The sequence below is a fragment of the Equus asinus genome, chromosome 5 (assembly GCF_041296235.1).
Source record: "Equus asinus isolate D_3611 breed Donkey chromosome 5, EquAss-T2T_v2, whole genome shotgun sequence".
NCBI lineage: Eukaryota > Metazoa > Chordata > Mammalia > Perissodactyla > Equidae > Equus > Equus asinus.
The window spans coordinates 27,000,235-27,262,754 of record NC_091794.1 but is presented as its reverse complement, the minus strand read 5'-3'; the positions used below and the strand labels follow the sequence as shown (position 1 = coordinate 27,262,754).

The 262,520-nt window shown below is 39.7% G+C and overlaps 4 protein-coding genes, 1 long non-coding RNA gene and 1 pseudogene across 16 annotated transcripts; 2 read left to right on the top strand and 4 right to left on the bottom strand.

Moving 5' to 3' along the window:
- Positions 1–40,505: 40,505 nt before the first annotated feature.
- On the bottom strand, positions 40,506–121,465 carry PAK2 (p21 (RAC1) activated kinase 2). Of its 6 annotated transcripts, XM_070509145.1 has the most exons (17): positions 118,783–119,398; positions 118,595–118,691; positions 116,767–116,930; positions 85,783–85,990; positions 69,445–69,545; positions 68,939–69,086; positions 67,372–67,403; positions 66,290–66,397; positions 65,284–65,416; positions 63,841–63,904; positions 61,964–62,012; positions 61,366–61,478; positions 60,126–60,243; positions 58,491–58,590; positions 55,931–56,127; positions 44,868–45,005; positions 40,506–44,406 (listed from the first exon to the last, which is right to left on the bottom strand). In XM_070509145.1, exons 4-17 carry the CDS (start codon positions 85,967–85,969, stop codon positions 44,320–44,322), a joined length of 1,575 nt encoding a protein of 524 aa, XP_070365246.1. In that variant the 5' UTR covers positions 85,970–85,990; positions 116,767–116,930; positions 118,595–118,691; positions 118,783–119,398; the 3' UTR covers positions 40,506–44,319. The 6 variants fall into 6 exon arrangements, with proteins under 6 accessions (XP_070365246.1, XP_070365244.1, XP_044627291.1 ...); XM_070509143.1 differs by lacking the exons at positions 118,595–118,691; positions 118,783–119,398 and adding an exon at positions 121,328–121,465; XM_044771356.2 differs by lacking the exon at positions 118,595–118,691 and having other exon boundaries at positions 119,392–119,739.
- A 2,478-nt stretch (positions 121,466–123,943) lies between these two features.
- Positions 123,944–157,921, bottom strand: PIGX (phosphatidylinositol glycan anchor biosynthesis class X). Its single transcript, XM_044771357.2, has 5 exons — positions 157,452–157,921; positions 140,379–140,520; positions 129,366–129,579; positions 127,657–127,757; positions 123,944–125,084 (listed from the first exon to the last, which is right to left on the bottom strand). Exons 1-5 carry the CDS (start codon positions 157,919–157,921, stop codon positions 124,941–124,943), a joined length of 1,071 nt encoding a protein of 356 aa, XP_044627292.2. The 3' UTR covers positions 123,944–124,940.
- Positions 145,238–146,154, top strand: LOC106848306 (ras-related protein Rab-5A pseudogene; annotated as a pseudogene).
- Positions 152,675–156,946, bottom strand: LOC123286041 (uncharacterized). The gene is made up of 3 exons (XR_011503211.1): positions 156,807–156,946; positions 154,959–155,022; positions 152,675–152,806 (listed from the first exon to the last, which is right to left on the bottom strand). It is a non-coding gene; the product is annotated as an uncharacterized lncRNA (long non-coding RNA).
- Positions 157,836–162,689, top strand: CEP19 (centrosomal protein 19). 6 transcript variants are annotated; one of them, XM_014868135.3, is made up of 3 exons: positions 157,836–157,973; positions 160,239–160,435; positions 161,513–162,689. In XM_014868135.3, exons 2-3 carry the CDS (start codon positions 160,306–160,308, stop codon positions 161,872–161,874), a joined length of 492 nt encoding a protein of 163 aa, XP_014723621.1. In that variant the 5' UTR covers positions 157,836–157,973; positions 160,239–160,305; the 3' UTR covers positions 161,875–162,689. The 6 variants fall into 6 exon arrangements, with proteins under 6 accessions (XP_014723621.1, XP_014723620.1, XP_044627295.1 ...); XM_014868134.3 differs by having other exon boundaries at positions 160,236–160,435; XM_044771360.2 differs by having other exon boundaries at positions 157,854–158,084.
- A 32,275-nt stretch (positions 162,690–194,964) lies between these two features.
- NRROS (negative regulator of reactive oxygen species) lies at positions 194,965–219,019 on the bottom strand. 2 transcript variants are annotated; one of them, XM_070509141.1, is made up of 4 exons: positions 218,789–218,889; positions 218,148–218,262; positions 200,741–200,861; positions 194,965–197,191 (listed from the first exon to the last, which is right to left on the bottom strand). In XM_070509141.1, exons 3-4 carry the CDS (start codon positions 200,846–200,848, stop codon positions 195,221–195,223), a joined length of 2,079 nt encoding a protein of 692 aa, XP_070365242.1. In that variant the 5' UTR covers positions 200,849–200,861; positions 218,148–218,262; positions 218,789–218,889; the 3' UTR covers positions 194,965–195,220. The 2 variants fall into 2 exon arrangements, with proteins under 2 accessions (XP_070365242.1, XP_014723623.1); XM_014868137.3 differs by lacking the exon at positions 218,148–218,262 and having other exon boundaries at positions 218,789–219,019.
- Positions 219,020–262,520: the final 43,501 nt, after the last annotated feature.

Below are 262,520 nucleotides of genomic sequence, written 5' to 3'. Positions count from 1 at the left end.
AGCCTTGTGCCCCAGGTGCAGGCAATAAGGGTGTGCATTGACTGTAGAGACGATAAAAACAGTAATAAAACCGACTACGAGGTAGTTTGCTTTTAATTATCACGTGTCAGCAAATTCTAAACAATGTCAGTGATAAAGTTTTCCTTCTCAAACAAAAGCTCTCGTTAATCTTAGTTCTAAACAATTGCTGTAGTTACCATTGAGTTTTAATAATGTGTGTGTCAGCTTTAGATTGGTGTATTTCCTCAGCTTAAAAGTAAATCCTTTGGGGCTGGCCGGATGCTGTAGTGGTTAATATCGTGGGCTCTGCCTTGGTGGCCAGTTTGCTGGTTAGGATCCCAGGACAAGCCTACACACTGCTCACCAAGCCATGCTGTGGTTGCATCCCCCATACAGATAGAGGAAGATTGGCACAGATGTTAGCCCAGGACCAATCTTCCTCACCAAAAAAAAAAAAAGTAAATTTTTTGAGATTTCCACTTCCAGCCAAGGTGGAATAACAGAGATCAGATTTACCCTCCCAACTGAAACAACTAAAAAAACAGACAAAAAATGTGAAGCAACAGTTTTCAAGACATTTGATATAAGGCAAAGAAGAATGGTGATCCCTGAGAGTTGGGCAATAAATTAGGTGAGTCCCCCAAATGCCCCAGTTTACTGCCTGGAAAGAGTCTCTAGAATATTCCACAGGTAGGGGAAACCAGGAGGAGCCTGTGGCCTCCTTGAGTTGAGGGGAATAAGCTGGGAGACTGGGAAGGCCAAAGCAGCTAAAGTTCACAGGAAGGAGTCCCAGCAAAGAGAGAGCTACACAAAGAGAAAACTCTGGCTGCTTTTTGATATTTTCTCTGTTGTTGATTTTCAGCCCTTTGACTATTTTGTGCCCTACTGTGGTTTTCTTTTTATTTATCTGGCTTGGGTTTCACTGAGTTTCCCTAATTTGTGTGTTGATATCATTCATCAATTTTGGGAAATTCTCAGCCATTGTCTCTTCATCTATTGTTTTTGCTCCATTCTTTATTTCCTTTCCTCTAGGATTCCAATTACATACGTAAGATTATTTGACCTTTTTCACCATGTGCTTTACACTTTGTACCATCTTTTTTTTCTCTTGATGCTTCAGTTCGAATGTTTTCTATTAACTTGTCTTTGAGTTTACTAATTCTCTCTTCTGTGATCTCCAGCCTGCTGTCAAATCTATGCATTGAGTTCTTAATTTTTAATATTGTATTTTCAGTTTTATGATTTCATTTGTTTTTATAAATTTTTGTACAGATTCTAGTTATCCATTGAAAGCCTCTCTTTTCATCCATTTTGTTCATCTTTTCCTCTATTTTTTAAAATCTTCTTGATAGGTTTTTTTTTTCAGTCGTCATCTGCTAACTTCAACATTTTTTTTTTTAAGATTTTATTTTTCCTTTTTCTCCCCAAAGCCCCTTGGTACATAGTTGTATATTTTTTTTTAGTTGTGGGTCCTTCTAGTTATTGCATGCATGACGCCACCTCAGCACGGCTTGATGAGTGGTGCCATATCCACACCCAGTATCCAAACCGGTGAAACCCTGGGCCACCGAAGTGGAGCGCGAGAACTTAACCCCTCAGCCAGGGGGCTGGCCCCTCACTTCAACATTTTGATGATCTATTGGTCTGGTCCAATGGCTCATTTTTCTCTGTTGATTATCAATCACATTTTCTTGCTTCCTCACATGTTTAGTAATGTTTTATTGTGTGCTAGACAGTGTGTATAAAAGAATTGTCATGCCACCACATGATGTAATCTCCCAGTGAGGGTTCCCCCTTCCCTCTTAGGTTGATAGAGTGAGGGGCTGATGATCATAATTTAATCAGAGATTGAGCCGGGTCTTGGCAAGTTTGCCCTTTTACTTAGATTCGTTCCACCTCTGGTTCATCTCATTCCTCAGGTGTAGCCCAGGTTTTTGATAGAAAACCTCTGTCTCCTCACCCCTGAAAGGTTACAAGACTTTCAGTTCCTTCCTTTAGAGACTTTGAAGTGGGCTGCCTCCAGCCTAATAAGCTTCAAAATATGAGGGAGAAATTAGCCATGTGTTTGAGGAGCCCATGTTCCTGTAATGGAATGTGGTTTCCTAAGCACCATGACTTTTTAAAAGTTTTGGCCCGGTCCCACAGACTCCCAAACAGGTCTTGGACTCAGCAAATGCCTCGCACAGAAAACCAGCCATGCACTGGGGCTCTTCTGACTTCCAATCAATCAGTCCCAGTAGCTCCACACGATCACCAAAAGTTCTTCTGGGTTTTCTTTGCCCCAACAGCCTAGGTTAAGGCTGACCCTCAGTCTGCACCCAGAATCAGCAAATGTTGCCAGAAAAGAAAACAGCTGGTGATTCTCACTTCACCCTGGAAAGGCTCTCCCCTCTCTGGAATTTTAGTTCACCTAAAATTGGGTAACAAAGCCTTGTTACTTCACAGCTCTCCAATATATTTCAAAATATATTTTTAACTTACTCTGCATTTTTTTAGGCTGCTGTAGCTGGAGCATTGTCCTGCTGCAACATACAACATCCTATTTGGAGGCAAAAGTCACTTGTAAAATGCAGTTATATCAAGTCTATAATGCCAAAGTGTGTAAATGAAACTTTCTACTTCTAACGATAATTCTCACATTTCTTTAGACCTAAACATTTATATAGATTCATTGCTCACTGCAAAACCTTTTTCCCCCGGTTTTCCCAGCTATTATTTGGTTGCTCTAAGTTTTTCCTTGCGTTTTTTTAAAATAAAAAATCATTAATTAAGCTCTTACCATGCACTAAACATTTTATGAGCATCATAGCATTTAACTTTCACCACAAACCACCAAGGGGGGGATTTTTCTATTTTTATAAATGAGAAGACAGAAATTAGATTTAGTCAAATGCCTAGAGCCATACAGCTAGATCCATCCAATTTCTAAGCCCCTAAAAAATATGCTATTTTGCCTTCCTCTCAGTGTGAAATACTCTACCATTGTGCTATAAAAAATATTAGCCACCAGCCACTTGTAGCTATTTTAAATTACTAAAATTAAAAATGCAGGTCCTCAGATGCACTAGCAACATTTCATGTGCTCAATAACTACATGTAGTTGAAAGTTACCATAATGGAGGGCAAGGATATAGATAATTTCCATTGTGAAAGTTAATAAACAGAAACCTCATTTAAAATGGAGTTGGGGGCCAGCCCTGGTGGCCAAGTGGTTAAGTTCAGCACACTCCAATTCAGCGGCCCAGGTTTGATTCCCAGGTGCAGACCTACAGCACTGTTAGTGGCCATGCTGTGCTTGTGGCCCACATACTAAAATAATAGAGGAAGATTAGCACTGATGCTAGCTCAGGGTGAATCTTCCTCAGCAAAAAAAAAAAAAAAAAAAAAGGAGTTAGGAGGCCAGAAGGGGGAGCTCTCATGCCTTACCACTCCACATCAATTACAGACATAACAGGAAGAAACCTGTTTTGCTACTCCAGCAAGAAGAAGGAAGATTTTCCCGTTGCAACAGCCCAGCCAGTGAGAGACTATCAGAGCTCAGCCAATGAAAAGCTGCTACACTTCAAACTCCCAGTTTCCTCCAAGGGACTTGTTGGAACAGCCCCGCCCCCCCCCAAAGTCCTCCTTCTCCTCTATAAAAGAATGTTCCTCTCCTTTATTCTCCAGACTTGCCTATGGTTCACCTTAGATTGTGTCTCAAATCACAATTCTTTGCTGTTTCTTGCAGGTAAAATAACTGACTATTTTATTTTTAAGGTCAACAACATTATACTGGACAGTGCTGCTCCTGGAAGATTTTTAAGGAAGGGTCCTTGAGAGCAATATACTCTGAGTTCTTGCATATTTTTAAAATGTTGGTGGCATGCCTGCCTTTATATTCAAACAATGATTTTCCTGGGTGTATACCTGGGTATAGGGTGACATTTTCTTTCACTGAGGATTTCAGAGGCATCAACAAAACCTTCTACTGTTGAATGTTCTTGGGAAGAGGTCCGAATCCAACCTTGTTTTTTTTCCAATAACTTTATTGAAATACATATTCTGGATACAAATACCTTATCAGATATATGATTTGCAAGTATTTTTTCCCATTCTGTGGGTTGTCTTTTCACCTTAATGGTATCGTTTGAGCATAAGAATTTTCAATTTTGAATAGTGAAATTTATCTATTTTTTTCTTTTGTCCCTTTTGCGTTTGGCATCATATCTAAGAAACCATTGCCTCACTGAAGGTCATAAAGATTTGTTCTTATGGGTTCTTCTAAGAGTTTTATAGTTTTATCTCTTATATATACCTGTATGATCCACTTGGAATTAATATTCGCATATGATGTAAGGAAGGATCCAACTTCATTCTTTTGCGTATGGATATTCAGTTGTCCCGGTACCATATATTGAAAGACTATCTTTCCCCCTTTGAATTGTCTTGACACTCCTGTCAAAAATCAATTGACCGTAAATGTGAAGGTTTACTTCTGGCTTCTAAATTTTATCCTGTCTTTCTATTTTTATGCCATTACCACACTCTATTGATTACTGTCACTTTTTATATATTGAGCTTATATCCTGAAACTTTGCTGAACTAATTTATTAGTTCTTTTGTGTGTGTGTGTGAGGAAGATTGGCCCTGAGCTAACATCTGTGCCAATCTTCCTCTATTTTATATGTGGGACACCACCACAGCATGGCTTGATGAATGATGTGTGGGTCTGCACCCAGGATCTGAACCCACGAACCCTGGGCCATCAAAGTGGAGCGTGCAAACTTAACCACTACACCACTGGGCCGGCCCCACATTTATTAGTTCTAATAGTTTTGTATGTATGTGGGTTCCTTAGGATTTTCTTTTTATGAGATCATGCTATCTGTGAATAGATATAGTTTTAGTTCTTTCTCTTCAACATGGACACTTGTTTTTTTTTGAGGAAGACTGGCCCTGAGCTAACATCTGTGCTCATCTTCCTCTACTTTATATGTGGGATGCCTGCCACAGCATGGCTTGACAAGCAGTGCATACGTCTGCACATGGGATTTGAACTGGCGAACCCTGGGCCACTGAAGTGGAATGTGCAAACTTAAGCGCTGCACCACCCAATATGGACACTTTTTTGAATTAAAGTAAATTCAAATTTGCTGAATTTACTTTATCAAATAAATCTTTAATTTCAGTTGTTGGGTCCCCCACTCTTTTTTCTTTGTTCTTGGAAGTTATTATACTTTCAACTCCAGAATTTCTATTTGGTTCTTTTTATATTTTCTCTATATTGATATTCTTTATTTGGTGAGACATCCTTCTCATAATTCTCCTTGATTCTCTAACTTTGTCTCTTTTAGCTTTTTGAACATACTTAAAATAGCTGATAGTCTAATGTCTAGACTTCCTCAGGGATAGTTTCTATTATTTGCTTTTTTCCCTGTGTATGGGCCATATTTTCCTGTGGGGTTTTTTTTTTTTTTTTCGGCATGTCTTGTAATTTTTTGTTGGAAACTGAACACTTTTTTTTTTTTAAAGATTTTATTTTATCCTTTTTCTCCCCAAAGCCCCCCGGTACATAGTTGTATATTCTTCGTTGTGGGTCCTTCTAGTTGTGGCATGTGGGATGCTACCTCAGCGTGGTCTGATGAGCAGTGCCATGTCCGCGCCCAGGATTCAAACCAACGAAACACTGGGCCGCCTGCAGCGGAGGGCACGAACTTAACCACTCAGCCACGGGGCCAGCCCCGGAAACTGAACACTTTATATAATATAATGTGATAATTCTGGAAATCAAACTTTCTCCTTCACCAGACTTATTGTTACTGTTACTTGGTCTAGCAGTAGTTGTTTGCTTAGAGACTTTTCTGAGCTAATTCTGTAAATCTATGTTCTTTCTTGTGTGTGGCCACTGAAGTCTCTATTCAGTTAGCCTAGAGCGGTGGTCAGCTAATGACTGGACAGAGATTTCCTTAAATGCTTAGAACCAATAAGTCTCCCGGTCTTTACCAAGGGGTATGCCTTCAACTCTCCACCATGCAGTTTACAACTCTGCCTTACCCTTCACTTCCTGCTTGCTCAGAGCCTTGAAGTCAGCAAGAGGAGAAAGCTTAGGGCCTTCTCGGGTCTTTCTTGAGCATGGGCACGCATGCACAGCTCTGGGCATGCAGGTGGATTTCCAGATTCTCAGGAATATGTCAGAGCTTTTTAAAGCCCTTACAGATACATCATTTCTCAGATTGTCCTTTTAAGCCTTTTGGTTAGTCTGTTGTTCTCCAGCCCTGATCTGCCCCCTCCATTAGCTGCCAAGCTAATTTTCACTACTAACGCAGGCTGTTATTTTTGAAAGCCACTGCAGAGCTGGAGAGTGGAGGATGGAACCAGAGCAAGTTAAAACATCACAAAGCAAGCCAGCCCTCATGGCCTAGTGGTTAAAGTTTGGCACACTCTGCTTCAGTGGCCCAGGTTCAGTTCCCAGGTGTGGAACCACAACACTAATCTGTCAGAAGCCGTGCTGTGGCAGCAGCTCACATAGAAGAACTAGAAGGACCTACATCTGGAATATCCAGCTATGTACTGGGGCTTTGGGGAGAAAAAAAAGAGAGAGGAAGATTGGCAACAGATGTTAGCTCAGAGCAAATCTTTGCCAGCAAAACACACACACACACACACACACACACACAGCTCTCTGTTCTTACCAAGATTCAGCCATTTTTCCTTGAATAAATGCTACCAGCTTGCTGCAAGCCTTTGGTTAATTTTCAGTTCTAAGAAATCGAACCTACTAATTTTTGCTAGTTTTCTCTTTACTTTTAGGGAGGAGAAATTTTTCAGAAGTCCTTATCCCACATACCATTGCTAACACCCTGTAACTACCTTTTCAAAGTGTCTCCATTTTATTCTCAAAGAAATAGGACAGGGAGAGTCTTCAGATGAGTTTTCTTAGTAGGATCAATATACAGAACTCCCTGCCTACCTATCTGTCTATCTATCTGTCTCTCATCTATGCATCTTTTAATATGCAGATCTGAAATGAACCTCTCTTCTCTGCTGGTGTGAAACTCTGCAAACTCCTTAGTCCCATGAGTATGTATGACAGCACCTATTGCCAACTGATGACCAACATATGCATAATACTTTTCAGCTGGGCTCCTACTCTTAGCCATTCCAAAACTAATTTTTTTTTTTTAAAGATTTTATTTTTTCCTTTTTCTCCCCAAAGCCCCCCGGGACCTAGTTGTATATTCTTCGTTGTGGGTCCTTCTAGTTGTGGCATGTGGGACGCTGCCTCAGCGTGGTCTGATGAGCAGTGCCATGTCCGCGCCCAGGATTCGAACCAACGAAACACTGGGCCGCCTGCAGCGGAGTGCGCGAACTTAACCGCTCGGCCACGGGGCCAGCCCCCCAAAACTAATTTTTTTTAAAACAAATTTTCCCTGGAAGCCTCTCCCATTGTTACTTCTCTTAGCTAAATTGGGCAGCTCCAGAATTTGACCCTGTTCTAGTGCCCTCCCACACTGAGTCCTCACAGTAAACATAATGCAATCAACACTGGAATCTACTTCCTTTCTTCTGCACACCATGAGGCTCCTACAATCCACCTCCTCACCTCCAAGGCCACTTTACCTCTTTTTTAGTTCCCCCTTCACCCTCACCACAGTGAGGCTTCTTGAACCCAACATGTGGGGGATGGCCAGCAGTTTAAGATAGAGTAAAAGAACAATTTTGATTCACACTTCTTTATTGAACTATCCCTGAGATTTTCAGGGTTCTAGGTGCTCCCCTCACTAAAGTGGTTCTCAATGCCTTAGTGAAGAGAATGTCTTCTGGGCCTTCTTGGGAGATATAGTTAGCAGTTGGTCTGCAGGATGTATATAAATCCACTTCACATATCTTCCTAAGCCTTTGGATTCCTTCCCTTCACATAATGCCAGTGAAGCAATGGCGTCTCAGCCTTATTAAATATAGGTCACCACTGAATCCAAGTTTTAGCAAACTAGCTAATTCAGTTGTTAAAGCCACTTCCAGCCGCACAAGCTAACACGTTAAACCTTGAATCTCTAAAAAGTGCATCCATATCAATTACTTTGGGCTGATCTAGTGTTGTTGCCTTCTTCCTTGGGGTCTAACACTCCTAGGATCCACTCCCACACACGTCCCCTAAGGTTTAAGCTGATACATGTTAGCAAAATATTACAGTCCTTTGGTGCATAAGCTCTTTTCTCCTGAGTCATGCTGTGTACCTGAGGCATGCTGAGATTTGACTCTAATTATAGGTCTAGTGGCAACAACTAGTGACTGTAGTGGGTCTTGAGGAAAATGAGCATTTTCCTACTTTTTGCAAGGTCGCTGCTCCATGTGAGACGATTGGAGGATTTTCAAGCAAAGAAAATCTCCTCAGCCATAGGAGAGAAAGCTACTTCCACAGGTAAGGGAGGCTCAGAATGTCATGTGGTGGTGGTGGTGGGGGGGGGTGTCTAAGATTGTTTCATCACCTGGGTTCAACAGAATTCTCGCATTCTATGTTTTGGGATGCCATTCCTTCCTAGAGAACGTCCCAACTTTCACATAAGAAACTTAGTGAGATTGTGAATTCAACTGATGTTGTAATTCTGAAATCCACACAATTAAATTTTGCGTTTGATTTTCAGGAGTATCAGTACTGTGGCTATAAGAAAGCAGAAATTCCTTTAGGGCTGCTGTTGAATCTCTGTGATTCTCAGTGAGTTGAGCTGAGACCTAAAGGGCCTGAGCATGTCATTTCATTTCTGTAACCTCTCCAATGCACTCAGGAAAATTGTCCTAGACCACACTGCTTGTGGTCATTATTACAGCAGCCACTGGGCTCCCGAAACGCTTGCTTGGGTTAGCACCTCATCACAATCAACCACAAATGGTAGCTTGGTTAATTGTTATGCTACTGCATGCCATGGATTACTTGCATCCCATTTACCACTGGCAAGGAGCTCAGCACTACACTCAAACCCAAAGGCACAACTAAACCAATCTATAAATCCCATCTTTGAGTGACTATCCCCTGAGACCACTGCTGGTACCAATTTTTATCAGTCAAGGTCCAGGTAGAAGACAGAATTTGAATTTGAAAAATTTTTAATAGCTTTATTAAGATATAATTCACATACCATAAAATCCACCCCTTTAAATCCACCCCAGTAGTTCTCAGTATATTCATGGAGTTGTGCAACATCACTACTATCTAATTTCGGAACGTTTTTATCACCCCCAAAAGAAACACTATACCTATCAGTAATCATTCCCTCTTCTCCCTTCGTCCCAGCGCCAGGCAACCACTAATTTACTTTTTGGCTCTATGGATTTGTCTATTCTGAACATTTTGTACAAACAGAATCATACAATATTTGGCCTCTTTTGATAAGGCTTGTGTTGAATCTGTAGACCAGTCTGAAGAGTACTGGCATCTTAATATTAAGATCCATGAACGTGGGATGTCTTTCCATTTACTTAGGTGATCTTTAATTTTTTTCAACAACGTTTTGTACAAACAGGGAAATTTTAATAAAGGAATTACTAACAATTAAGGATGTTTGTTAAAAGTAATAAAAGAGGATACTAAGGAATACAGAAAAAGCAAATTTAGGAAGCAGCTACTAGCTCTAGGGTTGAGACAGAGTACATAAGGTAGGACTTAAGAACATGAAAGAGTAACTCCTCCCGAAGGCTGAGATGCAGTGCTCATCAGAGACTGTGTGGGTCCCAGAGGAGTAACAATCTACCAGTGTTGAAGAAACTTGCCAGAAGGTGTGGGCTGCAGCTGGTCTGTAGTAACAACCAGCTGAGTTTTCAAGACATTCACTAGAGGGCCAGATGAATGAGCTGGAGGTGGTCTATAAGAACCGTCTGCCAGGTGGACAAGACATTCTCTGGAGAGTGCTACTAGGCCAGAGATGGAACTCAGGAAGCAACTTTCTGGGTGGCAGAAAAGTTCACTGGTGAGCCAGAACTGATCCACAGGAAGTGGTCCACAGAGATACAAGAGAAACTGACTGGAGAGCAAACATCATTGGACCTCCTGAGTGCTTCTGGCAGCCACACCATAGGAGGAAAAAGAAATAAACAGGGTCTAGGAAGAGAGGCCTACCTCTGCTATGCCTTGCAGTGTCCCTCCAGCATCCCTTTCACAAAGCCTAACAATGCACCGGCTGGCAAAAGAGAAACTTTTATAGGGTCCGGTTCCATGATTCCAAAGTAGGACGAAGAAGGTTAGATTTGGAGCTGAGAGGCAATATATTGTTTAGGGGGCACACTCCCTAAATTTCCTGTTGTTCTGTCAGTCCCAAGATCTATTCCATGGTTACAGGCACCATTACTCCATGAACAAACAGCTACTCTCCCCAGTCCCCAGCCCAATTCCTGGGATTCTGCCCCTACCCAAACCTCAGCTCACTCAGCATCTGAGACTACCTCCTAAAAGGCCCTCAAGAATCAAAGTGAGGGCCTGGCCCAGTGGCGCAGTGATTAAGTTCTCACGTTCCGCTTTGGCAGCCCAGGGTTCACTGGTTCGGATCCCGGGTGCAGACCTACACACTGCTTACAAAGCCATGCTGTGGCAGGTGTCCCACATACAAAGCGGAGGAAAATGGGCATGGATGTTAGCTCAGGGCCAGTCTTCCTCAGCAAAAAAGAGGAGGATTGGTGGCAGATTTAGCTCAGGGCTAATCTTCCTAAAAATAAAAAAGAGGAATCAAAGTGAATAAAACAATTCCTCAGATCTACCCAGCCTGTTTGGCTGGAAGAGTTACATTATATGGAGGAAGGCCCAAAGGAAGTGCCAGAAAATTAAGGAGAACATCTCCAACACTTCCTAGGGGCCTCACGGTGTCACAGTGCTGAACACCTGGGATTGATGATAGGCCAAGAGAATCAGATTCTCTTTCTTAAAAATGTAATAATATTGAATGCAACGTGATATTCTGGATTGGATGCTGGAACATAAAAAGGACAGTAATGGAAAAACTGGTGAAACCGAATAAATTCTGTAGTGTAGTTAACATTATTGTACCAATTTTTTGGTTTTGATAATCGTACCAGGGTTAGTAATATGAAAGATGACATGAGTGGAACCATATTAAAATAGAGCTGGAGCAGCCATTTCAGAGGAATTGTCCTGCCCATCTTGTTTACTTTATTTCCAAACGGGACCAAACTGCCAAAATTCCAAGAAGTCAGTAAGGACGAGAATATCTTGTTTGTAAGGACTGATGAAATTGGACTTTGCTGATGACTGAATCACTAATCAATCAGTGAAGTGAAATTTGCCTGAGGACTGAATCTCAAGCCAATCTATGATATACAAACCTAGCCTTATCCAGCACCGATGAACTCTTCTTTAATACAACTTACCTCATCTTCCTCTACTTTTTCACCTAAAAACCCTGAGCCCCTGTCCTATATTTGGGTTTCTACCTAAATCTGTGCTCCTTGAATCCCAAATAAGTGCTTTGCCTCTTAAACTGGTTTTCTGTTTTTGAAGGTTGGCATATCTATAGGAAGTGGGGCCTGAAGCAATCTCACCTTTGCAGGCCAGAGTCCTCTGGAAATGGGTTCAGTACCAACAGAAATCCCCTTTTGTGCTCACCACTTCCATGGACTTCCAGTTCCTCCAACTGTAAGTCCCCTCAGGTTCTGACCTCCCTCTCTTTTAGTGGAGGTCTTTGCCTTTCTTTGGGATTCTAGGGGCAATAGCCCAATCTGAGATCGATCAACCAGGAGACAGTTGTCTTCCGAGTCACAGTTTTTGCTGTCTGGAGGAGTTTCCCTGTTTGGGCCACCTTACAGCAGCTCACAGCTATTGTGGTCTGGAAGGGTTTCTCTGTTTGAGCCAGCTATGGCTGTCTGAGGCTTTATTCCCTGTCTGGTGAGTACTCAAATTCTGGCTTTTGTGTTGTTCGTCCAAACAGCTGTAGCCAGTGGGTCAGAAGCACAGGTAACAACCTGGGCCTGCAAATGAAATGTCTTTGTGTCTTTGTTTGGCCATGCTTTAACATGGGAATTTCATCTCCTAAAAGTTCCTGAGAAGTTCTCCCCTCAGGAATTCCAGCTGGTTTTATGTTTAAGAGCTATGGTCCTTCCTCTTGTAAGTTATTGTCCTGGGGACTGATAGTACAAAAGTTGGTTTAAAATTACAGTGGCCACTTTGGAGCTCCTTTGAGCTTCCAAAATTTGCCTTTTTGCGCACTACATTTGAGAACCATGGACCGGACAAAATGAATGTAATCTTCAATTTCTAAAGAATCAAGTGTGCCACCTTCTGGCACACTGGCTTAAAAACTTATCCCAGAAGCTGTAAATAGTTACAAAAACAGCAAGATCTTACTAAGCCTGTTTCATGTCCTGCAAGCTTGGCTTGACATGTTGGGGGCCCAAAATACGGTTGGACAGAAAAGTGGGTTATACCCCATTTGCAGCCAGATGTGTGGGTTGAACTCTGTTTGCAGCTACAGTCCTATCAAACTTCTCCCAGCCCTCAGGAGAATTACCTTGGCCATTAGATCAGGTAAGATCATTTAAGAGGCGCAGTTAGAAGCAAAGCCTTCAAAATTCCAAGATAGCCTTATTGAAAGTTTCATTGCAAAAAACTGATGAAAAATTAAGATATAACAGGTACCTAAAGGAAGAGACTATACACAAGTCTGTTAAGTTAATGGCTCTACAGACAGTCCCAACCTACCTTCAAAGGAGGGCCCCATAGGGGCCCCTTCCAAAGGTAACAAAACTCGGAGAGATTTTCTGGTAAACTGCTACATTATTCCATTAAACAGCCAAGGGGAAACTAAAATTAAAAATTAATGAAGTTTTTTAATACTTCCAGAAATATTTAATGTCTGTCCTGGCTGAAACCTGACAAGATATTTGAAATGATTTAATAACATATGGTCAGAAATTTGGCCAATTGGAAGCCGATATTCAGAGCCTGATAGGAACTTTTTTATAGAACTTCTTCCTTAAATTGAAATAAAACTATGTACCCAGAGGAAAACAAGCAAATTAGAAATGATGTAGTTGGATGGGTAGATCAACTTATGATATCACTTAAGTTACAACTCAATTTCTGAGGAATTGAGAGCAACTGTCCTTATCTGATAAATCTCTGTAAAACTGAAAATGCAGCTCTAGAGGCAGTTCAGGTTTTACCAATTCCAAAACCTCCTCTGTTTATCTCAAAAGGCTTGTAAACTCTCTGAGAACTTACCTAGACCATCCCCAATTCCTAATACTGGAGGAAAAACGAGGCACATGGCTAGAGAAGTGCCATTATATGAAATTTAGCACCTTAAGTGCCTCTCCACAAATATTAGTTAAAAAGCTTTAGCCACTTGAGCAGGTAACCTTAATTTATTCCATGTACCAGAAGAACAGTTTGAATCAAACTGTTCTTTTATAAACTAGTGAGTTTTGCATTACTATACCTGCCTCATAGCTAAAATTTTAAAGTGGAAAAAAAAGTCTCTGCTTGCATCTGTCTATGTATCTATGTATATCTATGGATGGGTGTTATATATATGTGATATTTTTCTACCACCAGATGGTATAATTTCTAAAAGAGCTCTATTTAATTGGCTTAAAGTCAGGAGTTATATAATTATTTATAAATGTAATAGAAACTAACCCAAATGTTTTTCAAGTTAAGGTGATATAAAACTTTTGTTCTACCTAGGTTTACTAAAAGTCAAAGAAATTCAAATTATCTCTGTAACAAAATTTGGCAACAAAAAAAATTGATGGCTGACTTTGTCTAATGTCTCAAGAAGGTTTTGTAGGTAACCTAAACTTGTATTATTGAAAACAAGTAAACTAAATAGACGTAAGTAAGATAAGAAGATTTTTAGGTGAACTTTTTTTTTAAAGATTTTATTTTTTCCTTTTTCTCCCCAAAGCCCCCCGGTACATAGTTGCATATTCTTCATTGTGGGTCCTTCTAGTTGTGGCATGTGGGACGCTGCCTCAGCGTGGTTTGATGAGCAGTGCCATGTCTGCGCCCAGGATTCGAACCAATGAAACACCGGGCCACCTGCAGTGGAGCGTGCAAACTTAACCACTCGGCCACGGGGCCAGCCCCTAGGTGAACTTTTTAACAATAATTATGTGTTATGGCATATGTACTTAAAAGCAACTGCAAAATCTTTTTGGTAACTTGAAACCTTAGAGTTTTGCTAAGTTAAATGATGGCAATTCAATGAATGTCTAGATCACTTCCAAATAAGATAAAATACTGAAACATTAATTTCTAAACAAATCTAAGTTTACCTATTTTTGGCTTCTTATTACATAAAAACTAAAAGATGTTGGGGTCTATTAGTAAACATGTCTTGTGCCACGTTAAAAAATTTTATGCTATGAGAAAATGTATATTTTCAGTAAAAGAAGATATAAGGAATGGAGATATTTTTCTCAAGAAAGAAATTTGTCCTAAACTAAGACTGGTTATGGAAAAAAGGAAAGGACAAGTTCTGAATGTAAAAAAAAAAAAGTTATAGAAGGTTTGTAGAGGAACTCTGAGAAAATAGTTTTATGCATAGTCAAGCTGGCTAAGATTAGAATGAATTTAATTAAGTAAATGAGTTTTAACATCAAAAGTAAGCTGGTGAAAAATTAGAGTTTGGTTTTCTTTCTATTATAGGGACAGTTTTCTTGGACTGTTGGGCTGCTCTTGATAGAGATTATGGGAGTGACATCAGCATCATGGCAGAATGAGTTGTTTCCTTTGTCTCTCTCCTCTCAGTTACAACTAAATAGGTATTCATTAACCAACAGAGGAGTCCCTACACAGCACAATAGGATATCTGAGAGATCCACACAGCCATACATCTGAAGAGGGGGTGGCACTGGATCCCTGGAAGCAGTGGAACTAAGTGAGTAGATCCTTCCCCATCTCCATCGGCAGTGATCCAGGTCACAGGTCCTCATACAGCAGCCAGGGCAACTGTAAGAGGAGGCAGGGGCAGCCCAGCCTGCATAAAAACACTTTGAGTGGTAGCCCAGCCTGCAGGAGTGCCCACCATGCCACAGTAGCCTCACCCATAAGAACACTCCCCATTTAGTGGCTCGGCTCAACCCCCAGAAAGGAACTCCTACAAAGCACAGCAGCTCAGCCCAGCTTCCCGTGAGCACAGAGCTGGCCCATGTGTGAATGAAGGTGCCCCCTCCTTTCCCACCTATCACAGTAGCTTGGCCAGTCTTCTGCTGAGTGTAGTGGTCCTGCATGAGTGTGACCCACTGGCAGAGCACAGAGGCCCCATCTGCATGTGTGTTCATGACCTGCCAAGCAGATATGGTCAGCACAAAAATGCAGAGGAGCCTACTGGCACAACTTCCAGCAGATGGGGTGGTATCAGAAAACAGAGCTCCTGCCCCCCTCCACTAGTGGTGACAGAACCTGTGACCTGATAAAACTACAAATCTGTGGGCAAAGGATCAATTTATCTAACACCATGAAGAACTATGTTAACAGTTCAGAGGGGGAGGAAAATGACAAGTCTCCAGAAACCAACCCTGAAGTCACAGAAATTTATGATGTAAATGACAGAATTGAAAATAGTTGTCATAAAGAAACTCAATGAGTTACAAGAAAACTCAGAAAGACAGTTAAATGAGGTCAAGAATAAAATTAATGAGCAGAAGGAATACTTCACCAAAGAGATTGAAACCAAACAGAAATTCTGGATATGAACACAATTAGTTAAATAAAAAAGAATCTAGAATTCATAAAATATAGAACTGACAGTATGGGCGACAGAATTAGTGATTTAGAGGATAGAATTATAGAAATGGTTCACATGGAGAAGGAGAGAGAACAAAAATTAAAAAAAAAAAAAAAACAAACAGGGGCTGGCCCCGTGGCCGAGCAATTAAGTTCGCTCGCTCCGCTGCAGGCGGCTCGGTGTTTCGTTGGTTCGGGTCCTGGGTGTGGACATGGCGCTGCTCATCGGGCCACGCTGAGGCGGCGTCCCACATGCCACGACTAGAAGGAGCCACAATGAATAATGTACAGCTATGTACTGGGGGGCTTTGGGGAGAAAAAGGAAAAAAATAAAATCTTTAAAAACAAACAAATAAACAAACAAAGAAATACTCTGAGAAATATCCAACTCAATTAGCAAAAGCAATATAAGTGTTATAGATATTCCAGAGAAGAGAGGGAGAAAGGAGCAGAGAGCTTGTTCAAAGAAAAATTAGCTGAGAACTTCCCAAACCTGGGGAAAGAACTGGACTTACAAGTACATTAAGCCAATAGAACTCCTAATTACATCAATGCAAAAAGACCTTCTACAAGGCATATAATAGTAAAACTGGCAAAAGTTAATGCCAAAGAAAAAGTATTAAGATCGGCAAGGGAAAAGAAAATAGCCTACAAAGGAACAACTATCAGGCTTTCAGCAGACTTCTTAGCAGAAAACTTACAGGCTAGGAGAGAATGGAATATATACTCAAAATACTGAAAGACAAAATCTTTCAGCCAAGAATACTCTGTCCAGCAAAACCATCCTTCAGATACAATGGAGAAATAAAAGCTTTCCCAGATAAACAAAAGAAGAGGGAGTTCATCACCACTAGGCCTGCCTTACAAGAAATCTTGAAAGGAGCCCTCTCATCTGAAACTAAAAAGCAAACGTTTGCAAAACCTTGAGCAAGGAGATAAATAGACAGATAGAATCAGAAAATTACAGCTTTATATTAGAATAAGTTAGTAAACACTTAATTGTAACATAGAAGAAAAGGAAGGAAAGTATCAAAAATAACTATAAACACTTCAATTTAGTCACAAACTCACAACACAGAAAAGAACAATTTGTGACATCAATAACTTAGAAGGGAAAGAGGAAAGGGAAAGATCTTGCTTAGACTAATGGAGATAAGAAGCTATCAGAAAATGGACTATCTCATCTATGAGATCTGTTACATAAACCTCATGGTAACCACTAAACAAAAAATCAGAGCAGAGCCGCAAATCATAAATAAAGAGAAAACTGAGAAAAACATCACAGAAAACCACCAAACTGAAATGGCAGTCAGCAATAAAAGGGAAAATAGACAATGGAAAGATAGAACAACCAGAAAACAAGAGATAAAATGGCAGTATTAAGCCCTCATATATCAGTAGGCACTCTAAATGTAAATGGATTGAATTCTCCAATCAAAAGACATGGAGTGGATGGATGGATTAAAAAACAAGAGCCAACAACATGCTGCCTCCAGGAAACACATCTCAGCTCTAAAGACAAACATAGACTCAGAGTGAAGGGATGGAAGACAACACTCCAAGCAAATGACAAGCAAAAGAAAGGAGGTGTTGCCATACTTATATTAGACAAAACAGACTTCAAGATAAAAAAGACAATGAGAGACAAAGAGGGGCAGTATTTAATGATAAAAGGGACATTCCACCAAGAGGACATAACACTTATGAATATACATGCACCTAACACAGGAGCACCAAAGTATATAAAACAACTATTAACAGATCTAAAGGTAGAAATTGACAGCAGCAAAATAATAGTAGGGGATCTCAACACCAAACTTACATCAATGGATGGATCATCCAGACAGAAAGTCGAAAAGGAAACAGTTACCTTAAATGAAATACTAGACCAGATGGACTTAATAGAATCATATATATAAAACACTCCATCTAAAAACGACAGAATACACATTCTTCTCAAGTGCATATGGGACATTCTCAAAGATAAACCATATGTTGGGAAATAAGGCAAGCCTCAATAAATTTAAGAAGATTGAAATCACAGCAAGCATCTTTTCCAATCACAATGCTGTGAAACTAGAAATCAACTACAAGAAAAAGGCTGGGAAGGTCATAAATATGTGGAGACTAAACAACATTTGGATCAATGAAGAAATCAAAAGAGAAATAAAAAAAATCTGGAAACAAATGAAAATGAAAACATAACATACCGACCCTTATGGAATACAGCAAAAGTGGTGCTATGAGGGAAATTTATAACAATACAGGCCTACTTCAATAAACAAGAAAAATCTCAAATGAGTAATCTCATACTACACCTAATGGAACTAGAAAAAGAAGAACAAACAAAGCCAAAGTCAGCAGAAGGAGGGAAATAATAAAAATCCTAGCAGAAATAAATGCTATTGAAACAAAAAAGGCAGTAGAAAGGATCAATGAGACAAAGAGCTGGTTCTCTGAGAAGATAAATAAAATTGACAAACCACCAGCCAGACTTACAAAGAAAAAAACAGAAAGCTCAAATAAACAAAATCAGAAATGAAAGAGGAGAAATAACAATAGACTCCACAGAAATACAACAGATTATAAGAGAATACTATGAAAAACAATATGCCAACAAGATGAATAACCTAGAGGAAATGGATAAATTCTTAGACTCTTACAACCTCCCAAAGCTGAGTCAAGAAGAAACAGACAATCTGAATGGACCAATCACAAGGAAAGAGATTGAAACAGCAATCAAAAGCATCCCAAAGAATAAAACCCCAGGACCAGATGGCTTTCCCGGGGAATTCTACCAAACTTTCAGAGAGGATTTAATACCTATACTTTTCAAGCTATTCCAAAAAATTAGGGAGGATGGAACACTTCCTAACACACTCTATGAGGCCAACATCATTCTGATACCAAAGCCTGACAAGGACAGCACAAAAAAAGAGAACTACATGCCAATATTGCTGATGAACATAGATGCAAAAATTCTCAACAAAATTTTGGCAACACAAATTCAGCAATACCTCAAAAGGATCATACATCACGATCAAGTGGGATTCTTACCAGGGACACAGGGATGGTTCAACATCTGAAAATCAATCAACTTGATACACCACATCAACAAATTGAGGAATAAAAACCACATCATCATCTCAATAGATGCAGAAAAAGCATTTGACAAGATGCAACAGCCATTTATGATAAAAACTCTTAACAAAATGGGGATAGAAGGAAATTACCTCAACATAATAAAGGCCGTATATGACAAACCCACATCCAACCTCATACTCAATGGGCAAAAACTGAGCACCATCCCCCTGAGAAAGGAACAAGACAAGGGTGCCCACTATCACCACTCTCATTCACCATAGTACTGGAGGTTTTGGCCAGAGCAATTAGGCAACAGAAAGGGATAAAAGGAATCCAAATAGGGAGTGAAGAAGTGAAACTCTCACTGTTTGCAGATGACATGATCTTATATATAGAAAACCCCAAAGAATACATTGGAAAACTATTAGAAATAATCAACAACTACAGCAAAGTTGCAGGATATAAAATCAACTTACATAAATCAGTAGCGTTTCTATGCTCTAATAATGAACTAACAGATAAAGAACTCAAGAACACAATACCATTCACAATCACAACAAAAAGAATAAAATACCTTGGGGTGAATTTAACCAAGGAAGTGAAAGACCTATACAATGAAAACTACAAGACTTTCCTGAAAGAAATTGATGACAACATAAAGAGATGGAAAGACATTCCATGCACATGGATTGGAAGAATAAACGTAGTTAAAATGTCCATACTACCTAAAGCAATCTCCAGATTCAATGCGACCCCAATCAGAATCCCAATTTCATTCTTTACAGAAATAGAACACAGAATCCTAAAATTCATATGGGGCAACAAAAGACCCTGAATTGCTAAAGCAATCCTGAGAAAAAAGAACAAAGCTGGAGGCATCACAATCCCTGACTTCAAAACATACTACAAAGCTACAGTAATCAAAACAGCATGGTACTGGTAAAAAACAGGTGCACAGATCAATGGAACAGAATTGAAAGCCCAGAAATAAAACCACACATCTATGAACGGCTAATCTTCAACAAAGGAGCTGAGGGCATACAATGGAGAAAAGAAAGTCTCTTCAACAAATGGTGCTGGGAAAACTGGACAGCCACATGTAAAAGAATGAAAATTGACCATTCTTTTTTACCATTCACAAAAATAAACTCAAAATGGATCAAAGACCTAAAGGTAAGACCTGAAACCATAAGGCTTCTAGAAGAAAATATAGGCAGTATACTCTTTGACATCAGTATTAAAAGGATCTTTTCAGACACCATGTCTTCTCAGACAAGGGAAACATAGAAAGAATAAACAAATACGACTTCATCAGACTAAAGAGTTTATTCAAGGCAAGGGAAAATAGGATTGAAACAAAAAAGCAACCCCCCAATTGGGAAAAAATATTTGCAAGTCATATATCTGACAAAGGGTTAATATCCATAATATATAAAGAACTCACACAACTCAACAACAAAAAAATCAAACAACCTGATAAAAAAATGGACAGGGGACATGAACACAAATTTCTCCAAAGAAGATATATGGATGGCCAATAGGCATATGAAAAGATGCTCGTCATCACTGATCATCATGGAAATGCAAATCAGAACTACACTAAGATATCACCTTACACCTGTTAGAATGGCAAAAATAACCAAAACAAAAAGTAACAAATGTTGGAGAGGTTTGCTGGGGGGAATGCAAACTGTGCAGCCACTATGGAAAACAGTATGGACATTTCTCAAAAAATTAAAAATAGAAATACCATATGAGCCAGCCATCCCACTACTGGGTATCTATCCAAAGAAATTGAAATCAGCAATTCCAAAAGTCCCATGCACCCCTATGTTCACTGCAGCATTATTCACAATAGCCAAGACGTGGAAAGAACCTAAGTGCCCATCAACTGATGATTGGATAAAGAAGATATGGAATACTACTCAGCCATAAAAAAGGATAAAATTGTCCCATTCACAACAACATGGATGGACCTTGAGGGTATTATGTTAAATGAAATAAGCCAGATAGAGAAAGACAATCTCTGTATGACTCCACTCATATTTGGAAGTTAAACATGTGGACAAAAAGAACAGATTAGTGGTTACCAGGGGAAAGGGGGCTTGGGGGTTGGGCACAAAGGGTGAAGTGGTGCACCTACAAGACGACTGACAAACAATAATATACAACTGAAATTTCACAAGGTTGTAAACTATCATAATCTCAATAAAAAGTTAAAAAAATAAACTGTTACAGATATAGCTGAAAAAAATTTATTAAAAGAAAGAGATTATAGAAGTTTTTTTCTTTACCTTTGAGTAGTCTACCAAAAAGGGAGGGATTTTATGTTTTATCAAAATAATTTCAAGTATTGTTTTCATCAGGTCTTTAATCATAAGAACTAAGGTTTTCTTACAATCATTTAACTTCCTGTATTTGTGTGGAAGTCTTTGTCACCATGGTTAAGTGGATAACTAAGCTTTGTTTCACAGTGAGCTATGATCCTATTTGAGCAAGTGTTTTAAAACATTTTGACATTTTTGACAAACTTCCCAAAATCAAATTCTAAATGAAGTATTTTTAACCTGGAAATAACTTTGAGGCTTTCCAGAGGGCCCCTGGAAAAACTGACCGCCAAAGATTTGTTTTTTCTCCTTATGAAAAGAGAGAGATTAAACTAATTAGGGTTGGGCTGGCCCCGTGGCCAAGTGGTTAATTTCGCGCACTCTGCTGCAAGCGGCCCAGTGTTTCGTTGGTTCGAATCCTGGGTGCGGACATGGCACTGCTCATCAAACCACGCTGAGGCAGCGTCCCACATGCCACAACTAGAAGGACCCACAACGAAGAATATACAACTATGTACTGGGGGGCTTTGGAGAGAAAAAGGAAAAAAATAAAATCTTAAAAAAAAATAAAAAAAACTAATTAGTGTTATTTGGTATGTTTAACGTCATGGGAAGCATTGTCAAATAAGTGGTGATAAGCTTTCTTAGGTTATATTGTATGGGTGAAAATTATTAATATAAGTGTTCTAGAAATTACATGAAAATTTTTATTTTTTATTTTTTATTTTTATTTTTGAGGAAGAATAACCCTGAGCTAACATCTGCCACCAATCCTCCTCTTTTTGCCAAGGAAGACTGGCCCTGAGCTAACATTCATGCCCATCTTCCTCTACTTTATATGTGGGATGCCTACCACAGCATGGCTTGCCAAGCAGTGCCATGTCCAGACCCAGGATCTGAACCTGGGATCTGACCCTGGGCCGCTGAAGCATAATGTGCGAACTTAACCAGTGTGCCACTGGGCCGGCCCCATGAAAATTTTTTTTCTGCTTTTTTCTTCCCAAATCTCCCCAGCACATGGTTGTGTATTTTAGTTGTGGGTCCTTCTAGTTGTGGCATGTGGGACGCCACCTCAATGTGGCCTGATGAGCAGTGCCATGTCCACACCCAGGATCCAAACCAGTGAAACCCTGGGCTGACGTAGCGGAGCCCATGAACTTAACCACTCGGCCACAGGGCCGGCCCCACCCCATGAAAATTTTTAAAAATCTGTTATGTCCTGCTATAGTGTTATCACTTGTAATTCTGGTTATTATCTTAAAATGTTGTATGTCATAGAAATAACCAAGTTTCTTTGTCAGTTGCATTATAATGTTTAGTCTGTTGTCATCTATAGATAGTTATTGTTTTACTCTGATGCTTTTACGAAAATGTTTCATCTCCAGATAGACTCATGGAAAGAACTCTGACACTTACTCTAGAATACAGATTTCTGATAAACTTTCAGATCATAAAACTGAACTGGGTAAGAAATTACAGAACTCTAATGAAGAAACTGTTGGCTTCATAATACTGCTAACAAAAGATAAAGAACAAATATTATTAATTTTTAATTATTTAAAATTTTTAATTTTAATTAATTATTTGATTTTCATTATTATTTAATTATTAATTATTAAAGAACAAAATGTATTAATTACAGGGACCTCATGAACCAATGAGGATGATCTCATGTTTTGTTTCTCTCGATTCAAAGAAATCTTTTCTCTTAAGCTACCAAGAATTTGGTAAGATATACCTTTGTGAACAAAGATAAAACATTTTCTTTTTCTCCCTACCTTATCCTTCCAGAATTTGGATATGCTCATTGAGTATTATTATTTTCACTTATATTAATAATCAGGCCAAATTTTTAATATAAGCAAATTAGTTTTACTGCGATTATCTTTGGGGGAAAAATGAGGGTAATTGTGGAGAGAAAAAGTATGTTTGCACCTTTGTAGATGCTGGATTCTAGTCCTGTTAATTGTCTTTGAGGTTTTGTTATATACCTATGGACTGGACTCCCCGGCCTAGGGTATTACTTTTGGTCTCGCTGACGGTTCGCAGTGCCCTCACTGGAAACATGAACTGACTCCATATGGGATGGTCACCGGTAGATCAGTGTCTGTTGGTTTACAACCTTCCGTTGATCCTTTGTTGTCTTGTGCTAGTGTGGCATGCCACTGTAAGTCTCTAATGTCTTATACTCAGGCCTATCATCAACAGATGAAAGCAATGTTCTTGGATCCCAAATTAAATGATCCTGTTGGTCATAGTTTACAGCCTGGTGACCGGGTGTTGTGGAAGCATCATCAGAGGAAGACAGCTCTTGAGCCCCACTGGAAAGGACCTTACCAAGTGCTCCTAACCACTGACGCTACTGGAGAACTAGAAGGCATTGAACCTTGCAGATACATCTCACGGCTAAAGAAGTCTCCACCTGACATCCAGTCCTGTACAAGCACTGGAGACCTCCAAATAAAATTGACTAGGAAGAGAAGCTGCTGACATCTGAGGCAGACAGCTTTCCCAAGATGGGGGACCAGGCCTGTATACCTTTTGCTCGCTGTTGCTTCCTACTGTATATTCTCCCTTTCCTTCTTGGAAAGACAATACTCTTAATTGCATCTCCCAACCTATTACAAAAGGGGGAAATCTTTCTGAATATTGAATTTGTCATCAGAAGCCTCATTCTATATATGGATCTAGGACATCCTTTAGTATATTTAACCGCCACTCTCTCCACCATTCCTCACCTAATTCCTTGTGCTAGGTGTCTAGAACTTCTTGCCTAACCAATCAAACCTCTAGAGATTAAGAGGTAACATTTGTATCTGTTGTAAATACCTCGTCTTACTTGAGTAAACACCTCTGGCAAGGTAGAGACAGACTAGACAGAATTTGAGCACAAATGGGTAAATGCAGTGCCCACTGACATCGCATGGTTAGTTGATCTCTTTAGCTGGCTGCCCTCAGGTCTATTCAGGTCTATTCTCCAATTTGGACTTAGAATTTTGTGTGTTATTGTGGGAATTCTCATTGTTATAAAACTTTGTCTCCTCTGCATAGTTCGATGTTTTAAAAACACCACTTGGATAATGACTGCTCAGTGCTTTGAAATAATTACTCAAGTTTATGAAATTTCACATGAGAAACTTCAAGGAACTGTAGAAGATGTTTACCCTTAAAAGAACTTCACAGCTGGGGCTGGCCCCGTGGCCGAGTGGTTAAGTTCGCGCGCTCCGCTGCAGGCGGCCCAGTGTTTCGTCGGTTCGAATCCTGGGCGCGGACATGGCACTGCTCGTCAGACCACGCTGAGGCAGCGTCCCACATGCCACAACTAGAGGAACCCACAACGAAGAATACACAACTATGTACCGGGGGGCTTTGGGGAGAAAAAGGAAAAAAATAAAAAAAATTAAAAAAAAAAAAAAAAAAAAGAAGGAAGAGAAGAAGGAAACTTTTTAAAAAAAAAAAAAAAAAAAAAGAACTTCACAGTAGAGCCTTCCTCTGCTCTGGTGCTCTTGTCACTCAAATGTGGCCTAAAGGCTCCTAAAGAAACCTCTTTCCCCCCCTACATGGGACATGACATAGCAGGAATGAGCCTTCCTGGCAATGAGGGACCAATATGGTCTGATGGCTGATCAGCACTGCTTTCCAATAGTCTACCAGCAATGCTTTCCAGTGTTTGATTAGTTAATACTTTTAGAAAAATATCTTGATCAAAAGTGGAAAATGTATGGGGCAGGCCAGGTGGTGTAGTGGTTAAGTTCGTGTGCTCCACTTTGGCGGCCCAGGGTTTGCAGGTTCAGATCTCTGGCATGGATCTACAAACTGCTCATCAAGCCATGCTATGGTGGCATCCCATATACAAAATAGAGGAAGATGGGCACAGATGTCAGCTCAGGGCTAATCTTCTTCAGCAAAAAGAGGAAGATTCACAATGGGTGTTAGCTCAGGGCCAATCTTGGTTAATAAAAAAAAAAAAATGACTGGAGGGAAACGTGAACGTTGACTTGAGTGGAGCCATATTAAAATACAGTTGGATGGGGGCTGGCCCAGTGGTGCAGCGGTTAAGTTCTCATGTTCCTCTTCTCAGCGGCCTCGGGTTCGCCGGTTCGGATCCCAGGTGCGGACATAGCACCGCTTGGCAAAAGCCATGCTGTGGTAGGCGTCCCACATATAAAGTAGAGGAAGAAGGGCACGGATGTGAGCTCAGGGCCAGTCTTCCTCAGCAAAAAGAGGAGGATTGGCAGTAGTTAGCTCAGGGCTGATCTTCCTCAAAAAAAATAAAAATAAAAAATAAAATAAAATAAAACACAGTTGGAGCAGCCATTTCAGAGGAATTGCCTTGCATGTCTTGTTTTCTTTATCTTCCAAACTGGACCAAACTACCAACATTCCAAGTCAGTAAGGACAAGAATATGCTGATTGTAAGGACTGATGAAATTGGACTTTGCTGATGACTGAATCACTAACCAATCAATGAAGTATAAGTCGAGCCTTTTGCCTGATGCCTGAATCTCATGCCAATCTATGATATACAAACCTAGCCTTATCTCATCCAGCACCGATGAACTCTTCTTTAACACAACTTACCTCCTCTTCCTCCCTTTTTCCCATAAAAACTCTGAGCCCTTCTCTTGTAATCAGGACACTATTTGTCTTTCTACCTGCATCTGTGTTCCCTGAATTGGAATTCTTTGATCCCAAATAAATGCTTTGCCTCTTAAACAGGTTTTCTGTTTTGAAGGTTGACAGTAAGATGCTATTAGGGGAAGCTAAGTGAAGCGTAGATGAGATCTCTTTGTATTATCTTTGCAACTCTTCTGTAAATTTAAAGTTATCTCAAAATAAAGTTAAAAATAGTAATTAACATGTACTGCGGAATTTCTATGTGCCAGGCACTGTTAACTGCAAGTTAAACATTTCAAATGGTCTGCACAACCATCCATGAGGTGAGATCTATGAACCCCATTTTACAGGTTTAGGAAGGAGTCTTAGGCCATTTGCATCAGAACACTGTAAGTAAGCAGTAAAAGACCTGGGGTGGGGAGACAGTTTCTGGTGAAGCCCTTCCCCTACCCCCTGCAGAAAGTAGATGTTAGATGCTTAGTAAGAAAAGGAAAGAGAAGGTGGGGAATCTCTTTTCCCCACATTCTATCAGATGTAAGACTGGTGTGTAGGCAAAAGCGGATAGATGCTATCTGGGGCATCCCAAGCATGAACTTGAGAGGTGACATAACTAGGACATAACGACGGCAGAACTAAAAATCCCCTAAAGACTGAACCAGGTCCGTTTTTGCCTGTCGCCCAGAAAGCCAAACACCAAGGTGATGAGACTGCAGCAGAGAGAGGGTTTTATTATAAGGCAGCCAAGTGAGGAAAGGGGAGAACGAGCCTCACATCCACCTCCCCGAGAGCGAGGACTCAGGGATGTTTATGGGGTAGGAGGCAAGGTGGTCTGAAATGCGGAGATAGATGACGGGAGGTGAGGAGAGGTGAGGTCACTGATGATCCGCACACGCCTAGTCAAACTTCATGCCTCTTCATAGGACGCATGCTCACAAAATGGTGGTGTTAGCATGACCTGAAGGTGGAGTTTTTAGCCTCTTGATGTCAAAAGATCATTTACTGGGCATCTGTGTGGGTTCAGTTGATGGGTAGGTGGTCTCAACCAGCCTGAACTGGACAAGGGGTCCTAATTCCTGAAAAACAGCTCAAACATCCATTACTGTGGTGACCCGGGGCCATGTTTTCTATAGGAACCTAGTGTTCCTAGTAGTGACCTAGTGGGAGTCAAATAGCATGTTGCCTAAATAGCATGGTTAACAATTAGTTAACAACTAAAAGCTATAATCAGTAATTGTAAAAAAGAAAAAAAATCCTAATCATCAATGGCTGTTGACCGGTTTCAAGACTCTAGTTGTTAGAATATTCTGCCTTGTGGAACTTTTTTTTTAAAGATTTTATTTTTCCTTTTTCTCCCCAAAGGCCCTGGGTACATAGTTGTATATTTTAGTTGTGGGTCCCTTTAGTTGTGGCATGTAGGACGCCACCTCAGTGTGGCCTGATGAGCCGAGCCATGTCCATGCCCAGGATCTGAACTGGCGAAACCCTGGGCTGCTGAAGCAGAGCGCGTGAACCCAACCACTCGGCCACCGGGCCAGCCCCACCTTGTGGAACTTTTAATTAGGTTGCATTCCAAGCCTCCAAGACAGGGCCGGCCCAGTGGCACAGCAGTTCAGTTCGCATGTTCCACTTCTCAGCAGCCCGGGGTTTGCCGGTTTGAATCCCGGGTGCGGACATGGCACCGCTTGGCATGCCATGCTGTGGTAGGCGTCCCACATATAAAGTAGAGGAAGATGGGCATGGATGTTAGCTCAGGGCAAGTCTTCCTCAGCAAAAAGAGGAGGATTGGCAGTAGCTAGCTCAGGGCTAATCTTCCTCAAAAAAAAAAAACAAAACAAAACCCCAAGCTTCCAAGAACTATGTGTAAACATCTAAGGATCCTGAGATACGGACTATTTAGATTTAGCCACACTGAACTGGAATTTCAGACAGTAGAAAAGACACCTGACTTGATTTCTGGGACTAAGACTGGATGCATAATCTGCCATAGGCAAAATTATATGTCACAGTGAACTCTGACATACTTATGCCATTGTAAATTCCCAAACAGATCTAAACAACATAATATCCCTCACAAAAAACACTTAAGTATAACTGAAAATTTAAATGGGCCCTTTTAGCCATTAGTGAGAGCTGGTACTTACATGCCAAGAAGAAAATTTGAATAAAGATGACCCCTAATTCATTTATTAGCCAAGTGACCCTCTTTCCTGTGCATCAGTCTTCCAGGTCATTTTACCTTAGTGAAATGTAAGCAGCTACAGATTACTAATAAGCAGTCAAACCACAAACATTAAACTGTAAATGTCAAGGACTAACATCATTTGTATTACAACGTCTGTAATTTAAAGTGTTTTAGCAAGGACAGTGTGTGTTTTTCTAACAGAAAACGGTCAGTCCTAGTCAGAAAGGTTATACTCTAGGCTGCCCTTATAAGCACTTCTATTATCTATATCTCAATCAATTCCTGAGGCTCTGCTAACAAGCAAAGTGAGTATCAGAAATGAGTGCTTTATGAAACTAGTTGCTTGTGAGTCAGCAATAAGCTTTTATCAGTGAAATTAAAGGTGTTCAAATAATTTGGATTGGCTAAAGTGATTTGAGAGGCACTGCAGCCTTGCTTGAAGGGCTGTAAGAATCCAGTTAGGCCTGCAACCTGGCCCCTTAAAGGATGGCCCCAACGCTCCCTTCCTGCACGAGCACTAGTTAGGAGGATGTCTGGTTCCATGATGCCATCTTTAAGGGCAACAGAATCCTGGCCTCTGGAGTGTTTCCTTCTCTGCCTCAAGTGACCCTTTCACGCAGGTTGTGGACAGAGCACTTAGGACAGAGTCAGAATTATGAGGAGCTGTCAAGCAGGCTGAATGAATGCTTTTGCTAATAAATGTTTACTTAATTAACTTCAAGATATGTAGTAGAGTTTGCTCTGAGACTTGCTCATAATTTGGCAGTGAGCTTGTCAGAGGTTAGTTAACCCTCATCACTTCAAACTTCTTGGGTAGCCGGCTTTACTGAAAGAACCTAAGAGCAGGGCATGAACAAATTGGCTTAAGTCAGTTTCCAACAAGCTGCAAATCAAGCTTTTCTTTATCCTCTTCTACTTTTTCTCTCTCCCAAAGTCCAGAGTCTACTCAGTCACAAAAGCTCCCCATTATGAAAGTCCACTGTACTCTCCAACTCTGAACAGGGCCAGTCTTCAAAATTGCCTTTTGCGCTATCTTTCCCCACCCACTAATCCAGGCTAACCCAATACCCACTGGAGTATTGCAACAGACCCTCCCACATTTAGGAGTTACGTTACTAATGATCATCGGAATGGTGAAGCCAGGTACCTGAGGGTTACTGTAAATATCCAATAAGAACAGGGTTACACCTTGACCTTGTTCTCAACACAGACACAGATGAAAAGAAGTTAATCTTGTTAATTTTCTGTTTTCTCATTTAACCTGAGGAGTGACTCAAGGATCACAAGAAACAAGACTTTCTCTTTGTTTCTCCGAAACTCCTCCTCCTGAGCCCCTTAGCTCTATAAAGACCCCCTGGTTACTTCTTTGGTTAAGGCAGATCTGAGAACCTATCCTCCCACCTTCTCATTCTGGCCAATTCGAATGAACTTTTCTCCACCTCCAAGCAGTGGATTGGCTTATCCCCTCAGCGATTGGCTTATTGCACTTCAGGCACTAGAACTTGAGCTTAAGAGGTTCGAGTATGCAGGGAATACTAAAGCTTGCACTAAATCATCCTAAAAAAGAGGGGGGAGTGGATTACACAACATCTTTTTCATCTCTGTTTGACTCCTCTTTATTTTTCTCTTTCTCTGGGAAATAGTATGACAGGGCTTATATTTGGATAGGCTGAAATTTACAACCTTCCAAAGTATTGATACCGATCCTGATATCAGTTTCCCTACATTAAACCCAGCATATATGGGGTTAAAACCAAAACACACATTCCCTGCTTACTCCCTGGCTTCTTGGCTCCAGAATCCACTATCCTCCATGGAGACTGACACCACCAAGGACAAGCACCTGGATTCACTATCTCCTCCCTGCAAAGAGATACAGGCTGGTGGGAAAGTTGCTGACCAGCAAGGTCACGGGCTCCCTCCTCTCTGCAAGTAGTCTCAAGGCCAAAGACAGGCTGGTGGGAAAACTCTGCCCAGCAAGGCCATATGCTCCCCTTCCCCTACCTAAAACCCCAAATAAAAACCCTTCCTTTTAGCTTTCAGGGAGTTTGGGATTTTAGCCTTAGCTACCCTTTCTCCTTGCTCAGCGCTGTGCAATAATAGAATTCCTACCTTCTTCCACTACACCCGGTGTCAGAGATTGGCTTGCTGCGCAATGGGTGAGCGAACTCACTTCAGGTTTGATATCAGTATTCCTATTTTTTAATACCATTGACACGAAGGTCCTGCCTAAGCAAACTTGAGAAGCCGGCAAGATTTCTTTTTCAATGCTCTATCACCTCTTTCAAAAATATTGCCCCATGTTTGTCTTCCAACTTACACCTAGTGCTGTCGAGGTCCTCTTTACCATCATGGCCCTTCACACTCCACAATTCTCCTCCCATCCATTCTCTGAAAGATTAACGAAGGCTCAACTGGGATTTAGATTAATGGATTAGTGAAATTTACACCAAGAGGAGGGAGGGGCAGTGTCTAAATCCCTCAGGGAATATTTGAACAAAGAGAAGCTCTTAGTTCAAACAAATCTCTTACTGGTAGAAGGTACTAGGACATAATTTCAACACTCATTTGCCAGAGGAAAATATCTAGAATTGTTTTTCTATCATCAACCATTCCTTCATCTCTCTTTAGCCAAAGGAGATCTCAGGGCTTCCAATTACAAGTGAGAAGAGGCTTCTAGAATTTAATCTTTTTTGACTGGTAGGATGGTTAGAAGCCAACAAGGAGATGTGACTCTGTAGAAACCAGGCCCCCCAAAGAACTGAGAATAGCAAATTGGCAGGTACATTCCTTGTTGGCTGAATGGCACATACAGAAACTACTACCCAAAGGAGCTAAACTAGCACACAAGCCACTTCATGGCCTCCAGGAAGTGCCTCCTTCTACCAAACTTCAGGGGACTATATATTTCTGGCTTTGAACCAATGTTTCATTCATCTGGGTTAAATTGAATTGTTTCACACTTTTAATTTTCTTTTCAATATGCATAACGATTGAAACTGTTCTATCCATAAAGCAATTTCCGATCCAAGAGTTAAAATCTTTCAATAAAATCTTCACATTTTCTTTATAAAGTTCTTATACTTTTTTTGGTATTACTTATTTCTAGGTACTTCACATTTTTGGTCTATTATAAATGGTAAATTTTTAAGGTTACATTTTGTATTTGTTGCTAGTGTTTAGCAATATAATTGACTTTTGCACATTGGTTTTGTATCCAGCAAACTTGCTAAACTTCTCATTAATTCTAACTTATCATATATATTCTTTTGGGTTTCTTGTGTTCTCAACTTTACCTGCAAATAACAGTTTTTCATCTTACTTCCCGATTATTATATATTTTCTTTTTCTTAGTGTGCTAAGTAGGATCTTCAACTCCAAATCTACATCAAAGTGGTGAAAATGGGCACCCTTGTCTTGTTCTGATCCTGAAAAGAATGCTTTCAATGCTTCACCACTGAGTATGATTTCTTGCTGCTCGTCTTTTGTACATACACTTTATCAGGTTAAAGAAGTTCACTCCTAATTTGCTAAAATGTATTTCTTAAAATTATGAGTTGATATTTTTGTTAAATTCTCTTTATCTACTGAGATGCTCACTTAATATACTAGTATGGTAAGTTATATTGATTTTAAATTATGCTAACCTTGCATAATGCTATTGGATTGGGATGTGCTATCTTTTTTATACATTGCTAGATTTGGTTTTTCAGGAATGAGACTGCCCTGTAATTTTCCCTTTCACATACTGTTTTGATATCACGGTTACGCTAACTTCATAATAGAATTTGGGGAGTGTTTTCTACATTCTGGAATAGTTTGTGCAGGATTGGAATTATTTTTCTTTGAATATTTGTAGAACTTGCTGATAAAACTGCTTGGGTCTTAGCTTTAAATTTCATCCAGGGAACTGAGAAAAACTAGCTTCATAATATGGGTTAGAAGAGAGGGCAACAAAAATAAATTCTTTGATTTCACCCTTCAGGAACAGCTTGGTCTGCATCACTGTACAATCTAGATGTGATGCACAGAGAAAGGTCTTGAAAAGGCAGAAACTGTTAAGTTTTCCTTTGGGAAAGAGACTCGGCTTGGGGAGCCTTTCTTTTATGTGAATTACTGGAGTTTGAAACATGAGACTGTGTGCCTTTATTACTTAGGTACTTAAAACATTTTCAAGAATAAGAATGATTACAGGACAGGGACATGGGCTGTCTGGAGCACTGGGGAAGTTGGGGAGTTCCCTAGGCTTGTTTTCTCCCCAAGAGAATGTGGCTTTGCTGATATTGAGTTTGACTCAAGAGCCAAAAGAGTCCCGTGCTTCTAAACAGTCGGATTGTTACATCTAACTTCTTCCAGAATGATGGTGTAAACCTGAGTAAAGCAGGGCAGCGAGGAGAATGCGGTTTCTTTTTCATCTTTGTCACCATCTGTCGTGGAGATTGTCAGTGGCAGCAGCGCCCTCTAGAGGGAACTCAGGGGCAAGGAAAACCAGGAAGAGCATTTGCTCCCGGTGGGTCACCAAAGCTCCGGCTCTCGCCTCCCTCAGTTAAGCTAAATCACTCACTCACTGCACCAGGACTTTATAGTGGGACTTGTGGTCTCTTCCCAATGAAGGCCTAATGTGCAACACTGCAAGTATATTTTAATTGTGTTTATGCTTTCATAAGCTATGTAAGCAATTACATTCCTTGAAAATCAGTTATACAGCTGAGGTGAGGCCTAGAGAGCTGAAAACTGTTTCCAGTTAACTCAGAGTTGATGGGTAACGGAAAGGGTGAAATTATAGCTGGGTAATATTGAGCATTTAACCTTTCTGGCCCTTTTTCTCATATCTAAAAATGAGCATATTAACTAATCCCTAGCAGCTATGCAGTATCAAAGGAGACGACAGATGTGAAAGTGCCCTATAGAAATATTAGGGGATGCTACACACTGAATGTTTGTCTCTCCTAAAATTCGTGTGCTGAGGTCTAATCCCCAATGTGATGGTAGGAAGAGGTTGGGCCTTTGGGAGATGATTAGATTGTGAGGATGCTATGAAAGAGCTCCTTTGCCACTTCCACCATGTAAGGACATGGTGAGAAGACAGCTGTCTATGAGCCAGGAAGTGGGCCCTCAATCAGACGCCAAATCTGCTGGTGCCTTCATCTTGGATTTCCCACTCTCCACATTGTGAAAAATAAATTTCTGCTGGGGCTGGCCCCGTGGCCGAGTGGTTAAGTTCGCGCGCTCCACTGCAGGCGGCCCAGTGTTTCATTGGTTTGAATCCTGGGTGCAGACATGGCACTGCTCATCAAGCCACGCTGAGGTGGCCTCCCACATACCACAACTAGAAGGACCCACAACGAAGAATATACAACTATGGGCCGGAGGGGCTTTGGGGAGAAAAAGGAAAAAATAAAATCTTAAAAAAAAAAAAAATTCTGTGGTTTATAAGGCGCCCAGTCTATAGTATTGTTTTAGCAGTGCAAACTGACAGGGAGAGCTATAAAAAATTGAAATTGTGCAGTTTTCATATGCAAGCTATGGTGGCCAAGGCTATATGCTATATCCATCCCCTTTTTTACTAACAAGTCTGATTTTTGTCTGGGAAGGCAATGTGCCTTGCTTTTAAAAACACTCTTTGCCAGGATCTCTTGCAGGTATGAGGTGTCAAATGACAGTTCTGGCTAGTGGGGCAGAAGTTGAGGGCTTCTGGGAAAGCTTGTACTTTGTTGATATAGGCACTACTCCTTCCTGCTTTCCTCTTTGCCTTTTGCCCATCATCTCTTCTTCCTGCCTGACACCTGGACACGAGACTGGAGGTGGAGCTGCCACCTTGCATCTGTGTGGCAACAGGCCTACATGCTAAGAATGCAGGAGTGAACATACACGCAAAACCCGAGCTCCTGGTGTCCTCACTGGACTGACCACCCCTGGACTTCTTTTTGTGTGACATAAAGTCCTGTTTGTTTACAATCACTCTTGGGTACCTGTTATTTACAGTCAAACTTATTCATAATAGGTATATAAACCAATCCCTAAAGTATATTTTTCTTTTTAAATCCCCCTCAGGAAAATGATTTTCCAAACTATAACGCAGAGTGTCTCATATTGCAAGTTATGCAAGATATGCAATACGGTAAAATTAAATATGCAATTTCATAGTACATTACCAAACAAGGATGTATTGAGACCTTCTTGGTATAATAGTTGAAATATAATTCCTTCACATATATTATGGATACATTTTTTAAAAGATGAGAGGTAGGGAAAAGGGCAAAGAGCTCTGTCGAGTATCCTCAGTTCATTAGCTCTCCATCTGCTACTGCATTATCACAAAGGGCTGTCCAATAGTTAAAAAAAAAAGTAATGATAGCAGATTACACTTATCGAATGCTTACTGTGTGCGAGGCACCATTCTAAACATTTTATGTGGAACTAACTCATTGACCCTAGAAAACCCCCAATGATGTAGGTAGGCACTTTCCAAATAAAACAAAGAAACAAAAAAAGCCCAATTCACAGTAACAATTTTTAGTGCACATTCTACTAAAATAGTAGTGTTACTAACTAAAAGCATAAGTGGTCCTCCCACAGGCAGCAAAATTTTCAAGTATACTCTATTTTTGTTCAGAGTATAATTTAGTCATCAAACATGACTGTATGATGAAACCAAGCAAAAATCAGCTTTAATACAGCTGTCTTGCAATGCTTAGTGAAGGAAGAGGAAATGTGCAGCAAGAAGCACTCAAGTACTCAGACTTCCTGTGGTAATACTTTAGCCAGCTGTGCTTTGTCATTAAAAAAAAAAAAGAAACAAATACTGAAACAGGACACAGTAGGCAGACAGTGGAGTAGATCAGTAGTAATATATGCATGGATGAAAGCAAGTGGGAAAGTATCTGCTGGCTGACAATGCAGGTTGCATGAAAGTGGCTGATCCATGGACCCAACAGTCCATGACCTAAATTTATTACTCCATGGGGCCGGCCTAGTGGCGCAGCGGTTAAGTTCACATGTTCCGCTTCTCAGTGGCCCGGGGCTCCCCGGTTCCAATCTCGGGTGTGGACATGGCACCGCTTGTCAAGCCATGCTGTGGTGGGCGTCCCACATATAAAGTAGAGGAAGATGGGCACGGATGTTAGCTCAGGGACATTCTTCTCAGCAAAAAGAGGAAGACTGGTGGCAGAAGTTAGCTCAGGGCTAATCTTCCAAAACAAAACCAAACCCAAAAAACCCTTATTACTCTATGATTCCATGATGCCCTGGTCTTGGAACATACTCCAAAAGATCTATAGATGAACAAAAGGCATGGTAAAAGATTTAAACACTTATGTCACCAAGAAGAAGAGTGTGATAAAAACAGTGACAATGTTTATAGTGAAAACTCAAATGGTTAAGGTTTTTTGTAGAGTTTACTGAAAAACAAAGCTCTTCAACAAAGTTACTAGCAGCAAAACTGAAAGTATCCTGAAGTGTAAGGAATAGTGAATGTGATTAAGATGTCTTCTAGTCTCAACTACAAAACTCCTTAAAGATTTTAATGACAATATATTAAAGCATTCAGAATCACATTGTACTGTTGGACATTCCTTAATCTTCTGGCTCAAAACAATAGTTTCTGAAAATGGTGCATTTCTGTTTTTAAATACAAGAGGTGTCAATGTGAAGTAATTCATTAATAGAGAAAAACATTTTTTGACAATGCATTCCTAATACTGTAGAGGCCTACAGATCTGAGAATGAAAGACAAGGAATGCATGTGGCACTATCTATCAATCTATCCTGATTGTTTTTAAAAAAGGCAGCACAACCAGGCTGAGATGTTTCCACCTGTTACAGAACACAAACTGGGATCGGTGGGTACAAAGTAATGTGACAGGTGTCTTTTAATAAGTATACCAGAAACTATATTATCTATGAGTGTTGTTCCTTTCAAAATAATCAACCCCTTGGGTTACAAATTTACATAAAGGCTGTCACTACTTACTGAATGTTTTGTTTTCTAGAAATGCAGTATTTTTAGTCTTTTTCCCTAACCCAAAACTACGATGTATAGTAAAACAGGTATAATCAGGATTATTGAGGCTATAAAAATCTCTTTATAAAAACCTAAGTACTCATCAACTCCTAATTTCTGACCAAGACCCACAACTGGTTTTCAAGGCTGGGCTGGCTTTTCCTCTGCCACTTGGCACATTCCTAGATGGGCCCTGCTCCTTTGGTGCCTATATTCATATGCTCAAGGAATGAAAACACATTTTAAGGCTAAACAAAATTATTAGGAAAGTAAATCTGTTATTCAAGTAATGCACATTACAAATTAAGTTGCGAATTTTTAAGAATTTGCTCTTTTTATCTTCACCACTCTTCCTTCTCCGATTGCTAAGTTCAGCAAGAGCTGCCTGCATTACTGTATACTCAACGATGAAAACAGGATCCCACTGACTAAAAGCTTACCAAATCCATACTTACATCATATTCTGGACCCTAATCCCAAATCAATAAATGTCAGGTCATAGAATTTTCAACAAGCTAGTAATAGAAGTCCTCAATTTTCCAACAACAAAGTGTGGCAACAGATAGAATCTTAGGAATTCTCCAAAACACCAGTGAGCACACTAGCTAACAGTTGAGCGGGTCATCTTTTTGACGTTTTGAGAATCTCCTGGAAATTCAGTGGTCCTTGGTGATGTTGGTAAGGATAGTTTCAATGACACGTTGAGGGCAGGTGCAAAATGATAACAAAGAGAAAAACAGTAAGTTTGGTCTCCTCTTTCTGGAAGTTTAACTGAATAAAGTCAAAGGAAATTTATTTTACAAGGAAGATATGTAAGCATGCTTATTTTGCTGAGGATTAGAGAGCAGAGGGACAGGTTGTAGGTACAGGAGGGCGAGGATAAATCCGAGTGGCCTGAGGACCTGGAGGCTGGAGAACATGGAGAACAGCTCCTCAGTGGGGTCAGCTGCTAAGATGAAGAACTTTTCCCACTGAGACCAAAAGGAAGAAGGCAAAGATAGAAACCGAGAAAATTCTGGCAGTAGGGCAGAAGAAAGAAAGTGTTGATATGGTGAGATGAAGGGGCTGGGAGTCATGAGACAGTCTGGAGAAAAAGAGAGGAAAAAAAAGATCTAGGGGTAAAATGAATGATTGGTGGACATCACCAAGAGCCCAGGTGAAAACTGAGAAAAATCAACATGTATATGAGTCAGTATTTGTTTTGTGCCAGACAGTGCAAAAAACAGTGTTACAGAAACAGCATTAATAACATCTTTATGTGACAGAACTAATAAATAAAAAAAGAATCCAGAAAAAATACACATCTCCAGAGATAGAAAAAAACTCAACTTATTATGGCTTGACTGTTTGTGTCCCCCTAAAATTCCTATGTTAAAGCCCTAAGCCCCCCACTGTATTGGGATTTGGAGATGGGGCCTTTGGGAGTTAATTAGTTAGATGAGGCCATGAGGATGGGGCCTCACAATGGGATTAGAGTCCAGAGAAGAGAAGACACTAGAGAGACTGCTCTCTCCCCCAACATGCACATACACAGAAGGCACCCGGTGAGCGCAAAGCAAGATGGTGGCCGCCGACAAGCCAAGAGGCCTCAGAATGAAACCTACCTTGCCGGTATCTTGATTTTACTTCTGAGCCTCTGGAACTATGAGAAATAATTTCTACTGTTTAAACCACTTAGTCTATGGTATTTTGTTATGGCAGCCTGAGCTAACAAAAACTCCTATAATTAATACTTCAGGAAAGATATTGAACTTACGAAATAAGAACAGAAGGCTATAAAAAGGGAGATCAGAAAAGAAGAATGAGCTTTCGGAAATTAAAAATGTGATAGTGGACATACGTTCAAAATGGTCAGAGATAAAAATCAAGGAAAATCTTGCAGAAAGCTAAAAAGGCAAAGAGATGGAAATCAGGAGAGAAAGATAAGACAAAAAGAAGATTAATGCTGGAATTCCAGAAATAAATAAGAGAAAAAAAATAAGTGGCAATCATTAAAGAAATAATACAAGAATTTCCTAGAACTGAAGGAAATGAGTCTGTTATCAAGAGGGCCTGCCAAATGCCCAAAACTAATGAGAACATACACACCCTGACCAAGGCACTGCATGGTAAATTTTCAGAACAAAAGCTCCAGAGGGGCAGAGAAATGGATTAGATATAAAGATGTTATCAGAAATGGCAGGTTATAAGACAACGAAACAGTGACTTCAAAATTCTCAAGGGGCTGGCCCTGTGACCGAGTGGTTAAGTTCGTGCGCTCCACTTCGGCGGCCCAGGGGTTTGCCGGTTCGAATCCTGGGCATGGACATGGCACCGCTCCTCAGGCCACGCTGAGGCAGCGTCCGACATGCCACAGCTGGAAGGACCCACAAATAAAAATGTACAACTATGTACCGGGGGCTTTGGAGAGAAAAAGGAAAAGTAAAATCTTAAAAAAAAATTCTGAAGGAAGATAATTTCCAATCTAAAATCCCATACAATCAATTAAATATGAGACATTTTCAGACATGCAAGTTCTTAAAAAATCTTACCTCTATGTACCCTTTCTCAGGACACTAGCAAAAGAGGTACTTCTCCAAAATCAGGGGATAAATGAAGCCAGAAGATGATATGGTGTTCAGGAAGCAAAGGATCTAACTCAGGAGAAAAGCGAGCTTAAGTTCAGACGCTAGAGGGGCAGGAGGCCTGGAGAGCAACAGTCCAAACTGGAGCCCCAGCAAAGTTTCAGGAAAGAAAAAGGAACTGTCATTATCTGAGACCAGAAAATAGTCTTCAAAGGGCCTTTGTAATTTGGCAGCAAACTTAGGAACATAAAAACTTTCAAAGGAAACAAAAAGACAAAAATTAACAGGAAAAGCAAAGAGTTGTAAAGAAATGACATGTAATGATAATAAATTACTTGACTCAAGTGAACAACACTCCCAAGTAGTCATAAGGTAAAACTGACTGCTAATTGAATAAAAAAGTACCTTAATTGGCAGTCTAGAGGGAGTCGAAATGGGAGAATGGGATGGTATGACAGTACTCAAATTCTCAACTGTCATAATAGGAAGTTATTAGATAAAGTAAAATATAGAACTGTCAAGAAATAGCTGTGTAAATATATAACTTAGATGTGAAGATTAATGCATGCTAAAAACAGCTCAGAGCTGAAACAGATGCCTCTGTGGAGCAAGACTTGATTGTGGGAAAGTTCAGATTTTTTTTTTTTGAGGAAGATTAGCTCGAGCTGACTACTGCCAATCCTCCTCTTTTTGCTCAGGAAGACTGGCCCTGAGCTAACATCCATACCCATCTTCCTCTACTTTATACGTGGGACGCCTACCACAGCATGGCATGCCAAGCAGTGCCATGTCCACACCCGGGATCCGAAGCAGCGAACCCCGGGCTGCCCAGAAGCAGAACATGCGTGCTTAACAGCTGAGCCACCAAGCCGGCCCCATTGATTGTGGGAAAGTTTAAAGCTGGGGACTGGCATTGTTTGTTATCACAGCTTCTTTAAGATTATTCCAGTTTTTAATCTATGTACATTACTTTGTTCAAAACCTAAAATAACCAGGCCCAGAAAGACCTTTCCCTTCATTGTTCTCCTCCTCTTCAAAAGACAAAACCTGCTAAATATTTTAGCATAAAAAATAATTCCCTAATTTAAAAAAAGCCACAAGTACAAAGTAGTAAAGTATACATTAAGCTCTTACAAAAAGTGCTTTTCAAATCAATCATCCAGTCATTTTTTTAACTTTTTTTAGGCAAATATGTTGAGCATTTGCTATAGTTTACAGACATACAAATGTTAGAATAGCACTGACAGGTTTATAGTGTAACAAATCTTTTTTCTCTTTTGCTGAGAAAGATTAGCCCTGAGCTAACATCTGTGCCAATCTTCCTCCACTTTATATGTGGGTTGCCACCAGCACACGGCCAACGAGTGATGTAGGTCCACACTCGGGATCCGAACCTGCAAACCTGGGCCACCGAAGCAGAGCACACTGTACTTAACCACTACACCACTTGGCCGGCCCTGTCAAAAATATGTTTAAGCAGTCATTGCCTACACCCTCGATTCCAGGCTAACACATGTCTAGTTTTGTCTTTTTGATGGTGAACTCTCTATATTACAGCTGTTCTCCATGCCAGGGTATCCAACATTGCTAATGAAATGCATAAAATGAAGAGACGCCCTGCAGTACTGCACTTTTAAAGATCTCTTGGTGCATTTAACACAGAAACTCTGGTAAGATTCTTATTCCACCTGCCAGGAAAGCACTAGAATTTCAGGCCAAGTTATTGGAAACATTCAAACAGATCAAAGTGTTTCCCTGGGTCTGATCAAAGCCGGAACATTTGTAAGAAATTTATTCTTAACATGGTTTAAAAGAGGGGAGGCTCATGCTTACTAGCCATAAATTTATGGAAACCTTTCTAATTTGGAGCTTTGCAATGCATTCAAAATAGCGCCATGACATGTTCAAAAAACATTTACCCTTAAAAATACTAGAATGCTCTTTGAAAACCTATTATGCTTATTCTTTTAAGCGACTCTGACCTAAAGAAAGAATTAAAGTTTAGGAAAGGGAGAAGTGAACATAAAAAAAAGTTTATTTCTAGCCCTGAAAGAACAAAATTATTGAACAAGGTCATCAAATACAGCAGTTAATGTCAATGTAACAATTAAATAATTGAATGGGATTAAATTAAAAATAAAAGTCAATATAAAATTTGAAGACAAAACAGTAGAGACAAGTTACTTTCACTTAATTCCATTTCTATCTACCAGGAAAAAAAAAAAAGCAACACATTCTACCCATGATGTTCAATTTCAAATATATTCCTCTGCTTTTCTTAATACAGAATGAAAATTTGTTTGACAGAATTATCATACATTTCTTTCTCCCTCTCATTTGGCAACATTCTAGAATGGTGAATGAGAAAGACTTCAGTTCTCTCAAGGCCAGGCCAGTGCTTGATTTCTCCTTTGTAATTTCCACAGTGTCCACCACAGTGTCTTTGCCAAAGTGGTCAATAAGTGTGTTGTCGAGTGAGACCAAAAAAAGGTGTGTGTGTGTGCATATATTTTTCCTTTCTTATACACACACATATACGCGCACTGTGGAAAACTGATTTTAATTGTTTAAATATCTTTTGTGGGAGCAGTGGAAACAAGGAAGATGATCTGCTTTTTATATTACTATGAAATTCCATTATAAAAAACACAAAATGAGTATTAATCTAGATTTTAGCTATAATCTATATGATTTATTTCACCGGATATGGATCTCAGTATACCTTAAAACTTTTAGATTAAAAAACTGATGCAAATTCTTCAAGCATCCACTTTTTCTAACTATAGCTACTGCCTGATCGGATCTAAACTTCTTCTGGCTAGAATACAGTAAATATAAACAAACATGTATTTATGTGAGCCCTACAAAGAAATACTCATAGGTAGTTTTAAATTGCTTATTAAAGGCACAGGTTCGTTTAGGACTGGTGGTAACTAGATACATTTTAAGCAGCTTAATATTTATATGTTGAAGGGAAGAGAGTTGATCCTATGTGCCAGGCACTCAACACAGGAAGATGGAGTTGTGTTAGCCTTGGTTTCTTATGCCATCACACTCACACTACTCGTTTACTACTCTAGGCAGGATAAAATATTCATTATTTTCAGTTTCCCAGTTTTAACTGTACCTAAAAGCAGCAAAAGGAACAAGAGGAGGAGAAAACTTTAAGACCGTCAGAGAGTCTGAAATATAATAAATAAGTACTATAGCAATATTGTCCTAGAACACAAGAGGACTACTAAGGTAACTTTTAGATTTAAATGGGAATTTTCATTCTAAAGTGATGACAAAGAGGGTGATTACAAAAAGCAGCTATTAACAAAACATGAATCTTGATTCAGATATAATTTTTCTTTCAACAAGATCTGAACATTTTAATTTAAAATTAACTAATAAATCACAATGCCGTATTGCTTTTAAGATTATTTTAAGATTATTTAAAAATGACACATTTCAGAATTAACCAAAGTATATTTCTATTACAAGTTAGTTTATCCAAGTAAGTAAAGAATAAACCACAGTGTAGCTCCCTTAACCTAGGAGTCAGGTTTCAATGACAAAGTCCGTTGCCAGCAATGGACGTGCAGGTAACCATCAAAGAAGTTGTAAATACAAATCCCAAACTGCTTCTATAAACTGAAAAGATCTCTGTTGAGTCACAGGCATAAAAATGGGGCATTGGCACTGTATTCAGTGAATATGGTCTTTATGACTCATGTATGGAAGTGCCTTCGAGAGTGGTTATGACGATCACAGTCTTGGCATCTAGTTGGCTTTCTATTTCATCGATAGCATCTTCTTTATCATAATCCATCCAGAAAACTATTTACAATGTTCAAATCTGGAACTCAAGAGACACTGTAGCTTTCCACCAGAAATAAACAAGCTTGTTTCTGTAATTTAGTAATGGCTGTAGAAGGCCAATATAATCCAGAGAAAAATGAAATCAAGAATCAAATTGAAAACAGAGATCATTAAGTGCTCTAGATGTAAGTTTCATTAATTATTTTACTCCTTTTTGTAAAAACCTTCCTGCATTATCAATAAACAGCCATTTCTATCCTTATACCTGTATCTTAACACAGATGTGATGGGAATGATAGGAAATCAAACTCTCCTAGTTCCCCTAATGTACTACAAAACATCAAAATTATTTTTATTCATGATTTGTACTATTGCAGGATGGTGAGTAGATGTGAAGTTAATTAGGAGCAAACGGTGGGAACAAAATGCCGGAACCAAACCACAGAATCTTCTCCTTTATGTGGCTTTTGGCATGTCAGAAGGGACCATACTACCTCCAGAGGCAAAACAAAAAAAAAAACATAAGGAGAGAAGAAGAGAGAAAGAAGAGAAGGGGATGGAAAGGGAGGAGAAAAGGACTCTAATAATTAATGCTACAGGTCACAGACCTTTTTTAAATCTTTAAAATAAAAAAAGTATTGCTATCAACAAGCACATTTCACTTTTCTTCCTTCCTCCAGTTTTTTTTTACATATTATTTATTTATTTGAAAAACATCTCAAATAATCCATAAATTTATCAAGAAGGACTTTGTCATTTAAGTACTCATAGACAGTATAATGTTGGTAATGGGTTGGAAACAATGTTTATAACAAATCTCTACATTTTACTGGTCAGAAGCTGCATCTCGATGTAACTGACATTTCTCTTTCATGAATATAATTTCATCTAATTATTTTACAGCTCACCAAGGTTCAAGTCGGCCACTCTGTCTCTGCTAGCTCCAAATATTTCTCTCCTTTAAATGGGGAAAAAAGTTAACTTTTAAATTCTGAAAATTCAATGGTTATTACATTATTTACCACGGGGGGAGGGAAGGAGCCGGGTGAGAGAGAGTTAATTAAAAAACAAACAAACTAACTAAAATTACAACATATACAGAAACTTATTTCCAAAATCAAGGGAGAAAATGGGGAAGGAGAAAGTAGTGGCCCCAGCCCAAGTTGGAACAAGGACAAACCACTTCGGTTCCTGAAGCCAAATCTGAAGAGGAAACAGTCAGAAAGGAAAATGAAATTGTAAGGATGTAGAGTCAATGGGATTCTTTTTCTGTCTCAATGATTTAGTCATAAATATAGATCATTAGTCTTCTCTCTTTATACATGTAACAAATGGCAACCAACTCACTACCATGAAATTTCTAAAACTGACTCTTTCACATTTGTTAAAAAAGGTAAAAATCACATACTTTTCTTCCCTTCCTTTAAGTTCAAATTCTGAACTATTACATGTAACAACAGCTGGTCCTAACTTCTATACAAAGTTAAACCATATTGAGCTCCTTTGCCAATATAAGGAGCCACATAATTTCTCTCACATTTGCCCCGAATTTAGGCATAAGAAAAATTTCTCAAAGCAACTCAAAAGAGCAAGGTCAAGGAAAAAGAAAGCTATGAAGGAGAGAGAAAAGAAGAGTAGCAGATGAAACAAATACTCTGAAAAACTCAAATCTGCCATTCAAGTACTGAAAATACTCCGGAAGGGACAATGAATGGGATCTACTACAATGAAATCAGCAAAATAAAATGCAAATCTCAAGCATGAAATGGCCCTGCTGGGCTGTCTGCTGAAAGAAGTAAGGCTTGTGATTCAGTCTACAATTCCTCTTGGACCCTACAGAAGGGATTCAATAGAAAGTTGTCATTCTGTTTTAGAATTTTCTCTTGGCTGTCTTCAGGAAGTAATAGCTTGCTTTTTTCCTCCATGTTATGCAGACCATTTCTTTAAACCCCGAAAGAGTAATAATTTTCATATATTAAAAGACTTCTTTTAGAAAATGGAAAAAACATGAGGCCACGGCAGTGATGCTAACGGTTACTCTTCATCGCTTCTTTGGCTGCCATGATCAGCGGCGTCAAGCTAGACAATGGTTTGGCCAGTTTCAGGAAGGGATGCTGTCAGAAAGAGGGGGAAAAACAAATGCATGAACGTTACCAGTCTAGAAGCTCAACATTTCCTTTCAACTAGGCCCCAAAGACTACTTTATGGATAATTTATTTAATAAAAACATATTTAAATATCTATACAAAATCAACATAATCAATCTATCACTTTTACAGTTGAAAGCACAGTCTTTTTAGTTTTTCAAATATTATAAAATCTCAGTTAAATGACCAAGGTATCCATGCCAGCAATGAACTGGTCTGAGAATTTATAATGTACAAAAATTCATATACTTATTATAATATTATGGGTAGTTTATTTCCAGCAGATGAAATCCTAAACTTCAGCAGCTGACCTGCTGATAGTGATGAATGAATAGTGAATTGTATTTATTAACCCTACATAACCAACTTTCTGTTGGTTACTCAAAAAAGTCAACTTTTTCTCAAAATAGTATAATTTCTAAATTTACCTGTAACAATTCTTTGGCTGAACCTCTTTTCTCCACATCCATCTCCAAACATCGATTTAAGAAATCCCGAAATATTGGAGAAAGCTTCTCTGGATTCTGAAGTTCTGGGGTTCCATTAGTTGCTATCAGGTACAACGCCTAAAAGCAGAAGAACATCTGTGACATACTGAAGGTAGCTCAACAAAGTGGGAGAGCGCTCCATAAAGTGTAGGGATGTTTAACTTCTTATTTACTTATTTATTTTATTGAGGTAACACTGGTTTATAACGTTATATAGATTTCAGGTGTATATCATTATATTTCGATTTCTGTGTTGGATCTTTAACTTCTTTACAGACAATCACCATAAATACTAAAGTGAGGTTATCAGTGTTTCTACCCGTTTGGATTAGAAATTTCTCCTTTATTTTTAGATGTTACATTGCCCTAATTTCTTTTTCAAAAATTAGCTTCATCTTTTTTTTGGATTATAAATGCAATACATATTGGTAAAAGAACTATAATACATAAAGGTGTAAAGAAAAATGACAATTCTACCATCAACATATAATATCCCTTTTACCTTTCTTAACCTTTTTTCAAGTCACACCACATTTCAAAACAATGGGATTTGTTGAAACCTTCTTTACAAAACTAGCTGCATCTATATAGCTATAGATGAAGAGGTGGAGCACAGAGGATTTTTAGGACAGTGAAAATACTTGCATGATACTGTAATGATGGACACATGTTATTCATTATACATTTGTTCAAACCTGCAGAATGTACAGCACCAAGAGTAAACTCTAATGTAAACTCTGGACTCTGGGTGACCACGATACGTCAATGTAGTTCATTGATTGTTAAGAAATGTACCTTCTGGCGAGGGATGTTGATAATGTGAGAGGCTATGCGTGTGTGGGGGAAGGGGGTATATGGGAAATCTCTGCACCTTCCTCTCAATTTTGCTGTGAACCTAAAACTGCTCTAAAAAATAAAGTCTTAAAAACAAAAACAAAAACAAACAGACAGAGGCTGGCTGTGTGGCTGAGTGGTTAAGTTCGCACACTCTGCTTCGGCAGCCCAGGGTTTCGCCAGTTTGAATCCCAGGCGCGGCCATGGCAGCACTCATCTAAGCCATGCTGAGGCAGCATCCCACATGCCACAACTAGAAGGATCCACAACTTAAAATACACAACTATGTACTGGGGAGCTTTGGGGAGAAAAAGGAAAACTAAAATCTTTAAAAAAAAAAACAAACCCATCTATATCCTGGCCTAATAAAAGATTAGATCTGCAAAATTATTTTAGTGGCTGAATTGAATGGTGCCTTATTATATGGATGTTTCATAATTTAGTTAATCCCCTTTGGAAAATTCTTGTATTCTTTATCTAGTTCGCTGATTATTTTCTTTAAATTCCTAGAAATGGAAATTAAAACACTTTATTTTTCAGAAGTTTTGGATTTACAGAAAATTGAGCAGATAGTACAGAAAGTTTCCATATAACTCCCTCTCACAGATTCCCCTATTATTAATACCTTACGTTAGTATGGTACGTTTATTACAAGTGATGAACCAATATTGATACACTGTCATTAAACAAAAGTCTATAGTTTACACTGGGGTTCACTCTTTGTATCGTATAGTTCTATGGGTTTTAACAAATGCACATTGTCATGTATCCACCATTCCAGTATCATACAAATACTTTCACTGCCCTAAAAATCCTCTCGCTCCACCTATTCATCTTCTCCACCTCCCTAAACGCCTGGCAACCACTGATCTTTTTCACACATTATTTGGAATTATATAGTATCTGGACTGGATTCTTCCACTAAACAATATGCATTTAAGATTCTACTGGGGCCGGTCCCATGGCCGAGTGGTTAAGTTCGTGTGCTCTGCTTTGGCCGCCCAGGGTTTCACTGGTTTGAATCCTGGACACGGACATGGCACTGCTCATCAAGCCATGCTGAGGCAGCATCCCGCATGCCACAACTAGAAGGACCCACAACCAAAAATATACAACTATGAAGGAGACCTGGCATGAAATGTGGTTGTTCTTGCACGCGAGGCATCCACAAGACTGGCTGGACTTTTCTGCAAACAGAATGTTCTGCCTGGTGAACTCACAAGGCCCCAGGAAAAACATTGCTTGCAAACAAGAATGTTTTATCAGCTCCTCAAAAGGAGCAAGCCTGGGACCTTGGGAGTTTGAAACATTATGAAGGAACCTGTTATGAACAGATGTGTAGGGGAAAGGTCATTATTGTGGGACGCTTGCGCAGGTTTAGGTCGCTGACTCACTGCTTTGGCAAAAGGCCGGCTTTGTTTAGGGGCTATAAGAATAAAGAGTCCGGCTAGCTCGGGGTATAGTATAGAATAGAGAGAAGACTACTGCACAGCAACCGGTGTTCGTGTATTCATTTCGTCGGCAGCACAACTATGTACCCGGGGGCTTTGGAGAGAAAAAGGAAAAACAAAATCTTTAAAAAAAAAAAAAAGATTCTTCCATGTCTTTTTATAGTTTGATAGTTCATTTCTTTTTATCCTTTTAATGTTACGGAATAACATTGCGTTGTATGGATGTACCACAGTCTATTTATACATTCATTTTTTTTTTTAAGATTTTATTTTTTCCTTTTTCTCCCCAAAGCCCCCCAGTACATAGTTGTATATTCTTCGTTGTGGGTCCTTCTAGTTGTGGCATGTGGGACGCCGCCTCAGCGTGGTTTGATGAGCAGTGCCATGTCCGCACCCAGGATTCGAACCAACGAAACACTGGGCCGCCTGCAGCGGAGCGCAAGAACTTAACCGCACGGCCACGGGGCCAGCCCCTACATTCATATTTTTTATACAGCATCTTAGCTGCTTCCAATTTGGGTCAATTATGAATAAAAATGCTGTAAACATTTGTATATAGGTTTTTGTGTGAATGTAAGTTTTCAATTCATTTGGGTAAACAGTGGGCACAATCTGTAACTGTCTTCCAAAGTGGTTGTACCATTCTGCACTCCCAGCAGCAATGAATGAGAGTTCCTGTTGCTCCATATCCTCACAGGCACTTGGTATTGTCAGCTTTTTGGATTTTAGGCCATTCTAACAGGTGTGTAGAGGTACCTCGTTGTTTTAATTGAGCAATTCCCTAATGACATGATGTTGAACATCTTTTTATATGCTTATTTGCCATCTGTGTATCTTCTTTGCTGAGTTGCCTGTTCAGATCTTGTGCCCATTTTTAAATTAGGTTGTTTATTTTCTTATTGTTGAGTTTTAAGAGTTCTTTGGATGTTGGGTAACATTCCTTTATCATATAGGTGTTTTGCAAATATTTTCTCTGTGACTTGTCTTTTCATTTTCTTAATTGTATTTTTCTCAGAGAAGATTCTAATTTTAATGCTTTTGATGTTGTTTCTAAAAATTAACAAACCCAAGGTCTAGATTTTATACTGAATTATTAGAAGTTTCTGCTGTGTTGCCAAAATGCCATCAAAAAAGGATATCAATTGGCACTCAAACCATCAGGATATGAGTGTGCCCATTTCCTTGTCACCTAAGTTCACTTCTCTTTACATGACATTTCTCCTCAAATTTTCATTTAAAAATTCCATCCTAAAAAAATTATCTCTGAGATGGCAATTAATTTCAAGTTAAGATCATAAGATTGTTCTGAGCCTCCACACTTCCGCCAGAAGGGATTAAGAGGGGAGCCCACAAAAACAAGCACTCTTGTCAAGTACTCCTCTCCAAACACTTAGCAGTCTTTCCCCTGCTTTGGGATACATCTTATTACACTCATTCTATTATGTTAGTGATTCTAAGCAGCCATTCCCTCAGCTTCTCCATTCTGATGCCCGTGTGGCTCTGCACATTACCCTCTCTGGACTTAGTTTTTTCATACATGGCTTCCCCTCCCCATCTCAAATATTCTCCTTATCTACTGAGGCCTGACTCTCCCAAGAGGATTCTCATGGGCCTCATCTGCAGTGCTCTCTAGAGGTAGCTTTTTCTCTCCCCTACCTTTGTATCGCTGGGCCCGAAGATGGAGTGTCCTTTCAGCTCGTCATTGCTACTTTGAGATCTCCTTCTCTATAACTCCTGGGCTTTCAAACTCATATTGACCTTTCCTTGTCTCAAACATCTACCAAACACTGTTATCATCTCTAACATACTCATAATTCACAGTGATTTCAATAGCTACAAAGGTGCCTGTTAACGTTCCTTGACCTCCTCTTCTCTGATGTTCTTGTCCCTTAGGCTTCCTCAGCCACACACACCCATGGTCATGTCCTACACCTTATCAGTACCAATAAGTGCAACTCTTAAATCTCAGCTGCTCTCCACACCTCCTATGTTTTTCACTCCTAGTACCCCAATGCCAGCAATCCTTTGACTATCCTGGACCCAAATAAATCCCATTGATCTTCCAGTGTCCATCATTCCTTTCACATAATCACTTCTTTGACCCCCTCGCACTTCACAGCATTCGCTTGACTAGATGGGGTTAAAACTCTGCCTACTCCTTGCCTGTACCTGTGCAGCTAAGGACGGTGGAAAAAGCAGCTAAATCCCTGGTGACTGGAGTCACTAACCTCACATGAGCCTGTCGTCTGCAGCACTCCTACTGGATTCCCCTATTTCACTCGCTCTCCCACTCTCCTCTTTCTGTCTCAGGATACTAGACATCACATTTAGTTGTCATGTCTCCTTAGGCTCCTCTTGCCTATGACAATTTCTCAGACTTCCTTTCCTTTAGATGACCTTAACAGTATAGAGGAGCACTAGTCAGGTGTTACACTGTAGGATGCCCCTCTGTTGCAGTCTGTCTGATGTTTTTCTCATGATTAGACTCAGATTATGGGTTTTAGGGAGGAAGATCAGAGTCAGAGTGCCATTTTCATCACATCCTACCAAGGGTAGATGATTTATCACTACTGATGTTGCCCTTATCACCTGGTGGAAGCAGTGTTTGCCAGGCTACTCCACTGTAAAGTTACTCTTCCCCCCCTTTCCACACCATGCTCTTTGGAAGGAAGTCACTATGTGCAGCCGACACTCAAGGAGTGAGAAGTTAACGCTCCATCTCCTTTAGGGTGGAAAAAGTACATAAATTATCTGGAATTATTCTGCATGGGAGATTTGTCTCTTCTGCCCTATTTATTTATTCAATCATTTACTTGTCTAATTACAGACTCATAAATATTATTTTACACTTTGGGATATAATTCCATACTACTTTATTTTGTTCAAATTGTTGCATCTTTAGCCACTGGCGCTCTTTCAACTGGCCTCTGTGCCCCTTTGACATACCCCCCCATCAGTGTGGGCTTTTTTCTTTAACTCAGCATTATCTACGATTCCATTTTATCTCCTTAGTTGAGTTTTATTAGGTAAAACTCCTTCTTTCATGATTTAGTGTTTCCTTAAGGGTTTTATAGCATACATCTTTCAACTTTCACAATCATCATAATATTATATCACTTCACAGAGTGTATAAGAATCTCACAGTTCTCTCCCTCAGCCCTAGGCTTTTGTTGTCATTTTACTTATATATAAGTTCTTTTCCTCCCTCCATTGCTATTATTTTTATTTAAACTTTTATCATTTAAAGATATTTATATTTTTAAAAATCTGGTATATTTACCCAATAGTTTCTATTTCTCATGCTCTTCCTTTCGTGTGGAGCCATATTACCACTTTCTTTCTGCTTGAAAGACTTACGTTACCATTTCCTGTAGTGTAGATTTGCTAGTGATAAATACTGTAAACTTCTGTATGTTTGAGAAATCTTTATTTCACCTTAGTTTTTAAAAGAAATTTGTTGGCTGCAGAATTCTCAGTTGACTGATTTTTTCTTTCAAAACTTGGTTACACATATATTAGAACATTTGAAGTTGTCTCACAGTTCACTGACGCTATTACATTTTTCAAAAAACTCATTTTAGTCCCTATGTTTCATTTTTGATAGTTTCTGTTACTGTGTCTATGATTATTAAATCATTAATTGTTTTTTCTGCAATGTATAACCTGCCACTAAGCTAATCTCAAACACTATAGCTTCTATCTATAAATTTAATTTGGGTTTTTAAAAATATATATACTTTCCAAATATCTCTACTTAACTCTTTTAACCTCTGGAATGAAGTCATAAAAACTCTTTTAATGACCCTGTGTGCTAATTCTTTACCTGTATCAGTTCTGGGTGAGTTTCAATTGATTGATTTTCCTCCTCATTACGGGTTGTGTTTTCCTGCTCTTTAGCCTGCCCGGTAAACTTCGACAGGATATTTGGGTGCTTGTTGGGTGCTAGAAATATCTGTATTCCTATAAATATTCTTGAGCTTTGTTCTGGGACACAGTTATTTGGGAACATGACCTGTTGGGTCTTGTTTTAAGATCTGCTAGGTGGGACCACAGCAGCATGCGGTCTAGGGGTAATTATTTCCCATCACTGAGGCAAGACTCTCTTGAGCCTTCTATTCAATATCCTGAGAATTACAAGGTTTTCCACTGTGGCTGACAGAAGCAGGCACTGTTCCCAGCCTGTGTGAGCACCAGGCACTGTTCTCTGCAATCTTATCAGATGGTTACATCCTCAGCCTTGGGTAGATTCCTCACACAGGTGCGCCAATCTCTGTTAAATGCTCAAAGGGGACTCTCTGTAGATCTCCAGAGCCTTCTCTGAGAAGCTTTCTCCTCTCCCGTACTCTGTCTTGTGAACTCCAGCTGCCTTGGTCTCCCCACATTCTCAACTCCATCTCCTCAACTCAAGGAGTCTATTGTGCCCCATCTGGGTTCTCCCTCCCTGTACATGTCCGGGAAACTCTCAAAACATTAAGTTGGGGCAATCACAGGGCTCACTTCATGCCTTTTTGGCCTCTGAGATCACAGTTCTTCATTGTTTCATGTCTAGTGTCTTGAAAACCATAAACTCTGGTTTCATATGCTTTAGTGTGGGTTTTTTTTCTTTTTCTGCTTTTTCTCCCCCAATTCCCCCAGGATATAGTTGCATATTTTAGTTGTGGGTCCTTCTAGTTGTGGCATGTGGGACACCGTCTCAGCATGGCCTGATGAGTGGTGCCATGTCCATGCCCAGGATGTGAACTGGTGAAACCTTTGCCGCCAAAGCGGAGCAGGAGGACTTAACCACTCGGCCACAGGGCCGGCCCAAGTGTGGGGTTTTTCGTTTTTTCAAGATTGGCACCTGAGTTAATATCTATCTGTTGCCAATCTTCTTTTTTTCCCCCTTCTTCTCCTGGAAGCCTCCCAGTACACAGCTGTACACTGTAGTTGTGGGTCCTTCTGGTTGTGCTATGTGGGACGCTGCCTCAGCATGGCCTGATGAGTGGTGCCATGTCCACGCCCAGGATCCACACTGGCAAAATCCTGGGCTGCCAAGCAGAGTGTGCAAACTTAACCACTTGGCCACAGGGCTGACCCCCTTTTTTTGTTATTTCAGGCAAGGAGGGTTAATCTAGTCCCTGTTATTCCATCTTGACAGGAAGCAGAAGTTCCCGCTTGTCAAGTTTTCACCAATTTCCTCCACATTGCCAACTCCAGCGATCAAGTCTCAGTCCTCATATCTTAGTGACATAACTGTAATTTCTGACAAGCTGATCTCTCCCTCACTTTTAGCATGTACATTCCAGGGCATGTGTTTATTTGGTTTTATCTACCTCTCTGGCCCTTCTTTTTCAGTCTATTTTCCTGGTCTGCCACACCAACTCTCAGCTATGGACTGCCTCAGGGAGCAAGCTGAATCTCTTCTCTTGTCTGTCCATGCCCACTTAACCTGGTGATTTTGTCTAGTCTCATAACTTTAAGTAATGTCTATAGTTTACAAGTCTCAATTTATATCTCTAGTCTGGATCCCAGACTTGCATACCCAACAGCCTATTCCACATATCCACTTTGATGTCTTAACAGGCACCGCAAACTTAACATGTCTAAAACATGTTAAAATGTTATCTCCTGATCTCCCACCTGCCACCCTACTCCACCTGCAGTCTTCCCCATTTCAGTTAAGACAAACTTCAATTTCATCATTCTAGCTACTTAGGCCAAACTCTTGGAGTCACCTCTCCCTCTCTCAAAATATATCCTTTCAAAATACATCCAGAATCCAACTCCTTTTTCCCACCTCACCGATACCATCCTGGTCTAAGCTACCATCATTTCTGGCCTGGATTATCGCACCAGCCTCCTAACTGGACTTCCTGCCTCTGCCTTTGCCTCCCTCAAGAATCTCTTCTCAACAAAGCAGCCAGAGTGATCTGCTGAAATGCAAGACCATTTTGCTTCTCTGTTCAAACTCTGCAATAGTTTCCTCATCTTACCTGTGTAGAAGCCAGAATCCTTACAAAGGCCTAATAAGGCACGACAGTCGGGCCTCATTTCTTCACTGATCTACCTGTTTTCTCCAGCTGTGTGCTCACTACATGCTAGCCTTAACGATCTTTGAATGTATCAGCAATGCTCCCGCTGGAGGGTCTCTGCATGTGCTGTTCTTTCCGAGAAATATTCTTCCCTTAGGTAACCTAATATCACTTTCTTACCTCCTGTGTTCACAAGTCACCTCAGTGAAGCCTCTCCCAAGCTCTCTTGAAATGGAACACTCTTGACTCCCTCCCCACCAGTCTCAGCACTCAGAGTCCATCATTTAATATGTTACATATTATTCTTATTTATTTTGTTTACTGTCTCTCTCCTCCTTCTATGAGGGCAGGAATTCTGGTTGGTTCTTTTAGACAGCGCCTTGAACAGTGCCTCACACAGAGCAGGTACTCAAATCAATGTTTGCTGAACAAATAAATGAAACTAGAGGGTTTTAAAAATTATTCTGAACAGTGTTCTAAAATTAATCATCACTATACAAGTACTTTAATTGCTCACTTGAACTGGAATCTTTGCAAGGGGATGAAGAGCATCAGGAAAATCCAATGCCATGCAGACAGAGCATCTCCTGCACATACTCACTACCTTGGCATTCTCTAGCCCATTTTATAGCATGTCTAAGCTATTTTGAATAAAAATTTTAAAAAATTTCTGACAATAGTCAAATATGGTTATATGCAGTCAAATATGGTAATTTAAAAACTTTCTTTCAAATAACTGCTCGAGATATAATTCATATAGTATAAAAATCATCCTTTTAAAGTGCACAATTCAGTGGTTTTAGTATATTCACAGGTTATACAACCATCATCACTAAGTCCAGAGCATTCTTATCCCTCCAAAAGAACGCCAATGCACATTATTAGTTACTCCCCATGCCCTCCTCTCCTCAGTACCTGCAAACCCTTAATCTTCTGTCTCCATGTATTTACCTGTTCTAGAGATTTCATATGCAGTCGATCTTCATTATTTGCAGATTCCATTTTTGCAAGTTCGCCTACTCGCTAAAATTTGTAACCCCCAAATCAGTACTCTCAGAGCTTTTGTGGTCGTTTGTGGATATGTGCCGAGAGGTGAAAAGCAGAGCACTGAAGTGCTGTCTAGTGTTCCTAAGTGCAAGAAGGCAGTGATGTGCCTTACGGAGAAAATACACGTGTGTGATAAGCTTCTTTCAAAAGGCATGAGTTATAGTGCTGCTGGCTGTGAGTTCAATAACACTGAATCAACAATATATATTAAATAGTCTCTAAACAAACACACATAAAGCAAGGTTATGTACTGGTCAGTTGACACAGGCTTGCAGGAATCTAACCCTATATTTCCTCTAGAAGCAATGATTCAGTATTAATTCAGTGTATGTGGCTTTACAGAACCTAACTACCATGAACAACAGAACTGACCCTAAATAGAATCATACAATATATGATCTCGTGTGTCTGACTCAGCATGTTTTCAAGGTTCAATGTTATATGAATCTGTACTTCATTCCTTTATTATGGCTAAATAATACTCCATGGTACAGATGTACCACTTTTATTCACTTATTCATCAAGTGACAGACATTTGGGTTGTTTCCACTGTTGGCTATTACGAATAAGGCTACTGTGAACATCTGTGCACAAGTTTTTGTGTGGATGTATGCTTTTAATTCTCTTGGGTAAATACCTAGCAGTGGAATTGCTAGGTTATAGGGTAACACAATGTTAACTTTTAGAAACTGCCAAATTGTTTTCCAAAGTGCTGCGCCACTTTACATTTCCACATGTATGAGGGTTCCAATTCCTCCACATTCCCATCAGCACTTACCATTGTCCATCTTTTTGACTACAGCCGTTCTTATAGGTGTGAAGTGGTATCTTGTTGGGGTTTTAATTTGCATTTCCTTAATAACTAATGATATTGAGCTATCTATGGTAACTTAAAAGTAGAAGTTTAAGAGAAGAAATGAACAAAAAACAAAACAACAAGAGACAGACAGACAGGGGCTGGCCCAGTGGCGTAGTGGTTAAGTTCATGCACTCTCCTTCAGAGGCCTGGGTTCATGGGTTTGGATTCTGGGTGTGGACATAGACCACTCATCAAGCCATGCTGGGGCAGAAATCCACGTACAAAATAGAGGAAGATGGGCAACAGGTGTTAGCTCAGGGCCAACCTTCCTCAGTAAAAAAAAAAAAAAAAAAAAAAAAAAAGACAGAAAGTACAGACCCCAAACTCTCCACCTCAACTAAGGGCGTATTTAATGGTTCAAAGTCTACTGACCTCCTCTGTATCTCAGGACCCTGTCTTTTGAGTGAATCTGGGCTTTAACACTGTTATCTATACAGCTTTCTCACAGATGTGATCTTGTTTTCCCCTTCTCTGTACCTGGGGGTACAGAGGCCAAGGTTCAAGTTGATAACCTGAAGGGTGTATCTAGGGACTCTTCACTCTGTAGAAAAGTGAGCAAATTCTTACTTAGGCACACGATTAGAAACCATATATCTTACTGAAGATCTATAGACTCTTTACCTAACACACTTAACTGAACAACCCAGAAGCAAATGATTTTAGATGCAGAGTGAGGGCAGAGATTAGGTTTTATCAACTTTGTATCCTAAATTCATGGCCAGTGCCTGGCATAAGCAGGTTCTAAATGTTTTAAATGAAAGTATTTTTCTTAAAATAAGGCTTGTGTCTAATTGGTCTTACCCTCAAGGGATTTTCGTTGAGGTAAGGAGGCTCTCCTTCCACCATCTCAATAGCCATGATACCCAGAGACCATATGTCCACTTTAGGGCCATAAGCCTTCCGTGTGACCACCTCTGGTGCCATCCAGTATGGCGTTCCAACCATGGTACTTCGCTTGCTCTGCTCAGGGGTGATCTGGGCGCAGAAACCAAAGTCAGCTGTAAAACAAAACACCTAGAGTTAATGGTGTCCACAGATGGTTTTATCTAAGAGCTCACTTTGTATGACTTAATTAATTACATTTGACTATTCAGTCTCTTGTTTCTTAAGACTGTATTAATACAGCAGAACCAGAATGTGTTTACATACGTTTTGATGATGTTACATACTCTCACTGGTTTATTTTCACTTCCCACAAGCAGACAGTAAATTATCAGGACGTTTTTTCTTCTGAATAATTAATTCTATCCTAAAAATTGTAATACAAGGAGGCTGGCCCTGTGGCCGAGTGGTTAAGTTGGTGCGCTCTGCCGCAGGAGGCCCAGTGTTTCGTTGGTTCGAATCCTGGGCGCGGACATGTCACTGCTCATCAAACCACGCTAAGGCAGCGTCCCACATGCCACAACTAGAAGGACTCACAACCAAGAATATACAACTATGTACTGGGGGGCTTTGGGGAGAAAAAGGAAAAAAATAAAATCTAAAAAAAAAAAAAAAAAATTGTAATACAGTTGAAAAAGATCTAAAAGAAAAAGTTGACCAAAGGTGGACACCAAAACTAAAAGCTATGAATCAGGCAAAGGCCAGCAAGTGGTAACTACTTTTGAAGAAAATAAACAGAAACTAGAATTACAAAGCATCTAACTTAGCAGACAGCAGAGAAAAAGAACACATTTAACTCCAACTGTACCTACGAGGTGGTCACCAGCATCACTCTGCTCCAACCACCTCACTGTGCAACCGAGGAGCAGAAGACCCAGCTGAGCAGACAGCATTAATTTAGTGGGAAAGTCAGGATGAGAATCTAGAGTTTCTTCCTCCATTCTACTGTTAAAATTCATTCTACTCCACATGTAACTAGTGTTAACATTTAGGTTTGTAAGCCTCAGACTTGTTGTTACACATTTATATACATATATATAAGATTAATGAACCGCTTGGTCTACCTTACCTAATTAGGATATTTTGTAGACTGTTTTTTAAAATAACTTATTTTTAGAGATCTTTCCATATTAGTACATTGTTCTCTTTCATTATTATAATTATACATTACAGAATATTAAAATATCCTAACACTCAACCATTCCCATAGTGCTGGACATTAAATTTAAGAACTTTTTAATTTTTCTTCAGAATGTTGGAGAGAAAAATCTTTGTACTTACTGTTGTGCATATGCTCAGTAATACTATAAGAGAGAATCCTAAAAGAGCAATTGTTAGGTCAAATAATAATATTTATAGCTAAAATGGGTGGTTAGAATAAACCAGGCACTGTTCCAAGTACCTTATAAGAATTAACATACCTAATCCTCATCATAACTCTATGAGATAGGGTCATTATTACTACTCACATTTTACAAATGGGGAAACTGAGGCATACATATTTTTAGACAACTTACCCAAGATCATTCATCCAGTAAGTGGCAGAGCCAGGATAAAACATTATCCCCAAAAGTCTAATTCAGTTTACATGTGTATCCACCAAAAATGTATGAGAATACCCATTTCTAACTTGCTCATTAAGATTAGTAATCTTATATTTTGTGATCATCTGATAGAACCTAAACCCCCTTTCTTATGGTTGGATAACCTTTGGAAGATGTATCTTAAAAAAGAGATGCTGAAAAAGGAGCCCAACTCTCCAGCAGAACAGAAAAAAAGTTTTTGGTATCTTGATCCAAGAAATGCTTTGAATTTTCCATAGTTGGAGAAACCTCAGTAGAAGTTCTTCTTGAATCCTCCAGGGGGCAGGGTTGGAACTGACAGACTACAGCTGGCAGAGGAAAAGGAAGCTTAGGATTTTTTCCCCCATGACTTTACCATGTCTGATTCAGAAGATAATTAGTGAAAAAAGTTTACATGGGGTTTTTTTCCCTTGTCGTCTCTGAAGTCAGGGTCATACAGCCCTCCCCCAATCAGGCCATGCTCTACCAAATCCAAAGAAAGTTGAATAGCACAAGGAGAAGAATCTAACAGATGGCAGAGGCAAATTCAAGTTTATCTTTGGAAGACAGCACACACATTATGACAGTCCCAGGCACCGTTTCTCAGTGCTTTACATTTTTAATCCTCAGAAGAATTCTCTGAGACAGGTACTATTATTTTCCTTATCACACGAATGAGAAAATAGACACAAAGAGATTAAGTAACTTGCCCCAAATTATCAAGCAACTAGTAGCAGATCTGCTATTTACACTCAAGCTGTCCAGTTAAGAGTCCATACTCTTTATCACTCTTCTCCCTCCCCCTCCATATATGAAGTCATAAAAATATTAATAGCAGAAGAGATTATTTTACTTAAACAAAAGGCAGGAAGTTATAATAAACAACAATAAATGGTATTTGTTCATTTGTTACTCACTAAGTTTAACTGATCCTTCCATCCCCAATAGCACATTGTCACTTTTTATGTCTCTGTGGATCACTTGATTAGCATGTAAAAACTCCAATGCCTGTAAACACTGAACAGAAGAAAAACACCGATCAATGAAACAGTCCCTGAAAAGTCTAAAGGAGGCTCACATACAGTACTTCGGACCCGAGCACCGCCTCTGGTATCCAGAAGACATTCCAATACTTAGGTTTCAAAAGAAAAAACACCCTCTCATGTGCAAAGTTACGAAAATACGATACCTTAATTAATTAGCTGCCCCTCCTCCCACCCTTTGGTCTTTCCCAGAGACAATTATTAAATGATGTCTTATCTAGTCCTATCTCTGGCCAAGGATTATTTAAAATCCCACGAATATCACTCTGTCTTCAATGATCTCACCTATAAAATGATGGGTGGGTCTACACAATTTCCAGGCCTTTTCAGGTTTAAGTGCCTGGAGGTACGCAGCACTCAGTAAACATGCACAAGGCTCTTTAGAAATGATTTCAACAGTAAAGGATAAACTTGTGATCATTCCCGCTTGAATGTGAGACACTCAGAAGTCTAATCAACGCAAACCACTGAAAAGTGGGTAAGATCCTGGGTGTTTGGCTCCACTCAGCTGTTTGTCAATGTGACATAAGGTATTTTCTTCATTTCTTCTATGGTGGATTTCTCATAAAGCTATAGCTATGACCCAGACACCACTGATGAAAGATTAACTTTACTCTTATGCCATGTTTCAGAAAGGACTGAGTTAAAAGTGAGAAAAGACTCTTCCCCTTTCCTGAAATACAAGAACGAGATCAGATTTTTAAAATCTGCTTGCCTCTATGTTTTTTAACATAAACTGAGCATAAATTGTAAACATGGAAAAAGCTGTTTTTATTTCTTACCCTGATCAGAGAAGAACAACAAATACAGTCTGTATATCATTAATAACAACTAAAAATCTCATTTAAAATATTCTACTATTCATTCAAGGAATAAACCTATGTATTACTGCACTACATTTACCAAAAATTTAAGCCGATGATTGAAAAAAACAAATCCCAGGAAAATACTTGTACAAATAAATAGAAACAAAGTTTTCACAATTAGAAGAACTCCTAAAATAATTTTTACATCAATTATGAAAAAAATTAGAAAAACAAAGTAAGTGTAAATTCTTAAGTTTTTATCAGCTTTTAAGCCATCAAACACTCTCTGATAAGGGCTGTCACATTATTAACCTATCGTATTCATAACTGTTAAGGAGTTCTTAGTTCCGTCTCTCCTCAAACGACCAAGGGCTCTCTCTTTAGGGGGAGCATTATTAACTCAGAACTAAAATTTTCAAAGAATATTTTGTTAACACCTTAATTAAAGCAGAAAAAGGAAAACATCAATGTACTATCTTTATATGAACAAAGTTTATAATTCACTTTTGTATCACTGTAAAAATGCTGAAAGCCAAACCATAGGAAACACAATAGTCTCAAGAATTTTTACAATTTTGCCCTTTGTGACAAAGATTCCTAGGAAAGTATCTCACACAACAAAAATTACGCAAAAATCTTCCCTCCTCTTTACCTCCTGCTAACCAGACATCACCGTAACTTACCAAAAAGGGAGCCAACTCACCTCTCTGCATACGGCAGCGATCTGTGCTTCGTCCATGCAGGTTTCTGTTACAACATCAGTAAGTGATCCCCCAGCAAGGTATTCCATCACCACAAACAATTCATCTCCCATCAGGTAACTAAACAAAGAACAGGCAAGAGACACTCGCGTTTTTACTTTTTTTAAACACATGGCCTCTGTGTTGAAGAATTCAAATGTTAGGCGCCCTAATAACAAAACAAGAAAGCTGGCAGCTTTGAGAGCTAGGAAGAAAGTTGCTACATAACAGCACAGAAAAGTAACTGAGGATCACATTATGATTCTCCTGGATCACTCGTAACTTGAGTGTGTACACAGATTATTCCACTTAAAATAACCCTGCGAGGCAGGAATTACTCGTCCTGTTTTACAGATGAAGAGAGAGGCTTGAAGAGGTTAAGTAACTCATCCAAAGTGACATAGCTGGTAAGTGACAGAACCAGAACCTGAAGCCAAGTACAACCGATTCCAAAGTGTATGGCTTAACCACCATGCTATAGCAACTTGAAATACTATTTTAAAAAAGTAGGGAAATGTACCTGGAAAGTTTATTTCTATGAACATGGTCCCTATAACTAGGGCTAAAGTCTAAAAATGTGTTATCTTTTTCCCATTCTAAACAAATTGAAATACGGAAGTAAGAAAATCGCCTATAGTCCTCTCTCTCTGAAACAATCACTATTACCATTTTCATTTATTTTTCCACTATTCTTCTTTCATTCACATAAATGTAATTACTTAAAAAAACCCACATACTTGTAAGATACAAAATTTTCTATTCTGCTTTTTATTCTGCTATTTAACATCAATTTCTAAATTAAAATAAGGTTTTGATAGACATACTATTTGCCTGTGAAAAACAGCATCTGAAATAAAAATTAATCCAAAAGTTTAAAAACCGTGTGGCCAGTAACCTCTATCATTCAAGACACGAATCACAGCCAACCTTTCCCTCATGTTTCTGCTTCTGATCATTTGTAACTAATAAGAGCACCAGCAGCAATGTCCTTCATTTAACTGCCTTCTCTCACTTGCCAAGTGATATCTACGTAGAAAAAGGGCCCGCTAAACTGTAATGTGCTATTTTTCTCTCTCCTCCTCCTGCAAGCTTCCATTTCAGCACTGACATTCTACTCTAGTCTAAGTAAAGCGGCTACCCCCAAAACCATGAGACTTAAAATTTCCACATCTGTCCCAGTGTTTACGAAATATTCATATTTACCTGTCCAAGAAGTTAACTATGTTGGGATTCTTTAATTCTTTCATTACCAGAATCTCATTAATGATCAATTCCTTCTTTGGCTGTTTCTGTAAATTAATTTGTTTGATAGCAACCTATGATGGAAACAGAATTAAAAAAAAATCAAAACAAGTTTCCTAATTCTCTTAGAAAATTACAAACACTAGTTAGTCATTTAATTTACTGCATATATATCACATATACAATGAGATAACCTACTCATAGGGAGTACTTTTACTTCCACGTGGCCTATGCACAATGCTGTGTAATACACAGAGCCTAATTATTTTTAGATTTCTCTTGAAGCTGACTAACCAACCCAAGGTCAGTCCAGTGCCAGGAATTAATCCTCTTTTCATTTCAAGCTGTGAAAATACTTTTTAAAATATTTGCTTATTTATGAAACAACACAAAGTTCCGTTCCTCCAGTTAATAAGAAAAGTGCTAGGACATTATGCAGAGTAATTCTTTTGACATGTTCCATTGAAAAAGAGATTTCTATTGATTATTCACAGGTTTATCTAGTTTGTCCTATACTAAAATCTAATGGTAACACCCAGAAGTATGAAAAAGTAGCTACCTCCTGCCCCAATGCCACATCGGTAGCAGTGAAAACTGTACCAGAAGCCCTGGGGGGAAAAAGACACAACAAGATTTAAGGTTTATAAATCACTATCATTTAAAACATCCAAACACTTTATACTTAGAACTACTGAAAAAGAACTAAAGAACATTTAAGACCTAACATCTTTAACAGCAGTAAAAGTAAAAACAAGAGAGAAAAAAAAATAAGAAAAAGAGGCAATTCTTGTGGCCAAAATTTAGGTTAGAAATTTGTCATAAATTTCCTTCCTAAAAAAGTAGGAAAAAGATAAAGGAAAGAAAAAAGTAACATATATTTATGGATCCACCTCCCTGCTCAAGAAACAAAGAACTGCAAATACATTCGAAGGTTCTTACGTGCCCTTTCCAAGGGCATCCTCCCTCCTCCCCAAAGTAAGCTGTATTTGGTGTTTATTCTGCATTTGATGCGCACTATTTCCATGTAGTTCTCCATACTTTAACTACAAGGGACACAGCTGTGTATCACTATAGAATATATTCAACATACTTTTTAAACTTCATATAAACTGTTTCATTTTACATATTTTTCTTTTCTTTTCTTTTTTTTTTTTGAGGAAGATTAGCCTTGAGCTAACTACTGCCCATCCTCCTCTTTTTGTTGAGGAAGACTGGCTCTGAGCTAACATCCATGCCCATCTTCCTCTACTGTATATGTGGGACGCCTACTATAGCATGGTTTTTGCCAAGTGGTGCCATGTCCGTACCCGGGATCTGAACCGGCAAACCCCGGGCCGCCGAGAAGCAGAACGTGCGAACTTAACCAATGCGCCACTGGGCCGGCCCCAATTTTATGTATTTTTCTGCAATTTGCTTTTTTTTTTTTTGGCACCTGGGCTAACAACTGTTGCCAATCTTCGTTTTTTTTTTTTTAAGGATTGGAACCTAGGCTAACAACTGTTGCCAATCTTTTTTTCTTCTTTTCTGCTTTATCTCCCCAAACCCTCCCTGTACACAGTTGTATATCTTAGTTGCACGTCCTCCTAGTTGTGGGATGTGGGACACCGCCTCAACGTGGCCTGACGAGTGGTGCCATGTCCGCGCCCAGGATCCGAACCCTGGGCCGCTGCAGCAGAGCACGTGAACTTAACTTCTCGGCCACGGAGCTGGCCCCCAATTTGCTTTTTTAATTCAACATTGGATTTTGGAAGGTTATCCATATGGATAGGTGTTATTCATTCATAACTATTATAATAATATATATTATTCAACATATTACAATTTATCCATTTCAAGTTCAAGACTATTAAGAAGATTTTCAATTTTTCGTTATTAAAAACCAGTGCTGCAACTGAATTTAGTTTTTAAAAAGAAAGAAAGTTTTCAAAAGAGACTTAAGCTCTCTTTCTAAATTCACGGAACACTTTCCAGAGATTAACAACATTAAAAACTCAAGATTTTCATTTGCTCCCAAGCAACAGAAAAAAAAGTTTAGTTAGTTAGTTTAAAAATACAAATTAGTGGACAAAAACAGAAGATCAGTAGATTCAGAGATCAATACTCAATCATATGACTAAAATGCATGTTTTTATTGCCTATAATCTTATAGTAAAAGTGTTCTTATTGTCTTTTAAATATATTTGATGGGCAATTTTTCCAGCCATCTAATCTCTTACCACGAATGAGAAATAACATTTAAGAAGAAATAACGTACAATCATTGCTAAGTAATACAGTTTTTAAAATAGCATCTAGAAATAAATGCATTACTTATTTACACAAATCCAAGGATATCACTCATAGGATAGTGTAAGTGCTCTATGTCAGCAGGCAAAGGAGATACCATGCTGTACACCTAAGTATTGAATATTGTGGTGATACAGTCACAAATACTTACCCTTGCCCAATTTTCTCATATCTTGTATATTTTTTCTTAGGGTCACCTATGCTCACGATAGTTCCTATTTTAAACAAAAACAACAAAAAGTTGGAAGCTCAGTCAAGCATTTTAAAATTGTAAGTTAATTCTAATATCATTATTCCTTATAATAAAACACTGATTTTAGAACTGTGGTTTTCAAATGTAACACTAAATTTCCAAAACAAAATACTAAAGAAACTTAAGGAATAAAAATAAACAGTATCAGAAGCAAAAAGACACATTATTGCCATAAGGTTAGACCTCCTAACTAATGTCTTGATTATCATTACTTTAAAAAGTGATCACGTTTTAAAAAGACCAACTGTAGAAGTTTGCCTGAAACTAAGGGGCTTCTCAGGATGTGGGATGCTCAGTCTTAAAACCGGGACATTTCTGGGGAAAGGATGAGCCGGTCATTCTACTTTTCATATTCCACTGAAATGTATTAAACCAATAATAAGTTATGAAACTACTTACTATCAAAAATAATATATAAATGATACCCAAACGAATAACCCTAAATGGCTCTTCTGACTCTTTCCATATATCTTCTTTCAATATATTTACGAAACCACTTATTACTACAAAGATGACTCTACTTTAACATGAACTAAGCATACATCTATTTTAGGAAAGTTCACAAAGTCACAGCTAAGAAACAGGTTTTAAAATTAGGATATTGAACATAAAACCATACCTTATATTCTTATTACTGGTAAATCAAAATATTAGAGACCATACTAAATTTTTACTTGCTCAAGGTAAAAGTAGACAGGGGCATATCAAGGAAACGCACATAAATAATCCAATTTTATCTAGGAATATCAAATCTACAGCCACTATAGTTAGAGTATTTTTCCTTGATTCCTCTGGGTCAGTGTTCTTTATAGTTGCTATAGACTTCTCATCAGACATTACTGCTATCCTCTTCCTGGCACTGTGTACATTATTTCCAATGGTTGATCCAGGCCAGTGAGAGGTGATGGATGAAAGGGGAAAAGAGGAAAAAAATACCTTTTATGCCTACACATACATCTACACAGGAAGGCCATTTCGGTGAGTTATTTAGGGACATTTGGTATTCTCACACTGAGAGGCTACAGTTATACATAAACATATACAAACTTCCTTTGATAAAGTCTCCAACTATGACCCTGAGATTTGGCCCTTCAGGAAAAAGTACTGCTCCCAAAGGTACTGACTATTGCAAAGACACTGCTCACTAGTCAACACATAATAATAAGCAAAGAAGAATATTGGCTTCACTAGATTTTAATTGAAGCTATTGCTCCTAGAAGAAAATAGTTTATTCTTTATGTGTTAAGCCAAAATATAAGGTATAAATTAAAATCCATCTGGGCCAAATGTTTCAAGAGCTGTTAACAATTTAAGAATAATATAAAAACGTAGCTAACATACTTAATTTCTCCATAATCTCTTCATCTGTCATTTTGGTCTTCTTTTTCTGTTTGTCAGAAGACTTAGGACCACCATCAACACTAGATTCACCAACTGGTGCAGGAATAGGGTCTATTACAGACCGTGTATAAATCTGCAGAGAGACAGTTAATTACTAAGATTTGAGGAAAAATATTTTTATGTATTCTTACTGGCACACTATGCAGTTTTTTGATTTTTAAAAAGAAGTACAAATTTAAAAATCATGCTTTTACAACAAAAGGGAAATAGAGAGCAAAATAATAGAAACCTTGATGCTGAAATAACTATTAATTCCCACATAAATTTTTACACAAATACGATATCTACCATTTCATTTTGAACAGCCAGTTCTGGGAGATAAAGAAAAGACCTCTGTCATTCGATCAGGATCCTCAGAGTGTCACCTGCCAGTTGTGCCACCACTCCATCACACACACTGCGGAGCCTCCCCCACGCTCTACCTGTGTTAATACAGGCAGCAGGACAGGACACTTTCTGTCTCTACCTGAGGTCACTGTTAAAATCCTCCCATGTTGGGTTAGGAATATCACTCTCAGCAGCCTCCTGAATGACACCAAGGCGTTGAGGGAAATGTAAAATGGGAGATAAAATAATAATTTGGGTAAAAAGTAAGGTCCAAGTTTTAGACATAGTAGTTATAGTTTTCTGCATCGAGATAACAGAAAAAGCCAGAGAAATAGATGAATTCTTGAGAAGAGAGGGTGTAACATAGAAAGAAAAAACAATGAGATAAGTATTTTAACTTTTAAAGAAGCCACTTGATTTTAATTTTTCAAACACTAGGTTTTTTTGACGAGTAATCTTTAGGTAAAGGTCTCCTATTCAAATTTCCCGATACTAAAATATCTTAAGTCTGAGGCCTTTTTGAAATTAATCATTGGAAGTCAAATACAGATTGCTGTTTTTTAATAAAAAACACACAGGCACAGACACACACAGCCCAGTTCACTAATCAGACACGTACTGATTTTGTATGATCCGGTCGTGGGGCAATAACAGGGGGAGCAGCCTCTTCATCATCATCGTCCTCCTCTGTTACTACTGCTGGTGTCTCTGATCCCTTGGTATTCAGCTGCATTTATTACAGGAGCAAAGTAAAGAAGACAAGTCAAATATAGTAACACACTAAAATACGACACTCTCTTTTTTAACATACCTGAAAAAAATGTATTTCTTTAATACTTCATTTCAAGATGATAAAATCTCACTCCTAATCTAATCATTTAAAAAGTAACGGCAATTTTATAAGTTATAAAAAGTAAGCTTATGAAATAAATGTATATGGTAAATAGCAAGTATTTTTAAGAGAGAATTTATACCCTTTCTATAGAGAATTTTATACCCTTTAAACAAGCCCTAAAAGTAAACAATCACTTTATTTGTTAAGACCAAAAACAAAGATCCTGTAGGCTTTGTATAAGTCAGAGTCATTTTCAGTCATTTAAAACAGTCAGATTCACCAGAAAAAATGGTGGCTAACGAAACAAAAGAGGAAGGCAGTAACCTTTAGACAGAGCTTATGATATGCCAGGTGTGTGCTGGGGAGGTGCACTCTACATAGTGCGTTTAATCTTCATATAACTCCAGGGGATTATTTCCTCCCAACTGAGGAAACGAAAATAAAACAGTGACTGTCTGCAGGAGGTGACTGTGCTCACACAATAACTTAAAGTTTCAGACAACTCTGAAGACTCTGACAGGCTTCTCTTGTTCAGTATGTTCCCATATTCTATATTCAATAAAACAGTGCCAGGGGAAAATGCTAGCAAGTTCTTTGTATTCATGCTTGTATATGGCAACATTATCAAAAGTAGCTAAACTGCTCTAAAGCTCATAATAAGTTTTGGTTACTTTAAGTAATGTATCAAGGAAATTCTATTTGCTTAATATGGCTTCCTCAACTAATCAGATGGCCAGCTAAGAACGTACAATAAGTAGTTATTTATTTATGATGGCTGTAATTTATTTTAGAAAGCAAAATAAAAACAGATTTGTTTTGGGTAACAAATTACAACAAGAGCTACAAGAAATAACATATTAACTTACTGCTGGTGTTCCAGAAGGGAAGCCATCCTTCTCTGAATATGAGACAAAAAATAACGCCAAGTTAACAATTCAAAAAATAAAACTTCTATATAATAAAAGGAAGAAAATAGAAAGCAGAGCAAGAAAAATGTTTATAAATTGATTTCATTTTAAGCTAAATTAAGTCTTGAGGAAAATGACAACATCAGTATTCAAACTGGAATTCATACAACATTGAGCTAACAAATTTCAAATCTTAATGCAACTTTAAATTTACTACAAGTCACTGAATTGTATACCTCAAAAGGGTGAATTTTACAGCATGTAAATTATACCTTAATAAAGTTATTAAAATTTATTTGCAACTATACCTGTCAATTTGTGTTTATTAAAACAAAACAGAAGTTTATTTGTAACAATATTTTCTCCTGAAAAATCCCTGAAGGCAAAACAGTTTATGAAGACTCAACGTCAAAATGCTCACTCTGGAGTTCAGAAGAGCAAGTTTTGTTTTGTTTTATTTTTTAAGATGCCAAGAGACTTATTATATATATATGTAAAATGAAAAGAACATTCTGGTTGAACATGGATTTAAAAAAAGAGATGACTAATTGACACAGATTTGCTAGTTGACACGAAAGTTCTAGGGGCAAGGCTGACCTTTTGCTAAGGACGGACTAGGCTAAGCAAAAAGTTCACATCTGCCAAGTTGTCTCTATCCATTCCTTGAGCACAACCCTTATTTCTGCAAGGATGCAATCAAATTAAGTACAATTAATTTAAAACAACATGTATGATTTTAGCGCAATCATATTGTTTTTAAAAACTACGTGTATGACTTTAGGGAACAGAGAAACATATTAATGACACCCTGAGGATGTAATCAGCAAAATCTACACTGGAGGAAAGGGGACAAATGATCCTGTTTCTTTAACAAATAAACTGCAAGACAAAGAGAGCATGAAAGAGGGGAAGCCTAAATATCAAAAGGCATTGGACAGAGAGAGCAATTAACTGTAACGTATGGACTTTATTCCAATCCTCACTTGAATAAACTATTTTTTAAAAATACATTATTCTCCAATTCTTACCTGACGATATCCCAATTCTGAGGTAAAAATTCTTTTAGTTCTGTTTGCTTTATGTTTATATATTTGATGTTTCAATTTTTGAGTGGACTTAAACATTTTTTACTTCAAAGTCTGTGCATTTATATAGTGAAACAACCCTCCTCCTGTCCCACTAACAATAAATATGTTTCTAGTATGAACATGTCTATAAATCAGCACCTTTCTTTCCCTTCTATTGCTAGAAGTCATTCAAAAGCAGTGAAAAGAAAAGACAATATAAACCAAAGGCCAAAACATTCACTTTTGGCAAAACTAAGAGGTTACTATAATCCCGAGACTCCAAATCATGTGCAAGAGCTGTCCCAATCAGTTGACAAAAGGCAGATCCATGCAGGGGAATAAGTAGAGACAAGAACCATAGCTTAGCTTCTTATTTTTCCAGAAGCAACCTTTTTATCTAGAAGTATAACTCTGCAATCCCATTTGAATCAGCCTTTTAACGTTGTCTGATGTCTTACCAGGAGGAGTAAAGCTCAGGTATTTCTGTTTCACTGTGTTGGAGTCATAGAACTTTAAGACATCCAGCACAGCCTGAGGATTCTTCTTTTGCTCTAGTTTGGTGATATTGGAGGTCTGTAATAATCGAGCCCACTGTTCTGGCATGCCCTAATGAAAGGATATTCAGGAAATTAGTTGTTTTGAGTTGCTCTAACAAAGTCAATTTCTAGAGGTAAATGACAAAATACATAAAACAAATCAGTGTACACAATTGTAGGTTTGACTAAATTCGAAAAAGTCTAGTCTTGTAAAGGTCTATTTTTCTAAACATATTTTGCATACTTATAATTAACGGGCTTAGCTCCCTAGGAAAAAGATACCCCCAACCAGAAACACTTTTATAAGAATACAGAGAAAAGCACTTAGAATTCACAGTTAACGTGGATAGAAAAGCTAACTTCGAACTTAATACTGAAAGGAAAGGTTTAAGTGCTGACATAAGTAAGCCCCAATTAGGCAAACTTACTGTGAATTCTCCAGTAACAGCATCAAAGCCAACATGGATAGTGTGCTCAAAATCAGATGGAGGAGAAATTTCTGGCCGTTCCTTCTCTTTCTTCTTACTTCCTAGAGGGCATTAAAAAAAAAAATCAGCCTATTTAAAAAAGATTAATAAAAATACTCATAATTGTACGTTTGTATTTTTCCTAAAACAGATTAGGAACAAAGTTATTCTAGAAAAGAGATTTCCCCTAAAAACACTGGCTGATAGGAAACTGATACACGAAGCACAGTGAGCTATCCTGTCATCAACAGGGGCGGAGACAAGCAGGTCCTGATTAAAGAGGTGCACAGACTGAACCAGCTCCAGGCCTGAATAAAAGGACACGGCAGGACAGACAGCCCTTACGATGCTGGTTCTCTCATAAATAGAGGCCTACATCGCAGACACCGAGCAATTTGGAAAATAAAGCCTATCCAATCCTATTTCTATTTGGCCATGTTCATCCAGAAAGAACAATGTCCATTACTATGACCATGTAAATAATATGCACTGTACAGAAAAGTAGTACAAAGACCGCATCACCTTTCTTGTGCAACGCTAACCCTTCTTTCTATTGAAGTTAATAAGTGCTACATTTTAAAGTTTCCTAGTTTTTTTGTGGCTCCATCAATTACTTTTGCAACATTTCTGCCACACACCTATCAATAACATCCTCTGTAAATTCAAACACATTGGTTCCTTTTTTGACCCTGGCCTCCTTGCTCTCAGATCCTCCTGCTCTCACCTGCAGTAGTTTATGTCCAGGCTGTGGAATGGCTACCATCCTAGAACCTTTCTTTCTTCACTTTTACCCTGTGCAGGAATCTATTTTTTGGATCCTATGTTTTCTTCTTCTTGGTTTACCCCTTGAAAATTCTTGACCATATATATATTTTGGTTGAAAAAGCTTTTTTCCCCCCCTTCAGAATTTCTTCTAATCTCCAGTGTTGCTATTTAGGAGGCCAATGCCATTTTGAACCACTGTTGAAAATCAACTGTCCATACATGCATGGGTCTATTTCCAGACACTCAACTTCGTTGCAATCATCTCTTATTTTTATGCCAATACCCGACTGCCTTGATTACTGTAATTGTAGAATAGGCATTGAAACTACAAAGTATAAGCCTTGTAACTTTTTTTCCCCCAAAACTCTTTGGCTAGTCTAGGTCCTTTGCACTTCCACATGAATTTTAGAATCAGCTTGATAACTTTTACAAAAAGCCTGCCGGGCTTTTGACTGGGATTGCATTGAATCCTCAGACCACTTTGGGGAGAACTGATTTCTGACCAATACTGAGTCTTTTAATGCATGAAAACAGTCAATTTCTTTGTTTATTTAGTCCTTTGTTTTCTCTCAGCAATGTCTTATAGTTATCAGTGTACAGATCTGTCACTGCTTTTGCCAGATTTCTGCCTCAGTATCTCAAAATTTCTATTGCTATTGCAAATGGTACAGCTTTTAACATCTACTTTCAATTACTAATTGATGGCATATAGTAACACAGTTGATTCTTGAATATCAATTTCACATCCTGAAATCTTACTGTAGCTACTTTTTAGTTCCAGTACCATTTTTGTAGCTATCATAGAATTTCCCTTAAAAATCTGGTTATGTTGTTGGTGAATTAAGACAGGTTTACTACTTCTTTCTCACTCTGGATTCCTTTTACTTCTGTTTTTTGCCTTACTGCACTGACTATAACCTCTAGCACACTGTTGAATGAAAGTGGTGAGAAGGGAAATCTTTGCATTCTTCCTGATCTTAGTGGGAAAACAGCCATTTTTTTCACCATTAACTTTGATGCCAGCAGTAGGTTTTTCAAAGATGCCCTATATCAGGTCAAGGGCATTTTCTTCTATTGCAAGTATGCTTAACGATTTTATCAGAAATGGATATTGGATTTTGTCAAATGCTTTTTCTACATCCATTGAGGCGAACATGTGGTTTACCTTTTTCATTTTGTTAATAGAGTGCACTACACTGATTTCCAAATGTTACAGCAACCTTGCCCTCCTGAAATGAAATTCACTTGGTCATGATGCATTACTCTTATTAGACACTGTTGTATTCTAATGTTAAATTCTTCCTAAGATTTTGCATCTATGTTCATGAGCAATTTGGATATGCAGCTTTCTTTTCTTGTAAAGACTTTAGTTGGGGTATCATAAAATGAGTTCGGAAGTATTCTTTCCTATTCAGTTTTCTGAAAGTTTGTGTAGAATTGGTGATATTTCTTTCTTAAATGTTTGGTGGAATTCACCAGTGGTGCTATCTGGGTCTGATACTTTCTCTGTGGAAAGGCTAGTAACTACAAACTAAATTTCCCTAAGAGATACAGGGTTTTCAGGTTACCTATTTCTTCTCAAATGAGCTTTGAAAATTTGTCTTTTGAGAAATTTTTCCCTTTTATCTAACATGTTAAATTTGTGTATATTTGTTCATAATATTACTTTATCATTTTTTTTAAGGAAGATTAGCCCTGAATTAACATCTGCTGCCAATCCTCCTTTTTGCTGAGGAAAACTGGCCCTGAGCTAACATCCGTGCCCATCTTCCCCTACTTTCTATGTGCGACGCCTGCCACAGCATGGCTTGCCACGCAGTGCCATGTCTGCACCCGAGATCCAAACGGGTGAACCCCAGGCTACCAAAGCAGAACGCGCGCACTTAACCGCTGTGCCACCGGGCCAGCTCCTTACTTTATCTTTTTAATATTTGTAAAATCTGTTAAGGATGGTACCTCTCTCATTCTCAATATTGGTAATTTGTGTCTTCTTTCTTTTATCCCCTCATCAGTCTGGCTAGACGTTTACCCATTTCACTGATATTCTCAATGAATCAGCTTTTGGTTTCACTGATTTTTCTGTATTTTTCTTGTATTTCGTTAATCTCCACTTTGATTTTTATTATTTCTTTTATTCTACTGACTTTGGATCTCACCTGCTCTTCCCTTCTAGTTTATTAAGATGGCTTTGCTGAAGTCATTGATCTGAAATAATTTTTTTCTTTTCCAATACAGGTGTTTAATACTATAAATTTTCCTTTATGTATTGCTCTAGGAGCCTCATACAGATACTGACATTTTCAATTTTCATTTTCATTTATTTCATATACTTTACTTTCTAAATATTCTTTTGATTTCTTCATTTATTTGGAAGTGTTTTATTTACTTTCCAAATATTTCCAGAGATCTTTCCATTATTGATTTCTAATTTAGTTACACTGTAATCACAGAATATACTTTGTGTGATTTGAATCCTTCTAAATTTCTTGAGACTTTTAAAAATGATCTTAGAATATGATTTATCTCAGTAAATGTTTCATTGTTTACTTAAAAAGAATGTGTATTCTGCTGTGTGGAATGTTCCACAAATGCTAGTCCATCCAGGTGGTTGTGGTTTTAGCAGTTTTCTGTCCATTTGTTCTACCAATTATTGAGAGAAGTGTACTAGAATCTCCAACTATAACTGAGTGTCTATTTCTCCTTGAAATTCTGTTTTTGCGTCATGTATTTTGAATACCTATTATTAAGTGCGTATGTGTTTAGTTCTATTATCTTGATGAATTAACCCACTACCATTATGAAATAACCTATACCTTATCCTTATCCCTTAAATATTTAGAGCGGTATTTTTCACCCTAAAATATACCTTGTCTGATATAAACAGAGCTAGTGCAGGTTTCTTTTCACTATTAGCATACTTTTTTTAATCCTTTTATTTTAACCTATCCTTTATATTTTTTAAGTGGATTTCTTGTAGGTAGCACATAGTTAAGTCTGCTTTAGCAATTTTATAATCTCCGCCTTTTAATTGGGGTATCTAGATCAGTTAGATTTAATGTGACAGCTGATATAGTTGGGTTTAAACCCACTATCCTATTATTTGTTTTCTAATGGTCTCTATCTAGTCTGTTTCCATTTTCCTCTTTTTGTTCTTTTGGATTAACTATTTTTTAAATAATTCCCTTTTATCTCCTTTGTTGGTATTTTAGCCATAACTCTTTACATACCATAAAGTTCACCTCTTTAAATTGCACAATTCGCTGGGTTTTAGTATGTTTATAGAGTTGCAACCATCACACAATCTAACTTTAAAACATTTTCATCACCCCTAAAAGAAACCTGTACCCATTAGCAATCACTCCCCATTGCTCCTTCTCCCTGTCCCCAAACTCTAGGCATACATACTTATGCCTCTACATACTTACTTATTCTGGCCATTTCGTATAAATGAAATCATATAACGTGGTCTTTTGTAAATGGCTCTTTTCACTTAGTTTAGTTTGAAGTTGATCCACATGATAGCATATATCAGTGCTTCATTTCTTTAAAACTCAATTTCTTATCTTTTAAAGAGATTTAGATTTTTAAAAATTTACCATTTCCAGCGATTTTCATTCCTTTATGCAGATCCACATTTCCCTCTGACATCATTTTCCTTCTGCCTAAGGATTTGGTTTAACATTTCCTATAGTGCAGCTCTGCTGGTGATAAATTCTTTCATCTTTCACACATTTTAAAAAGTCTGTTTCCCCTTCATTTCTGAAAGATATTTTCACAGGATAGAGAATTCTAAATTGACCGATTGTTTTCTTCCAGTACTTTAAAGATGTTCTTCCTTGTCTTCTGGTTTGCATTATTGCTTACATAAAGTCTGTTGTCATTTTTTGTTCCTCTACATGTAATGTGTCTTTTCCTTCTGACAGCTTTTTACTTTTTGCCTCACAACAACAAGCACTGTTTTTTCTTAGTAGATTTTATTTTTTATAGCAATTTCAGGTTCACAGAAAATTGAGCCAAAGGTCTGGAAGCTTTTAAGATTTTCTCTTCATCATTGGTTTTAAACAATTTGATTGTGTGCCTTGGTGTAGTTTTCATCATGTTTCCTGCGCTCAGAATTCACTCAATTTCTTGAATCTATGGGTTTACAGTTTCCATTAAATTTGGAAAATTTTCAGCCATTTTTTAAAAAGTAATTTTTTAATGCTTCCTCTTCCCCTTCTTTGGAGGCCTCCATTACACTTACATTAGTCTGCCTGAAGTTGTCCCCACAGCTGTTCACTTTTGTTTCAGCCTTTTTTCTCCAAGTTTCATTTCTGATGATTTCTATTCACATAGTCTTCAAATTGACTAATCTTTTCTTCTGCAATGTCTAATCTACTGTTAATCCTGTCCATTGTATTTTCCAGCTCTACAATTTCGCTTTCTTCTATCTTCCATTGCTGCTTCTTAATATGCTGAATCTTTCCTTTGGGTTCTTCAACATATGGGAATACAGTTATTTAACTGTTTTAAAGTTCTTGCCTACCTGTGCCATTTCTGGATTGATTGCAATTGACAGATTTTACTCATTATGCCTGGAAAACACTGATTGGATGCCAGACTGAAATTTTTTCCTTGTTAGGTGCTAGGTATTTTTTTTTTTTATCGAGTTCATAATGGTTTACATCAAGGTGAAATTTCAGTTGTACGTTATTTCTTGACTGTCACCACATAAGTGCTTCCCTTCACCCCCATGGCCCACCCCTGGTAACCACTGAACTGTTTTCTTTGTCCATGTATTTGTTTATATTTCACATATGAGTGAAATCATCTGGTGTCTGCCTTTCTCAGATTGGCTTATTTCGCTTAGCATAATTCTCTCCAGGTCCTTCCATGTTATTTTGGTGCTAGGTATTTTTATACTCCTATAAATATTGTGAGCTTTGTTCTGGGACCTAGAAAGCTGATTCTTAGCTGTTTACTCATATAAGAGAAAAACGAATTTAGAAATACTTGATCCTCTCAGGTATTATTTTTTAAGTTTTGTTAGGATTGGAGCACATCTAATCTAGGGCTAATTCTGCCCCAAGGCAAGAACTCTTTCCAATGTTTTGTACTCTGAAGCGTAGAAAAAGGATATATTCTATGTCCTGCGTGAGCTTTGAGGACTGTTCCCTCTAATCATTTCCAGTGGTTCTTTCTCCAGCTTTGGAGAGTTTCCTCACATGCATGTGCTACTAAAGACTTGAGGGGGAATTGCAGATCTTTCTTTCCCTGTTCAGCTCTTTATTCTCTGGTATCTGTATTATAAACCAGCTGCTTTGGTATCCCCCAATTCCCAGCTGTATTTCTCAACTCTAGGAGACTACCTAATTGCCCCTTCCTGTGCTGCAGCCTGGAAACTCTCTCCAGGAATTAAGCTGGAACAATTGTAGGACTCCTCAATTGTTTCCCATCTCTTAGGGAATCACTTTCCTTTATTGCCTGATGTACAATGTCTTGAAAACCACTGTTTTGTATATTCTTTCCCAGTGTTCTGGTTCTTTCAGTTGGAGGGGTAAATCTGGTCCCTGTTACTCCATCTTGACTGGGAGTATAACAGGTTTTGCTGTCCTATCTGTGGTATTATGATATCTCAGGATGATGTGATTTGATGTGGTCTTCATTCATTCATTGTGCTGAGTACTCAGTGGGCCCCCTTCCATCTGGAAATCATATTCTACACATCTAGAATTTTTTTTCTATTACTTCTTTGATTATTTCCTTCTCTCTGTTTTCTTTGTTCATTATTAGTTAGATCAGTCCATCTTGGTCTGATCTTAAACCTGTTATCTCTTCTCTCATATTTTCCATCTTTGTGTTTTTTTTTCCTCCCCAAAGCCCCAGTACATCCTACTGTTGTATACCCTAGTTGCAAGTCCTTCTATTCTTCTATGTGGGATGCTGCCACAGCATGGCTTGATGAGTGGTGTGTAGGTCCACACCCAGGGTCTGAACCAGCAAACCCTGGGCTGCTGAAGCAGAGTGCATGAACTCAAGCACTGCACACCACTGGGCCAGCCCTATCTTTGTATTTTTGTTTAACAATCTGGGAGAATTTTCTTGACTAACTTCTAGTCTTCTGCCTACGGATATCTTTTGTTTCTTTTGATAATCTTAAATGTTCACCTTGCAAAAATTATTTCTCATTGTTCTCTGATTGTTCTTTCTCTGAGAACACTTTTCTTGTTTCATGGATGCAATTTATCTTCTCTCTTTGAAGATTATATCGTTTATGTGTGTTTATAGGTTAGTTTATTTCTCCCTACACTGTCTGTTTCTTCTACATTCTTTTTTATGCCCTGTTGTTTTGGATTCTCTTATGTTACAGGTTTTTCTCAAATGTCTGGTGATCCTTTGCTGTCTACTCACGTAGAAAAGTATTAAGAAGTTAACTGGGAGATAAGTTGGCCTTTGCACTAAAGATGGGGGAAGGATATGGGGTACCTAAAGTATCTTTTCCGGGGCATTTTGCTTATCCAGAGAAAAATCTTCCAATGTCTTGCCTAAGGGCTTTGAGTCAAGAAGAGTTCTGAAAGCAGGGCAGAGGAAAGGAGTTTAGTATGTTAACTTTCATTGATCCTGCCTTTTTTATTCTGGTGGTACACCTTTTCCTGGCTCCTCTGACAAGAATAATAATGGGCCTCTCAGGTTTAATTTCTCCTCAAATAAATGTAAACATCGGTTTGTTCTTTTGTTCTCTCAGAGGACGGGAGTTATATCTGCCTGGCTGTATGTGGTAAAAATGGGCTCCTAAGGGGCCTTAGAAACTTCCTATATAGATTTTCAACTAATTTTCCCTTTTCAGCCTGTGTATTACACTCCCCTCGCCCACCATACACAAACACACACACAAAAACACATTGTGTGATTCTCAATCCTGAGCCTTGGAGATTTTGACAGGGAAACTGGTTCACTTCTCACAGACATTCCTCTCTGCAAATGCTTAGGACATGTCTTCCTCCGTTCTGCTTAGTCAACTGCACTTCAATCTTCCAAATATGTACTGAAATCTCTTGTATACTACTACTGTCTCCTCTCCCATTCTCTTTGTCCTTGTGATATACATATAAAAAAAATTCTTTTTTTTTTTTTTTTACTGTCATTTTAGTTAGGGTTGGGGAGGGAGAGTAAATAGAGACATGTGGTCAACCTGCCATGGTTAACCAGAAGATTCTCCCAATATAAAATAGCTAAAAGTTTTGTTCGTTGATAGGTCTGCACATAAAAAGTTGGAACATTACTGTACATTATTCTTTGTTTACAAAGATGCTATTGACCTAGCATTAGTAGGAAATATACTGTTTTTTTGACTAGTGATGATATATTTGTGCTCAAACATCCATCTCCTCTCTAGGTCTCCTAGGCACATATAATATTTGTTTACAAGAGATCTGACTATAGTAGAGGGCAGGGCATTTTGGTTGTGGAAAGGAGCAGAGAGAAATGCAACTGTTAAGCCTAGTATAAAATTTCCTTTCTTTGCTGCAATGCACAATTACATCTATCATAGACAACCTCTCATTTTCCATTAGATTCTGAGTAATCTGAGGTCATTCTCTCTCCTCTTCCAATCCCTTGATTCTAACTCAGTATCCTGCATATAGGAGGAAATATTTATTAACCAACTATAAACTAATAATTTACTTTTTACATGGCTCTGACAGAAAAACATACAATTTCATGTACTATAAAAGTACTTGTTCCGGATTCTTTCTAAAAAAAATCTGCTTAGCATCCCACTTCTGATATGCATATGGTAAGAAAGATGCTCTTCTCTTATATGACCCTGATTACAGATGACTGGTCCAAGGCAGGCATCTAATTCAAGCTAGGTCAGCCACAGCTCCCCACACACTCCCAGCCAATTAGATTGGTTCAGGGTTGAACACCTAAACTAAGCCAGACTTGGCACCCTGAGAATCAGTCTCTCACCAGTGAATGAAGTTTTGAGAAATAAAGCCCAGGAACTGTTGAGGGCTATATTACCTAACACATAGAGAAAAACCAGTCTGAAATAAGAAAGAAATACAGAAAGGGGAAAGCCAAGACATACAGCAAGAGAATTCCTGGTTCCTATCATGTCTAAGGCTCAGCCATATTTTTAAACTTGGGAATGTTAAGAGTTTAGAGACATATTAAAGAAAGTTTCATGTATGTTAGGACTATAGAATAAAAAGTTAAAGAAGTGAAAACAATTAAGCAGAAGTTGAGACACATTTCCATACATTAGTCTACTTAAAAGAAAATGACACAATATCCTAAAAATCTGTTTAATTCCATTTGTTTTTATATAACACATATACATACACACAGATACCCCCTGTATTTTAGTAGTCCTTGTAGGAGGGAAAAGGGATATTAAAATTTTATCTAAAACAAAAAGATACTGAAGCACGTCTCCAATCAAACAACGAACATGCTGGAACAATGTTGCTACATAAACAGAATCACTGCTTTATAACCCTGGAAGCCAAGAACTCTGAGGACCAACAACAACAAAAAGCCCCACAATCATCTATCTACAGGATGTTCATCTGGCAACTGGATCACAATGGGAAGTAATGGACCAGGGAAAGAAATTTCTTTTAATAAAACGCACAACTTGTCAGTGCACTAGGGGGAAAAGATTCTTAGCAACCTTTTCCAACCTCATCTGACAACAAAATAATCCGGTAGGTAGCAACCTTTGGCCAAGAGGTTGGGCCCCTGAGTCATGCGTTGCACAAAAGGTCCTTAAAAGAGTCCTAAGTATGCCACTGTCACATTCTTTCAGGCCACTACTCTTTTGGCTAGATTTGAACTAGAGTCTAAGGCTAAAAAACCTCATCTCTTTAAAAAGAAGACTCTTCTATTTCTAGTCTAACAGAATCAGTGATTATCCCTTTGTTCCTTTGACCCACAACAGCTTCGAATTGGTGAAACTAAACTTGTCCCAACACACAGAAGCATATTCTCTAGGAAATAGGCAGAGGAATATAGGCTACTATTATTAATCTTAGAATTAGATTTTTAGACCAGAAGGGCTATTTACAGTTCTAAGTCTATCATCCTCGTAACCAACCAGAAGTGACGGTGCGTACAGGTTGACTAATTAGAAGTGAAAGTTTTTTCAGTTAATAAATACTACCCCACTCAACACTGGCTAACTGAACAGAGTTTTAAAAAATAAGCCAAGACTCATTGGCATTTTCATTATCAAAACTACTAGACTTGTTAAGCCATTTCTCACCCGGACTACTGCAAAATCGTGCTAACTAGTTTCCAACTTCAGTCTTAGACCTCCAACAAAAGCTACTTTCTATACATCCACCAGTCTCTATTTAAGACAGAAATGTGACCAGGTCTTTCCCCTGTTTGAAATTCTGTAATGGTTCCCCAGGAAACAGGATAAAATCTGAGCTCTGTAGCATGGCATACAAGGCCCTTTATGACCTGCTCCCTGCTCACCTCTTCAGCCTCTTTTGCTGTCTGTAGTTTCCTACATACATCATGCTATTATTCTCTCTCCCTCTCTGCTTTCAAATCACAGTGGACTGCTCTCAGCTCCATGAATGTGCCTGTGAGCCCTTGTGTGGCTGGGCCACTGAAACTCTTCTCTAGGCATGGAACGTACTCGTTAACTATCAAAATCCTCCTAACCATTTTCACTTACTCATCCTTTAGTCTTCAGCTCCAATGTCACTTCTTTAGGAAGCCTTCTCAGATAGGACAGACGTCTTACACTATCCCTATTATCACCTTTCATAGTTTATATTTATTTGCTGAGGTTTTTGATTAGTGCCGTGGGGGCAGGGACACCATCTGCTTTGCTTATCACTGTATCTCTGATGACTTACAGAGAACATATGATACATCTTAGCAGCGAAGTGTAAAAGATTTGTTCAGTCCAGTTGTCATAAAAGGTATAATTCCTAATTTTCTTAATTTTTCCAGTGACACTGATTAAAACCAATAATGAATAACTGAAGATACTCCATAGTCTTTCTTTTTTTTTTTTTTTAAGATTTTATTTTTTCCTTTTTCTCCCCAAAGCCCCCCAGTACATAGTTGTATATTCTTCGTTGTGGGTCCTTCTAGTTGTGGCATGTGGGATGCTGCCTCAGCGTGGTTTGATGAGCAGTGCCATGTCCGCGCCCAGGATTCGAACCAACGAAACACTGGGCCGCCTGCAGCGGAGCACGCAAACTTAACCACTCGCCCACGGGGCCAGCCCCTTTAGTCTTTCTTTTTTTTAATGAAAATAATTAGCTGCCTGTCAGTAAGGACAGCAATGAGGGATGTAAATTTGAGTAGAATACAATGAATATCTTGACATCAGGCCTTACATTAGAGATGGCAAAAATCTTGGGGTCATTATGATTTTTTTTAAAGAAAAAGAAAATTTTTTCCCTTCTAGACTTCTGTTTCAAGATGATAGACTAAGCACATATTGTAACCCTCCCCTTCTACACCAAATCTATTTATCATGGAATAAAATCTATGAGGAATGCCCAAAGACGAAAAGTAATTAGGATAAAACTAAAGACAAACAGCAGCTCAGGATATGGGCAGGAGAATGCCACTGCAGAAACGCTGGGAGCCGTTAAACGGGTAGATTTCTGTGTTTCAAATAAGCACGAATGTGCATACACAGACAGGGTTCTCCCTCATTCCTAACCCTCAAAGCTTCAGGCCACAGTTGTGTCAGATTCCAGGAAGGAGTTGTATCAGATTCCAAGAAGGAACAGAAAGTGTGGGAGGTTGGGTTGGAAAAGGAGGGAAGAGCCCCAGGGATAGGAGGAATGAAGGAGCACCCTACCCTCCAAACATTGCATCTCTCTAACTGAAAACCATACCATGCTCCTAAATCTTCCCTCAATAGGCTATACAAACACACTCTGCAGGTGCTCTACTCTCAACTACAAAGCTGAATGCAATGCTCCCCAACTTGCCCTACAAATTCAATGCAATTCTAATCAAAACACCTACAGGTTTTTTTTTAGCACATGATAAGCAAATTCTAAAATTTACAGAGAAGAGCAAAGGGCCAAAAGATCCTGAAGAAGAACCGGGTAGCAGATTTGCTCTATCAGGTACTAAGAATTATAAGCTATAGCAATTAAGGCAGTACAGTATTAGCTCAGTGCAGACAAATAAGCCAATGCAATAACAGAGAGAACACAGAAACAGACCCTGGCATTCATGGAAACCTGACAAGTCATGGCCAGTACAGCAGGTCAGTGGGGAAACAAAAGTTTCAACGAATGGTCTGGGACACTGGTTTAAGAGAAAGTGAAAATGGTCTCTCTCTACAGATGCACAAAAACCAAATTCAGATAGCTTAAAGGCTTAAATTATAAAAGGCAAACGGTAGAACTTAGAGAGAAACATAAGAAAGCATCTTTGACCTCTAGTTTGGCAAAGATTTCTTAAAACACAAAAAGCTCAAACCATAAAGGAAGGAATTCATCAATTCAACTACATCACAATTAGTTATCTTCTAGTCATCAAAAGATATCACTGAAATGGTGAAAAGGCATATCACAACCTGGAAAACTATATTTAACAACATATAACTGACAAAGGATTAGTATATAGACTATAAGAAATGCTTATTAATAAATAAGGAAAAACCAAACAACTCAAGAGAAAAATGGAGTAAAGAACAGCTACGTCACAGAAAACACAAATGAATGGCAAATTAACATATGAAAAGACACTCAATTTCCCGTGTCATCAGGGAAATGCAAATTAAAACCACAATGAGATACCATTCCACACCTGCCAAGTTGGCAAAAATTAAGGTCCTGTAATACAAGAATTGGCAAAGATGGTCACAATGGGAACACTCACGTTTTGTGGGTGAGATTGAATAAAAAACTTTAGAAAGCAATCTGAGAAACCTAATCAAGACAAACATGGGAATACCCTGCAACCCAGCGATTTTACTCCTAAGTATATACCTCAGGGTAATCTTTAAATCTTCGGCAAGGACATACATCAATATATTTTACCTCCTGACCCAACACACACATAACTGAAACAAAAGTTTCATGAGACAACTCCTTCACCATGTGCAATATACTCTTATTATTTCTATTCTATTTCATTTAGTGTCATCTGCTATACAGATCTCATAACCCACTAATACAGTGGTTCTTAACATTAGATGCATATTAGAATCAACTGAGGCGTTTAAAGAATTAAAAACAAAAACAATGCCGAGGTAAGCTCCTGAAGACTCTGGTTCAATTGGTCAGGGATGGAGCTTGGACACAAATTTATCTTTTTAAGCTCCCCAAGAGATTCTAATAAGCAATTAGAATAGAAAAGAACTAAACTAATGGGTCACCTGATAATGGAAAAGCAATGCCCTAGAGAAGTACTTGCACATGTCCACCAAGAGATATGTTCAACATCACCCACAGCAGTACTGTTCATGAAAACAACCAATCTGGCTACTGATAGGAGACTGGTTAAACAAACAGCCATACATTTATACAGTGTACTAGTATCAGCAGTGACAACGAACAAACCACAGCCGTGCATACCAACATCGGCAGTGCAAACAAACTACAGCGATACATATCAGCATGAATCTCAAAAACATAAAGTTGAGGGAAGAACAGAAGTCCTGAAAACAGTGCAGAGAGTATGTTCTAACATGCTTCCAAATAGGCATATGTTTTTTGTGGATATTATGTCATAAAATTAGTACAAGGGTGTTTTTATTAAAATGTATACATTGTGTACACTATACTCTTGTGGGTATGATGTCACCACAAAACTAAAAACTTAAAGCAAAATTCTGTTTATATAAAGTTCTAAAACAGGCTAAACTGATCAAAGGTAAAAAATCACACAGTAGTTGCCTGAAGGCAGGGGAGGAGTAGACTGTTTGGAACAGGATGTAGACGAGTTTTCTGGGGAGATGGAAATGGCGTATAATGTAATAGGGTGATAATGATTACGGCTTACACAGGTGTACCCATTTGTCAAAACGGTACAGTTAATTTTGTGCATTTTAATATATGTAAATTTTACCTAAAAAATAAGTCAAGTGGAGGCAGAATCATAATTGTTGAAGCTGGTGAAGCTAAACGATTATTCTGGGTATGTTTGACATTTTCTATGAAAGAATTTTTTTAAGAGAAAGAAAAAAGGAATTGGATAAGAAAGGCAAAATTTGCTTTTAAAAGAGCTTGCAAAGTTTTAAGATTAGCCCTAAAAAGGTATTAGATCTTGAATGTAAAAAATACAAAAAAAACAAATGACTTCAGAAATCACACAAAAAAATTAAATGGATAGTAATTACAGATCTCAAGAGCTGATAAACCTAAATGCAATCAGAGCCATTCCTAGGACACCAGTACCCTCTCTCTCCCTTTGTTAGGGGGAGACCCTGAGTTAGTTATAGCTGATAAGTAATTCTGGAAGAAAGGAAGAGAAAGGGTAAAATAAAAGAAGGTAAAACTGGAAGATTCTCAGAATGATCAGAGAGATGGGTCTGCTCTTTCGCATTTATGTAAATGATATTCAATGTGCTCACAAACCCTACCATTACCCAAAGTACTGGACTGTCCACACATTCTCTTTCATTTCTTTTCATTTTGTGTTCTTCTTTTCCCCTTTCTTAGGCTGTCCCCAAGGACATTTTATCCTATCTAGAGCATTCCCCTGACCCACTTTGCATTCTGCTCTCCACAGGCAAGTAATTTCAATTCACTCAGTAATTTCTGCTGGTACTAACTTCATAAATTTTTTTCTAACCCCAATAATTATAAATACTGTGTTTACACCGCTATTTCAGGTTTTCCTACTTTAAATATACTGACTTACTACCATGGAAGATGAGTCAGTGCACTCCAACACACACACTTCTCCACCCCATCCCATGCATACTTTTTGGTTCCTTTCCTAATTTCCCCCTTTATCTTTTACCCATTCCAGTCTAAGTATATTTTTCATTCTCAAACATGCCAAATACACACCCTATCACTTCTGTTAAATGAACTTAAAAAACATACTTCAATGGAGCTTTTCAGTTACAACTTCACATGAAATCTTAAAAATAAAAGCAAAATTAGAAACGAGAGATATATAATAAAATGAACAGGTTTTTAACTGTTCAATGATTATGTTCTGTCTGCAAATCTAAATTCTCCAAGATTTGATTCTTTGTTAATATTAACTATATTGCCTCATTCAAATTTTCACTGATTATACATTTTTAACTCTCAAATTAAATATGTATTTATTATTATATAAAAGCACCATTCTTCTTCCACTTCAGTTTACCTCTCCATGTGTACTTAGATACATAAGTGGAGATATATCTTTATCTCCACTTATATCTATCACTACTATCAGAGCCATTTTGCCATGCTTAATATAATTAAATAAACTAATCCCTAACCCTTATTCTAAAACCCATTATGTCATAATCCCTTATCCAATTCTAAAATCCAAAAAGTGGGGCCAGCCCAGTGGTGTAGCAGTGAAGTTCATGTGCTCTGCTTCAGCGGGCCAGGGTTTGCAGGCTCAGATCCCTGGTGTGGACCTAGCACCATTGTCCAGCCACCCTGAGGCAGCATCCCACACACAAAACAGAGGAAGATTGGCACAGATGTTAGCTCAGTGACAATCTTCCTTAAGCAAGAATTTAAAAAATTAAGAATAGGTAAATAAATGAAATCCAAAAAGCTCTGAAAACTGAAAGGTTTGAGACCAAAACAAATTTAGTGACTTCAACTTATATAAGACTACTTATAGTCTTTATCCCACTTTGTGTTTCTGACCAATTACTAGACTGGAGGCGATTTTGCCCTACATGGGACATCTGGCAATGTCTAGAGACATTTTCAGTTGCCACAACTGGGTGGCAGGTGCTACTGACATCTAGTGGGTAAAAGCTAGGAATGGTGGTAAACATCCTATAATGCACAGGACAGATTCCTGCAACAATGCACTATTTGGCCCCAAAATGTCAATCTTACTGAAGTTGAGAAACCCTGGACTAGACTTATGTTTGCAGAAGAGGATTAAAGTGTTGATTACTGAGTCTTGCCTCAGATGCTCATAGGATACACGATAAAAAGAAAGTATTACTACTACTCAAAAATCAGAAAAACTCTTAATCCCAAAACACAGTTGGCTCCAGGGAGTTCAGAGAGAGACTGTACTCTATATCAACATTCTTATAAAAGTAGGTCTTTCTCAAATATCAGAAATCTCATTAACGTTGGGAAGGCAAAAACTATGGCCCAAGTCTTAGAAATTGAAGGAGATGAGTACAGAAATTCATTGGATGTAACCAGTAGGATGAACAACAACTTTAGTTTTACTTTTTCTGTCACAGTTAAAATAAACCAGCCTTTCTAATGGTGCCTCTATACCACCACCAATTGTTTTCCTGGATCTGTTTATTGTTCTCACCATAAAAGATATCAACTTATTATATTTTAATTAAAAAGCTATCAAAATCAGTAACATAAAATAACAACTGACACTCTTGAAACCACAGCAGCTATTTACCTTTCTCTGTGCCTGAGAAGATAGAGATGATTTTATTCCTGGGCTTTTTCTCCTCTGGAACAGAGGGCAAAGGTTTCAAACTGTGATTAGCTGACAAAGGATCTTTGCTTGCAGTGCTAAAAATGGTGCTGCTCATTCGCACGGGAGGCGCCGGAGGCTTGTCTTCCAGTTCTCCGTTATCAGACATGATTCAGAATTACAATATGGCCTGAAACAGATACGCAAACACGCACAGTTAATAACAAGGTAAAAAATAGTATGGACAAGCACAAAATAGTAATGCTCTCCTCCCCAACTTCGAATTAGAAAATGTTATCCATTTAGAGTGAAATCTGCAAAATTTGTAAAACTCAATGAGTAAGAGAGGAAATTGGTTATGAATATAGATAGCCCCCTCTAACAAAGGTGGTAAACGGTTAGCTGAAGGAATGTTCGAAAAGCCATGTCCAGTTAAGAAGTCTATAGTAGTTTCTGGAAAGCAAGATGATACAAACATATCAAAAGATATTCACCTAATCAATTGATTCTAAGAGTAAATGTTCCAATGAAAAGACAGACAATATGGAGTCTTAAAAAGAGAATTTCAAAGGGGAAGATTATATCCTGACCAGCCAATCAAACGACATGTCCATTTCTAGAGCAGAGATAGGACACGTGCTACTAAATACATCAACCAACACCCCCTCGAAATCTGATTCCATGCTCACCAATGTTGTGATTATAACTTAGCCTTCATATAAACTTTCCTAAAGGATGAGAAGGTGTCACTGATGCAATATTTGGTCTCTGAAAATTTGACATTCTAATTACACGTTAGTCCCTTGCGAGTTTTGCAGACAGTCACACAGAACTTGATCCATCTGGGAACAGTGACAAAAGTAAATCCAGAGTTTGGCTGAAAAACAGAATATGGCTAAATCCCCATGTTCTGTCACGCTGTGAGGCCCCATCCAGGCAGTCAAGTAATCCCGCTTATCCACATGGCTACTTCAGTGGAAACTTCAATCTTGTTTACATATACTTATACATATACACTATATGTCTTTAAAAAAAAGTGGATTACACACATTTAAAATCAGCAGTAAAGGGGAGGGAATGCCTAACTTACAGGTGAGTCCTGATACAAAAATATATATGTTAGGAAATAACACATTTCCCTGCTAAACAAGGTTTTGATTGGTAATTAGATCTTGACTTGACTGTAAAGTTATTTAACGCATGTAAGTGAACAAACTTTGTATGTATACAATGAAAAGAATGCCAACTGTATTTAGATAAAATTAAAAATAAATTTATTTCATCTTTTATTTAGTGTGAATGCTAGTACCTGAAGAAAAGCAGGTATAACTTGAGAAGAACTGAGAGATGAAGAGATTATTATACTTAATTTCATTCCACATTCTATAGCTTTTGTTTTCCTTGCTAGGATTATGTCCCTAGCACTACTGTATATTTTACCTGCCATAATGACAGTTATCTTTCAGCCTACAAAAGCGGAAGAATAAGAGAAGGTAAAAGGGGAAAATAAACATTTCTGGGGGGTAACTAGTTAGAGGTTAGAGAAGGGCTGGGAAAAGGGAGTAAAGAAAGATCTGTATCTGTGTGTGAAAAAGACCACCTGAAGTGAAATTAAACTACTGGTGGTCAAAGGAAGAAACAGGGATGGGATCTAAGGTGATAAGGTTGACAGCTGTTCATATCATGTGGGCTTTGTTTTGTTTCGGGGTGAGATGTAAGCAGGATGCAACTGGCTGTTCTTAAGTGTGGGCTGTCAGGTGTGCATTACCAGAGGAGACCTATCTATTGCTACAAATTGAAGAAAGATAAGGCTTAGTAACAATAATTTGAGGATTATTTGATGAATTGATAAATCAAGACAGATGTTTATCTCTTACGTGACCATAATATTAAGACAAAACAGATGAACCGTAGAGCAGCTCACTTTCATCTTAATCACCAGCTATAACAGAAATGACACATTCAGATTTTGGTTACACTGTGAATACTACAATATTAATGTATATTAAACTAAAAAATCAGGATAAGGTAATAACATTTCAAAATATATTTGCATGCATTTATATAAGGAAATGCACCAAAATATTGACACTGGTTAACTGTGGCTAATTTTTAACTTGATTATAACTATCACAATGGTGGTGAAAGAAAAAAATGAATATGAAACAGTCAGGGCACAATAATTATTTAGTGTAAACTGACTACAAATTCTATCCTTAAGGATGGCTCATAGATGGACCACGACTAGAAATTGCCAGTGTACCTTCAGCAGCACATTGTCTAGCATCGTGGTTAAGAGCATGGGCTGTGGAATCAGATTGCTTTGACTGGAATCCTGGTTCCCCCCTTTACTTACATGTGTGACCTTGGGCAAATACTTAACTGTGCCTCAGGGCTCCTTGGAGAAACGGCCGGTTCTAGGCCCGGGAGAGGGAAAATACAAAATGAGCCCAGAGCATCTTATAGTGTCAGAGGTAAGAAGTACTTAACAAGGACAAGGGCATATCAAAGGCACACAGGAAAGAGTTTCCAAAAGCCAATCCTGGAACGATTTGAGTAACAAAACTAATCAAGTAGTATTAGATTATAATCCAAAGTATAAAATAAATATACATAATTCATGTTGAAACAAATAAAATGGGGTGGCACAAATCTTCCTTACAAAAGAACTCCAAATAAAATACGTAGATACATCTCCTTCTAGGAGTTAGAGCTTAACGTCCCTCCCCACTTGAGTATAGGCTGGACTTAGTGACTCATTTCTAAAGAACAGAATATGAAAAGGGAAAAATAACTTCATGGTGGAAAAAGCTGGCAAACACTGCATTAACCAAGTGATCGAGGTTAACATTGCCAGCGATATCATGTTGACATCACTCACCTCTGATCTAAAGTGGTGAAAAACACATTTCACTTCTGTGGTATTCTTCCCCCAAACCCATAACCCTAGTCTAATCATGGAACAACACCAGACAAACCCAATGTAGAATGAGGGACATTCTACAAAATTCCTGACTGGTACTCCTCAAAACTGTCAAGGACATAAGAAATGAAGACTGAGAAGTTGTCACAGAGCAGAGGAGTCTAAGGAGACAGGACAATGTGGCATCTTGGAAAAGAAAAAGGGCATTTGTGGAAAAACTGGTGAAACTGAAATAAAATCTAGAATTTAGTAACATATCAACTAGAAAATAGTAACATACCAACGCTGGATTCTTTGCTTTCACATACATTTTACGGCTTACGTAATGTCAACACTTGGGGAAAATGGGCGATAGCTATACAGGAATTCTACTATCTTTGCAACTTCTCTGTAAATCTAAAATTATTACAAAATAAACTCTATTTAAAAAGGTATTAATAAGCTCCTTAAAAAGTTAATTACCTACCAGATGTTCCACTCCCTGTACATCAGAAGAGAACTGAAAACATATGTCCACACAAAAACTTGCATATAAATATCCACAGCAGTGTTATACATAATAGCCAAAACATGGAAAAAACTAAAATATCCATCAATAGATGAACAGATAGACAAAACGTCACATATCCATACAACAGAATATTATTTGGCCACAAAAAGGAGTGAAGTACTAATATGTGCTATAACAATGGATGAACCTTGAAAACATAAGTGAAAAAAGCCAGGGGCTGGCCCAGTGGCGTAGTGGTTAAGTTTGCGTGCTCCGCTTCGCTGGCCCGGGGTTTGCAGGTTGAGATCCTGGGCATGGACCTAGCACTGCTCATCAGGCCATGTTGTGGTGGCATCCCACATAAATAGAGGAAGATTGCACAGGTGTTAGCTCAGGGCCAATCTTCCTCACAAAAAGAAAGCAAGCAAAAGCCAGATACAGGAGCCCACCCAGTGGGGTGATGGTTAAGTTCACAAGCTCTGCTTTGGTGGCCTGGGGTCTGCAGGTTTGGATCTCAGACACAGACCTACACCCCCGTTCATCAAGCCATGCTGTGGTGGCATCCCACATACAAAGCAGAGGAAGACTGGCACAGCTGTTAGCTCAGAGACAATCTTCCTCAAGCAAAGAGAGGAAGATTGGCAATGGATGTTAGCTCAGGGCCAATCTTCCTCACCAAAAAAATAAAAATATAAAAAAATAAATACATATGTGCATACCAGACACAGAAAGATCACATATAGTATGATTCCATTTATATGGAATGTCCAGAATAGGCAAATCCATAGAGCCAGAAAATAGATCAGTGGCTGCTAGAGGGTGAGGGGAATGGGATGTGACTGCTCATGGGTATGGAATTCCTTTGAGGAAAAGAAAATGTTCTGGAATTAGACAATAGCAATGGTTGTGCAACTTTGTGAATATACTAAAACCAGTGAACTGTACACTTTAAGATGGTAAATTTCAGCTATGTGAATTATATCTCAATTTAAAAAAAGGAATTAATAATATTTACCTCAGAGAATAAAGATTAAATGAGCTAATAAAGATTTAATGCTGTGCTACTATCATCAAGATTATTATTTATCAGATTTCTATGCTAGAAGTTGGAGAAAATAAAAGAGGACGTAGTTCTTCTCTAAGAGTTCATAATCTACTGGGAAAGACCAGCATATAGGGACTTGTTTAAGCGAGGTCATGCATGGCTTTTATCAACATCTGTTCCTAGCACATACGTGTTAAAAGCCACTTAGTTTCTTCAAAGTAATAGTTCTCAAAACATTTTGGCCTCAAGACCACTTTATACTCTTAAAAATTATCGAGGATCCCAAATAAGTTTTGTTTATATGGATCATATCTATCTATATTTACTATATAAGAAATTTAAACAAGTTATTTAAAAATTCATTTCATTAAAAAAGCAATAATAAACCCATTACCTGTTAATATAAATATTTTTTTAAAAAGTACTTTCTAAAATAAAATAAATTTAGTGAGAAGAGTGACATTATTTCACATTTCTGCAAATCTTTTAAATGTCTGGCTTAGTAGAAGACAGCTGGATTCTCATATCTGCTTCTGCATTCAATCTATTGCATTATGTTTTGGTTGAAGTATATAAAGAAAATCTGGGTCTTCCACAGATATGTAGCTGGATAAGGGAGTATTTTAATAGCTTTCAGATAAGTGTTATTATTCTTTGATATTACACCACACTTAACCTTCCTAAAAGTTAGTTGTGGAATCTGAAACCACAGCAATACATTTTTTGTACTCTGTTACATTAAACGCATTGATCGAATAAATCTTTTACTCATGCATGAATTTTGTAACATCATGAATTGACTATTTGGTTCACTGAATTATAAAGATATTCCAAACGTTGACACATTTCATTGTACAATAAAAATAAAATCACATTCATTAATATCACCACTGATGTCATTAGAAAAATCTCAGTATTGGGAAATTGTCAAATTCAAGAGTAGACACAAGTTTTCTAAAATTCTAATTTTCACTTGAAACAAATTTTACCAACAGCAACAATTCTGTCACTTCATTCATTTCTGAGAAAAATGTCTGCCAAAAACCTAAGTTTAAAGAAAAACCAGAGTTTGTGTGTCAATTGTTCTTTCTAATTAATACGCTGTTCCCTGAAAAGGGGGCTAGTTTAGCTCAATCACATAAATGGTTTTCTGCAAGGCAACCATTTACACTTCCCAAGTTTCTTATGAGTACTTCCCATTTTGCTATATAAAATACTTTAAAAGTGAACTCAGAAGTAGAGATATAATAAGATTAATAATTTTATGTATGCTATAAAGTCTCATCAAGTACATTCCTAGGTGAAACTGGTTTTTAAAAAAACTACAAGCACACGGCTACTGCCTTGATTTGTGTTAAAGTGCACGCAGTTTCACCACCACTGCTTTTCCACCATCAACGCAAATGTCAATAGTGTAAAATGCAAAGAATGTCTTAGTATTATTATGAAAACAGGTTTTGACCTCATGGACTGCAAGGGTACCACAGACCATACTTTGAGAATTGCTGCTCTAAGTGTACCTCAGCTCTACACTTTACCCTAATATCCTCAATTCTTTCTTTTATTTTGGAGGCAGAAGACCCATATTTATTTCATATTTCTCTACAGAACACATTTTTAAAATAGGAAAAAGTAATCAATGGCTAGATTTCCAAGCTAGAGCACAAAAACCTAATCGAATCTTTAACATGGCTGAAAATCTATACATGTGCAATGGTGTTTACTATATTGTTTTCCATAACAAAAATCAGAAAGATCAGTAGGCTTTCGTGGGTTAGCCAAAGAGACTAACTGCCATTTATATGAAAAACAACACCAAATTCTAAGCAAACAATATTACGTGGCAACTTGCAGAACACAGCCTTTCCTTATACTGTGGTTATACAAAAAAACTTCTTTACTGCTCTATTTTAATATACTGAGCAGTAACTTTTTTATTTTCTGCACAAATTGAGTCCAGTAGAACTAAGGAGGAGCTAATACATTATTTATCTGTTTCAGAACTTTCTTTTTGGTGATTGTACATTATAAAGTTGAATTAGCTATGTCTCAAGGAAATCCCAGTTAACATGATGCACCTTGTAGGTGACACATGCCTAAACAAAACCCAAATTTAATATTAAACATGAGTCACAGATGTCCGTAATGAAATTACTCAAGATGACAAAAATGATAGCAACAATTCTAAGTAATATGCCTCATAAGTGATTAGATCTTTGTAAACATAAGCATGACCCTTGATACAAGTCTGATGACTACCGCCAATTTCTCTAACTACCCTCTCTGCCTTCAGCTGCTGTTTAGAGGAAGAGGACAAAAGCAGCTCTAACCAGCTTCCTAGAGAGTTTCTACGCATACAGTTTTTGTTTGGAGAACGAAGTTAGAATTGGTTAAACACATAAAGATGACTAAAAATAACACATGCTATCACTGGCTATACTTTCCTCAGCAGCTACTGATAACCAAAAGGCTGAGGACTAAACGCTGGCATTTAGGGCCACTTATGAATCAGTCTGATCTCATCTGGATGTACCACATAAATCCTAGGCTTCATGTTCCCCAAATAGACCAAAGACTTTCCTAGCTTAAACCATCTTTGTGTATATATTTCTCTATTCTGAAATTTTCTTCACTTTTCTCTATCCAACCAAGTTTCAATGCTCAGTAAAAATTTCTTCCTATGTAAGGCCATTCCTGACTACCCCTGCTCAAAATGACCCTTTACATCCTCTGAATGCAAGTTACATAGGAAAATAAAGTCAGAGAGTATTAAAAAGTTAGATTAGAATTCATCTGGTCCATCTTCCTTATTTTATAGGTGAAGGAACTGACTCAACAAAAAGTAAGCGGTTTGCAGAAAGTCACACAAATCTAATTACTAAGAGAACTAAGACCAGAATTCAAGTTTACTAACAACTCTTAACCTCATGATCTTTTTTAAAAATTATGTTAATATACTGGACCTTTCTTTGGCAATGAATCACAACTGTGCATCATTAATTATTATTTTAGGTGTCTTTCCTGCCCAAGACGTCAAAGGCAGGGATTACACTACAGCTATTTTTATTATACCATTTTACTATCTCCTTTAACGTTTAACACAAATTCTTGCATGTATTAGACAATAATGTTTACTGATTTATGGTACTACACTTTGTCCCCAGATGAAATATTATTCTTCCTGAATTTATTACTTCTCTTATCAAACAGCATCTCACTAGACAACATATACTACTCTGTATTAACAAAAATATCTTTGGAAAGATTTATATTTTTCCGCTAACAGCTGATTCATGGCTTTAGTCTTCGATCCCTTTCCATAAACCATTGCATTTTTTCCCCTGCTTCTAGTGATGGTGTCAAATGCCTAAAAAGTGCCAAAAGAGGATGTGATAAGTTTCTTTACATCTTATATTTTAGCCAGAAACAATAAAGAATGTAAAAACAACTCATGATAAAATACTGATTTACCAATATTTTTCTCCACCATTTTCAAAAATGTTTTGTAAAAAAAGAAAATAAGTAATGCCTCTTTCCAAATCTGTTCACTTTTTGCTATTTTTCAGTGAAAAACAAGTAGGCAAAACAAAAAGCATGCCCAAAACACACTGTACTCTTCTAACAGGCCCATTGTTTAATTGTGACACGACTCAAAGACAAACAATTCCTCAATTGTCTACTGAAGGAGACTAGGGGAGGCTAAATATACAACAGAAATGAAAAAAGGAGTGGTATCTGGAACCAGTCAGTCTAACTAGTAGAAATCACTGAATTTATTATAATCTACTCAGATCAACTATGGTACTTCAGGTACAAACCATATACTATTGAAAAGCATGATGATTTAAACAGCACAATTTTGCTCTCTATTTTTACTCAAATTTCATGTAAGTAACAAATGAACCTTAATTTTTCAGTACCTTATGAATGTACAATACAACATTATTTGGTAAGACTTCTAACAACCTCTCAATCAGCTACAAGAGCCCCAGTGCCACTGGGCTTTCTTCCTCCTTTCCCTCCAAAAAAGCCTCAAATGCCTTTGAGAGCAAAAGTCTCAATGAAAATATCCCAAATACCTTAAGTGGACAACACACAACATGAAAAGAAAGTTCACAAATTAGAAGGAAAGGAGTGTCTTCATTTGGCGACAACAGCCGTAACATCAGGCCCATCAGTGGCAAAGCCAGAAATGAAAGAGGAAGAGATGTAGAAAACACAATAGAGGCACTGGTAAAGACTAAAGACAGAAAATGAAAAGAAACTTTGCTTTAAACTCAAGTAAATAAAGGACTGAACAACATTTCAAATCTTTAAAAATGCATGGAAAAGCTAGTTAAGATGAAAGGGATGTTTCCACAGAGCCCAAAGCAAAGTGAAACCAGGAACAAGAGAGTAAGCAATTTCCTAATCCAGTTATTCTCGAGGGATTTTTAACTACCCTCTGGAAACCTCAAACTTCCACTTTGATGGATGTCACAGGGACAGGTGATAAAACCCAGAGTCTGCCAAAATGAAAAAATCTAATATGAGTTCCTCCCACATAAGGCTAGGACCTAAAAGCTACAGTCTATACAAGAGTAAATAAGGAATAAATTCCTGTGGGTAGAGGGAACAAGAAAATCTTAAGTATTTGAGTCCAGTGATAACAAGAAGGGGGAAAAAATTTCTGAGAAATCCTAACAACAAAATGCATATTTATGATCTGAATTCATTCCACCTATGAGGTCCCAGAAAATTCCAAGCAGGTTTAATTGAATGTGGTCATGTTGGCAGCACTTCCTGGTGAATGGGAGAATAAAATATAAATACAACGCCTCCCTCGGAGAAAAAAACTTCAACACAAGTCTCAAATAATACCCAAAGATAAAATTCTAAGGAAAAGGAACACCTCATAGTGAAGATTCAGAAAACAAACAACGCACCACTGATTGAGAACTATCTAGTTAAAACAGACTAGTGAAACAGATGTGGAATGATCTGACAGAATATGAACAAGAAGCTTGCAAATAAAAACAAACAAAAAGGCAAATATGAAAAACAACCATACAGAACTTTCAGTATAAAAAAAATACAATACTTGAAAATTAAAACTCAACAATTGAAGTAAAAAAGCACTGTAGACTCAGCGGAAGAGATAATTAGTGAACCATGAGATGTATCTGAAGAAAGTACCTAGAAGGCGCACAGAGAGACAAAGACAGAAACTATAGAAGAAAAGTAAGATGAGTAAGTCGGATGATCTAAGATACACTTATTTGGAGTTCCAGAAGGAGATGATGGAACAAATGAGGGAATGGTTCACTGGATAAACTAGTAGCTGAGAAATTTCTAGAACTGATGAAGGACACAAATCCTTAAGTTGAAGAAATTTAATGAATCAAAAGCAGGATAAAAAGCAATCTATGCACAACAAAATGAAGACACATCATAGTGAAATTAAGATCAAAGATGAAAGAATTCTTAAAATTGGCCAAAGGAGAAAAAAGGGCAAACTTCACAGTTGTGGTAGTTGGGACTTTCAGCTTACTTCTTGATACCAACAATGAAAGCAAGAAGACGCGGAATCTCCTCAGTGTACTGAGAGAAAAAGCTGCAAACATAAATTACAGCTTCACAAAACTATCATTCAAGAATGAGGTCAGAATAAAAACATTTTGAGACAGAATATTTTCAAAAGATTGGAATTACTCTATACTCAACTAAAATCAATTAAGTTGGAAATCACTACCAAAAAGATAAACTAGGAAAAAACTCCATAGGTTTGGGAATTTAAAACACTTCTAAACAATTTATGGTTAAGATATTACAATGGAAATTAGAAAACACTTAGAATTGAATGAGAATGAAAAAACTATGTATCCAAACTTGCAGGACTGGATAAACAAAATGTAGTAGTATTCATACCGTAGGGTATTATTTATCTTTAAAAAGAAATGAAATTTGAGGGGCTGGCCCTGTGGCCGAGTGGTTAAGTTCGCGCGCTCCGCAGCAGGCGGCCCAGTGTTTCGTTAGTTCGAATCCTGGGCGCGGACATGGCACTGCTCATCAGACCACGCTGAGGCAGCGTCCCACATGCCACAACTAGAAGAACCCACAACGAAGAATACACAACTATGTGCCGGGGGGCTTTGGGGAGAAAAAGGAAAAAATAAAATCTTAAAAAAAAAAAAAAAAAAAAAGAAATGAAATTTGATAGGGGCTCTAACAAGGATGAACTTTGAAGACATCAAGTAAAATAAGCCAGACACAAAAGGATAAATGCTATATAACTTCACTTATATGAGGTATCTAGACAGGTCAAATTCATAGAGACAGAAAGTAGAATAGAGGTCATGGGGGTCTGGGGGGAGGGAGAAATGGGGAGTTACTGTTTAGTGAGTACAGAGTTTCTGTTTGGAATGATGAAAAAGCTTGGGAGGGGCCAGACCAGTGGTGCAGCAGTTAGGTTTGCACATTCTGCTTTGGTGGCCTGGGGTTCGCCGGTTCGGATCCCGGGTGCAGACCCACGCACCACTTGTCAAGCCATGCTCTGGCAGGCGTCCTATGTATAAAGTAGAGAAAGGTGGGCATGGATTTGGCTCAGGGCCAATCTTCCTCAAAAAAAAAATTTAGGGGTTTGGAAATGGATAGTAGTAATGGTTGCTCAACATTGTGAATGTACATAATGTCAATGAATTGTACACCTAAAAATGGTTAAAATGGTAAATTTTATGTTATGTATATTTTACCACAATAAAAAAACCTTGCAGGATGTGATTAAAGTACTTACGGACACTTACAGTTCTGAATTTTTACTTTAAAAACGAACTAAAAATTTATCTAAGCATCCAAGCTAAAAAGCAAAAGTAAAAACAAACAGCAAAATAAACCCAAAGAAAGCAAGAAGAAAATATTAAGATAAAAGCAAAAATTGCTGAATAGAAGACTACTATACAATAGAGAAGATCAATAAAAGTAAAACTTGGGTCTTAGACAAAACTAGTAAAATACCTCTGGCAAATAATCCAGAAACAAAGAGAGAAAGCACAAATAAACACTAACAGAGGGTTCTACTGGTAATTAGTGAGCAGAGGTCACAGATACCACACCAATATTCTGCAATGTGAAAGCAAGTCCTCACAACCGTTGAATATTCCACCATGCACTGATTTATAACTAAAAATATATATACACAATTATCTGAAACTACAGCATAGCTCTCTTTTACATATAAAAGATATTTTTTACAGTTTTAACACACACTGAATTTTCCAGGTGTGCAACCACTATGAAACCAAGAGTACTTTGTACTTCGTTCAGCTTGGTTTCAACAAGAAGTTCATTCACTATTTGGAATATCATGTCACTGAATAAAATGTGCTCATGCTGGTTGAGTCGTCAATGGCAGTACACCTGCATGAGACTGCACTGCGGCCAAGTATATGTATAGATATAGACCTATAATCACTTCATACTGACTTTTAGAGTTGTCCCTCGGTATCTACAAGGATTGGTTCCAGGACCCCATGGATACCAAAATCAGAGGATGCTCAAGTCCTTTATGCGATGTAAATGCTATGTAAATAGTTCTTACAATGTATTGTTTAGGGAATAACAAGAAGAAAAAAAAGTCTGTACAGGTTCAGTACAGCTGCAAGCATCATAGGTCTTTCCATACCCAGTTGGTTGAATCCACAGATGCGGAATCCACAGATATGGAGGGCCAACTGTATTTACAAATGGAAATATATATTTTTTTATAGTTTTCCTTTTATGTCTTTTTTATTCCCATTATATTGATTTTCCCCTTGAAATTGATTTAGAGAACTGAGTTAGGGCATTATATTGATTTTCTCCCTGAAAAGAGGAGAGGTTAAATAATCTAAGATTTTTATTTCATAGGAAAGTTGTATAACGTAGTGTTTAAAAGTACAGACCCAGATATCCCACTTGTAGGAATCTATCTCAAAGACACACTGGTAAAAATACAAATAGACATATATTCTAGGCTGTTACTGTAGTGTTATCTGTAAGAGCAAAAGACTGGAAGCATCTCAAATGCTTCCATAAATAGGGGACTGGTTGAACTAACTATGGTATACCACACACTACAGTATTAAGAAGTTGTAAAAATGAATGAGGAAATCACTCTAGATACTGCAATGGAGTGATCTCAGGATATACTACTGAGAAAATTAATAAAGGAAAACCTCATTAAAACGGAATTGGCAGCCCAAAAGGCGGAGGTCTCAGGCAATACCACTCAATGTCAATTACAGGAAGAACTGTCAATTACAGACCCCCAAAAAAATCCTCAACAGGAAAGAATCATTAATCACAGGCTCCAACAGGAAAAAATGTACATTACATCTCCTACAAGAAATCAACTACCTGAGCAACTCAGCCAATGAGAAACTGTCACTCTCGCTTTCCACCAATGGACTTTCATTCAAAACAACCCCTCCCAACTTCCCCCTTTTTCTCTATTAAACAAGGTTCTTCTCCTTTGCTGGTGGGACTTGCCTATGGCTTTTGCTATAGCTTGCTTGTCCTGAATTGCAATTCTTTGCTCTATTTGTTCCCAAATAAGCCCATTTTGCTGGTAAAATAACTGGCTGTTTTATTTTCTTCAGGTTAACAGTACTAATGAAAATGCAAGATGGAGGAAAAATATATGTATGGTTTGCTATCATTTACCTAAGGGGGAAAAAGGTGTATCAATACACACACACACTCTCTTATTTTTTTTTTAAAGAGAAGGATGAACCATAATTTTTTAACAGTTACTTTAGGGAAGGAAGGGAACAAAATGGAGGGGACTGAGTTCAAAGTTAGACTTCTCTGAATCTATCTTGCTTTGTTATTTGATTTTGGAATTTTGTAAATTACATAAAAACACCAGCAAAAGTAGAATGAGTAATACTGCTTGTAATAAATGAGATACACCACAGAGACCCAATCTAACAATCCACTGCCACTAAAAATATCCTTGTATTTTTCACTTTGTAGACAACACATGAACCCTATTTAGCTTTACAATTAAACTAAACAAAGACCAAAATACTGAACAGAATTAAATATAAGTTGGCAGTGGTTGAAAATTTGCATTTTCTTCTTATATCTTTAGGTATTTAAGATATCTACAATGAGAACTTTCCACATTATTATATGGATTAAACATTCAGCAAATACTCATTAACCAGATTACGACACTGCCTATATTATTGCCTATTATGATATATGATATTTCCTCTACTGAACTCTACTCCTTCTGAGAAGGCACTAATTTTACATTTCTTTTTATTCCCCAACAGCATACAGCAAAGTTTTATATATATCATAGAAACTTAACACGTGCTTTTCAAATAAAGAGTGTTGGCCAGTTTAGGCAAATAAACTACTACTACTAATCAAGTTGTATACTGAAAGCCAAATCACTTATCTTTTTTAGTCCCTTGATCCAACCACCTATAAATTGGAATAATACCCAAATTGCTAATCTCACAGGGAGTGGGGATGGGAGACAGCAGGATGTGAAAAGTGCTTTGAAAAATTATCTGAATTTATTATTATCATTTATTCTTTTTTCTCCAATGTTTTGCTATACCAGAAGAAATGTGTCATTAATTCCAAATGATAAGACTCTACAAAATGAAAACAAAACTACGATAAATTATTAGGATAAAGGAATTTAACAAATTTGCAGGATAAAGAAGAATATACAAAATTCAATTACATTTTCATACACTCAACAGAAAATGAAATGGGAAGGGAAAAAGATACCATTTATAACATCATTAAAAAAATGAAGCTCCTAGGACAGAAGTTCCCAAACCTTCTCTTTTCATGGTGTCCTTGATATTCTCAGTAATTAATTCACAGTGCCTCTAGGCCAAAAGAAATTCCTAACAGTTTCATTTATTTAGTAGTTAGATCCAAACAACTTCATTAGTATTCATGTCCTAAAAATTTACTAACTATTTGAAAAAGCAATACACATAAATTGAAAAAATAACAGCTTTAATTTCTTTCTCAGTCACTTCTTGTTGTTAGTGCCACTGAGTGGATTCCGACTCTCAGTGACCCTGTGCACAGCAGAGCAGAACCCTGCCCGGCCTTTTTGCACCATCCTCTCCCCTAAAGGCGCTATATCAGACAACGCCCTGCTGCTATTCATAGGGTTTTCACGGCCAATTTCTTTGGAAGTGGGTGGTCAGGTCCTTCCTTCTTCCTAGTCTGTCTTAGTCTGGAAGCTCCGCTGAAGCCTATCCACCATGGATGATCCTGCTAATAATTCAAAACCAGTGGTGTAGCTTTCAGCATCACGGCAACACGCAGTGGCCAAGGTAAGACAATTGACATACAGGAGGTGTGGTTCTCTGACTGGGAAACGAACCCGGGGCCTCAGTGGTGAGAGCACTGGGTGTTAGGCACTAGGCCACTAGGGCTGGCTATGTATATTTTACCACAATTAAAAATTTAAAAGAAAAAAATTTTAAAGCTGAGTGATAGTCACATCAGTGTTCACTAGACTCTTCTACTTCTGAATGAACTTGGCATTTTCTATAATAAAAAGAGAAATGTGGGGCCAGCCTGGTGGCATAGCAGTTAAGTTCACGCGGTCTGCTTCAGTGGCTGGGGGTTTGCAGGTTAGGATTTCAGGCATGGTCCTATGCACCACTTATCAAGCCACGCTGTGGCAGGTGTCCCACATATAGAGGAAGATGGGCACGGATGTTAGCTCAGGGCCAATCTTCCTCAGCAAAAAGAGGACGATAGGCAGTGGATGTTAGCTGAGGGCTAATCTTCCTCAAAAAAAAAAAAAGCTAAATGTGTTTCATAACGCACCATATGTTCCTATAAAGAAAGACAAATAACTCAATAAATAATGAGCAAATGACATGAACAGGCATTTCATAGAAGATGACAGTGAATAAATACATGAGAACATGCCCAACCCTCATTAGAAATTGTGCAAATGTAAATTAAGACCATTATCAGAGACCATTTTACACCTTTTAGATTAGCAAGAATTACAAAGGCTGAGCAAAATCAAGTGTTAGCAAGGAAGAAGAGCAAAGAGAATTCTCCTACACCGCTAGCAGGAGTATAAACTGGTGAAACTACTTCAGAAGACAATTTGGTATTAGTTTGTAAAGTTGGTTGTCTGTATGTTCTGCAACTCAGCAACTTTGCTCCTGGATATAAATCCAAGAAACTATTGCACATGTGGAAATTATAAGAACACTCATAGCAGCACCATCATAGCAGTAAAAGACTGAAAACATACCTGTATTAGGCTAGCTAGGCTGGGCATTGATAACGAACATTCCAATCTCAATGGTTTAACACAATAAACGTTTATTTCTAGCAGATACTCAGCTTGAGGAAGTTAGTTCTCCTTAAGGTGATTTACAGATCTAGGCTGCTGCTATCTTCAAGTTCCACTATGTTAACAAGTCACCACCAAAATGGGAGAGAGAGACTGAGGGGGCATGTGGGCTCTTAACCGTCTCAGTCCACAAGGGCCATGCCTCACTTCGCCCCTCACCGTGCAACACAACCTGGCATATGTGAGGCAACCAATAAACATCTGTTGAATGAACGCATGAGCACAGAGCAGTAAGAAATCACTCCTATCACTTCAAAATCTCTGTGAGAGGATGACTGGACTTGATAAACGACATAAAGGAGAGACAGTTTCCATAGATAAAAAGTCGGGGAAGGATACTCTAGGTACCATCTACAGGTCACAAACAGCAAGCAGGCTTCGCCTCACAGAGCCGCTCTGAATGATCCAGAGGGGCTGGCTGCGCAGTATCCTGTACGCTGTGAGAAGAATTCTGAGGCTGTATTCCACTTATGGGAGGGTGTGAAATAATAATCCAGCAAAGACAGAGAGGCAAAACTCTCTCTCTACTTTACGAAAAATGTCTTTTAAAAGGTGAGGCAAGTTTTTAAAAAGAATATTCCTAATCAGTATCAAATTGCATACAGAAGTTTAAAAAAAAGTGAACATTTAAAAGTTCCCCCTTACTCTCATCTTCCTCTCCCTTAATCCCAACTAGACTAAACTGCTAATGACAGCAATTCTGCCTTATTAATCTTTGTAGGCCCGGCACATAGTACAGAGCTCGGGACACAGTATGTGCTCAAAAAATGCTTACTAAAGTCAACTGAGACTAGGCGGGTACGTAAAGTTACAGAAACAGACATCACTGGGGGAAAAGCATTTTAAAAAGACACTTTAAAAGGAAAAAGGGATCTCAGTCAAATTTTAGTAATTACATCAGTGGTATGAAAAAAAATTTGAAAATATCAAATTAAGATATTTTGGGGAAATAGGGTGCTCTCATGTATACAGGCCAACCCTGAATGGGAATTTGCTCTTAAAGTCACCTCCAAATTATCTGTCTTCTTTAAAACTTTTTTCCTTATGAACATACCATTCTGTAAACTGTGCTATCCAATATGGGTGGTCATGCTAGCCATATATGGCTACTTAAATTTAATTAAAATGAAATAAAAATAAAATTCAGTTTCTTAGTTGCACTGGTTATATTTCAAGTGCTCAGTAGTTAAGCTTTACCAGTAGAGGGCACAGGAGAGACACTGCAGGAGAAAAGTTTTGCTTCCTGGTTCCGGGCTGGCTCACCAGGCTTCTACACAGCAAGGTGGTCAGCAGCATACCCAGCAGCCAGGAGGTTTCCCCCCGACCCTCTTTTCTTGGGAGGTGTTGTAGCCCAGTTAACACCTCCCTGTAAACAGCACACTGGAGGGCAGATGTCAAGCATGTTCAGCCACACTACAAGCACCATGGCTTCTGTGCCATTCAGTGATCCACAGCCACATTCTCTCCAACAAGGTTTGGATCTCAGCTCTGGAGGAAGGAGGGCTCTTCCTGAGTGCTGATATCAGCCCTTGGGGTAGCAGCTGCTCCTTATTTGTGCTATTGCTATGTTCTTTAGACTTCTATTTACTTCTTACTAGCTAACCCCTCATTATTCCATTCTTCCATTAGTCAATAATTCTTTCCATGTTTAACTTACTGTGTACTTTCTCTTCTAATTGGACCCAGGGTGATAAAGTCTCATCCATTAATTCAACCCTTACACACTTCCTTGAATTTCAGTCACCTGGCTTCTAACTTTTCTTCTTTCTACAAGATTATAAACTCCTGGCTGGCAAGGAACACTTTTCATACTTCTCTGTGTCAACCTGATACTGTCTAACATAATGCTCTTAACACAGAGGCACCAACAAATGTTTAAACTCACACTTCAAATGATTCACACTCTATCCACCTTCATTAGTTTAAGGCCACTATAAAATAAAACACTTTCTAATGACCCACGTTGTTTCAGAATTTTCACACCAAAAGCATAAATAATTAGGATAGCATAAGAATGCATTTCTCAGTGTCCTCAGACTATGAGGTTTCAAAGTCAGGACCAGCCTGCATGCTTAGCCCTCCTAGACCTTGTAAGACGGGAGATAACGAACTGTTCATGCTCACAGACTGTTCATGGTTACAGACTCATAAAGGGGCTGAGCGTGAATGATGCTTATTTTTGTATAAATGTAAACAACGAGGAAAGAAATTATGCTCAGAACAAAGATGTAACAGCCAAGTGACAAATTACTTATTTACAAACAAACAAAATAATTAGGTTGGAATCTCAGGGTGACATGGCTGGAAAGTGTAACAGGCTTTATGGTAAGCCTCCACTCTGTGCTTCTGAGAAGCTACCAGAAACTCCCCTTCAACAAGCACAATATCATCAACACTGAGGGTACTGCTTATGAGGAAAACTGGGAGAGGGTCAGAAGGCTAGCCCTCATTGGCCCCAAACCCAATTCGCCTTGTTATCTTTTGCTGAAACTCTACCTTCCAGCTTATCCCAATAAAATGTAACCAGCTTGAGTAAAATCTGTATCAAGTGCTTGCACAGAGGAACCAGTCCTCTGTGGGATTACCTCACCAGCAAATGAGAATTGGGAGCCGTAGGTGCAAGTGCAGAAAATACAAGAATTGAGCAATTGCCTTGAGTTCAGACATGGAAAAAGCTGCACTACTTTTCAAATGCCTTTTAGTAATTTAAAGCAGCATCATTCAAAGAGTGTTATGGGGACTGGCTATTTAGTACGAACACTTAATGAAATACAAAAATTGAGAAAAAGTGCTTAGAAACTTTTAGAGCAATTTGAATGAAATAATTTGCTGTTGACCCTAACAACAACAACAACAACAACAACAGATGGGGCTTGAATTTTTATGTTTGATTTTGCTTTCATACCCACTATATTTTACAAAAGTTGCTACTCCATTACAGAAAGTTTCTGAGAAGCACTGATCTAAAGCACTCAATTCTGAACATAAAATACTTTCCCAAAGGATCTGAATACACATTTCTTGAAAGATATACAAATGGCCAATAAGCACATGAAAAGGTACTCAACATCATTAGCCAACAGGGAAATGCAAATTAAATCCATAATGAGATACCACTTCATAGCCATTAGGATGGCTATAATCAAAAAGACAGAAAATAACAAGCGTTAGCGAGGATGTGGAGAAAGCGGAATCCACATACACTGCTGGTGGGAGCGCAAAATGGTGCAGTCACTTTGGGAAACAGTCTGGTAGCTCCTCAAAAGGCTAAACATGGAGCTAACATAGGACTCAGCAATTCCACTCCTATGTATACACACAGAAGAAATGAAAATATGTCCACACAAAACCTCTACACAATGTTCACAGAAGCACTATTCATAATAGTCAAAAAGTGAAAGCAAGCCAAGTTTCCATTAACTGACGAATGGATAAACAAAATGTGTTTATTCCATTCCATTCCATACAATGGAATATTATTCAGCCATAAAAAGGAATGAAGTACTCATACATGCTACATATGGATCAACTTTGAAAACACTGTGCTAAATGAAAGAAACCAGTCACAAAAGACCACATATTATATGAATCTGCCTACATGTCCAGAATAGACAGATACAGAGAGAGAGAAAATAGATCAGTGGTTGCCTAGGGTGAGAGGGCACAGTTTGGGATAAAATGAGTGCTATTGAGTGCAAGATTTTTCTTTGTAGTAATGCAAATATTCTGGAATTGAATAGTGGTGACGGTTGCACAATCTTGTGAATACAGTAAAGAAAACATTTAATTGTACACCTTTTAAAGTGTGGATTTTATCATATATGAATTATATCTGATTTTTAAAAATTTAAGAAAAGAAATCACAGTGGGGCAGATGTTGATGCAGAAAGCAACAGGGACTGACACAAACAAAGGCAGAAGCAAAGACGGAGGGTTTGCCTCTGGTGAAGAAGATACTCTAAAGAATATGCTCCAGTCTCCTTGAGGGAAGTGTTCTAAAAAGTGACCTGGAGAATGGAAGCATTACTGGAATAATGATAGCCTTTCAACGGGACCACTTTGAACGTGACAAAACCATTCAAAGTTACACTTTTTGCCATGTTCAGGAAAAGAATCACTTCCATGACTTCAAAGACATGCCTCCTACATTCTATGCTCCTGTTCTTCATATCTGAAAAAAGGCTGACAGTCATCCCCGAAAAAAAAAACCTGCCATCTGGATTATTTATTCTGCCACTAAAATTTCTATGCAGTGACAGAAAAATGTGAGAGTAAAAAATAGTTATTTTCTGTTTTTAAGAAATTAACGTTCTCGGAGGAAAACAATTTTTGAAAATCATTTGTTTCAGTTCTTCACACCTCTATAATAACACCCCAATTCTCCTAACTATCCATGCCTCTCAGAACAGCTTCCTCAGAACTTTTAAGTCAGTGCAGCCTATGACTTAATCATTGTTATTATCCTCAAATCCACTCTCGGTCCCTCCCAGCCTATTTTTCACATGGCAGGCAGCAACCTTACAATATATTAAATTTCATCACTTCAGTCTCCTACTTAAAGCTTTTAAGCAAGATACTTAAGATAAAACCCAATACAGTAGGTCCCCCTTATCCAGCAGGGATACGTTCCAAGACCCCCAGTGGATGCCTGAAACCATGGTACCATAGTACCAAACCCTATATATACGACGTTTTGTCTTATACACATATACCTATGGTAAAGTTTAATTTATAAATTAGGCACAGTAAGAGATTAACAAGAATAACTAATAACAAAATAGAATAACAACAATATACCATAATTAAAATTACTGTAGATCTCAGAACCTCAGCGTATGATTTTCTTTCTTTTCCTCATTAACTTAAGAACTTTCATCTTTTCACTCAAAGGAAGCACTTTTACAGCTTCTCTTTGGCATATGTGAGTTGCTAGCATAACTACTTGTGCACTTTGAGGCCATTATTAAGTAAAATAAGACTTTTAAAATTTATTTATTTTTATTTTTTCCTTTTTTGCCCCAAAGCCCCCCGGTACATAGTTGTATATTCTTCGTTGTGGGTCCTTCTAGTTATGGCATGTGGGACGCTGCCTCAGCGTGGTCTGATGAGCAGTGTCATGTCCGCGCCCAGAATTCGAACCAACGAAACACTGGGCCACCTGCAGCGGAGCGCACGAACTTAACCACTCGGCCACGGGGCCAGCCCCAGTAAAATAAGACTTTGAACACAAGCACTATGATACCATGACAGTCGCTCTGATACCCGAGACAGCCACCAAGTGACTAACGGACAGGTAGCAGGTAGCATATGCAGTGTGGATACGCTGGACAAAGGGATGATTCACGTCTTGGGCAGGATGAAGCGGGATGGTGCGAGATTTCATCATGCTACTCAGAATGGCGTGCAATTTAAAACTTACGAATTATTTCTGGAATTTCCCATTAAATATTTTCAGACTGAGGTTGACTGCAGGTCTCTGAAACCACGGGTAAGGGGAGCCTACTGTAACACATGATCAGGCCCCTAACTTTTCAGACTCCCCTTTGTAGTCTTTTCCTCTACAGGCTTTAAGTTTTATCAGTCATTTCAGCTCCTCTAATAGCCATCTCAGGCCCTCACACATGACCTTCCTGCAAGGTTTTCTGATCAGTGACCAAGCATCCCATTTCCCTGGGACACAGGGCTTTCAGTGCTAAACCCAGGAGAGCGCTAGGCAAAGTGGGATTGAGTCGGTCACTCTACTTTCTGTCTACCACCTCTGTTTGACACCTACTTCAAGTATTGGCCTTAAAGTCACTTTTTAAGGAAACCACCTCTGACACCTCCTTACTCCCATCCCATGTACATTACTTTATTTCCTTTGTCTTAACATTCATCACACCAGATTTACTTTTTTAACGTCCATCTTCCGTGTGTTATAAACCCCATAAGCATGAATCCAGTGAGCATTTCATTGACCATTATATCACTAACACCTCACACTGTGTATAGTTCATGTGTCTGTGAAATGAGTAACTGGTGAATGAATAAATCAACCAATGAAAGGTTTATCTGTGATGGCCTCCAAGTCAAGTAAGTTTTTTCTTTTTTAGGCTAGGAGAAATTTGAAGATACATGGACTATTCTATCTCCTTTGAGGTCACTATTCTAGAAAACTAAAACAATTAAATGCTCCGTTTATCTTGATCCTCACAACTGAAGAACTGACCAAGAACCTCACCTTAACCACCATATAGTCAGGATAAGAGCAGCAGGACAAATGGTCTAAATTCTCACTACTCAATCCCTATTACAAGTATTCCTCAATTTACAACAGATCTTGGTCCTACCCAGAAGATGGGATTCTAAGCAACAGGAACAATAAATATGATCTAGTTCATGAGACAGCAAGGAGACAAGAGGGCATACGGTACCAAGTAGTGGGAAATAGACTGGTAAGTTCAGTGGGGCCAGAAAGTCACTGGGGCAAGAGGGAGCACCTTGAAGTTTGAGAGGTTTGGTTTTAAGTGTTTTTTATTTTAATAATAAAAGTAGTACACGATCATTACAAAAAAACTCAAACTAGAATAAAATCTAAAGAAAAAAGAATATCCAGAAAGACTTGTTTTTTATATTTTCATACTAGAAGCAGGGAAATGAAATGGTGGAAGGAAAAAAACCTCTTAGTAAGTCTCTTCTAGGTCATTCAAATATTTATTTTGTGCCTACAATGTGTCCGATGCTAGAGATCAAAGATCACTAAGATTTAGTCTCAGCTGTGAGCACATCAGTGAGAAAACAGTAACAGATGACTACTCTGCAGTGAGCTCAGAGCTGAGAGGAATGAGTGGCATACAACGGAAAAGAGGACCCAGAGCTCCTATTTATGGGAGTAATTAGGCAAATAAATCAGAACTGGCTTTTGAAGGATGAAAAGGAATTTGCCAGGCAAAGAAAGAGAGGAAGGTCTCTGTACAGAGGAAGAAGTATGTGTAAAGAAACTTCGTAATCTAAACGTGGTCTTTTTTTTTCTTTTTCCCCTTGGCCTTCACCCAATCACTATACTAAAAGAGTGAAACAATAACCAAGCATGAGAGAAGCAAAGGGGTGAGACTCAGACAATGCTTCAAAACTGCTGATAAGGTAGGGAATGGGGAAGCAAGGGACAACAACAAAGATTACCAAAAAAAAAAAACAAGTAGTAAGAAATGTGTTGAACAGTATGAAGTCTAGCTTTCCCCAAGTTTGGTCACAAACCCCAAACGGCAATTCGAAATGAAATAAGGGGAGAGGGGCAATAAAGATGAAAAGTCTTCAACCTGCTAGACATCAAGGAGATGCAAAGTGGAACAAGATACCATCTATCACTCTAAGATAAGACCTTTTACTGGAAACTGAAGGTCAACAGCAGACTGATTATTTAATTACTTATATGGTTATCTAAGTTAAACAGAAGTTGGGACCAGCTTATTCTAATAAAAAATGTCAAATCAGAAATTATCCATGTACTTTATCCCAAATTTCCATGAAGACAATTTATATCAGATCTTTGAAGGATTTTCACTACTTATAAAGTCACTCAATCTTAACCGAGAAAAGATTCATGACCCAGCCATGCTCTGCTTCATAAAAGACAGTTCAACCATCTGCATAAAAGAAGATATGAAGAGGGGTTGGCCTGGTGGCGTAGTGGTTAAGTTCACATGCTCTGCTTTGGTGGCCCGGGGTTCATGGGGTTGGATCCCCGGCGTGGACCTACACACCACTTGTCAAGCCATGCTGTGACAGCGTCTCACATACAAAATAGAGGAGGACTGGCACAGATGTTAGCTCAGGGCCAATCTTCCTCATTGGGAAAAAAAAAGATAAGAAAGATATGAAGATACCTTGTCTCTCTCTGCTAACCACCCTTTTATTTAGAGACCCAAAGTCTACCTCAAAGAAACAAATTAGTCAGTCACCCTTGCTAAGCCATTTCTTGCTATGCAGAGGCAGGTTTGGTGGCAGCCAGAGTTCCTTATCTTCTCCTCTGATCTGTCTACATACATTTAGGAGACTACCATGCAAGTTCCAGAAAACAAGCAAGGAGTGCTTATGTGCCCGTGTGTACGTGAGGTTCAGGTGGAGCTGTGTGAGGGCAGAAAAACCTGAATTGGCACACAGCTTCCTGGGAGGTGGAGTCATATGTGCAAAGTGCTGTGTTGAAGACACAAGGCTAGAATCAGGAAGAGCCCTAACAGCAGCAGCACATGCTAGAAACCAGGGTAGGATAAGAGCCCACCATCCTAGCCTAGAACTATCATTAGATAAATGTCTATTAATCTCCAGAACTCAGGCTAGGAGCTGCGTATTTATCCTTCAGCAATACACCTAACAAGAAGCTTCGACCAGAATTTCAGTCAACTGTAGAGGCAAGGACAGTCCACAAACATTTCTGACAAATGCACATCAGGTAGTAATATGTAACAGTTATCATTCAAGGATGAACAAGCAGAAAAGAAAAATCCACCACTGATCCCAACAAAAAAATAACGCAGCACAACGAAGAGGGAAAATTACCTTTCATATAGAAGCAGAGCCTGACTCAGAAGGTGAATTAAATTACTTCGGGACACAGAACTAACTTCCAAACACTGCTTGGCAACTCTATGGAACAGGCATCCATGGAGAGAACAGACCAAGACGAGTAATTTAGGAAGAAAAGGGAGCAGGGTAAATTTTTAAAGCATGCGAAACTAAAATTTCAATAGAAATAAGGCCTACACTGGAGGTGATAAAGGAAAATCAAATGACAAATAAGGAAAAACATTTAAGAAGCTCACACAAAGGACAGAAATGATAAGCCAACCTAATTAATACAAGTGTTTTCAAGGAAGAAAACAGAACTAAAATGAAATAACCAAAAATATCTCTGGAAATGTGAAAGAGCCAGCTATGCAGACTGCAAGGAGCTAAAGTACCAGGCAACATTAATGAACACGTACAAGACACGATCTGTCAAAATATTACACCAAAAGAAAATGAAATATTCCTACCACTATCAGGCACAGGAAGCTCCAAAACAAAATGATCAATGCAAGATGACACAGAATTTCTGAGGACCTCAGTGACCTAATAATTATTAAATATGCCTTTCAGTTACTCTTACTAAAAATATTAGCTGAAATGTATGCTAGCTGACATACACGATGAATCAATTTAAATGTAAGATTGAGAAAAATGGCAATGACCACCAAATCCATGTAAATAAAGTTTAACTAATTTATGTTAACACAACATAATTACTAAGATAAAAGTAAAAAGATGAAGTTAAAAACATAAAATGCACAAAAAAACATACTAACAATATTCTAAGGCCCCAAACTCACTGTAGAAGGGAAAAGTAGATAAAGTGAGGGTAGGTTAGGAGAAAAAATTAGTCTTCAGAAATAGAAGGAATCAAAGTATAATTTTCTTTTTCAGCCTGACAAATCATAAAATTTTATTCTTTTAAATTTAGATTTACTCTTTTATTCATTTAAACTATAAATTAATAGACTTTAAAAATAGGATGTATACATTCCAAATACCTGAAATAAAAGCAAACCAAATATAATTCACAAAGCAAAAAACAGAAAACATCAACAGATAACTGGATAAACAAAATGTGGTATAAACATACAATGGAATATTATTTGGCCATAAAAAGGAACAAAGTACTAATATATGCTACAACATGGATGAACTTTAACAACATTATGTTACATGAAATAAGCCAGACATAAAAAGGCAAATATGGTATGATTCCACTTATATGAATCGTCTACAATAGGCAAAATTGTTAGGAGACAGAAAGTAGATTAGAAGATTGGGGGCAGAAATACAGAAAGCACATTAGGGGTTGGGGGTGGGGAGGAATGGGGAGTTAGTGTTTAATGAGTATAGAGGTTCAACTGGGGAAGGAAGATGAAGAAGTTCTGGAGATGGACAGTGGTGATGGTTGCACAACAATGTAAATACACTTAATGCCAAAGAACTCTATACTCAGAAACAGTAAAGACAATAATTTATGTTATGTATATTTTACGACAATTAAAGTAGCAACAATGAATCATTAAAAAACAAATCATTAATTAAGACGACAGAAGAAACACTCAACAGAATTCATTATGACAACAAACAAATGTTTTAAGCATTCATTTTGAATCAAAACAAAAATAAACTACATGTAATTTAAGAGAGACATAACTGAAACAAAATGACATGGAAAGACAAAGTTGGATAATTTATTGAACAAAAATAATACAGACAGGAATTTAAGATAAGTAAAACACAAGGACTCACAAAGATTAAATATGATAAAATGTTTATTTATTAGGTGTAATCCATACTGAAGATCTTCAGCAGCATAGAACTCACACATGCATCATATAATACTGCATCAAAACACACAATAAAAATTAATAGTCAAGAGAATGAGAAGACATGCCACAGACTGGGAGAAAATATTTGGAAAAGACACATCTAGGTGTGTAGTAGGCTATACCATCTAGGTTTGTGTAAGTACACCCTGTGATGTTCACACAATGATGAAATTGCCTAATGATGCATTTCTGAGAAAGTATTCCTCTCATTAAGCAACATGTGACTACATATATACTCAACACATTTGGTTTTGAAGATATTTATACCCAAAATGTGCAGTTTAATTAGCAAAATATATATATATATAAATCTACCCTGCTGGGCCATCCCAATGGCATAGTGGTTAAGTTCGCGCACTCTGTTTCAGCAGCCTGGAGTTTGCGGGTTCGGATCCTGGGCACAGACCTACACACCACTCATCAAGCCATGCTGTGGCACCATCCCACATACAAAAAAACAGAAGAAGATTGGCACAGATGTTAGCTCAGCAATAATCTTCCTCAAGCAGAAAGAGTAAGACTGGCAACAGATGTTAGCTCGGCACCAATCTTCTTCCCCTCACCCCCCAAAAAACCATACTCTGCAAATAGAAAATGTTTTTTTCAAGTTTTCACATAACATTTACCAAATTGGATTATGCTTTAAGTCATAAAGAAACCCTTGATAAATTTAAAAGATATTTTAAAAGACCATAGTCACTGACAACAATGAAAGAAAAGAGTGAACAGAACTGTCCTAAATACCTCAAGTCAAAGAGAAAATCAAACTAGATCAACTATTTGAAAAGAAAAGAATATAAGAACATCATTCATGTAAATTATAGAGTGCAGCCAAAGCTGTACTCAGAGGCAAATTAAGAGCATTAAATGTTCTTGTTATTAAAAAAAAAGAATCAAAAATTTATTGCATTATAAAAAGTATAACAAAAAAAACAAGCAAGAAGAGGAAAATAAAGAGAAAAGTTTAGAAATCAAGGAATCGCAAAGCAGAAAGCCAACAGAATAAATCTCACAGCTGGTTATTAAAAACCACTAAGTAGATAAACATTTGGCAAATCAAATCAAGAAAAATAACAAAATCACTAGCAAAAGATGGAAATGAACACCACAGACTTAATTATAAGAAAATATTACACACATCCATATAATAATAAATTTTAAAACCTTAAAAAATACAATCTTGGGAAATACAACTTATCACAATTGACTCATGAATAAGTAAGGATTCCCCAAGAGACTACAGAAGTAACTACAGAAGCTACCATATGGCCTATATACTCTTATTACACTAAATTTCTGAGAGATCCTCTTCTATCCTTCCAACAAATTCTGTACATTTGACTAACATGAGTAGGGTTTTGGTTCCTCATAATATACCCTTTAGGGTACCTTTGGTTATTAGCAAATTTATTATTATATGTTCTTATCAGATGTAGTTAAAAGAAGAAAAACTTGATCACCTAATTAAGTATTATAAAAAATCTGAAAAAATTCAGAAGCCATTCTTATTTTTTGTAAAGTAGAAACAGAATAAAACAATATATCTCTGTAAAACCAACAGCTGACATCATCCTTAATTGTAAAATTACCAGAGACATTCCAAGACAATTATTACCTCTCTTACTTAACTGTGTCTTGGAGATTCTGGTCAATGTAATAAAGACTAAAATAGAAATAAATATTGTGACTATTCAAAAGGAAGTAAAAGTTACTACCATTTTCAGATAAGACAATGAACCTGGAAAACAAAAGTAAATAAAATTTGCAGGTGGGCCTGGTGGGGCAGTGGTTAACTTCGAGTGCTTTTGCAGGTTCGGATCCCGGGTGCGGACCTATACAATGCCCTCAAGCCATGCTGTGGTGGCATCCCACATACAAAACAGAGGAAGACTGGCACAGATGTTAGCTCATGGACAATCTTCCTCACCAAAAGAAAAAAAAAAAGTAACTGAAATTTTATTAAAGTCCAGTAAGATAATAAAAATAACAGTAGGCACAAAAATTTAGTTACTTCTGTGTACTTATTATAAATAATGAAAATAAATCAAATTAACAAAAACAAAGTAAGTTATAATTTAAACAAGAAATGGAAAATAAATTATATTTTTTATTTGCCTAGTAATAAGAAAATTTTATTAATTTCACTAAGAATGATGGTCATTTCAATAAAGATAGCAATAAAATGGGATTCACATTGCTAGTGACGGTACACATGAAACCTTTCTGAAGGGTATTTTAAGACTTTTAAATGCTTATACCTTTTCACTCAGTAATTCCACTTCTAGGAAAATATTCTAAAGTAATAATCAGGGATAAATAAAAAGATATTTACTATAGTATTATTTATATAAAATACTGGAAAAAGTTACACATTCAGCAATAGGAAAATAGTGAAGCTAAGGTACAACTATACAACGGAATGTTGGTAAAGATTAAAAACTCATTTTTAAAAAAAGTATTTTTAAGGAGAACAAAGGGAAACCTTCAAGGTTTAATGTTAAAAAAATCAAGATAGCAAATTATACAGAATATGATTTCAATTTTATAAAAGTAAACTATGTACATACATATATATAAAGAAGAAAAAGTACTGGTAGGAAACATAGCAAAATATCAACAGTAGTTATCCAAAGGTAATGAAATAAGAAGCAAGTTTTTTAAACCTTATGTTTTCAAATATTTACTCAGGAAGATGAAAAAAGTTCAGGAAGAATTTACAACAGAGACAGGTTATCAAACATCTGGCTATATTTCCACTATTACAGCTGCCAATGTACCTCCTTATTCTTTAATAATTTGCTTTTTATAGCATTTGAAATTTTGTATAACTACTTTCCCCATCTCTTGTTCTTCATGTTTATTATATAATAATTTTGCTTCATTCATAAGTCTATAAGTTACTAAAAAAATCTCAAAATTAAAAGGAATAGCAATTTTTTTCAAAGCTGAGATTATACCTTAAAATACACCTTGTTCTTATTAAATAAATGCAAGACCAAAATAAAACCTTCTATCTTTCCAGAAGCTATTAAACATTTACATGAAAAAAATATTACCAGTATAATACCTTGATCAGAAAGATGTAAGGAAGAACTCAGTCATGTGGGTTAAAAGTGCCCTGGACGCATGTGTATCTATGTGCATCACTTAACCAACACTACTGAGATCTTCCTTGCACTCCCCTCTTTGATGAGTTTCCACCAACAAAGATTGAGAAATAACTCTCATTTCCAGATGAATAATTTATGCATTTAGTATACTGCAAATAAAAATTATGGACTAACATGTTAAGAAAATATATAATAAGAATAATATCGAAATTATAGTGGAAATCAGGATAGACTCCCAAAGAAAGCTACACTGAGAAGCTGAAATTTGAAGGACGAGGATGAAGTAGGTGGATGACATGAGATAGCAGTCAAAGATGGGCATTTTTTTCCTTTTCAGATGTGATGCTTACAACAACATCACTACAGTACTTCTCTCTGCATCTCCAAAATGTGACTTATCTTCACATCAACCTCAAGCTTCTAAAATACTTTTATACCTGTATTTTATTTCAGTAGCCAAACTATTTAATATTTTTAAAACTCTTACCTGAACCATGCACACACACAAAAAAACCCCACAAGAATTTAGATTAAATTACAAGAATTATTAAAGTACCAGAAGAAAATATAGAAGAACGCTTTCTGATGAAGGTGAAATGGCGAAGACCTTAAACAGAAGGCAAAGGATTAATATCTATTATGTATGAAGAGTTTCTATAACTCAATAAGGAAGTATAGATTGGTGTGGCCTTTTAGGAAGGCACTTTGGCATCTACCGAAACTTAAAATACACACTTAAGAATCCTTTTAATGGAGATACTTGTACACATACGCATGTACACAAAGACAGAAGGAAGTTCATTAAGGCTCTGGTTTTAGTTGCTCAAAATTGGATACAACATAAATGACCATGAATAATTAAAGTACAACCGTTTAATGCAACATCTCACGACTGTTAAAAAGATGAGGTACAACTATATGTATTGAGATGGAAAATATATAATAATCAGACTTTTTATTTTAAAAAACAAAGGTAAAAACTACACATACAGTGTTTATTTCTAATTGCATAAAGACAACAAAACTGTCCAAGGAATGGGACTAGAAAGTGAGGAAAGAGTAATTTTCACTTTTACTCTCAATAATTTACTTGCTTGAACCTTTTATGATAAGCAGGTACTCCCTTTGTAATTTTAAAATTAGGAAAAAACACTATTCCAGTCTGTTATGATGATTATCTCTGAGAGCTGAGACTAAAGCGATTTTTATCCTGTTTCTTAATAATTTTCACTACTTTCCAAATTTTCTTTAATATGCATACATTTTAAATCTAACAAACTTGCATTCACAAAACCTGTATTTTATTTCAGTGGTGAAATTGGTTTTTTCCCTGAAAAATAATTTTTAATTTAACAGTTATGGTCTCAGAAACTTGGCTGAGATTCCAACCTCTTTGAGAAAGCAGTCTTAAATCTAAGTTTAGGAGTATAACATTTACTGTAGAAGCAATTAAATGTAAAACTTATTTTAGAATGGAATATTAACTAATGTTTATTAAGTACTTCCTTACCGCGTTTGCTAAGTACTTTACCTGCATTATCTCATTGGCTCTAGATAGCCCTATGAAATTCGCATTATATTGTTGTTATTATTAACCCCCATTTTACAGAAGAAAAAAACAAGTTTTGAAAAGAATGTGTACCTTGCCTGCGGTCAAGCAGAAGAGCCAGGATTCAGTTCAGGTCTCCAGCTCCTCACCACTAGCGATTCATGGAATGATAAGCACTAATGCACCACAGAGATAACAGGCTAGACTCTGAAATCCTGCGATGTTCAGGTGGACTACTCTTAATGAGGTTAGTGAACCTAAAATGAAGAAGTAGTGAAACTCAATTCTGATCACAGAAGAAAACAATCAGTATTTCTTCAGGGCAATGGGGGCTGTTTTTTCCTTCTCTTTCTCCTTCTACCAAGGTACAAGAAGGATCCAGTGGACAGCCCAGATTTGTGAGTAACTTAACACCCTCCCTCTGATTAGTCTGGAATTAGCCCTCTAACTGCAAGGGCTTTTGAAAACAGAGTGATCAGAACCCCAAAGCCTTACTGTCTTGAACAAGGCCAGTTTCTTTTTTTTTTTTAAAGATTGGCACCTGGGCTAACAACTGTTGCCAATCTTTTTTTTTTTTTCCTGCTTTATCTCCCCAAACCCCCCCTGTATACAGCTGTATATCCTAGTTGCAGGTCCTCCTATGTGTGGGACGTGGGACGCCTCCTCAACGTGGCCTGACTAGAGGTGCCATGTCCACGCCCAGGATCCGAACCCAACCACTCAGCCACGGAGTCGGCCCCAGGCCCAGTTTCTAGTTTTAACCAAAAGTACAAAATTGAGAAAGGCAAAAGAAATGTTACACTCAATATTAGAATGATCAGTATTGACAGATGAAACATAGGAAGGATTTAACAGCAGTGACTTATTTTATCCTTAGCTACCTGAACAAGTTCTAAATTTCCTCTTTAAAAAAGTATAATTGAAAAGAAATACACACCGCTGTTAACCAGGTCTACTTGGAAACCTGCCTATCACAAAGATCAGAGAACCAGAGGTGCCCGTATTTATATATTTAGTAGATATGGCCAACTACAAACTTACTGTCACTTTATGAATCTGAGTTTGCAAGGTGAGTATTAAATGTCACAAAGTCCAGAAGAATAACCCTCTTTGGATAATAGTAAAGCAGGAATCAAGGTGCTAAGGCAAGTAGAATACCCAGGAACTCTCCCTTAGTACAAGTATCTGCTTACAGAAAGAACTGGCAGAGAAGCTGACATCAACAGACCCAACATTTCTATACCTTAACCCCTTAAACCTACACAGATTACAGATCGAAAACCTCTTAAGGTTCATTTTTCTAATGCAAATCAGTTCGTGGCTGCTACAAGGATTTAAAAAGCAAAGATAAAAGAATTGCCTTAAATCAATACCCTTAATAGAACATAAAGTCTTTCATTCTTATATATATATGTAACAAGTATCAGAAGTTGGTATGAGTGTGTTTCACAAATACCACAGAGCTTCTGGCAAAGTAGACAAGTTCCAACATGCTTTAAAAAATTACTGTTCACTGCCTTCATCCCAATCTAACTTCGATGTTATTCATGTGGATAACCCTGCAAAAACAAAACCCCCAGAGCAAATTCTTGTACGTTTCAATATCCTGCCTACTTATAAGAGCGGAAGAGTCAAACAGAGCAGGGGAAAAAACGTGACGTGCACAACCTTGATCCAAAACACAGCTCGTCCTAGTCTAATTTTAGGCCTAACCATTTTGATTGTCTTTTTACACAGGTTAAAGAAGAAAACAAAAAAACTACAGATCTAACTACAGATCAAAACTACAGATCACTTGTAAAGTAGAGCTGAGATGATTATATCAATGGGGGTTCGCATTATTTATCAAGGAGGAAACAAATCATGCTCACACGGCCCAGAGTATTCCCATCAAAATTAAGATACAAGGATGGGTACCGACCTCCCAACAACTGACCATGGCAATCACTTTCAGACTTCAGTTCTTGGATAACTTCACCTTTAAAGAATCAGTCAAAAGGTGGAGTCCACCGAGGAATCTGTGACAACGTTTTGCGAGTGTTTAAAAAAACGCCAAACATGGTGAAAAGCCAACCTTCACCTAAGTTACCTAAAGAAGAAAATATTCACCTCCTGGCTGAAGATCAAACGAAAATCACGAGAAGATCTGAAAGTTCTGTTTTTAAGCGGAGGCCCTGAAACCCTCAGAAAACTATACTTTTCCACTAGTGCGGAATATGGAAGAGATTACAGATTGTAGTTTAGAAAAAAGTAAAGGGACGCGAGACAATATTCCCGAGCAATGAAACTGGGATGAACTGAGGGGTAGCAAGGAGGGGCCGGGATGCAGAAAGAGAGGAAAAATCGAGGAAGAAAACCCGAGACGTCTGGTCGAACGCTAAAGTAAGCGGAGGAGAGGAGGAGGTTGAAACGCGAGGGAGACCGAGAGAGGCAGAGCCTGTGGCGCGACACGGTTCAGGCAGGGCTGAGTTCAGGAAGAGTCAGAGCTCAGCAGCCCAGCAAGCTCCCCGGGTCGCGCTCCAGCGGGAGAAGAAAACAGCCCTAGGGAGCAGACAATGAGCCACCGCCCCAGGAGCGCGGCTCCAGGCACGCAGGTGGCCGCTTCCCCGGCCCTGCGCGGGGCGCTCGGCTGCCCGGGCCGCGCGCGCCGGCCAGGCCGCGGAGAAGGAAGGAGGAAGGGAGAGCGACGGCCGCGTCCCGGCCCGTCGGCATACTTACCCCAGGCGAAGGAAGGTCCCCGCCCCAGCGAGGCGCCTCCGTCCGAGCTCCCGGCGGGCTCTGGAGCCGCCCCGGGCAAGCGCGCGGCGCGGGGCGGGGACGGGAAGGAAGGGGAAGCGGGGCGGGAAGAGGAGCGGCGCTGGAGCGCAGCCGCTACAACCGCTAGGCCGAGCGGCAGCAGAGCCCGCGGGCGCCGGGAGGGGAGGGCAGGGAGCCTTCGGCAATGGCGACGGCCCGGGCTGGAGGGGAAGCGGAACCTCCACCGCCGCCGCGCGTGGCCACAACCCTGGGGGAGGGCGACGGCGGGGAGCGGGGAGGGGCGGGGCCAGGACCCCGCCCTCCCGGCCCGAAGCCCGGAGCTGCGCCGGGCGGAGACCGGCACCGCCTCCCAGGGGGCGGGCTCGCGCGAGGCCTGCTGAGAGTTGTAGTTTGAAGACATGTGGGGCCTGTCCTGTTTTGTGTAGGGTTCTTTTTTTTGTCTTTATATTGAGAGAGACAGCCAGTTCCTCATTTTATTCGGCATTGTCTCCAGTCAGGTCTGTGCCAACCAAAGATGCTGGTAGACGACTGCGGCTATATGAATCTGCGCCAGGACATTTGTTTCTAGGAATTCATACATTATCCATTTTGCTTTTTACCTACAAACTCTATATTTTCCCCCTGAATTAAGTCCCACCTCCTTGCAAATTAAGGCCTCCATGTTTTATCCATGGAGGGGTTCATCAATGTATTCATTAATTCTACAAACATCTGAGTGTCTTAATACATATCAGATACTATGTGTCAGGTCATCAGGGACCCAGGGAGTGAACATGAGTCACTTTGCCTTTGTGGAGCTTACAAATATGAAAATGCAATAATTAAAATAGTGATACGTAGTATGAGGAAAAAACTGGGGAGGTTACTTTGGATAAGGCGGGCAGAAAAAGCATCTTTAAGAAGGTGACATCTAAGCTGAGAAGAAAAAGAGAGAGCCGTGAGAAGCACCCAGGAGAAAGCATTACAGGCAGGAGGAAGCAAAAAGGCCTTGCTATGGTCAGTTATGAAGGCCTGGGTAGCTGGAGCTTAGTGCAAAAAAGATAGCATATATGAGAAAAGACAAAGAGTAGAGAAGATTCAGGTCAGAAAGGATCTTGAATGCCATGGTAAGGAATTTGGACTTTATCCCAAGAAGCTATTAAAGAGTTTTAAGCAAGGAAGTGATCTTATCTGGTTTAGACTTCAAGATCACTAGATTGCCATGTGGAGAATAGAGAGATGCAAGAATATAAGGGAAATGAACTAAGAGGCAGCAATCACAACTGACACTAGGGAGATACTGGTGGAAATGGACAAAGGTAGCCAGATTGTCTTTATCTATAGATGTAGAACAAAAAACTCAACTGATATGGAGAGTATAAGAGAGAAAGAAATCAAGGCTATGTCACACTATCAAATAACCTAAAAAATAGTCCCATTATTAGACACACAGAAATGCTGAATTAAAAGAACATCCTTTCAAAGGCGTAACTAAACTTTCAAGAAAGAGGAATACCTCTGACAGTTTTCCAAACTCTACCCTCAACCCAAAAATGGAACGAGAAACGAAAGTGGTAAGCAGGGCAGTGAAGCCACGGTTATGCTGAGCGTATTTACTTATCTCAGCAATCTCTATGCTTTTACTGGCTGCACAGGAGACAAGAGACCAAAGACAAGGCCTTGGGCCTGTCCAAGGAGTTGGGAGTGTGATCCTGCATAAGGTTGGTAACTCAGAGGGCTATACCCTCCAAGAAGAGACTAAAAGAAAAAACCCAAAATCCCCTGTATCAGCCCAGGGAGACAAATTGTATGTTTTAGCCTAGACTTGGCATAGAGGGGAAAAAAAATTTCCCTTTAGAATTCATAACCACAAACTTTCCCTCCCATGGGTTTGAAAGTTCAAATTTATAGAACGTACACTGTCCAGGAAACTTCAAGTCAAGAAAGGTGTCCCACGCTGGTAGTGCTTGGAGGCCTAGAAGAAAAACAATACAAATCCTCACTCCACGTGTTCACTCTCAAGCCAGCTCTGAAAGGATTTCCACAGATAAACAGAATTTTAAAAGCTAAACATAAGCACCAAAATATAATTACAATACACCTGAGAAAATAAGCCACCATGAGTGAATCCACAGAAACCAGGAACAGAATAATGAAGCCTATGAACTTTAGATATTGGAAGTATTGGCTACAGAATAAAAAATAAGTTTATTAAAATGATTAAAATACGACAGGAGCAAGAAACAAGATACTATTTTCAAAAAATGACCAAGTAACTTTGAAAAGGAAACAAGTAGAACTTCTAGAAATAAAGAATGTAATAAGTGAAACCAAAGCCAGTGTTTGGGTTAAATAGCAGGTGACACACAGTTGAAGACAGAATTAGTAAACTGGAAGACAGATCTAGAAAAATTACTGAGAGCAGCCCAGAGACGTAGCATATATGAAGGAAAGATTTAAAAACACGAGGATAGATTGCAAAGGTCTACCATATGCCTAATGAGAACTCGAGGAGAGAGAGGAGAGAAAGCAGAAGCAGCAGGATATGATGAGATAATGACTAAAAATTTTCCGCAACTGATTAAAGACAAGAACCTTCAGATTCAGGAAGCAAAGTGAATCCCAACCTGGAAAAGTAAAGGAAATCTTCTCAAGTACATCAAAGTGAAAATGCAGAATTTCAAAGATAAAGCAACCAGAAAGAAAAGACATGCCCTACAAAAAAACAACTATTAAAATTACTGCAGATTTCTCAACTGCAACAATGGGTGCCAGCTGAAAATGGAAAAATATTTTCAAAGTAACAAGAGAAAATAACCAAATTTAGAAGTGTACACTTAGCTAAATTATCAGTCATATGAGTGCGGCTGAAAGAAAGGTATCATCAAACAAAAACCGAGATCTACTAAAGGAACTCCTTAAAAAGATACACTCCAGGAAGAAAGTGATCCAGTAGTAAGGTCTAAGATGCAAGAAATCAAATAGCTTAACCCACCATCCTACCACTGATTAGGACAATCCTGAAGAGCATACTTAGTCCATATTATTTCATTCTCCCACAGTCTACCAAACCCTACTTTCAACTACCTGTAGAAGCATATTTTGTAAGTTTGGGGGATAATACAGATAGGTGTTGGTCACCTCACCTTAACTTCTTTATCTCCATATTATATCAATTAGCATTAATTATCAAAATATAAATGAGTAGCTTGAAATGAATACAATATCTGACTAGAATAATCCTTAAACTCATTAAATTCTGAAATCATTAGAGCCACAATAGATCTTTCCAGCTCCCACATCATGTATATACCATCCTCCATGAGATCTAGTTAAATAATCTAAGTTCCTGGCAGAGTGGCTGAGATACCCACACAATAGTCTCTGTCCTACCACCACCCTTAGCTGAGGTAACCTGTGGCTGTTATTTTTATCCAAAAGAACATAACACAATACTTTAAGAAAAATAAACCATAAAAGTGGAACAAATACTGGAACTCACTAAGAGACCAGTACCCATTTTCTTGGCATTAAACAAAAAAGACTGTATACAGAATTATAAAATTGATTTTAAAAATAAAGCACTTGTTCATTTTTTAAGAATTCAAAGAAGATAATATAAACAGTTCAAAACCAGCAGTGGTCTGTTATAAAAGTGATGTCATCTGCAACCATTTCTCAGGCAAGAAGAGTCATATTAAAGTATTCTTCACTCACATTCACATTTTTATTACACTTCTAAAAACCTGTATAAATGAGTAAATGGCTGAATCATGTTCCAAGCCACAATCTCAAATATGAATTTGAAAACTAATTTAAATATTGATGAAACTTCCTTCTGATGTGCAATAGAAAATAGATATAGGGCCAGCCTGGTGGTGCAGCAGTTAAGTGCACACATTCCGCTTCGGCGGCCCGGGGTTTGCCGGTTCAGATCCCGGGTGTGGATATGGCACCACTTGGCAAGCCATGCTGTGCTAGGCATCCCACATAAAAAGTAGAGGAAGACAAGCACGGATGTTAGCTCAGGGCCAGTCTTCCTCAGCAAAAGGAGAACTGGCAACAGATGTCAGCTCAGGGCTAATCTTCCTCAAAAAAAAAGAAAGAAAGAAAATAGATATATATACACAAACACACTATATATATATATATATATACACACACACACACACACACACACACACACACACATCCACCCCCATACATACTCTTGAGAGGTTAAATAGAACCATGTTCCCCCACCTGTCTAACCATATTCCAAAATGGTCTGTTGATGTTACTGAATTTTAACTGACATACAATTCTATTTCAGCGCCATTATATTAATCCCATTGTGAAGGAAATGCTTGTAAAACACGGAATTCTTTCTTATAAGAAAACACTAAACAGGTATGGAACTAGACTGGGTTGAAATTTTAGTTATTTTAAAGATCTCTAATATTTCTGCTTTATGGCATTGGGTTGCCTTTTTCAATATATAAGTTCTCAAACACACCATCAAAAAGAACTGTTATGACTAGTCAAGCCATACATGTCAAATTATAAAAGATTTATTCCCGTAAAAACATCAGATTGTTTGAGGACATTAAGCAGCGATAGCATACATGCACATATATCACATCCTATAACTCTATATAAAAAAACAATGCCAACATACCCTGGTTTATTGGGTTCTGTTTTGGAACATGCTTGTCCTGAATAAATAGAAGAGTGTGCTTGCCCTTTAATATTTTTAATTAGCTTATGGCACTTACTTTATTTACTAATTTCTAAAGAAAAATAGTAAATCATGACCTTTTGTTTAAAAAAAAAGTCACCTGAAGATGCAAAAAAGATTTTTTGTAAATGTACAACTTAATAAAATATACTCTTCAAAACAATCTGAATTATCTTCCTCACAAATTCAGTACTAAATCAGAACTAAATCATAGTACTTAGTTTCATTAAGCCCTGTGCCAATTCATATATTCAAAAGCAGTATTATAAAATATAAAAGGAGAATGGAAATATTTTAAGGAATAATCAATTTTTATATTAATAATTTCTTAGCTGTTTTAATGATTTTCCTTGAAACTCTGGATAAATGACTTTAATATTTTCATAAAACTAATGTTTAAATAAATTCTGATTTATCCAAATTATTTTATTCTTATTTATAATGATTTTCTCAATTTTAGCTTAAAGAGAAATGTTTCTATTCACAAAATGAGAATAACTTGTAATATATAAAGTACTCAGTTTTCTAAATCAAATGAAGATAAAGTCACTTCTCACAAAATAAATATTAATTTAACAGAATTAAGTTTCTTCTATTGGCACTTGATGCTTGAGGATTATCAAAGGTCTACACAATAGAGCACTAAAGTTTGGAATTAGTTGAAAATGAGCCAAAATTCCTTCTAGTAAACACAATTTCAGCCATAAATGAAAACAAAAGACAAAAGTAATGACCTAATTCCAGAAGAATACTTCTAGTCACAAATGAATTACGTCTTATTTAGGTTTATGGAAAGCATTTAACTGCACAAAACCTATAGGGAAAGATGGCCATATCTCAAAACAGCCCCAAGGATCAAAGCCGAACACAGGATGGTAATGAGCAGAGTCACAGAGCATACTAAAGAGGTGTGTATAGTCAGTCCCACTGGAACCTGCAGAGTCACATTCTTATGCACCTAGGAGAGATGGAGACAGAAGTTAGAGACACTGCAAATGCACATCCTAAGGTGAGACCACTATTTCTTTGATTTTTAATTTTTCTTTTAAATATCTTTGTCAGTACTACACTACATGTAACATTATTGTTTGAATGATTCTTTTAGATTCAACATTTCATTTAATATAACAGAATCAGACTCAATTCCTACAATAAATGTTAAATTCTCATTATTTTTTACTTTTCCTACTTTTTACAGAGAGTTGAATGTATTCTTTTAAAAAAATGCCGGCTATGTCCCAATGTCAACCTCTATAATCAATATAAAGATTTATTTCCTTATTGTGTTTCATATTAGAATATAGAATTCTAAGTTGAAGCCCTAAAGGGAAAATATTAAAACAACAATAAAACTAAAGTATCCATTCCTTTCTGTTTTCCTGTTTCTCTCCCAAAATAGCTTTTAGGGGCTGGCCCCTGACCAAGTCGTTAAGTTCTCGCACTCCACTTTGGCGGCCCTGGGTTTCGCAGGTTTGAATCCTGGGCACAGACATGGCACCACCTCATCAAGCCATGCTGAGGCGGCGTCCCATATAGCACAACCAAGAGGCACTCACAACTAGAATATACCACTATGTACTCGGGGGCTTTGGGGAGAAGAAGAAGAAGAAAAAAAGAAGATTGGCGACAGATGTCGGCTCAGGTGCCAATCTTCAAAAAAAAAAAAAAGCTTTTAGAAGTTTGTTATTCACAAATTACACAAGTGAATGTGTCCTTTACTGTTACCACAACATCAACTTAGTTGTGATACTGACTAACAATGCGAATGTTCTATGTTCAACTTAGTTTCTATTTTCTATATGGTTTTGAAGATAAAGGGGTTCAATTAGAAACTTTGGGAAATTTTAAGGTTTAAAAATAGGTTTGTAAAAACATTAAAATTTAGGTAATTTAGGAATACTTTTATTTTTGGTTTCTTTCTACAAATACCTGAATTATAATTTCACATCCAAAAAATAATGTTACCAACACAATCTGTAACAAAGCGCCATCTGAAAATTATCTTTCAAAAAATGTCTTAAACAAACAAGCCTTAGTGTTGATCACCACCTTAGTAATGGTCCTCTATTTCTCTGGTATATATAAACAAGAAATGTAACACAAAGTAAAGAAAAAAAATTCAAAGTGTTTAATTATAATCTTTTATTTCAAGTTACACGGTCTTGAAGAGAACTGAATTCAAAATGTTTTAATAGGGTAATTACTTATTTAATAGGGTAAGTACTTATTGTAGCAATGCACACTACCTATTTTTAAAATCAATACATCATAAACACTAATCATACTCTTCATTCACATAAGAAAATCAAATGCAATTCTCTAGACGTATTTTAGAGTTTGAAAAAAATTCAGGTACCATACGGCAATGGCAATCTACTCAAAAGCAACTCTACATTGCCTAAGACCTCAGCAGAGTCACACATCTTCCCAACTGCCAGTTCAAAGAAAGTTCTCCAACACAAAATAGGAGTGCTTTGTGGGAAGTCTTCACCATAAATACGTAGTTGTTTTTTGAGCTAGCTAGGAGACAGACCACAAGGAAAATAATTCATATCTAAATATCCTCAATATGACATATGAATAAATCTGCTTTATGTTTATCTGACTGACAGCTATGTTGTCTGCTGCTTTAAATTTTTAAATTTATTGTACTTTTGTTGCACCTCATTTGACTCATTGTAAAAGTAAACCATAAAAATGATGACATAGATTGCCATTCCACCAAAGAAACGGGCCTTAAAGAGAATTAGGAACAAAGAGAAACACACATACTACAAGCATCAGTTAAAAGGCAGCTCATAAAAGAGGAACAAAAGGATAGAAAAAAAAGAGACGCGTTATACAAAGACTTAACCACTCCGAAGAGAGGAAAGAGGTAGACTGTGTTAACCAAAGAAGGTAAGTAGAAAACCGTAGACTCCTTAGACAAACCCAGTGTTAATGATTAATACTTACCTAATTTAATAACTGAAAAGAAGTTGGGAGGTCAAAACTATAAAAATAAACTGAAACAGCCTAAATTTAGATGTATAATAGCAATACAACTGTTTAGAAACTTTATCACAGTTGAAATGATACTACTTGAGTTTTATTTTCCTTTTGTTCACTTGTTCTGTACAATATAATGAAGTCAACTAATTTATTTTGTTGTTCAACTAATTTATTTTGTTCAAAAACTAGTAAAACATTCTAAGCAAAGTTCTACTGATCAAGTAAAAACAGATAAACACACCACTGTTTTCTTTGCCATTCCATACCTTTAAAGAGCATATGAGCCATACTTAAGCTCTGGACCACTGAGGCAGGAGACGACCCCTAAATCTCCAGCCCTCCAATTAAATGATTCTATGACTTCATAGAAACGAGGAAACACTGTTGCCATCAGCAGCAAAGAAACACCATTACAAACAAACAAAAAACAGCTTTCTACGGTCGAATATAAAATGCTAATCCCTTAAATGTAGCAGAAACATTATAGAAAGAGTTTAAAAAGAGGCAGCATGATCTAAAAACATAAAATAATAACTTACTGATTTGTATTTCATATTGTTCCATTGGCAGATATCCTTATTCTTCAAAGCACAAGGAGCTGCCACTTTTGACTGAGCCCAGCATTTCAAAATTGGAAACTCTGAGAAAAAGTGGTAGAACATCGTATCAGAAAACCTGTTTCTGCACTAGAGGCCAGGCCAGTCTTTCATGTTGGGCTATGAGTATTTAAACATTTTAATATATGACGCATATGATTTGAACCCATCTATCACATGCTGTTTTATTTCAGCAGCCTGTTTTAAATGGCCTGCTTAAGAAATTATAAAAGTACAAAGACTCTGCAGAAGTTGAGCATGACTTCTTAACAAATTCCATTATGCTAGGGGCCACTTTTTTAAAAATTTAAACTCTTTTTCAAATATATATTCAGAAAAGAGAACAGATTTTGAGCATATGACTCGAAAAATTTCCATAGAGTAAACCCACCCATATAGAGAGAACTCAGACCAAAAAAACAAATCATACCAGAACCCCAGATGCTCTCTCAAGTGGGGGCACTTTTCCCAACTTTATTTAGGGTAAGTAAAAGGTACCATTAATAGAAACAGAAAACGAGGTTGAATGAACAAAGTTAACATAGTTGAACACTTTTTTATTTTCTCACCATGAAATATATGATGGCAGCAAATGTATGATTACAAACTTCCTACTTTAGTAACAGTGTTACTGACTTTCATAAACACTCTAATCAGCCCAAATTTAGAGGCACAAAGAACCAAAATTTGAAAGGGGCTTCTTAAAGAAAAGTCTTGATTCTGGGATGACTGAAAATGGCGAAAACATAGCTTTTCAATTTACTTAAATCCACACATAAAAACAAAAAAAAACAATTACACACAAAACCAACAACTCATGGACAACATTTACAACCAAACTAGGTGATAAAGTATCCCCTCAAATACCAAACTACATGCAAGTGGAGACAAAACACCAACAGCTACAAGTCCTGAAATATCAGCATGAAGAAAGAGAAACAGCAAAGGGGCAGTGAGGATCAATGGCTGAAAAAAGAAACACACCAGATATTCTATGCCTACTCATAAAAGAGCAAAGCACCACCTATGGTCTTGCCAAAAGAATCAAACCTGCATCTGATCACACCTCTGGAACGAGCTGCCAATTTCCAGGAAATAAAGAGGTCACATGAACTGCATGAGTTCAATCACCAAAACCCCAACTACAATAAACTTTACAGGTGAAATGACCCAGGTTCTTCAACAGATAAATTTTAAACAAAGGGAGAGAGGGGAAACCTGTAAATTAAGAGATTTAATGGAAATAATTTTTTTTAAATGGGCAAGACGAAGCTATAGTGTCTAAGAATGCCCACTTGGGTGATAAAAGTATAAAGAAACATAAGGAAGTGACTGAAAGTCAGAATAGTGGGTTAGTCTTAGAGGAAGGGAGAAGGCTGTGATTGGGACAGGACAAATGGAGCTGCTGCTGGGGTGGCTGGCAAAGTTCTATATCTTGACCTGGGTGGTGGTTACAAGGGTATTGGTCTCATAATAATTCACTAAACTATATATTTGTGAAGTTTTTCTATATCTGTACTTTAATTTACAATGAAAAAGTTAAAAAGAAAGAAAAAAGAAACGTGCTTTTGTCATCCCTGTCCTTGACTTCAGACTTGCCACCATACTTTCATTTTTATTTTCAACCCTCAGAAAAGACTTGCAACCCTCACCTTGGTCACAGTACATCAACAAATCAGGGTTATTGACCACAATAAACGTTTCTCCATCTTTGCTATGTGGCCGATGATAGCGGTAGTGCACAGGCAAAAAAGCTTGGAAACAATCAATGCACTGTGAATCTTGTCTGGCATAAATGAGAACTTCAGATTCCTTGGACAAATAGTCGGGAGCTTCTATATTAAAATTTTCTGAAACCATCACTGCCTGTCAAAAAGAAAACAAGTATTAATCCAGAAGAAGAAATGAATAAGAAAAGATTTAAAAAACAAAAATAAAACAAGAAGATTGCTATACAGATGAACAGAAATGTCAAATTCATCCCCCTTATATTTCCATTCCCCTTCCATCCTCGATTTTAAGTAAAAAAACTCAAGAGGTTATGTGTGTTTAATAAAAGTTTGTTTACTAAAAGTAAACTGAGGAAATTATACTCTGGGGTATGAAATTTCCCCCTAATAAAAATTATTTCTGGGGGCCAGCCCCATGGCCTAGGGGTTAAGTTTGGCGCGCTCCACTTCAGTGGCTTGAGTTCAGTTCCTGGGTGCGGACCCACACCACTTGTTGGTGGCCATGCTGTGGCAGGTGACCCACATACAAAATGGAAAAGGACTAGCACAGATGTTAGCTCAGAGCAAGTCTTCCTCAAGCAAAGAGGAAGACTGGCAATAGATTTTAGCTCAGGGCAAATCTTCCTCAGCAAAAAATTAACTAATAAATTCATTAAATTGTTTCTATGTAATTGCTTCATCAACCTTCGTTTAGGTGACAAAACAGGTACCAATAAAAGAGAAATTTTTTGAATAAATATAGCATTATCCAATAAGTATGAAAACTATGAAAAAACAGTTAACCCAGTATTGGGTTAAAATGATTAGTATCATTCTGGTAATTTCCTGTTCTTCAAAGAAGCAAGTAAGATAGCAGTGAGCAAGATAGAGCACTGTGGTCAGGAAGTCAAAGCAAAGGTCAGCACTCTTTCTAAACTGGGTATAAAAAGTTGATGGAAAAAATGGTAAATGATTCTTTAAAAAAAATGGTAAATGGGGGCTGGCCCCGTGGCCGAGTGGTTAAGTTTGCGCGCCCCGCTGCAGGCGGCCCAGTGTTTCGTTGGTTCGAATCCTGGGCGCGGACATGGCACTGCTCATCAGACCACGCTGAGGCAGCGTCCCACATGCCACAACTAGAAGAACCTACAACGAAGAATACACAACTATGTACCGGGGGGCTTTGGGGAGAAAAAGGAAAAAATAAAAAAATCTTTAAAAAAAAAAAAAAAAAAAATGGTAAATGATTCTTTAAAAAAAAATGGTAAAAATCATTTTGAAATAAGTATTTTTCACCAAAAGTAAAACTGCACACATGGCAGAAATTAGTCTTAAATTATAATGTGTGCATTTATATATATGTATCCATATATACATACATATTTATATATAAAAACATATATATAAACACACACACACATATACACACATGTATTGAGGCATTATATATATAATGTGTGTGTATATGTGTGTATGTGTGTGTGTGCAGTAAGCATCCTAATTCTCTTATTTGACAGTGACACCAAGCGCTATATTTTTTTCACATACTGTTCCTTCTCTGTTAATCACAGGAGTAACCGAACTCATTGACAAAGGTCAAGGAATTATATAATCTTATGAGTCATAAGGAACCTGAGAGACGATCAAATTAAACCACTGTCCCAATGAGAGTGTTTTTCAAGTATCCAGCCACCGCTTGAATACTTTCAATGACTAGAAGGGAGCTCATTACTGTGAGTCATCTCACTTTATCTACCGTTAAAAGGTTATTCCTTTTTTATGAGTAGAAACTTGATGATCTGGCCTATAACAATCACCAATTGTCCTTGCTTACAGTATCTGCAATAAATCTGTTTCTTGTTTCACGAAGGGCCTCTCAAATATCAGAAGGCAACCACGCTGCCTCCACTAAGTTTTCTCTTCCCCAAAGACATATTCACAGTTCTCTCAGCTTCTCATGACGTGGTTTCCAAACCATTCATCATATTAGCTGCCTTTGGAAATACTCAGGGAGTATAGTAGCAGAATTACCTTCTTTAGCCAAAAATTGCATTAGATTTTCTTTTTAGCAGCCTTATTTCAATGTGATATATATCTCTCTATATATTTTTTAATTAACAAACTTTATTTTTTCTAGCAGTTTTAGCTTTACAGAAAAACTGAGCAGAAAATACAGCATCCTCATATACCTCCCTCACCCATTCACAGTTTTCTCTATTATTAACATTGCTGTGATACATTTATTATAACTGATAAGCCAATATTGATACATTACTATTAACTAAAGTCCATTGTTTAAGTTAGGGTTCACGCTTTATGTTGTACGTTCTATGGATTTTGACAAATGTAAAATGACATGTACCCACCATTACAGTATCATACAGAACAGTTTCACTGACCCTGTGCTCCACCTATTCATCCCTATATTTTTCATTTGAACTTTTAGCAGAAATGTTTAATTCCCATCCTATTCTTTCCCGTAATTGGCTTTTTACTAATTAAATGCAGGGCTTTAGATTTATCCCTACCAAATTTTATTTTTCTGGCTACAGTCCATTTTTTCTAGGCTGTTGAGATTTAACTGAAATCCTAATCTGTCAATCAACATTTATGAATTTGATAATTATGTCTCCTGTGTTTTTATCTAAGGATAAAAATGTTGATCAGGAAGGTCAAGAGCAAAGTCCTAAGAAATATTACTAGAGACCTCCAGCTAGAAATTTATTGATGAATTCTCTTTGGGTACAACCAGATACAAATCAAAATAACACATAGCCCAAATTTTTCTATCTTGTCAACAAGGATGTATATATGACCTGATAATAATAAAGGTAACTGTCTTTGAGTATTTACTGTGTTGCTAGGTATTTCACTAAGAGGCTGACATACATTATTTCCTTTAATTTTCACACAAACCCTATCAGGTAGGAACTATTAGTCCCATTATATAAATGAACAAACAAAATATTGGAGTGGATAAACAATATAGCTAGCAAGGAGAGGAGTCAAGATTCAAAGCCAGGTCAATGCGACTCCCCTATTCGATTAGGGTAAACAGTATAAAACAGCCAATATTTGACTAGCTGAAAATTAAGCATAATAAGTAGAACTGACATAAAATATATTACTGATTGTGCTATTTAGAATTTGTGATGGTACTATGACCTTCAATTTCTCTAATTATTGACTTATTTTGTCTACTTTTTCCACAGAAATAAAAATATGATAACCTGCCAAAAACTGAAAATACTTTTTTATAAACTGGGATATAATGAAAATGAAGCAGGTAGAAATGGCAATTTGGCCTTCAGAGAGGGCTCTGTTGGTTAAAGGATTATTTGGTGATGGTTCAAAAAATTTTACTCCGGGCATCTGAATCTCAAAAATCAGCCTTATTAGGGGTTTCCTCCTTTTGCAAGTGATGAAAATATTCTGGAATTAGATAGTGGTGATGGTTGCACAACTTTATGAATATACTAAAAACTACCAAATTGTACATTTCAAAAGGGTGAATCTTATGTGAATTCTCTCTCAAATTTTTAAATGAGGATAATTATTTTTTTTTAATGAACCTCAACAGAGACCAAAATCCATTTTAAACCAAGATGAATTAAGAACCAGCAGAAGCTAATCCACAAACAACAATTTGAGGTCTTAGAACCGACAGGAGTTTTGGCTATTTCTTGAAACTTAGTTACAATAAGGAAGGGGAAAAAAATTGTACATGTAGGTACACCAATTGACGGGTAATCAACAACACAGACCGTTGGAGGTGTGTATATCACTTTAGATTTAAAACGACAGAAAACCATTTTTGGAGTTCATAAACTGACAATCAAAAATGATCTGGAAAGTGGCTGGAAGCTGGTAAATCTCCCAAACATGTGCCAAAAGCATCAATGCAAGCCCAAAATGTCCAGTGAATATATGCTGATCTGCAAAAATCATAATTCATTATTCCATTTTCACCACAGATAAAACAAGAGAATAGCATGTTATCAGAAAATTAAAATTATGCATCAAAAATTAATCCTAAAGCAACATGCATTGGTTACCAGATATGTACTTATACTTTTTCACAACACTCAACTACACATATCACACACCACCATGGCAAACTTTAATGTATTAAGCCACAAAATTGTGCCATAACTCTAACATTTCCCAGAATCTTTCTCTCAAGGATTAGAGGTCTTTCAAACAGAACAAAACATTCCCAAATTAAGACAAAGTAATTGGTGCTTTTGAACAACTTATAATCTAAAAACGTAAAACTTTATAAAAATGAAATGTATAATTTTCTGACACTGGAATGTTAATTCTAACAGCACATTTTTTTATGATCAGTCTGACTAAAGGTTTATTCATTTTATCCATCTCAAAAAACCAGCTTCTGGTTTCACTGGTTTTCTCTATTGTGTTTCTATTTCATTGATTTCTGCAACGATGTTTATTTACTATTTCCATTCTTCTACTTTGGTTTCATGTGCTCTTCTTTTTGTAGTTTAAGGAGGCTTAGCTGAGATCATTGATTTGAAACTTTTCTTCTTTCTAAAATAGGTATTTTAGTGCTGTAAGTTTCCCCCTAAATACAGCTTTAGTAGCACCCCACTAATTCTGATATGTTGTGTTTTCATTTTTATTCAGTTCAAAATAATTTATTTCCCTTTTGATTTCTTCTTTGATCCATAGATTACTTAGAAGCATGTTTTAGCTCCCAAATGTTTGAGGCTTTTCCAGAGATCTTTCTGTTCTTGATTTCTAATTTAATTTCTCTGTAGTCAAAGAACATACTTTGTAAGACTTGAATTCTTCTAAATTTATTGAGACTTGTTTTACGCCTTAGAATATGATCTATCTTGGTAAATGTTCCACGTACACCTAAAAATAATGTGTATTCTGTTGTTGGGTGGAGCGTTCTATAAATGCCAATTAGGTCAAGTTGGTTGATAGTTCTGTTCAAATCTTCTATATCCTTACCAATTTTCTGTCTACTTATTATATAAATTATAGAGAGAAGGGTACAGAAATCTCTAACTGTGGATTCATCTATTCCACCTTACAGTTCTACCAGTTTTTCTTTGTGCATTTTGAATCTCTGTCAACATGTGCATAAATGTTTAGGATTATTATTTCCTTCTGATGAGCTGATCCCATTATCAAAATGACCTTCTTTAGCTCTAGTGATAGTCTTTCCTCAGAAATCCACTTTGCCTAATATTAATATAGCCACTTCAGTTTCCTTTTGATCGGTATGAACATGTTATATCTTTTGTTTTAAAATTTAAAGTTCATTTCTTGTAAGCAACATACAGTTGGGTCTTACTTTCTTATCCAATCTGATGATCTCTGGCCTTTTAATGGGGATATTTAGATACTTATATTTAATATGACTACTGATATGGTTAAGTTTAAATCTGTCATCTTGTTCTTTATATCCCACATCTATTCTTTGTTCCTTTATTTTCTTTCTCTGCCTTCTTTTGGACTAATTGAATGTTTTTTGTTTTGTTTTGTTTTGTTAAATAGAGTGTGGTTTTATTTTTTATCTATTTATTTTTGGTGAAGAAGATTGGCCCCGAGCTAGCATCTGAGCCAATCTTCCTCCATTTTGTATGTGGGATGCTGCCACAGCATGTTTTTGGTTTTTTTTTTTTTCGATGAGCAGTGTGTAGGTCCATGCCCAGGATCCGAACCCCTAAACCCCGGGCCACCGAAGCAGAGTGTGTGAACTTAACCACTACACCACCAGGCCGGCCCCAATTGAATGTTTTCTATAATTCCATTTTATCTGCTTTGCTGGCATATTAGCTATAACTCTTTGTTATTTTTGTGGTTACTTCAGGGTCTACAGCAAACATCATTAATGTATCACAGTCTACCTTCAAGTGATGTTAAACTACCTCACATTTAGTGTGACAATCTTACAAAAGTATACTTGCATTTTCCCCCTTTGTAATATTGCTGTCATATATTTTATTCTTACATATGGTATGGATGCTACACTACATTGGTATTATTTTTGCCAATTATCTTGTAAAGAAATTTAAATAATAAGGGAAAGAAGTCATATATTTACCCACACAGTTATCATTTCAAATGCTCTTCTTTCCTTGGTGTAGATATCAGTTTCATCTGGTATCATTTTCCTTCTGCCCAAAGAACCTCCTTTAACATTTCTTGTAGTGGAGGTCTGATGGTGATGAATTCTTTCAGCTTTGTTTGTCTGAAAGACTTTATTTCACCTTCACCTTGAAAACATTTTCAGTGGATACAGAATTCTTCATTCACAGGTTTTTTCCTTTCAATACTTTAAAGATGTGCTGCACTGTTTTCTTGTTTGTACTTTTGACGAGAAATCTTCTGTTATCCTTATCTTTGGTTCTCTTTATTTCACATGGTTATTTTCTTCTTGCAGCTTTTAAGATTTTCTCATTATCGTTGTTTTAAACAATTTGATTATCATGTACCTTGGTGTGGTTTTCTTCATGCTTCTTGTTCTTGAGTATCTTAGATACGTGGCTTTATAGTTTTCATCAAATTTGGAAATTTCTCAGCCATTATTTCTGCAAATATTTTTTCCATCTCCATCTCTCTTTTCTCCTTAGGGATTCCAGTTACACCTTTTTCCTCCAGCTTTACTGAGATATAATTGACATATAACATTGTGTAGGTTTAAGGCATACAACACAATGATTTGATGTACATATATATTGCAAAATGATTACCACAATAAGGTTAGTTAATACATCCATTACCTTACATAGCTACCTTTGCGTGTGTGTGTGTGTGTGTGTGTGTGTGTTTGGTGAGAACTTTTAAGGAACACTCTCTTAGCAACTTTCAAGTACACAATAAAGAACTGTTAACTATAGTCACATATAATAATTATATATATATATAATTATAATACATATAATGTAATGCTGTACATTAGATTCCCAGAACTTATTCATCTTATAACTGGAAGTTTGTACTCTTTGACTACCTTCACTCATTTCTCCCACACTCCTGCCCCCCGCAACCACCAATCTACTCTGTTTCTGTGAGTTCAGGTTTTTTTTAGATTCCACATATAAGTGAGATCATACAGTATTTGTCTTTCTCTGTCTGACTTATTTCACTTAACAGAATTCCCTCAGGATTCATGTGTGTTGTTGTAAATGGCAGAATTTTCTTCTTTTTTATGTGTGAATAACACTGCATTGTATATATGTATATGTATGCGTGTGTGTATATTTGTATATATATATATCTATATAGATATATAGATATGTCTCACATTTTCTTTATTCATTCATCCATCAATGGACACTTAGGTTGTGCAATGAACATGGGACTGCAGATATTTCTTCAAGATAGTCCAATAAACTTATAGTAGCCCACCTGAAGATGTCCCACAACTCACTAATGTTCCATTCACACTTTACATTTTTTTAAATTTTTTTATATTTTTAGCAGTTTCTATTGTTATGTCTTCAAGTTCATTAATCTTTTCTTCTGCAATGTTTATCTGCCATTAATTTCATCCAGAATATTTTCCATCTTACGTTTTGTAGTCTTAATCTTTAAAAGTTCTATGTTGTCCTTTTATACATCTTCCATGTCTGACTTAACTTTTTGAATATATAAGATATAGTCATCATAACTGTTTTCACGGGCTGTCTATTAATTCTAACATCTGGGTCAGTTCTGGATTGGTTTTCATTGATTCATTTAGCTCCTCATTACAGGTCATATTTTCCATATACCTGCTAATTTTTTAAGAGGGTCAAGACATTGTGATTTTGATTTTGTTGGGTACTAGGTATTTCTGTATTCCTATAAATATCCTTGAGCTTTGTCTGGAATGCAGTAAAGTTATTTGCAAACAGTTTGATTTTTTGAAGGTCTTGCTTTTAAGATTTGTTAAGCAGGACTGAAGCAATGTTCAATCTACGGTAAGTATTCCCTAGTACTGAGTAAAAGTTCTGTTTACTCTGTCCAATGCCCAATGAATTATGAGGCTTTTCCTGGTCTTATTGTTGGGAATAGGCACTATTATTGGCCCTGTGTGTCAGAATTTTTTAGGACGGTTCTTTTCCTGGCATCAGCTAGTTTCCTCACATGGATGCACTAATCAATATTCAACCATATACTTGAGCAGAACCTTCCATGGATCTCTGGAGTTGCCTCTATGCAGTTCTCTCCTCTTTGACACACTGTCTAGTGAATTCTCATGATCTCGGTCTCCCCAGAATCTCACCTTCATCTCCTCAACTCAAGAAGTCCACCAGGCTCTGGTTCAGTTCCTCCTCCCTGCACTATAGCCTGAAAACTTGCTCAAGGCAATAAGCTGGAACCATCATAGGGCTCACCTTATTTATTTCCCATCTCTCAGACACTGTTGCCCTCACAGCCTGATATTTAATGCTTTTTCCATCATTTCATATATTTTGTCTACCTCTTGGTTCTTTGAAGTGGGAAAGGAAAGTAAATCTAGTCCCTGTTCTTGGCGAGGGCACAAGTCATAATACTACATATTTTGATTGAGTAAAACTTATGAATTCAGAAACACAGCATTTCCATTCTGACCTACAAAACAGCAATTTCATATGTTTCAATCTAATATTATGCTGTTTTGAAAGAGTGTGAGAGATTTTGATTAAATATATCTAATAGCCCAACCTAAAAATGAGGTGAGGTGCATTTGATGAACCTTATCCATGGTGAACCTATTTAAGGCTTGTCTTTATTTTCAAATTACTCAAAAATCATCACAAACTCCTTACAAAATATTTTGTTGCCACATCACCCATTTGATTTGGACCCACTGTTCTACTTGCTGCAACCAAAAATTTTATCTCATGGAAGAGAGTCAACATTTCAATCTAAATATACAGGCACATCTTGGAGATATTGCAGGTTCGGTTCCAGACCACTGCAATAGAGCAAATATTGCAATAAAGCAAGTCACACAAATTTTTTGGCATCCCAGTACATATAACAGTTATGTTTACACTATCCTGTAGTCTATTAAGTGTGCAACAGCATTGTCTAAAAAAACATACATACCTTAATTAAAAAATACTTTATTGCCAAAAAATGCTAATCATCATCTGAGCCTTCAGTGAGTCATAATCTTTTTGCTGGTGGAGGGTTTTATAAAAAACGCAATATCTGGGGGGCAGAACAAGGCAGAGTGCAATAAAATGAGGTACGCCCATATAAGCTTCAATCATTCCCTACATATAAATTCCCTTCTATCCAGTTAAACTCATCATGTAATACTACTTCTCATGACAAAGTTTCTCTGCACAAAGAACTGGACCACAGTTTCAACTCAGCTAGGCAGAAGGAAACAGCATCTAATACATCAAGATACCAACTTTCAATTATCTATATGTCACAAATGAGACATCTTTTTTCTAGAAATTTCCAAAATGAAAAGGTAAATTCACTTAAAAGACTTATACTTAGGGATCAGACGATTAGGAAGCACAAAATTAAGATAAAGAGAAATTTGTCAATCCTATAGTGGTACTGGTTACTCACCCCTTTTTCTTGTTACAGTCAACCTGCACACACCCTAATCTCATCCCAACCAAAGGTGTGGGCATGTGAGCTCTTTTCGGGTACTCTTATGCAAAAAATTCCGCTTTTTTAAAACATGACAGGTAATCTTATTAAGCAGATTTAAATTTGATTCAAATCCTTGTCACTACAAGCCAAGAACTGTATTTAAATTTGAAACCTATTATTTAAAATTTTAAAAGCCTTAATCAGAATTCATGACTCAGTGACGAAAAGAAAGAAATGAGAAAAAATGCTATGAGGTCTTTCCATATGTGTATACGTATCTAAACTGCCATATATGTGAACATGTGTATCTAAACTGCCATACATACACAAAAACCAGAACACAGGAAGAAATTTGGTGACTGAGAGTTGAGATAGGTAGAAGTTTATTATTGTATACCTTTTCATATCTCCTGAATTTTGAACCATGAGAATGTAATTATCTATTCAAAAAGAAATTTAAATAAATAAAACTGGTGAAGAAATTTGCCTAACCACAATTAGAAATAAACTGCCATGATAAATGACTCCAAGTGTATCTATTTTACCTTTTTTTAATTCAATATAGATTATAATCTTATGAACTAAGATAGTGTTTCCCAAAATTTCTTAACAGGAATCACCTGAGTTGTTAAAAACAGCTATCTGGATCCAATTTAGATAGACCAAATGAATTAAGACAATCTGCACAAGGAAGACAATAATCTGCACAAAAAGTGCCCCCAGGTAATAAATTAGGAAAACCCTTAACTAAGGAATGAGATTAATCTCTGGAAAGAACAACAACTTTCCAATTAGACAACCCTAGATTCATTTCTTGGCTCTTCCATTTACCTGTGTTATCCCAGATAAGTTACTTGGCCTCCCTGGGGCTCAGTTTCCTTATCTATAAAATGGATATAATACTTCCAGGGTTGTTATAAAGATTAATCTATGTAATCTTTCTTTAATCTTAACTTTACCTTGGTTCTTTTAGAAAAAAATGAAGATATCTGGCATGTAGATATCCAATAAATATTACTTTCCTTTCCTCTCATGCTAAATTATATAGATATTGGGGTATATGTCTCTCTAATTCAACAAAACTGCTGTTGAAGCAGTATTTCTTAATCATTAATCTTCTCAGACATATAAAATTTTCTTAGTCACTAAACTAAGAACCATCCTGCCAAAAAAGCATTTAACTAGGTCAGTTTAGTTGGCTTATTACTGACAAGTATGATAAGTATCACTCACTTTTTAAACAATACTCCCATCCTATCTCAAAGATGTTACTTTATACACTTAAACAAAATGAATAAAAAATATTAAAATGTTGTCTTGTCGACTTTTGCCTTAATCCAAATTATACCATCCCTAAAATAATTTCTCTCAAAAAGAAAAATCGTCTAATAATTGTACCTCTGTTACGTTTCTCTCTTGTAAGGAAGCCAACTCATATGGATCCACAAAAAGTCCTGTCGGGATGTACTGTTTAATTAAGAGTCGGCAGGTCTGAAAGTCCTCAATGCTTTCTCCAAATTTCACTTTTATTAAAAGGTCTCTGTAAGACAAGTATGTTTAAAGTAAATTTCTTCATTCAATTCTTAAATGAGATAGCATAACATTACATTCAAATTAGTAGAAATACCATATTTCAAATTCGTTTTTTAAAAGATTATAAAGTCAAATGAAATATTTGTATCATGTCAGAACCACCCATTAGATCGTGCATAAATTCATGTCATAAGCCACAGTATAGTACTAGTGTGAAAACAGACAATGGTCAATGGAAAGAGATAGAGTCCAAAAATAGATACACACAAATTTTCAATAAAGGTGCCAATATAATTTGATGGGGAAAGAAGAGCCTTTTAAACAATGGTACTGAGGGGCTGGCTGGGTGGCACAGTGGTTAAGTTCACACATTCAACTTCGGTGGCCAGGGGTTTACCAGTTGGGATCCCGGGTGCAGACCTACGCCATGCTGTAGCAGGCGTCCCACATAAAAAGTAGAGGAAGATGGGCATGGATGTTAGCTCAGGGCCAGTCTTCCTCAGCAAAAAGAGGAGGATTGGCAGCAGTTAGCTCAGGGCTAATCTTCCTCAAAAAAAAAAAAAAAGAAGGTACTGAAACAACTTGATATCTATACAGAAAAAAATTAACCTTGACCTCTACCTCATACCATATACAAAAATTAATCTGAAATAGACTATAAACCTAAATGTTAATTGCCCCAGCATTCTGTCTGGAGGCACATTTTGGACACAAGTGCAGGAAAGAAGAGCCAAAGCACAGCACGGTGGTTTTGCTTAAGTGAGAAAATACAGACGGAAGTTAAGGGAGGCTGAAGTGGCTGGAAGTCACAGTGCTAAGTTCCAGAGAAGAGGGAACTAAGTAGAAAGAATTCTAGAATTCTGAATTGGAGTCCCCTGGAGTTTTGTTGAATACTAAGATAAGTGCAAGAAAGGTGTAACTCCAAAGGACTGGGCAAAGGATAACCAAGAAACTGTAAGATGAGAAATTCTAAAATTTCACACAAGGTTGGGAGACACTTACATTCCAACCAACCAAAGCACAGAGACCAAAGCTTTCGGTAGAGATCCCAATAGGGTAAAGCCTTAGTAGCTAAATTAACCTTGCAATAAAAGACACTTTAACTTTAGACTTACACAAAAAAAGGTTAACAGGATCAAGTTGATAAGTAATCTAACTGCTAACAGAAAAAATAAGTCCAACACCCTTTAAGAGAAGATAACAAAATCTGCACACTCAAAAATGTACATCTCTATAAAATTCACAATGTTCAGTATCCAATCAAAAGTTACTAAACATGTAAAGAAGCAGAGAAATGTGAACAATAACCAAGAAAAAAATCATTCAATAGAAACAGACCTGACAGAAATGATAGTGATAAAAGTGACAGAAGTGATAAAATTAGCAAAAGACACTAAAAGTCATTATAAATACCCTACATGTTCAAGGATTTAAAGAAAAACATGAACATTATGAGGGAAAGAGAATATATATATATAACTGAATACAACTTCAAGAGATGAAAAAAAGATTTCTGATATAAAAAACTATCCAGATATGATTAAAAACAATTAGACACTGCAGAAGAAAAGATCAGTGACTTGGAGACAATGCAAGAGAAACTATCCAAACTGAAGCATAAGAGGTAAAAAGATCGGGTGGGGGGGTGGAAGGCAGTTTCACTGATCTTTAAACAATATCAAGTAGTCTAATATTTATATACATATATAGTTAGAGTCCCAGCAAAAGAGGAAAGAACATAACAGAGAAAAATGTTTGAAGACATAATGGCTGAAATTTTCTGAATTTCACGAAAACTATAAGCCCATCAATCCAAGAAGCTCAACAAAACCCAAGCATGATAAACTCAAAGAAAACCACACTAAGACATATTATCACCCAGTCACTGAAAAAAAAAATCTTAAAAGCAATCAGAGGAAAAAGGAACACTATGCAGAGAGTAACAAAGATAAGAACAAGCCAGAGGACTATGGAATAAGCATGAAAAGTATTTAAAAAAAAAAAAACAAAACTGTTAATCCAAAGAGAACAGACTAGTGGTTACCAGGGGAAAGGGGGGTGGGAGGGTGGGCACAAAGGGTGAAGTGGTGCAACTATAATATGACTGACAATGTACAAGTGAAATTTCACAAGGTTGTAAACTATCATAACCTCAATAAAAATTTTTTTTAAAAACTGTCCATCCACAATTATGTATCCATAAGGGAAATCCTTCAAAAATAAGGTAAAATAAATTCTAAGACAAACACAAACTAAGAGAATTTGTCACTGCAAGAAATGGTAAAGGAAGTGCTTTAGGCAGAAGGAAAATATCAGATGGAAACATGAATCTACAAGAAAGACAGAAGAGCAAATGGTTAATATGTGGGTGAAAATAACTTTTTTCTCATTTTTAATTGCTTTAAAATATGATTGATAGAGAAATTGGAACTCTTGTACATTGTTGGTGGGAATGTAAAATGGTGCAGCCACTATGGAAAACAGTATTGACTATTGCACAAAAAATTAACATGGATGAACCCTGAGAACATTATGCTAAGTGAAATAAGCCAGTCACAAATACTCTATAATTCCACTTATATGAGGAATCTAGAGTAGTCAAATTCATAGAGAGAGAAAGTAGAATGGTGGTTGCCAGGGGCTGGAGGAAGGAGAGAAAGGGGGGCTCTTTAAGAGGTACAGAGTTTCAGTGTTGCAAGGTAAAAAGAGGTCTGTGGCTGGATGGTGGTAATGATAACACAATGTGAATGTCCTTAATGCCACTTAAGTGCATAATTAAAAATGGTTAAGATCGGGGCCGGCCCCATGGCCGAGTGGTTAAGTTCGTGCGCTCCACTTCAGCAGCCCAGGGTTTCGAATCCTCGGTGTGGACATGGCACCACTCATCAAGCCATGCTGAGGCGGCATCCCACATGCCACAACTAGAAGGACACACAACTAAAAATACACAACTATGTACCAGGGGCCTTTGGGGAGAAAAAGGAAAAATAAAAAAAAATGGTTAAGATGGTAAATTTTAAGTTATGGGTATTTTACCACAATTAAAATATGCAATAATATAAAAAAATATGACTGACTATTCAAAGCAAAAATAATAACAATATATGGTGGAGTTTATAACATATGTAAAATGTAAAGTTAATAAATGTATGGCAACAATAGCAGAAAGGAAAGGAAAAGGAAATGAACTATTCTCATGTAAGATTCATACATTATTCATGGTGTGGAATAATGTTATTTGAAGATAGATGTGATAAGTTAAAACTGCTCATTGTAAACCCCAGAGTAACCAATTAATAAAAAGAGAGAGGTATAGTTAATAAGCCAAAAATGAAGATAAAATGGAATGCTTAAAAAACGTTCAATTATCCAAAATAAGAAAAGAGAGAAAAGACTAGATGGGACAAATAGACAGAAGGTAGCAAAATGGGGGGACCACCTCATGGAGTAGTGGTTAAGTTCAGTGCACTCTGATTCGGCAGCCTGGATTTGTAGGTTCAGATCCCAGGCACGGACCTACATCACTTGTCAACCATGCTGTGGTGGCAACCCACATTCAAAAGAGAGAAGACTGGCACAGATGATAGCTCAGGGCTAATCTTTCTTAAGCAAAAAAAGAGAAAGATTGGCAACAGATGTCAGCTCAGAGCAAATCTTCCTTAGGAAAAAAAAATTAAGAAAAAAAAAGAAGTAGCAAAATGGATAAATTTAAACCAAACCAACCAGCAAATCAATATTTATATTAAAAGTAAACAGTCTAATCATTCCAATTAGAATGTAGAGATTGACAGATTGGATAAAATAGCAACAGTTACCTCTATGCTGTCTATAAGAAACATATTAAATATAAACACACAGATAAAAGAATGCAAAAATCTCTGCAAATATTAATAATAAATATAGAGTGGCTACATTAATATTAAACAAGTAGGGCCAGCCCGGTGGCACAGCAGTTAAGTTCACATGTTCCCCTTCGGTGGCCCCGGGTTCACCATTCTGGATTGTGGGTGCAGACCTACACATGGCTTGTCAAGCCATGCTGTGGCAGGTGTCCCCATATAAAGTAGAGGAAGATGGACATAGATGTTAGCTCAGGGCCAATCTTCCTCAGCAAAAAAAGAGGAAGATTGGCCGCAGATGTTAGCTCAGGGTGCATCTTCCTTAAAAAATAAAAATAAAACAAAAAAACAAGTAGACTGCAGGACAAGGAATATTGTCAGGGATAAAGAAAGCCATTACACAAAGATAAGAGTCAATTCATCAAGAAGATATAACAATCCTAAATGTGTTGTATGCACCCAAAAACAGCTTCAAAATATTCACGTATTTTACTTCATAGCAAAAACTGGTAGAACTACAAGGATAAATAGACAAATCCACAATTATAGCCAGAGATTTTAATACCGCTCTCTCAATAATGGATAGAACAAGAAGACAGAAAATCAGTAAGGACATAAAAGGCATGAACAACCTTCAATCAAGTTAATCTAACTGACATTTATAGATGTTCTATAAATATACCTACAGAACATCTACCAAACAAAAGCACATTTTTAGGTGCACAAGAAAAATTATATGCTGGGTGATAAAAGAGGTCTCTAGCAGTTTAAAAGGACTGAAGTCACGCAGAGTATGGTCTCTAACCCCATGGAATTAAATTAGAAATCAACAGGAGGAGGACACACAGCCTCCGCCAGAGCCACAGCCTCCATCTCTTCATTCAGGCTATGCCTGTCGTCTGCTGCCAGGAAGCTTCAGCCCCACATGTGTTGTCTCAGGCTTCTTTACCTCCAGAAAGAAAAAAACTGACACCATGCATCCCAGAAATTCTTTTAAGAAACTGAAATTAGGGACTTCTTTCAAATTTGGACATGGCTAATCCAGGAGCACCAGGACCCAGTGGGCCAAATACTGAAAATAAAATATGCCAGTACAAACTAGTACTCCTAGGAGAGTCTGCTGTTGACAAATCAAGCCTAGAGCTTCGTTTCGTGAGGGGCCAATTTCACGAATTTTGAGAGAGTACCATTCATTTGGGCTGCTTTTCTAACTGAAACTGTGTGTCTTGATGACACAACAGTAAAGTTTCAAATATGGAATATAGCTGGTCAAGAATGATAACATAGCCAGTACCAATGTACTAAGAGGAGCACAGGCAGCCATAGTTGTATATGATATCTCAAATGAGGAGTCCTTTGCAAGAGCAAAAAACTGGGTCCAAGAACTTCAGAGGCAAGCAAGTCCTAATACTATCACAGCTTTACCGGGAAACAAGGCTGACCTAGAATAAAAGAGCTGTAGATTTCCAGGAAGCACAGTCCTATGCAGATAATAAGTTTAGTATTCACAGAGACATCAACTAAAAACATCAATAAACATAAATGAAATATTCACAGTAATAGCTAAAAAGCTGCCAAAGAATGAACCACGAAATCCAGGAGCAAACCGTGCCAGAAGAAGAGCAATAGACCTTACCGAGCCCACACAGCCAACCAGGGGTCAGTGCTGTGGTAACTAAACCTCCAGTTTGAACTAGATGGAATATTCTTCTGCTTCCTACATGTAAATAACAGTGGAAATGGAGCATTTAACCAGCCCAGTATGATTTTCAAAAAGAAGAGACTTATGATAGAGTCAAGTTTCTAATACAGAATTAAGTGTTTTGAACTTAATTTTTTAATATTCATGTGTCTCCTAACGTTTCAGCAGAAGGAGAAAATGAGAGCTGTGTGTCCACCTGTTTTCTTGGAAGGTTGGGGGAATCACTTCTCATCAATAGAGAGAGAGACAAACGACTATCTGGACCCACAGTTAACTAGACAGTTCCGTGAAAAAGTCTATGAAAAAGATTTGTAACTTATTAATTTAGGCTTTTCAAAAACATCCTTTTTTTAGGAAAATATTCTAAAGATAGTTATACTTTGTTACAGCATTCAAGCAAACAGTAATTTCTCCTAGTATCTATATTTAAAGCGTACATTCCACATTTTAACAAATTAGCCACAAGGAAACAGTCCCATATCTTCAGGGGGTAAAAAAGTAACATCAGTGGCATCTAGACTATAGTCAGTCCTGTTATTTTTTAATGGGGTTAAAAAAATCAAATGTAACCTTCTCTTGTTTCAGGAATACAAAAACTGATAAATGCATCGTTTTTAAGATTTTATTTTTCCTTCTTCTCCCCAAAGCCCCCCCAGTACACAGGTGCATAATTTTAGTTGTGGGTGCTTCTAGTTACAGCATGTGGGATGCTGCCTCAGCACGGTCTGACGAGCGGCACCATGTCCACACCCAGGATCCGAACCAGCGAAACCCTGGGCAGCCGAAGCAGAGTTCGAGAACTTAGCCACTCGGCCACGGGGCCAGCCCCTGATAAACACATCTTAATGAACAGTGCTCCCTTCAAACATGTGAGCTCTTCAACAAAATAATGAAACAAACCAGGTGTCCGTGGTTCTGTTTAATCACTGCTGGCCATTACACAGGTTTTGCTGTTTAGGGACAAAGAGGCTTTTGTTCTCCTTGGACATAATACAGCTAACGCACTAACAATTATGTACATTCAAACTTATTTTAAATTCAATCCTCAGCTGTACTGTAAGTAGGGTACTGCATTGCAGTTTCCATATGTTTACTACTTTTCTGTATCATTTAAGAGTTGCTTAAAAGTATGCAAATATACAGTTACTAAAACAGCTAATTACTTCCTTCTCTCTCTCTCTCTCTCTCTCTCTCCCCCCCCCCACCCCCCTTGTGAAAGGAAGGGGCTTCAGGTTGTTCCTACACGGATAGAACCATAAAGAACAACTTACCTGTAATTCGTAATATTAAATATTGCGATATGTTAGTAACTATCTTGCAGCCTTGTTTTCCCAAGTTCATTTTATTTTGATTGGTTGAGCATACTGCACTACTTGTTTTAGGTATTTTCATTATACGAAATCTGCCATGTGTCAGAGATGATTTAATCTATTTAAGTGCTGAACTGCTGGCAAAACTTCTACATTTATGGAATTCAGAAGTAGTTAAGGCAAATAGTTCACCAGTGTGTAGTTTTATATTGAGGTGCTCAGGATGGAATAAAGTGGCTATTAAAGTAAGAAAAAAAAATCAATAAAACATAGACTTCCAGGGGCTGGCCCCGTGGCCGAGTGGTTAAGTTCGCGTGCTGCGCTGCAGGCGGCCCAGTGTTTCGTTGGTTCGAATCCTGGGCGCGGACATGGCACTGCTCGTCAGACCACGCTGAGGCAGCGTCCCACATGCCACAACTAGAAGAACCCACAACGAAGAATACACAACTATGTACCGGGGGGCTTTGGGGAGAAAAAGGAAAAAATAAAATCTTAAAAAAAAAAAAAAAAACATAGACTTCTGCAAAGTCCCCCAAAACTTTAAAAACAAACAACATACGTCTAAATAACTGATGTGTCAAAGAAATCAAAAAGTAAATTAGAAAATATACTGAACTAAATGAAAATGAAAACAAATATGTCAAAATTTGTAGGATACCACTAAAGCCCTGCTTAGAAGGAAACCTATAGTTTTAAAGCAAAGACACTTACATTAGGAAAAAGTCTCAAATCAATGACCTAAGCTCCACCTTAAAAAACTAAAAAGGAAGAGGAAATTAAATTCAAAGTAAAAAGGAAGGAAATAAAGAGCAAATATCAATGAAATAAGTAGACAAATGATAGAGAAAAGTCAATGAAATATTTTCTTTGAAAAGATCAATAACATTGATAAATCTCCAGATTGATCATGAAAGAAAGAGAAAAAGAAGATGACCAGTATTGGGAGTGAAAGAGGGAACATTACTACACAACTTCTACATATAAAGAGGACAATAAGAAATATTTAAATAACTTTACTCCAATAAATTAACAACTTAAATGAAATTGACAAATTCTTGGAAACAAAAAATTACCAAAACTAACAGAAGAAAGATAATATCTGAATAGCTCTATATCTTGTATTTATAATAAAAAAAATTTAAAGCCTTCCCACACAGAACACCTCAGGCCTAGATGGCTTTATTGTTGAATTCTATTAAACATTTAAAGGAGAAATAATACCAATGCTACACAATCAGAAAATAAAGAAGGAAATATTCCCCAACTTATTTCACAAGGCCAGCATTGCCCTAACACCAAAACCAGAATAAGGTATCACAACAAAAGAGAAGTACAGACCAGTACCCCTCACAAACATAGACGTAAAAATCCTTGACAAGATATTAGCAAATCAAATCCAACAATATTTCAAAAAGATAATACATCATGACCAAGGGGTAGGTTTATTATTGGAATTATCAATATATATAATTCACCATATTAACAGAAAAAGTAGAAACATCATACGATCCTCTCATAATAGATGCAGAAAAAGCATTTGACAAAAGTAACACCCAATCACAAAAAAAAACTTTCAGGAAGCTAGGAACATAACAGAACTCCTCAACTGATAAAAGCCATCTACGAAGAAACCTAACATAGAGCAGGCCCAGTGGCGTAGTGGTTAAGTTCACACGTTCCACTTTGGCAGTCTGGGGTTCACATCCCAGGCACAAACCTGTACACCACTCATCAAGCCATGCTGTGGTGGCATCCTGCACGCAAAGTGGAGGAAGACTGGCACAGATGTTAGCTCAGTGACAATCTTCCTAAAGCAAAAAGAGGAGGTTTGGCAGCAGATGTTAGTTCAGGGCCAATCTTCCTCACAAAAAAACAAAAACCTAACACAAATATCATACTTAATGGCGAAAGACTGGATACCTTCCCTTTAAGATTAGAAACAAGGCAGGGATATCTGCTCTCACCACTTTCACTCAACATTGTCTTAGAGATTCCAGCCTGTTCAATAAGGCAGGAAAAGGATATTAAAAGCATACAGATTATCTTTATTTGCAAACCCATGATAATCTATGTAGAATACCCTAAGGAACCTACAAAAACTACAGGAATTGATAAGTGATTTCAGCAAGGAATCAGGGTACAATGTCAATACACAAAAATCAATTCCATTTTTATTACTAGCAACAAATAGGTAGAAACGAAAATCTTAAAACAGTACTCTTTACATCAAAAAAACATGAAATACATGGGGGTAAATTTAACAAAACATGTGCAAGACATACTCTGAAAGTTACAATATTGTTAAGATAAACTGATAAAACCTAAATAAACGAAGGTGCCATATTCACGCATTGGAACCCTCATTAATGTTAACGTGTCCGTTCTCTACAAATTGATCTAGAATTTCAACAGAATCCCAATAAAAATTTCACGAAGCTTCTTTGAAGAAATCTACAAGTTGATTCCAAAAATTACATAAAACTGCAAAGGATCTAAAATAACCAAACCAACTTTTAAAAAACAGTTGAAGGACTCAGACTTCCTGATTTGAAGATGTAATATCAAGCTACAGTTATCAAGATAGTACTTTACTGGAATATGGATGAGTGTACAGATCACGGGTTGGCAAACTTTTTCTGTAAAGATCCTAATAATAAACATTTTCGACTTTATGAGCCACATAAGGTCTCTGTTGCATATTTTTCTTTGCCTTTTTTTAAAAATGTAAAAATCATTTTTAGCTCAAGAGTAGTACAAAATAGGCCATGCACAGGATTTGGCCTAAGGGCTATAGTTTGAATAGAGTTCACAAACAGATCCTCACATATAAGGTAATTAATTTTAAACAAATGTGTCAAGATAATTTGATGAGGAAAGAACAGTCCTTTCAACAAATGATGCTGCATCAATTGGATATCCACAGGGAAAAAAATTAACCTCAATTCTTACCTAACGGTATACACAAAAATTAGTTCAAAAGGGATCACACCCCATATAACACTTCTAAAAGAAAATTTCCATGGTCTTGGAATAGGCATAGGTTTCTTACACAGAATACAAAAACCATGAACCATAAAAGAAAAAACTTGATAAACTGGACTCCATCAAAATTAGAATTCTTACAACTCAACAATAAGATGACAAACCACCCAGTTTAAAAATGAACAAAAAAAGGGCCAGCCTGGTGTCGTAGTGGTTAAGTTCACACACTCCACTTCAGCAGCCCGAGGTTCGTCAGTTCAGATCCAGGGCACAGACCTGTGCACTGCTTATCAAACCATGCTGTGGCAGGTGTCCCACAGACAAAGTAGAGGAAGATGAGCACAAATGTTAGCTCAGGGCCAATCTTCCTCAGCAAAAAGAGGATTGGCAGTGGATGTTAGCTCAGGGTTAATCTTCCTTCAAAAAAAAAAAAAACACAAAAGATTTAAGCAGACACTTTAAAAAGGAAGATACACCAATGGCCAATAAGCATATGAAAAGATGCTCAACATCACGAGTTATTAGGGAAATACGAATTAAAACCATGAGATACCATGACACACCTACCAGAATATCTAAAATAAAAAGACTGACCATATGAGTGTTGGCAAGGATGTGGCAGAAATAGAACTCTCACACGTTGCTGTGGGAGTGTAAAACAGGACAAACAGTTTGGCAGTTGCTTAAAAAGTTCAACACGTATCTACCACGTACTCAGCAATTCCGCTCATCCATATTTACCCAAGAAAAATAGAAACATGTCCACACAAAGACTTGTACACAGATGTTCACTACAGCTTTATTTATCATAGCCCAAACCTAGGAACAAGCCCAATGCCATAGATATGTGAATGGATAAACAAATTCCAGTACTTGGCAACAAAAAGGAACAAATTACTGCCATGCAGCACATGGATAAATCTGACATAAGGCTGAGTGAAAGAGCCAGATATCAAAAAGTATATACCCTATGATTTCCTTTATGTAAAATTCTAGAAAAATCCATATAGTGACAGAAGGTAGATCAGTGGTCAGCTGGTGTGGGTATGGGTGAGGGAGAAGAACTGCAAGGAGCACATGCATATTTCTGGAGATGAGGGAAATGTTTTCTATTTTGATTGGGGTAGTGGTTACATGGATATATATAACTGACAAAATTCAATGAAGTTTATTTTTTAAAAAATACCACTATGGGGCCGGCCCCGTGGCTGAGTGGTTAAGTTTGCGCACTCTGCTTTGGTGGCCCAGGTTTTCACGGGTTCAGATCCCGGGCGTGGACATGGCGCCACTCATCAAGCCATACTGAGGGGGCATCCCACATGCCACAACTAGAAGGACTCACAACTAAAAAACATACAACTATGTACCAGGGGGCTTTGGGGAGAAAAAGGAAGAAAAAAACACCACCATGAAATAGTACAGCTATAATTTCTATTTTACCTGTAAGAAAACAGAGCACTGGGGTTAAAACACCCATGTTACTTTCTTCATAGAAAAACTGTCACCTCTAACTCAAAAAGTATGGGGAAACGCTTTCAGGCTTTATATGATTGTATGATATTAGTTTTTGGTTCTCAGATAATCAATAAATTTATATGAACTCATTGCTCCAAGAACACAGCAATTTCAAGAATTAAACATCAAATCAGCTGTCTAGATCTTTTTTTTGCTTGCATTCTTTCAAGTAGTCTGAGGTAATTTTACAAATAGCATTTTATTTTCCTAATAATTTGCATTGAAAGAATTTTGAATAGTACTAGTGGCATTGTTTATTTCATTTTTTGTCCAAAAATATAATTTTTAGTGATGTAAAAGCTAATCATAGAATATGCAAATCAAATCCAAAAATTCTGTATTAACATGTGAATAAACAAAAATATTTTCCCTTTCAAAAAAAACAAGAAAGAAAACCAAAGCTCTGAGAGACTAAGTAACTCATCCAAGAGCCAAGATTCAAACCCCAGTAGTTTTACTCTAAAGCTCACATTCTTAGCCACTATTTCATTCTATCTCTATAAAAGTGGAATATATCTATAATCTCTTTTCTTCTGGACACTATATATGTATTTATGAACATGTAATATTTTATAATCAGAAAAAAGATATATATTTAAAAAGACAGAAACTCTTCAGGACCTCCCTCCCAGATGACTTTCAATCCATTAACCAGAACATGTTGAATGTATCAGTTAATCTTAATCAAGTCATTCACCTTTATTATCTTCTACTTCATATTCTTCATCTTGTTCATAAATTAACATGTACAACTTTGTCAAAACTCTTGCAGGGGGCCGGCCCGGTGGCACAGCGGTTAAGTATGCACGTTCCACTTTGGCAGCCCAGGGTTCGCTGGTTCGAATCCTGAGTGCGGACATGGTACCTCTTGGCAAGCCATGCTGTGGCAGGCGTCCCACATATAAAGTAGAGGAAGATGGGCACGGATGTTAGCTCACAGCCAGTCTTCCTTAGCCAAAAGAGGAGGATTGGCAGCAGATGTTAGCTCAGGGCTAATCTTCCTCAAAAAAAAAAAAAGTCTTGCAGAAAATCATACATACTATAGCTATAGCATTATTCTGATCCACCTATCTAATAACTCTATAAAGGAAATAAACTTGTAACAAATACATGCTAGTTCCCAGAGACCACAACTTCCTCTTCTGTATTCACAAACTATCCCTTTAATAACCTGGTCTAGAATTTTGCCCAGAATCTACATCAACTAACTCCTAGATTATCCAAAGATTACAAACAGAAGTTCAGCAACTGTTAAAGCAAGTTCTCCTACTGCAGTGAGATACAGTTCATCAGAGAGGGTAGACCCTAACCTCATTTAGAGTAGTAAGGCCCTTTTGTATAATTCCCCTATGTATTCTGCACTTCAGTTTCCTACCAGCAATATCTACTTGGCCCTTTCCAGAGTGGAAGTCATTCTTCTTGACCAAGAAGACAGAAATAAGAGGAGCTAACACATTCTACTTCCTATAATCTGTTCATGTTTCCTCATCCACCCTAGCAGCAAGACTATACCTGCTCTAAACATAGCTAAAAAGTCTTTTTTAAAAAATGATAACTAGTATTTTCTGAAGGTCTCAAATAACTCAGATTTCTAGTTTCTGAAGCTATTCTTGTGGGTTCTGTCACTCTTCATCCTTGGTTTATGTCCTGCTTTTTATCTTCATAATTTATAATTGGACAGCTGCTTTTGCCCTTGAGAATACATCCCAATTAGTTTAAAGAGAGAAACTACATACTTGGCCTAATTACCCTGACATTGCTTAAAATGTGTCTGGAACTCTACCAAAAATTCCTTTCAGAAGTGACTTCCCTCCCAAAATCAGCTGTATTACTTTATAGTGACATCTCCTCTCTGAGTGAAATATTGCCCAGCTTGATCACCTATTATTGATAATAATAATAGTGAAAATTTCCTGGGTATGTACTATGTGACAAGCACTACATTAAGGAGCTTTCCATACAATACTTTCTGATTTAATCTTTACAACTCTAATGAGGACACACCATCACTATCCAATGTTACTCTTAAGGTAGCAAAGACCTAAGTAACCTGACTAAGGCCACATAGATACTAAATAATAAAGCTATATTTTGAGTCCAAATCCATCTGAGTTAAAAACAAACAAAAATTCAAGTTCCTTCTACTGTACCTCCTAGCCATTCACATATAGGCTACTTTTGAAAGAGAGGAGAGTAAGATGTTTTAGTTTAAGTTCAGTGACTTATAAAATGAAGTAATTTTAAAAATAAATGTATCAGAATTTATAAATCAAATATCTGAGAATCATTCTAAAGTAATCACCCTGAGAAGCTTCAAAATTTGGGAAATTTTCTTACGGAAGAGTTTTTACAACTTTTTACCAGTCTTTTAAATATCTTCAATACTGGCAGATATTTATTTTTGAGGATAATTTCTATTTTGGAAACAGCTTGGTTATTTGAAACCAAGTCTTGTAAAGAAGCAACAGTGATTTAGGGTTGCACACTATCTGAGTACAGTCACGCATTGCTAAACGATGAGGATTTGTTCTGAGAAACACATTGTTAGGGGATTTTATCGTCATGTAAACATCACAGAGTCTACTTACACAAACCCAGATGGTATAGCCTCCTATACACCTAGGTCACATGGTACTAATCTACAGGACCACTGTCATATATATGGTCCATCACTGACTAAAATGACCATGTGACGCATGACTGTACTTCAGAACATGGCTTTGGAGTATGATAATCCTAAATTTGAGTCAGAGCTCTATCACTCCAACTTCTACCAAATTACTTAAATTCTCTGAGACCTAGTTCCCTCATCTGAAAAACAAGAAAGGTATCATCTATCTCACAAGATTAAATGGACTATCATATATATAGCTTCTGGCACATATAATATATATGAATAGTAAATAATAAACATTTGTTTTCTCCTTCTCTTCTCCACTGTTATTTTAATCATTATTTCAAACTGTGAACCACATGTGATAAATCTGTCACTTCAGAAAGCAAGCGTTTTTTCAATTTATCCATTTCTCAACTATTTTTTGCTCTAAATTATATGAAACAGTATTTTGACATAAGTAGAAGCTGATGGGCAACTTACCTGTGGAAACCATCTTTCAGAACTTCTTGCCTCAAAATAATATCAGAACAAGTAGCCCTTATGCCTATAAGAACCAAAAGATTTTTTTAAAATAAGCACTCAATGAAAGAATATTTAAATAATTAGAAAATAATTGTTTGAATAGGTTTTACTCGCCTGGAAAATCTAATCAACCTGAAAATAAAAAATTTTAAAACTTAAGCAATTTGAGCTACATATAAATCTACTTTTAGTATAGCAGAGGGGTTAAGTACATTGACTTTGGAGTTAGAGTGCCTAGTTTCAAACCCCAGTCTGTCACCTGATAGCTGTGTGACTGTGGGCAAGACAGTTTATCTCTCTGCTAGTTGTCATGAGAATTTAATATGTGTAACTGAACACACGTAAAAGCACTTAGAACAGGGCCTACCACATAGTAAGTGCTCTATATAAGTTTTTGATGTTAATATTACTTTATTCAGGCGATCCCAGGACACTGAAAAGAACAGAACGGCTGAAGAGTCAGGAAATCTCAGTTTTAACCCTAGCTTACTGCCACTGTGTATCAGATACATACCAGCGACTTCTGTATTCTACCATCCACACCTATAAAATGGAGAAGATGGGACATTTATGCCTTGTGGAGATGCTGAGAGGGTTAAAAAAACAAAAAACTGGAGGCTTTTCAAGGGTTCAAAGGGTTCCTTTATAAACTTAGAATAACCAGAAATCTCACTATGTTGACTCCATGCAGAATTCAGACATTGAAACTATTACTCCATGTCAGCATCACAGAATTAAAAATTCAGTTACTAATGATTACCAACTCTGCGAGGCACCCTGCTGGGGAACTTGACTCCATCTTCAAAAGCTGAAAGTTGTGTGGGAAGAACATTAAAGCACAAAGAAAACTATATACCATTCTATGTTGCTAAGTCTATTAGATGTAGTCCTGAAAAGATACATGAAAAAAAAATGGAGACGAAAACATTTGAAATATACAAGGAAAGGAAGGAAAAAAGTACGGGGGGGGGGGTAAAAACATTAAATAATATCTATTTGACGGATCCTCCAGGTAGGGCTTTCACTTGTGTTTTAACTTTCACAATCTAGCAAAATAGGCAGGCAAAATTACTGCAATTTGTACACAGGAGGAAACTACAACTTATAAACAGTTACTATCTGGCTCTGGGTCACACAACCAAGTAAGTGACTGATTTCAAGCAAGATCTGCCCGACTTTTAAAGCCGAAGGTTTTTCTATTCTCCTAGCTATTTAAATAAACACTTATTTGCTTTGGAGAAGCATATATAATCTTTTCCGAAACAAATAACTTAGAGTATCTCTTGTACAAATCCAGGCGTGTCTTCATCGTGTTCAATTTCAATGGGGGTGGGGTAGAGAGTAAGGGTTTCTATCCATTCCTAAATTAAATTTGATAAAAAGGGTCAGATTAATAGGCGTAAATTCTATCAGGATATACACTAGAGAGTAGCAAATCACATTCATCTTGGGATGGTAGAAAGGCTAATTTATAAACAGTATAGCAAATACTAGATTATGATTTTTAAGGCAAAAGTACCATTTCAAAACGAATTAGTTGTACCTAAATTCATCTCCAAGATTTTCCTCTTGCATACGACTTTTTTGAGTTATTGTGGCCTGAACTAGCTCGAAATTGACCCCTTTTTAATCATAAATGCCAGTGCTAGAAATCTTTAGAGATCACCAAGTCCAGTCATTGATTTTGGCCTCATAATCCTTTCTTCAAATAAATCTGGAAACCTAATATGTAAACACTGAAAAGCAGACGGCACTGATTGTCAGATACGAGTCTAAGATCTTCATTTCACAGATGGAGAAACTCACCTGGTTTGTACTGACTTCCCTTTCCCTATCAAACATTATCGCTGTTTTGTAATTACTACTGCACGTATCCGCCTCCACGAGGGCTGAGCACCTAGCGCAGCACTCCGGTCCACGGACTCGAGCTCAAACAAATCAATCCACTCCTTGCGCAGCCGGGAGTCATACAGAAACCCCAGCCCAATCCAGTCTATTATCAAAAACGTTAGTAAAACAAAACTAGTTGTCTTCCCCCCTCACGCCCCCGAGTCTCTTTATTCTGGATTGGGATTCTCACCCCTCACAGGGCACTGAGGCCTTGCAGGCCCCTAGGTGGTCAGCAGCTTCATACATCCCAAGACGCCTCATGGCTGCGCCTCCTTTACAATGTTTTACTAAAGCGCGGCCAGTCCCGCCCCCGAACGACAAGGTCCGACTCTCCAGAAACCCAGGAGCTGCCACAGAGCAATGCAGGGGGTCGTGGGGAGAAGGAGGCACGTGGCTTTTGTGTTCACTCTCCTCAAGCTCACCCTACAGTTCTAGGGGCGCGCGCCGGGGTACAGTGAAGCACCTCTGCAAGCCGCGGAGAGGACCCGGGAGCCTGGACTGTTCCCCACCCTGTGGGCCCCCAAACCCCGCCCTCACTCCCGCAGCCCCGCCCCCCTTTACCGGCGTCGGTCGAGTCGGCGGGGCCAGCGGTGGGGGGCGTGCGTGTGAGCCCAGCCGCCTCCCAGAGGAGCAGCCAGGCGACCGCCCGGAGGGCCACGGCCCGGGCAGCCAGGACGCCGGAGAACGCGCGCCACACAGGAGCGCGCGGGGACGAAACGCGGAGGAGCGTGCACCCGCCTCACGCCGCTCCTACAGCGCGCTGCCACGGAGTTTGCGACCAGGACGGAAGACTCGGTGCGCGCACGCCGGCGGCCCCACGGTTCCCCCGTTCCCCGCAGCCCCGGCCCCCGAAAGTTCCGGCGTCGCGGGAGGCAGCCGCCCCACCCCCTCGTTAGCTCCCGTCGCTGCCCCGCCCCTCGTCGTCCCGCTCGGGGGCGGGGCGAGGAGCGACGCAAGCGCCGTGGCGTGCGCCGGGGCTGTTGCTGTGGGGACGGCTCCGTGGGCCGCCAGCCCGGCCCTGACCCCAGCATGCAGTCCTGGGAGCCCGCCTCCCGAGCTCCCGGCCTCCAGCTCCACTTACAGGTATTCGCGGATCTGGGTCTCCTGCCAGGGAGTTCACCCCACAGTCGCGTCTGCGGGCTGTGACTGTCGCCTCCTCCTGCCGCGCCAGGCTCCGCCCGGCCTCCGAGTCAGGTTAAGTGCTTCTCAGTGCATGCAGTTGGGTGAAAACAACCCCCTCACGGCGGTTTGAGACGTCGGCCTGCAGGAGAAGATGCGCTTTCTCTACTTCTGTTAGGGTATGAAGGCCAGCCTTGCACTAGTGGGGACGTGAGCAGGCAGAGGATCCTCTCCCCGTTGTCAAAATCCTTACAGTTCTAGGTGCTGGGGTGGGGGTGGGGGGAGGATGCTTGGCGAGATTATGGCAATCACTGATCCCTGGGGTGATAAGTGTGAATGTCTAGGACGAAGAGTTAGATAAATGTGTCGTCCGTCTTCATGAGTTGAATTGAACCTGTAAGTGGGCCTAGAGAGTATCCAATACAGATTGGAGCCGAACCGCGGGCCCTAAGACAGATGTCTCAAACAGGAAAGATGTCCGAAGGTACTATCTAACACTGAACATCTCAGTATAAGGATCCTATTAAGAAATATGGAGATGAATTTTGGAAGAAACACTTAATTGAAACCGGTTGCCTATGGAGAAGGGAATATCAGAGGACAACAGTTTTTTGTTGTAAGCCTCATAGAACTAATTTACATTTTTAGACAGAATACAAACATTAGTAAAAATAGAAGTTAAATTTAAAAAGAAAGAAAAGAGTGTAGTCAAAACACTGCATTACTAAGTATCAATCACATACATCATGCATGAATACAGCCATTTGCTTGAGTGTGTGGAATTTTTATTGTGCTCATTACGATCACCTAGAAAGTTTACTAACAGACAAATTTTAGTGAGGTGAACTGGGAGTGTTAATTGTTACCAAAAAAAATAAATAAGAAGAAAGAGGGAGTGGGGTGGGATCATTGCATCAGATCAGAGGCAGAGCACAGTAATTTGAAAAAACAGTTCTTTATATGTGGTTAATTTCCTAAGAGTAAAAGTTCTCACGTCCAGCAATAAGGGGTGAATAATATATAGATTATGGTATATCCATAGGACAAAACACTTGGCAGTTGTATAAAAATTTGCATTTTAGTAAAACATTTAATGACAAGAACCACATAGGTTGTTAAATTTAAAAGGCAGGTAATAATATGTACAATGTAAAAAAAATGCTGTAGTTTAAAAAATTAAAATATATTCCTAGAAAAAAGATTGGAAGGAATTAGAGTGATTATTTTATGTGTTTCCTCCTGCCTCTCCCCCATCCTCACCCCTAGCTTTCTACAATGAAGGTGTATTAAATAACTATGTTCCTATAGTGATTCTGTAGCAGGACTGAGTTTATGAGGATATTGTCACCCTCTGTGAGGTTCCTCGATATTTGCAAATCTTCCTGAGAATATCATAGTGACATCTAAAGCAGTCCCTATAATTAAGTGTATTTTGGCATTGGTGACAGGGAAGGGAAGAGGGAATAGAAAGTATTCATCTGCAATATAGCTGTGTTTCTTGTAACTGAAAAAACAATCATATAGTGAGACAAATAAGTTGAAATAAAAGCCAGGTAAGCTTTGTTGCCTTGTTTATGTAGAAGCTGATTACTTAGAGGAAGTACAGGGGCTGTGTCTTATAGTAATACATTGAATTAAACAAGTATGTATAGAGTGCCTACTACCTTCCAGGTATTTGTGCTGGACATCGTGGTGAACAATGAATATGTTCCCTGCCCTCATGGAGCATATAGAATAGAAGGGAAAATAAGTAATTACAAAAAGCTCAATGAGTAAAATGATTGGGAAAGTACAAAGGAGACAGATCTGGTCTGGGTGAACCTCTCAAAACATAATGTTTAGGGTTAAAAAATTCTTACTACCTTGACATAAAGGATGCTTGTACATACTTGTTTAATTGGTAGATAAAAAAGATCCTGTAAGTCAATTCTTGGGCTGACTCAGGGGTTCATATACAATCTTTGGTTAAGTGTATAGTACACTGAGGTCCAAACTGAACTACATTTCTAGGCTCATGTGTGAACAAAGCTACACCCCTCAATGAACCAGGAATCAAACAGACTAAGGATAACCAAGGCCAAACTGGACTTTCAGGGTAGCTCTCCAAATAGTGAGCTTGATAGGCCGAGCATACATCTTTAGAACTGGACTAGTGCCAGACCTGCTGGGGAGGAGGGGAAGAGGTGGGGGTGGTTTATCCAACACTTAATTTTTTTTCCCCTTTAGCAGGAAGTCACTATATGACTAACACATCTTCATCAGATTTCCTCTGATTTACCCTGAAGTGTATGTAATAATGACATGCACTGCCAAGAAATGTGGAATTCGGTTCCAGCCTCCAGCTATTATCTTAATCTATGAGAATGAAATGAAGGGAAAAAGTCGCCAGCGCATCATGCCAGTCCGAAACTTTTCGAAGTTTTCAGGTACCTCGTGTTTTATCTTGCCTATCTTAGATATTCTCTAAACCACTTAATAAGAATGATTTGAGTCTCATGCATTAGAGTGACGTGGCCTTCAGAGTTAGACAGATCTAGGTTCAAATCATGACTCCATCAGGGTAGATGTGTGACCCTGGCTAAATTGCTTACTCTCAGTGAGCTTCCATTTCCTAACCTGTAAAAGGAAATTGATAATCCCACCCTTTCAGAATTGCAGTGTGGGTTAAATAGGATAACATCATTCAATAATATGAATTCCCTTCTCTCCCTCCAAATGTGTTTTTTATTTGTAGTCTTGATATTTTCTTAGTAGCAGTACTGATACCTAAAGCTGTAATACTACTTTCTCTTTTTTGTGTGTGAGGAAGATTATCGCTGAGCTAACATCTGTGCCAGTCTTCCTCTATTTTGTATGTGGGATGCCACCATAGCATGGCTTGACAAGTGGTGCTAGGTCCTTGCCTGGGATCCGAACCTGCACACCCCAGGCTGCCAAAGCCAAGTGCACAAACTTAACCACTACGCAACAGGGCCGGCCCCTACTTTTTCTTCTCAGGCATTCTCTCTAGTTGAAAGTGTTTAACATCTTCTCAAAGTAATTTTAAGTTAAGGAAATAAAAAATACATCCCTCTTGGGGCCAGCCCAGTGGCGCAGTGGTTAGGTTCACACCTTCCACTTTGGAGGCCTGGGGTTTGCTGGTTCAGATCCCGGGTGCAGACCTATGCACCGCTTGGCAAGCCATGCTGTGGCAGGCATCCCACATAAAATAGAAGAAGATGGGCACGGACGTTAGCTCAGGGCCAGTCTTCCTCAGCAAAAAGAGGAGGATTGGCAGCAGATGTTAGCTCAGGGCTAATCTTCCTCAAAAAAAATTTTAAAAAATAAAAAAAAATTCCCTCTTTCCCCCACCACACTCAAAGCTTGATATAAAAGAATAGTTCTACAAAATAATTCATTCCAAAAAAGCCACTTAGCTACTTGGCTATAATGGCAGATAATGCTTTCAGTAGTTTGTGGTGTATATGTTGTGTGTGGCATATAGTTTTGTTCCTCTCTCCTAGACTGCAGCAGAGCCGCTGAACAATTAAAGAATAATCCACGACACAAGAGTTACCTGGAACGAGTATCCCTGAGGCAGCTAGAGAAGTTATTCACTTTTTTACGAGGTTACTTGTGGGGCCAGAGTTTGGCAGAAACAATGGAACAAATTCAACGGGAAACAACCATTGATCCTGAGGAAGACCTGAACAAACTAGATGACAAGGAACTTGCCAAAAGGAAGAGCATCATGGATGAACTTTTTGAGAAAAATCAGAAGAAGAAGGATGATCCAAATTTTGTTTATGACGTTGAAGTTGAGTTCCCACAGGATGAACAACTGCAGTCCTGCGGCTGGGACACGGAGTCAGCTGACGAGTTCTGATATCAAGGACTCAAAAATTTATTGAGCTAGCAGAAAATTCGTGTTTGTGCAAAGAATGTAGATTGGTTCTGGAAAAATCTGTAAAGAACACTAAATGTACGTGTTGGGTCGTATTTGGATTGACCATGTTACTTTTCAAAACCAAGACATGTAGAACATCTATGTAGGTGCATGAGGAATATAGGAAAAACTGAATATAGGAATCTGCCTTTAAGGAGCTTACAATCTAACTGGGAGATAAGCCAAAAACTTCTGAAAAGCTAATTAACAGTATTACGGGCAGCAAAAAGATTAGAGCCAAATGCTTGATAAAGATTTCAGAAGGTCAGAGCCTAGACGACTGTAGGGTGGAATGGTCAGGGAAGACTGTCCCGTAGTGGTGAGATAGGACTTTGCCTGGCCCTTGAAATGGTAGTATTTGCATAGAAGCTTATAGAGGATTCCACATGAGAGAAATTGGGAGGAAAAAAGGGAGGGGGCAGGATTTGGTAAAGAGATAGGAATCAGAACATTTTATTTGAGGAGCAATAAGCAAATTACAGTTTGAGAAGATTGGAGGACCTGGTTGGTTACCAGGGGCTTATCCCTTCTGCCTTATGTCTTTGTCTGTATTTGACTGTGGAGTAGAAGTGTGCCCCTGCAGAATGCCCTGCAGCTGCAAGTGTGTGGCATTTGATGGACAGCGGGGGAAGGCTGCCCCTCTGGTATCAGGAAGTATATAGGAAAGACGTTCCGAAACCCCGAACCTCTTCCCATAAATAAGAGTTTTGTTTGTCAAATGGGAAACCTACCCATAATAAATGAAGACGAGATACTGCCAGTTTAGGCCTATTCATGAGGTTGGATCTACAAAGAGAAGATCTTTGTTGAGTAAGGTTATATGTGTACAGATACATCTTTCTTCATGTTAGAATATTATTTAATTGGTAGAAATCCTACTTTTCTGCAAGGAAATTATTACTCATTAAATAAAACTAAAAATTTTTCACACTGGGGGCCCGGCCTGGTAGCGCAGCAGTTAAGGGCTCACGTTCTGCTTCAGCGGCCTGGGGTTCGCGGGTTCAGATCCCCATTGTGGACATGGCACCGTTTGGCAAGCCATGCTGTGGTAGGCGTTCACTATTACAACCAAAAACCACAGCAAATAACCTTGTATATTCTCTGTTTGCACATGTCCAAGACCACAAGTAATGCCTAGAGGGAAATTGCTGGGTATGTGCATTCTAAATTTTAGTAGTTACTGCTAAGTTGTCCTCCAAAGAGTTTGATTCATTCATTCATTCATTCAGTATATGTACTTAATCAGCAACTACTACATGCTCAGCCTGTGTGTGTGCACAGCAAAGTCCTTGCCTTTACAAGGTTTACAGTCTAGTTGGAGTGGAGAGACAAACATAGATGCGTAAGATAATGTCATGATAAGTGTCCGGAATTAAAAACAGGGTAAAAAGAGAATGATGGAGGGGATGGGAGTCACTGTTTTCAACAGGGTGTTCAGAGAAGGCCTCACTGAAGATGTGACACTGGAGCAAAAGCCTGAAGGAGGAAAGCAAAACTTGATGTGCATTTCAGGGGTAGTGGAGAAAGGTGAGTGCATAGGCCCCCAGGAGTGTGGAGTGTGCTTGGCATATTTGAGGAAGAGCTAGAAGGTCAATGTGGCTAATAGAGATTGAGCAAGAGGAAAATGGTGGGAGATGAAGTTGGAGTGTGTTTTACTTGCAAAGTACTTACCATGAAGGTTGTACCCACTTAAACCATCAGCAGTACATGAGAGTGCCTGTTTCCCCACATACTCATCAACAGAGGGTGTTAGCAAACTTGTTGATTTTTGCCAATTTTATAATTTAAAAATGCTGTGTTACAGTTTAAATTTGCATTTCTTTTATTATGAGTGAGACTGAGTATCTTTGTACATTTAAGAGCGATTTTTTAATGAAATAACTTATGTCCTTTTTCTGTTGGGTTACTGGTCTTTTTACTGATTTGTAGAAAGTTTTTTATTAAGGAAAATAGTGTTTGGTCTATATATGAGTTGCAGATGTTTCCACCTTGTCATTTGTTTATTTACTTTGTTGATGATATTTTTTCCAGGCGGTTTTTTTCAAGTCAAATTGATCAATCTTTTTCCCTCTGCCTCTGCATTTGGTATCAGAGAGAGAGAGGCATTCTTCACTCCAAGATTTTTTTTTAATCCCATGATTTTTTCTGGGAATTTATTTTGGTATGAGATGTGAGATATAAATCCAACTTTACTCTTTTCCAGATGCCCATCCAACTGTCCCAAAACCACTATCTGTTGAATTACCTATCTTTTCCCCCATTGATTTGAAATGCATCCTTTATCATATACCAAGTTCCGACATGTATCAAAATAGTTACCTTTTGATCATGTTAATATCATCTGCAGCACACTTCCCAATCCATGTGTTTTTGAGGTGTACCGAGCACATCTCATGTGTTCACTAAATTAAGAGCTATAGAAAGATACAAAATGGGCCATAAATTTATGTTAACAGAGTTTAGCCAAAGCAACAAAATTAGCATATATGAGATGGATATATGTAATTGGAGCAGAAGGGGAGATCACGGAAGCTGAGCAGTTGTGGGTTTTTTTCCCCCATGTATCTTGTCCAAAGCTAATTCTGCTGATCTCTTTTAAGTTTTTTTCCATTATAAAATTAATACATATTTAATATTCATAATTTTTAAAATTTAGACAAATACCAGAGTGTAAAAGTGAAATGGGAAATTCTCCCCTTCTTCTCTCAATTCCCAGTCCACAGAGAAATTGGCTTCCCTAGAGGACTCTGGATCCCATCTTGGGACCTCGCTTTATCAACGATTCATCTCTTTCTATGCCCCTGTCTTTCTCATTTTCAAGCTTCATTCTTTGCTGCCTCATTCTCTGTAGTCTATAAACATATGTAAGACCCTGCCATATTAAAACAAGAAAACACTTGACATCTCCTTGTCTTTCTTTTCTTTTCTTTTCTTTGAAGATTGACACCTGAGCTAACAACTGTTGCCAATCTTCTTTTTTTTCCTGCTTTTTTTTTTCTCCCCAAATCCCCCCAGTACATAGTTGTATATTTTAGTTGCGGGTCCTTCTAGTTGTGGCATGTGGGACACTGCCTCAGCGTGGCCTAATGAGCAGTGCCATGTCCTCACCCAGGATCCAAACCCTGGGCTGCTGAAGCGGAGTGTGCGAACTTAACCAGTCGGCCATGCCGGCCCCTTGTGTCTTTCTTTTCCTAATACAGTATCCAGCCAAATTTTATTTTATTTTTTTTGAGGAAGATCAACTCTGAGCTAACATGTGACAATCCTCCTCTTTTTGCTGAGGAAGACTGGCCCTGAGCTAACATCTGTGCCCATCTTCCTCTACTTAATACGTGGGACTCCTACCACAGCATGGCTTGATGAGCGGTGCCATGTCTGCACCCAGGATCCAAACTGGCGAACCCCGGGCCGCCAAAGCAGAATGTGTGCACTTAACCGCTGCACCACCGGGCTGGTACCCGTAGCCAAATTTTAGCTCATCTAGTTGTTGGCTAAATCTAGCCCTCCCCACCCCTCACTCACCTACTCTTTAGAGCAGATCTGGTTCTAGTCCAATTCTAGAGATGCATGCTCAGCCTATGAAGCTCAAGACTTCATCAGCTGCCTGAAAGTTCAGTTCAGCCCTGGATTATCCTCAGTCTGTTGGATCGCTAAGAGTCTCTGCTTCATTGAGAGGTGTAGGCTTGTTCTCACGTGAGCCTGGAAATGCAATTCAGTTTAGACCTTTCAGGTACTGTACACTTAACCCAACATTGTATACGAATCCCTGAGTCTTCCTAAGAGTTGACCTAAAGGGTCTTTTCCATTTATCAATTAAGCAAGGATGTATCAAGCACCCTCTATATCGTGGTCCTGGGAGTGGTCACCTTAAACAATATGTCCTGACAGTTTCACCAGATATGCCTCCCTCGTACTTTTGCAATTATTTTATTCGAGTTTTTTGTAATTATTTAATCGCCTCCCTAATATTTTGACAAAAGTAGTGGATGAAAATTGAGAAGAGGCCATTGGATTTTGCAACTAGTTCTCTTAATATTCAAGAATGAAGTTTGAAGGGAGTGATTAGGATAGAAATTGGGGGAAAAGGAAACAGAGGATAATAGACCTAAATGAAAAAGCTAAAACTATACAACTTTTAGAAGAAAATAAAGGGGAAAATCTTCATGACCTTGGTATCTTAGTTAGCTTGGGCTGCTATAACAAAATACCATAAACTGGGTGGCTTACAAACAACCAAAATTTACTTCTCATTGTTCTGGAGACTAGAAGTCCGAGATTGGGGTGCCAGCCTAGGGGGTTTCTGGTGGGAACCCTCTTCCAGGTTGCAGACTATCGACTTCTTGTAGTATCCTCACATAGCGGAGAGCAGAGCCCAGCAAGCAAGCTCTCTGTGATTCTTTAAGTGCATGAGAGCTCCACCCTGATTACCTCCCAAAGGCCCCACCCCCTAATACCATCACATTGAGGAGTAGGGTTTCAACATACAAATTTTGGGAGGACATAAACATTCAGTCCATAACACTTGGGTTAGACAAAGAGGTCTTAGAATTGTCACCAAAAGCATGATCTAGTAAAGAAAGAAATTGATATATTGGACTTAATTAAAATTTTAAAATTTTGCACTCCAAAGACAACATTGAGAACATAAAAAGACAGGACACAGACTGAGAGAAAATATCTGCAGATCATCTATTGGAAAAAGGAGTTGTATCCAACATATATAAAGAACATTTACAACTCAGTAATACGAAGAGAAAGAACCCAATTTAAAAGTGAGCAAAAGATTTGCAAAGACATTTCATCAAAGAAGATATGCAAATGATTAATAAGCACATGGGGAGATGCTCAACATCATCAGCCATTAGGGAAATGCAAATTAAAACTACAACGAGATACCACTTCACACCCACTAGAATGTCTGTAATTAAAAAAGCTAATATGTGTTAGTGAGGATGTGGAGAAATTGGAACCCTCATACATTGCTGATGAGAGTGTAAAATGGTACAGCCACTTTAGAAAACAGTTTAGCAGTTTCTTAAAAAGTTACACAAAAAGTTACTATAGTACCCAGCAATTCCACCTCTAGGAATATAAACAAGAAAAATGAAAATGTATGTCCACCCAAAGACTTGTACTTGAATGTTCATAACAGCATTATTCATAATAGCCTAAAAGTGGAAACACTCCAAATATCCATCAATTGGTGAGTGGAGAAACAAAATGTGTAATATGCATACAGTAAGATACTATTCAGCAATAAAACATTATGCTAAGTGAGAGAAGCCAGACACAAAGGACTATATATCAGATGAGCCATTTGTATGAAATAGCCAAAAAAGGCAACTCTATAGAGGCAGAAAGCAGATTAGTGGTTGCCTGGGGCTGAGGCTGAGGAATGGGAATTGACTGCAAATGGCCAGCAGAGACATTTTAGAGGTGATGAAAACACTTTAAAATTGGATTGTGTGCTGTTTGCACAATTCTGTAAATTCACTAAAAATCATTGATTTGTGCACTTAAAAACAGGTGAATTTTATGGTATGTATATTTTAGGGTATATAAGTTATACCTCAATAAAACTGTTTAAAAAAATGGGAAACAGAATAGAATCACTATCTACAGATCATTTGTTCTAAGAATGAACAAGAAGGGTCAAAGATACATGTAAAACCTCTGAACCCACATAGAGATGGAGATTTAAAAAGGTTGGAGAAGGGACTGAATAAATGCATTCATTCAATAGACAGTTTTTTAAACCACATTTCTTTTTCTGAGAAAGACTCACCCTGGGCTAACATCTGTTGCCAATCTCCCCTCTTTTTTTTTGCTTCCCTCCCCAAAATCCCAGTACATAGTTGTATATTCTAGTTGTATGTCCTTCTAGTTCTTCTATTTGAGCTGCCACCACAGCTTGGCTACCGACAAACGAGTGGTGTGGTTCTGCGACTGGGACCTGAACCTGGGCTGCCACAGCAGACAGTGCCGAACTTTAACCACCAGCCCATCAGGCTGGCTCAATAAATATTTTTTGAGTATCTACTCTGTGGAAGCTCCCCAGGACACCTGAAAAGGGACAGCTTGAAAGAAGAGAGAACAAGAGAGAAGGCTGATAGAAGCCCATTATGATGCCAGGAGCAGGTTGAGGTTTATGATTTCAGTCCTCTCCCTAATGAACCAGGCAGAGCCATCTGGTCATAGTGTGACTGAAGAGGAGTTAGGGGAGAGAGTGAGGAGACAGGGTGGAAATGAGAAGTGAGCAGAAGGACCGTTGTTCAGATGAAAGGGGAAGGCTGGATGTGTTCAACACAGATGGAGAAAGTAGACTGTGGGGGTCAAAGGAAAATCTACAATCTAGGAGTACAAACTAAAAAGGATCCCCCCATCCTTACCTCCTCTCCCCAAAAAACAAACTAACAAAAGAACTTCCCATGGTCAAATTAACAATCAGCCTTCAAGCTAAAAAATTTCAGCTTTTATGGCTATAAAATCCTTCTCTCAATGGTTCACCATTTCACACTATAGCAGATACTATTGATTACCTACACAGCATTCTTTTCCTCGTCTTCATTGCCTGCAGAAGTCCAATATTGTTTGTTCAGGTATAACCCCTCGCACCTAAGTCTCAGATCCAGAGGCAAATCCTGATTGATCTCAATAAATCCCAGTCATCTCATTTTGTTGTCTATAATTGGTTTAGAGATGGGCACGCTACCCAGTTCTAGCCAATGAGACGTGAAGGCGGATCTACAAGAACTTGTGAAAAACGTGCTCTCAATTTGTTGGAGAAAAGAAAAGTCCCCTCTGTTTCTCTGGACATGGTTGTATCTGCATGTGACACCTGAAAATACCGCAGTAATTTTGTGGCCAGCCTGAGGAGGACGCTAAACATTAACGAGGGCAGAACAAAGAGACTCACAGGGAGATGAAGCCAGAGCCCTGGCATACTGCACCTGGAGCCTGCCCTACCTTTGGACATTTCGTTATATGAAATAATAAATTTCCCCATTTTTAAAGCCAATTTAAATTCATGTTTTTCTGTTTTCACAGCCAAAATACTTGTGACTGTTAACAAAGGAACAAGCCTCTTCCACTGGCTTCTTCCATTTCTGGACCCAATATGGACTATCTGTGTTTCAAGGATAGGCCCAGTGTGCTCTGGGAAGAGACTGATACAGTGGACAGAGCAAAGCGTAAGGGACTGAGGAAGCCAGGCAGCCGGCAAAGGCAGCACAGAGCAGTGAATCGTGGAATCTAAGCCTCCACGGAGTCCCGTGGAGCCAGGAGGAAACTGAGTCAAATGGGAGGGGCTGAGCAATGACAGTACTAGAAAGGGTGGCAGCAGACGGCGGGTCTGGCAAGTTGTGACAGGTGAGCTTGGGAGAAAACAGATAAAGTAGTTGGGTCAGAGAAGGGAAATGCTGAGTTAAGAGATCTCAGAAGTTTAGCAAGTCCTGGCAGTGATGAGTTCCAGCATCTGAACTTTGCAGATCAAGACTGATAGAGAAGTCATAAAATGAAAAAAGTTATGGAGTCTTGCAAAATTAAGGAGTCTGGAGGAACAATAGCTCACATGATGAAAGATCCTGGGAACACTGATGAGGGACAAAGAGGAGAGGAAAATCAGCCAGATCCTGAAGTCGCTTTAGGTATATGATGCTTACTATGGCTTTGGGCAACTGCATCACTAATTTGAAGAACAAAATGTAAAAGGATGAAATTAATAGTAAATGTTTAGAAAGAGGGAGAGGAAAAGTACAGAGGAGAAAAGTGATAAAAGATTAGAGGGTTTGATTTTTTTTTCAAAAAAATCAGAAAAAACTTCCTATATGTGCTCCACCAAAAGCGGAAAAAAAACAAACAAAAAGTTGACAGTACATGTTCAAGACAGGCAGGGTATTCTTTAAATTGCGGCTTGTTCCTAACCTAAATACGGACACTCTAATGTATGATTATGGATCCAGGAACCTTTCAGTTTCTGGTAAGAAACTCTTAGGTTAGCAAATTCCATTAGGGCTGCCTTTTTGACTTTGACTTTGTTAATAGTAGGCTTATGTCGTTGGGACAGTAAAATTACCATATGCCTCAATACTTAAAAGGAAATTTTAACCAGAGCCAAGCATCTATCATCACTACTATTAAATATTTGTTGATTCCCTCATCCAGCTTCCCTGTTATTAGATTCTGGGTACTACATAATTCTCACATTTTTGGCCCGACACATTCTCCACCGAAAAGAAACTTACAGGTGTCCATTATTTCTGTAATGAACTGCAGAAGTAGAATGGATAAATTAAAATCCTAACATAATCCTCAAAGTTCATTTTATCCAAAGCTTTTACTCTCTTTCCTCATTTTACCTCTTTTCCTTTCACTCTACATCAAACACTCTCACCCTGAAATTAGAGTTATCAACATAACAAAAGAAGTTTTGAGAGATTTATGTTTTCTCTCTCTCATATCCACTGTCTGATATTTGAGAAATACTAACACACTCCAAAACAGGGAAAAGACTAACAGGAGAAATATATGAACTTTATATTAAAAAAATATAAAATTTATATAATATATATGAAAAATACATAGACGTATTAATAAAAATTATTCAAATCTTACAAATAAGGCAAAAGGTGAGGGCCACATGTCTTTTCAATATTTTCCTGCAGCATTTTTTGAAAGCTTTCCCAAGGATTACTTAATTTTCTAGGATAATGTATCTGTATTTGACTTTGCTGTTTACTATTTAATTAGAACCCAGACACTGTGCAGTTACACGTCAACCTGAAAATTTCTGTCCAGTAGAGAAGATAACCTTAGATTGATTTCTCCATATGACATTAACCACTTTTGTATTTAACCTGGTCATCTTATTGTATCACTTCTCTGTGAAAGCCTATAAATACTTCGTTCTTCAAAATAATTTTTAAAACAGCTTTGCCATCTTATTAGTCCCCTTCATCAATGAGTTAATGTCTTAGTCATGGGTGTATCTTATATTGGTACAAGAGTTTGGTTGTTTTTTTTTTCTGAAAATTATAGTTTGATACCTGATAGCCCATGTGACAAAAGGATTAACATCTTTTTAGTCATTTGGGGCATGCTTTTGATACAATGGGATGACATATTTTAAACTTTCAACTTTTGACATTTCCACCTGCAAGAGGAGCCGGGAACAGGAAGCAGGAAAGAGTGGAAAGCTTGAGGCAAAAGAGAAAGAGGCCAAGTTGAGAAGTCAGACAAATAAAGGACAATTGCCATATGAGGGGTCATCGCCCTTTGGGTCCTAGCTGTCCCACGCAAGTAAGCTTTGTCACTATTTTCCTGATGCTACCTCTGGGCAGGCCCACTCTAGCCGTGCCCAGTTAACCAGTGGGCCTCCAGAATAGGAGGCAATCTGGTTGGAAATGTTGGAGGTACGGGTAGTAGCTAGGACAATTGTCCTGAATACATACAGCAAGTGCATTAGGCGTCTTAAAGTCCCTCCAGCCACTCCTTGGCTCTGCCATTACTCGCAGTCATAGTTTGATATTAAGCGAACTAGGACATCCAACGATTGCTGCTGAAATTAAAAAGAAAGAACCCCACTACCATCAGAGGGCAGTATTTGTTTTTTCAATTCATCAATTTTTCAATTTAAAGGTAACTTTGGCTTAGTACTGAAAGGATGTTAGTAATATTTTCTTAAAATTTAAACAGTGTGCCCACATGCAAATCTAGGGTGAGTGCTGGGGTGAGCCTTGCTCAGCTTTTACATTATTTTTCAATAACTTTTTTTAAATGCTAATTTTTCTGTGTCATACTTAGAGTCATTCATTTTAAGCACTTAATATGTGCCAAGCACTCTTCTAGGTAATAGGGGTACAGAGGAGAACAAGGCAGACAGGCTCCTGCTTTCATGGAGCTCACATCTCAGTGGAAGAAATAAGTAAATAAGAAAAACATCCTACAATCATCAATGCTGTGCAGATGAATTAAAGTAGGGTGATATGGGGTTAATCCTTCACTTAATGATCATTCTTTCCTGCAGAATCTAAAAAGGAAGACAAGGGAAAAAATTCTGTCAGCCTGATAAAGCCATGAATGCAAATCCCAAGGTCATATAACTAAAGCATCTATATGACCAAGTTCCATTTCATAGCATAATATGCCCAATAAGCTATATTTTAAAAATCCAGTTTCATCTTTTTCTGTTTTCAATTTTTGTCCATTCCTTTGCTTGACTTCGTTTTCTTCAAAAGGCTGATGGGGCATCACCCTAAGAAGAAGGAGCCAGGAGTTAGTTTTTCTCACTCCCTTGGGTCCAAGCCTTTCAGCCACAGCTAAGCCCAAATCTCCTTTAGGACCATGGGGTAGAGCTGACGTGGCTTGTGTGTGTAGGAGCATCTGCGTGCTCATTCATGACCAAGACTGATGACTGAGAAAGGTCCCACAGACAAGGGAATACCTTCATCTGTGTCCCTTCCCCTCAGTTTCCTCATTTGCAAACAGAGATATTAATACCTGTTTTCACTGGGCCAGTGTAAAGATCAAACAAGATAGTGTACGTATATAATACACTATCAGCAAGGAGTAAGTATTCAATAAGTGGAAGTTTAAAAAGACATCGCTCGCCATCGCCTCTCTCCTAGGCTCCAAATATATGTTAGCCGTCTTCCAGATGTGCAGAAGTAACACTAAAATTCAAGGCACCAAAGGCTGGGAAGGAATAGCCCATTGAACAGAATCAAGATTTTGAGTGACTGGGCTAAAACCAACAGGATGAAATATTATGTAGTTAAAAGCAAAGTCCAGCACTTACATTAAGAAATATTAACTACAGGAGAACAGGAGGGGAAAGAATTCACTTACTAGCAATTAACATGAAACAGAGGGGGCTTAATTGACAGCAGATTCAGTAGGAACAGACTGTAGAGTGGCCGCCAAGGAAGCTAATGTAATCCCACATGCACTAATTGAGGTTTAATGTCCAGATCAAGGGAAGGAATGGCCCCACTGTATGCTGCCCTGGCCAGATCCTGTCTGGAGCCATGTTCTCTTTCAGGAGGCTCATTTTAAGAGGGACATTGACAAAAATGGAATATGTCCTGCAGAGAGTGACCATGTCACATGAGAGTTGTTTGGAAGACATGATGAAGTTTTTGCCTGGAAAAGAGAAGATTGCTCTTAACCGATATTTATTTAAAGACCTTTCATATAGAAGACCGTAGCTGTACTCCAGGGGGAAAAACTAGGCACTCTGGGTGGAAGTTTAGGGAACAGCCCTCAGCTCAATAAAAGGTGAGAGGTGAGGACCAAAGCTTACGGCAATAGGAAGGGTGATTTTGTGAAGTAGTGATCTGGCTGTCCGTGAAATCTAGCAAGGCACTGGATGTGAGGTCAACCAGATCAGTGCTTTTCAAAATTCTATCCATGGAGTGGCATCCGAGGGAGCCAGGGGATGGTAGGGGGTGGGGGCGGTGAGGAATAGGAATTGTTGCCGAGTGATAGAAAGGAAGGAGCCTAAGGAGTTTGGAACTGGACCCCTAATTTAACCATAGAGCTCAGTTCTTATGTTTCTAAGTTTACTCCATGTCAGAGTTCCACTTAAGATGTTTGTTAAGGGCTGTATACTAAAATCAAATTTTGAAAACCATTGGAGATGATGGCTTTCTCCCCAACTCAGGTGGCGATACAACACCCCTTCTCTTAGGCCCACGACTGTCAGAGAGCACTCTACAGCAGAGACTAGTCTTAGCTCGATCTGAGCTCAACCTCTTCTGGGGCTTTCTAAATGGTCCTCTCCCTTCCCTTAAAAAACAACAACAAAAAAGCAGAATTAGTCTTTTGGCTGGTAGCCTTTGAGTCTCTAAGGCCCAACAATTTGCTGGCTACCTGGCATTACCTTTAAGCCTTTCCTCACACGCCCTCCCCCTTTGGTTTGCCTCCTCACGCAGGCCTTCCTCCTGTCCTGCCTCCTCCATCAGTCTCCCCGTCTGCAGACAAGGCTTGCCCCTCCATCCAAAGGGGAGAGAAATCCTGGGGCCAGGTTTCAGTCAGAACTCTAGCCCTGGACATCTGTCCTTCTGCCCCAGCAGGCCCTCCAGGAGACACTTGACTACACAGGCCCTTGGACAGGAGCTCCCCACGTAGCAGGATCCCTTCCTGTGAGCTGGGGTTTCTAGCCACCCCAGGCTTGAGTTCTCTCCTGTCTACTCAGAACTTCTTCATCACCATTATTTAGATCAGGGCTTCTCAAACCAGGCTTCTCTTTACAGTTGTCATAAAAAGTTGGGTAGCTTTTTAAAAGTATAGCCTCAGTCACTCCTCAGATCTCCTGAAGCACAATCTCCCAAGGTGGGATCTAGGAAGATGGATTTGGAACAAGCTTCCCCTGGGAACCCCATTTGGGAACCACCGCTCACTTTGGCACTGAGTCCATGTTACCTTGTATGATTACTGTCTTATTTATGTATCCCATCTTTCCTTAAAGTGAAGGATCATGGGTTGCTTGGATTTGTTCCTCCGTTTCCTACCACCAGGTCCGGATTGCAGCAGCTGACAATGGGGTGAAGCATGAGTAACACCTGGAGTCCTCTCTATTTGGTTTACATCTCCTGAGACTTTTGGTTGCAAAAGTTTCTTCTTTACTACCAGTGGTTCTCAAACTTTTGTGTGCATCAGACTCACCTGGAGGGCTTGTTAAAACACAGATTGCTGGGCCCCACGCTTAGAGTTTCTGATTCAGTAGGTTTAAAGTGGGCCTAAGGATTTGCATTTTTAGCAAATCCCCTTGACTGCACTTTGAGAACATCACACTAGACTCTCACTTTCTTTCTTCTTCTTTTTTGTTTTGGTGAGAAAGAGTGGCCCTGAGCCAACATCCGTGCCAGCCTTCCTCTGTTTTGTATGTGGGACACCTCCACAGCATGGCTTGATGAGTGGTGTGTAGGTCTGCCCCCAGGCTCCAAACTTGCAAACCCTGGGCCACCAAAGCAGAGCATGTGAACTTAACCACAATGCCACCGGGCTGGCTACTTGCTTTCCTTAATTTCTCTGTGGTTGTTCCTGTTTCTAATCTACAATTCCCTTTTGTTTGTATGGACTCCAATAAATTCCATAGTGTCTCTCTCTTTATAGGCCTCTGTTCTTACAATAACATTATTTCTGTGAAATTCAGGTATACTACGGCTTTCAGTTTTAAACCTTCCCATAACCCCTGGCTCCGTGGCCCAGGAATTCACCGCCACAAGGTGCTATGCACTTAGAAGGCATTCTTGCTGAAGAAATTCAGAGAAGGGAAGGATTAGCGTAGGCTGGAGCAACAGCGAAAGCTTCAAAAAAGGGGTCAGATTTCAGTTCATCCTCAAAAGGAGATTTGTGTATTTAGAAGGGAGAGAATAGGGCATTTCTGACAAGGGAACCATATCGCCAGTGACCCCTGAAAAGAGGAGCACATGCTGGGATGACACTGAGAAGACAGACTCACCCTGGAACACACATCTCCTCAACAAGGTGGTGATGTATGTCACAGGAGGGCATCCTGTCTGCTGCCAGAACTATTATAAATTATTAAGTGCAATCAGGCGCACTGGAGGCACAGTGATGTTGATTTTGTTGTTTCAGGATACTAAGCCCTTTGGGAGCCCAGGGCAGCAGGGCTGTGTGGGCCAGGCCACGTGGGCATCTCCATCAAAGGAATGAGAGTGTGTACTCCTACTGCCCAGGATAGATAATTCCACTTCTCCTTTCTGTGGAAAAAGCCCCCAGCCCTGCAGGGTGTGGCAAGAGGTGACCTGAGGAAGAAGCTTTGCTCAATAGGAAACAAGCTCTGATGGTGCAACGAGGAAACCCTGCAGGGCTTCAGCTTGATGGTTCTGAATTACAAACAGAAAAAAAGAGGTAAAAAGTGAACTTCTGAGTGGAAGATTGGAAACAGCCCAAAAAGCCATCAACAGAACACCGATTAAGTAAATCGTGGAGTGTCCACACCGTGGCACACTGTGAAGCCCAGAGGAAAAAGGAGGTAGACCAGTGACCTGGGAATACCTCCCAGTTACAGGATTAAGTGAGAAAAACAAATTGCCAAATATTGAGTATACTATAATCCCATGATTTAGAAAAGATATCGGTAAAAATGTGTGAAGGATGATCACAAGGTGACTGTAACAGCTGCCTGTGGAGAGGGGAGTAAGGTTACAGTGGGAGGGGAGAAGCTTAAGCGGGATGTTTTTAATTTTTAAAATTAAATGTCTGAACGGTTTAAAGTTTTTACACATTATTATAATAAATACTAGCTAATCCTAAGTGCCAGACGCTATTCTAAGTGTTTTAGACCTATTAACTTACATAATCCCCCCAACACACCTATAGAGGTAGGCATTATTAATTTCCCCCATTTTATGAATAAGGAAACTGGGGCACAGAGCAGTTAAATAGCCTGCACAAGGACACACAGGTAGTAAATGGGAGAGCCAGGATTTGAACCAAGGTCATCTGGCTCCAGAATTTGTGCACTAAATCCCCTCACTATTATGTCTCTCAATGGACCACGCTGGTCCATTGGATGTTAACTGTAAATGCATTATGATCCCAATTAAAAAACAAACTATACGCATAGAAAAAAAAATGGAATTTGGGCCAGCCCCGGTGGCCTAGTTGTGAAGTTCAGCACATTCTGCTTCGGCGACCTGGGTTCGGTTCCTGGGTGTGGACCTACACCACTTGTCTATCAGTGGCCATGCTGTGATGGTGGCTCACATACAAAATAGAGAAAGATTGGCAGCAGATGTTAGCTCAGGGTGAATCTTCCTCAGGAAAAAAAATAGAATTTAAATCTCAAAGCTGTCCCTTTAAAACACTGATCCAAAGATTCACTCTGAATTTTAGCTCAGATGGAACAATTCAGGCATGAAATAAGTGCTTTCTCTCCCCTACCCCACACTGTCAGTCAACATTTTTTGAACAAGGGCTAAATGTTTTCACCACCCAAATAGAGATAAGATTTAATATGCAAACATCTCTGCTATCTCGGATTTAATTGTATAAATCTCTGATTTAATACTATTAAGGTGTAATAGCAATAGCAATCTTTGTATACAAAGAACAGGTTGTAATAGGGAAGAGAAAAGGGGCAGGAAGGAGAGAGCCTGACAGGACCGTAGAGTTCGTGTGGGGAAGGCAGGAGGCGGCCGATTGTTACACACCAGCTACTAATGACACTGCTTTAAATGATACAAGCCTTACCTTGTAGAAACCCATGTATTTTATACATTTTATCCTTCCTATGAGCCACAGAAGACAGATATAGCCATTCTACAGGTAAGGAAACCAAGGCTCCAGGAGACTCGTTTGGTAAATTACCAAGTTGGAGCTGGAACCCAAAACTCCTAATTCTCCTTCCAGGACTCTTGAATCACACCCAGATACCTCAGCCACATCACAACCTTACCCAGGGCCAGGCCCGAGTCAGCCTCAGTGAAAGAAAGTGTAGCTGAGCAAAGATCCAGATGTTAAGGGTAGCGATGGGGCCCTGGCCAGGACCCGCTGAGAGATGTCCAAGTGGATGATGGAGCAGGAGTCCTGGTCAATCAAGAGGCAACACAAGGGTGCTGAGGTCTCAGGTTGGGGAAGAAGACCCCGGGGCTGGCACCGAGTCAGCCAAGAAGCAGGCCAAGCGCTGATTTTGGCATCTGTAGGCCAGGACCTGGCTCCCACCCACCCCCGTTTCTAGGATCTTGCTCCTACTCCTTTCCCTTCTCTCTTTGCTTCCCTCTCCCGCTCTAATGCCAAACTCACATTTACAGTCAGGAAAAGCTGGAAAATACATGGTATTTTTTAAAAAGAAATTTGTCCTGCCAATGGGGTTGGATTCATAATCCTGTTCTTTTGAGTTCAATTAAAAGCCCTACTAATTCTTTGACTTTCTTTCCACTTTATCACCCAAATAGGGTGGGTGAAGTTCCATAACTCAATCGCTTCGTTCCTTAATTAAATCCAATTAATCTATTTACAGCTTCGTTCACTCTTGAATTCTTTTCATATCCTCTTTCTCTGCTAGTGCTACAGCAGTTTTAGATATTTAAATTACCTCCAGCTGGATTTTGTATATCTCCCACGGTTTTGTTTGACTCGGTGGTCACATCTCCTACAAAGGCCACGCTCATGACCCAAAGACATGAACATGCTCCGCAAATCCATGTGCCCCGGAGAAGGAAAAATACAAATGAAAAAAAATATCGTACAATTCCTCTGGGGTAACTGGATGCCTCCTGAAATTTCCTGCTGTGTGTTTGGACTAGTGATAGCAGTAGGAGGAAAAAAGCACTGGGGAGGCAAGAAAATTAACACAAAACTAGCGTGCATTACAAGGAAAGCATCTCATGAGTTTTGTTTTACGAATTTCCACGTTTTATTTTTGCCCTGACGACAGCCCGGAGAGTTCTAAAAGTCGCCACCAGGGGTCAGGAGTGTGCCAATGTCAGATGCCTGAACCTGCTGAGTTTGGGTTTCTTTTCAAAGAGTTTCCTCACGGAGGAATTACTGTTCCTATTATACAGATTAAGAAACTAAGGCAGAGTGAAGAAATAGTAGGCAATTTAGCATCATGTGAGTGGCAGGGGTAGGATTTGAACGCTAGTTTCGGCAATCCATCCGGTAGGCTCTTTTAGAGCTCACCTCAGTGTGTAGCTATGATTTCCACAATTTTTTCCAATGTCTACAACCCCCTATTTAAAGGCAATAAATTAAGGAAACTTTAAACAACGTTGCTATAACTGCTTTTTTCCTATTTTCTCTCACATATTCCTAATTTTTGTCATTCATAATCCCTCTTTCATCCCTGTGCCCAATGTCAAAGAGAACGCTTGCTCCCTTTCTCTAGCCTTGACTTTTACGTCCCTCCATTAAGAAATCATTTCTGTGACAGCTTCTGGTCTGTTGTCTGTAACTGAGTTTAAAGACTTCGGCAGAATCACGGTGATATAAATGCGCATGTGAATTAGATTTGATCTGTGAGCTGGGAATGGCTAGGCGTCCTAAGCAGGAAGGCATGCTGGACCGGCGGGGAGCAAAGCCCGTCACCAAAGGCTTCTGATACTTCTGTGTCCAGTTCACACCAGAGGTTTTGTTAACCAGCATAAGGATGTGAGAAAGGTTTCACTGGTGAAATTAGTGGTTGTCCCAAGGTGTGTGGTTCTCTGGGAATATTGAAGAGCATGCCTGCCATCGCATAGTCAGGGTCACAGACCGGTGGCCCCCACCCTGGAGAATGGCCCTCTGGGCTTGTCTCCTAAATGGTCCTACAATCCAGCCCCTGATTCAGAAGAATCTTGGCCCTTTGAGTTTGACAAGATGGTAGCTGGATCCTCATGGGAGACCAATGTTTCATTTGTTTCAAGCAAGATGGAGTACTTAAAAGGACAGAGACCTGGAGCTTCATCAGGTCCACAGACTGAGTTTTAAGACTGTTTCCATACCTGCTTGATAATAAACTTTATGTGTGTGTGTGGCCAAATTTTGGCTGAGACTTGCTTCCGTTGTCTCAGCAAGGATGCCGGTCAGGAGACCCATGGACCTCATCTGTTATCTGCCAAATAGACCCTAATAATTGTACACAGCCCAACTGCCTTAGGTTGGTTCACAATATTGTGTTACACCCTGCTTTAGAGAAAACCCCTCAGCAAATATATGTGCATCTCTCCTTCTTCCAGCGGGGAGAGGATAGGCACTTACATCCTTACTCCACACTGGAGGAAACATCTTTCCCTCCTTTCCGTTAGTCAGAGGCTGGTTTCCCACAGTGTCTTTTTTTTGTTTTCTCACAGGTGTAGCATGTGTATTATTAGGTAATCAATAAGCCCCTTGGCAAGTTTTCCTAAGCTAGGTTGTAACACTTTGGCAATTCACTTTCGGAAAAACGTTTATATCAAATGTTTAAAGCAACAGTTTCCCTTAAAATACAAGATAAAATTGAAAAGAAAATAATCGTATTTAGTCCTTATAAGGTGGCTATTTTTACATCTTTTGTTCTTTCTGACATGTCTTCTGATTCTACTAAGGCCTGAAGAGTCAACCCAGAAATTACACCCCCTTTCCCAAACATCCATCCTTTGGTCCAGACTTTCATCATCTGTTGTCTGCATTGTTATTTTTGTTTGATTGGTTACTATTGTTGTCCATAGTTCTTTTTATTTTACTGAAGTGTAGCAAAGTGCCTCAATGTTAAATGTACAGTTCAAGAATATTTACCTACGTATACACCCATGTAATACTGCCAAGATGGAGGTACAGCACATTTCCAGCATCCCAGAAGGCTCCCGTATGCTCCTTCCTTGTCAATACCCAACCCCCCAAAGGTTACAGCTACTCTGACTTCTACCACCATAGATTGTTTCCATCTTTTCTTGAACATAATTGAATCAAACTGTGTGCACTCTTTGGCATCTGGTTTCTTTACTCAACATCGGGTGGTGAGATTAATCCACTGTGGCATGTAACAGTAATTCACTCTTTTTTTTTTTTTTTTTTAAAGATTTTATTTTTTCCTTTTTCTCCCCAAAGCCCCCCAGTACATAGTTGCATATTCTTCGTTGTGGGTTCTTCTAGTTGTGGCATGTGGGACGCTGCCTCAGCGTGGTCTGATGAGCAGTGCCATGTCCGCACCCAGGATTCGAACCAACGAAACACTGGGCCACCTGCAGCGGAGTGCGCGAACTTAACCACTCGGCCACGGGGCCAGCCCCCAGTAATTCACTCTTTTATATTGCGATGTGGTATTCTATTTTATGAATATGTCACAATTTGGTTATCCAGCTCTCTGTGGATGGACTTTTATGTTGTTGCCAGTTTTTAGTTATTCTGAATAAAACTGCTAGAATGTTCTTGCACATGTCTTTTGGTGGACTCATTTTCCTTAGATGTTTACTAGGAATGGAATTGTTGAATTCCCCAAAGTTGTATAAATTTACATTCCCACCAGCAATGGATCGAGTTCAGTTGTTCTATATACTCATCAACAGTTGATATTGTCAGTCTTTTAAATTTGAGTCATGGTGAATGGGTATTAGTAAATTATTCTGGATTTAATTGTGTTTTCCTTATTTGAGCATCTTCTAATGTGCTTATTTGTCCATTTGGGTATCCTTTTTTGTGAAATCTTCTTTGTGGCTTTTGCTCATTAAAAAAAATTATGTTGGGGCTGGCCTGGTGGCGCAGTGGTTAAGTGCTCACATTCCAATTCAGTGACCCGGGGTTCGCTGGTTCTGATCCCGGGTGCAGACATGGCACCACTTGGCAAGCTATGCTGTGGTAGGCATCCGCATATAAAGTAGAGGAGGATGAGCATGGATGTTAGCTCAGGGCCAGTCTTTCTCAGAAATGAAAGAGGAAGATTGGCAGCAGTTAGCTCAGGGCTAATCTTCCTCAAAAAAAAAATTATGTTGTTTGTCTTTTTCTTATTGATTTGTAGTTCTTTATATATTCTGATGATGAGTTGTTTGTTGGCTATGTATATTGTGATGATCTCTAGTACAAGGCTTGATTCTCATTCTTTTTTTTTTTTAAAGATTAGCACCTGAGCTAACATCTATTGCCATTCTTCTTTTTTCTTTTCTTTTTTTTTTCCTTCTTCTTCTCCCCAAAGCTCCCCTAGTACACACTTGTATATTCCACTTGTGAGTGCCTCTGGTTGTGCTGTGTGGGACGCCACCTCAGCATGCCCTGACTAGTGGTGCCACGTCCGCGCCTAGGATCCGAACCAGCGAAACCACGGGCCACCACAGCGGAGCGCGCAAAGTTAACCATTTGGCCATGGGGCAGGTCCCTGATTCTCACTCTTGATAATGTCTTTGATAAACAGTCTTAATTTTAATCAATCTAAAGCATCGATTTTTTTCTTCTGTGTATTGCTTTGTGTGTCCTGTCTAAAAAATCTTTGCCGACCCCAAAGTCATGATGATATGCTCTTTTTATCCTACAGAAATTCTATCGTTTTAGTTTTAACATTCAGGTCTATGATCCATTTCAATGAAATGTTGTGTATGGTGTGAGATAGAGGAACAAAATTCTTTTTTTTCCTCCCGTAAGAATATCCAGTTGCTCTAGTCCCATTTAGTGACAAGACCATTCTTTCCCCATTGAATTTCAGTGGTGCCTTAGTCATGCATCAAGTGTCCATGTATGTGTTGAGTTTATTTCTGAAGGTTATTCTCTTCTATGGAAATATTTGTTTGTCTTTACCCCCATACAATGCTGTCTTGATTAAGTGTCCCTTTCTACTAAGTCTTGAAATCTAGTAGTGTAACTCCTCCAACTTTGTTCTTCTTGAGTATATCTTGAGTCTTCTAGGTCCTTTGCATTTCCATCTAAATTTTAGAATCTACCCATCAATTTCTACAAAAAGTCTGCTGGGATGTTGATTGGGATTGCTTTGAATTTATAGATCAGTCTGGTGAGATCTGACATCTTTGCAATACGAGTCTTCCAATCGATGAGCATCACGTATTCCTCCATTGATACGTTTCCCTTAACTTCTCTTAGCAATGTTTTACAGTTTTCAGTGTAGGGCTCATGTACATCCTTCATTATATTTATCCCTAGGTGTTTAGTGTTTTTATGTTATTATGAATGACATTTTTAAGATTTTCACTTTCTAATTGATTGTAGAAGCATATAGAAATACATTTGGTTTTGTATATTGATTTCCTATGTAGCAACTTTACTTAATTCATTTATGAATTCTAATAGTCTGTTTGCAGATTCTTTTGGATTTTCTTTGTATTTTATTATGTCATTTGTGAATAATGACAATTTTATTTATTTATTTCCAATTTTTATGCCCTTCCCCCCCTTGCTTTACAGTAATTGCTAGGACCTCTGGTACAATATTGAATACTGGTGGTGACAGCACCGCCAGTCAGTTTTGTTTCTGATGTCAGGGGGAAAGTCTCCAATATTTCAGCTTTAAGTGGGATGAAACCTATAGGCTTTTTGTAGATGGACACCATTTATTAGATTAAAAATGTTTCTCTGAATTACTGGTTTCCTGAATGTTTTATCATTAACAGGTATTGAATTCTGTCAAATGCTTTTTTCCATGTTGAGATGATGATACAGTTACTCTTCTTTGATTTTTGGTGTAGAATTTACATTGATTGATTTTCAAATGCTGTTCTAATCTTGCCTTACTAAAATAAACCAGGCATTACCGATCAACATCTGATTTCTTTTTTGTATATTGCTGGATTTGACTTGCTATTATTTTAGTTAAGATATTTATATCTAGGTTCATGAAAGATATTGTCTAATAATTTTCTTTTTTTGTAATGTAACGTAATTTTCTTTTTTGATATCAGGATTATCTTAGTAGCATAAAACAAGTTGCAAAGCATTCCCTTTTCCTCTACTTTTTGAAAGTATTTGAACAATATTGATATTGTTTCTTTCTTAAAAATTTTGAGTAACTCACTGGTGAAGGCATCTGGACATGGAATTTTCTTTGTGGAAAGATTTTAATGACAGATTCAATTTATAGGACTATTTCTTCTTATATCAGTTTCCTTTACTTGTAGTTTTCAAGGAATTTACTAATTTCATCTAAATCATTAAATTTATTGCACAAAGATAGTTATATAATTTTATTATCTTTTTAATGTTGTCCGATCTGCAGCAATATTCTTATTTCATTCCTGATATAGACCATTTGAGGGTTTTTTCCTCTTGAGTAGTCTTGCTAGGATTTTTTTAAAATAAGCTTTTTATTTTGGAATAATTTTAGGTTTACGGAAGAGTTGCAAGGATAGTACAGAAAGTTCCCATACCCCTCTCTTCCAATTTGTTTCCCTTGTCGAAATAAGAAACCAACATTGGAACATTACTATTAGCTAAACTCCAGACTCATATTTCACCAGATTTTTTCATTAATGATCTTTATCTGTTCCAGAATCCAATCCAGGATACTACATTGTGTTTAGTTATTAGTTTCTTATTCTTTCCTTGTTTTTAATGACCTTGACACATTTGAGGAGTACTGGTCAGATATTTGTAGAATATCCCTCAAATTGGGTTTGTGTTATGTTTTTCTCATGATTAGACTGGGTTATGGATTTTTGGAAAGAATCCCACAGAGGTGATGTGCCCATCTCACCACATCGTATCAGGGGTGCATGATAGTCACATGACACCCATTGATGTTAACCTTGGTCACTTGATCACGGTAGTGATGGCCAGTCCCTCCACTGTAAAGTTGCTACTTTTCCCTCTCTGTACTCTATTCTTTGGAAGTCCAGCTCATACTCAAGAGCAAGGGGGACAGGAGGAGGCTAAGCTACACCTCCCAGAGTGGAGAGTATCTACATGCATTATTTGGAATTCTTCTTTAAGTAATATTCGTCTCTTCTCCATTTACTTATTTAATCACTTCTTTATATTAGGATGAATGGATACAGAGCAAAGCAGGGAAGGGTGAAGAAAGGATTTGAAAGTAACTAGGCAGTTGACTGGCACCAGGGTTCGAGCCAATATTACTTAACTTGTTTTCGAGTTTCTTTGAGAGTTTGAGGCTCAGAGCCTGGACTAAAATGTCTTTTGGATGACTGGATCTGTGACAGATTGAGTCACCTAGCTTTGGAATCAAGAATAGAAAGCGGCCATTGCAGATGCATATTATGTGGCAAATGCACAGTTAACACAGGAACAGAAACTGTTTCCTCTCTCAGGAGCACGTTAAATTAAGAAATCTGAAGACACAGAAAAGAACTTATATTACACATGTGCCACACCCTTTCTATAACTGCCCAAATTTAGCAAGGAGTACCTCAGCCCTGTACTAACCAGAGTCTAGTACTCAGCGCTCAAGGATACCAAGGATAGTCAAGGACAGTGGAGGGTCCAGGAGACGCATGTGAAGAAAAGTAATTATAAGTGACAACCAGTGAGAAGAAAAATAGCCTTGTATGTATTCCCAGAGCTAAGTAGTGCCTGGCACATAGCAGGAACTCAAGAAATAGCTGCTGAATGAGTGAATGTTTTGGGGAGCTGTGCCTGTCCCCTCACTGTAGAACCCCGAAGGGCACGGAACAAGGAGTCAGGTATTTCTGTGCATCTGGACTTGAAACAAGCTCCAAGCAAATGAATAAATATTCTTAAAAGTTAACAAACCTAAAAGCTCTATGATGTTGAAATCATAGGGAAGATACTGAGCTATAATTCCCTGATTAGGACATCAGCTTTGAGGATGTGGGGGTGGGATGATGAAGCTGTTTTTTTTTTTTACAGCTCCAGTTGACTGATACCAAGAAACCTGTGGGCAGTTCTCCAACAGAGCACCCTTGGTCACACTTGGTAACTTCTAACCTTCCTCTTGCCCTGTCCTCCTTGGTTGCTGACAGTTGGTTTGTGGCAGAGGGGAATTCCAGCCCACTTTAGGGGAATGAAGAGGTGGTTCCTGGTGAGTATCCCTTAGGTGGATGCTGGGACCCTGATGAGAAGGGTAGAGCAGACACACAGCAGTCTCAGGGGGTTAATGGACCAAAAATGTATATGAGTTGGCTAAAACCCTCACAGACAACAAACAAAAACAATCCATGTGAGTGTTCTCACGAATTTGGAAGCTCGAGTTCTACCCCATAAGATAAAAGCGGGTAACAGAAGATAAAGCTGCTTCATCGTCATCTTCGGGCCAACAGCAAACTGGGCACCTCCATATTGCTCCATTTCTAACAAGGCTGACTCCGCACTCTCGCTAATTTTATTTTTAGTTAATATTTTGTCTATAAATATTTATAGTATTTGCCAACCTCACCGAGATCATCAAACAGAAAGCTCCTTAGAATCGCAGAATGTTAGACTCGTAAGGCGCTGAGAGATGATCCAGCTCAACCCCCTTTTCCGTAGGCGCAGCAGGTGAAGTCCAGGAGGGAAATGCGCGGCTTAAGAGCACATGCTGTTGAGTTAGAAACCAAACTGGGACTATGACCTCAGCTCTAACACTGAGTGGAAGGCTCTTTCTGTTCCTCTCATGCTGCTCTTCCACCGTGAGTAACCTCAGAGTAGATTTGACAGCAAGGTCTAAGACCTACCTTCCTACCTATCAAAACTCAGGCACTAACAGTGGAAAAATTTATCATCAAATAGTTGGGTTTAAAAAAAAATCATATATGTAGAAAAGAGCAGCTGGGGGGGGGGGTGGGAAGAAGAATATGTCCCATGAAAGAGAAATTGTTAGCCATTGAGGACTCTAAGGAGCAGGATGGCTCACCAAGCAACCCTCCTTCACTGATACAAGCTCCCAGAAGAAACTATGCTCAGTTATCTCAAAGGAAGTGATGAGCACTGTCAGACCCACCAGAAATTAAGCAGGATCTAGAATTTAATACTGAAACCCAGTAATATGAGAACCCAGTAGTTTCGGCTAGCAACTCAAACTTAGATTGTCCTCTGAAAATGAACAACCCTTACGGATATGAAAGTTCAGGTACCAGTTAAGTCCTAACAAACAAGCAACAGCAGTCACTGTCTTGGTTACCATGTAACAGGAATACAGCTTCCCAAATGACTCAGTGACCATAACTACAAACAAAATACAAAAATAAGCAGTAAGTCCAGCATTTTGCAAGGGGAAAGAGACATATTTAAAGGGGCAAGAAATCAACACTGGAGGACTAAACTCCCCAAAATAAGTAAAATTTGATCAAGAATTCACAAAAATACATCCAAGAAAAGCATCTAAAAATGAAAGAAGAAGGGGGTGAGTGGGTGCAAACTGGGGAGAAAAAAAATGAAATAAACCCAGGAAGGGACAAGATGGTAAATTCAGTGATGATCCAACGGAATTCAATGCCAGCCACTAGGAACTGAGCATCTCAGATAATTAAAGTATCAGCAATATTCTTCCTTTGAAGCCTGAGAAACAAATTGTACCTATTTACAAGATCTTAAATGCCAAAAAAGGGGAGAGTATTCAAGTTAATAGCTATCAAAAGAAAAAAAAAATCCAGTTGTTAAAAGATTTCACCGTTGGTCTGAACAAATTTAAAATTTAAAATTTAAAAAGTACAAAGGTATCCTGCCTCCTGGGAGGGTGGAGGGGTAAGTGGGAGACCCCAAAAAGTCCAGAGAAAGCTGCATAGTTGCAGGAACCCCTCCGCGTCTTGAGAACCTCAGTAAAAATACCAGCGGCCAAAAGTAAATAAAGCACATTTTAAAAGACTTTGTGCTTTCATTCCTCTCACACACAGGATTATATTCCAGGGACTGAGTTCATAAATATCAATTGCTTGTTTCTGAACACATTCTGTATGCAAACAGTTCTTCCATTTCGAAATGCAACTGTCTTTACGAATTCAAATATTTAACTTTCTTCCCCTTTTTAACCTTTTTTTCTGTAATCAGTTTGCCCTACTGACAATATCCCCACTGAACTAATTCATACTTTTGTACATTTTGAATTTCTACTGTTCTACTAAGCTTTTATTTCTTTGGTATTTATAAAATGGTGATATCTCATTCTTTTTCCACTTTTGGACACTGTTATTTTTTTCTTATGTGAAATTTCTTCATTTCTCTATCCTCACACACATATCCAAATGGCATTAAAGTTCATAAGAAACAGGAGCTTAGGTAAAGGCCTATGTGTCTTTGCCTTATCTGGGCAATTAGTTTCTCTAGATCTGTTAAACAGATGCATTCTGTAGATCCAACAAATGGATTGATTTTGCTCAATAATTTCTCGTGCCTCATATGCCGCATTGTATTAACATTTCTATCTAATCCGTATAATATTAAGTCTCTTTCCATCATGATCATTTAAGCTTTCGACTCCCAGGTTGCATCTGTACTGTCTTCTCTTTCTTAGTGAACACTTGCCTTGTATTTGTTCTGATCGATGCTTTAGTAGAATTTGCAGGCATTTTTGCAATTAATGACAGGTGTTTTTTTTTTCAACAGTGAAAAGGAAAAAAAGACCTCACTTAATCCCTGTCACACGGCTCCGCGCTCCCAAGAAGAGCCAGCTGACAGAGCCGAGCACCTCTTGTTGCAGACCTTCTGCACTTCAGGCTGTCACCTGACACTCATGAAAGGTCTTTTCTCTGACATACGATACATATTGCAGAATATATGACCGTCTTTCACAAAAATCCATCCAGAAGACAATTTAAATAATGTTGGAACTTCTAGTAAAGAAGAGTGAAGTAGGAAAACATTATCTTTAGAACCACAACTGGATGTAACAAAAAAAGACCCTACGGTGATATTAGCCACAAAGATGTCTGTGCCTCTGCTTTTGTCTCCATCCACCAGGCAGTCAATATTTACCTGTTAGGAAAACTGTAGGAAATAGAGTTGGAGATGCAAAAGTTTATTCATATTTCAACGGGGCAAGCATAACATTTTTGAAAAGTTAGAAAATAGGCAGAGGTTTCCTTTTCTGATTGACCGTTAAGATCAAAGTGGAATTTTTGTTGTTATCTCTCTTTTGGAGGAAGGATATTCTACAATGTGACACAGACAACAGCGGAAGATAATATTGTTAAAGAAATCTAGTTCAAGAAAGTCATGGTTGACTTGGAAAGTTTCAGAGAAGATGTTTCTTGCATAATCTCAAAATCTTAAGAGGGGTGGCATTAGCAGACTGCAATTTGAAAACAGTCTTTCCTACAGATCTCCAAAAAACATTTTTTAAGAGGAGGGCTTGGGGAATGAACATGGCCAAACCAAATTTTAATGGGGATAAAACTGGCCTTTTATAGAAAAGAAAAAAGCTGGCCAGTGAAAAGCAAGGCAAGGAGCAGCTATTTTGCTAAGTGATAAGTTATATGGCAATATAAATAAACAAACATATGAATATATGACAACTAGTTGGCGCCACCTGTGTACTCCACCCCAGGGGCCAGGACCTTATTTCAGCTAAGTCTCATGAAGTATCTCATAGATAACTAAGATGCTCATAGCAGCAAAACAGAACAGAATCTGATATTAACATGATTGTTTCCAACATTGCAAAACTTTGGGGTAAAGTCTCACAGGCAGAAAGATTTTAAGGACATTAAGTAGTGGATAGGTGTATTTCTTTGGCAGTATCTCCCTCTACATAATTCCTTAGTCCTCCTTTTACGATCTTCAAGGTTGTCTATTCTGTCATTTCTTCAAAATGTCCTTTTTATAAAGAGAGATTATTTTCTGGATCCTGTTTGATTTGAGAAGCAGCTGACATCTGGGATGAGCTTTCTCCTCTATGTCTCCAGGAAAAAGTAAGCTGAGTTTTCTCTTGGGGGCTGGCATCTCTAACCTAGCCAGAGGAACTTCCCATTTTTTCCCCTTTTCTCTTTATTTCTAACTTGCATTGTGCCGCATTGGTAAGACAACAGGAAGCTCTGGGCTTCCTCTCCAGGGCATTCAGCTGAAGGGATGTGCTCACCACATTGATAACAGTAGCCGGAAAAGAGAGAAACACACCCACCCTCCAGAAAGCATGGCCCTCCTGCTCACTCTCCGTGCCCTCCCCATGCTGACCTCGCTTCCTCCTCAGAGCCTGGGAGGCCCCATTGGGGTTGTGCTGTTCAGGCCACTCCAGCGTTCAAGCCAATTTTATCCTTATTGAAATATAACTTATCACTTAGCAAAACAGCTGCTCCTTGCCTTGCTTTTCACTGGCCAACTTTTTTCTTCTATCCTCCAAAAGGCCAGTTTATCCCCATTAAAATTTGATTTGGCCATGTTCCTTCCCCAAGCCCTCCTCTTAAATAATGTTTTTTGGAGATCTGTAGGAAAGTCTGTTTTCAAATTGCAGTCTGCTAATGCCACCTTTCCTAAAATTTTGAGATTATGAAAGAACCTTCTTCTCTCAGTCTCAGCAACACATGAGATACTGTTGTCTAAAGTCACTAAGAGTTAATCAGTGTGGCACGGACTCCACTGGTATCAGTATAGCTATGCATGTTCTTGTATGCAAAATGGTTTGTTGTGTTGCCCTTTATAAGCTAAACATCCTTGAAATAAGCAAAGAGAGGGATTATTGGTTACAAACTCAATGTGTCCAGGTAAAGGGTTTTATATATGACAGAAGTTTGGAATCTAGTTTTCCATATTTTTCATATTAAGGATCCGAAGATGGTGGGAGTGCGGAACTGAGCGCCTGAGAAATGACCACAGGACCAAGAACAGCCAACAAGCTGCTGGGGACCGTCATTGCACCGGCCTGATGATGGGATAATTAACACAAAAGCCGTGTCTAGGAGCGAAAGACACAAGCAGCTCTTGGGAGCGGTCACTAAAGGCAGTTTCTTAAAAGCCCTGAGAAGTATGATTTGAAAGAGACTGCTTCTGGAATGTCGAGGCCTATATGTTGCAATACTCATTTTCTAGTCTTTTCTGGGGTTTAGCTGGCCCTTGTCTTCCATTCACGGTAGCACTAAGACCAAGAACTACCTGAGCTCTCAGAGGTCCTGGAGTGAACAGGCCAGTGTTTTAACAACTCATAAGTCTCTGAGTGGGTGCTGTGTCGATGGACGTTTAAGCTAATCTTTCATCCCCGAGAAATTGCATCTATAAAAGTTGGGTTCTGCATTTGAAAAACTTGGATCAGTTGGTTATCCCAGAAACAATACCCCCCCACCCCTCCCCGACAATGAACCTTTAAAATCCTGGTAAAAACCAGAGTTCTCTTGCATCAACCTTTTGTCCTGAGTGTTGAGCAGGAAGATGCTGCCTGGCGGAAGGAGGAAGGAAATGAGTGAGATTCCTCTTGTAGATTACCTCCAAGCTGTCACCAAACCATGCTGCTCCCTTCAGAACAGCCTCAGAAAGACGGGTGACCTTCAACTACCCAGGACTTCCCCACTATGCCCCACATGACCCTCACCATGTTTGCCATTTAATCAGTGTGCTGTTCAGCAACTACTAGCTGCCTGTAAGTTGCTATGGGTTGACAGCTTGATAGACTTGATAAAGACAATCAAGCTGTTGAAGCTGCTTTCTCTTCTTCAGCTTAATGCTCACGTCTTTCTCACAGTTCTGTATGACCTTGGGCACATCTGAAGTGCTGTCAGCCTAGAGTTTTCCCAAATTAAGTGAGGTTATCCATATAAAGCACTTAGCACAAAATAAGTATTCGGTAATTGTTGATGAGGATGGAGTAGAAGACAACAAATAGTGAGGAGTATTTTTCTCTTTCTTTTCTTTATAACACTTTTTCCCTAGTCCCATTGTCTGCTTTCCGTGGCCCCGTACCATCACAGCGCCCACACTCTTAAAGAAGGTCTCCAAGGCTGGAGACTTCTTGCTCTCTAATTTGGGTAAAATCTGAATATATTTGTAAGATGATGAGGTGTGCCATCTTATTCATGTCCAGCTTCTTCTTCATGTCCACCCATAACGAATCAGAGGGACAACCATCTCCAAAGGATTTGCCTTTACACCTCTTGCTGCATTCTTAGCCTTCTGTGGCTCCCTGATACAAGTACTGGGATTTCTCCACTCAGCATTACTAAATAAATAACCAACTGCACCTCTCAGGGTCCCAGCAGAAACAAGATGGGTGAATATAAGAGCCACATTCACACAAGGATAACTCAAGGAGGATTTATAGAGGCACTGTTACAAAGGGGTGGCCAGAGAAAGGCAAACCACAAGGGATAATGCAATTACGTGGGGCTGGTAAACAGAGCTGTTACCCATCTCTCGGCCCAGAGAGGAGGGACCCATGGAGTGCGTGGTTCCTAGAACCTTAAGGCAGAGATTTGTATAGAAAGGGCCACCTTGAGAGGAGTGTGACTTTTGATTGTAAATGCAGCCAGTTTGAGACAAATCCATAGGGAAGAGTCAGGAAAATAAACATCCTGACCTCATTTTCCTCCTTCTCTCTAATCTGCCAAGGCTCCTTCTTAGCCAAATACTATTGGAAGCCAGAGGACAAGGGGAGCCCGTTGAGGTCAGCCTCCTAGAGCAGGACAGAGAATAGTGGAGAGTGGATCTGGAGGGGCAAGTGGAAGATATCTGGCATAGTAAATAAATAAAGGTGGGCCATGCACGGATCAATGATGACCAAAGATGAACAACGATATGAACCAAAGATTGTAGTTTATTCAATTCTTTAGGACTGGAGTCCTTAAAAAAAATCAGTTTACTCCTAATAACTTATTTTGTGCCTCTAAAAACCCTTCAGCTTTTATTTTATGACTAGATTCTCAAAATCTGGATTACTGTTACTCATGTTAACAGTCCAGTCTCTGACATCATTTATCTTTGGTTCTGAAAATTCTCTTGTTTGAATATTCTGGCATGTGGCCACTGGGGGTGGCCACTTCTCACCCACTGAGGAAGAAATCAGCTGTATGGAAGGCCCTAGGCAGACGCCACTGTGGTCCCACCAGGGAACTCTGGGAGCAGGCTCTGAGGGACCTCCCCTGTCTATCACTTTCAGAGTGGACATTAGAGTTTACTCTTCTCCTGCAGGTGGAGGTAGGGGTGGGCAAAGCAGTACAGAGGTATAGAATTTGCTGGAGAAACCACAGCTCAGGACTGGAAGCAGAACTCCATCTGCTCTCCCCATGCTTCTCACCATACTGAAAGAAACCTGGGAAATAGCCTTTGGATCCTAGGGATGGACAAACCAACTGAGAAAAGCCCACAGCCTGCTATAGTCCTAACGGCTTTTCAATTTGACATTCTGCAAGGCTGGGCCCTAAGAACAGGTAGAGCGGGTGGGGAGCTCCGTGGTATGACTTGAGGGGCTTCACAAGGCTTGCCTGACCCCAGACTATCTCCCTTGCTGGCCTGAGAGTCTGTCTGAAGTTTCCATCATTCAAGTCATTCTTTTATGCTAAGAACTTGCTTCAGGAAGTCCTTTGCTAAAAGGCACACGCTGCCTAAAAGGGTGTGGTGCACATTTGCCTTTTTCTTTTTGCCTTCTCAATGTGAAACTTGCCTTCCTGTTTTGAGTATTTCGAGTATTTGTAGGAAGAGAGCCCATTTTCTACATAAAGACACTTTACCAGAAGGTACAGCACTTATTGTCCCAGCCCTTCTTGTAGCCAGGGCAGTGGCACATGACCTCAGGTCAACCAACTGGTCCACTTGCTCCAGACTGTGCATCAGGAGCTAGCGACACAAGATAACAGAATTCAGGAGAGTGTTCATTTTGGCACTGGGTGGCAACTGTAGCAGTGATCCTTGGGGCATTGGCTCCGTCCAGAACTGTTGGTGGCAGCAGTGCAAACTGTGGTGTCCAGGAGTAAGGGTTGGCTACAGTTGTGTTCTCACAATTACTGTTTGTGGCATGATTTGGGCTGTGGTCCCCACGGCACAGAGCATCCCCTGTTCCTGCCCATTTCCCAAGCATGTGCCTCAGCCTTCCAAGGGAGTCTGGAGCTTCCCAATATCCTTTTACTAAATCCCCAGGATGCTTAAATCAGGCGGTAATCTTCAGTTGCAAGAAACTAAGAACACTGACCAATGCAAGGGGTGACACATTAACTCAAGAGAAGCCGTAAACGTACCAGCCACAGCTAGATTCACTAGTCTAAGTAGCTATTTGTCACCTTGGGAAACGGCAGGCCCCCAGGAAAGAGTTTTTGTTGATGGGGGAGGAAATCAAGAGAGTCTGGTCTCATGGACATTGACTGATGGGGCTTTCCCAAAAGGACACTGGACAGAGGCTTCAAGTCAACCTGAGGGACATCCAGGACACCAGGGAGGGGCAGGCAGGAAGCAGAGGGACATGTTGACAGGAAAGGTGGAGGTGCAATAGGGGCAGTCGCTAACACGGGCTGACACCAAGGCTACTGAGAGTGGAGCCTCACTGCAATGGCCTTCATTATACCCTTGTGGAGAGTCAAAGGGAAGTTTCTGCCTTATCACGGTAAGACCACTGACTTTATCTCTTTGATTTGCTTAAACATTTCTCTGACGTTTAGTCTCCATGGTAATAGTAATCAGTTTGAGGGATTTCCATCCTCTCCCCACCCCACCCTCACCCCCAGCCCTGCAGGTGAACCCTCTAAGACTTAATAAGCAGGGACAAAAAGTGCAAGGACAGCGTCAAGTCTAAACTACCGAAAGGACAAGGGCTGTGTCTTTATTGCCTTTTGCTCCAGAGAGGAGCACAGAAATTGCTCACTATTCACGGAGGAAAGGGAGGGAGGGTCCACGTGTTCCATCAGAAGAGGGTTGAGAAACACTGACATAGAGACATCACTGCGCAGTGGGAAGAGCAGTGGTTTGAGAGTCAGTGCAGACAGGAAACAGGAATATAGGGAACACAGATACTGACCATCTTCTGAGAAGCTGTTTGTGTCTTTTTGTGAAGAGTAGGAGTAGTCCACAAGTCAGCAGAATTCACTCCTTTCTTTTTCTTTTTTTTTTAAGGCGATTAGACCTGAGCTAACATCTGCTGCCAATCCTCCTCTTTTTTGCTAAGGAAGACTGGCCCTGAGCTAACATCTGTGCCCATCTTTCTCCACTTTATATGTGGGACACCTGCCACAGCATGGCTTGACAAGCGGTGCCATGTCCTCACCCGGGATCCGAACCGGCGAACCCCGGGCCGCTGAAGCGGAATGCTTGCACTTAACTGCTGTACCACCGGACCGGCCCCTGAATTCACTCCTTTCTGCAGTCCTCTTTACTTTCCTTGAGAACAAGGACTGTGCCTGGTATTTGGTTTACTGCATGAATAAACTCAGGGCCCAGTCATTGTTCCCTTAACTTTCCCATGGAAGGGTCACGTTTGCCCTCTAGAGACCCCACGTGGGACCTCAGGACACCCAGAGAGGACCTTACTGCAGGCCCACTCTGGCTGCAGTGGCACGCGAGCCAAGACAGGAGGTGAGAGTTCCCATCCCAGACTCTCCAGCTTGGCTCTGAAATTCTTGTCCCTGGTACACCCTCAGGGCACTGACTCTCACCATCCCCAGGACCTGCTCCCGGAGTTGTTTACACTGGAGGGTAGCACAGCATCGCTACCCTTTCTCACTAGCTCCATGGATGTCACCAAAGGAAGGGCACAGAAGAATAATCTAAATGAAACTATCAAGAAACATTAAAGAAAGAAAAAACACAAACTTTCTTTGATTTAAAAAACATTTGAGACACATTTTTTATTTTCATAGAATGTCACTTAATAAATATTTTCCCAGGATAATGAGGATGAATCATAATGATGGAGGAAGAACTTGGGTGATTAAAGGATGGAAACATTCCAAACTTTAATTTAAATCTCAATTCGTCAGATAGGTCCTCTGCATCAGATCTTGAGATCTGGCAGAGAAAGTGTCTTTACACGCACAGACCAGATTTCTAACCGTGGCACGTGGCCAGGTCAGTATATGGAGGACCAGTGGCAGCGGCTCTTAATTACCTGAAGCAGAGGCTGCCTAAAAGTGAGGAATATGATGGTGCAGGCCACCAGCAGGGTGAGGCAGCTGGGAAGAATGAGCACGAGGTACAGCAGGCCCATGTCTACCTGCTCCCACTTACAGTCCTGAGGCACACCTTCAGGCAGCTCCATCAGGCGAATCACATTGGAGGAGAGGTTGCAAGTGACCATGGCCAAGTCGACGATGGTGTGCAGGCTCCGCAGGGCCCCCCAGCCCTCCACCCTACAGCAGTCATACGGATTCTGACTGAGGTAGACGGTGTGCAGACTTCTCATGAGCTGCTCAGAGACAGCCCCCTGGGGAAGAGCTGTGAGCAAGTTTCTGCGGAGATCCAGGGTTTGCAGGGCCAGGCTGTCCCTGAACCTGGGGAAACTGGTCAAGAAATTTCCTGACAGATCCAAGTCCCTCAGACTGCCAAATCCAGAGAAGTCCAGCTCTGTGAAGCCGGAACTGAGGCCCACATTCCTAAGAGACAGGACCTGTAACGTGGGGGCAATACCCCTGAGAGGGGCAATGCTCCCATTCAGAACCCCCCGATTGCCAGACAGGTCCAAGTGGGTGAGGGCGGTCCCCTGGAATGTGCAGTCTTGTAAGACCTCCAGCCCACAGCCCTCCAGAGAGAGGCTCCTCAAAGATGCCACATTCCTGAAATCCACACAGCTGGGGGTGTCCACGTGGTCTAAGCCAGGCGGCTGGGGACAAAGTGAGATCTGATTGTGGCTCATGTCAACTGTAGTGATGTTCCTGGCATCAGCGAAAAGACCAGTGGGGACACCCAAGAGCTGGTTGAAGCTCAGGTTGAACCACCGGAGGCTCCTCAGGCAGCTGGGAAGCCCCGGAGCCAAGTGCAGCTCTGACAGCTGGTTCTGGCTCAGGTCCAGCTCCGTGAGCGCCCCTGGGGGCTCATGCTCCCGGATGTGGAGCGTCATCAGGCAGTTCTGGTTGAGGTTCAGGCGGGAGAGGGAAGGCATTTTCTTTAGGAAGCCGTCTGGCAGGTATTGGAACTGGTTCTGGCTCATATCCAGGAAGCGTAGCTCTGAGAGGTCACTGGAAGCAAACTCTTCCCAGAGGTTGACGGTGGTGATGTTGGTCACATTGCCATCCACAAGAAGGAACTGGGCCACCATCTCCCGTGGTGACGAGGTGTTGTACAGGTCCCTGTAGAAGCCCATGTTGTTGTCCCGCAGCAGGAGGGTGTGTAACTTGCTGCACTGGGGCAGGAGTGGGAAAAACAGCAGCTGGTTGTGAGAGAGGTCCAGCATCTCCAGCTCAAAGGCCGCCTCTCCACCTGACGCCAGGAACCACTCCAGGGCGTTGTAGCTGACGTTGAGGAACTGTAGCTGTGTGAGGCTAAAGTCCACAATGCAAGGGAGGTTGTTATAGGCCAGGTTGAGGTGTCTCAGCTCAGTTAAGCCATCAAAAGCACCCCCTTCAATCTCAAAGATGTAGTTCCTCTGCAAATCCAGCTCCTTGAGGTGCCCCAGGCCCTCAAAGACTGAATCATCCAGCCTCATGATGGTGTTCCTCGCCAGGAACACAGACTCCAGGGAAGAGAGGTTCTGGAGCATGAGGGCTGCCATGTCTTCCGTCAGGGCGTTCCCTGACAAGTCCAGCCTCCGCAGACTCTGCAGGCCGTGGAGGGCAGCTGCCGTCTCCTTGTAGCTCTCCGAGAGGGAGTTGTCAGGCAGCTCCAGGCTGTGCAGGCGGGCCTGCTCCTGGAAGGCGCCGCGGCTGATGCGCTCCAGGTGGCAGCTGTGCAGACTGAGGCTCTCCAGGAGAGGGTAGTGCTGGAGGGAATGATTCCACAGGGTCTTGAGGGGGTTGGTATCCAGGATGAGCGTCTGGGAGTCAGGCGGGAGATTGCTGGGCACTGAAGCAAGGTTCCGCCCTCGACAGTCAGCGACTCCATCCACCTAGGTCCAAAAGACACTGGTGAGCAGGGAGGAGGCCTCGGAGGCACAGGTTTATGTACAGAAACTTAGTTCATTCATCAGACTATTCCTGGATCTGCTGGGAATGCTCTGGAGATGAGAATTTTTAAAAAGGATAGGAAAATGTAGAACAATTTGTGCTTTAGCTTCACACTGAAATAGTCAGCTGGGGGCTGACTTCCAGGCGCCAGTGAAAACACACAGCGTGTTAGAGAAGATCCGAGCACCTGTCCATCAGGTGCTGAGTGGGGGCCAATTGGACCTGCATTTGGTTTCAACTTTGAGAGGGATGGAGGACCAGGTCTCTACCTGGGTCTGAATGTCACCTCTGCCATTTATTCCCTGTGTGACCTCTGGGAAATGATTTAGCCTCAATCTGTTATTTCCTCTGAAGAATGGAATAAAGAGAGGGCCTACATCAGAGGACGGCCATGAGATTAGACGAGAGGCTGCGCCGTGCCTGACACACCGGGGGCACTATCAGTGCCATGTTCACGATGGCACTGTTATCACTATTATGGCACCTGTGTGTCTAACAGGGACACCGCCAAACAATCAGCGGTGCTGTGGCATCTTCATTTCTCCCAAAGGGATTCTGCCTGAGTCTCTCCTCTACACTCCAGATTGAAAAATATTACAGCTTAAAGGACTTTAGAGCTCATCACCACCCTGAATGGTACAGAGAAATGGAGTCTGCAGAGGAGAAGTGAAGAGCCAATGGCAGAGCTGGGACTGGGGCCCAGAACTCTTCATGCCCCATTCAGTACTTTTCCTGGATGCTGTTCTGCCGTGACTGCAGGGGGAGGAAGCAGGAGGGATGGGGTGACCCTGTTCTTGCTGCAGAAATCACACAAGCCTTAGGATACTTGAACTCAGCCCAATATTTTACGAGACTGGAAAAAAACAATCAGCCGCAGGATGTCATTAGGTGCCCAGGAAAAAAGTTTTAAGTGATAAGATAGAAGAGCAATGGCATTCCTTTCCACAGATTGGTCAGGAGGACAAGGCCAGGGATTGCCTAAAATTGTGGGCCCAATCTCAGGGGGAAGAGGAGTGGTGGGACAGGGAGGAAAATCCTGACAGAGGGGGAAGGACGGGTTTGAAGAGATGACAGACTCAAGTCTGAATCTCGGCTCTGCCACTTAAGAGCTTTGGACCCTGGGCAAGGAGTTAAGCTCTTGAAGCCCCAAGTTCTTTATCTGATTGTTAAAATAAAACCTCCTAATAATTAAAAATTGATACAGAAAATTAAACCCTTAGTAACCTCAGCCTTCCCCTCAAAGAAATGCCACTAACCTTTGGTTACACCTCCTTCTGGACTCGTTCCTAAAGATATTATCTATCTTTAAAATTTTCTTTTCTTAAATAAGACTACACTCTACAAATGTTCATTAATCTACTTTTTTCCCCTCAATATTATGTGATAGATATATTGCCTCAGCAATCAAAATAAATTCGATCACATTCTTTTTAGCAACTGCATATTAGTTCGTCCTGTGAATAGCACAGTGGTTAAGGGCAGGAGTTCTAGGGTCCGTCCACGTTGGTTCTGCTTTTTATCAAATGGGTGACCTTGGGCTAGTTACCCAACCAATTGGACCTACATTACTCTACCTGTAAAATGGAAATTATACTTGTAATTTTCTCAAAGGTTTTTTTTTTTGAGGTTTCAATGTGTTTATGTAAAACACAACGCAGAAGCTGGCACATAAATGCTTAATTAAAAGTTAGCTATAATGATTAGCATCATCTAATTAATTCATCTCCTACTGTTGAGCATTTGAGTTTTTTCTAGTTTCCAGATGAACATTAGAATGAATTTGTCAAGTTCCTTCTACACATCACCCCCGCCCCCAAAGTCTTGGGAGTTTTGATTAGGATTGCATTATGATTATGGGCTAATGTGGGGAAGAACTGACAGCTTTACAAAAGTGAATGTCCCCATGCAGAAATAAGGTGTATTTCTTTATTTGAGTAAGTGTGGGTCTCCCTCCAACAGTGACTCTCTGGAGAACGCTGTGGTTAGGGGCTTTCCTCGAGCAGTGAGACCCTGTTTCACCGCAGCTGCTGCAGGCGTGGGGGCCACATCTCTGCAATTCCCTACGGCCCCACTGAAGTGCCACAAAAGGACCACACGGCCGCCAGAGTCCAAGAAAACCTCACCATGTCTGCTGTATGATAACTTCTCATGGCTAACGCAAGGAGGGGCAATGGAGGGGACCTGGACTCTCACACCCTCAGCCCTCAATTCAAAAGAGCCACAGAAATCCACTCTTTGAGTCCACTCACAGCCAAGTCCCTATTCCTGCCCACCAGGTTGGAAGGGTCAGGCAGGGAGTCTAGCCTGAACCCTGAAAGGCTGTGGAAGGACTCTCGCTTTATCCCCTCCTCTTCCTGTGCCTGGTAACTCTTGAATTAGTTATGGTGAAGTTAATCTTTCATGTGAGTGAATAATGGAAGGATGTGTAGCAGAGACTAACAACAACAATAACAATAATAATAACAATAGATAAAACACATAGCATTTACTACACACAAGACACTGTTTTGAGTGCTTTGTATACATTAACGCATTGAATCATCATAACAACCCAGGGTATGGTATTATTGGTTGGTACTATTATTACCACCATGTTTTACAGATGAGGAAACAGAGGCACAGAGTGGCCCCAAAGTCACCAGCAGGTAAACGGGTTTAAACCTGATCTGGCTCATAACTCCTATCCCATACTGGAGTACACTGCAGAATAGTGGTTAGTGGTTACTAAAAGGGGTTAAGAACCATGATCAGCTGGGTAGTTAAGATTCATCAGCTTTAAGAACAAGTTTTTGGATGTAAGTATTAACCCCGACATCCAATTTGTCTTCCCAGTGCCTAGTATATAACAGGATTCAAGGGATGTTTATTAATGTATATTTCTCAAGCAGACTTTTGATATCACTGAGTTGCAGGCAAAGGAGAAAATTTCTAGAAATGTGCTCAGTTGTTAAGAGCCAAGTCTGTTTCCACACACAGACTGAAAGCCCTGGAGATGGTAAACAATAAAAGCTCAGGGATCCACTCCTGGATGCTCTTAATCCTGAGCGTGGTCCAGGATGTTGTTCTGCAGGGCAGTGTGAGCAGCGTTCTCTTCAGTACAGTTAAGCACTTGCTATTGGCTCATACACAAACTCTCAGGCGAGGCTTCTCCAACTCCACCCAGGCATTCTGATACCATTAGTGGGACTCAATCATCCAGATTTTTAAGGAGGTATTCTTGTTCCAGGTAGCTGACCTAGGCCTGTCTCTGGGGCCCTCTGTCTTCAGCAGGTGTGAAAAAGGAGGGGCAGGGAGTGCCTGGCTTTTCCCAGGCATCATCTTAACTTTCGGTTAAAGAGCAGCTTCCACATGGTATCATGCTAGGCAGGTACAGTGATTCAGACTGATTCATTCCCAGCTCTCCTTGATTGACAATCCATCAGCTTTCCAAATGGACCAAACTTTGTCAAGACAGGAGCAACAGATAACTCAGAGTTCCCAGGAAAACTCACCAACTCACAGCCCCCCTGGGAAGCTGCTGTGGCCATTCCACTTCGGTTCCTCCATTCCACTGTCAAGGAGTGAAAACCCAGGCAGAGCCAGAGGAGCAGTAACTCCATCTCAAGTGCAGCACTGTGGACAGAGGACAAGGAAGAAGCGAGTAAGAGAAGGACATCCTAGAAGGCTGCTTTGCATTCTCAGTAGAAGGAGCCAGTTCCCAGTGATGTCTGGTCTTGGGGGCCTGGCGACAGGGAGGTGGAAACCCACAGATTATTCAAATACCTCAAGGTAGCCAACACTTTCAACCTTTCACTGCAACTGTCAACAAGAACTCATTTTCCTTTCGCCTCTACCATTTGATGGACAAGTGGCTGAACACTGAAACTCCCAGGAGTCCAGCAACGGAAGAGAGAAGCAAAGGATTTGAGGAACCAGGTCTCAGGTCACCTAGGGTTTGCCATGTTTTGCAGTTCTGTTGAAGTTTTCCTCCCAAAGCTCGAATCTGCCTGATTCATCGCCTGAGCTCAATAAATATTTGCCGAATGAATGTGAACTGGGATTGAAATATTAATTGTAGCCTCTGGTCCCATAGAGCTACTAAGTGCTGTGTTGACATGAAGCTTTTAGAAAAGAGTTGATCTCATTGGTTAACTTATTTGAATATAGCCCTTTGAAAAAGGATGTTGATATTTTTCCTAGATGAGAGAAAAAACTAAGGGAAAATGAAAGGCAATCTTCAGATAAAATGAGGATTATTGATGAAGTGTGGTTACCAGCCCTCTTGCCTGGCCAGTGAGCACAGAACAGGAGTCATGAGAAGGCTTAAAACTATGCATCTACCAACAGAACTTTAGAACTAAGACAAACTATAATGGAAATGTAATAAATTCTCCACCATCACATTTTTCCAGGTGAACACAGAAAGGCCCAGAGACAATAATGGCTTACTCAAGATTCCAGATGACTTAGTGGTAGGGCTGGGAGCAACCCCCAGGACCCCCTCCCTGAGCCTGAGTAACCAGGGTAATTTCTCTCCCTGCAGGTGCTGTTGAATTGACTACCCTCCTGTTGGGAGAGTTTATAGCCCAGTGGCATCCCCTGCTCGCTCCGCCTTCCTCAGAATCAGAGGCAAACGCCTGGTCCCGGCCTTCCTCCTGCCCCATCTTCTCCTTGATGTCCACCAGAGAAGGACCTCAGGGTCTGCTCTCTGGTTTTCTCTGAGGCCAGCAGCAGCAGCACTAACGTGAGCCTCCTCACCTGTTCCGCGGGACCCTCAGACCTTTCTGCCTGACACGTCCAGGCCATCTTGGGCCCCTTCCTCTTTCTCTTTCTTTGAATAAGTTTACACATCTCTAAGGCTAATTTTAACTTACTAGTCAGATTTGAATACTCACCAGTGACTACTCACCACAGACTAACAGAAAAGCTAAGTGAAACCAGGTAAATCAACTTTAGCCTTCACTTCGGGTCAGGCTAGGTCTCCTTACCACAGCGGGAACCTCCAATTCAGAATTCATCAGTATTTGCCGGACACTGGGAATCCCCTGCCAGACCCTCCTTCCGCTTCTGCACCTGTGCAGGAATTATTCCCTCATGGCATGCACAGGGACAGATGGCAAAACGAGAGCCATATGGGCTCCTTCCTCAGTATCCTCCCAACACACACACAAATACACACACACACACAAAACCTTGGGATCATCTGCCCACTTTGAGATAAGGTCGCCAGACTTAGCAAATTACAGGATGCCATTTGAAGGTCAGGAAAACGACAAATAATTTTTTAGTGTAAACATGTCCCATTCAATATTTGGGGCATATAATAAAAAAAAATCATTGTTTATCTGACATTCAAATTTCACTGAGTGTCCTGTATTTTATTGAAGAGAGACAGGGAGATAGGAACCATGGACCTGCTCCCTCCCTTCCTCTCTCACCCCACTATCGGGCTTGGGATGGTACCCACTGCTGTGACACTGACCCTTCTAGAACAGCCAGCCCGTATACTGAAATACTGAATCTAGATGTGTGCAGGGCAAGAGTGCGACTTCCTCAGGGAGATTGTAACTCTTCAGATTGGAATGCTAGATAGGCCTGGTGTCACACCCAGAGTGTAATTTTCATTTCTGGGTCAACAAGAAAACGTTTGCAAATTTAAAACATATTTTCTCCTTCCTCCTAAACTCAGCCAACCAGCCCAGAAAAACTCTTGCTATGCCCTCTGGGCAACTCCTTCTCCATGAGGCAGCATGGGAAAATGAGAGGATTTGGAACCAGACAGACCAGGGTTTGAATTCCAGCTCCAGTATTTGCTGTTCGTCCTTGAGAAATTCACATAAAGTCTCCAAGGCTCAGATAATCCTTCTATAAAATGGGATAATAATAACTATTCAGAATTTTTATGAGAATCAAATAGTATATGTGAAAGTGCTTCATTAACTATGAAGGTAGTTAATAACATAATTAGTATTTATGAGTTCCAAACACCAATGAGCCGGTAACGTGGTTGTTATTCCTATGTGTAATCTCCAAGGTAATTCAACAGCTACATAGGCTCTGGTAACACCATTCTTCCTCTTATCCTTCCCATACTTAGGGGAGGTCGCAGCTTCCAGAAGTTGCTAATTTCTGGGTTGACTGTCTATTCTCTGGTTGATTTCTCAGCCTTTTCCATCATGTGTAGCCAATTTCCTGCATTAAATTTCCTCTGTTTTAAATAATCTGGGTTTCTCTGTTTCCTGGTTGGACCCTGACTGACACAATGATGTAAGTGAGAATGGCCTTGGAGCAGTATTAAAAAAAAAGATCTGTAATGACTCTGAAAAGAAATAAAGGACTTTCAAAAGAATAACCATTCAGGCTGAGAAACACCATTCCTGGAGTGTGCAGCTGCAGGAGGCTTCCTCAGAGCCATGGCACTGCAAAGAGTACAAGACAGACAGTTGGATGCCAAATCTCCTTGGAAGATCCAATGAACCCTCTCGTGTGTGCATAGGACTACTTCCCCTCCAGCTGGGTAAGGACCACGCAACAGTGCTCCAGCTGAAAGAGAGCATCTAAGTGTGTAAATAAGTAACTGTCCCACTTTACTCCAATCTCTCTGGCATCTTCTGAAAAATACACCCATTTTTTAAGCCAAATCATCTTAGATACATTTTTGGTGGAGAAAGGGAAGTGAATGAAAAACACTTATGATGGAAGGCACACACGGCAGTATGACATTAATAATTTAAAAGAGGTAACCTGGAAGCTCCCCTCATTAGAATTAAAAGGGCTCGGATCAACGGTTCCCATTTCATGGACTGTGAACCACTGCGGGAGCCACAGGGTTGACACAATGGAACTGCAAATCAACCCAGTTCCAAGCAGGGTCTCAATAAGTACTAGGTCTCCTACTGGTCTGGGTGACCACTGGGAAAATACTTTATATAAGACCTGAGATCCTGACATGAGAAGCAGGTGGCATTAACAGACTCTGCTTAAACTAGATAACAAAGTTGAAGAGTTTCTTCCTAGTGTGGAGGCAGAAAATGCTAAGTTCCATTCTCTTTTAAATAGTCTATACATTGTATATTCTTTTGTTCAGTTAACAATTTCTATAAATTCTCTCTACATCTTTTATCCAATCATGGTTAACATGATCATGGTTAAAGCCAGAGACTGTGAGCTTCTAATTAGCGAAAAGCTTTGAAAGACAAGACACTATTGAACCAGGTGCTATCAAGAGACAAGATTCTGTACTGTGTCTGTAACGTATCTGACTTGGAGATATAGGATTATAAATCGTACGTCCTGTCAAAGTGAAGTCCTCTTAGTGTTGCATTTATATTTCTTCTTTATCTTCTAACTATTCTGTTTGCGTCCGGTCATCACAAACGTCCTCGCCGGTTCTTCTCTAAGAAGGCCTTGAAATATTAAGATCTCAAATGCTTAATGGTATTCCCTATGTAACCATTAGTCTTGAGACTATGCATTCTAATCGGTTATCACGGAAACCTGGGATTCAACCCCATATCCATCCCTTCTCTATAAAGAGCGTTCCTTTTTAGGCAGAAAGACAATATGGCTTTTTGTCTGGCTTTTCTCTCTCTAGATCCGGTCATAATAAATAAGTGGTGAAAACAGATTCATTTCACAAAAACAACATGAATTGAGTCTGTTTTCCAAAACAAGAGAACACTAACAGTTAGGAGGAAGAATGCACATCGGTTCCGGGCTCAGGATTGCTTGGATGGAAGATGACAGCCACACGCAGGCTAAGAGTGGCTCCAATCCAGGGGACATATGCCTGATGCCTGCTTTTGCAATGGACAGGGAAGAAAGGGTGCGTGAAAACTTTTCAGTGGGCTCTGCATCTTGAAGTCCTGGAATTTCCATGTCCCTCTCATCACAAGAATCAACATAGTTCAGGAAAGCAGCAGCATCCCTATTTTTATCAGGTTCTCTGACAAACACACACATATATACTATTTTTCTCAAACGTATGTACATTTTCCGATATTAATAAAATATAGCTTCTTTTTTTAAGGGTTATTAATTCCAAGTAGCTTTCTGTCGTTAATGTAATGTCTTAATCAGCTGACAGGAAAATACAACCATCAGGTAAGGGCCCAGCCACAGGTACTTTTGCCCACAAAAGGGTCTCCTTGTACTCAAGGTTTGGGAGTACCAAGGAGTAACTCTGACCTGAGTTTTGGTTTTGTTTCATTGGGGTTTTTTGATTTGCTTTCAGGAGAGGGTGCTGGATTTCTAGTATTCAGGGCACCCTGAATATCAGCTCCTCCCTCCCCGACTCTCTGACCTCCCCACCTTCTCCAGCTGCTCCTACTACAGCAGCTGCCGCCAGAGCTGGACCGCAACCTCTTTGCTAAAGGCGCTATTAGCAAGTGTTACACATATATTAGCATGTAATTAAGGATTTTCTCAATCAAATAAGCTGAAAAAGCTTTAAAGAAAGAGGTCTTTGGAGAAAGTGAATAACCCTCCGAGGTATTTGGTGTTAGAAAGAAATATTTACAGACTGGTCTGGGGGGAAGGAACCTCTAGAAGCACAGGATGCACAAGGGTGGGGTGTGAATGTGACACCATGAACACAAAAGGCACAGGTGCTGGTTAGAGGGCTCCACAGAAAGCGTGTCTGCTTTAAAATAAAGGAGCAAGGGGCCGGCCCAGTGGCGCAGTGGTCAAGTTCATGCGCTCTGCTTGGGTGGCCCTGGGTTCACGGGTTTGGATCCTTGGCATGGACCTAGCACTGCTTGTCAAGCCACGCTGTGGCGGCACCCCACATAAAATAGAGGAAGATTGGCACATATGTCAGCTCAGTGACAATCTACCTCACACAAATAAATAAATAAAAGAGCGAATCCCACCTGGGATCCTGGGAGAAAGGGAAGGGCAGCTGGTCACAGACCACAGAGAATAGAGAACAAAGAACAGAAACCCAGTCTGTGACCACTTCAAACAATTCCTACTACCCAGTATTTGAGAGCCTCAGGCAAGCAGCTTGGGTCTCTTTGATTCTTGGCAAAAAATTACAGTGACCTCAACCTTCACCAAACGTTGAAACTTAGCATCTCCCATGGGGAGTCCACCTGCACCCTGAGCCTCCAGGGGCGGTGCCTGGCGAACAGCTCCATCTCGGTAGGACCCTTGCCAGCAATGTTTGCCCTGAACTCTGTCACGAGGAGACAGTCTGACAGATCCAGGCTGCACGATGTCCTACAAGACAACTGGCTTGGACTCTTCAGAAAAATCAGTCTTGAAAAACAAAGAAAGACAAGAGAGGGGAGAAGGGAGAGGTCTAATCATAAGTGACTAAGAAAATCATAACCAAGCACAGTGCATGTACCTTGAGGAGATTTTAGATTTTTTAAAAAAAATCTAAAAGAAAAATTTGAGGCAATTGGGAAAATTTACATGTATACTGAATGATGTGTTTTCAGATAGTATTATGTACAGATACATTATCAGATTATTGCTAATTTTCTTAGGCATGATAATGATGCTGTGCTTATGTACAAAAGTGTCCTTATTCTTAGAAAATGCATGCAGAAGTAGTTACGGGTGAAATTTCATGATGTCTACAGTTTATGTAACCTACTTTCAAATAGCTCAATAGAGAGAGAGACAAAATTAAAGCAAAAATATTACAAACCAGCAAATTTAGCATTGTGCTTTCTTTTAACTCTTCTGTAAGTTTGAAATTTTTCAAAATTAAAAAAATGGGGAAAATGAAACAAATGTTGGAGTTCTTAAAAGGAGAGGGGAGGGGCCAGCCCGGTGGCATAGAGGTTAAGTTCATGTGTTCCATTGGGATCCTGGGGGCAGACCTATTCACCACTGGTCAAGCCATGCTGTGGCATCATCCCACATGCAAAATAGAGGAAGATTGGCACAGATGCTAGCTCAGCAACAATCTTCCTCAAGCAAAAAGAGGAAGACTGGCAAGAGATGCTAGTTCAGGGCCAATCTTCCTCACCAAAAAAAAAAAAAAAAAAAAAGGAGGGGGAAATTATGGTAACTTCTTAACCCAAATTTCCAGGAATGTACAATTTTCAAATATTCTTCACATAAAGGTGCTCAGTAAACATTTAAGTTTAAAATACATATACACATAAACCTTAAAAATATCTTGAAAATTCTAACATTTTGACATTCAAACTAGAGCTTTCAGACAGCTTCTCACACCTGCAAGGAGCACAGAAGTGTTAGATCACATGTGCTGATTGTGGTTCAAGTAATATGGTTGATGTACTAATGTAACTTCCACTGTCAAGATCGACTGCTCTGTCCATCACACCTAGTGTCCCTCTGGAGGGGCAGCCCTCAGGAGCAGCACATGACCTCACCACCACCTCCACCTCCACCAAGCAGACAGAATCTTGGGGAACTACCTGACCAGAGGAGGTCAATCCTTACATGCGGCCAGCACCCTGTGAGTGATCCCCGTGCAGAGAGACAAGGGAGAGACTTAGGTAATTAGCAGTGGAAAGTGGAGTCAAGAGACACAGAGATAGAAGGTTGAGCTGAGTTTTTGAGGGATCCTACCATGAGGAAGCAGACACTATGAGGTAGATGACTAGGCATGTGAACAGAAAAGAATGAACAGTCAACAGAGGGCAGAGATCAGAGAAGATGGAACAGAAAGAATAAGAGGGCGGACCACGCAGGCTGGGAGAGAGGGTGGAGAGAAGGGGCTCTAAGGCTGTTTCTCGGGGTCCCTGATGGCCGTTTACAGCACCGGGTCCATTTCCAAGCTCCTTGTTTTCTCATGATGGTATCCCCCACCACCAGCCCCAGTAGCTGGCCCAAGTGTCGCATTTTGCCAACAAAAGGGACCTAACTAAAACAGGACTTGCGTTCTTTAATAAGCTTAAATGCAAATGATGAAATTCGACATGATATTTCAAAAAAGCACAAGCAAGCTTTATGATGCTACCTGAAAATTAGAGAAAGTAGCTGAAATCTGAATCCAGGAATATATTTTTCAAAGTGCATCCTACAGGCAAGAATCATCAGGGGATGGTAAAGCTAAAGAGTGAAAATTTGTTGGGAAACAAGATATTAACATAGTCTTAAAGAATCTCCCTACAAGTTACTTATTAATTTTACGAAGACAAAATTAGCAGCTTTATAGTGGAGAAACTGGCAGACACCTCCTTAACCAAATGATCACACTACTGTGGGGCCCTTACTGGGGCACCGGGCAAGATTGAATACAGACAATGGATGAAATAATGGTATTATACCAATGTTAAAATTCCAGATTTTGGTCATTGTAAGAGACTATCTTTGTTCTTAGAAAATATACACTAATTATTTAGAGATAAAGGGGCATGATGTCTGCAACATTACCCTCAAATCATTCAGAAAAAATTATGTGTATATGTATATTTAAAGAAATTTCATATATATATATATATATATATAAACAAAGAGAGAAAGCAAATATGACAAAATGTTAACAATTGGTGAATCTGGGTGAAGAATTTATGGGAACTCTTCGTATTGTTCTTGCAACTTTTCTGTAAGTTCAAAATGATTTCAAAATAAAAAGTTACAAAAAACTAACAAGTAAAGGCACAAACTGTTTTTAAAAAGTGCATTCTAAAACAATTAGATTCATGAAACAGGAAAATTGATTTCTTTTGGGTACTGACAAATCATTTTGTTAGATGATTGTAGACATCATCTCTATTTTATGAGAATCTGCACATAAAACTAATTTGATTTGCATGATTTCTGCTTGGAGAAATTGGACTTACACCAAGCAAATAGTTGAGTAATATGTATTTAATGCTTAAAATATAGCCTGAAAAAAAGAGAGAGGATAGGGAGAGAGAGAGAGAGAGAGGGAGGGAGAGAGTGAAGGAAAAAAGCCAGAATGACATTTTGGCTTAAACTTTAAATTCAAGGTGAAAACTCTTCAACTTTTGAATAGAGAATTTAAGATCACTTTGATTACCTAGACATCTAAGAAAGACGTCTACAAAATTTTAAAAATACTCTGTGCCCACTTTCCCTACAGGCAAGCCAAAATGTGTATTTTTAAAATTGAGATATAATTCACATACCATGAAATTCACCTTTTTACAGTGTACAGTTCAATGGTTTTTAGTATATTCACAAAGTTGTGCAACCATCACTACTATCTAATTCCGGAACCTTTGCATCGCCCCAAAATGAAACCCTATACCATTAGTCACTTCCTTCATCTTGGCAACCACTAATCTAATTTTTATTCCTATGGACTTGCCTATTCTGGACATTTTATTTATATTGAATCAGACAACATGTGGCTTTTTGTGTCTGGCTTCTTTCACTTAGCACAATGTTTTCGAAGTTCATCTATGTTGTAGCATGTGTCAGTATTTCATTCCTTTTTACGGCTGAATAATATTCTACTGTATGGATAGACCACATTTGTTTATGCATTCATTAGTTGATGGACATTTGGTTTTTCCCACCCTTTGGTTATTATGAATAATACTTCTATGAATATTCATGTACAAGTTTTTGTATGGACATATGTTTTCAGCTCTCTTGAGTATATACCCTGGGAGGGAAATTGCTGAGTCATTCGGTAACTCTGTGTTTAACTTTGAGGAACTGCCAGACTGTTTTCCAAAGTTTCTGCACCATTTTATATTCCCTCCAGCAGGGTATAACTGTTCCACTTTCTCCTCATCTTTACCAACGCTTATTTTCTGCCGTTTCTATTATAGCCATTCTGGTGGCTGTGAAATGCTCTCTCTTTGTGGTTTTGATTTGCACTTCCCTTATAACTAATAATGTTGAGCATTTTTCATCAGTTCGTTGACGTATTTCTATACCTTCTTTGGAGAAATGTCCAAAATGTGTACTTTCAAATCCAAAGATTTTTTAATTTTGGTTTTGGAATTTCATGTGAAAGAAAGGGAAGAATAGTTATAAAAGTAAAGCACCAGTTGTATTCTTTGGTTGAATTAACACGACCCTAAATTTTACAAAGAATCGATATTTAGATGGTGGATGCATTAAACAAGAACTTGCAAATTGAGGGTTGGGGCAACAGAGCGCTCAGAAAGGCAATGTGTGAATTCAGATCTCATGATTTGCTTCTCTGTCTTTCTCTCTTAATAATGAATTTGTTAAAATATAGGCAACACAATGGCTTTTGAATCTCCCTCGCACCCCGGAACTCTCTTACACCCTAAAGGTAGGAGAGCACATTGGCCCACTTTTTCTGAAAGACAATTTAGAACAATCTATCAAAGACCTTGAAAATGTAGATTATTTTTATTCAGTAATTCCACTTCTAGGGATTAATCCTAAAGAATTAAAATGTATGTAAAAATATTTTTACAGAAATATTCCCTGCAACATTAGCAATAATAACAAAAAAGTGGAAGCCACCTAAAAGTGCAACAATGGGAAGATTGGTTCAATACATTATGATACAACGATATCATAGGAATAATGTGCCGCAGTTAAAAATGCTTTGGCAGCAATATATTTATTGACATGGAAAGATGTTCATAATAAAATATTATTAAGAAAAAAAGGAGAGTACAAAACAGAATATATAGTGTAATCTCAAGTTTGTCCAAAGAATATGCAGGCAACTGGACGTGCACAGAAAATACTTGAAAGGATACACACTAGCCTCTTAACAGTGGGGGGAATTACACCTGATATTTACTTTTTCCATATCTGTATTTTTGCATCTTTGTATTTTATGTTTTCCCAAGGATCAACTTCAATTACTGTATTAAGACAAGTTTTAAAAGAGTAGAACCAATCTATTATTACTGAAAATATATGTCATAACCAGAGCCTAATAAATATCACTAAAATAGAGAATTCCTTATGGGTACTTAGAACTGAAATTATCGCGAATGTGCTTAAAACGATCATGTTTGAAGTAAATGGAGAAAAATATCAGGACTAATAACTCAGATATGTTTTATTATAGGCATTACTTTTCTTTTTCAGAGTTCAGGAGTTTCTATTTGGGGTTGCACGTTCTTAGCCCAGCCCCTGGACAGGCGCTTAAGGATGAAGGAGGAGCCAGGCTAAGGGGCCAGCTGGAATGGCTTCAAAGTCTGGCTCTGAACTTGGGTACATCACCCAACTTCCTGGCCTCAATTTCCTCCCCAGTAAAAAGGGAATCAAAACGCCTGTGTTGCAAGGTTGTTACCAGATTATGACAAGTTTTAAAGCAAGTTAAAAAAATAGTCTTTGTCATCATTACAGCATCCTTGTTCCCAGCAGATTGTTCAACCTGCTTGTGCTTAAACACACCCAGGGTGGGAGCAAACTGCTTTGTAAGCGGCTGGTTGTACTATTTGGGCCCCTTTACATTTGCCTGGATCCCCCACTAAGCCTGGACAAGTTAGTGAGGAGTTCTGTCCTTTGAATTTGTCGGGATGCTCCTTGCATGTGTGGTCCTGAGAATCTGCGTGAGAGAGGACAGTTCTGTTGCACATGCCTCTTCTGGCAAATGCATTTTCATTCAAATTTAGTGACTGACCATCCTCTTGAGAAGAACTGTAGTGTTTCTGAAGGGACTGTCCCCCACGATTTTGGAGGTGAGAACACTCAGGCCAGAGAGATGACTGATATGGACAAGGTGACACAGGGAACACAGCACAATGGTTTCCAAGCACTGGTTTAACACCCAGATCTCTTGTTCTCACCCTGGGCTAGCACACCTGGTCGGCCAGGGCTCCCTGGCTTGTAGAAGAGTCTTGTCTGGGAAGGGTGGAGGCTCTGCCTCTGGCTGGAGGGCAGCTGGAGGACCAAAGCAGGTCTTCTCCCCTTGGGTTCTTCCTACGGAGACTCCAGGCAGACGGTGTGTGGAGCTCCACTTACAGCCCTGTCCTGCTCAACTTCGTTTCCTCAGGGCTACAAATGAGTCACTGCTTCCCTGTGTGGTCAGGGTCAGCCCTTTAGAACCAACAGAGGTCAGTTCGCTCTGTCCAGTTCCACGGCCACAGGCTGCATCTGGCCACAGGTCTTAAGTAATGCAAATCTGCTCCCACTGGGGAGGTAACACCTTGCTCTCACATGGCTGGTGGTAGTTCCATGGTGTCACCTTTGTATACGAGAGACCCACACAATCTCGGTGGATAGGCACCCAATCAATAATGCTTTAGCTTCAACTTGTCATTTCCTTTCAGTGTCGCAGGTTATTCTGTCAGGTCACTTCACTCCCATGGTGGTCATGGGTGACAACAGCCCCGCCCCCCTCACAGGGTTGTGTCAAGACCAAATGAGAGAATGTGTGTGCAAAAGCTTTGTCCACAAAAGGAAATGCTGTGGATTTCATTTCAAGTGTGGGAAGGAGGGTGACCCCAACCAGTTCCTCCAAGGCCCGCGGGAGCTCCCACAGCGGGGCGGACACTTTCTGGGGTAAGACAAGGTAGTGTTGGAATTACGGGGAAGGCAGAGTTCCTCTGTGCAAACAGGGAGTTGGTGCTGAAACAAACGAAATAGTGCCGTGGCAGTCCCTTCTCCCATCCGTGGGAGCCGCAGAGTGTGGACCTGGGGATGTTCAGAGGCGAGGCCACCCAGAGTCTGGGAGACGATGGGCAGGGGTTACAGGTGATAACTGAGGCTTACTGACCAGAGTGGAAATACGCCACCCCCATTCCACCTTGGTTTCCTTGAGAAAGAGCACAACTGAGGAATGAAACAATATTGATTCCTGAGAACTGACCAGCTCAGTGGGACAGCATTTAAGCTCCCAGATTGCATTCCAGGTGCTTAACTGTAATAGCTAATGTTTATTGAGTGTTGACCTTAGGATAAGTCCTGTGCCAGGTGCTTTCCATATAATAATCCTCACAAAATCATCACCATTTTACACACGGTACAGTGAGGCTCACAGAGCTAATTATATTAGGCCATATAGCTAGAGGATGTGTGAGCTGCAATTTAAACCTAGTCTTGTGGGTCCAACAAAACTCAACCTCAATACCACAACCCCAGCCACCCTGGAATACTTGCTATCTATCACTAAATGATAAATTTTCACACACTGTTTCCTCTGTGGGAAAGGCCCTTTCTCTGATCTTTTCCTACTGAACTCCTATTCATCCTTCAAGGCCCAGTGCACGTGTCACCTTCTCATCACATCCTAATGGTTTATTTGAGCAATAATCCATATAATATGGTAGCATATTAGACATAGTTATAGCTCCTATGGAAGTTTTTTGTTTTTTATTATTTGGTTTTTATGTTTATGAAAATGAATGTGAGGAGCTACTAGGTACTCTTAGTAATTTAACTTTTCCCCACTATTTTATTATGAAAAATTTTTAACATACAGCAAAGTTGAAGAATTTGACAGTGATCATTGGTATACCCACCACCTAGATTCTACTATAACTATTAACTTTTTATTACACTTGTTTTTATCACACATCAATCCATCTAGCTATCCTTCAATCCAAGTTATTTTTCATGCATTTCAAAATAGATTGCAGTCATCAGTACACTTCCCCCTAAATACTACTGAATGCATATCCAGTGATTTAACTTGAAAAAAAAGTTCCTACTTTTTCAATCTTCTGAGATTAATTAATTTAATCTCAACTTGATTGAGAATGCAAAGTCAGCTATTCTATTTGGGGGATAAAAGTCTGCCTTATTAAAAAAAAAAAGACTAGATAATCACTGTCTTAGTGTTCTAAGCCAGAATTAGGAGGAAAGCAGCTTACACTAAAGTGTGAATGACTGATATCCTCTTTCCTGCACTGCTCTTCAATGGGAATTTATACAGGTAATGACGAAAAATAATAAAGTTTTCATGGTATAGTTTCAAGCTGATGGGGAGATAATTTCATCCTTTTCAAAATTTCTTGAATTGTACTTGCAAGGTGGCTACCTGTTCTAAGGCTGATTTTTTTTTTTCTCTAAAACTTATTGTGTTCACAGAGGAATGGGAATTTTTTTAAAAAATCCCCTCCTTCCCCAAAAATAATAATTTCTAGGGAATTCTACAATAATAGTAGCACTTGAGTTTACAAAGGCTTCTGATGGACATTTGATCTCACTGAATACTTGCAACAGTTCTACAGAGTAGGCATTATCATCTCCATCTTTTCTTGTGGTAAAATATCCATATAATTTACCATTTTAACTCCTTTTGAGGAGCATGAAGCACATTCACATTGTTATACAACCTCACCATTACCCATCTCCAGTGCTTTTCCACCCTCCCAAATTCAAACTCCGTGCCCATTGAACAGTAATGCCCCATTCCTCTGGCCCTCGGCCCCTGGCAACCACTATTCTTTCTTCACTATACATTTATCTATTCTAGGTACCCCACATAAGTGGAACCATATAACTGGAATCATGTAATATCTGCCCTTTTTTGTCTGATTTATTTCACTTAGCATGTTTTCAAGGTCCTGCCATGTTATAGCATGTATCAGAATTCCATTCCTTTTTTATGGCTGAATAATATTCCACTGTACGCATATACCACATTTTGTTTATCCATTCATCCCTCAGTCGACATTTAGGTCATTTCCACCCTTTGGCCATTGTGAATAATGCTGCTATGAACGTTAGTGTGCAAATACCTATGTTCCAGGCTCTGCTTATTATCTCCACTTTACAGAAAAGGAATCCAAGACTTGAAAAGGCCAAAGGGAACTGCTCAAGTCACATAGCTTGCAGACAGCGAAGCCAAAACCTGGGCTGAGTTCTGGCCCAGGTAGAGGTGCTGGCAATGCACCTGTCTGGGGAGTAGATGACGAGTGACTGTTCAGCTGGGTTGCACCGCTAGGTACTTGTTCGTAAACAGCTACCCCTTGAACCTTCACTCCAGCTGTCTGGCCCCTCTCAGAACTCCCAGGGCCCCAGCCACGATCCAGCAACCAAGGAGGTAACACCTGACCCAGCTTCTGAAGACAAGGTCCATTCTGATTGGCCAGTGCCTGCCTGTACCAGGTGGTGTTTGATAATCTGAATAGCACCCCTGAGTGTTCACGGAGTCATGGTCTTTCGTGGGGATGAGGCAACCTGTCGATGCCATGGAGTGTATCTATGACAAAGAGGAGGGCCTTCAGAGGTTCTGCAAAAGAAGTTAGAAAGCCCAGGAAAAACTGGCAATTTAGAAGGAAATAAGAAGTCAGTATTATTAGCTAAAGTGGAAGCTTCAGGTTAGGGACCTGAGGATGCAAGAGCCTAGGAAAAGAGAAAGGCCATCAGGGGAGTCCCATGAGGAGGTCTCAGGGTGCCAGGCTGGGCAGCGAGAGGATGACCATTAACACGTCTGAAGCTGAAGAATGGGGCCCAGGGCCAGGCCGGGAAAGACCCGCTAGCCACTGGCCCTGCAGGCAGAGGGAGAGAGCTCAGCCTAGGCGTCTGGTGGGACCACCAGGAGACAACACTGAAAAGGCAGGAGAGACCTGCGGGATCAGGGCTGGACCAGAAGAGGGGCGACATCAGGGAGAATCAGAAGGAGCCAGTGTCCAGCCCGACAACTCAAATGGAGTGACATGAGGTTACTGGAGAAATGACGTGGACCCCTACACTGGGGTGCTGGGCTGCCTCAGACGCTTAGGTCCTGCTTGAGAAGAACCAGGCTGGAAAGGCAGAGCCCCAAGTGCTGTCTCCAGGGGAGAAACCCCCTTCTGACTCCTGTCTTTCTTGGAGTTGGCAGCAGAAAGCTGCTTGGGGCACAGGGCACAGCATCGGATCAAGGAGACCTTGTCGGTTGGGGCTGGAGGTGGGAGTCCCTGTGTCCTCAGAGGGCTTTGTGGCCGCATTTAGCCCATCACTGGGACCAGCCCTGCTCCTCATGCCCACCTCCCTGGTGAGAACCATGACAGGGTTCTACTTCCTCCTGATTCCCTTTGTTCAGTGTGAAGTCACTCAGGCACTGAAGTGAGAAGACACACGTGGTGTGGCCTCAGCACCCGACTCCATTTGCTCTGGAAATCAGTTGCTTTTGCCCACTCGCATTTCTCCTCTGTAACAACTCCTCAATTCCTCTTTGAGGAAACCACCCCTTCCTTCCTTTCCTTTCTTTTACTTTTAAAACTTTTATTTGTGGTAAAATACACTAAAAAAATTTATCACCCTAACCATTTTTAAGTGTATCGTTCAATAGTATGAAGGATATGTACATTGTAGTGCAACCAAACCCCTTCCTTTCTGAAGAAGTCCATGTTCTTTTGGGTCTGATCTCAACTCCTGGCTCCAGTTGGGGCCTCTGAACAAGACTGGGCCCATAGTAACTGGTTTATAATAGGTACATCAGAGGCGCCAAGTTCATGAGCATCAATCCAAGGGTGGTTGTTAGAACTATTGGGAAGGAGGTCTTCTTTTCCTGCTTCAGATGCCAAGCTGGTGGAAATTAAGCTTGGAGCTGCAGGCAGCCATCTTTGCCACCAACTTGAGGACCTGCCTGATAATGAAGACTATGCAGAAGAAAGTAAAGCTGAGGAATGAAGATAGATAGATTCCCGGCAATGTTTGAACACCTGGATCCAGCCATGCCTGAAGCTATTTCCCATAGACTTTTTGGTTATTTGAAACAATAAATTTTCTTTTTTTGCTGAAGTCAAACTCAGTTGAGTTTTCGTCATTTGCAACTAAAAGACCCTGAACTTGGGTTTACTCTTGCTTGTGAGGCTTAATAAGATCCAAGCATCAATGTCCTTTTTTCCCTTTCCTCACCTCTCTGAGCTTTCAGAGATCACCACCTAAAGCTAGCCCAGAAACCCCCACACATTGAACACATGACATTTGTTTGAAGATGAAGTTGAGAATAATGGTTTGCGGGGGAGGGAGGGTGATGAGTATAATAAAGAAATTCTGCCAAAGGCAAAAATATTTGTCACCGATGTGCAGACACATGAGTGAGCATCATTGAGCATACAAGCACGTCCTGAGAAAGATGATGTTTTTCAGTCATGGTTGAAAGCCCACCCTCCCCTCACTTATGTGGTCACAACGTGATCTGAGCAAGATGTGAGGCACAAGAAGTTGTCCATCCGAGAGTCCAGTTTCCCCTCTGTGATGGGGATGCTCACTGTGGCCGGGATGCAGGTTATAATCAGTGCCAGCATCACTCTTCCAAAAAACTCAACAAGCCCAGAGACAGGTCCACGCATTCCCGACACAGGCCCCAAGACAAAGACACCAGGAGCCTGCTCTCCTGTCTGGGAGGCTCCTGTTCTCAATGACGGGCTTAAGGACAATGTGGGATCAGGTTTATATGGGTTTTCACGAAGTTCCCATCTAACGGGCACCCGTTAGATGAAAGCACTCTCTTTGTGAAACAGGTTTTTGTTTTCGTTTAACCTAGAGGCAGGAGTCGAGGGTTTTTTCTAGGCCCATCATTCTATAATCCGCTCTAGGAACCCTGAGACATACATGTACAAACCTCCGGAGTGTATGAGGAAAGTAAATCAGCCTCAGGGCTATGAAACCCAGCCAACCATCCACATCCACAGAAACAGAGAGCAGCACAGCCAGTAGGTGAAGGCACACGGGAGCTCTTGGAAGGCCAGCTCTATAGACTCGGGAGTCTTTCGACCGTCCAGACTCCCAGTAAGTTGCACCCATCGTGGCAGAAACCTCCAGGGGAGTCCCGTCACTCCCCCGGGAAGCGCACAGCCAGACACCAGCCCTACCCAGGGGCTCCATTCTTAGGACCCTGCCTCAGCCTTCTAGAGTCCCAGCCACCGCTGGGCACGTGTTCACCTTCTCTCAGGAGAAAAGTGAGCTGGCAGCCTGTTCTGAGGGCGGCATGGAGGCCGGTCAGTGGCTCCTTACTTCTGCCTAACTCCTGAGTGCATGGGGATATACACTGAACCCTCTTGAATCTGGCCCACATGGAGAGGCTGCAAGGGCCACAGAAAAGCACTGAACAAGGGGTCACAGAGGCTGGGGATCTAGTCTCCCTCTGGTACTTACTGGCTGTGGGTCCAAGTAAGAGACCCCTAGGGACTCTCCCAAGGACAAACGGTCTGTGGGGAAGGGACTTCGCCTGCCTTCTTCACAGCTCTGTCTCCAGCCCCTGTGAACACGCCTGCACGTGGAAGGCATCCACAACGATGTGTTGCTGTTAATCAGTCTCACTGTCTTCCTATGACACGGTGACTCTCAATTCATGTTGCAGAGCAAGAAAAAAAACCCAAGCACTCAGCGTGCTGAGCGTTCACAGAGTAACCTCGTTACATCCAGGGCACCCAGGGAGGGAGCAGGATCGTTCCCATTTTGCAGATGAAGAAACTGAGGTTCAGAAATTCTCCCCATGGAGCCGGGAATTAAACCCAGGTTCGACTCTGAAGCCCACGCTGTCTCCACTACATCAGGCCACCTTTCTCAGCGCTAAGTGCTCCTAGAGAGAGGACTTTCCACCCCCACCCAGAGCTGTACCCCTGCACCGAGGACGAAAGCAGCGGAGCTTGAATGCAGCAGCCACAACTTCCCCGTCAGCCCCAAGCTGTGGGCCACACACGCTGACCTCCTACCACCCAACCCCTCCGAGCTCGCCCACCTCCAGGAGGGCCGCGGCTGCCCCGCGGGGAGGCGGCCACGCAGGAAATACTCACGGCTCCTGCAGGCCCAGGCGGCTCCGCGGGGCGCATCCTCTCCCGGGGCTCCGGCCTCCTCGAGAGCAGCCGAACGCGGGGCTGGGCTGCCTCCTGTCTCTGGAGCATCAGATTATTTTAGCACTTGCGGAAGGAACGGACGGAAACTGAAGTCACATGGAGAGCAAGCGGCTCAGCGGCTCAGCACTCAACAGAGAGCAGGCATCTTAGAGGGAACTGCGCTGCGGGGGTGGTTGGGGGGGAGGGGTTGGGGCGGTGGAAGAGGGCGGGCTGGCCGGCAGGAAGGGGTGGCCAGCCAGACCACCTGCTGGGTTAGTCTCGAAGGAGGTCAGATATGTTTATGGTCTCCCAGCAGTGCTGACCAAGGTTCCCCAACCTTTCTTGCCTTAGAGATTTCAAGGGATGGCGAGCTGGGGGCTCTTGCCTGTGAGCTCTGCGACTTTGGGAATGAGTAGGACACGTTTTCCAACTGGGAGAGAGTCCACCTTCTGGGAGAGTCATCCACTCAGCTGGTCTTTATGAATAATCTCCTCTTCTGTGTCCGGCCCATCAAAAAAAAGAAAAAGAAAAAGAAATGGAAATTGCTTTGTGGTGCACTGTCAGAGTGCCATGAACCTCTTGATCATAGGTTGCATGGATGAATTTTTTGTACTGGATGTGAACGATAGTCCCTGTGAGCTCTTGCCAGGAGTTCAAAAGAATAATCGAATTGATCATAGCCACCATCAAAGGGGTGCCAATCACCAGGCTAAGAGCTTTATATGCGTTGTCTCATAGCTCTTGTTCTCAAGGAGCTTACATCTAGGGGAGAAGGCAAAATATTTGCAGTGCTTGCTGCATGCGGATGAGTAATGCAGACAACCACACTAGGGTAGTCAGAGAAGGGATCTCCAGTTCTGCTTCCCGTCAGATCTGGAGAGCTGAAGTGTCCTGCAGGATGAGCTCCAATCTCTTGTAGCCTGTTGATTTGTGATTCTGTATAGCACTGTTATCCTTTTTTTTCTTATTTTGTTTTGTTTTATTACTCTTTTTAAAATTATATTATTTATTTATTTATTGCAGTAACATTAGTTTCTGTTATATAAATTTCAGGTGTACATCATTATATTTCAATTCCTGTGTAGCTTACATCATGTTCACCACCGAAAGACTAATTACCATCCATCACCACACATATGTGCCTAATCTCCCCCTGTCCTCCTCTGGTAAAACATCAATCCAATCTCTGTCTCTATGTGATTGTTTGTTGTTGTTTTTATCATCTACTTAATGAGTGAGATCATAACAGTATTTGACTTTCTGCCTCTGACTTATTTCGCTTGGCATAATACCCTCAGGTCCATCCATGTTGTCACAAATGGCTGGATTTCATCGTTTCTTATGGCTGAGTACTATTCTATTGTGTATATATACCACATCATCTTTATTCATTCGTCCGTTGATGGGTACCTAGGTTGCTTCCAAGTCTTGGCTATTGTGAATAATGTTGCAATGATTGTGAATAATGGCAGTGAACACAGGGGTGCATGTGTCTTTACACGTTCGTGTTTTCATGTTCTTTGGATAAACACCCAGCAGTGGAATAGCTGGATCATATGGTAGATCTATTCTTAAATTTTTGAGGAATCTCCATACTGTTTTCCATAGTGGCTGCACCAGTTTGCACTCCCACCAGCAGCGCAGGAGAAGTTCCCTGCTCTCCACATCCTCTCCAACACTTGCTGTTTCCTGTCTTGTTAATTATAGCCATTGTGACGGGAGTGAGGTGATATCTCATTGCAGTTTTGATTTGCATTTCCCTGGTAGTTAATGATGTTGAACATCCTTTCATGTGCCTGTTGACCATCTGTATATCTTCTTTGGAGAAATGCCTGTTCAGATCTTTTGCCCATTTTTTAATTGAGTTGTTAGTTTTTCTGTTCTTGAGATTTATGAGTTCGTTATATATTTTAGATATTAACCCCTTATCAGATATATGGTTTGCAAATATCTGCTCCCAATTGTTAGGTTGTCTTTTCGTTTCATTGATGGTTTTCTTTGCTGTGCAGAAGCTTTTTAGTTTGATGTAGTCCCATTTTTTAATTTTTTCTGTTGTTTCCCTTGCCCAGTCAGACGTGGTACTTGAAAATATGCTACTAAGACCAGTGTCAAAGAGCATACAGCCTGTGTTTTCTTCTAGAAGTTTAATGGTTTCAGGTCTTACATGCAAGACCTGATGATTTTGAGTTAATTTTTGTGTAAGGTGTAAGATAACATTTTACTTTCATTCTTTTGCATGTGGCTGTCCAGTTTTCCCAATGCCACTTATTGAAGAGACTTTCCTTTCTCCATTGTATGTTCTTGGCTCCCTTGTCGAAAATTAGCTGTCCATAGATGTGTGGTTTTACTTCTGGGCTCTGAATTCTATCCTATTGATCTGTGTAACTGTTTTTGTGCCAGTACCAGGCTGTTTTGGTTGTTATAGCTTTGTAGCATATTTTGAAATCAAGGAGTGTGATACCTCCAGCTTTGTTCTTTTTTCTCCAGGTTCTGTTGGCTATTCGAGGTCTTTTGTTGTTCCATACAAATTTTAGGATTCTTTGTTCTATTTCTGTGAAAAATGTTGTTGGAACTTTGATAGGGATTGCATTGAATCTGTAGATTGCTTCAGGAAGTATGACATTTTAACTATGTTAATTTTTCCAATCCAAGAGCATGGAATATCTTTCCATTTCTTTGTGTCTTCTTCAATTTCTTTCAACAATGTTTTATAGATTTCAGTGTACAGATCTTTCACCTCTTTGGTTAGTTTACTCCTAGGTATTTTATTCTTTTTGTTGCAGTTGTAAATGGGATTGTATTCTTAATTTCTCTTTCTACTACTTCATTGTTAGTGTACAGAAATGCATGGATTTTGTATGTTGATTTTGTATCCACTAACCTTACTGTATTCATTTATTATTTCTAAAAGTTTTTTAGTGGATTATTTACCGTGTTCTACGTATATAATCATGTCATCTGCATATAGTGACAGTTTCACTTCTTCCATTCCACTTTGGATCCCTTTTATTTCTTTTTCCTGCCTGATTGCTCTGGCTAGGACCTCCAATACTATGTTACATAAGAGTGGTGAGAATGAGCATCCTTGTCTGGTTCCTGCTCTTAGAGGGATAGTTTTCTGTTTTTCTCCAATAAGAATGATACTAGCTGTGGGTTTGTCATAGATGGCCTTTATTATGTTGAGATACTTTTCTTATATACCCATTTTATTCAGTTTTTATCATAAATGGATACTGTATCTTGTCAAATGCTTCCTCTGCATCTGTCAAGATGATCTTGTGATTTTTATCCTTCATTTTGTTAATGTGGTGCATCACACTGATTGATTTGCAGATGTTGAACCATCCTGCATCTCTGGAATAAATCCCACTCAATCAATGCATTGTTGTATTCAATTTGCTAGTATTTTGTTGAGGATTTTTGCATTGATGTTCATCAGTGATATTGGCCTGTAATTTTCTTGTTTTGTGTTATCCTTGTCTGGTTTTGGTATCAGAGTAATGTTGGCTTCGTAGAATGAGTTAGGAAGCTTCCACTCCTCTTTGGTTTCTTGGAAGAGTTTGAGAAGGATAGGTGTTAAGTCTTCTTTGAATGTTTTGTAGAATTCACCAGGGGAACTGTCTGGTCCTGGACTGTTATTTTTGGTGAGATTTTGATTGTTGTTTCCATCTCCTTACTGGTGATTGGTCTATTCAAATTCTCTATTCCTTCTTGATTCAGTTTTGGAAGGTTGTATGAGTCTAAGAATTTATCCATTTCTTCTAGATTATCCAATTTGTCGGCATATAGCTTTTCATAGTATTCTCTTATAATCTTCTGTATTTCTAAGGTGTCTGTTGTAGTTTCTCTTCTTTCATTTCTCATTTTTTCTCTTTTTTTCTTGGTGAGTCTAGCTAGAGATTTGTCGATTTTGTTTATCTTTTCAGAGAACCAGCTCTTGGTTTCATTGATTTTTTCTATTGTTTTTTAATTCTGTATTTCATTTATTTCTGCTCTGATTTTTATTATTTTCTTCCTTCTACTGATTTTGGGCTTTGTTCTTCTTTTTCCAGCTCCTTTAGGTGCACTGTTAGATTGTTTATTTGAGATTTTTCTTGTTTGTCGAGGTAGGCTTGTATTGCTATACACTTACCTCCTAGAACTGCTTTTCCCTTATCCCATAAATTTTGGCATGTCGTATTTTCATTTTCATTTGTCTCCAGGTATTTTTTTTTTATTTCTCCTTTGATTTCCTCATTGACCCAATCATTGTTTAGTAGCATTTTGTTTAATGTCCACATATTTGTTGCTTTTCTGATTCTCTTCCTGTAGTTGATTTCTAGTTTCATAGCTTTATGTTCAGAAAAGATGCTTAGTATTATTTCAATCTTCTTAAATTTATTGAGACTTGTTTTGTGGCCTGATATGTGATCAATCCTGGAGAATGTTCCATGTGCATTTGAAAAGAACATGTATTTTGCGGTTTGGGGATGGAATGTTCCATATACATCTACTAAGTCCATCTGGTCTAATGTGTCATTTAAGGCGAATGTTTCCTTATTGATCTTCTGTTTGGATGATCCATCCATTCGTGTAAGTGGGGTGTTAAAGTCCCCTACTATTATTGTGTTACTGTCTATTTCTCCTTTTATGTCTGTTAATAATTGCTTTATATATTTAGGTGCTCCTGTGTTGGGTGCATAGATATTTACAAGTGCTATATATTTACAAGTGTTATTTACAAGTGTTATATTTACAAGATGGATTGCTCCCTTTATCATTATGTAGTACCCTTCTTTGTCTGTTGTTACAGTTTTTGTTTTAAAGTCTATTTTGTTGATATAAGTGTTGCTGCCCCAGCTTTCTTTTCATTGCCACTTGCACGGAGTATCTTTTCCATCCCTTCACTTTCAATTTGTGAGTGTCTTTAGGTCTGAAGTGTGTCCCTTGTATGCAGCATGTATATGGGTGTTTTTTTTTTTTATCCAAACTGCCACCCTATGCCTTTTGATTGGATCATTTAGCCCAGTGACATTTAAAGTAGCTATTGATAAGTATGTACTTATTGCCATTTTGTTACCTTTTTTCTGGGTGTTTTACTAGTTCTTCTCTGTTCCTTTCTTCTTTTGCTCTCTTGCCTTGTGGTTTGATGGCTTTCTTTAGTATTATGTTTGGGTTCCTTTCTCTTAATTTTTTGTGTATTTATTATAGGTTTCTGGTTTGTGATTACTATGAGGTTCATATATAATAACCCATATACATGGAAATCTATATTAAGTTGATGGTCTCTTTAGTTTGACTTCTTTCTAAAAGCTCTATTTTTTTTACTCTCTTCCTCCCACATTTTATGTTTTTGATATTGTATCTAACCTCTGTTTTTGTGTGTGTGTGTCTGTTACCCTCTTATCATGGAAATAGGTAATTTTAGTACTTTTGCCTTTTGACCTTCATGTAATCATAGGTGATTGATCTGTTATGTTTACTGTATTTTTGCCTTTATCAGTGATTTTATTGCCTTTTTTTGGATAATTTTCTTGTTCCTATTTTTGGTCTTCTCTTTCCCACTTAAACAAGTCCCTTTAGCATTTCTTGTAAAACTGGTTTCTTGGTGATAAACTCCTTTAACTTTTGCTCTTCTGGGAAACTGTATCTCTCCTTCCATTCTGAATGATAACCTTGCTGAGTAGAGTATTCTTGACTGTAGGTTTTTTCCTTTCAGCACTTTAAATATATCGTGCCACTCCCTTCTAGCCTGTGAGTTTTCTGCTGAGAAGTCAGCTGATAGCCTTATGGGGTTTCCTTTGTATGTAACTTATTGCCTTTCTCTTGCAGCTTTCAGGTTTCTCTCTTTATTTTTAATTCTTGGCATTTTAATTATAATGTGTCTTGGTGTGGACCTCTTTGAGTTTCTCTTGTTTGGTGCTCTCTGTGCTTCCTGTACCTGGACATCTGTTTCCTTCCTTAGGTTAAGAAAATTTTCAGCTGTTATTTCTTCAGATAGATTCTCTGCCCCTTTGTCTCTCTCTTCTTCTTCTGGGACACCTATAATACGGATATTAGTGTGCTTGATGTTGTCCCAGAGGTCCCTTAGATTGTTCTCATTCTTTTTAATTCTTTTTTCTTTTATCTGTTCAGCGTGGGTGATTTCCTCTAGTCTTTCACTCAGCTCACTGATCCATTCTTCTGTATCATCTACTCTGCTATTGAGTCCCTCCAGTGAATTTTTCATTTCCAGTATTGTATTATTCATTTCTGATTAGTTCTTTTTTATATTTTCCACTTCTTTGTTGAAGTTCTCACTGAGTTCATCCATTCTTCTCTCAAGGTCAGTGAGCATGCTTATGACTTTTTGTTTGAATTTTTTGTCAAGTAGATTGTTTCTGTTTCACTTAGGTCTTTTTCTGGGTTTTTGTCCTGTTCCTTTACTTGGAACATATTCTTTTGCCTCCTAATTTTGCCTCTTTCTCTGTGCTTATATCTGTATATTAGGTGGGTCAGCTATGTCTCCTGATCTTGGAGAGGTGGCCTTATGTACAAGATGCCTTATGAGGCCCAGCACTATGCTTCCCTCTCTTCACCATTTCCAAATGTTCCAGGAGTGATGCCTGTGTGGGCTACATGTGTCCTTCTGTTGTGGCAGGGTTGTTCTTGCTGCAGGTGCCCAGGGAGGCTAAGCTGTCCTTCTTGTTGGCTGGTTGTAATGCACAGTCGTATATGGCTGCTATGGATCCTTCAGTCACTTTACTGGGTGTGGGGAACCCCAGCACAGTTGGCTTCAAGGTCTAATAGCACAATCTTGTTGCAGTTTTTCTGTTAAGTGAGTAGGCCTCCAGTGTGGCTGGTTGCTAGGCTCAGGGGCTTACAATTGCTATAGGCTTCCAGCCTGCAAGCCTGTTGTCAGCTCTCTCAGGATTGCAGCTGAGTGGGGCTGGCCTCAGGCACAGGAGTACCCAATTGTTTCAGGCTTTGGAAGGTGGGGCCAACCCCCTATGTGGCTATTTAAGAATCACAAGTCTTCTGCAGATGACAAGCCCCACCTCCCATAGGGCCACACACACTGACTGCCCCATGTGCATGCCCTGATCCTCTGAATCAGAACCAGTCTCCCTACTGCAGAGGCCCCACACACTCTACCAGCACCCCACACATTCCACCTGCTCCTCACACATGCCCTGCCCCACAGAGGTGGACCCACTCACCTGACTGCAGAGGATCCAGGCACCCAGCCTAAGGAGGCCCACAAGTTGCCTGAGGGCTTGCTGTTGGGTGGGGCTAGTCTCTAGGGCAGGCTGCCTGCCCTGGCTGAGCTGGATTAAATCAGTCTTCTAATGGGTGGGGCAGACTCCCAGGCTAATAGGCCAGGGGAAGAACTCCAATGTTGTCTGGCAGGTCTGTGTCAGCTCACCTGTACTAGGTCACGATAATGGCTGCCACCAATGTCTCAGTCCCTGGAGAGGTCTCACCTCTTACTGAGATGCAGCCAGAGCCTATCAGGTAAGTCTCTTTTCACCAAAGGACTGTGCACCTTTCTTTCCGGTGATTTTAGGTTGCTTTCTGAAATGCGTGATTTTGTGCATGGGCCCTTTAAGAGCTGGCTTTTTTCCCTTGGGTCTGATCGCTTTTCTAGGGATATTCCCCATTGTTGTAGTAACCAGCAAATCCAGATATTATGAGACTTGTCTTGGTTGTACTGAGCCCAAATGATGTTATAGTGGTAACACTCCCCCATTCAGCTCCTCTGTTCCTTCAGGGAAGGCTGCATACCTTAGGATTGCTCCCGGCCAGCCATGAGATGCCACGGCTTGTGAAGCTGGCTTTTTTTCTCTCCAGAAAGGAATTTCTGCCTCTTCCACCTCAGTCAAGACTGTCCCTTGTTTCAGGGGTTCTTCTTAGCCAGTTTTCAGTTCTCTCTCAGGAGTAATTCTTCCCAGAGTAGCTGTAAATTTGTTGTGTCTGTGGGAGGAGATGAGTTCAGAGTCTGCTTATGCCTCCCTCTTCATACCTCTCCAGCATTGTTATCCATGGCACGTCCATCCTAAGAGGACAGGAGCAAGTCCTTCCTGCTCTGAACATCCAGCACATTGTCTCTGCTCCCTAAAATATTCATTTGTAATGGTAATAATGCTGACATTACTGGAAAAACTAAATGCAAGCCAGGGGCTGGCCCCATGGTATAGTGGTTAAGCTCGTGTGCTCCACTTTGGTGGCCCAGGGTTCACAGGTTTGGATCCCAGGTGTGGACCTAGCACTGCTCGTCATGCCATGCTGTGTCCGTGTGCCACATAAAATGGAAGAAAGTTAGCACAGATGTTCGCTCAGCAACCATCTTCCTCAAGTGAAAAGAGGAAGATTGGCGACAGATATTAGCTCAGGGCCAATCTTCCTTACAAAAAAAGAAAAAAGAAAAAGAAAAGCCAGATTGTCACAAATGAAGGTTCTCTTTCAGGGCTTTTTCTTCTCATGGTATACACATTTTTTACTCCCATATCTTTTATGTCTACCAATGTGTTGATAACTCCCAAATTTTAATCTCCAGCTCCAACATTCTCTCCCAAGAGAGAAGATTCAGACTTATGTTTTTAACTGTTTACTAGTCAGTCAACTCCTACATGTCCCAGAGTGGCCACAACACAACATATCCTAAACTGAACTCTTATCCTTTGTTCTAGCTGGTTTCCCTCCATTTGGCTGTCACTATTTATGGCATGCCTCACAGACCCCACCTCTCACGTCCTATTGGTCACTCATTCCTGCTGATTCTAACTAATTCTAATGTCTCTTGAATCCAAACCTACTCTTTATCCTTTATCAATGCATATCTGGGCCATTTCAGAAGCCTCCTTAAACTGGGCTTCCTGCCGCCAATGTAGATTCCACCCAGTGGCCACGGGCATCTTTCTAAAAATATTGGATAATCTCACTCCCTGCTTAAAGCCCTTCCATGGCCTGCCATCACCTCTCTTACCTGGATCAGCAGTTTAAAACCAGGTCCAGCAGGTTCAGGGGCGCCTCAGTGCTGCCTGAGGACCTGGGTGGGACTCCAGCACTGCATCCCCTCCTTAGGCCAAGCAATTCCACTTTTACATGCTTTACATTCTCTATAGATTTTCTGTTGAGAAAAGCAGCTGCTACCTCTCCAAAAAACAGAAAACTAATGGTCTTGATAGATGCGTGGAGACAAGCTGGTTTGTTGGTAAATGGTGCCAACAGCTCTCTGTCTAGTCTAGCAGCAAGCTGGCTCAGCACAGAGGACCTAAGACTTCCAGCAGAAACCAGTGCTGATTTGCAGCTGAAAACACAACATTTTTCATGCCAGCCAGGTTGCACCCCTGACTGCACAGTTCAGGATTCTCCGTCTTGGTTGGGTGCTCTGGACCCCCTTCCATCCATGCTGCTCAAGGCAAAAGAGATCAGGGAACTTCCTCTGGAACAGAACCCGTGGTGCATCCAGCCCTGTCCTGACTGAGCACATCCCTCACAGGATGGTGAGAATCTGGGGGACTGTGTGCCTCTTTCTTTGAGCCTGCTCCACGTGTTGTGGAGTTTGTACCCACCCCCGTGCAACTGTAACAATGCCAACTTTAGTGTCAAACAGCACATCTTGATCTCTGAGGAGATCTGAGGTGGAAGCAAGGAGCTGGGCACTTCCCAGTGGAGCAGACAGTCTAGATGCCTCATTCAGCTTGATCTTGCCTCCAGCCTTTCTTCATTGTTACCTCCACATTTCAACACGTTGTCCAGAAGTGAGTTTCATCCGGTGTTACCTGCTCATAATTTCCTTAAACACAGAAAAAATGCTCCCCACTCTTGCTCTGTCAGAGTTTCCCTTGCTTCTGTGGCATCTCCTCTGCCTACCCCAACTCTCCCCATCCCGAAGGCGTGGCTTGGGCTCCCCCACTCTATGGAGCCTCCCCGGCGAGATCTCCACCTCTTCCTCTGAACATGTGGTACCAAGTATCTACAATATCCATGGGCCTCATGACATCTTTTGTATTGTGATTTTACTTTTAGGATTTCTGTTTTCTTTCCTGAACTGTGCCATAAACTTCTTGAGGGAAGAGGTCCTGTGTCTATTGCCCCATGTACACAAAGGGGCTCAGTAAATATTTGCTCAAAGAAGGAAGGAGGGAAGAGAAGGAAGAAGAAAGGAAGGCAATAAACGCACCTGTCTGATTCTCTAGGTATGGCCTCCTGAGGGTTTTTTTTTCTGTCTTAGACTAAGCTTCATAATGGTGTGTCACGGTAGAACTTTTCAGTCTCCCAAAGAGGTCAAAGGAACTTTGGCTTCTGCCTCCCCTCCCGGTGCTTTTCCACATGATGACCAGACACAATTCAGGACTAGGGGGTGGGGAGACCTACAGCAGAGACTGTGAAGGGAGACACATCCAAGTCGGGGGGCAAAGTGTGCAAGGGATTCAGTGGGAGAAACAAGAGTCGGCTTCCCTCCTCCAGATGGGCCTGTGAGAGAAGAGGACAATCCGTTGTCCCCACAATGCAGTGGTGGGGTCTGCCTCTGGAACTGGCAGGTCACCCTAGGTCCAAGATCTTGGTCCTCTCCCTTTCACGGTGATGTTTTCCACTCTGCCTTGGTTCTCAGCCCCTGGCCACAGACAGGGCAGCCCTTCCCTCCGGCCCTTCATCTCAATGGCTGGGCCTGGCCCGCCCGTGAATGAGCGCCTCCCCCACTTTTCCCGGCACCAGCACATGACAGGGAGGGGATTTCCTTTGGGGCCTTAACTAGGAATTGTTCTCTTGCCCCACGTCAGCTGGCTGCTGGGGGAGAGTCTTCAGTAGTTTCATTTCCCTCATTTGGAATGTAGTTTTTAAGAACCAAAAATCAAAAACGGAAAGGGGAGAGGCCACCACCCACATTGGTACTGCTCAACCCCTCATGATGCCCGTCCTGGAAAAGCTGAGGGGTCAGTGCAAAGACTGAGGGCAAGTGAGGGTGGTTTGGCTGAAGGTCCTTCCTGGCAGGTTTCCTCCTCTCCTCTAACCGTCTTGGGGAGGGAGGGTCTCCAATCCTGAGCTCAGCTCCTCTTGCTCCTGTTGCCCAGGCAGGTGGGCACTTGGGCAGTTCACAAAGCTCTCCCAGGATAATGAGCCGATGGCCTCCCTCAGCCACTAATTCCAGTGACTGACCTCTGTGGGGACCCTGCCTCTTCCTTTTCTGGAAACACTGACAGTATCAACATATGAGCAAAGATTTCATGTTATGCAAAGACAACAAGATGCTTGCAGACGTAACCTGTCAGCATCGAGGCATAACTGGCTGTGGGCAATGGACAGGAAGAGGCACACCCAACAAACAGTGGTCCAGTTAGGGCAGAATGGAAGGGAATCATGGAAAAACAGAAAGGAGGTACTGGGAGAATCATGGGAGGAAGAGCGCGCAACTGGTGGGAGACTTCCAGGAAAGCTTTCTGGAAGAGGTGGCATCTGACTGGATCCTCACAACATGGGCCTGGATGCGGGGTTGAAGTCTGAAGAAGAGATGAGGAAGATGATGACTTGGGGTGAGGCCTGTCAAGGACTAGAGCCTGTAAGAGAGATGATGGCATCTCTGTGTCTCCACAAGACCTGTTCACGGTTCTGCCCAGTGCTGCCATCATCATTCATGTGTTACAGTTCTGTCTTTCCCCAAGGGCACTGAGTCTTGGCAGGCAGGAACTATGGTTTTAAACATTTGTATGTATCCCCATCAAAACCTAGTCTATGACCTCGTCAGTGCTCAAGAAAGGTTTCTAAAATGAAGATTAAAGTATCATTTGCTCTAGAGTCACCTGGTCTAAGTCACTTGCCAAATGACTTGGGAAAAGTCATTTGTTGGTCCTTGAGAAGTCCTTTTTCATAACTGATGAGTATAAATCTGAGTCCTTACCATGGGCTCAGGGCCCTGCCTGATCTAGTCCCCTCTCTGCTCCGTCTGACTTCCCTACCACTTTCCTCTTCACTCATTCCACCCAAAGCATGAAGTTCTCCTCCAGCTCCTCTGTTAAGCGAAACAGGCTTCTGTCTCAGGACTTTTGCCATTTGCTCTTTCCTAGGCCCAGAATGATCTCCCTCTCTCTCAGATATCCATACAGCTCACTCCCTAACTTCCTTTAGGCCTCTGCTCAAATGTCACCTCCTCAAAGAAGGCTCCCCTGACCACATCATCTAAAATAGCACCTCTCCATCACTTTCTTTTCCCTTGCTTTACTTTTTCTTTCTTTCATTCTTTTTTTTTGTTTTTTTTTTTTTTTTTGGTGAGGAAGATTGACCCTGAGCTAACATCTTGCTGCCAATCTTCCTCTTTTTTGCTTGAGGAAGATTGGCACAGATGTTAGGTGGCTTGACAAGCAGTGTGTAGGTTCGTGCCTGGGATCTGAACCATCGAATCCTGGGTCACTGAAGTGGAGTACACAAACAACCACTACACCAGCATGCTGGCCACTCTTCACAAAATTTTTTCATTCATGTCACTGTCTGATATCTTATTATATACTTACTTGCTAACTGTCAGCCTCCCCAACTAGATGGTGTGCTCCTGAGAGAAAGAACTTTGTTTATTCACTGCTCTATCCCAGAGCCTGACACACATGAGGTGCTTATAAACTTATGTGGACGATATGAGTGAGTGAATGAGTGACCTTAAAAAAAGAGCAGTTCAAGAGCCAGCCCTGTGAGTCTAGTGGTTAAAGTTCAGCACTCACCACTTCCGTGGCCCGGGTTTGTTTCCCAGTCACAGAACCACACCAGCCATCTGTCAGTTGCCATGCTGTGGCAGCAGCTCATATAGAAGAACTAGAAGGACGTACAACTAAGGATATACAACCATGTATTGGGGATTTGGGAGGAAAAAAAAAGGAGGAAGATTGGCAACAGATGTTAGCTCAGGGTGAATCTTTCCCTGCCAAAAAAAAAGCAGTTCTGGTAGAGTGCTGGGGTCAGGAGCCATATTGACACATGATAGTTAATTAGTGACTGGGGTTACAGAATTAAACAGAGAGAGGAACAACTGCTTTCACAAGAAATAAGGTAATGAAGGGAAATATTAGTGTGTGAGTATCCTTTGTAAACTGTGCAGTGCTGTATAAATAAAACTATTTTCCTTGGCAGAACAGGTCAGGGAGAGACGAGAAGAGATGGGGTCAAGTCCTTAAGTGGAGATTGGCCTCGGCGAGTCTTCCGCATGTGGCAGAAATCAAGGCAGTGTGATGGGGACAGGGCAAGACAGACCTGAAAGGACTGTTGATCATCTGTGTTTACAAGAACCCATAGCAGGCAACATGGGGAGGACTCGGCTGTCCCCGACTCTTGTGTAATGTCAGTGGGCAGCCCAGGCCTGGAAGAGGACAGCAGACCTTGACATGGGCCAGTACATATGGTCATAGCTAATCATAGCCCAGGTACATTCATTATCCCTCAATGACTCAGTTAAGTAGGTACTAATAGTCTCAATTTGCAGAACAGAAAATTAGGCTCAGATTGATCACAAGATTTGCCCAGGGCCACACGGTAGGAAGTGTCAGTACCAACTTGTTTTTAGCAACAGTTACTGGTTTTTTAAAAAAATTTCTGACTATAAAAATATTACATAGACACTGAAAAGAAGGGTAAAAAGAAGAAAACCAACCACAGACCCACAAGTCAGAGAAAATTCATTGTTAACATCATGGTGTATTGCACTCCAAGGTTTTTGTAGGCATATGTAATATGTTTGGGGTTTTTTAAAATAAAGTTAAGATCAGATTTCACACAGTCTTTTGTAAGTTTACATACATAATTTATAACAATATATTGGAATTTTTTCCCTAAGTCCTTAAATTTTCATGACATGATTTTGACTAGCTCTATATTATTCTGTCACTTGGATGCCTATAATTAATTATCCAGTCTTCTTTTGTGTGGCCCAAAATCCCTTATCCTAAAGTTTGGGGCCAGAAGTGTTTCAAAAATAACAATATTTCATGGTTTACAAAGGTAACCTGATACATAGGCCATAAATTACATAATTCCTCCAGCAGGGTCTAGAACCACACCCCAAAATCAACACATTAATATTTTGGCCACAAACATAAATGTTCACATTAAGTGGGCAAAAGATAGAGTGGCCAAAATAGGTCTTTGTCAGTCCAGGTCAGGTTTTGCAGCCAAATGAGATTGTGCCAAACTCACCAAAAAAGCCTTTGGTTTTCAGAGCTTGTTGGATTTCAGAATTGTGGACTCATATCAGGCTTTGAAGCCTGGCTTGTTCCACAGCCTGACTGTGTTTCCCAACAGCTGTGACATTCTAGAAGGCAGCAGAATGAAAGACATAACCATGAGGCAAAGTTCTAGCTGCTCAGGGGGGCCAAAGAAGCAAAAAAGTGGTGGTGGGATCCCTCAACAGGGATAGGTGCAGGCCTGGAGTCAGCTAGCACCAGGAGCAGGTTCCTAAGAAGTGAGGGAGTGCAGGAGGGAGGAGGAAGTGTTGGTGACTGAGACCAGAGACGCCTTGGCCGTGGGGCGAGGTGCAAACTGCCACAAAGCACAAGTCAAAAGCTCCCAAATTCACTTCAGATCCACCTACCCTCAGAAGCTCTACGCGTCAAGGGGAAGATCTCCAGAGCGGCCCGTGTGGGGCTTCCTGACACACTGGGAGACAAGAAAAAGGGTGCACGGCTCAGAAGCAGCTTGCTGTGGGAGAAGGAGCACAACCTCGTTGATTTTGCAGAGGCCCAGGGCAGTGGGCCCCCTTCTCCTTCCTGTTCCTGCATCAAGTGTGGTTTGCTGTCAAGTGGTAGCAGGTTCAGCCACAGTGAAGGGAGGTAGAGGGAGAGGCCCCTTGAGAGCGAGTGGCCCTGCGGTGGGAGCCCCGGATCTGGAAGGTGACTTGCTAGAGCCGCCTTCAGCTGGGGAGCAGAGTGAATGGTGGGGACTGGGGCTTCTGGGTGGTGCAAGGCATGCTGGGAAGTGTGGGTTTTAATTGGCAGTTGGGCAGTTTAGCCACAAGCTGGGAGCAGGGTGGAGTCTGCGGTGGTGGGGGAGGCTTGTAAGGCAGAAACGGGGAAGAGTGATTTTTTTTTTTCTCACACCAGCAAACCAGAGGAAGATTGGCCCATCAGAACCAATTGTTATCAGCCTAGCACTGAGTTCAAAGGCTGCATTTAGACTCTTCACCGCTCTGAAGGAGATTCTGTCTCTTCATTGCCACTCGCCATAGTTACCAGATCAGTCACACCAACGACGCGTTTCCCACACACATCTTGCAAATTCCCTCCAACAGGAATCTCCTCTTCTCTGCCAGGTTATCGTAACTATGTTCTCGGGGATTTCACGAAAGACTCATCTCCTCAAAACCTGCCCCCATTAATCCCATCTTATTCAATTTACTATCTCTTCTTACGTAAAATGCCACCTAATTCTTCCAGAAATCAGATTCCTGGCAACTATAATTACCCAAAACACTGCAGCAAGCTGTCTGAAAGCCCAGGCACCTCATTCATGGGATAAGCTGAGTCATCCTTGGCCTCTACCTAGAGTAATAAGAAATATTTAGAGCTGTGAGAACAAGGGATGATAGCAGAGAGTAAGAAAAAAGATCTACACAAATATATGAGGACATGCTCATATAACTGCTTTTTAGTTCTGCCTGACAGCATCGTGTTGCCTTTTAGCATAGGGTAGACAGCCCTGCTCGGGTCTATAACCCACGAGAGCCCCTCCGTATCTCAGTGAACCTCAGCCACTGATGCTCATAAGAAGGCTCTAAGTCATCAAGAATGGACTAACTCATGTAAAGAGTTCTTAGAACTCAATAATAAAAAGACAGATAACCCAATTAAAAAGCGCAAAGGATATGAACACACATTTCTCCAAGAAACATGCAAATGGCTGATAAGCACATGAAGAGATGCTCAACATCCTTTGTCATCAGGGAAATGCAACTCAAAACCACGATGAGATACCACTTCACACCCACAAGGATGGCTAAAATAAAAAAGACAGATAACAAGTACTGGCGAAGATGCAGAGAAAGTGGGACCCTCACATACCACTGACAAGAATGTAAAATGGGGCAGAAACTTTGGAAAATAGTCTGATGGTTCCTCAAAAGGATAAACATGGAGTTATTATATAACCCAGCCATTCCATTCCCAGGCACTCAAAAGAAATGAATACACATGTCCACACAAAAACTTGTACACGAATTTCATAGTGGCATTATTGATGATAGCCAAAAAATGAAAACAACCCCAATATCCATTGAGGGATGAATGGATAAACAAAATGTGGTCTATCCATACAATGGAATATTATTCAGCCATAAAAAGGAATGAAGTACTGACACATGATACAACATGGATGAACCTTGAAAAGGTTACACTAAGTGAAAGGAGCCAGTCATAAAAGATCACTTATTACATGATTCTATTTATATGAAATGTCCAGAGTAAGCAAATCTATAGAAACAGAAAGGTTAGTGGTTCCCTCGGTCTGAGGGTTTGGGGAAAGTTAGGGAGAGACTGCTAATGGGTATGGAGTTTCCTTTTGAAGTCATGAAAATGTTCTAAAATTGATTGTGGTGATGGTTGTACTCTGTGCACATGCTTTAAAAAAGACATTGAATCATACGCTTAATATGTGTGTGTCCTGTGAGTTATACCTCAACAAAGCTTTTAAATAAAAATAAATAAAACCAGGAAAAAAATGGAATCTGTAGACTTAAGTTTCTTGTATAAGAAAGGGAAGTAGATGATTTGCTTAAGAAGTTTTTAAAAATCAGAATGAAAAAACTTAGTGCTTAAATTTATACTTTCCGGTTATCTGGAAATATTTCTATGTAAAACGTCTTGTTTCTTAAGCATTGCTCTCTAAAGCAGATGGGATGCTAGAGCAAGTGTCAACGTCTTAAAGCTTGAAAACCTTCTCCGAAGTGACGGAGTGGCATAGCATTTTGGCCATGATAGCTTGAATTTGCAGTTTCTCCACAGCTGTTGAGTGTTTCATGTATATATATTTAGCTTTTCAGAGTAAAAATATTTCACTGCTATTGAACTCGCTCTATCAAACCTGTTAAAATGTTTTTAAATGTTATGTTTTGAAGATTTTGAAGTTATAGGTTTCTTATTTAAAATACAATTACCCGGGGCTGGCCCCGTGGCCTAGTGGTTAAGTCTGTGTGCTCCGCTGCAGGCGGCCCAGTGTTTCGTTGGTTTGAATCCTGGGCGCGGACATGACACTGCTTATCAAACCATGCTGAGGCGGCGTCCCACATACCACAACTAGAAGGACCCACAACGAAGAATATACAACTAGGTACCAGAAGGCTTTGGGGAGAAAAAGAAAAAAAATAAAATCTATTAAAAAAAATTAAAAAATGAAAAACAATTACCCTTAATTTTATGTTGGAGATGGTTGCTAAGGAGATGATTAACATGTATTAATTATTGTAAACTATACTATTTTATTATTATATGTTATATACTTATAATAATAACATAAAGATAATAAAATACAAAAATATAAATATATAAATATTTATAAATTTAAATATATGTTAATTATGTATTATTATACATCAGAAGACTCCGGGCAGCTAGTAATCCTAGTTATAGAGAAAGGGGCGCACAACCCTTTGAGAGTAGAAATTAATGCCTTTATCTGTTTGTTTTTATCCTAGGGCTTGGATCTATAATAGTCAATATTAGCTGGGTTGTTTTTGAGGGGTGATCAGCATCCAAACCCCCTTCCTGTTTAGGGGAATGTTTCCTTGTATGGTCATGGTGGGAAACTGAGCCCCACCCCTTGGAAATTAGGGTAGGATTGCATGATCCAGACTCAACCATCTGAATCTGTGCTAAGAACCACGGATCTGGAGCAAGTGATGCAAAGAAGCTGGCTGCTCCAGAGGCGGCAGCAGCAGCCTCTAATATCTGGCGCAGTGGTGGCAGAAGTGCCAGGGAGAGCGTTCAGCAGCCACAGTGGCAAAGCCTTTCAACTAGGCTGTCCCTGTGGCGAGGCCATGGCTGTACTTACAGCTGCCCATCTCCCCTTGATGCTGCCCATTTGCCCAACTGGATCTCCAGCTTTCACATTGACATCTACCTACTATCCTTCCTAGGATTCCTTTCCTGGTCAAGTGAGCCAGAATCAGTTCTGTTGCCTACAGTCAAGATCCCTGACTCATTCTCCACCTGGGAAAAGAAAAATACAAAAAAACTCTTGGAGTTGAAAGAGGTGATGGACAAAGGAGGACAGGCAGGGGAAGTAAGGAGGCACTGTGATTTAAAAAGGTAAAATAGGACTTTTCCTGGAATTAGCAGAAAGCAATGACAGCAACGTCTTGTTAGAGCCAGACCACATTACCTGCAGCTCTGAGTAAACGTGCTGGACCCCGGGGAAACCGGGACTGCAATTCAATTGGCACAAGTCAAAAATTACAGTCCACGACCCTAGAGGGAGCTGAGTCACTTGAGTGACAGAGTGACAGAATTCTTTTCAGAGACAGACAGTAGTAGCTGATATTCTGAAGTGATGTGTTTTGGTGGGTGTGCTTTAGGATAAGTTAGGCGTGGAAACACACAAAAGAACAGGAGTTAAATGTTAGCCAAAACTTGAGAATAATATGGGAAGAACTGAAATATTTAAGACATGCCAAAAATGTTAGTGGAAACGTGAATAAACAATACATTTTTATGGGTGAAATAACCTCAGACCAAACTTAAAAATAAGAAGTGAGAATATGAATCGGCTTATGATTATGTGATATAAATACTTGCAATTTGGGTTCTAATTACTATTTAAACCATTCTGAAATTACAATTCTGTCTAATTATAATAACTAATGTTACAGTTGGAATTATTGACAGGAAAATAACACTTTCTAAGCTCACAGTCGTTTATCAGTTAAATTTGATCATCTGAATTAAAATCATCTCATGAAAGGATTCTTCTTTCAATCATAGGATCCTTTCAATCATACGAATTATCTGAAAATAATTAACAGAAAGTTTGTGAAAGAAACGGATTCTTAGAGGCTTTGTTCTAGTTTAGGTACAAAGTGGACGATTACTGGCAGAAATGAGCTACTCAGTAGTTGTGTAGCTGCTCTGTGCCTCAGTTCCCTCACTTGTAAAATGTTCATAATAATAGTACTTACTTCATAGAAGTGTTCTGAAAAATTAAATAGTTAATCCTGTAAGCCCTTGGTGTTCTTATTACTTGAGGTAAAGTCAGGAATACGCCCAATGACAATAGAAAAGAAAGCAGGCTCGGGCAGCAATTTAATTCAAACAAGATTACTTAAGAAACCCAAAAGGTGCAGCATTCCCGAAACTTATCTAACTTTAGGGAAAAAAAATAACAACTGTTTAGAGGAGGATCCACAAGGAATAACCATCCTACTTGGGAACCCACCACTAACCTCAAGTGGCCCCCAGAGGTTGCCACCATTATCTTTTCGCCTGCCGTGTCTGTAGGGAGTACACGATGGTCCACGAGCAGGAGGTGGCGAAGCTGTTTCAGAAAAGCCTCTCTGTGTGACCTGTCAGGGGAGAGGATGAAGACATCTGGGAGGGAACCAAGGAAACTCTGCTAGGAATGGAGAGGGTGTCAGGTTGTAGGTCACAAGGATCAAAAGCTGAGGTTGGAAGGAGAGGAGAGATCCAGAAAGGATATTGTGGTGGGCATGACCACAGCTCTCACAACCAGGTGCAGGAAACGGACCACGGCCTCTCCATTACAAAAGCAGCCCAGAGGCAGGGAGATGCTGACGGGAGGTCTCGACATCCTGGGGCGTGCTGGAAGAGGGTCTGGCTAGACCGCCTGATGAGCTCTTAACCAGAGACAGAACTTGGGCTCTGGAGTCAGAATCTGGCTCTAACATCCATGCTCCACCATCTGCCAGATGGATAAACTTGAGCAAATACTTAGCTTCTCTGGGCCTCAGCTTCCTCATGGGGAAAGGTGCCTTTCACACAGCAAGAGCTCAGTAGAACTCAGCTATTAACATTGCTTGCTGACAATTTCATCTTCCAGAGAGTAGAGGAAGTAATAAGGGGAACTGCCACTCTGAACCTAAATTTGGCCAAAAGGAGGAATTGGTTGGCAGAGTGGAAGTGACAGGAACCTTGGGAGAAAGCAGCTGTGTCTTCTTGAAGTTTGTCACGGTGAGAGAAACGGTAGGGCACAGTTAGATGTGTTCCCCAGATTTTAACAATTACAAGAAAATACCATGGCTTGAGACTCTAGAAAGACTCTCAAGAATTTGGTAACTTCTCAAGGACATTCATTTTTACCTGTGAAATCTCAAGTCAGTGAAAACGGAGAAGGGACTTAAAGAAACCATACAGTTACATATATGTTTGCTATTTAATTGTAAGAGGAAGTAAGCCTAAGATGGACAGAGGGGTGCGTAACCACTGATGAACCTAAGAAGGTGGAACAGATGCCTAAAGTCCTTTTGAGAAAGTGAAAGCCTCACATGAACCAAGGCCTGTAAAGGGCTTCATAAAGTCATATTCAGAGCAAAAAAGGGATACGCTGTTTGTGGTCAATGCTGTCATGTTGGTGGGTGACAAAGAGAAAGCAGAACTCAATTTGTATTTTGCTTCTGTTTTCTCCGTCAAAGGGAACGTTCTCAGAACAGAAAGGCCCAGAGGAAAAGTTAACCCAAGGTGGGAGAAAAATTGCAAAAGACAACCCCAGTGTCTTTATATGAAATCCAGGGATCTGACCAGACAAATCATTTTCCAGAGTGTAGGGAGACTTGCAAATGAATTTCCCTTGAGGCATTGTCTAAGGGACAGACCTCTGGAAGGCAGGAACTTATTACGATTTTCAAAACAGGGGGAAATTCACTTTTATACACCACAAGCCATTGTGTTTATTGCAAGTCCCAGAACGCAAAAGGGGTTATTAACAAGACAGCTGGTGGGTACCTCCCAAGGGCAGTGGTCACGAGGAGTCAGTGTAGGGGGCTGGAGGACATTCTCATCCCTGTCATTTCGTCCCCAAGGAGGTTTTCAATACAAACATTTCAAATGAATTATACCAACATTAATTTTCATCCAGAATGTGTTCTCTGGAACAAACTCTGCTAAATCAATTTAATTCCTTGATCATCTTTCTATGACACTCACTTGAAACATTTCCATTTTTATCTATTTTTATTTTTATTCAACTGAAATATTTTTCACCAGGATCCATGGTTTTTCATTTAAATTTTCAAATTATGTTTTGTCTCATTGCTTGGTTTCTTGATCTGTATCAGATCTGTATCAAATTTTACTAAAGTTTCTGCCATGTTAGGTGACATTGTGGTTGTCCGCACACCACACCAACATCCATTTCCTCATTCCTGGTGACTACCCCAACTTTCGTTCAGGAACCATATCTCCACCGGGCAATCCAGGGGCTTTGAGGAAAGCTAACTCCACCACTGGAGCTGGGACTATGGCTCAGACCAAGGCTCATCAGCAAAATCCCATCTCTAGTGAACTGCTACTATTTCAGGGGGTAAGACACCATTTAATTCAGGCCAATGAGGTTGAAAAGAGACTTTTGGTGGGGGCTTATGGGAGAGTAGGCCCCTTCTCTTCTTTTGACTAGTGTGGTTTGAAGATGTGAAGCCTGGAATCACTGCAGCTGTTTTGCTGCCACGAGGGAGGGCTGGCTGAGAGCTAAGCCATCACACGGAGCAGGGCAGAACTTAGAGGCCACCATGTAACTGAACTGAAGCCCTGATCAAACTACATGGCAAAGAGCTATTTATGGACTTGACAGTTATAGGAGCCATTAAATTCCCTCCCCATTCTCCTTTTTTACCCAATTTAGTTGAGCTTTCTGTTCCTTGCAACTAAAAATGCCTTAACTGATACACCCATTGTGAGTTTTATTTTATGGCCATTATTTTTATCAGGTCCAAGTTTTCTCACTCAAATTTTGCTGGCCTAAATGTTGTCAAGGAGATTTTTACTTTTCAATTTTTAACTAAAAACAAAATTTTAAATGTTTCAATATAAGCAGTTGTCAGTTTTAGTTTCCGTTGATTGTGTCTACCAGTGATATTCATTATGAATTAGATAAAAGATTTAAAATAGTTTATTTTTATTTCTTGGCTAATCCTTGAGGATATTGCAAGCGATGCGTATTCAAGAAAGAAGGAGAGAGAGTGAGAACCTAAATGTATGCAGGGAGGGTAAGGTTGAAGGAGCTCAAAATACCACGCCTATTCAGAAGGGATTGGACATGACATTAGAAGTGGGGATTAGATTAAATAACTATTCAGAACTTCAGAACCCCCAACCCTGAGACCACGATTCTGTGAAGGTTAAACCGCACAATGAAATATCTGGGGAGGGATTCATTACTGGGTAGAAAGTACCCCCAGTGGCTCTGGTCCAGGGTTTCTGCTATACAATGTCCTTGTGTGAGTTAAAAGAGACGACCCTCCAGTCAGACCCGGCCCATAGTAAAACAGAGGCCAGACTTCAGCCTCCCCTCCTCCCCGCTGCTTAGCACTCTTTTGCAGTGATCCAGCACAACTATATGGCGTGGTTCTCAGCTTAGCAGAGGCTTTGGGGCCCAGGCCACATGACTAGAAGCACCAGCCGAGAGATCCAAGGTCTCGGGGTGACCGGTCTGTGTAGTGTAAGGGCTACGCGCTGAGTACAAAGCAATGACTGGCATAGTGGGCTGGCTCAGGGCTGTGTAGCTTCCAAAGGGCAGGGCAAGGATGAAGAGGCCCAAGCATTGGTCTACTGGTCCAAAGATGGGTGCAGTGCTGTAAGGTGAGATCAGAGAAAGGAGCCAGGGAGAATCTGTGTTAGCAGCAACCAGGGAAGAGATGTGGCTGTTGCTACTCTGCCTGAAAGATGACTCCCATCATCCGAGCTTCATGCTGCCTAAAGAGGTCCCTTAACTGCAAGTGCCTTGCTGGTTTCTGCCCCAACTCCGTCCTCTATGCCCTCTGCAACGTGATCAAAATGGAGAGGGCTCCCTGCCTCTCCGAGGGAAGTGTCCTGGTAACCAGGATCCTTGCAAGACTTGTGAAGCAAGGCAACCCCCTTCTCAGCTACACCCTGGGAAACCCAAATCGCTGGCTGGCTCCACAAGGGAGTCTTAACCTTCCTTATGCCACACACCCCTCGGGTGTTCTGGAAAAGTGCATGGACTCCTCAGAATCATGTTTTTAAATGTTGAAAATAAAATGCATAGCATTATAAAGGAAATAAACCATACTGAAACACAGTTCTGTGCACAGACCTCTTGGATCCATAGACCCCAGGTCAAAAAGTCCTAAGGGGGTAGAAGATGGTAGTTTGGAATTGTTAAAAAAGAGGTAATAGTACTATTGAAGGTATTTGTTTTCAGAAGGGTCAACTAAAGTGGAAAATGAAAAGTTATGCTAAATTTTTTTCATATTCAAATTTTATTTTATTATTAAACATAAGAATTTCCTGTTTAGCTTTGCTTCAACTAGCACATTTCCCTCTCTCACATCTTGATATTAACCTGAAAATTCAAGCTTCCCTTCGTGATTTTAAATTCCTTAATTTCTGTATTTAAACCACTTTTGGAATTGATTTCTACTTTCAAATCATACCATCTCTTGGGGTAATGCATTTCACGAGAGTGTACAGGCCTCTGCATGAAGTAACACTTCATTTCATTTGTTTAAGGTATATCTCTAGGTTCAAAATGTGCTCCCAATACTACTATTCTATTCTATGATCTAATCTGTAAGTTATTCATTTAAAGATTTCATGCTCAGGCATTAGATTTTGATTTGTCCCCCATGACTATTCTAGCTCTCACTCCCAGCCCCCTGACCACTTCTGTTCCCCTCCTTTACACTATTCCTACTTTCCCTGTATTTTTCTCGAGGCTCAGCGATCAGAGCCAAATGTAATTTTCCAGGTGTGGACATGCTATTTGTATAAGACAGGATCTCAGAAGCAAAGACTTGGCATGTGCAAATTAGGCAGTTAGAGGAGGGTTTCATAAAGGGACAGGTACAATGATGTGATCATGGTAGTGCAGGGACCCAGGACCTGCCACAAAAGGCAGTTAGTGCCCCCAGGTCTGAGGGGAGGCCACAATGATGGGAACCCAGAGGTGAGAGTTCAGAAGCGACGTGGAGAGGGCCTTCGACCCAGGAAAGCCACCTGAGGAAACTCTGACAGGAGGGAACCAGAGGAATAAATACCCTGACTGTTCTCTCCTTCCTGCCTCTAATCTCTCATCAGGGTTCCCTGTTAGGGAACCTGCCTAGAAACCAAAGGACCCGGGACTGCTGATGTAGTCATTACAGGTCAGCTGCCCTGAGCAGAAAGCAGGGTGGACGAGGGTGGAGAGTGGATCTGGAAAGTGAAACAGAATAAATCCTGCACACTGTCGTTCTACACAAGGGTGGAATCAATCATGTTAACTGTTAACTGGGTTTTTAATTTTTCTATTACACTTTCCCAGTATATCACCGAAATGGTAGCATCTTGGCACAATATGTTCTTAAAGAGCCTTTAAGGCCTCTCAGTCTTTGTCTTGTAACTTGTCATGTATAAACAGAATTTCAATGATTGTTTCCTAAATGTGTTACCAGCCATTTGCTTACACTGAAATCTAAACTTAACAATTTTCTTACCACTAACATAGTTTCACACAATTTCCCTACAGAATTATTCCCATCAGTTTGACCTTTTATTACCTAAAAGATTTTAATATCGGTCTCACTATTTGCCCGTTGTTTTTATATCCTCCTCCAGATAATTCACACAAGTATTTTAAAGTACAATCTGGAATAATCAGGATTCTTTTAATTATTAGTAATAGAAATCCAACTCAAACAGGCTTAAGCAAAGAGGGGAATTTATTGGCTCATATACCTAAAAAGTCTGATTTAAGGCAAGCCTGGATCCAGGTGCTCACACAATGCTTTCAAAAATCTGTCTCTCCAGGGGCCGGCCCGGTGGCGCAGCAGAAGTTCGCACGTTCTGCTTCTCAGCGGCCCAGGATTTGCCAGTTCAGGTTGCGGGTGCGGACATGGCACCGCTTGTCAAGCCATGCTGTGGCGGGCGTCCCACATATAAAGTAGAGGAAGACGGGCACGGATGTTAGCTCAGGGCCAGTCTTCCTCAGCAAAAAGAGGAGGATTGGCAGCAGATGTTGGCTCAGGGCTAATCTTCCTCAAAAAAAAAAAAGGAAATCTGTCTCTCCAGCTCTCAGCCCTGCCCTCCTCTGTGTGGCTCCACCATCGGGCAGACTCTTCCCAGGTGGCATCCAGGAAGGCTACTGGCAGTTCCAGGCCAATATCCTACTAGCTTAGCCCTCCCAGGGGAAAGAGGGGCTCTTTCAAAACAGCCCAGCAAAAGTCCCAGGACTGAGTCTCCTTGGTGCAACGTGGAGTCAGGTGTCTCTCCCCTCATCAGTCACTGTGGCTGTTAGATGGAATGTGCTGGTGTTTGCGGACTGGGTCATATGCCACTCCTGAAGTTCCATCCAAACCACATGAACTAAATATGGAGGAGGAGTGGTGGCCCTAAAGAAAATCAGATTGCTTTTATCAGAAGAAGAGGGATGGAGGCTGGGCAGATCAAAAATAATGGCCATCCTCTCTACAAGTTTAGTGCTGGTTCCTCGGAAATGCTGCGAGTTACATTTCATGTGGAGAAGCCCACTGTTCTGCAGCCCTTCTTCCTGGTCTCAAAGCTATCTCCCCACCTACCAGAAAACAGCACTCAAGACCCTAAAATTTGGATAATTGCTTTTAGAATGTAAAAAGCTTTTTGAATATGTAAATAGATTACATATAACAAACACATGAGTATTTCTCCATAGCAGAGTTCAATAGAATAAAATTCCCTCTTAATAGCCTGGCTGTCTTTCCTATAATTGGTTATGTTTCCTGAGGAGTTCATTAAAGTGACCAGTAGACTCGTAGAGCTGAGTCACAACGCTGATGAAACAGAAAGAGCACTGCATAGAGAAGGAGAGCCACATTTTTAGAGCCAGCTCTGTTTCTAACAATGGGCCCCAGTTTGCCCATTGGTGAAATGAGGTTGGATGAGACCTCTAAGGTCTGTTCTAGCCGTAAGAACTTAGAATTCTATTCTGAGATACGAATCATCAAAAAAGCAGTAAGATAGAAATACCACTGATTTAGGGGAGAGAAATTAAGGTCCTCAGGCAGCAGCTATGGGCCAAAGAGGAGAGGAAGAATTGCAGCTCACGTTTTATAGACTTAAAGAAATTTATGTGCATCAAAGGACACAACCAACAGAATGAAAAGGCAAACTACGGAATGGGAGAAAATATCTGCAAATCGCATATCTGATAAGGGGTTACTATCCAGAATATATAAAGAACTCCTACAACTCAACAACAAAAAACACAAATAACCCAATTTAAAAATGGGCAAAGGGGGCTGGCCCCGTGGCCTAGTGGTTGAGTTCAGCATGCTCCACTTTGGCAGCCTGGGTTTGGTTCCCTGGCGTGGACATATATCACTCATCGGCAGTCACAAAATAGAGGAAGATTGGCACAGATGTTAGCTCAGGGCGAATCTTTCTCAAGCAAAAAGAGAAAGATTGGTAGCAGATGTTAGCTCAGGGAAAATCTTCCTAAGGAAAAAAAAAAGGGCAAAGGACTTGAATAGAGATTCCTCCAATGGAGACATACAAATGACCAAGTATATGAAAAAATGCTCTACATCACTAATCTTCAGGGAAATGCAAATCAAAACCATAATGAGACAGCATCTCACACCCACTGGGACGGCTCTGTCAAAAAACCAGAACACCACAAATGTTGGTAAGGGTGTGAAGAAATTGAAACACTTGTGCTCTGCAGGTGGCAATGTAAAATGGTGCAGCTGCTATGGAAAATAGATCCTCAGAATATTAAAAACAGAATTACCATCTGATTCAGCAATACCACGCTGGATAAATAGCAAAAATAACTCAAAGCAAGGTCCCTAAGAGAGATTTCTACACTCATGTTCATAGTAGCACTACTCACAATAACCAAAAGGTGGAAGCAAACCAAGTGCCCATCTACAGAGGAATGGAGAAGCAAAATGTGGTCTATACATGCAATGGAATATTATTCAGCCTTAGAAAGGAAGGAAATTCTGACACTTGCTCCAATATGGATGAACCTGGAGGACGTTATGCTAAGTGAAATAAGCCAGTCACGAAAAACAAAATACTGTACAATTTCACTCATCTGAGGTATTTGAAGTAGTCAAACTCATAGAAACAGAAAGTAGAATAGTAGCTACCCGGGGACTGGGGGGAAGGAGAATGTGGAGTTGTTTACAGGGTACAGATTTTCAGATCTGCAAGACAAAAAATTTCTGGTAATGGATGGTGGTAACGGTCGCACAGCAATGTGAACGTACATAACTCTGAACTGTACACTTAAAAATGGTTACGATGGTAAGTTTTGTTACGTGTATTTTACCAAACTTGAAAATTTTTTAAAAAGTTTAAAGCTGGAAGAAACCCTAGAGATCTTTTAGTTCAAATCCTTTATTTTACAGACAGGAGAACTGAGGCCCTGAGTGTTAAATGGTTTACACACAAACAGAACACAGTAGCAGAAACGGACCCTCATCCATCTCAGCCCTTCCTTTCTTTTTCTTTTCTGATCAGTTGTGACTTTAAAATACACCATCACTTGACATTTGTATGGTGCTATAATACAGCAACCACACAGATTTCTTTCTGGTCACAAGGGGAAAAAAACACTATGAAGGGGTCAACTTGTCAACACCTAATCCAGAGGTTAATCTCAGCATCACTGGTAGTAGGACAACCAGATGCATCTCCCCATGTGAGCCAACATGAAATCCCAACATCGCCAAGGATATATCCTTGCCAAGAATGTTTAACTTGAATTGAGTTAAACCCTAAAATCTAACTCACCATTTATAGGAAACGAAGGGCATAGAAGAACACTACAACAAGGAATAGGTCAGATAAATCTAGAAGATGGATTTATCCCTTCCACTTACATCAGCAATATAATTAAAAGAACTTTAAGTCAATAAATACCAGATGCAATGCATGGTCCTAGATTGGATCGTGGTTTGGACAAAACAGCAGTCAAAGACATTTTGGGAACTATTGGGGAGACTTTGAATATGGATTAAGTATTCAACAATGTCAGGAAATTATAATTAATTTTGTTGGGTATTATATTTTGATTTCAGCCCTGCAGGAAAATATTCTTATATTTTAAAGATATATACTGAAGAATTTAGGAACAGAATGTCACAATGTCTTTAAGATACTCTTAAATTATTTAGCAAAAATTAATAAAGTGAGCTGAATGGGGAAAAACCGCTTTCCAGAAGACACTGGGCACACAGGAAGGGGAAAAGGCAGTATGTCAAGGTTGTGGTAAACATCGGGTAAAACACTCGTGTCTGCTTGGCAAGGAAAGGGCCCGTTAACGGCATTGTTCCAGCATTTCCTTCCTGCTTGGGTTCCCCTCCTGATTCCCTTTGGGTTTGTAAGTTTCTGAGAAACTCATGCCTGTATCAGGACCTCCCCTGGGGTGTCAGCCTGGAGACTAAGGCATCTGAAAGGCTGTGTCAGGGAGGGAGAGAGGCCCATGTGGGCCGGTGGGGACAGCTGGAGGAGGCAGATTTCAGCTGGATAAAAAGCAAAATGGAGCTGATTTCTTGGGGAAGCAGCAAAATTCCCGTCTCTGGAAATATCAAGTATGGACTGGAAGACTTGGCCGTGTTGGCCTTGATGTCTTCTACAGTCCCTTTCAGCCCATATGCCAGGACCCAGGAAAAGGATAGGTGGGGCCGGAGGTGGTGAGAACAATTCAGAATTGCAGGGAAGGAGGTGGGAGGGCGGGGGGCAGGCAGTGACCAGACTGGGCCTTGAGCTAATTCTCTGGTTTCCCTCCCCGGACCCTGTTTCTCAGAGCTGCTTCCTGTCTCTTGCAATCTGGAGAAGCCAATTTCCTTCAGTGGCCGATTTCATTTGATAAGGAAAGGGAGGGGAGCCCAAGCCAAGCCATCACAGGGCCGTCCTTGAGCAGAAACGTGGAGCTCGGTCTTGACAGTTCCTACCCCCATCCTGATGAGGAGAATTAGGAGAGAAGCTGCAAGCCAAATTATTGCAAAGTTTGTTTTGAAGTTTGCAAATACTGTATTTAAAGCCGACAAAGAACAATGACCAGTGTATTTCCAAGCTCGAGTGAGGACAGAACAATACAGTTCAGGTCAACAAACTAGATCCCAGGGTCACGTTATGCTCCACTTGGATGGGATATAAAGATGGTTAGATGCTTTCTTTGCCCTCAAAGCATTCAAGACCTTCAACTGTGGCCAAAAGGCAAAAAATTAAATATAAAGATCTCACTGTAAAACATCCTTAGTTCTGAATTACCAGAAGAGGATATGGAATTTCCCGGGAAACAGTGAAGAGACCATATGCCATATTTTTTCTTATTTATCTGGGGTATTTAGATGCAGCCTTAGGTGAGGGCAGAGAAATGGCCTAAGACCATGATCCTTCGGTAGTCTTGTCTAGACCCAGAATTCTAGAGGTAGAATTCCCTATTAGTCTCTCTCGGCTCCAGGGAAAGAAAGAAACCCCCTCCTCTCACAGAGGGCTGGGAGCCAAGGCCCTAGAAAAAGTCTTACTCTGTTCTGTCTTGTTTTGCCTCTCAGTCACCCTGGAACCCTCAAGAATCCAATTTGTCCCCAAACCTAATTCTGTCCCCATGAAATAGGAGCCAAAGTGCTCTTGAAAAAGAAATCGTCGTGATACAAGATGTTTTGAAAGCATTCTATTGTTTATACAAACCATTTCATATCATTTTCTTACTTGAGTAGCTCACTTCTGTGAGGTAGGTATGGAGGGCATTATTAACATCCATGTGCAGATGAGAAAACGGAGGATCAAAGGTGAGTGACTTGCCCAAAACCACACAGCAATCAAATCAAGTACATGGCCTGGGTCCTAGTCCCACCAGGCCCAAGTGATAAACTCGCACGTGCTTTCCACTACACCACACGCCTCTACTGTAATATGCCAGGGAGAGAATATTGCATAAGGGTGTTGTAACGGTCGATTTGGGGAAAAGCAAGAGAGAAGGTACTAGGGTCACATTCTTTTGGGATCCCTGCAAAACTATCCCTCTGATCCCCAACCCCACATGTTCTGCCCTCAGGGAGCCCTTCCCCAACGTGGCATGCAGGTGTAGACCAAGTTACAGGCCAGATTGTAGGTGGGTGCCCCTGTTCTCATCCTTTCAGGGCAGAGGATCCAGCAAGTGAGTAGGAAGATGAAGATGTGTAAGAGATTGCTAGATGCCTTTGATGCAGGTGATTAGAGTCTCGAGGATAAATGTAATGCCTCTGAGAGAGGTGAGGAGCTGGGGGAGCCAGGCAGCTTTGTCCCTTCATCACGCTGCATCTCTCATTCCCAGAGTGATTAGATGTCAATGAGGTGATTGTTTAGATTGGCCCATAATCATGGTGATGGAAAAATGAAGGAAATGAAAGAATGGGGAGAGGAAAGCTGGAAGTACTAGAACTTTCATGAGCAAAAGCAGAGGATAAAGAATTAAGAAATAGCAAAGAACAAAAAGCCATGTCCTCAAAAGTTTCTAGAGCATCCTCCTACCTCCAGAAGAAAAGACTCTGTCAGCTTTACAGAAAACACTGTTTGTGGCTCAACTCGCCACAGGGTGTGGGTTTGGCTCTGAAGTGGGACTGAGGAACTAGTTAACTTTTTCCACTCTCTGGGTTTCCTCCAGTAAGCTCCTCCCCACAGGTCACCCCCCAGCATCCTGCCTTCCCCATAGCACCTGCAGTGTGCCGCTGCTGCCCCCTGCTGGGAGAACACCGCGGGACCCAGGGGAGAGGGATGCCTTTGGAGGGACCCCTGTCCACATCAGGGGCCGGAGAAGAGGGCACTCTAAGGAGTAGGCAATAAAACAGAGTATTTAAAATATAGTCAGACACTAAAATTAATCTTTGCAGGAAATTTCTGAAGCCTCTGGCTTATAAACAGCATGTAGGCCTATTAAAGACGTCAAGGCAGGGCAAGAGGGGAGTACCCACCTGAGACAGAAGGCTGCCCATCTTCTCTCTTTGGCCTATCTGAAACAGATTAATCGTAAAGCACAGTGTTTGTTCTGTGGAGAAAAAATCTGCAAAGACTACATGGCTAAGAGAATAATGTACAGAATCTTCAATTATCCTTTTGTACCAAAGCCCACAGACTGACCCCAACCTACTTTTTCAGCCTTGCCTCCCACTAGACTTCCTTGCATAGGCTGCGCCTCTATCAAACTGGATGCTTCACTGTTCCCACACTCTCCCTCTTTCCTTCCCATTGTCACTTCAGTGTCAGTGCTTCTCTCTTATCCCTCCCACTCTTCCAGCTCTATGAGTAACATGCATTACACAGATGCAAAATTATGAAACCAAAACTGACAAAATGAAACAAGAACAGGTAGGTATAAAAAAAACCCAATAACCTCTTCATTATATTTTATATCTTTTGAATTTTGCGCAATGTGCCTATATTGTATATTCAAAAATAATACATTAATTAAATGGGTTATTTCTTAAGCAGAAAAAATTAGATTAGAAATTTTGGAAATATAATATTTATTCAATGATTTAAAGAGTTTAGCAGATAGAAGTGCAAAGAGAAAATTTATGAATTAGAACAGGACGGAGGAGTATACACTACAAAGAAATTTTTTAAAGTAAAAAACATGTAACAGCAGCCAAGTGACATGAAGAATAGTCTCTAATCTCTTTTAAAAGTCTTATAAGAAAAGAATGGAGAGAGTGGTGAAGAAGACTTTTTTAAAATTAATAGTTCATGTGTATACCTGTATGCAAAAGAATGAAGTTGGACCCCTACCTCACACCATAAACAGAAATTAACTTTAAATGGCCATAGACCTGAATGTGAGAGCTACAGTTATCAAACCCTTAGAAGAAAACAAAGGAGCAAATCTCTACGACCTTGGATTAGGCAATGATTTCTTAGATATGACACCAAAAGTCCAAATGACAAAATAATAAATAAATAAATTGGATTTCATCAAATTAAAAATTTTTTTACTTCAAGAGGACACCATTATTCTAGAGTGTCTAAAGAATGCCTACAATTCAACAATGAAAAGATAAATTTTCCAATTTAAAAATGGGTAAAGGATATGAATAGACATTTCTCCAAAGAACACATATAAATGCCAATAAGTACATAAAAAGATGTTTGACATCATTAAAAACCATGAGATACCACTTTACACTCACTAGGGATGCTAGAATTAAAAAAAAAAAGTATTGGCAAAGATATGGAGAAATTAGAACCCTCATATGCTGCTGCGGGGAATGTAAAATGCTGCAGCCACTGTGGAAAACAGTTTGGTGATTCCTTGAAAATTTAAACATAGGGTTACCATACGATCCAGCAATTCTACTTCTATGGAATTCCACCTCAGGAAATTAAAAGCGTATGTTCATGCTTATGTTCATATAAAAGTGTGGACACAAATGTTCATAGCAGCATTATCCATAACAGCCAAAAAAGTGGAAACCCAAATGTCTGTCAGCTGATGAATGGATAAAGAAATGTGGTATGGGCACACAATGGAATATTGTACAGCCATAAAAAGGAATGAAGTATTGACACATGCTGTAACATGGATGAACCTAAAAAATTTTATGCTAAGTGAAAGAAGTCAGACATAAAAGGTCACATATTGTATGATTCCATTTATATGAAACTTCCAGAATAGGCAAATCTGTTGAGATAGAAAGTACATTAGTGGTTGCCAAGAAATGGGGGAAGGAGGGTATGGGGAGTGACTGCTAATGGGTATGGGTTTTCTTTTGCTGTGATGAAAATGTTCTGGAATTAGATAGTGGTGATACTTCCACAGCTTTGTGAATATACTAAAAACCACTGAATTGTGTACTTTACAATGGTGAATTTTATGGTATGTAAATTATATCTCAATAGAGCTATAAAAATTAGTTGAAATTTTCTAGAATTGAAGAAAAATGTGAATCCTCATATAAAAAGTGCATGCTAAGTACCAGGCAAGATAAATAAAAATAAATTCATATCTGAGCACACTGAAGTGAAACGTGGAATAATAGGATGAAGAAAATATCTTAACAGCTATCAGAGAAAAAAGATTAACCATAGAGAAGTGACAATTAGACTGATAGTAAACTGCTTAGCAGCAGCCACTCACACCAAAAAATGATGGAGTAATATTTTCAAAGTTCTAAGGAAAAAGGAACTATTAACTTAGAACTTGTTTCACTAGTCAACTTATTCAAGAGTGAGGGCAAAATGAAGACATTTTCTAGACATTCAAAGGTTAAGAGCACCTCACTAAAAGATATGTTAAAACGCCTTGATATTGGTTTCTAAACACCATTCCCCACTAGAAGAAACCAGGCTCCTTGCTGAAGCAACAGATTTCAGGTCTGGGGCAGGAAAAGTGCAAGATGAACCTAGGACATCTGGTTATACTAGAAATTCATCCCACATGTGTTTAAAATGACATATATACAAGTTTATTCATGTAGTGTGTCTGTAATAAGGAAAGACTGGGAATAAACTAAACGGCCATCAATAGAAACTAAATCAATCAATCATTTATAAATAATGAATAAGCAAGGGTTCATCCATACGATGGAAACTATGCGTTAGTGTGAAAGAAGTCTGCATGGGGATTTCGAGCGATGACGGTGGAATCACACTGCCTAGACCAGAGCCAGACTCTACTGCTTTCTGGGTCTGTGACCTTGAGTTACTTAAACTCTCCATTGCCTCAGATTCTTCATCTAAAAGAGGAATGATAACAGTACCTATCTCACAAGGTTGCTCCAAGTTCGCTGAAAATGAGTTCATACAGATAAATCTGAAGAATCCCTATGAGAAATAGAAATGGCAAGCAATAGGATATATTGGAGAATATGAGGAAGCCATTTGGTGTAAACTTAATTCGGCCTGACTTTGTTTTTTCCAAAAGGGGCTGACCGTGGCCATTGAGCAGGCAGTGTGTATCTGCTTTAAACATTTCCTATGGCAAGAACAAAGGGCCTTAGGATAAAGGTTCAACTTCCCCCCACATTGGCATTTCCTTAAGGATAAGCATCTTTCCTTAGGCTAGGAACTGATTGCTGTGCTCACCTTTGACCACCCAGCTCACCTGTGACCACCCAGCTCAAGACAACAGACCTGCCACTCTGCTGTGTTCACCGAGACAGCGACCTACCTGCTGAGTCCATCAATCGCTGTGCCGACAGAGCAGTCTCGCGACTACTGTAAAAGGGACATTTCAATCCTATGTGAAACATCCTCTTTGGGGTATATAACCACTCTGTGCACCCCACTTCTTTGGTGCCCTTTCTTCCTTTGGGAAGAAAGTCCCCGGGCCGTGGTCCTCACATTTTAGCTCAGAATAAATTCACCCAAATTTTCATTTATAGATTGGTTATGGATTATTTTCGTCAACACCTATATATCCATAATTACCAATGAAAAAATGTAATGGGAAATAAATTCCATTCTCAATTAAGAAAACCAAACACCTCAGGTGTCTGTAATGAAAGGATGCTTCTTTCCTGTTTGTAAGATTCCGTCCTTTTGAAAGGAGCTCCACTGGTGTGACCCTCTCAGTCTGTCTGCCTCTCTATGCCTTCTGCTCCTTGGAAAACAGAGTGACGTTACATAATCAGTAAATTTGGTAACAGTAATGCTGGGCTCAGTTCCGCTTTCTTCTTTTTGGGAGCAAGCTGCTGACAGTGTCCTGTAGATAGTTATAGCTATTAGACTGCTTGCATGAGTTTTTTGAATCCTTACTAATATTTGTTGGCTTGATCTACCAAGCGCTTGGCTATCTGACCTAAAGCCGCGTCCTCTAACCCGGTTTCTATCAGCAGTAAAGGTAAAATTTTGGCCTCCCAGATACTACTCCTTTATTTCTCAGTTTCTTCCAAATCCAAGTGGGGAGGCCTATCTTATTATAGTACTTTTGAAGATAATACTGAAAGATATAAAAGATGGTAAGATATGCCAAGATGGTGGATGAGACGGCACTTTATCACAAAGACATCAGTTCTTCCCAAATTTATTAATTCAATGTGTATATTGATTTATATGTTCTATTTTTGATACAAATCGCGACAGAATTTTCAAGTAACTTGACAAGCTAGGTCTAAAATTCATATAGCAGAGCAAAGGGCCAAGAATAGCCGAAAGCATTTTTAAAAATCACAAGACTGAGGTGCTTGTTCTTTCAAAAACTAAGACGGATCATAAGGGAAGAATAACTAAGAGTGTGTAGTGTTAGCTTGTGTGTAGATACATCCACCAAAGGAATAGAACAGGAAGCCCAGAAACAGACCCACGTGTATCAAGGAAACTTGACAAGCGACAGAGGGCGCATTGCAAATCAATGGAGGAAAGCACAAACTATTCAATTAATAAGACTAGGATAACATAGTAATCATATTTTTTAAACAAGAAATTTCTCCTTTCTCAATAACAAAAATAAATTCTAATAGATTAAAGGCCTATATTAAAATTTTTTTAAAACACTTTTTCCCTTTGCTTTATGGACAAGAAGCCCCTTTTTATATGTTTCACAGTCCAAGATGCAAACTTGTCACATTGTTGTCAACTAATACGGGCCCTGGGGTGAAAGGCCTGCATTTAATAAGCCCCCAGGGCCAGAGGTGTGACGTAGAGCGAGAAACCAGTTTGTCAACAAGCGACCTGGTGAGTCTCACTCAGGTAGCCTAGCAATGAGTTGGCTCTTCAGAGAGGGCTGCAAAGCCTCCCTTCTATAAATCCTCTGAATTATCGGGCCGTTTCTAACACATTTCTCATGCCAGGAAGGCTGAAACCTTAATCACAAAGCCAGCTTGGTCTGATGGTCCTGATTCCTCCACACTCCTCTATAAACGTGTGAGGCAACAGAAATCTGGACTCCCTCTCCTGTACACCATTCATTCGGCCGCTGTGCCCGGCCGAAGCTTCCCCCGGGAATGGTCAGAATCTGGGGTACCACATGCACCCCTTATGCTTGCAGGTTGAAATATGCCTGTACCGTGTATTATCTGTGGGGTTTGCCCTTGCCCTTGATTGATAAACAGAAGTATTGCTGGCGAGAGTAAATTGGTCCAAATATTTTGATAATCAGTTAGGCAATACCTAACAAAGGGGAAGATGAGCACCATCCATCAATCAATGCCATTTCTAGTAATATATTCTAGAGAGATCATAGCACATGTACAGAATGCTTTGTTTGTAATAATAAAAAAATGGAAATAACATAAATGGTCGTCAACAGAAGAATACATAGAGTGCAATATATTTGTAAGATGAAATACTGTACAGTAATTTTAAATGAATTAACAGCTCTGTGTTTAAGTATGATTAAGTCACAAGGCATAATGTTAGAGAAGGACATAAGCCGTATTATGGTATATGTATATGTATATTTGTAAATAAGCAAAACAATGCTAAACCTTCTTTATGGAATCATGCATGTGTAGAAAAACAAAAAAAAAAACCCATGGGAATGAAAAGTGCCAGATTCTGGAAAGAAATCAAATGCCAGGCAGGGGTATATGGGGGCTTCAACTCTACGTGTAGTACTTTGTTTCCGGGAAAAAATTACTTGAAACAAATATGGCAAAATGTGAAGATTTGTTAAAGCTGAACAGTGGGCACATGAGTGTTTGTTGTTATTCTCTTTACTCTTCTGCTTATTTCAAAGATGTCAAAATTACAAAAGGAGAGTCACAAGCCAGAGAAAGCTTCCAGCATGTGTCTGCAGAAGGGGGTACCTGTGGGAGTCAAGTCAGTGGAGTCACGGAAGCCCAAGGAGGCAATAACGTGGGTTTAAAATTGGGAGGAAGACAGAAATCAATCTTAGAATATTTTTGACATTTGGGACATGAACAATGCCTGAGATCTTTAAAAATAATAATAAACAGAATATTTGGAAGCCTTGGTAAAAACCAAATTGCTATAAATAGTTAAAAGAAACAAAGTTTTAGCGAGCTCGTCATTTGACTAATTGTAAACTGCTATTAATGAATTAGCATTTAACGATTCGTTACTTAGCAAATTGAGAGAGATGTTTAAATACTATTTATCCTTTGAGGGTCTGCTCAAATGACACCTCCTCCATGAAGTCGCTTGGATTGAAACACTGCCTCATCCCAAAATGCCCTCTGCTTGCTCTGAAGTCCCATAGCATTCTCTCTGCACTGCCCTCGGGCATTATCATTTTCTACCGCATGTTACAGCTATTTAGACAGGTCTTGGCTTCCTTGCAGGACCATGAGATCCTTGAGGGCAGAGTTTTACTTGTCTCTGTCTGCCTGGTAGTGTGGTGCTTGGGGTGGGTCCTTAGGTATCCACACAAGTGAGAGGAGAAAGAGGGACCAGGAGCCCTCACCGGGGAAAGGATCAAGTAACTAAAAACAGCCGCTCCTTCCAGCCTGCAAAGTGAGGGTATTTATAACGGTCTGGGCTTTGAGTTTAAGCCACAGACTTTTGCTGTTTCAACATTTTCGCCTCTTGGGCCATTTCCTTTGAGATGAAGTTCTGCCAATTTCTACCTTCAGACTCAGCCCATGGTGCCAGCCTGCCAGTGTAGTGCCAGGTGCTCTCAGAGGAAGGAAAGCAAGAAAATATGATGGAAGCTTTTCTCCGCAGCAGCAGTAGACCCAGCTCTCACGCAGATGAGGAGTGCTTGGGCGAGGACCAGGAGCCCAGAGCCAGGCTGCTCTCAGGATGTGACACGGAAAAGCCAAGGGTTCAGAAGGGTAAGGCGGCTGACAGACAGACAAGAGGCCTCTGGGTTTTAGGGTTGTGAGATTTAGCAAATAAAAATACAGGACACCCAACGAAATCCGAATTTCAGATAACAATGAATAGCTCTTTAGCGTAAGTATATCTGATGCAACATTGTGGGTCCCTAAGTCAGGGACTTGGTGCCAGGGTGGCAGGCCACAAGAGGTCATGAAATCAGGGCCACATACAGGCTCGGGCTGGGAGGAGTCTGGAGGGTGCAGTAGGTCCTCCTGAGCTCCCTCTGGGCAGATGCCTGGCTCCATCTTCCTGCAAGAGCTCTTTTTGTACCTCAAAACCTAAATTTCACTTAGAAACTTAGAGGGAAGGTGTCTCTAAGTGTCTAAACCATCTTAGGAAAAGACACGGTCTTTTCCCTAAAATATGCCCTCAGTTCACCTCATTACTGAACTCCCCTGCAGGCTGTGACCCTCAGTTCACTTCAGTACTCCAAAAGCAACCAAAATTCAACTCTGGGGTCTCCAGGAAAGGAGTGCAGGGAAATATGTAAGCACGATGCCCACAGGAGAGGGAGCAACTTATGACCAATGTAATCACCCTCGTTTTTAATGCTCAAAATGAGCAGCTGGATGCTAAGGATTCAAGATCAGCCAAACAAAAAGCAGACCACTGAGCCAGCTTTCCTCTGAATTTCGAACCCCACCGTCCTATAGTGTATCTCTTAAAGCAGGGGGCAGAAGCCTGAGGCAAGAAGCAAAGTTTCTTTTTACAAGATCCAAATGACCTGAGCTTTTTATTCTTGCCCTTGAGTTAGCAAACCAGCTCCTGCCGCCCAAGCAGCGTCTGTGGCCTCTCAGAGCTGAGTCTGGCACCTCGGGCTGCTGTCGTGCTGTAAGCCTCCATGCCTTTATGGGGTTGCCTTGCTCTCCTCTCTCTATCTTTTTCTCCTTACCCCTTTCAGCTCCTCTCTTTTTCCTCTTCGATTCTCTAAAAGTGCTACCCTTTATATGGCCAAATTTTGAAATAAAAGCCTGTTTGTTTGTGTCTTCGTGCAGTATCCAGCCTCTCTCCTTTGTGACTGGCTCCTACCTACCCTACCCCCCAGCCCCAGCCACCAGGTACAGAGGTGGGACCCTAGCGACTTCCTAGCTGCCATGTGAAGCCGCTCCCCACCCCTTGACATGACCACAGCTGATCAGACTAGCAGTAGAAAGTGAAGTCCCTATCTTCAGAATTTGGTATTGGGACTAGGAATCCAGTCTCATCCTGGGTTCATCTTTTGAAAGGAGGAGAGGCAGAGGCAGCCATTTTCCACACTGCGGACCGTGTGGAAGAGAAAGTTCAGGGAAAGAATGAAGAGACGTCTCAGGAACAAGGAAGAGGCGACACTCTCAGGCTCCTGATGACTTCCCATTGCCTTGTCCAGGTCCCTCATGAAGCCCAACTGCATTCCCGCCACTCACCTCTGTGAGATATCTCCGTATCTCTATAATCACCTCCTTTTGCTTAAACTACCTCAAGTTTCTGTTGCTTCAAATATTTTTTTTTAATGTTTCCTATTCCTAATTTTAGGACCAAATGAGCTAAAGGTTTTATTTTTCACGCACATGCACAAACAAAAATCTCACACAAAAAAATTGCTTTTCTCTCCTGGTTGCTTCCAAATAATATTTCCCCATTCTAGGACAGTTCAGTAATAATAGCAAGAAATGCCTGGGGCACTTACTATCTTCCTGGCACCATTCTAAGCAGTCAATGTGCCTTTCATTTCAACTTCACAATATCCTTTAAAGGAAGTAGCGCTCTTCCTCCCATTTTACAGATGAGTGAACTGAGGCACAGAGAAATCAAATGTCTTCTCCAAAGTTACAGAGCTAATAGGTGGTGGAACTGGGGTTTGAATCCAGGTAGTCTTGCCTCCAGGATCCATGCCCTTAACCACTACACTATGTACCTTACAGACAGCAGGTTACCAATCAACCTGACAAAAGACCTTCCAACAAATCTATGACATCCCTGAAACAGTACCCAGCCTTCCCCCTCATTCCGGTGGACATCCAAATACAGCATCAAAGTTGCCTCCCAAGAGAAATTGGAGAATTGGCGGAGAGAAAACTTACCAGGTGTGTCAGTTTCCTACAGCTGCCATAGCAAAATACCACACACTGGTTGGCTTAAAAAACAAAAATTTATCATCTTGCTGTTCTGGAGGCCAGAAGTCTGAGACCAAAGTGTGGGCAGAGTTGGTTCCTTCTGAGAGCTGTGAGGGAGGATCTGTTCCATGCCTCTTTCCTAGCGTCTGGTGGTTTGCTGGCAATCTTTGGCTGCATCTCCATGTGGTGTTCTCTCTGTGTGCATGTCTGTGTCCAAATATCCCTTTTAATAAGGACACCAATCACATTGGATTAGAGGCCCACACTACTCCAGTATGGCCTCAACTAATTACATCTGCAATGACCCTATTTCCGAATAAGGTCACATTCTGAGGTACTGGGGGTTAGGACTCCAACATAGGAATTTTGGGGGAATACAATTCAACTCCTAACACCAGGTTTTATTATTTCTTTCCTGCAGCAATTTTCAATGATTATATCTCCTTTTTTTTTCAAAGAGGTAAAAATTTTGAATCTAAGATATGACAAGCCATGGGTGCGGCTTCTTAGCTTTGGTTTAGCACTTAAATTTCCTCGTCACCCTGATTCAGGATGGATACCAAATCCACTATCCCTGAAAGAATCTTGTTAGGACATTGTCCTCCTTTCAATGACTGCATTAACGTAGCTCACTAAGGTGAAGGACGGACCAACAGAAGAGGTACAGATGCCTTAGGTAACAGCTCTGGCTCTGCCATTGATTTGCTCTCAGTCTGGGCTAGAGGTTTTCTTTCTATATCTACTTTCCTGGTTATAAAACAGAGATTTCGCCTGCATTCTCAGGCTCCTCAAAAGCCAGTCCTGAATAGTGCTCTCCTAGCTCAGGGGAGAATTACCTGGGAATTTAAAGAAAAATACCAATACTGATGCCTGAGTCCATCCCCTTATTCCACCTGATTTAATTTGCCTGGGCATCTTGTCTTTCAAAAGCTTCCCAGGTATCTATTATCTTGATTGTGATGGATGTAGACATATGTCAAAACTTATCAAACTGTACACTTTAAATATATATAGTTCACTGTATATCAATTATATCTCAATAAAGCTGTTTAAAAAATAAAAAGCTTTGAGGCCGCCCCGTGGCATAGTGGTTAGGTTCATGTGCTCTGCTTTGGTGGCCCCAGGTTCACGGGTTTGGATCCTGGGTGTGGACCTACACACCACTCATCAAGTCATGCTGTGGTCATGTCCCATATGCAAAACAGAGGAAGATTGGCACAGATGTTAGCTCAGGGCCAATCTTCCTCACCATAAAAAAAAAAAAAAAGCACCTTCCAGATTCTAGTGGGCATCTCAAAATGAGAACCACCAAGTTAGGTTAACCTCTTCCTTTACGCAGATAAAGAAACAGCCCTAGAAGGGAAGGAATCTGCTCAGGAATCATGTCATGACTGGCAGTACTGCCAGGACTTAGAAACTGTGACTAATGAACTGAATCCAGTGTTCTTTCCTTAAAACCAAAATGAGAGAAAATTACTTAGCTCCTCGAAAAATTTAAAATGAGGCCCTTGAAAAATTTGAAGCGCTAGGATTCTTACTCAGGGGTGTAGGGCACGAGCGCTAAAACAAAAAACAAAAACCCACTAGCCTTTTCTAGGTAGAGTCACCACTTAGAGGTCAGCTGGTTGTCCTGTGATCGTATTCCAGGCCCACCCTCCCCTCACTCTGCCCACTTTCATCACAGTCCAGAGGAGCCGGTAGAGCCAAAGAGGAAAGCAACACGTCGGCAGCTCTCATGTGCTGTTCAGTGGCCTGTTGGCTTCCTCTTTCCTTAACTCCAGACTTACTAGTTCCAACCACCTTTTCAGTACTTTTACCTCAGAGTCAACATGTTCAAAACTGAACTCGTCACCTCCTTCTCCAATTTATTCCTCCTTTTCAATTCCCTATCTTAATAAAGAGTACCATTATTCTCCCAAACAGCCACATCAAAAAAAGCGCTTCATCCTCCACACACAAATGGTGTCCATTTTTCTCCCTGAACCTCTCCCAAGTACATCCTTCCTCTGCTTCCTTACAGTCACCTCAGTGTAGGTCCTCGTCATTTCCTGCCTAGACCTCCCGACTGATGGCCCATCTTTCTATCGCTGCCTCTTGCAGCTAGAATAATCATTGAAAAACACCACAGATCATGCCATGCCCCGGCTTGAAAACCTTTGAATGATTTCCTCACGAAAAACAGGATGAAGCCCAAACTCCTGAGCATGACAATTACCATCTGGTCCCAATCTCCCTGTTCATATCCTCTCCCACCCCTCTTCCACTATGCACCCTGGATTTCCATACATACTGGATCCACTTACGACTCTGTGTCATCATACATACTATTCCGTCTGCCTACAGTAGTGGATCTCTCCTCACTAACTCCTAGCTAAGAGCTGAGTCTTAGCTTAAATATCACTCCAGATTAAGTTAAATACTCCCTCTCTCCTATGCCACGCTGGACCTCATACACAACTCCATTAAAGCAATTATTCCATTGTTTCATGGCAGTCTATTTCCACATTTGCTTTCTCACTAGCTTGTGAACTTTAGAACAGGCCGTGTTTTTGTTTTGTTTTGTTCTCATCTCTACATCCCTAGGACCTGGCAAGAGTCTGGTATATATAGGTGTATAAAAATATTTAATGAATTATGAATTTCTTTTCTGCTTCTTTCATTCTTTCTGAACTACTGAGTGGGTGACTAGCAGCTGGGTGGGCAGGAGGATCATAATTTAGGAAGCCATGGTTCAGCTCCGGTCACATAAAACCCAGAGTGACCTAGGGAGTCACTCTTGGTTCCATGCGGCTCCATCAGCACTTAAGTTCATTATTCCTGTAAGCTGTGCTTGGAAGGGTGGATACATTTAGCTGCTCCAAAAACTCAACGTAGCCAGTTTCTGCTATCAACATGCCTTTCAGCAAGTAGTAGTCTGTCCAAACTCTTTATTGCTCTGGGCAACTTAGTAATGAATTGTATCACTCTTTGGCCTGTTGAAAGGGGGGAGTGAAGTCAGTGACTACTCACTCCAACCTTAAGCATCCTTTCCTTCAAAAGTAAAGGTGATCAACAAAGGGGCACAGAGGAATAAAAAATCTTTTAAACATTGGTTGGAAAATGTGAACAAGATGGCTACATTAAAATAAACAAAGATAGCTGGCCTATTCCTATTACAATATGCCTCTAATTAATCTAACTTTGGATATTAACATTTTAACAAATTATTTCAGGGAGCCTTTCTCAAGGGAGATAGGACCTCAGAACCATTCCCATTACTCAGTTGAATCCCTCATTTTATTTTGAGAGGAAAGGAGGGAGCAGAAATACCATATGACTTACTAAGTAGCGTATCATAGACTAGGTAGACAGGACTTGACTTCCCTAATCTTTTTCTTATGTTTTCTTGTTTAAAAAGAAAGAGAAATTAAGGACTGTCAACAGGGTGACTGAAGGAAAATTCTCTAAATGATTTTTACTTCTTGAGTCACTCATCATGAAATCCTATACACACAAGATGATTAAGGACAAATCTTAACTCCTGAGAAGCTACTTCTTTTAACAAACTATATTCTGAAGAGTAGAGAACATGTTGCTCTCAGCAATATTTTAATGAATACATTAAATAAAAAGCAAACAGTTTGGGGGAGGATCCAAAAAAGAAATTAGGACAACAGACTGGTAAAGCTGTCCCTGGTATCTCTTTCCACTAAATAAAAAGATAAATACAGAAATTTTACACCTACTTAATTTTCCTTTAGAAAATTAAAACCCTTTGTATAAATC

Coding starts and splice junctions, on each gene's coding strand:
- NRROS (XM_014868137.3), bottom strand. CDS start 200,848: ATGGAGTTACTGCTCCTCTGGCTCTGCCTGGGTTTTCACTCCTTGACA. Junction 197,192..200,740: donor CCCAGGGGGGCTGTGAGTTG/GTGAGTTTTCCT, acceptor TTTTGGACCTAG/GTGGATGGAGTCGCTGACTG.
- PIGX (XM_044771357.2), bottom strand. CDS start 157,921: ATGCTGGGGTCAGGGCCGGGCTGGCGGCCCACGGAGCCGTCCCCACAG. Junction 140,521..157,451: donor CGCCGACTCGACCGACGCCG/GTAAAGGGGGGC, acceptor CTTGTCTTACAG/AGACCTTTTAATAAAAGTGA. Junction 127,758..129,365: donor GTTGATGTACTGTGACCAAG/GTGAGGGTTGCA, acceptor ACTTTTTCTCAG/AGTTTCCAATTTTGAAATGC.
- PAK2 (XM_070509143.1), bottom strand. CDS start 85,969: ATGTCTGATAACGGAGAACTGGAAGACAAGCCTCCGGCGCCTCCCGTG. Junction 66,398..67,371: donor TCCCTTCTGGAACACCAGCA/GTAAGTTAATAT, acceptor TAATAAATGCAG/CTGAATACCAAGGGATCAGA. Junction 56,128..58,490: donor GGAAGGATCAGTTAAACTTA/GTGAGTAACAAA, acceptor TTTGTTTTACAG/CTGACTTTGGTTTCTGCGCC.
- CEP19 (XM_014868135.3), top strand. CDS start 160,306: ATGACATGCACTGCCAAGAAATGTGGAATTCGGTTCCAGCCTCCAGCT. Junction 160,436..161,512: donor AAACTTTTCGAAGTTTTCAG/GTACCTCGTGTT, acceptor CCTCTCTCCTAG/ACTGCAGCAGAGCCGCTGAA.